Source organism: Podarcis muralis, chromosome 6 (assembly GCF_964188315.1).
Source record: "Podarcis muralis chromosome 6, rPodMur119.hap1.1, whole genome shotgun sequence".
Lineage (NCBI taxonomy): Eukaryota > Metazoa > Chordata > Lepidosauria > Squamata > Lacertidae > Podarcis > Podarcis muralis.
Window position 1 is genome coordinate 43,813,054 of NC_135660.1, and position 230,659 is coordinate 44,043,712.

The window sequence follows — 230,659 nt, forward strand, 5'->3', positions numbered from 1 at the left end:
CTTCTTAATGTATCAGGATTATTATTATTCTGAAGACTTGAAACATCTCAAAACCATGAAGAAACAGATACTTGACTTATTCAAAGGATTAGAACATTTTTTTTCCTCCACAATTTGGGGCAGGGGGGGATGTTTTTGCTTTGCCAAAATGAAAATACACATTATGCTGTTCAGGGAAGTTCCCCCAGGAAAGAAAATAGAAAAGGGTTTTGCTATAGTCAATCTGTTTTAGTTTATTGTGATTTAAGAAGAAGGGAGTACAATAAAGGCAAGCAAATAAAATAGCTCTGAAGTATATCAAATCCAGGCATACAGAATTGCCGAGAGCAAAAAGATCCACAGGCAATCATTTTCCATTATTTGCTACCATTCAGACACAGACTTAGGAACTGATGCTACGACAATCATCTCCTCCCGGGTGTCCAGACAGAATGAACATTTGAGACAGTGGTCAAGTGACGTCAGATATAATCAGTAAGAAACAATTAAATGACACCAGGAGAGCATTTGGTCCAACTCCCAAACTGATTATGTTGGAAATCTGGCATACGCCTGTCAGCTAGCGCAGCAACCAAAACAAGCAGCCCATGAGTCAGCAAGTTTGCTCTTTGAGGGTTTTTTATTATGGGAGCATTTCAGGTTACAAAAAGGGCTTTGTGTGCATAAAATTCAACATACACATGAAATGGGAATTTAAAAAAAGCAAGAGTGAGAAAAACTATTATTTGAGGTTAAAGGCTTGCACAGAAAAATCTAATTTTTGCCTGGGGAACTCAAAGGCACAGGGTGCAAATAAATCAGGATGAATTTAACCAAGAATGGGACATTAGTACAAGTAAATAGTGTTTTATTTATTAGGCAGGTTAGGATTTGGCACCACATACAAGTTTAAAAGTTGTTCGGTCCCTGCTCCTGCCGACCTAGCAGTTTGAAAGCACGTCAAAGTGCAAGTAGATAAATAGGTACCGCTCCAGTGGGAAGGTAAACGGTGTTTCTGTGCGCTGCTCTGGTTCGCCAGAAGTGGCTTAGTCATGCTGGCCACATGACCCGGAAGCTGTACGCCAGCTCCTTGGCCAATAAAGCGATATGAGCACCGCAACCCCAGAGTAGGTCACAACTGGACCTAATGGTCAGGGGTCCCTTTTACAAGTTTAAAATATGTTGGTCACCAAGTTGTGGGGGTTCAGGCGAGACTGAGCCAAAATTTCTTATTTGTTTATAGCCACTGGGAGAAGAACAGAGAAACGGATGTACTAAATGCAAAGGAATGGCTTTCCCCCAGTAACAAAATATTGCTGCTGTGAGGACAATGTTGCATCAAACAACATTATGCTGAGCTACTTGCAGGAGATTACTGAAACAAGTAATGTTGTATTTTTTAAAAAATAGGACATAAGAAGAATACCTTGGATTAGACCAAAGGTCCATCTAGGCCAGGGTCCTGTTCTTATAGTGGCCAATCTATGGGAAGCCTGCAAGACACGATTCCCAGCCACTGGCATTCAGAGGCATGCCGGGTCTGACAATGGAGGCAGTACACAGCTAACAAGGCGACTAGCCTTTGGCAGCCTTATCCTCCATGAATTTGTTCAGAGATCTGAGTTTTAAAACAGATACCCTGCACTTAAACAAAAACCAAACCTGTCTGCAAAAGTGAAGACTGCTTAATTAAAAAAAAAACAACCGAACAACTCACCCTGGAATTCTAAAGGAGCTAAATTCTGTATTTTTTGCAAGACAAATGCACAGAGTGTGCATATTCCAGCAACCATTGGAAGCATATCACGACGCCTACAGACTTTTCTGCTCCTTCCAACCAGCGTTCCCCATCACAAAACAGCCCTTGCATCACAGAAGGACAGACACAGTCCTGCCGTCCCCCACCAGCCAGCTATGAAATTAATAGTGAATCAATTACTTCTGTTTCCCTCAGTACATTCTAATAATCCGGCAGGTTCCTTCCGTTTTCTTACAATAATGTTTTCAGGACATTATGGCTTTCCTTCCTTTGCCTTCCCTGATCTTCAGTACTGAATCATTGCTGCAATTTATTGAAACATGGCAATGGGTCAGTGCATCTGGCTGTTAACCAGAAGGTTGGCGGTTTGAGCCCACCCAGGGACGGCTGTGGGTGGGCAGGATTCCTGCCTTGCAGGGGGCTGGACTAGATGACCCTCAGGATCCTTTCCAGTTCTCTACTTCTATGATTCTATAAATGGCTTAGAAGCAAGTTGCTTAAAAGATCACTTTCTCCCACATATACGTTCCTGAACTTTAAAATGCTCTTCCGGAGCCCAGCTCCATGCCCCCACTAAGTAAAGCAAGGTGGGTGCTTATTAGGCAGGGGACATTGTTGCTGGTGGCACCCAGCCTGTGAAATAGACTCTCTAGAATGCCTCACCTGGCACCGTTTTAAGTATGTTTTTTATACCAGGCAAATACCTTTTTATTCACCCAGACCTTTTCAAATAATTGGCCATCTTGAAATCTGGGCTTTTAATGTCTGGTATGCGACTGGTTTTCTCTCTTTGTGTTGTTGAGAAGGTTTCATGATGCTATTTATTCTGTTCTCAAATTTTCAATATTTTCATTATTTTATTTCTTCTGAGCCACCTAGAGAATATATTTATTGGGTGACCTGCATAATAAGTAAATAAAGAAATCAACTCCAGCAACAATAGTGAGGGGAACTACTGTGACCACCTATGGCCAGGCTTATATAGATTTCTGAAGGGCTTCCAGATGATCAAAACATATATTTTCTCCTTAAGAAGTTCTGCTACGCAAGATTCAGCACTGCTGTTGGGAGAGGGCGTGATCTTCATAGGAAGTTGCCTTAGACTAGGACAGACTATGTGTCTGTCATGCCCAGTACAATGTGCTCCGATTAGCAGTGACTTTCTAGGACAAAGGTGGCTAATCTGTGACCCTCCATATGTTGTTTGCCTTCAATTCCCAGGAGTGCCACACAGCATGGCCAACAGTCAGGGAAGATAGAAGTTGCAGGCCAGCAACATCTGGAGGCCACACATCCCACATCCATGTTTTAAGATTGCAGACAGATGCCTTTCACATCATCTGTTATCTGATCTTTTGGAGTGGCGAATGGGGCCTTCCCATGAAAAACGTGTTCTCCGCCATTGAGCTATATATGGTGAGTGTTTGCTACCTTTAAGAGCTAAAAGACGACATCTGTGTTTGAGTTGTACAGGAGGGGACAGCACAACATCCCAGTAAACATTAATTCTTTTAAAAGAATTAAAATTAACCACGAGGGGCAGGAGGAGCTTACAGCAATCTGAAGCTGGGATTGGAAGCAGGACAAGCACAATCATGAAGCAGAATGAGACAATTGCCTCAGGGGATGAAACTGCTCTCCTGTCCACTTAAGCTTGCTGCTGAATCTGCCACCATCCACATAAGGCTTCTTCAGGGCCCAAGGTTCTCCTCTCCCCCCCCCCCCCCAGCCTTGCTCAGAGAAAGGGCCAAGATGGTCCTTCCACAGAGAGAGGCATTCTAGGAAAGATGGCCAAAGGATAGCACGTGCAGCATGGCAGCTAGGAGACCTTTTTAAACTACATGTCACACGCCAAGGGCTTCCCCCAGGGGCTAGGGTCCCAGTTACCAAATATATAAGCCTTCACCAAAAAGTACTCACCAATGGAGGGCAGAGTTTGTGGATGTAGTCCAAACAGATTAAGAGGAAGCACAAATATTCAGTCTAAATCCAAGCATGATTCAGAGACAAAGCATGGAACAACACTCCAAGGTCAATATCACAAGGAGTTCAGGCAAGGTGCAACCCAGCAATGCAGGGAGACTGAAGCTATGAGTTCAAGAGGGATGCCTCATATACTCTGCCCTTCTAAACCACACCCTAACCTCAGCTGCTGTCAGTGAAGGAGTGCCTAGGATTGCTTACTCATGAGTAGACCCATGAAAGGTAAAGGGACCCCTGACCGTTAGGTCCAGTCGTGGCTGACTCTGGGGTTGCGGCACTCATCTCGCTTTATTGGCCGAGGGAGCTGGAGTACAGCTTCTGGGTCATGTGGCCAGCATGACTAAGCCGCTTCTGGCGAACCCTTACTCACAAATTAACCAATGACTGTGGGTCTGCAGACACATGCTGCTGCTGCTGCTATTCTTTGGTCTGGACCTGAAGCATTTGGCACCAGTGCTCTTGGGTCCCAGGAGAAGGCTCCACTTCTTCTGACAGCTCAACCATCAACTTTTAACATGGAGGGCCCCTCAGGGAGATCCTCAGCATTGGATTCAGATTGCTCTGCTTGCTCCTCGAGGTCCTTGACCTGTGGGGTGCCTGGTTTGTCTTCTAAGGACACCATGTCTGCTACCAGGTTGGGGCTAGGCATAAAAACATAAAGGACTCCATTGGTCCTGTCACAAAGCGAAGGAGGATAGTTGTTGTGACAAGAAGAAGAAGAAGAAGAAGAAGAAGAAGAAGAAGAAGAAGAAGAAGAAGGGATTATTCTTAGAAAAAAGTTTTTTTGCATCTGAATCATTACATAGTCACAAAATAATCCCCAAAGAGCAAAAGAAATAAATCAAGATAAATACACCCAGCCAGACCTATCTAAACTGCTTCTCAATTACTAAAATTCCAGCCCTTTCTTCTCCCTCCTGCACCAAGCTTGAGTTCTTCAAATGTTCCTGTGGATCAATCTGATCCCTTGATCTGATCAATCTGATCAATCTGATCCCTTGATCTCCACAAGCAACACCCTATTTATATCCATGAGCCACCTTTCCCCCCTTTTTTTACAGTATCAATTGTCCTATTTTCACTGGGTAGCTTAGTAACCAAGGGATTTGTCAGCAGCAACACCAAAGGTGAGCGGCAACCAAAGCAACTTCCAGACTTCCAGTGCCAGGTCAGTTGGAGACCAAGCAAGCAAGCAAGCAAGCAAGCAACAAAGGGTTAGGTGAGAAACAAAGTCAGAGTAACCCAAGTAGCCTGATGGGGGGGGGGGCAAAGGGGTGTATGTGTCCTGGGCAGTAGAGTTTTTTGGGGGGGGCAGCAAGAATACTAGCTTGCTTTGGAGAAAATCCCTTTAAGTATGGTAAGCACTTATTTTACCTGTTTTTATTGATAATGTTTCTTGTAAACCACTCAGAGGCTTTATTACAATCAAGTGATATATAATTTTTGTTAAACAAATAAAGAAGTGTTTACCTGCTGGACAAGGTTGGCTAGAGGGAGTAAATTAACCCCACAATTCTCAATCCAAACTTGTTTTTTATTTTTATGAAGAGTCCAATTCCTTCACATGCCCAGTGTTTATATTGTAAGTTCCTTGAGACAGCGTCCTCTCTTTCTCCTTTTGTTACTCTGTAAAGTAACATAACAATTACATAAATCAGACAAGGGGGGGGGGGGGACACATCTAGTTCAATGTCCTGTTCTTAGGCAAAAATTCCTACAACCGCTCTGACAAGTATATGCAGATCCTCTTTCTTTGAAACTCCCAAAGAACAAGATACTACAGTCTCCTTAGGCAATTTGGGCCACCGCTGAACTGTCCTTGCACTGAGGGAATAAGAACAGTTTGGTAATAGAACAAACTGGATAGTTAAACAAGCTGAATTTTGCAAAAGGTCAGCTACGAGTCACTTAGGATTACAAAAAAAAGAGCAGAACAATAGACCTTTAGTGTGTGTTTCTTAACTGAGCTCTGGTCAACAGATGTGGGTCATGGGACAGGGGTAAAGTGAGGTAAAACCAAGTTTCAAATTCCAACTCATCCAAAAAAGTCATTGAGTGTCAAGTCACTTATCTCTCAGCTTACTTAACCTACCTTACAGGGTTGTTGTGTGAAAGTGGAATAATCCATGCATGTTCTCCAGACCTTCTTAGAGAAAAGGGGGGGGGGACCAATGCAACACAAAACCAGCATGAGTGGAACAAATCTAAATATTATCTCCTTAGGATTTGCAAAAGTTGACAAGTATGTTGTGCACTCATCCACCACCCTAACTTTTTTCTTCCTACCTTTATATTAGTTTTAAATAACAACCTATAAGGCAACAGATTAACTCGCTTATGGTTTAACCAAAGTGTAATTACAAGTTTTACGTATACAGAAAATGTGTCACCTTTGGGGTGGAATACCGGTATGCAGCTTGCTGGTCTCTCACTAGAACATGTAATCACTATGTCATCATGACTTCAGGATATGAACAAAAGCATCTGGAGGAGACAGCAGGACAAGGTAAGGAGGCAGCCTATAATAACCTGGAATTTGGCAGTTCTACAAAGGTGAAAATCTAGGCACACTGGCTCTTCAGCGAACCACAAATTAGGCCGCCCTGTTCTACCAGCCAGGCCCTGACAGATCCAACATCAAGCAACACCCTCCAGAGTCAGATGATTAAATCATGACCACCTTTTCTTGTATCTTTTATTGCTGTGGGGAAAGGCCTGAAAATACAGAATAAAAGCCAGAAGGCAAAACCAAGAGACTGGGGCTACTTTTTTAATACCTGGGTTTGACAGTCTAAACACTTAGTCCCTTTTTCGGCAAAACAGGCTTGTCCGATGCAGGTTATTTCTTCAAATCTCCTGAAATTAATTAATGTGAAATTCATGTAAAAATTGGGGCTTGGCTTTTGCTGCCCAACTCCCCATGGGACTCTGAGTCCCCCTAAATCCATGATCGGCCAGAGAAGAATGGATGGAGGCCGGATCCAGTGGAAAGGAAGGCAGATACTTCTTTTTCTGTTACAACAAAGTTCCCTCCCGTCTTTGCAAGGAGGAAGAGACCCAGAACAAAAGTGTGCAGGAACCTTTAAAGACTTTTGATATAGCCCAAGTCTCTTAGCCAAAGACCACCCTAAAATCATCATACATACATCATAGGAGGTGGTCTACAGCATAAATCCTGTCTGTCAGGATACCTGATAACGGTTGTTTGTAGCATTACCTGGGCAGCCTGGCCATTCTTTTGTGATGGTTAATACTTTAGTTCCTGAATCCAGGTCACAGGCTCACCCTATTCGTACACAAATACAGTGGTACCTCGGGTTAAGAACTTAATTCGTTCTGGAGGTCCGTTCTTAACCTGAAGCTGTTCTTAACCTGAGGTACCACTTTAGCTAATGGGGCCTCCCGCTGCTGCCATGCCGCCGCCGCACAATTTCTGTTCTCATCCTGAAGCAAAGTTCTTAACCTGAGGTACTGTTTCTAGGTTAGCAGAGTCTGTAACCTGAAGCGTCTGTAACCTGAACCGTCTGTAACCCTTATGACAGGATTTGTAACCAAAAAGAAAATGGTAAAGCTTTCCTCATTTGTCTGCCTTACTGCAGAGGAATATTTGAGGTCGCTGGGAGAGTAAAAATGGCTTTAGCATTGCTCTCCTGTACTATTTCAGACACATGGTTTATATATTTAGATATGTGTGCATTTATAAATATTTATTCTATATTTGAGATCTGAGAATTCTTATAAGAAGACTCACTATGCATAATCTCTCATTGCCTTGTTTTGGTTGAATATTAGTTCTCACATGGAACACTCCTAGCTGATCACAAATGCTTGACTATGCGAGATCTTTTAAAAAACAAAAACAAGAAACATCTATAGGAAAGAAGCTGTTTTGGAGCAATAAAGAAGAGTATGTAAAATGTGTGTTTCTCCCCCTGGCACCTGGTAACCACAAGAAGTCTCCAGACATCTGGACTTTACCAGCATCTGAGTCAGGCATCTCACGTAAACAATTTTCACCTGAGACCCCAATCTAAGACATTTCAGCACTTTCAACACTGCACTGCAAAATCAGAAAATGTACCCCTGAATCTTTTGCTGTTTCTCAGAGGATGGCAGAGTATGCCTCTTAAACTACTTTTTCTCTTTCTTTCTTTCTCTCTCTCTCTCTCTCTCTCTCTCCCTCTCTCACACACACACACACACACACACACAAATTCCTTCCCGTGTGGTCACTTGAATTGGTGCTTGTCCAAGTGTGCAAGAAGGATAGGCCTTCTGCTTCTTGACTGAGAACATTCAACCTTCCTCCAAGTACTTTAGAACTGCTTTCGTGCCCCTCAGCCAGCCTTCCATAGGGGGGACTAAGCCCCTGTGTGTCAAGTCTGTTTGAGTAGAGCCAGACAGTTCCATCAAGAAGACACCGCCTGGCGCAATGCCCTGTCTCCACTTTCACTGTGTCCAGCCTCCCACTGTGGAAGAAGAGTCAGAATGTTTAATATTTCAACCTAGATGTTGAATATTTAAACAGTGCACTGCTTTTTTGGGAATGCTGAGGCAGCATCAAAGCAGAGAGGGACATGTTCCCTCCAATGTCTCTGTCACTTCCCTCAGTGAATCCAAAACACAAAAGCCACTTTATGCAGGGCCTGAAGCAAGCAAAGAAGTTGGGCCTAAGACACTGTATCCCCCTAATCTGGACAAGACTCCATCCCAAGAACTCTTTTTTCATTTCTCCCTGACTTCTGGCATGAGCACAAAAACATCATATGCACATTCAGTTTTCAGCTGGCTGGCCGCCAGCTTCTGTTTTATTTCCGTCACTTTTGTATCTTGCTCTTCTTCTTAGGAACTCAGGATTGCATACGCAAGGTTACTCCAGCAGTTCCCAAACGTTTTTCTCTCCACGGACCACTTGAAAAATTGCTGAGGGTTTGGCGGATGATATACGGTAATGATTTTGCTGCATGTTGTAGCAACTGCAGTGCACTGTACTAGACGCTGTATGGTTTTTAATTGTAGGTTTATTGTTCATTTCATTTCATATATATTGTATGTTACCATATTACAGTTTGCATTCCATAGAATTAAAATGGCAATGCGTACAATATAAGAAAGAAAAGAAGCAATGCCAATTCAATTAAAAATCACATGTTGAATGTGATGGGAGTGCTGTCTCCTGTCTTAAAACCACAAATCCATAGATATGCTACATACCATCTGTATCAAAATCAGCCTGTGGACCACAGTTTGAGGAACCCCTGGGTTATTACATTTTATTTGCACCACAATCCTGTGGAGAAAGCCAAGCTGAGACCCACAGCTACTAAAGTGGTTTTCATGGCTGAGTGGTCATTCCCACCCCAACCCCCATACTTAAAAAACTGAAGGAATTGTACAATTGTGCTGAGATGGAAAAGGGACTTTAGACAGACCACTGGATTAAGCCAGTGGCCCACCAAGTCCAGCATCCTGTTTTCATAATGGTCAACCAGATGCCCATGGGATGTGCAAGCCCTATTCCTCAACAGGATAAGCTCTTGCTTGAAAACTGAAAGTGAGGCATCAGGCATAAGCCTGCATTTTATTAATGTTTGATCAAGGCTTGTATATTAAAGAGGGCTTAGATTTTTAAAAGTTTCACGCCAGGCAAGAAGGCTAGCTGCTTAAGAAAACACTGACAGTGTTTTCTTCCTAGACAAGGGGCCCCTTGATTGATAGCAGAAAACAATTCTCAAAGTCGTAAAAGCTGAAATTACAGACTGAGTAAGGACACTGACCCTACATGTTATAAAAGATAAAAAAGGCAGAGATAAACATAATTAATAGTTGGTAAATAGTAAAATAATGCCAATGTGCCTCCCAGTAAAATGAGCCAGATCTTCTTTCTAAGGTTAAAAGGCCAAGACCAAATGGAGAAGCATCTAGCTGGCAGAAAGAGAGGCTTTTTGGGAAGTCTTCTTAAAGCAATTTTGGGAAGTCTTTTAAAACTGTTTCTTTCTTAAACTGAGAGAGTTAAAAGAGCAATAAATATTGGGAACAGCTAAAGAGGAGAGCAGATGGCTGAAGGGGGGGGTAAACTGAAGGGGTTCCTTTTAAAAGCTGTTTTTTTACTGAGTTCCCTTTTCTACTTCTACTTTGAGAAGCTTTATTCTTTTAAAAGGTTACCTATGATAATGTATGAAATATATTAGCTTAAATATATTGGCTTAAATGTAACTATGCAAAGGATTTAGAAAGTAACAAATTTAGATGTTAGATTCTTATTTCATAGAGTCCTAGAGTTGGAATAGACCACAGGGGCCATTGAGCCCAGCCCCCTGTCAGACAAGAAGACGCCATCCAAGCAGCCATCCAAGCAGTCCTGATATATGGCTGTCAGACATTTGTTTAGAAACTCTCAAATGAAGGAGATCTTTCAATGTTGATGTGAAACTCAAGATCCTTGACATATGTTTAAGATAAAAATTTAAGATTAACCATTTGTTTTAGAAGGCAATAGGGCGAAGAGGGCAAGAGGTGAGCTGGTAATTAATATTCCTTGTTGAGACACATGTAAGATATATTACTACTTATTTGTCATTTATAGATGTAACAATATATAGCTCTTTGTGCTCCATATAAGGACAGGAGGATGTGGGTGTATCTTTTGTGATTGGATATAGCAGGCAGCCAATAGGAAATCCAACCAGGCTGATTGGACAGATGCAGCCAAGGAGGAGCAAAGGGGGCTGGATTAAGGGAATATAAGTGCTGGCCATAATGGCAGGAGGCCAGGCCAGAGCTTGGTAACCATATACCACTGTGCCTCTCATTTATTTGTCTGACAAATAAATAATTATTTTAATTTCTCTATTGCTGCGTTGAATATTTCATTCCAGCTAAGCGTTAACCACAAGCAGGGTGCTACAAAAGCAGCTGAGCCAGCTCTCTGTGTGTGGTATGCTATCTTCCTTCTTTTATTAAAGGTATTACTTCCCGGTGGTTGACTAGTTGATTTAAGCCCACAGTTTGACGCAGGGCAACACAACAAAAACTAGCACCTTCACAGGAATGTAGGAAGCTTCTCTACCCAGTAGCCAACCATCTTGCTTAGCATTGTCTACTAGACTACAGCATCTCTCCAGGGTTTGATTAAGTCACCAGTGTTTCCAAGCCCTCCCTGGTGTCTGTACACAGGATCCTTTGCCTGCAACACATGAGCTATAGCCCTTCCATTATCAATCCAAAGTGTGCAATAATCCAGAGAAGAAGAATGGGTGGGTGGGTTAAACCAATGTATGGGAATTCTTAAATATCATGATGAAGCATCCTTGTCAGAATATTTAAGAAATTCAGAAATTTATATCAGCCTGTTATATGTAATTAAAATAACAAGCAATAAAACTGCCCACCACAGCGACAATATTCTGGCACAGACACACAGGTCTCCAGAGTTAAGAGCAATGCTACTTTCTCCCTTGATCATGAGAGATCACTGACCTCATGGCTTCCATTAGAACGAGAAAGACACCAGTGGGAGAAAAATGAAAGTTATAATTAATTTTCCAAAGTATTAATAATTTAGCATAATGAGAAGAAGTGATCATAGTTAATTAGGGTAATGAATTAGGATGTCTGGTCTGCACTGAGCTGGAGGTGAAGAGCGTGGGTGTGAGGAGGTGAGGGGGTGCAGGGTGGGAAATGACACATGACTCCTAAACCTATGGGATTCAGAGTTTACAAAGACTCTCATTTCTTCTTTTTGTGTGGACAGACTAGCATCCTTTTTGTTGTGTTTCCGGCTCCGGTTAACACATTCAGGATCATTATTTTGCTTGGTATGCAATATGCTTCTATTTTAAAACACAAAAGGGCAAATCACTCAGGCTTGTGAGTGTTTGCATATTCTAAATATGGCCCCAAATTCCAAACCATAACAGTGAGGCTTAATTAATGCAGCAAAATTGGTATGCTGGGAATGTGGATCGGGCAGCTCTTTGCAGAATTCATCACATGCTGAAACAGACATCTTAACATAACATATTTTAATCCTTCATTTCCTCAGCTCAGTGAACACCCTTCACGATGTCTGCCCACCACAGGGCTAGAGTACCATGCTGCCGTCTTCAATGCGTCCCTGCCACATACAAGCTGCTTATTTAACAAAAGCAAAATGCCAGAGACACTACAGTGCTTAGCCAGGGGCTCAACGATGTGGCACCTGGGGCAGCTCGCCTGATCAATGCTTCCAAAGGAGAGCAGGTGGGAGGCAGGGCAGCATGAACGTGTGACTATGGTGGGAACTTTGGGGTGCTAAACTGAATGGGTTCTGATGGGTGTTAAAGGTCTGGATGTGCTGGGAGAGAGCAAGGTGGGAAAACTGATGCATCAGCTGCTCCTTTGTCACTGACTGGCCTTTCTCACACTTGGCAGTTAGACTTTGCTGGCACCGTTCTGTGCCTAGAACAGTGAACAGACTCTATCCAGTTGCCCGCACCACCCATTCATTCACACAGTGCCTTCCTCAATTGCTAAGCACTCTTCCCCTACTTCCACAGACCAGTACATGGGCTTGGCAGGAGAGACTTCTCAATGGCTTTGATGGAGGGGAGCAGAGAAGGAAGGGTGGCAAGCTGTCCCTTAAATCAACCCCTCCCTAATAAACCTTTCAATGAGTGATTAAAGAAAGGATGGAGGTGAGGGGGGAGGGATGATGTTTGGAGTGTGGGAATTAGGGATGAGAAGAGGAGAAGTGGTGAGGAGAAAGCCAGGCCCAGCTGCTGGGAATATGATCCCTGTTCCTAAGCCTCCCACCCGCCCACTCTCTTCTTCTTCCACCCGCCTGGAGATGGACTGCTTGGAACTCAGCTGCCAGTTTTCTGTGAGAAAGGTCCCCATGTTTGTGGCTTCGACAACTGGGCAAAGATACAGCTGCTGATTTCTCCCTGCCCAGCGTCTCCCTTTCCCTTCTCTTAACCCTCGCTGCAGAATTTTCTCAGGAAGGAGGGGGACGCAGCAAGCCAAGGATTCCTTCTTTGCCAGAGTAATCATCCAATGTCTTGGGAGAAACTCCGGCATCAAATGGTTCTGCCCTGATTACCTCAGAAGTCCATTTCTGAACCAAAACCAGGGTGCCATTTCTTTATCCGGCGCCATTTGCCTTGGGCAGACCACACCTGGAGTACTGTGTCCAGTTCTGGAAACCACAATTTAAGAAAGATATTGACGAGCTGGAACATGTGCAGAGGAGGGTGACCAAGATGATCAAGGGTCCGGAAACCAAGCCTTATGAGGAAGAGTTGAGGGAATTGGGTATGTTTAGCCTGGAAAAGAGGAGACTGAGAGGAAATATGGTAGCCATCTTCCAATATCTGAAGGACTGTCACATGGAAGATGGAGCAAGCTTGTTTTCGCCTGCTCCGAAGGGTAGGACCCGAACCAACGGCTTCAAGTTACAGGAAAGGAGATTCTGAGTAAACATTGGGAAGAACTTTCTGATGGTAACAGCTGTTTGACAGTGGAACAGACTCCCTCAGGAGGTGGTGAACTCTCCTTTCTTGGAGGTTTTTAAGCAGAGGTTGGATGGTCATCTGGCATGGATGCTTTAGTTGAGATTCCTGCATTGCAGGGGGTTGGACCAGATGACCCTTGGGGTCCTTTCCAACTCTGATTCTGTGATTTTATGATTCAATCCTAAATTCCCAGTAGCCTGACTACCAAGCATCTAGGCACATGGAGATTCTAAAACCCTAAGGCTGGCAACCATGCGCACATCAGTGGTCAAATTAAGAAACTTTATAAGGTATAAAGGAAGAGGGGGAACAGGCAGAAAGTCAAAACAAAATACAAAATAGACCTGAGCACAGTCTGAACTAACTGTAGCCTAAAAACAACCCTTGTTAAGGTTTACTCTCAAAGAAACAGCAAGGCTGGTCAGCTTCATAAAATATTGTCTTGGAACCCTAAAGCTGAAAAGGGAATGGGATTCTCTGGTGTTGAGGGGAACAAGTTGCAAAAAGCAGCCCAGCTTTTTGAAGGGTTTTTGCTGTTGTTGTCAGATAGGCCTCTTTTTTGAATATGAGAAAGCATAACAGGAGACACATGACAATTGTTTAGGGAAATGGTGGGCAGCTCAGGCCCTTTCTTCACATATGTGTCCTGACCTTCTCACATACATATTTTATTAAGAGCTAGAATTCTATGTACATGAGATAATCCGTCCCACATAACTCAGTATTGTTTAAGATGGGACTACACATTGAGCCATAGGCTTTATAATACTTCAGTTCAAGTTTACATACTAATCAGAACCAAGTCACATCTGGTATCTTGCAAAATTGGTATTGCTTAATCAACGCCTTTAGTAAGGAATTCTGGCTTGATCTAATGCTCAGCTTTTGCAATATCTTGCCTTAAATGCAAAAACAAACCCATGGCTGGGTCAGAATTATAGAAATGCCTCTACTGAGAAGGTAGCTGTGCTTTAGCGAAACAAACCACCTCATTAACAAGCTGGTTAGTGGGAACACTTAACTGTAATCTCCTTGGGATCAAAGGGACTCAAGTAGCATTAATCCAAGGACTCTAGTTTAACTGGTTTGCAGATCAAGCTGCTAGCAGCTATGGCAGATGTGCTTTGGTGTGCTCTTGCTTGTTGTGCAGAAATCTTTGTAGAGTTTCTGGAGTCCTTCCCATATCTCCCTAAGGACAAGATCCAAGAAGCACAAACATTGCACCATCTCACCAACCCATTTTGCACACCTTTAACAACCATCACAGTCTGTGACCAGGATAACACCTTTCCTTTCCCCACCATTCTGTGTTCCCAGCAGTTTCTATTGAAGTTAGGTGTCGATAGCCACTGGTGCCTGATCTAAACAGCATGCCTTGAGCTCAGAGGTTGGACTGGAATGAGGTACTTGGGGTGTGTTCACACTGCTGTTTACTGCGGCTCCAGTGCTGGCTTTTTAACACACGTTCACACCGCAATACAGTATCCAGAATGCGTTGTGATCCTGGACTTCTTCATGGAATGCTTCCGTTTGATGCATTGCTTCTCAAAGCAGCTTCATGCTGGCTTTTCCCCTCAGCATGTGCCTGATCCGTTTCCTTTAAGGGCATGAACACCTCTACAAAAGACTACACATCAGCCAGGCACCATGCCTAGATGGCACCAAACCTATAAACACACCTGTTTATGGATGAGGTAAGAAATTGCACACACTTCCCAATGTGAGCATTCGCAGAAATGAGTTAGGCACTGACCAGTGCTGGTGTGAACAGACCGGGGGGGGGGGGAATGTGTAGCGGCGGGGGGGGGGGGCCAACAAAAAAGCATTCACTGCTCTTTAAGGTGTGAATGTGGAGATTGGATTCAAATCCCCGCTGAGGCATGTAAGCCAAGCCCTGGGTAACCTTGGGTTCTCTCAGCCAAATAAACCTCATAGGGGTACATGGGGAGGGGCTCCTTGAAGGGTGTGAAAAACATGTTGTAATACAGATGGTCCAGTGTTGCACAAATCACTTATTTCCTGACAGATGCAAATGTCTGGTTTGCCCACAGCTTTGGGTTAGGGAGGGTGGAAGCCTGTGATTGAATCATGCTTCAAGAGCAGCTAGCCATAGCAAAGGAAATCGCTTCCAGGCACAGCTCAGCTTCCGATGAGCCCTGTTTGAATTCCAGGCTCCAGCCTTGGTTTCAACTCAAACCACAAATCAAGAAGCAGAAGAGTTTGAAACACTCTCAGAGTCTGGTGTGCCGCTCTGTCCAGACTGTTGCAATGTGCAATGTTTGGATTCAAAATATCCCTTGCTGCCAAGCTGAAGGCTAACTGGGAACTGGGCTATTGGGTCATCCTCTCAGAGGAATAGGCCCTGCCCATGGCTCAGTGTTCAGACCCGATTCTCAGCCAGCCCTGGGCCCTTGTTCCTCTGCCTCCTTCCAGTTCCCATCATTCAGTGGCCAAGTTCTTTTCATCCTGCCCTGGTGCTGCCAGAAGCTAATTCTTAAAAGCTGCAGTTGCCCAGGTCCCTTTCCAACCCTCTACAGAACAGAGGGGAATGCTCTGACTTGAACTAAGTCGGGGTATGTAGTAAAGAGTCCTTCCAGGATCAGCCACCCTCTGCTGTGGGATAAACATTTGGAACCTGCAATTGTACAGTGTACTTCACATCACCAAGATGGCACCCACCATACATTTTGGCCTACAATTCCCATCAGGCCCGGACAGCCTGATGTTGGCTGGGGCTGATGGGAGTTGTTGTCCAAAACTGCTGCCAGGTACTAGGTTGATAAAGGCCAGTATGGAGGAAGGGAACAAAACCAGCACTTAAAGTTATAGGGAGGAAGCTGGAAGAGTCCCATAATAAAATCCACAAGCCCCCTTCTTCTCCCTGCTGGCCTGTTTTAGACAACCATGTCCTCCCTGTAGCCTTTCTAAGCAGGGGCCATCGCAAGAGATTAGGGGCTGGTTCCCTCCTGCAATTCAAACATTGGCATGGAGCGAAAAGAATTGCTGCTAAGGGGAAGGAACAGTCTAACACAACCTAGCCACAGAGAAAAACATATTACTAGAGAAAGGTTGCACCTTCCCTCTTCACCTCACCCTGACCTGATCATACCCCCAGGCATGTAGCTTTCTGACACAAATGAGGGCAAGTGTGAGAAAACAGAGGTCTGTGTCAGACCATGAAAACAGACCCGGCACAGCTGTTTGGCAGGGTCTTTGTGCTACCAGACCCTCGCAGAGAGCCCTGAAGGAAGTTAACTTTCCTCTCATAGCAGTTAGGCCTTGTGCCAGAGACTTGACGGTGCTGATTTGGAGAGGTGCAGGACTGTCCGGCTCCAGCAACGCTTTCCAGGCTTGGCAAAGCAGAGCAACAAAATGGCACAAGAGGCCTTGGGCGCCAGGGACATTCAACAAAATGCCAACACTTCCTCTCCAGACTCCACGTAGCTCTACACAAGAAGCGACTGAACTCTTTTATATTTCAGCATCCAGATTGACAGGGATGCCGTTTAATTCAGCAACTCTTCAGTTCAGTCGGTTTATAGTTCTCTTTGGGCTTATGCCTCGAGCAGGGGGGTTCACTGCCACTCATGATAGCCCTGGGATGGGGAATGCGTGACTCTCCTGCTGCTCTTGGAAGACAACTTCGACCATCCCTGACCATTGTCCAGGCTTGCTAGGCCTGAAGGGAGTTGGAGTCCAACATCACCACAGGTTAACTGTCCTTTCTGCATCCTCTAGACCAGTGTTTCCCAACCTTGTGCCTCCAGCTGTTTTTGAACTACAACTCCCATCATCCCTGACTAGCAAGACCAGTGGCAAGGGATGATGGGAATTGTAGGCCAAAAACAGCTGGAGGCACAAGGTTGGGAAACACTGCTCTAGACTCTGCTGCCTGCTCCCTTGAGCAAGCAAGTAGTGAGAGGAGCAAGGAGAAAGAACAATGGCTTGCACACTTCTTGTTCTTTCCCTCTGGGAGGCGGTACCAATTGGACCCAAGGGGAAAGGCAAGCAAATAGGCAGTGGCAACCGTGCTCATGAATGAGGCACACTGACAGCACTTCGTCCAGGCCCACTCACCCACCCCAAAAAGCTAGAATTGGCACTGCTTGGACCAATGAGACAGAACTGAGAGGAAGAGGTAGAGATCACACATTGCATGCCTAAGGTCCCAGCTTCAGTCCCCAGGCTCTGCAGGGAGGGCTGGGAAATATTCCTGTCTGGTGAGCTGCTGCAGTCAGTGCAGCAGACCTCTGTTCTTGTGCTGGGCCCGAGGTTGTTGGACTACATCAAAGCCAGTGGTCAGCAATGGTGGGAGTTGTAGTCCAACACAACATCTGGGGAACCATGGTTGAAGAAGATAGTAGACCGTACTGAATTATATAGGCTGGAGGTCTGGTGCAGTGCAAGGCAGACTCCTAATGTTCCTACAAAGTGCAGGATGGAACTCTTAAATTTCCCCATGCATTTTACCAAAATGATGTCCAACTCAGAGTAGGCAAAAGAGATTAAAGATACAACACAGCCACGTTCGTGCAAAAGGAAGTATGCTTTTAAAGGTTGATGGAAGTCCATTTAAGAAGCACTTGGCTGCCATCCCATTAGTGGGTAATTATGCACTCAGCATTATAACAAACCATGTGTGGACCTGCTGCTCTTTTCTATTGGCAATGGCATAAATCATCACCTTCAACTAACCCTTGATTCAACCTGGTGTCCTCCAGACATTTTGGGATACAATTCACATCAGCCGCAGTTAGCACAGCCAATGATCAAGGAGTGCTTATAGCCTACAAATTAAGCCCTGAAACCCTAAGAGCAGATGAAAAGGGTTGCTCTCGCCACACCCCTACATGTTGTCTCACAAAAACGATTACTCCCAAACATCTCCTGCCTCACTTCTGCTGGTCCTTCTATGCTTTCTGAGGTCTGCTCTTATTCAGTGATTGCTTAAATACAAGGTCAGGTTACTAGAATGGAAAACATGCGAGTAAAGGCTGAAGTATTTTCATTTGCAGGCAATGTTGATAATTACAGAAGTTCTTAACTAGCTAAAATGCAGGCCCAAAGAAAAAGGGTAACAGCTGCTCAGCAACATCAGAACAGGACAAGCAGGAAAGAGGCTCAAGGTGGATTAATATACATATTTGGGTTGAGCGAGGGATCCTCTTAATTGCAAAAATAAGAACTTGGAAGGTTATGGAAGTTAGTTACCTGTAGATTATTATTAATTATTATTATTATTATTAGGAAGAGTAGTTGAGCATCTATCAGGGACATTAAACCTAGGGAATCTTAGGCTAGATGATACTGCTAGTAACACCACAAATCGCCTGTTTTAGTGAACTTGCTGCTATACTCTTGTGTCTGCGATTTCAGAGCTCAAAGAAGCATGCCAGTGCTTGGCACGTGATGGAGGTACTGTGGGTTAGCATGGGAATATTATGTAAATCTTCCATTTGAACAGGCTGGCCTCTTGTGGACAGTATAAGGAACAGCACACATTAAGTACAAACTGTACTGTTTTTAATTTAAATAAATGACACAACATCCAACACAATGTCGATTAACCCGTAATTTCTAGAATGCATAGATAATTTCAAATACCATTAAAAGACAGTGTGTGCATGGCCAAACCAAATCAAAAGTCAGAATTAGTTTGGATTCCTGCCCCTCCGCCCCATAAGAGTCATTCAGTTTATTAAAGTCATAAAGGTTGAGGGAACACACTTTTACTTCCATAAGCATTTCAGCTTATGCACTGATCAGAGTCAGTTGTGAGATAGGTTTTCAAAAAGCAGCATTTCTACATGTTTATATCCTAAACAGAGGTATCTCTTGGTGCTAAAACTGAAGTGGACCAAACCCAAACCCACTCAGCCTCAAAACCAGGGAGATCGATCCAAAAGTTTGATAGAACCATGAATGCTTTAGAAAAGGTTTTCAACAAACTTGCTACTTTTCTTAATGACAGCATTTCAACAGCCCCTTTGGAATACATTAATGGTGTGGTTTTTCCTTCAAATAATCTCCTCTCCTGAACTCACTTTAGGCTAGAACAGTAAAGTCCAGAGCCAGTATGGAACAGGCATATAAGAAATAATCCAAAGGAAGGAAGGGCATTTCAGAGCGATTCACCTTTGTGCCAACCGTTTACTCAACCTCCACAGCTAAGTGCTTTGTCAATCCCCTTTGCCGAACCCATGGCTCATTTAAATCTCAGGATTTGCTGACTCCTCCTCGGCTCAATTTAACCATTCTCTCTAATTCAAGCACTGAGATTAGGAGAGAAAGCACAGCTCCTGTTACAACATTCGCAATTTTAACCAGTGATTTTTACAATGCATATGCATACAGCAAGTGCCCTCTGATCCCATGCTAGGGATCTAACACTTTACTAGGCTGCAGCAAACCATTTTTCTGTATACTAGTGCAAGAAATACACAAAACAACTTGGAAGTACTTTCAATGTTCCTTTTGAAATAGTCTTCGCAGCTACTGAGTCCAGGCCAAGGCTAAGCCGAAGATGGCAAAACAAAGCTACTTCCTTGCACCAACAGCACAATCTCCTCTGTGTTGCACAAATGGAGCCACCCAGTAGTTGCCTCTTGGGTGGAACGAGGCCGGTATTAAAGTTTCCTCTCCAGATTATTGCTTGATTAGTAAAATGATACTGGAAATCCCGTGACAACCCCACAGATTTGTCATACAGATTTCCAGCACATTATCCCAACGGAAAACAGGCAACCAAGCAGGAAATATCCCGCCAGTGCCTTTCTTTGCAGTCCAATGATTATTCCTATGATCAGATGTGAGGCAGTGATTTTGCTGGCTTCCAACCCTTTTCCAAGTCCTACACTCCTCCTCCTCCTCCTCCTGGTTTGATGGGCTCATCAGGAGAGGTCCCTGGGGAAGGGGCTGTGCTGTTGGGGGACTGAGACCTCTGCTTCTTCGAAGCTCCACCGGCACCTGCTGGTTTCTTGGCAGGCACACCATTGTCATCCTTTACCTTCTTCAGCTTGGCTTTGCCTTTGACGGGGGTAGAAAAGGTGAGGGATGCTTTGCTGAACTCCAGGGGAAAGACTCCCACATCCCCATCAAAGCGATTCTTGGAGACCTGTAGATAGCGCTTTCCTGGGCCTGTCACCAGCTTCCTGTCCTGCAGGATCAGCACGTTGTCGGCTTCCTGGCTGGCCTGCGCAAGAGACGCAGAAGGAAAGTTATTGTTTGGGGGGAGAAGGGGCGGCCATTTTGTACAGCATGGAATGTAGCTCAGCAGTATGAGGAGGAGGAGCCTGCAGCTAAAGAAAAGCAGATTTAGAGTACATGCAATATGAATACAATTGTACTGAATGTGGTGGGTCTTAAGCCAGTCAGGTGATCTTGCTGCACTTTCCCCAGGTTATCTGCACAGTTTTCCCCTCAAGAAACAATTCGCAACAAGTTGAGACATGCAGTATTTTTCTCAGCTCCTCCAGCCAGCTAAGGATCAAGAACCACAATGTAGGTATCTTCATTGGATCAAAAATAATAGCACTTCACTTTAAAAGTGAGAACGATACAATCTAATAAACGAGTAAGCACTTTAATCCCACTGACTGTAACGGGAGAAAATTAAGCACAAGTACATCAAAGGGTGCCAGCTGAAGCCGTCCTACTTCTGTCACTAGGAGTTGCTAGGCAGAAGATGCTTAAATCATCTGATTATGGGTTGTCTAGTTAGACCACCCCAAATATGCAGAAAAAATGGATTCTTATGGGCCAGACATGGGGAACCTGTGGTTCTCAAGATGCTGTTGGCCGCCAACTCCTATCAGCCCCATCCAGGATAACCAGGGGTAGCCCAACAACATCTGAAGGTCCACAGGTTACCCATCCCCACTATGGCCAGAAGGGATCAAAGGAACAGAGGATTGCATACCAGACTTAGCAATTCCAACAGGCACTATGTTAGGGATACAGAGTGGTGCGATGAACTCTTGATTGTTATGGATATACACACTTTGAGCTAAGCTGGAAATATATGCTCTCCAAAGACCAAATTTGCCAACTTCCACACAAACCCTCACCTTTGCAGACCCAAAAATCGAGGCAGTCTGCAACTCCCTCTCTTCATCTTCTTTCCGGGGGTGAATGACCACAGTGACGTGGCAGCTGTTTTCTGTGGCAAACTTCCGGAAGGCACCCACAATGTAGTCTTGCACAGCAAGCCTAGAATGGCAACATGGTGTAGCAAAAGTAATTACATTAGACACATGAATAGTGAAGTACAGTGGTACCTCAGGTTACATACGCTTCAGGTTACATACGCTTCAGGTTACAGACTCCGCTAACCCAGAAATAGTGCTTCAGGTTAAGAACTTTGCTTCAGGATGAGAACACAAATCGTGCTCCAGCGGCGCAACAGCAGCAGGAAGCCCCATTAGCTAAAGTGGTGCTTCAGGTTAAGAACAGTTTCAGGTTAAGTACGGACCTCCGGAATGAATTAAGTACTTAACCCGAGGTACCACTGTACAAAGAACACAATTTGATGTTTACCTGCTAGAGAGGGGTAAAGAATATTAGTAGAGGATGAAAAGAACTACAAGACTGACCTCCATTCTCACAGTGAGAGACACTCTATTTTTCTCTTGAACATGTTCCTATTTATTTATTATGTTCACTGCTTTTTATAAAAAGTCTCAAGGTGACTTACAAGATATTTAAACCACAGTACAACTTTTAAAATCCAAATACAGTGGATGCTTGGGTTGTGAACGTGATCCATGTGGGATGCAAGTTCGCAACCCGCAGCGTTCGCAACCTGCAGCAGCGCGTCTGTGCACATGCGGGTTGTGATTCAGCACTTCTGCGCATGCGCGACCGCCGAACCCGGAAGTAACCTGTTCCGGTACTTCCGGGTTTCGGTGGGTGCGTAACCCGAAAAAACGCAACCTGAAGCGGCTGTAACCCGAGGTATGACTGTACCATAAAATGACCACAAAAAATAAAACGTAAAAATGACTAGAAGGCCTAACTGTAGTTACTGTCATTACCAAAATAACGCTTATCTATGGTTAAGGAAGGGGCGCGGGTGGCGCTGTGGGTAAAACCACAGCGCCTAGGACTTGCTGATCGTAAGGTCAGCGGTTCAAATCCCCGCGAGGGGGTGAGCTCCCATTGTTCGGTCCCAGCTCCTGCCCACCTAGCAGTTCGAAAGCACCTCAAAAGTGCAAGTAGATAAATAGGGACCGCTCTCCAGCGGGAAGGCAAACGGCGTTTCCGTGCGCTGCACTGGTGCTGGCTCGCCAGAAGCGGCTTCGTCATGCTGGCCACATGACCCGGAAGCTGTCTGCAGACAAGCGCGATGCTGTCTGCAGACAAGCGCCGGCTCCCGGCCTATAGAGCGAGATGAGCGCGCAACCCTAGAGTCGGTCACGACTGGACCTCACGGTCAGGGGTACCTTTACCTTTACCTTTTTACGGTTAAGGAAAAAATTCACACTCAGTCAGGACTACTGTTTGCACCGGCATGATTACAATTATTTTCAGGTCACTGTAAATAAGTGACACACTGAGAGATTTTTTTAAAAAGGTAGAGGAGAAATACAGTGTTGTAAAAAAAAACCAACAGTCTAGGCCAAAGGATGAATGCATGGGGGAGAGCTTACCTGTCCACATTGAGCTGTTCCTGGCCCATCATGAACTGGAGATTGTCAATGATCACATGACTGATATCATACATGTACACAGCATGCAGCATGGTGTCTATCACTGTCCTGCATGGAAGAGACCATCACAATTACACACACATCTTTCATCATCAATCCTGAAAAAGGAGGGATTGAAATAAGGGTCACACATGGAAATATGAAAAGGAATGTCGCCTTAGTATCTCAGCAACTAAAACATAGTTTCATGCCCACCACTGCCTCACATCAAGAACATTAACCCATGACATGCAGGAGCGAAGCTGCCACCCTGAACCTTACTTGATATTCTGATGCCCGTGGAAAGTCATGAAGTAGAGCGGAAGATCCTCAAACTTGTCTGCCCACTCGTCATACTTTTCCAGCTGCTCTTCCAGCCTCCCCATGGCAAACTGGGTAAGCATGATCTTGGCCAAGCGCACATTGTTGATCTCAAAGCTGCCCCACAAAGTGTTCACTCCCTGTGTGCAGAGGTCCAGGGCATATTCACTGATGAAGGTTGTCTTCCCACTGCCCGTTGGGCCTGTTCCACAGACAGGATAAAATTAATATGAGGACAGGCTGTTGCAACCTACAGGATAGATGGTTTTCACCTTGAGTTTTCATGTGTAGATCAACATGCCCTTTCTTCTGAAAGACCACCCACTTCAGATGTAAACAAAAAAAAAAATCAGTTATTTAGTGGGAGTAATGGCAATAAGAATTCATGGCAAGTAGTGACATGAAAATTGACCCAAGGCAGAAAATAGCAAAATATAGGTTAGATTCCTTACATTCCTGAAGGAAAAAATGGACAGCTCAAGAGCCACCAGATTGAGGTAGCCCAACTCTGCAACAAGTCATTGAGCTGGCAAGCAGGCATTACAACAAAAAAAGCCAAGAACCACACAGTACTAAAGCATACTGTGATTACAACCTTTGATTGTAAATGACTTGTGAATGAAAAGTCAGTCAGCTACTGGCAGTATCCTTTGGAGAGACCCCAAGGAAGACATCCAGCTGAGATTTACAAGTGAACACTCTCTCTCTCTCTCTCTCTCTCTCTCTCACACACACACACACACACCACACACACACACACACACAGTGAATGGAGAATGAGAGTTAAAGTGCCACAAACCGCATAGCTACTCACCTGTGAATACAGTGAGCTCCCCTTTTCGATGGCCCTTGAGGAGTTTGTTCAGTTCTGGAAAACGAGCCCACTTGACGCCTGCCACCTGCTCCACATTGGCCAGCTCCCCAAGCACCTCTTCCCGCAGCTGGCGAAATGAAATGATGGACTTGTGGCCAGCTGGTAGAGCGGAGCGCAGAATCTTGGTGAGATTCATGCCCTGGGTGAAAGCTTCCAGGGGCTGTAGTTGTTGGTCACTTGGCCGCACCAAAGAACAACGCTTCGGGTTCAGCTTGCGGGCAAAGAGTTTGGCAGCTTCCCAGGAGCGGAGGTCCTCCCCTAACCATAAGGTGATCCGCTTGAACTGTTCTAAGTAGGGAAGAAGGGCTGGTGGGAGGCAGGAAATCCCCCGGGGCAGGGCCAAAGTGGGTAGCCCAGTCACCTGGTGCAGCACCAATGTGTCCAGCTCACGGCCAGTCAGTACAACTTCTGTATCTCGTCGGCTGATCAGAGGCAATCCAAAGAGGTTGTGATAGGCCGCAGGGCGAGGTAGGGTGTTCTCCACATAGTGCACCATTTCCCCTTGGCGCTCAACTCCCAGAATCTTTAACCCCTTCAGGCTGGTGCCACGGGGGCTGAACCAAGGGAAGACCAAGGCCCGCGCTGTCCGCAAGTAACGTACCCCAAACCGTTTGAGTGTGGCATTTGAGACCTTGGAAATGCCGAACATAGCCTTGGCCTCCTGCGTCTCCTGCTCATCCAGCAGTTCCCAGAGAGGCAGGGCTCGTTCCCATATATGCATAGCATCTTTCCCATCTTGGTCTCTTTGCCCACTGGCCTCTTCCAGGCCACCCACAGCCATCCCTTTATGTCGCAACTCTACACTGGCCTGGAAGTCTTGCCAGTTACCTTCAGCCAATGAGGCTGTGCACAGAAAGCGGCCAGTGGTCTTGTCGATGAAGAGGCTGTAGCTATGGCGGACCTGCTGCTGCTCCTCCACAAAAATACTGGGCACGTGAAGACAACTATAGCCATCATGAAAAGGGATGCCCTGCGCCCTCAGATACTGGCGAATCTCTGTGACTGAAACAGGGGGGATTGGCCCTTCTGGGGACGGAAGCGTCTCTTTCTTGTAAGATCTGCAGGATTTGCTCCCTGCAAGGATCAGCCTGCCCCTAAGGGGCCAGCGGCTTGAAAGATTGCACAAGGAGCGGGTGAGGAACCACATTTTTTCTCTACAAGTGGCAGAAAGATGCCTGCCAAGAGCATCCTCTCAAGAAAGTAACCTTCCAGACTGGCACACTAAAAATCTCTGCTGGGAAACCTTCCCCCAAGAGCAACCTCTCCCATTTCGAGACTGCCTTATTTCACCTTGCTATAACACCTCTCCCTCCTAATCACACGACAGCGCACATTGCCTTCATCAGAGAAGCAACCCCGTCCTCAACCACCCCCTCCTCTGCCTCGCCGCTTCCCTCCCGGCCATCCCAACCACCTCGCAGGGACTCGCCCTCTCGCCGCTTCCTTGCTCGCGGCGCAAGTCCCGCCGCATAACCCCGCTTTGCCTTGCGATGGGCAAAGAGGCGCCAGCCCCAGATTTCAGCCCCGGGCAACCGGCCGCTTTGAAGGAAGCCCCGATCCGCTGCAACAAGCAGCACCTGCCCCCAAACTCGACCTCCCCGCCCTCCTGTCACCGCGCGATCGTAGAGCTCCGCGCCTGTCTCGGATCAAGCATCATCCTTTCCCCCACGTGCGGCTGCGGGGAGCGCGCGATCGCCGCGCCCCGGAACAACAACAACAAAACACGGAAACGTCACTTCCGCGCGGGGATCCTGGCCTCAAACGTCGAGCCAGGCATATAGAGATAGGAAAGTATAGAGGCATCATTCCCACGTTAGCACTTGGCGAGTGTATAATAGGGCGGCCGTGGCGCGTGAGGCGCTTCTAAGTACACAGACTGACCTTTGCTATTTCTACCGGGCAGGCAAAGAAAAGACGGGCGTAAAAAGTAACCGCCAGAACCTTCGGAGGATTTTCCCACAGGAGTCGCTCTAGGGCGCTAGCGGCCTCCCTGCGTCACTTCCTCCACTGCTTCTCCTTCCGGTGAGGAGGAGAGGGAGGCGGCCAACCTGCTCCCATCCCGCTTTCATCTGCCATGACCGGCCGAGGCACCCCGAGCCGCTTCCTGGCCAGCGTCTTGAGGAACGGGGTGGGCCGCTACGTGGGGCAGCTGCAGCGCCTCACCTTGACGGTCAGCCGGGATGCGCCGAGCTCGCGGGGCGCCAGGTAGGCTGCTTCCCCCCGCAAAGAGGTGCCGGGGCTCTGGCTTCACCTGAGCGCCCTTTGCTGGTCTCCCCCATAGAAGGGCTTCGAGCGGGGCTTGACTCTTCGGCTCTGGGCAACGCGGACGCTGCAGCCTCACTTTGCAGTCGTGGGCCGTTGCACCTTGCCCTTCAGCCGAGAGGCGCCCAAAAACGGGTCCCCCCCCCGGGGTGACGCAGGGGCGCGCATACCCCTAAACATTTGTGAATCTTTGTACAGTACTTTTGTCCACTTACTTTATTTATTTTTCCCGATTTGAACTATAAAATGGTGATTTTCTTGAGTCAAAATGAGAGTGCTCCTAAACATTTTTTAAAGAAAAAAAGCACTGTGTAGCAATATTGATTTCTTATTGACTGACTAAGTAAAACTTTATATTGCTCATTTATGATAAAGTATGGTTCAATTTAAAAAGAGACAGTCCCTGCCCCCCCCCCAATTAAAAGGTAAAATACATGGTGCAAAAAAAGAAAGAGGGAGGAGGAGGGAAGAGGAATAGCCACTGGAATACTGTATTGACTTTCATATCTGAGCCAAGGGGGTCACTGAATTCTTACTTTTTAGGGCCTTGAAATTCAGTTTGAAGTTTCCAGATTAGGATGGGAGCGGGGGGGAAGAATACATGTGTGTCAGTTAGTCAGTCAAGTTTATTGCTTATTGCCAAAGGCTGCTGCAATGTATACAATGTCATTCAATAAAATATATACAGTGGTACCTCGAGTTAAGTACTTCAGGATGAGAGCAGAAATTGCACTGCGGCGGCAGCAGGAGGCCCCATTAGCTAAAGTGGTGCTTCAGGTTAAGAACAGTTTCAGGTTAAGAACAGACCTCCAGAACGAATTAAGTTCTTAACCCGAGGTACTACTGTATTCAGGTAGAAATATAACTGACTCATATTAATAAAGTAATGTCCAAGAGCAACAAAGATTTGACTTGGTTGATGGCTTTGAATGTTTTTTCATTATTTTTGGTTGTGATTCACTGGCTTATTGAGAGTACATTGGTACCTCAGGTTAAAATCAGCAAACATTAAAATCGCATATCCCAACTGTGTGTTGGGATAGGCCTGTTGAAATAATACTTTTAGCAGGCATTTAAAACACTATAACTAGGGTGCCTGCCTAGTACCATATGTTTATTCTACTAATATTTTAAATATTTGAGCTAACCGTTTTAGGTGTATAGGTGGCTGCCAAAAGGGAATTGCCTGTCCTTTCTGTTGTTCTGAATAATTTTGTATAGAATCACAGAATAGTTAATGAAGAAATATTTACCTGGCCTGCAGTTTATGTAGCTTGCAATGCTGCCCAATGGGAATTACTGCAGTTGAAGTCCCCCAATTGCAGATGGTGGTGGCAGCTTTTCCTGAGCTCTCCTTCAGTTGTTCATAAGAACAGTTATTTAAATACCTCAGTGACTCCTTTCTTTTTTGTTCTAGAGAATACATTGAAGAAAAGGTGGTGGACTTTGCCAGGCAGAACCCTGGGATTGTGTTCTACGTTGCTCCAAAGCAGTGCAGGGTCCCTACGTTGACTGCTGAATACAGTAAGTATAGAAAATGCAGCTTTGCATTAGAGCCATGTTAACGAGAGATTGGTGTTGGCTGTTACTGGCATTTCCTGCGAAACTTGCTCCTAAAAATCAGCGGAGAGGGTGCACCCTGTCTCAACAAGGCTTCTAAGGCAACCCTCAGCAGCGATAGATGTGTGCTATCTGCTGAAAGAATTACACACCAAGGAGCTGTAAATCAGGCCTTAGTTTGTAACATTCAGGAGTAAGAGGGTGGATGTGTGGATTTATTGAGGTTCATCAACGAAAAATCTTTGGGAATTGGGTATAAGTGCCCAGGGAATCTTATTTCTTCAAACAGAAAAAGAATTGGTCCACATTTTATCCACCTAATTTTCTTTCTAGTGAATGGAACCGTGAAGGTAGAGTGTTTAACCAGCAAGACAGTGGATGAGATTGCAAAGGTCATCCAGAAGCTGGCAGGCCAGTCTGGCCTGGAGATCATCCGTATCCGAAAGCCTTTCCATACAGATAACCCCAGTATCCAAGGCCAGTGGCACCCATTCACAAATAAGCCCAGCAAGCTCAATGTGGAAGCTGTGGGTCAGCAGCTTCTCCAGCCCCCAGAAAACTAAATCTACAATGGTTTAAACCGTCTGGGGCTTTTGTGAGTGGGAATTTCTTGTATCCAGGCCAATATCATAAAGCTACGTTGATATAATTCATCTGGAGGAAGAATATCATCCCTCTCCTGAAGAAAATGGGCTTTGAAAGGATTCCAAACTACTATATGTTGACATGGGACAATCTCCTACCTGATTTGTTGTGTTTTATCAGCTAAGTCACAGGCCAGCCCAGGTCAATGATGAACAAGGCCTAGAACTGGATGGGACTGGCTCCTCCTCCTCAAGAGAGAGTGGCAGAGACTTTAGAGGCGACTGTTCTCTACACCACCAGCTACTTGTGCTGGTAGCTTGTCTTATCCATGTTTTGTGCTGAATGTTATCCTCAGCTAATGCTACTCTTGCTGGAAGTGGAAATAAATGGATGGAACTACCTGTAAGGTTCTCTGAGGGCTTTCTTGCTAATGAACATGCCTTGAGTTGCAAATGCTTAAGTCAGTAGAGGACTAATTGTGAATTCCTCTCTTCACTGGAAGCTGCGTTGCCCGTGATAATTGTTTCCTAAGCCCTGTTTTAGTGTTCAGCTCAAGCATGGAGGGCCAAATGTTTGTAGAGGGCCAAGCCTGCATGTGGCACCTTAACCCATGGTGTGCCCTGCATGTCAGGCACTCACTCTCCTTCCTCCCCCTGACTTTTGCATGTTTAGTACAAAGGTCTGGAGAGGGCTTCTGATCCCAGTTATAGAAGATTTTACACAAGCAGGGACCCTGCTTTGTTAAGATTTTTGATCTTGGGGAGCCTTCTAGCTATGATCAGCTGAACGTGCCTAGAAGTCCTCTTGAGGTTTTTGAGCTCAGTGAGTGAAGCTCTGAAGGGGTCTTTGAAGGTGGTGCTTGCATTTGTTCAACCTTCCCTTCTGCCTCTACATACTCATGAAAATGCCTGTAGAGGATGGTGCTGAGTTGCTCAGCAAGTCTGAGTACCTTGCCCTTGGCTACTCCAGATGGAAGGAGGCAAGATGATAGAGGTGTTGATTCCCTACTCTGCTAGCTTTCCTTGGTGCAACATAGGTTTGGCTCCTCATGCCTTCAGAGGTAGCATCTACACAACTTTAAAAGGAGAGTCATGTACTGTTATGCTGGATAGAGTCAGTGTTTCCTGTGCATAACAGTATAAAGGTAAAGGTACCCCTGCCCGTACAGGCCAGTCGTGTCCGACTCTGGGGTTGTGCGCCCATCTCACTTAGGCCGGGGGCCAGCGCTGTCCGAAGACACTTCCGGGTCACGTGGCCAGCGTGACAAGCTGCATATGGCGAGCCAGCGCAGCACACTGTGCATACAGTATAGAAAGGATTAATTTGTGCTGAAATAGTGTTACCTTTGACATTCAGCCTGTGGGAACACTACCAAACTTCATTGGCCAGCACAGAAAGAAACAATGAGTTATCCACCCTTCCTTTGAATTAGCAAATGTATAAAAATCTCCCTATTCACTGGAATTTCATAAGAGTCTGGGCTAGAGGTCTTTTTTGTTGTTGTTCAGATGTACAGTGGTGCCTCGCAAGACGAAATTAATTCGTTCCGCAAGTCTCTTCGTCTTGCGGTTTTTTCGTCTTGCGATGCACGGTTTCCCATAGGAATGCATTGAAAATCAATTAATGCGTTCCTAGGGAAACCGCCTTCAGACCAGGTCCGGGGACAGACTGTCCCTGGACCTCTTCTGAAGGCTGAGGGGGGGGGGACAAGGGCTTTTCTTCCCACCCCCAGCATTTTAAAAAACCCTGGGACAGCGGAGGACTTCTCCGCTGTCCGGGCGATCTTAAAATGCTGGCGGGCGGCATTTTAAAATCGCCCCGGGACAGCGGAGGACTTCTCCGCTGTCCGGGGCGATTTAAAAGCCCCTGGGAAGGCAGGCAGGGGGGACAAAGACTTTCGCCCCCCGCCCGCCTTCAGAAGGTGTTCCCGCCCCCCCCCGCCCGGCTTCGCAGCAGCGCTACGGAGCCCGGCGGCTGGGGCAGGTGTTCCCGCCCCCCCCACCCCGCTTCGGAGCAGCGTTCCGAAGCGGGGTGGCTGGGGCAGGTGTTCCCGCCCCCCGCCCGGCTTCGCAGCAGCGCTACGAAGCCCGGCGGCTGGGGCAGGTGTTCCCGCCCCCCCACCCCGCTTCGGAGCAGCGTTCCGAAGCGGGGTGGCTGGGGCAGGTGTTCCCGCCCCCCGCCCGGCTTCGCAGCAGCGCTACGAAGCCCGGCGGCTGGGGCAGGTGTTCCCGCCCCCCCACCCCGCTTCGGAGCAGCATTCCGAAGCGGGGTGGCTGGGGCAGGTGTTCCCGCCCCCCGCCCGGCTTCGCAGCAGCGCTACGAAGCCCGGTGGCTGGGGCAAGTGTTCCCGCCCCCCCCACCCCGCTTCGGAGCAGCGTTCCGAAGCGGGGTGGCTGGGGCAGGTGTTCCCGCCCCCCGCCCGGCTTTGCAGCAGCGCTACGAAGCCCGGCGGCTGGGGCAGGTGTTCCCGCCCCCCCCACCCCGCTTCGGAGCAGCGTTCCGAAGCGGGGTGGCTGGGGCAGGTGTTCCCGCCCCCCGCCCGGCTTCGCAGCAGCGCTACGAAGCCCGGCGGCTGGGGCAGGTGTTCCCGCCCCCCCCACCCCGCTTTGGAGCACCGGGAGATGCGATCTCCCCGCAGCCCCTTGCTTCAAAAGAGGTCCGGGGGCAGACCTCTTTTGAAGCAAGGGGCGGTGGGGAGAAGCGATCTCCCCGCCGCCCCTTGCTTCAAAAGAGAAGACCCGCTGTCCCCGGGGCAAGCTTCGTTTTGCGAAGCAAGCCCATAGGGAAATTCGTCTTGCGAGGCAACTCGAAAACGAAAAAACCTTTCGTTTTGCGAGTTTTTCGTCTCGCGAGGCGTTCGTCTTGCGGGGTACCACTGTAGTGCCAGATATCATCTTATTTGGAGATGCTAGAAATCATTTCACAACGAGCAGTAGTTTGGCTAGGATATTGGAGTTGAAATTCTCATACCTGGTTTCCAAACCATTCCGAACACACACACACACACAAACACGGAATTCAGGCAAGTAGAAATCAGCTGGAACTTTTCTCTAAACAAGTCTACACACCATTGTCTACATTGAGTGGCTGCTTTCCATTGCCTTTATACAAGTTGCCCCATCTCTCCTCCCTTCTATTAAATATAAATTAAAGAGAACCCTTCCTCCTTGTAAAACCCCTGCCATCTCTTAATGGAAAGCACTGGGGAATCTGAATCAATTAATTAGCAATGTTGGCAGCAAAAGAAAAAAGGCATCCAGCAGCTTGGCAGAAGCAAGTTCTCATCTGGTTCCTTTCAGAGATTTTGTCATAGATTATCAACATGCGCCAGAGTCTTGGCAGAACATACATGAAATGGGATTTTTACCTTCGTATAAGGGTTAGAATATGAAGCTGCCTTAAACTGAATTGAGTCCTTGCTCTGTCTAGCTGAGTTCTGCCTATTGTGATTGCCAGGGACTTTTGAGAATCCCAGGAAGAGGTATTTTCCAGCCCTTCTACCCCCAATCCAACTGGAGGTGATCAGGATTGAACTCAAGCTTCCCTACACACAAAGCATTTAATTTGTTGTAGAGCTATGACCTGGCTTCCATAAAGGCCATACCACTAAAAAGAAGAGTTTGCCATAACTTCAGCTCAGTATATTAAACTAGCATTGTAATATGGCCCTACGTATGGCCAGGGCATATATTTGGGCATTTGCTGCCTTTGTTTACATTCCCTTTGCAGTTTGTTTGCAAAGTGTGGGCCTTTTGCAACAGTTCAAGGTGTCTTGGCATTTTCAGCTTCACCAGGTTGTGCAGCGATGGGAAGGATATAACGCTTCTTTGATTAGCGAGGGGAGGAAGCAACCAGCATCTAACTTTTGCTTCCCAGGGACATGGTGGACTTCTCTAACATGCCAGCAAATGATACTTCTATTTTCAGGAACACCAGTCCAACAGATCTTGAGTAAAAATTCATTTTATGGCATTCTGATCAGTTTGAATTTTACCTTTCTGTTAAACTGTATATCATTCAGGAGGTTTGAGCTGTGCTCTTAAATGTTTTAAACAAGAACTTAAAATGTTATTTTAGAAGTACTGACGTTTCATTAGCAGGAGTAGAGATTGGAGCAGGAAAGTGCTTTCATAGTTTGGCATGAGCTGCAGTTAATGAGAAAGCTGGGCCAAAAGGAAGAAGACGACACAGCATGTAGGCAGACCAAGAATGTTGTTTTGCTGAAAGAACAAATTCTTTTTGCACTTAATGGGTTGGTTCTAGACATTCCCTTCCATGTCTTCTATTAATGGAAGAAATTTGGATCCAGTGGAGCATTTCCCATGCTGTTCGGGGGGATCCCTCAAACCTCTAGAACAGATTATGAGGGAGGGCGCAGGGAGAAGGCAGTTAGTAAAAACTGCCTCCCCACCTGCTTTCTCCAGTGCAAGCAGAATTCCACTGAGTGCAAGATTGAACCCAACCAATATTCTTCATATGCCATGTTTTCAGTCTTCATAAGATGTATGGCAGTGGCAGGTCTCTGAACTACCAGCATAAAGAAACTGCTTGAAAGGGATGAAAATAGCTCCTGGATTTCCATTTCTGTTGCATTACACTAGTAGATACAGCTTGCAATCTGCAAACATATTTTTATGTTGTGAACCTCCCTGTGATCTTTGGGTGAAGGGCAGCACGTGCGCGCGCACACACACACGCATGTTCCGTATACAGGTTTACTTATCAGGTGGTCCTACACTGTTCAATGGGACTTATTTCCAGGATTACATCAGTATTCAAGATTCTGAACAGCAACCTCCTAATCTGTCTGGTGTATTGTCCCAGTGATCAATAAATTCCTGGCTTGCTTCCTTCTCCTGTTTGAGCCTTGTTTTAATGCCGTTTGCTACTGTTAACAGGCTTGTGCTTGCACAATGGAATTTTTTATTCCCCTGCAGCCCTAGTCCCCTGCCCCATACTCAGAATCTGCCCCAGAGGGTTGGAAGAGCACCTTGGATTTTGAGGGCATGCAGAGATAGGAAGGGGATATCCCACTGCGTGAGCAGAACTCCATACAAGAAGCATTGTATACAACCCTTACTGTATCAAGGGGATTGTCCCTATGCTTGTGTTCTATCTTGTATGTAGTTTGGTTTCTTTTGATGAGAGAAGACCATTATTAGGAGAGATTCTTTGTATTGGATGTTTTGACTATTAGCTATTAAAATCTCATGCTCAGGTTAAGTAATGAAGGTGTAGAAGAAGTGTGTACCAAATTGTAGCTTTGTATTGTGTGAGAAACATTAATGTAATTAGCAGTCACAAAGACTAGAAACTTGCTTTTATTAAAACTAAAGCAGTTTCTGAAGGTGCTGAAACTTTCACTCATAAATTTCTGTACTTGTATAATCTGAGTGCATTGAAAATGCTCTTGAAGCCTTCCTAATAATCACCAGATGGCTTTCATAGTACCCCCCAGTTTGCAAATGACAGCAGGTTATTCGGAGTGGTGAAAACCCAAGTAGATTGCAAAGAGCCCTGCAAGGGATCTCTCTAAAAAGGGTGTGATTTGACATCAAAACAGTAAAAAGAGGGTCCATGTACAAGTTTAAAAACAGCTTTTCCCAGCCTGGTGCCGCCAGATGCTGGGTCTCCCAGTCCCAACTGAAAATAAAAGTATCTTAATGCCCTTAACACAAAACAGTAGTGTGCACGTATTTAGAATATTGTGTATAATTTGCATGTCTCACCAAAAAGGATACTACAGAGCTGGGAAAGGGCAACTCTGAGGATTGAAGGTGGAGTGTTTCCCCCAATCCCATCAGATATGTAAATGAAAACCTTATCATAGATTCCTGCATTGCAGGGGGTTGGACTAGATGACCCTCAAGGTCCCTTCCAACTATAATTCTATGATAGAACCCAAGGCAGAGAAGAGCAGCAATTGTGTTAAGCGTCCATTGGGTTGAAAGCAAGGCTGTGTAAGATGTCTGAAATGCATGATATATTTATACTGAGGTCTCCAGTACCAATGCTATGTGAATGGCACATAAATTAGATTTCCTAAAGGCTCATAGAAGATCATGAGAGACGATGACAGTGACAAGAACTTCCTTAAGTGCACCACAAATATATCCTTACAAGACTAAACTCTGTGGTATGTAGACTAGTGGGTTTTTTACCCTATATTGCAGATGGATTGGGCTAAGAGATTCTACTCCTGCTTCCCTGTCATTTCTCACCCATAGGTCACTCAGACACCAGTGCTTGCCCATGGCAGTGCACAGCCAGACATTGCTGGTTCTTTTGATTAGTCCTTAGGGTACCATTATGAGCTCTATGAAAGAGATTTCTCTAGTCACCCATTAGGAATGGTGCTGCCTTATACAACTGTGAATACAGTGGTACCTCGGTTTCTGAACGTAATCGATTCCAGAAGACCATTCGACCTTTGAAACGTTCAAAAACCAAGGCATGATTTCCAACAGCTAGGCCTCCAGATCTTGCACTCAGCAGAAGCCGCGTGGCATGTTCGACTTCCGAGGAGTGTTCAAAAACCGAAGCATTTACTTCTGGGTTTATGGTGTTCGTAAACTGAAATGTTCGTCAACGGAGACATTTGAAAACTGAGGTACCACTGTATTAGGGGATGTCACTCTTACCCCTTACCCCAGTTTGACAAAGCAATAATAATTTCAGATGGGAGAAACCATGATCTAGATTTAGCAAGAGACTCGTGCTAGTTCAGACCAGGAGCAAAACAACTATTCTTGTACATTGGAGAAGGCAAGACTAAACTTTCTAAAGACTATTAAGGTTGTACTGAAACCTGCCCTCTTACCCACTACTCTTGCAGGAGGCCTGTTGCCAGACTGGTGAAATGACAGTGAGACCAACACTTTGCTCTCAGGGCAACAGGAGAGAGTATGGACAAATTGCAATTCAACTTCAGCAGAGGGCACTGTTTTCCTGCAAGTTCACATAAGCAAACAGCAAAGTTTGGATGAAACAGCTCAGTTATTTTGCACCAGCAAGGTGTCATTCAAAATCTCATGGCCTGTAAGCCATAGTTTAATTTGTTTTTAAAGAAGCTATTGGGCATTAGTTGTGATATACTAAGGTTTCTCCATTCAGCTGCCTAGCCCCTCTAATACCATAGCAGAGAGACCATTTGGTATGGGCCAACACTGACAAGTTGTGGACTGTGATAGTGCCTAAAAAAACCCAAAGGAACTGAAAGCATCTCCTAATGTCATTTAAGGAAAACCCAACCTCTGAAGGATTAACCAATAGCCATCATTTATATCTGATGCTCAGAAAAAAACACCCCTAATTCTATTTATATAGATGTATTTGAAATGTGATTTGAATTTGACGTAATTTGGATGTAACAAAGAAGTTTTGTGACCTACCTCTTGAAATGGCAGCTGCACGTCCTGTCCCCTCATTATGACTGCTGATGCCCTTCTGGCCGTTGCAACTATTGGGAGGAAACCACCCTCTAACCACCCCACTGTCCAGCCTGACAGCATCATTCCCCACGCAAGCCAAGGGCACATTCCGATATACCCCACCCAGACAAACCCAACAGATCGCTGTGGCTCCTGTTTATCGATCATTGTTTTTATATATAAATATAATTCCATTTAAATAAGATCTTTTTTTACAGCAATTGGAAAACAAACCATCAACGCCAACGGAAAAAACAACAACCAAAAAGAGAGAGAGAGAAGGAAATGAGCATGGAGCCTGTGGCTGCTCCGGAGGGCCGGCCAGAGGTAGTTGCTGAGTCGTAACACTGTTTCTCTGCTGGGCTGGGGAGGAGGAATCACAGAGGGCAGTTAGAGGGTTTAGTTCACAGCAAAGTGGGCTCCCTGTGCCCTCCACCCTGCCCTACACGGAGCTCTCGTCCAGCTTTTCTACCAGCTGCGTGTGTTTCCGCTTCTCCAAGATCTTGCTCAGCTCCTCTGTGAAGGAGTTGTAGAGCGGAGAGGTGCACGGCTCCTCATTCTGCCGCAGGAGCATGTAGCTGTTCCCGTTCATCTTGCGCAGCATGCTGGGCAAAGTGGTGATGCCGTTGGTGAACTCGGCAGGGAGCGGAGGAGGGGGCGGCGGTGGGATGGGGAGCGTTTCCTTGGAGGGCGACGGCACGGTGGGGGCTTCCCCGGGGATGATTTGCAGGCAGCCATCCAGGTAGGTGCCCGGGTCCTGCTCCTCGTCCTCGTCCCCTCCTTTGCCCAGGCAATTGGAAGAGACCGTCTGCAGCTCCACGCTGGGCGCCTGGGGGACCCCCAGGCTGTACTTGCCCCTGCGCTTCTGCAGGCAGGAGACATAGAGCAGCACGACGCTAAGCACCAGGCACAGCCCCCCCAGCAGCGTGATGACGGCAATGTAGATGAACCTCACGTCCCCGTAAGTGGCACTGGCGGCGTGCCAGTACGGGTGCGACACGGTGGATGCCTGCTGTGGCACTCGCTGCTCAGGGAGCACGTTCAGGGTGTAAGCAGCCACCAGGGCCTGGAGGCCGTTCTCCTCTGCGTAGCAGCTGTATTCCCCGCTGTGCTCCGGCTGGGTGTCTGTCACCAGCAGCCCGTCCACCCCGAGGCGGAAGCGGCCCTGTCCGTCCTCCGCCAGCACTTTGGTGCCGTTCACCAGCCAGGTCGCCCGGGCCAGGTTGGACATCTGCTCGCAAGGCAGGAGAACGTCATCACCACACAGCACTGTCCGGTTCTTCTGCATGGGTGTGGCTGCAGGAGACACAAACGCACGTAGTAAGCACCGACGTGGTGCCCTACCTGAGCCGCAACAATTCAGGTGTCAGACTGGAGTGCCAGTTAATACTCTGGAAGAGCCACTCTGGGCTCTCCAGCTAAGGGGGATGGGACACCCAAAGGGTTTGGGGAGGGTTGTTTTATTTTTAAAAGCAAAATAATAAAGGGAATCTGAGGCCAGGCTCTAGAAAGCTTAGATCCCTTAGTTGGGATAGGCACAGCCCTATAGTGAGTGGTTAGTATTCAAAACTGTCCCATAAAACATCCCTCATTCATGGCTCTCTCTTCCCCCATTCCCTTACTCCACCCTACTGCAAAAACAATGAGTGAAAGAATAATTTTGATAAATGAAAAACCCACAATGCAAAGAAATGTATGTTGTCCTACTTAATTTGCACTACTTTGTGTCCATAATCTCGTGGTTTTTCTGTTGTTTACATAACCCTGTGCTGGAAATATTCTATTAATTAAGGAAAACAAACTTTGAGTCTGGGTAGGAAGTTTGCTCCTCTTACAAGCAAAGGTTGGAAACAGATGAACAATTCCCCTTAGGAAGGAATCATTATCCATTCTCTCAACCCAGAGCACCAGACCAAGGTAGCAGAGGCAAGGCTCCGTTGGCTTCCAGAAGGGGCAGTATCAGAATCTTACCCTGGGCAGAGTCGTTCGAGCAGCCCACATTGCCATGCACAATGTCCTGGATCAGCAGACTCCTAAGCCAATATAAGCAAAACCTTGATCAGCTGGGAAAAGGCAGCAGCGCAAAGATACTCAATCTCACTGGCATGCAGCACACACCTGATGAAATCTCTGGGTATTAATACCCTTGTGGGCAGAATCTTACATGCTCCAGCAGGCAGCCCTCCCCAGCATAAGCACCCCAATATGCACAGCTGCACAATATCCAATACACAAACTGCAGGCTTTGCTGAAACCTCCCGAGTCACCTGCATATGTCACCTCACACAAGGGCACGTGCACAGCCAGCAGACACTCCCAGCGACAAAATACAGAGGTCTTCAGTGTGATCCCTTTAATTAGAGTATGGAGCTATGGCTGCTCAGCTGTAGTCCAGGTCTTAAAGAGAAGGTATTACTAAGGAAGACCCAATCTGAGTCCAAGCTTGCAGGGGGTTTGGGGGGGGGGCACAATGTAAAGCATGTTTATTTAAATAGGCTTTCAGTGAGTTCCTATGGGATTTAGCAACCTATAGGATTTAACTGCCTGCCCTATCTATACATTTATGCTGTGATTCTTGTAATGGATTTATATTTTAGCGTGCACACACTCAAAACTTGCATTGTTGTAAAGCATGTAAATTTTCTGGAATATATTCTTATTACTGTCCGCTGACTACAGCTTCTTAGATATCCTGCAAAATCAGAATCCACTAAACCTAACCCGTTTTGTATGAGACAGAGAGATGCCCTGATATGTTTAAAGCCAAATAACAGGGGTGTCCTGTCAAATGCCCACTTTCAATAGGGAGGGATAGAGTGATGGAATGCTGTTAAGTCTCAAACAAGCACAAACTAATACTCCATTGATCCAGTAAACCGCAATGTAGGATAGGTCTCAATGCAGAAGCACATTAGTTGTGCCTTAACAGAACCCCGGCTTCACCAAGTGTTGGCGAACATAGGTCTTGGATGCAAGCTGTATGCATGCATTACTCATATGTAGGACATGCCTGAGTACAGACCAGAGTGGGGAGCACATGTTTAACCCACCTCAAGTCTTCTTTTCTTTAATAGCTGCATTGAGCATGGTCAATGTATGAGCTCCTCCTTGCCTACAGGGCATCTGCCTGACTGGGACATCCAGGCAACTTGGTGTCCCAGTCATGTGGAGTGCCAGCAGGATCTCACACATTGGCTGCCTTAGTCAGACAAACACACCCAATGGGCAGCTGTTTAAAAACAACAACCAAATATCCAGCATTTGGGGAAAGAGCAGGGTAGGTTTAAAAGTATCGCTCTGCTCCAGTTTGTGCACAAGTATACTCCGCATGCAAGTACAGTGGTACCTCGGGTTACAGATGCTTCACATTACAGACTCCACTAACCCAGAAATAGTACCTCGGGTTAAGAATTTTGCTTCAGCATGAGAACAGAAATCGCGCTGTGATGCCGCAGCGGCAGCAGGTGGCCCCATTAGCTAAAGTTGTACCTCAGGTTAAGAACAGTTTCAGGTTAAGAACGGACCTCCAGAACGAATTAAGTTCTTAACCCGAGGTACCACTGTAACACGTTCAGTTCTTTGTAGTCAGTTTTCAATTACCTGTCCAGCATCTCGGCTACTTCTCTGCAAGTCTCACCATCCCAGCCACAGTATGGGTCTCGGGCCAGGATACAATCAAAGCAGGAGACATAGCGCTTGCAGGAGGAAAATGGTAGCTGCAGGATTCCACTCTGAGCCCCCACATACAGACTCCTCTGCAAAGAGAGAAAAGACAGGACATGCACTCAGCAGAGATGCAAAGGCAGGGAACTGAAACATCCAATTAACTGTTGAAAGGCAATGTAAGCTGCAATGCTTCAAGGACCAGGTTAATTACTGTATTTTTCCATGCAGAAGGCTAGGTTTTTTAAACCAAAAATGAGGTTTAAAATTGGGGCTCGTCTTATACACGGGTAGTGCTGAGGGGTGTTTTCTTAATTTGGAGTTCCCAAAAATAGGGAGCGTCTTATACATGGGGGCATCTTATACACGGAAAAACACGGTATTATTTTTCTTACATTCATATCTTGCCTTCTGCCATGGAACCTAAGGTGGCAAATACATTGTTCCCAGGTAGCCACTCTTCCAGGCGCTGACTAGACCTGCTTCACTTCAGCAAGGTGGTGGTTTTCAGACCATACCTTGGAATGACTTAAAAGGCAGAACTGGAAGCCAGGATTTTTATAGAAGCCGGGCTCAGCTATAGCTGGTACATTCAATATCATGTGTTGGTAACAGGTAGCTTCAGCACCAGTGTTTGACCAGCAGAGGGAAGCAGGGAACCAGAGTAAATCACTAGGGTCACCCTGCAGCCATTTATCCTTCCCAGCTCACGGCTATCCTACTGCTGTACGTGTTCATCACCCGGTGCATAGATTTGCTGCCTCTCCAAAGCCACCCTAACATCAAAAAAAGTCTGAGGGCAGAGTTGCATTCCCTGCTGACCACTTGGAGGGAGATGCTTAAAATGAAAGAGAAAGAACAAAGGCCAGGAAAAGTCCCTCCTTGAATCCCATCTATATTATTTCCCTTTAACAGCAGCATGACATGCAGGCGTTTGCCTGGCTAAGCTTTCCCCACCCTTTTTATCTCCAAGCCAGGAAAAACACAACCAACTAAATATTTGTGGCAGTCCTAGAAAAAGAGCCCAAAGAGAAAGCAGGAAGGGTGTTAGCCCATGTGGTACCCTCCATATGTAGCTGCACTGCAACTCCTATGACCCCCAGCACATGGTCAGTGGTCAAGGATGATGGGAATTGTAGTCTTAACAAGATCTGGAGGAGCCTGCAGAACCACATATGACAGCACATATTATAGTACTAAAATATCATCCCACCTGCAGTACATCACACAAGTTCCCCTGACAGCTGTACCAGGGAGGCATAAACCTTCACTGTCACACTGAGAAAGGAACTAGGGACTGAGCTGCAAATAGGGCTGTTGCTGTTTTGCCTGACGGGAACTAAAGTATTCAACAGATGCAGCGTTTGCTAGGATGGAGGTTCTTATCTAGTGATTTCCCCCCCCCCCTCCTGCCTGTCATCATAGAGGCACAAAGCATCTTGGCTGCAAGACCTGCTCCCTACCTTACAAGCCTTTTCCCACCTGGCCTGTGAAGGTGGGGTCTGGACTGACTCCAGCTACAAAAGCTGAGGTTGCTGAACAGACTTTTGTTGCCGTGGGTGGGGGGATTGTTGCTGTTGGTTTTTGTGTATCTTTATTTTAGACCTTGTGATTTTGTGTGGAAATTGTTCAGTTTGGTTGTGTATGTTTTGATGTTTTGTTTATTTATTACTCCTTTTGTTATGCTGAATTTATGTCGTAAGCCACCTTGAGCATGGTTTGGACGGTGAAAAGGCGGCATGCAAATTATGCATACAGAATTGAATCTGTTAAGTCACAAAAAATGACAGTCCTTCCTGGGAGCTGGAAAGGGAAGCTTTTAAACTTGAGCAGCTTTGCAAGGAATGTGGAGGAACAAGCTCCAGACTGCTGAGCAAAGGGCTCCACCGAGGCAGGACAGCGCATGACAGGGCCTTTGGACACTGGGTGGGAACCACCTTAGCTACAGGCAAAGCCAAATAAACACCCTCGAGGCACAGTTTTATTGAGGGCTGCCTATTGGCAGAGACAGCACAGAGTCAGAATACATAAGAAAAACACCACCCACGTTCCACAAGCTTATGATTTTTTTTTTCTTCCAAGGTGAAAGGTGCAAAGGGGAACCACACCTTGACAGAGCGTTTGCTAATATGGATAGTTCTTTCCTGTTACAGTGGTGTGAAGAAAAGGTGACCATCTTACAACTTTGGTAGAGAGAAGTGTGCAGGACATAGGTTAGCAATGAAGTCCAGACTATCCTGAATTGGTTCTCCAGCTGACATAGGCCTGTTCCCAACATTTGTTTACTGCACCCTTGTTGGTGCTTTGCTTTTTTACAGTGCATGTGTGCCTTCACCAAAAGCATTTGGGTGGAGTCCGAAGCCACATGTACCTGCTTTTTAGAGATGACAAGGTTCTCCACAGGCTGGGGGGCTTTGAAGACCTGGATCTCCTCGATGATGTGGACCATGGAACCAATGACCACAGCCTTGTGAATCCAGCCATTACCTGTTAAACGGGAGCAAACATTAAAAAGGCAATTTCCCACACAGTCTCATTCTTGACATCAGTCATGCAGGCAAAATTCAAGGTGCTAGCCCTGTGTAGGGTCTGGTTGGCAAGTGAGAGGATCTGTCTACTTCCAGATTTACAAGAAGCAGAAGTGTGCCTGAACACTGTAGTGCCAGTCTATGCTGCAGGACAACAGTTTTGTCACTTCTTTTCCTGCTCTTTTCCTCTCCCCAGAATAATGGGATTTGTAGTTCTGAGACGAGTTCAACTGAATTCTAAACAGGCACAAAGTTGTAACTGCCCAAGTTCCATAGTGGAACTTCAGTGGCAATCATGAAGCCACCTCTCCCTTTCTCAGAGCAATTTTCCAGAACTGATTTGATGCTGAGGTTTTGTCATCAAAAAAGCATCACTTGGAGTAGAACTTAAGAGGAATATAACCTTTTATGTTCGAGAGAGACAAAAACCTGCAAAGCCTGCCTAAGTGATGGAAAAGGGGCGAAGAAGAAGAGATAATCAACCTTTGATTCTCTGTGTCCTTTGAAGAGCAAAAGCCAGAAAAAGCAAGGCTCACCTTGGGGGGCAGGGAGGAAAGCAACCATACCTGTTTACAGGTATGTCTGTTTGCAGCTTAGTAGTGTTAAGCACAGCATAGTAGCTGTCAATTAGAACTGAGCGGCACTGGAACAGCTTAGGGAAAGGGAGGCTCTGCAGCATACAGAAACCCAACTGTTTCTCCTTAAAAAAAAACACAGATTCAGCTACAAAGGTTTGGAAGGCTTAGAAAGCATAATAGGGTTGCACTCTTTGTCTCCTCTACATTCCGATACAAGGTTGAGAGGGGTGAGAACAACGAGTAACCTCCCTAGATGTGTGTTCTGTCCTAACAGATGAGGACACACAGACACTTAGATATGCACGGGGAATGCAAACACACCTACCTGTTCCCAAGAAGAGCATGTCATACACTCGCCCATCCAGGGCTCGGACTCTGTCTACGGCTACTTGGGTATAAACCACATTTTTCTTCACCAACAGGGGGACTCCATCCGCAGGCTTCACCTCTTCATACATCAGTGGATGGAGCTTGATAAAATCCAGCACACCATTGGGCAGGTCCTGGGAGGTGTTGTAGCCATTCTTGCGAGCCCGACTGGTGATGCACTGCAGAGGAGAAATGAGCATTATTTGCACACCTAGCTTCAAGATGCTTCTGGTCTTCAGCTCCCATTATCCTTCACCTTTGGCCATGCTAGCTGAGGCTGATGGAAGCTGGGGTCCAACAACAGCTGGAGGACCACAGGTTCTCCACCCCTCCTCTAACAGCTAAAGCATACAAACAAATGCCCCTTCTGATACACCAGTTGCCAGGCTTGTTGTATTTCACTCTGCAGGTAAGAGACTGAACACAACCCTACATGCAATATAAGCTATTCACTCAAACCTAGAATGCCTGTGAAAAACCTAATTGGAGGATCTTCTACTTTTCTGCTGGTATGGATTATTTTGAGTAGGGGAGCCCTCAACCTTCACCCACAGTATGAAATGGTGCATATTAGGGATTCTACTTGTCTGTTTTAGTTATGAGCACTCTTGTGTTCCTTGGGTGGAAGAGAGTGCCTCCCACCTCCTTTATCTGAGACAAGAGGCAAAATAAGATGTTATTTATTTATGCTATTCTGTGCATGAGTCACCTAATAAAAAACTGTTCTCTAGGTGACATGCACCCAGACAAATAGATAAAATTAAAATGAACAGTAAAACTATAAATCAGAAAAAACCAACACAGCAGTAGATAAAATCCAGCCATAAAGTCTGACACTGATTAAAACCTCCAGCACCAACCCAACAAAACTCAGGTTCAAAAACTAAAAGCCAGCCATTATTCCGAACTGACTTAAATAGAATATTATCAATGATGTTTAAGAGCTATTAAGTTGGTAAGTAACTTACTGATCCTGGCCGGGGCACTGGCACCTCCCCAGTGTACTGGGACCACTTGCGGGAGGAGTCCTGGTATTCCATGTAAGTCCCTTCAAAGGCTGCCCGCACTTCAGAGATGTTGTATCTGCAGATGGCAGACACCTCCATGCTCCTCCTGAAAGACATGGTGACATGGTCATAGCACAAGACCAGAGCCTTCCACTTCTTGCTAATTCTTCTGGGTCCACACAAACCTGGCATGGGAAACCTGTGGTGCTCCAGATACTGCTGTACTCTTTAACTCCCATCAGCCCCAAGCAGCATGGCCAGTGGGCAGAGATGATGGGAGTTATAGTCTGGAGAGCCACATGCTCCCCACCCTCAACATAGAACGATCCTTGTAGCACTATAGGGCCGCAAGGAATCTGAAGATCATCTGGTTTGACCAACCGGGAACAGGTTTCATGAACTAAACCCAGATGGCTCAACAAAGTCTATGACACTGCATGTTGGAGGAGAATGTGATAAATCCTGGGTATTGTCACCAGCCCACTTGCCTTACAGGAAAATTATTCTCCCGTTCCAGATAAACGGATTAGATAGCGCCTAAGATTGGATAGGAGGGACGCGGGTGGCGCTGTGGGTAAAACCTCAGCGCCTAGGACTTGCCAATCGTCAGTTCGGCGGTTCGAATCCCCGCGGCGGGGTGCGCTCCCATTGCTCGGTCCCAGCGCCTGCCAACCTAGCAGTTCGAAAGCACCCCCGGGTGCAAGTAGATAAATAGGGACCGCTTACTAGCGGGAAGGTAAACAGTGTTTTCGTGTGCTGCGCTGGCTCGCCAGATGCAGCTTGTCATGCTGGCCACGTGACCCAGAAGTGTCTTCAGACAGCGCTGGCCCCCGGCCTCTTGAGTGAGATGGGCGCGCAACCCAAGAGTCGGACACGACTGGCCCGTACGGGCAGGGGTACCTTTACCTTTTACCTTAAGATTGGATAAAACCTGGCCCATGAATGAAGCACCCCTGCCCTTCTCTGCAGGGAACATTTCTTGTTTCAGGGACAGGCAGTAGCCTTTTTTTAAAAAAGAAAAGGCCACAAGATCAGCTGCAAAATCTATCTTGGCTATGGAGAGTTAGGTCATGACTACAGGGTTCTTAAGTCTAACAGTTAGCAGCAGTTGTTTCTACCAGTAAGGCAGCATTCTAGCAACCTTTTTCTCAAGCAGTTGGCTGCCCATGCACTGCCCCTTTATAGGGACTATACGTAGAACTTTCTAATGCAGGGGTAGACAACCCAAGGCCCGTGGGCTGGATGCGGCCCAATCGCCTTCTCAATCCGGCCTGCGGACGTTCCGGGAATCAGCGTGTTTTTACATGAGTAGAATGTGTCCTTTTATTTAAAATGCACCTCTGGGTTATTTGTGGGGCATACAAATTCATTCATATATTTTTTTCAAAATATAGTCTGGCCCACCACATGGTCTGAGGGACGATGGACCGGCCCACTGCTGAAAAATGTTGCTGACCCCTGCTCTAATGTTTTGGCAGAATGTGGGTGGAGCCAGACTAGCAGCCTTTGGTAAAGGAGAACAAAATAAACAATTCAGTAGCTGAGAAACATGCATATGTAAAAGTTTTAAAATGTTTTACACATTTATATTAAAAGTAATTGAACAAGTTATTTTAAAAAGCAGGAGCAGCTGCTGGTACAAACAGTTCTTATATACCTCACTATAGATCTGGAGTGTCCAGATGCACAAGAGGATGAGGCTCCTGTAAGTTTAATGGTTGTGTGGAAGAGGGAGTTTCAGCAGCTACACCTCCTGAATTTCCCTCTTCTACTCAACAGTTAAAAGTGCAGTTGCTCTGTCCTCCTGTGCATCTGGCCAGCTGATATGCAAGGCACTGTCATCCACTACCCAAGACTCCACTTGCCTCTGAGAACCTTTGCTTGAGGCAGCCATAACTCATCAAGAAGCTTTGGTGCCATAAACCGTGTAAAGGTCTGAGTGACAGGGCAACACCTTTAATCCCTTTCACTCTCTGCTGCCAGGCAGAGCTTGGAAGAGTAATCAGTCCCTGCACCAAGATGAAATGGCTCACTTGAGTTCCCTATGCAGAAGGCTTGTGCAGCTGCTGGAGCGCCAGCAGAATTTTCCCCAGCTATGCTTATGCCTCCCACCCCCACCCCTTTGTTGGGAGGCTGTATGAGCTGCTATTTGAAATTTTCTGCAATGCCCCCCAATGCAGTACTGCTCTGAATCATTATGGGCCCAGCTGCTCTGCACTGCATTGCAGTGGTGCTGCCTGGTACTTGCTACCCCATTGCCACTGCCGGGTAGGTCTGCTGGGGCCTGCCAGCTGGCACTCTGGCCTTTAAAACCTGGAGCCAGTCCTGGTATTCTGCCTGATTCTGTATCTGAACAAGACTCTCTCTCAGGGTCCCTGCCCTCTCTCTGCAGCTGTATCCCCAGCATTGTTTTATTCTCTCTATAAACCGCTTTGAATATTTTTTTTTTTAACAATCTAGTGATGTATACATTTTATGAACTAAATAAATAACAAATAATCACACCTGTCCTTGCTACCACTTACTGGCTATCATTGCGTCTGTCTTCCTGCTATCCCTCCATGAACTTCCAGCCAGTATTTAGAAAATGTTACCTTGCACCTGTGTCCTTTCTGCACAAAATATACTGGACTTGGGGAGTCTGGATTCACCATTAGACAGGGGAAGTCCGCCTGCCCCGGGCATTTTGGAGGTACCATTAAACAACAGCAAATTGCTGTCACAGTAGCAACATTTATATCTTCATTCTCAAACACCAAAATATTTTGGGCCATCTCCAACTGGACTCCTTTATCCCTGTAGTGTTAATTCATGCTGATGCTTGCAAATGCTTGTTTCTCCTGCTGGACTTTGTGCTGTGTGGTGAGTTCTTAGTTTTGCACTCCTCCCTGGATTTGGCAGTGGTCTCCTTTACGCACCCTGCTCTCTGAAATTCTTCTCAGTGCAAAGCCAGGTCAAGAGAATAGATTGCGAGTAAGTGGTAGCTTTTGCTTCTCTGACAAATGAGTCAAATGACTTTCTGTCACGAGCAGGATATTCCTGTGTAATCCTGGAGGTTTCCTCATTTCCTGTCATTCTGTGGGGAAGACTGTCAGCCCTGCAAAGCCCCCTGGTTTTCCTTCATCGTCACATAATAACAACAACCAGCTGCCCCAGTTCTGTCTCTTTAACCATTCCCCTGACATTCCCGAAAAGGCCACGTGCAAAATACCCTGTACGTTCTCAATAGCCTTTGAGATGTAACGGCCAGTGCTCATTAATAAATGCCTCTGATGTTCAGCTCCCCTCTCATGAGGATGGTGGCTCAGTGGGTGCCATCTTGCTGCCAGTGTGAACCTTCCACTTGATAAATGTTACAAGCACAAAGCTACTAATTAGCTGAGGACAACTTGTTAAAATTCATACCACCATTAAAAACTAACAGGAAGTGCAAAAGGCTGGCTATGACTTCAGACTGGGCTCAGTCCACAAACAGTGAAGTCGCACAGCACCTATTGCTGTGGTTAAAATCCATATGGTGAACAGTTTGGCCCTTGCTCCCAATTAAGCCAAAGTGAGCCCTTCCAGAATTCTAAGCTGACTCCCCTTCCTATCCCACACCACCTCCTGCATATACAGCTATTATTAATCTATTCTATGGATGCTCACCAATAGGACTTTTGTCTCACAAAGTGCTCAGAGTGTCCCATCTGTTCCTTGCCCTCAGCAAGAAACACTCAGGCAAACTGAATCAGTCACAAGTGCCAAAATACTTACAAGGGCAAGGAGGATTTTGCTGGCAACCAAACTGAAAGCCTCCATCTACCATCACACCACTGACTGGAGCTCAGGTGGGATGAAAGCATCAATGGACCCTGTCCAGCTTAAAAGCACAGGCAGGCCAGCCTTGGAAACAGAAGGGCGAGCCTCCTGCCTCACTCAGAAGCAGAGGGCAAAAATATCTGAGAATATAGCAGGTGGTACTGGCAGAGCCAGCGCAGTCTAAGCAGCTGAAAGCCTCTTTACTCTGAGGACCAACTGACAATGGCCTTCTTTCCATTCAATGCAAGTTGACTTTCCTTTGGTGTCTTTTATGAGGCTTTGAACAGTGTGGCATATGTTTGGATTGTGCCACAACAGGCACTGGAAACCTTTCAGAGGTGGGGAGAATCCATACCTGTTGCCTTGGAATACAGAGACTGAACCAATTTGCCCAAGTGAATGCAGATGCTCCCCGGAATGCTGAAATGTTCAAGGCCAGGTTCCCTTGCTTGAACAGCCTATCTGCTTTGTTTGTGTCCTGCACCATACTGCAAGTCAAGTTCTGCAATGCAGCAGGCAGGAGATTGAGACTGAGAACCATATTCGGTAATCAAGGGTACCGTGACACGTCCTGCTCTGTGTTCTGTACCATTACCTAATAATTCCTAGCATTTCGTTCGTCTTTTTTGCTGGTGGCAGCACATGGAACTTGTGTAATTCAACTGACTCCATGTATCTTTTCGGAACGGTTACAGTTACTTGAGTACCCAACACGCAGTTAGCATGCTTGGCTTACCACTGTGCTGATAAAGTGAATGTTGCATAGAAGATGGTGCTCCTCCAGTCGCCACCATCCAGACTGAAAACATCCTTCAGTACTTCATAGTAAGGAACATAGCAGGCCAACCTTGCTTTCATGAAGGATGTCCATTTCCTCTGGAGAATCTTCTTGCCACCAATATCATTCTGGAATGCAGAAAAAGAAAGGCAGAGGCTAAAGCCAAGTCCCAATTCAGTTTATATCTGTTAGGCAAAGCCAAGCACAAGGCCAACTCTGATTCCAATACAGTGGAAAGGTCCCATTTGTACAGTTTCACCATGCATGAAAAGCCCAAAGACAGTGGGGGAGGGAAGCACAAATGAGCAATCAATAGTTTTGTGGCTCCTTGAAGACCAACTATTTTATTATGGCACAAGTTTTCATGGACTATGTTCTGCTTCATATATTTTATGAAGCGGACTATAGGTCCACAAAAGCTTATGTCATAATAAACATGTTTGTCTTTGATGTGCCTCAAGGCTCTTTGTTGGTTTTGCTGCAAGAGGTCTACCCCTGTGGAAACTGTGGGCATAAACAAGGGGAATTCTATATGTGAACAGAACGTTCTGCACTAATGTTGGTTTGCTCCAAGCTGGGACCAAGGTCTTCTAGGATGGCTCCAACTCATTTTCACTTGGAGCTTTACTGAAACAGATCAGCAGCTTCTAAACATTTACATCAAAATCATTTAAATGCACAACACTTGGGAAACTACATGGGTCTGCTTATGGCGTCTGAAAACAACTGCCTATTAACAAACCAGGATTAACAACTTAGTTCACTCTAGGAAAGGCTCAATACTTTTTCAAAATTACTGTAAAACGAGCCCCCTGAACATCTCTCGGTGCTATAATAGGGTAACTAATCTGGGCTGATCTTTCTGAAAGCAAGTGTTTCTGCCTCCCTGTGAGTCAAACACAGCAAGACCAGTGTTTGGAGGAGGATTGTGTGAGGCTTGATCACCCCTCCCCCCTGTAGTGACAAAACCCAGCGATCAGAGCACAATGCCGAGGGGAGCTTGTGTATTCCGGATAAGACCGTTCTCGTTCCAAGATGCAACTGAAGCCTCAGGCCCTGGAGAAAACAAGCAACACCTGATGCCAAAGACACAGGGCTCTGGGTGTAATGGCGCACATCCCTTTCATAAACGGTTGGCGCTAATCTCCCTTGTTGCTTTGTTTCTGTTCGTAAGAACCTGGTTTCCAATTTGATTGTACATAGCTTTAACATCCTGCTGCTGACTCTTGTTTCTGCCTCCCTCCCAGCGCTTTCTCCCTGGGAACATACTTATGTGCAGTAATCAAATAGCCTCTTAACCTTGTGATCAGGCACACATCTCAAGCTCCTTAAATCTCTCGTGGCCAAGCTCACTCTCCCATTCCTCTCTCTCTCCCTGCCTGCCTGCTCCAATTTGCTGCTGCTGCTGCCCTGGTTACAAGGACTGAGGTATAACCAGCCAAGGTGACTGATGCATAAATTCAGAGCCACAAGCAGAGTCCTGGATGCTCCCGGGGCCCAGAACCATCTGTCAGAACAGCTGAAAGATGGATCCCATGCAGCCTTGTTGACTCTGCCCTGCCCTCACTTAGATGCACTTGGAATACTCTGGCTTTCAAGCATACTCTGGCTTTTCAAGGCTTGCATTCGTAAGAGGTTGGGGGTGGGCAGCATAGCCTCCTTGGGAACGTGGGTTTCACTGCAACGCCCTGAGCAGAGCTGGCAGCACCTAGAGGAGACCCAGTGGAAGGACTTCTGCTTTGACAAGCCTCTCTCTCAAAAACCTCGTGAGCACCAACTCCAGTGCTAACTGCCGCAGTCACTAGAGTGATAGGGCTCATTCTGGGGCCAAGGGCACCTTGCCATGAGCACAGACAGAAGACTGTATCACCTCTATCTGAGCTATTTGTGCTCTGGCATCACATGCAGAAGAGATTCAGTGCTCATCCTTGCAGTATACTGCAGTTGGTTTGGTTAGCCCTTTATCACATTTGCATCCCCCCCCAGCCTGCCACCACCCTCAAGGCAAGGGCAAAACTAGGTTTTCTTTCACCCGGGTTTAAGACCCAGTTTGGCACTCCCCATGTGCATTTGCTGTCCCTCTGGAGGCTTCACCCGGGACAAAAAATCTAGCTAGCCTCCCCCCCACTGGAGCTACAGCTCTTCTCAAGGAGTGCCCAAGGGACCATTTGACATTTTCCTTGCAATAGCCCTGTGAGATAGGCCAGGTTCAGAGTTAGGGACTCTAGAGTTTTCTGGCTGAGCAGACCTAGGTTTTCTATCCCAAGCACATGTGTTTCCCCCTAAGTCCCACTGAACTTGGTGAGGCTTATTTCTGGGTAAACATGTTGGGGTTGCTGTATTTTGAAGAGAGAGGGGGGAAAGACACATTTGCCGACTTCTACTTTTAACTATGGATCACTATGACCACTCTACCCATGAAAAAGAGGACGTGTCCTGGAAAAAGAGGACATATGGCAACGCTAGTTAGGATCATACTGCAAATCTCCCTGGTCCAAACTCAGCACTCTATACGACACTGCCTCTTCATTTTATTTTGGATGCTTTATGGCACCTAAGCACCAGTAGCTAGTTTTGCTTCAGCAGTGAACAACACAAAGGGGCTGTAAAGGGGTTTTAGCCATGGACACTACCCATCTCAAGAGACGCAACAGGGTAATCAGGATAGACCAGTAATAGGCTAACAGGGATAATCATGGTTATATTTGCCACAGATAAAACTTGTGAATAAGGCTTTGCAATCTAGAACTTGAGTAGTAAAGGGCTTGGCAGCGTGCAAAGGGAATATACAGGTGGCTGAAGCAAAGCACCAGGTCCATGAAGGGCTAAAGCTGAGGCTCAAGCCTCCACAGCTACATACTGGGCTGACCAAACTGCACTTCAGCCTGCACCTCTCAAGTTGCTCTGTGCACTGCACCCCATCAGGATCTTGCTTAAGAAGTGGCCCTGCTCCCTTCAGTCAAATATTCAACTCTAATTTTAACTGAAGATGCACACCAGGCCTGAGCATCACCTGCCAGCACATGCGGCATTCAGGTGAAAAAGCAAGCTGCATCTGCTGAATTTCTCTCTTGCGCACAACTATTAAATGTGCAGGAGCCATCTGGTCACCCTACCAGGAAAAAGGGCCTTTGGGTCTTCATTCATTCATTCATTCATTCATTCATAACTTGGATGAGTTACTACCTCTCCCTATAGCCTTTCTTGGGGTGACTGATTCATATATATGAGTTACCTGAGCCTCTTTATACATTATGTCAGAGATGGGTGTGTGTGCGTAATTCAGACTCTTAAATATTTAACATTTGAGGCAGTCTGTCCCATGCAAGGTTGGCTCTATGCTCAAGATCCTCAGGTGCCATTATCCAATGTTTGGGCACTTGGGCAGCCAAGCACCTGGGATTTTTCTAGTGTTGCTTGCTGATACTTATCTGCATAGCCTAGCTCTTTTTCTTTGAATGTAGAAAGTCAGCCATGTGTCCCCAAAGGTCCAGTGTATAAACACCACTTCAAGAGTAATGTTTTTGTTTGACCTTTCTGAACTGTTATTTTTTTAAAAGACTGGAAATGACTTGTTTAAAAAATGTTTAGATTTCTATATTGCCAAGCCATGGGGGAGAAGAAGAAGAAAAGACGGGGGGGGGCACCAACATATACTTTTGCAAAGGATAAAGCTGTCAAAATAGAACAGGGAGAAACAGCTGGGGGGAAAACCCTTGCCTAGGACTACATCCTTGATTCAAAGCTTACCCCCACAATTCCTTTTAACCCAAGATATCAGGATGTCCTGCAAGAGATCTTCCATGACACATCTCATTTGATCCCAAGCTCCCTTTTAAATTAATGACTCCGTAACTATAGGGCTTAGAGGGGCATTTTTAAATGGGGAGAAAGAGTCTCCCCACTACCACCAAGCACTCCTAGATAAAATTCTGAATTAATCCTCCTGGTGCCCTTCAGCACACTCAAGCTTTTTCCAACACACCAGTCTCTTTACCTTGCACACTCGAGCCACCCTGGCTACTCTGGGCACTTGTGCCTTGTCAAATACAGAAGTGCTCTCCTCTCCTGCTCTCTCGGTGAAGAAGTAGTAGATCTTGTCATCATCGCCCACAGGGTTGCGCACACTCTCCCTGACCAGCACGGAGGCCACAAACTCAGCATCTGAAAACACCAAGGAGAGAGGGAAAGGGTTGGCACAATATTTAGAGGAGAGCTACCAAAGGAGGCACTAGATGGTGTCACTAGATGGTGAACTACCAAAGGAGGCACACAGCAACTCTAAATGATCTCAAGCCTGGGTGTCATGGCTATGGGATAGGCAACAGAGAGGGGAACCAGGAACAAACTGGGTTCAGATCTATCCAGGAGTCAGTTAGGCTCCTTTCTGCAGTGGAATAGGACACGTTCTGGCTTCAGAGTTGGGAAGAGTACCACCACTACCTAGGGCCTTACAAACACAAGACTCCCTCCACCTCCAGTGTGGGAAGAGACAAGAGATCCCAGAGGTACTGCTCTGGGATTACTGGGGCTTACCATTCAACCAGTGCAAGGGGGATTCTTCGGTCTTCAGAATCCGCTGGTGCCTGTTGCGTCGGATGTCTGGCAGGCTGCGGAATTCGTAGCGCGTCGCCGTATATAAACTGCCATCTGCGAGACAATGCAGCAAAAGTAGTAAGGAAAGGCCAGTTTTCTGAATGGTTTTGCTCACGGATGTGTCTGATCAATATCCCTCTAACAAAGCTTGGCCCAAAAGGCTTCTTTCCTTATTAAGATAACCCTTCTGCACCTGCTCTAAGCAGGAAGAGCACACCCTTGATAACAACCACACACCCGCTCCCGAGATTTATTGACTTTGGTCATTGTGTATGCCGGTGCATAATAACTCCCTTACAGAGCTAGGCACCAAGAGAGCATTCGAGGAATAACCAGAGCATCACCTACCCATGACTTCCCTGTCATTTTGTCATGCAGCAGCACCTAGTTGGTTTATGACTTCGGCCACATTTAGAGTGGAAGAGAAGCAGCCGCACCATGTGTCTAGAGAGGCCGAGGTGCTGCACAGGCAGGGAGATTACAGCTGCTCTGACATCAAAAAGAGCAAGGAAACTTAAGTGCTGGAAGGGATGGGGGAGATGGAGATGCAGTGGGCCCTCAGGATGACGAGCGAGCATGGCCTTCCTCTGGAGCACCACACCCCCACTCAAAGGAGGCACTGCCTGCTCTTCCCACTCCAGCTGGATTCCAAGCCGAACTGTTATATGGAGGAGAAAGCACGTACATACCCACAATGAGACCTGTGTAGCCCCGGGCAGGGTCGTAAGGGCATTTTTCCTTCCCTTCCTCAAAGTGAGAGGGCAGTGTGAACTTGTTGGTATCCTGCAGAACACAAAGAGAAGAAACAGATCAACCTCTGGGCAGGGGATCACAGGGTTTGCTTGCATCCATTAAAGTAATCAATCCCTCTGATGATCCTGAAGACCAAAGGCCTCCGCTTGAAAACTAACAAATAGGACAGTTCTTTCAGAGGGGAGAGACAGGTCTTCAGGGCCCGTCAAATCCTGCTCTCCAAAGGTAACAATGGGATGTTTTTTGTGGCAAAGACTCTCATTCCTTCACAACCCTCATTGCCCAAGGGTCTCCCACTGAGCTAAAGTTCCAGTAGCGCTGATTGCTAGGTCTAGGCCACATTCACACCGTACATTTAAAAGCACAGTTATTTTTTCTCAGCGCTTAGTTGACGATTCCACAGTAATCTTCAGCAGCTTGTCATATAGGTTGGTGGTATTGTGCCCAATGTTCAAACGAGAGGTCAAGGTTCAGAGAACCACGGCTTAGCTCAGATGAGCCAATAAACTCAAGGATGAGCTGAGATGTGAATCAGGGACTGCCAGCTTGTTACTCATACTCTGGGCATTACAACTTGTTGCCATTTTTATATCATTATCTTCACAACAATCTCTTGAGATCACCCACTGGGCTGCCACAGGCATGGAAGTTCAAGGCTTAGCACAGACCTAAAACCGACATCTGCCACTTCCAAAACTTAACGCATCACATTGATTTAGAAACCTGCATGAGTACCATCACAATGTACACAATCTGGATGTTTGGTGAAATATTTATTTATATGCCACCTTTCCACAGTGAGCTGTGTCCAAAGTGGCTTACCACAAATACACACTTATCTTAATTCAAAGCACTGAGGTGGTTATAAACTGTGTCCAGTTACTCAGTTTCTATTTTGGGCAATCAAACCATCCAATTCTCCACTAAGAATATAAACAGTCCTTTGTTTTATGTGTGCTTCTTTCATGTTTGATTCCTCCCCCCACCCCATCCCATTTAAGCTGGTGTCAGTGAAGGAAGTGTGTTTACACTGAAACGCAAACACTGATGGGAATGCATCATAGCTTTATTCCAACTTCATGGAAATGTTTTCACTGATCTCTGCCTTTCCTAACTTTCCTAAAATAACTTCAGTAACTCCCTCTGATTATAAAAGGAATCCAAATACCAAGTGCCAAAAAAGAAGCCTGATCCTATGTATGCTTGTTCAGATTTAAAGTCTTGATATCTATGTGACCAATGGAGCAAGTTAAGTGTGCATGTCAGTCACCAACTGGCTGACAGGTGCAATTCAAGGCGCTGGTTTTCACCATAAAGCCCTATATAGATGGGACCAAGATAACTTAAGCACTGCTGCCTCCCACCTGAACCTGTTCAATTTCACCAGTCTTTGGAGGAGATCCTGTTCTAATTTTCCATTTGTAGGGTAGCCCTCTGTTGTACAAAACAAGCCAGGGATCAGGTCCAAATCTTCTTATTTCATTTTTTAGTGATTCAGGAGCTTCAGTCAGTTGGCTCTGAACTTTTAGCTAAAAGAAGCAGGACCATTTCTTGGATAGGATTCTGATTAAACCATAATTCTTGGCTCTGGGTGTGGTGTACAGTTCAAAGTGCAAACTAACCTGGGAGAGCAGTTTGTGCAAACATGGATCCCAATATATAGATGCTGAACTCTGAGCCTCAGCTTAGCGCTGACCCAAGATAAGGCAGGTGAGTCCATAGAACTTCTTGCCTTTCACCAGTCCATGAAGACCTCCAGGTGTTTGTGTGTGTTTTAGCATCAGTCTGAATCTAATGTTGTTACTGGGTTTTCTTTCTTTTTGGTCTTCCCACTGGCTTTACATTTTGCTGCTGTTTTGGTTTTCTCTTACGTTGTTTTCTTGTTAGAGTTAATCTTTATTTTATTTTTGCTTCTCTGTTGGTCACCATTTGATATTTTTTGAAAAGCAAGGTAGATAGCAAAAGATAAAGAGGACTGTAGTTGGTTGTAGCATTCCAACAGCAGAGAGTAGCAGAACCTGCTGCTGGCTAACAAATGGCACCTTTTCATAGAATCCATAGATCAGTCAAAAATACTGGGCTCTTTTCCAAGCAACTTATTTCCAGCAGGAGACTAATGCATTGGAGGGTGCTCAGATGAGAGCACCAGGCACTTGTGGAGGGTTTGTTTGTAAAGAAAAGAGCAGGAATGCAGAGAATTCTTTAACAGTTTTGAGAACAGGTATTATAAAGAAAACCCGTGCTGGGGGGGGAGGGGCGGCACAGAGGAAATTATTAAACCATCAGTGATGTATGGTACTGATGGCTTTTTTAAAAAATGAACAACTCTACTGGCAAAGCAAAGAACAAGAAAGAAGAGGTGGATGAAGGGGCTGATAAACAGCAAAGTCTGTGAGTCCTTCAGGAGCCTCTTATGGCCCAATCAGTATCAGAACAGGTAGGCTTTGGGTGTGATTCAGAGATAATGGATATAAAAAGGAGGCAGGTTGTGTGGAAAATGTCTTGGCCAGAGCAGATTTTCAACCCTAACTGATGGATTTAAGCCTTTAGTTAGGCAGAGATGAGGCTAATGCTATCAACGTGTTCTCTTTCAAGCTGCCTGGCTTGCTTTGGAAAGGAGACCTCTGGGACAAGCTTCACAAAGCCCAGCTACTTTGAAGAAGGTATTCAAAGGTCACACATGTATCACAGTTTAAGATGAGGCTGGGGTAGCGCCACTGTAACTGGTTCTAACCCAAGTGTATTTTACAGAGAGAGGCAGGAAGAGAGGCAATTGGGCTGTGAAGCTAAAAATGGCATGCAGAAATGTGGCAAGGCACAAAAATGAGCACAAGATAGATGAGACTGTCCAGGGCAAGCTCTGGATTATAGGAAATGTTATTAAAATAGAAGATGATCCATCTAAATGACTGTTTGAACAGGTGGCAGGTATCTAGAGGCTGCAAATTGAGGGGGGAGGGGGAACAGCACCTTTGTTAGCCAGTACAGACGATTAGTTCAATGAAGGATGTTACCTCCTTGTTTCTATGACTGCTGGGACTCTGGGGAGCAACATGTTTCGAAGAATGAGGGCTGGTGGGACTCTGACATCCTGAATAAACATGCTGAGGAACTAGTACAGAGAGGTTCTCTAGCCAATGTGATCAATCTAAAGGTGGAATGCTCTCTGCAGAACGGCCAAATTAGACTACAGAATCAATCACAATGTTCTTTGTCCAGCATGACCAATAGTTGATGCCATTGGTTTTATAATCTCTCTTCCTGAAAATATGGCTACTCTTTAACTCTGGAAGAAATAACACTTTATTTTCCCGAGAGATGTTCAATTATCATTTGACAAATTTATCTAAAATATCATGTGTTGGTGTCAATGACAGAAGACTACATACTTGCTTTCTGATCTTTGACCCTAACACTCAAAACATCACAATAATAGCTACCTGCTGCATTATTGGAATTCTAAGGTTGCATCCTTAAATAAATTTACTTAGGAGTGAGCAGCATTGATCTGTATGAGACTTTGTTCTGAGTAAACTTACAAAGGATTGCATTGTTAAGTGTGGCACGCGAATCAATAATAAAATAAAAAATAAACTTGGGGGGGGGGGGGACAATCATTGGCAAAGCCAAACCTGGACATTCTCCTATTGGTGGTCTAGCCCTGGAAAGTGAAATTGCTCCAACAATTAGTTTTGGAACAAAATAGTAAGCCTTAGCTTTTTGACTCTGCTGATTTAAGCATGATGCAGGAAACACTACTGGGTGGTAGAGGAAAGTTCAAATAAGTCACTTGCGGTATTGGCAACAGAGCAGGGGTATGAGTTTAAAGTCCTCGATCATCAGAATAAATGGTGAGTTGCCTAAACTGAAAAGGTTCTCCCCACATACATCACTAGTAGGGTGATGTGCCTCAAGTAGGAGGCATTGCCATCACCGAAAGGGTACAGTTTGCCCCTCTGTTCTTTTTTATTGCTTTCCTTTTATTAATGTCTGTCTTCATAAAGTGAGAGGCAAATGCTTGTACACAAATTAACAAACTGCAGACACTTTTTACTAAAGTCCCATCTTGCCCCAAATCCAAAAAAAGGGAGGCAGGAGGAGGAGGTCCGTCATACAGCTCCAAAGCTGTGTATGCGTTTGGGTCTGAACATACATCAAGAACCATTAAAAAAAGCTAAAGGACCCCTGACAGTTAAGTCCAGTCACAAACGACTCTGGGGTTGCGGTGCTCCCAAGGCTCAGTGGTTTAGACCACAGCGCCACCCACGTCCCCAAAGAACCATTACCTTGCAACAAAAACAAATGCTTCAGGAAAGATGGGTTCTGCTATCTGAGAAACAGCTTCATAATAACACCTCCATTATCACCCCAAATTGCCTGCAAAGCTCTTTAAATGGCTTGCTTATCAAAGCTCCTTTGTGTATCCAGCCGCTAGCTTACATTGATGATGATTTTCTATTATATCTCTAGTATAAATGTGTATCTAGTGCAAGTGTGTATTCTTACCCTCCCACCAAGGAGCTCAGGATGGTGTATACAAGGAGCCCAGGGTGACCTTTAACCCCTCACAAGAATGCCACAAGGTGGTCCATCTGAGAAAGAGTGACTTCCCAAGATCATTCATGAACCACATGGCTGAGTAGGGATTTTAACCCTGGGGCAGGGGTCACCTAACCAGCACTATAAGTGGAAGCCCTGCACAAGGACTTCTGCTTGCACAACCCCCCACCTCCCTCCATGTGCCCCCCAATTGACTCTGGGTCAGGAGAACCCCCACAGCAGCACGCAGGGAGCGGGGCGGTTGTCATTGGCAAAGCTTGCACAGATGGAACAACTGGAAGAGTGCAATGCAGAATTCCACCCGATTTCCCAGGTTCCAGTCCAATGTTCTATCCACTATGCCAAACAGCAGGAAAGCATCCCAATGTTAACACATTGAATGTGAATTTAAAGGAATGAAAGAAAGGCATGCTTATGCTTCTCAGGGTCTGCCTATGACAAAAGACAAGTTGTCACCGCCACCCCCTTCCCATGTAGAGAAGCAGAGTCAAATGACAGTTGAATCTTATTTCCAGACTGGCACAAGGCACACACAGTTCTGTCCTCCACAGAGGGGAACAGGGGGAAGGGGCTGATGTCATAGAAATTTGTATGATTATATATTAAAAACTAATATAGAAATTTAATTAATAAATAAATTATCAGTGCCCCCACACTAGGCCATGGTTGTCTCATTGCCTAATGGTAGGGTTGGCCTTTTCCTTTAGTTCTTTATGCAGACGGTATGTTAGCAAACCCATGGGCAAGACACCTTAAAGCATCAGTCCAGGTTCCTAGGCTTCCCAGAAATCAACAGCCAGCCTTGGAGAACAAAACACTAGGAAGGGAGAGCCTCCCCACAGACCTCCCTCCTTCTGGCAGGCAGTAAAAATTAGTTTTGGTCTTCATGACCTTTCCGTTCCTTGGCAGGGATTACTGACACAGGAGCCATGATTTGGGATTGGTTTGTTGCCCTGGATACCTGCCTACAGAGTTCATCTACAACCAGATCCATGTGCAGAAAAGTTAATCTGAGTGATTTTCAGTTGGTATCTGACTGGCTAATAATATTGCACAGCTTCTGGAAACAAAGGGCATGACTGACATCTGCCTGTCAGTCAGTTTCAGGGCAAAGAGGGACTCCCAACAAAGCAGTGGAGGAGATTCTTTTGCTTCTTTTACTCACAATGTATGTGCAGAGCGGGTGGAAGGCATATGTGCCACAGGCATACAGGTGGGTTGTGTTCAGCCGTTGCAAAAGCTTGACATGGTTGTAACACTCTGTCTGCAAAAGAGGAAGGGAGGGTGTCATTTGCACAAGAGTCCTGACAATGGCCTGTTCATCAGCTACAGGCACAAACAGGTCAGAAGTGCAGGCAGAGAGACAAAAAGGCAGAGACCTCTGGAGCACATACCTTGTTGTTTTTGCCCTTTTTCAGGCAGTCTCCCCGCTTCTCAGGAGAGGCTTCCCAATCAATCTACAAAGTTAAACACAAAACAGGATCATTATTCACTGGGGCATCCCAGCCCAGGAAATAGTGGTGGAGCGTGACATTAAGAAGCAAGCCCCATGAAACTCACAAGAGCTCTTCAAAGTTCACACTTCGCCTTCCCCCAGAATAAGTGGATTTATTTAAGTGCAAAGCGGGGGAGCGCTGCAGATTTTTGTAGCCCATTTGCTTTTAAAGGTCCTTGGTTGAAATGAGAACCTGGCTGTTACAAATACCATAAGGAAGCAGCAGGGAGAAAGGGAGAGGGAGAGGGAAGGAGACCAAAAAAGCAAGTGGTTTTCAGTAGAGGGTGACTGCTGTTTTCATTTTTACATGGCTCAAGAGCTCCCTTCCCATTTTGCATAAAAAATAAGGGCACAGAAAAGAAACCAAACTAAGATAAAGGGCCTCAAAGGAGAGTGAACAAGTGTTATACCTGGTAAGAGGCACCAGAGACTTCCAGGTACCTTAAAGGACCTTTGTGTACTTCAGCAAGGGGAGCCAATATGGTGCCCTCAAGGTGTTGTTAGACTCTAACTCCCAGCAGCCCCAGCCAGTATGACCAATGGTCAAGGATGGTGGGAGCTGTAGTTCAGGAACCCATTAGCTATCAGTGAGGGTTGGCCCCAGCTCATTCCACTAACATGGGAGGTGGGCAAAAGGCTCCATATCTGTCTATATCTGTTGTGGAAACTAGATTTGATGACAGATGCATCCATTTTTAATGAGGAAGCATTTATCAGTTTTTCAGAACAGATTGTTTTCAGTGTATCTCTTGGTGACTCTAATGTAACAAAGGCTGCATGCAGGCATACGTTATTCCAGCAGTGAGTCTGCTGTGGAAATGCACTCATCACATATTTTACACATATGCAATAAGATTCGGGGTGAAATCTAGTCTTCTACTTCAGAGCAGAAATTTGATATGCACAGCACGGATTGGCCATTTGCTGACTCCGTCATGAAGCCATGATCCCTCCCCAATCAAAGCAGATTCTAAAGTTTAAATAAAGAGAAAGCTGTAGTTGTTCTTCCTTGAAGGTATGTATATAGCCCTAAATGGGTTCGGAAACCAAAATTTGCAAAGGGAATTAACTGTGAACATGCCAGTGGGATAAAGCTGCACTTACTGTCCGATGGGAGCCATCAGAAACGTTGCTGGAATTTAAGGAGAATATGGCCCCCCTGGCCCCAACATAAAGAATTCCCTTCTCATCCTCTAGCAGGAGGGTAGTGTAGTTCTGGGCATGGCTGCTAAAACGTCTTGCAGTGGTCAAATCTGGGGAAAGAAACACAGGCTGTTTAAAAAGCAAGACCACAGAGGTTTCTTGGGCACTCCAGATACCCTGGAAGAGGCAGCTGAACTGAAGGCTCACTGTTGTGTTGTCCGACATCTGAAAGATGGGAACAGAAAAATGCAAAAGTAAACCAAAATGTGAATCAGGACAGAGTGTGGAAGTTGATCACTTTCAAGGGCCTCAAAAAAAATTTTTTTTTCAAATATTATCCAATATATGCAGCAACTTTGGAAGGGGGGAAAGCCTTTAAACCTTCCCATGGATGAACATTTAACCCAGAGATTCAAAAGATACAGAGCCTGATCTTCAGCTCAATTACGGTAAATCAGAGCCCTTAAAATGAAGTGCAGACAGAGCCTACTGCATGCTTAATTGGTGGAAAGTCTCGCTGCATACACTGGGGCTTATCCCCAAGTAAGAATGCGAAGGTTTGTAGCCTTAGTCCCACTACTGACGTCAAGAGGGATATGTAGAGGGATCAGCCCATGTGTTCTAACTTAACTTGTTTGTGCACCAGGTTGATAATGTTCTTCATTGGGCCAGAAAGGAAAAGATATTGTGAAGCCTCTTGTCATGCTGGCAATTCAATTGAAAGCATGGGTGGAGAACACATAGTAATTATTTGAAATAGTGAAGCTGTTTGATATGGCTCTGAGCTGTTGCTTTAGGAGGATGCAGACCTGCAAGGCACCCCAACAGGCAGTACGCTTTAAAAAAATATCTCTAGACAGTATACATATTGAAAAGATAGGTACCCGTAAGAACCAGTCCCCTATTAGCATTGCAAGCTTCCCCCAGGAGTTCCTTGTCAGATAAGGCAGTTCTCACTTTTCCCACAGATCCTGAGGTTGCCATAAGAACATAAGAAAAGCCTGCTGGATCAGGCCAACGACCCATCTAGTACAACATCCCAGTCTCACAGTGGCTGATCAGATGCCTGAAGGCATCAGCATTCCTCCTCCACCCACCGCCTGTGGTTTCTGCAACTGGTATTCAGAAGCATACTGGAAGATAAGGGAGGCATGACCTGCTACTCAGTGTTTCCTCCCCTCTTCATTGAGAGGGTGAATTTTGGTAGCAGAATGTTACATTTCTCAAACCCAATGCATTTCAAAATAAGCCAAACAGAACTTTTATAATGCAATTGTTTGAAATTTTTAATGGATTATTACAAAGAAAATGAATACACACACACACACACACACACACACACACACACAATTATGACAAGGGGATATTGTGGGGGGCCCAAAATCTTAAAGCAACATTTAAAGAAACAAACATAACTAACTACCAAAAAGATGTCAGGTTTGAGGTGTTTTTACAGACTTAACAGCTCATTCCTATGCATGTTGACTCATTGTGTTTAATGGTGCTTACTCCCCTGGGAGTGTGTTTAGGGTTGACGCCTTGAGCTTACTTGGGAGTCAGTCCTAATCAACTCCATGAGCCTTACATTAGGATAAGCTTGACTAGGATCATGCCATTAACCACAAAAACAAATTAAACAGAGGTTCTAGCTAGATGCTTAATATAAATCCCTCAAAAGCTTCAAGTTGTAAACCAAGCTGCCCAAAACTGCACAGCTCTCAATGTTGCCTATGCGGTAGTCATTCCTTTGGCTGGGTCAAAAATTACTGAATGGCTATTCTCTGGATCAACATTATAAATTAATGGTTAAAACCCCAAATTGGGCAGTGCAGTAAATATTTTGAGTACGAGTTCACCATGTATTGGGAGTATTCCTAACTGGCCCAAATCTATTTACTAGATTTGTTTTTTTTAAATAATATTTTATTAAAGCTTTTTCATAATACAGTAAGATAAAAGAAACTAAGGAAAACAAAAACAAAACCAGAAAAAGAAGGAGAAAGAGAAAAGAAAATGCAGAGTCCTCTCTCAAAGGTAGTTCTTAATCCTTGTCTCACCCAGGAAGTGGTGGAGCCTCTCACCTCTCACCTGGGAGCTTTCCTTTCTTCTCCCAGTCTTTCACCTGAGGAAGTCTTCCCTTCCCTGCCTCTCACTAAGTGTCCTTTCATCAACCATCTACCGTGTGTGTGTGTGTGTGTGTGTGTGTGTGTGTGTGTGTGTGTGTAATCTTTGGACACCAATAACAGCCCAGAGCAGAGGACACCGAAGGGGGGGAGGGGGGGAGAAGCTGCACCTTTTAAATATAGGGACCTTTGCTCAAAAACTAAACTCTAATTTTCCTCCATGTTGATTATGGGCATCCTTACTAGACCTCAATGCCTTTAACATGAATCCTTTTTAAAAAAATTAAACAAACAAAAAAAAAAACCACTGCTGGCTTTTTGTCATCATTGATCCAGTACCTGCTGCATCTCAAGTTCCCATTAAAACTGTTTTACTGTGAGTGCGATGACATCTGAAACTGCTTTTCATTTGAAAGACTGATTATGCTTATATATCCAGTTCTTACGAACAGCTTCTACTGGTTTCCCATCCGAGGGACACGAGCAATTCTTCAGCTTCAGGTGTTCCCAGGCCACTCACTGGGCCCCTGAAGCTGCTCCCTTTTGCATAAGCATGTTTTCTCTCGTGAAGGTGGACTACAAATTCTAAGGCCAATCCTGAGAGGTCTCTCTCTAGCCTTCACAGCCAAAGCAACCCACAAAATAGCAGCACAGCTATCCCTAAGTGGCAGCATATCCTATGCCTATCTACACAGAAGTTAAGTCCGATTGAGTTCTGCAGGCACAGCATTGCAGCCTAGATGTCTTAGCCAACACTATCTGGTCCCTTAGTTTAGACCCCATAAAGCACAGGCATCAAGCTGTCATGTTCTGGGATCCTGGGAGCTGGCCGTCCACCCAAATACCCCAAGTGTAGTCTAAAGCAGGCAAGAACCAAGGTTCAGAGCAGCAAACAAGAACCAGAGATAGGGCTGCCATATTTCAAAAAGTGAAAATCCAGACAGAAACGTTGTTGACGTATGGCAACCCTACCAAAGAGGCAACTATATAGTCCAGGTAAGGCAGAGTCTTTACACTAGAGTCAAGTGGCTTAAACTAAGGAGCTAGTTCTGAGGCTAGGGTATTAAAAGGCCTGGTGCTCTGAGACTGACCCACAGAGTCAGCTGACTAGATGTCCAGATTAGTGCTGCAGCCTTGAACTCCAGAGTCTTCCAGGCTCATTAAAGGAATTGAGCAATGGGGAGCAGGAGGTAAGCTGGAAACCCTGGTTTGACACACACACACCCCTGGACTTCAGCCTTAGTGCTTGCACACTGGTTTTTCGTCTCTCTCTCTCTGGTTACCTCATGTCCCAAACTCTTCTGTTGTGGGTATCAATCAAGAGTTTGAACAGGGCATGCAGAAGAAATGCAGTCAGAAGTTATGCTCTGTGGAACAGTGAAAACTGATTATGGAAGATTCCTTCCAACTTACAAAGCCCATATTTTTCAAGGGGAATTTCAAGTATACCATGGAAATGCATGTTTTCAGGAACCGACGTGTGTGGGCGAGTGAATGAAAGGGAAGGTGGATAAACTGAATCAGTATCTGACTGCTTGAGAATGCGAGTCCTCATTCCCTATGGGAGCACTGAAGGAAGCAGAAAACCATATATAAATATACTGAGGCAAACTGTAATACGCCTAGAGGAATTTAACCCTAGCCTTGTCCAAGCTGCAGTGAAAAACCAATTGGAATTTCCTCCAGTTGTTATTAGAGCACCACGTTTTCATAGCAAAAGCACCCCTTTCGGACAAGTGCCTAAACTGAAAACTGATCAATATTGTGTTCCAACCCTTCATATATAGCCTGCTATTAAGTGAAAAGGAGAAAGGGGCACATCCACACCATACATTCACAGCACATGGCTTCCCCAAAGCATCTTGGGAATTGTAGTTTACACCTCACAGAGCTCCAGCCCCCTGCACCCTGCATTACACTTCTCAGGGAGTCTTTGGAGGAAGCCATGAGCTGTAAATGTCTGGTGTGGACACAAGCAGAAACTGTGAGCAAATAGTGTTATATACTTTGCCTCATAACATGTAAGAAAATGTTTCCATACATTCATACAGCCATATCCAGTCATGTCTTCTTCCACACAATCACACTGAGCTAAAGGAGGTAAGACTTGCTTTCCAAACCACAGTCCCTTGAGGGAAGTCAGGGACAAACCAACAATCTTGATTGGGACACAAATGCCTGAGGCAGATAGCTGCCTCGATAGTAAGTGCTATTTATATCCCTTACCTAGAACTGCTCAGGCTGAGTCACCAGAAGGCCAGTTCTGAGCAGGGATGGCAGGCTGGGAGACAGTTTGAGGTCAGGCAGCGAGTCCTGAGCCCTCCCGCTTTCACAACCATCATTTCCCCTCCCCACTCCTGGTCATTTAAATGCCTGTGGCAGAAGAAGGTGAAAGGCACTTCTGGTTTATCAGTGTTTTCTCTCCCTTGCAAAATACCAGTGTTTGCTCCTGATTACTAACTAGGCTGCTGTAAAAAGAAATCACAGCTGTTTGGAGGTTAGAAGGTACTATGTCAAAATAAGAATAATACCACTCAAAATTCAGCTCAGTTGGAGAGGTGCAGCTGGAGAATTGTGTTTATTGTTGTTTATGATGCGAGTGTAGTAAAAATCTGCGAGGGATCACAGGAGCGTGACAATGACAATGCTGTTAGAATGCAAGATCTGCAAGAAGAAAGTGACAGAAATTGAGCATTTTTTTAAAAAAAATGAAACCCAATTATCATGCAATAACAAGGAGTCAAAGAATCTTATTTGCTGGTTCACATCTGCATAGACATAATTTAATTCTTTTCTGTCACTTGATGACTTGCAACCAAATATGTGAACTGATTCCCTTTGAAAACTTCCATATTGAAGTACTATCTAGGATGGCTCATTCACATAGCGTCATCATCAAATGACACATGTACACATGTGAACTGGCCCTTTGATATCGGTTGGTTTATTACACAAACTTTACTTTTTGTGTGATCTGATTCATAACCTGGGAGGGAAGGGAGCTCAGCAGGAGAAAACAATGTCTTCCAAAAAGTCATCTTGATGCAAAGCATGGGCTTGTGAGCTCCACTTCTTAGCATCATTCTTCTATTTGCCAATATGTTAACACCCCGCTCCAATACATTTTGCTGAACTATTTAAGCATTGGTAGAAAGAATTCTTAGCATATGCTGGAAACTGAAAGCAACAGGAGGAGAGGATGAGTATTTGAGCAAAAAATAGCAAATTGTAACAGATACCACTGAAATATTTGCATTTTCATTCTATACACTATATTCTAGTTTCTTTCTGTTAGTCAGCAAACTTTGTCAATCTGTGTCTGCAGCTGTTATCTGGAACCTCTAACTTGAACCCACCCCACCGTTTGGCTTTGGAAGCCTTATCAGAAGCTGCTGCAGGAGAAGGACTGTGAGCAACATTATGAGAGGAGTGCTTCTAGGACTAAGGTGAACCTGTGAAACTCCCTTCTTACTTTTTCTATTGGATGCAGCATGTTGCTTAAGCAATCTTGTTATATTGATAGTATTGAAATGTGGTGTTTTGTATGTTTTTGTTTTGCCATGTTATTCCATCCCATTTCAGGGGTGGAGCTCACTGACCCTCCAGATGCTGTTAGATCTCAACTCCCAACAGCCCTGGTCAGCATGGCCAATAAGCAGGAATGATGGGAGCTGTAGTCCAGCAACACCCCCGTAGTCCAGTTTGCCACCCCCAGTGTGGACTGAAATGCAACAGTGCTCCCAATTATTCAAACTGTGTGATGTTTCAGGCATGTAATCCTAAAGCAGTTCAGGGCCATGTAACTGCAGCTGACCCCTCTTATCTGATGAGTCAGGTGTTTAACACAAAAGGAATTCACAATAGATAAGATTCCACCAGTGTCTTAGTAGTGTTGGTGTGACTCTGGCTTATGTACAGATTTGTACAATTGTACACGCCCATACTTTTCTCTGTGTATAACTGTACCACCTGAAATTTAGCATTTCACAAATAAAAAAGGGGGATATTGGAAAAGGAAAACATGACCATAGTTCACAGCAGCTTTGAACACCTATTGTTATCAGCATGTGAAGTGTTCAGGGGCAAGATTGATTGATTGATTGATTGATTGATTGATTGATTTGAATTCTATATTGCCATTCATCTGATAATAGGGCAGTTTACATAAAAACACAAAAATATATAGCATAATAAAAAATACACCCCTCCCATTCAAAAGACCATACAGACAACCCCCCATTTATGAGTTCAATATGTGCGTGAATGTGCACAACCAAATCCAGAAATGACCCGAAAATTCACAAAAAGGGGCAGGGTGTTTGCAGGCTTTCTCAATGGTGTTTCAAATATGCACGATTCACTGACACACACGATGCCTCAGAAGGTAGCCCGCACCTGTAATTTATTTAAACCATATAGATCAGGATTGCAGAACCTATGGTCCTGTAGATGTTGTTGAGCTATATCTTCCATCATCCATGATCACAGATTATGCTGGCTGCGGCTGATGGGAGTTGGAATCCAATAACATCTGGAGGACCACAGATCCTGAGTGATATGTACCCTTTGTGCTACATCATAGACCATACACTGACACGATTTCCCTTATTACAGGTAATACTCAGTAGATGAAGGAATGAATGTGTGTGCAACGTGGACCTGGCCAGCTTGACATGAATCATATACACAGCAAGCAATGACCTCAACTGTACAGCAAGTGCAGGCATAACCTAAACTGCCATAGAAAGTATATTTATAAATACTTCCATCACTTCTTGGAAAAAGATGATTTTGCAGAAAGAAAAATTGAGCTTGAGATGTATGGACATGTCTCTAGTTTGTCCCATCAACAGAATGGGCAATTTCCCCAAAAGGTACAGTGGTACCTAGGGTTACAGATGCTTCAGGTTACATACACTTCAGGTTACAGACTCTGCTAACCCAGAGGTTTGGAACACTCTGAGCTCATCCTGGAACTTTATGCAAACAATCATTTTATTCAAATGGTATACAACTTATGAAAAACCAGCTCTGTTGATGTGCATGAACAATGGCAGTGACATTGTACATGAATGAGGCACGAGACAGGGAAGGCAGACCAATCACTTCAAATTGTAAGGTGTTTGCAGAGTTATAAGCCTTAATCACTAAACCTGCCTACGTAGAGCAAATAAATTCCCTGAGCAAAGCTTAAATGTTGGAGTCACCTTCTTGGTGTTGCGGCAGCCCTACCTTGAGGGGGATCAGATCGGTGACAGATGGCAGGTACCTGCCTTTGAAGTGTCATTGCTGTGCCAAAATGCAGAACTGCAGGGTGAGCCACAGCTTCCCTACCTCTGAGAGAGAGTTAGCTCCAGCTTTGAGGGAGAATGTGATAGCCTCCCCCCCCACACACACCTGTGCTGCCACGAGGAAAGGTGACACTCAAATTGCTTTGCAAGTGGGAAGCGTTCTGCTGGATGCCCTTTCCAGCCTGTTTCTCAGTCATTTCACACAGTTCTCCTTTTCAAGGTTGCCTGAACTGATCAAATCTGTAGCCGGTCCAGATCATCAGTTCCAGGCCTCTGCAAGACACTCAGGTTGTTAATATTCTTTGAAGGACTTTGTATGTACATAAAGGAGCCCCTCGCAAGAATAGCAGGGTTTTCTAGGAAAATAATCTCCCACTTCTAGGGAGAACAGGAAACCGCACAGACTGCATGGGGTCAGTGCCGATTAGAGTTCACACCTGAATGTCAGGATCTGCCCCACAATGAGCATTTGACAGGCAACATTTGTATGGGCATCAGAAAATCTGTACAGAATATACATGCCTGGAAGCACAATGAATAACACTACACATGTACATAGAGAGAATTGCATTTGCTTTGATAACCTTGATCAATTTGTGGGATTTTGCATACTAGTATCTTTGCTACAGAGAACCAGCAACAGTCATACTGTTGCTGCAACTGTAATATTTGTTTATAAATGGATAAAGATTTAAATTGCTAATATGAAATTATTTATAAACAGCAGAAGAGCTATGTGTCTTACTAAAATGTCACTACAGAAGCACTCTTAAAAGATCCAGCTTTATTTTAAGGAGAGATAAAGAATGAGGAAAGGCAAAGGGTCACATGAAAAGTGGTGGTTTTCCTGTCTCCTGAAGCCACTGAACAAACTGGAATTTTTTTTATGTACCCAGTTTTAGGAAAAACTGATCCAATAGCTTTACCCTGGTTCTGAAAGGGCTTTTTTTTACAAAGGGTCCAGGCTCAGACATAAATGACATTACATAACAAAGGACATTGGTGGAGACTTCATGGTGCATCCCAAGTTCAGTTAATTTGGTGTTGTGCCAAAGGTTGAAACATAGGGGACATAGGGATATCTCTGCCAATACAGATATTTATGGCAAGGTGCTCTCATCCTTGCTGAAATGGGACTTCTTAGGGAATGCAAAAAGGCATTAGATGTATTAGCTATTGGACTGGATTTTGGAATTAATTGGGTCACAGTGGAACCACCTCCTTGTGACTGGATGAACCTCCAGTTTATACCAGCGCAGCCTCACACAATAGGGGCTTCCTGTGATGATCACATGGTATTCTCTCATTACAAAACCATACACACAATTCTGGACATGTGCAGAGCTCTAGTTGAACCAACCTCCTCTGTAAGAAAGGACAGGCAGAAGCAGCAAAGTATGAGAAGTGGCGGGTTGAATCTGTAATTCGGCTGAACAGTCCACTTATCCTAATCAATGTTTATTCCACACTGCACAAGCTAACCTATTCATCAGCATGAGGATAGGGAAGGGTGAAACTAATCCAAATGTCAAGCGGATGAGATCTCCTTAAACAGACAAATGCTGGTAAAATTTATGAGCGGAGAGCTCTGTTCTCAGTACTGGCATCAAAACACAAAGGGGAGTCTTGCCTACCATAGAATCTCTCTTTCCCATGCCCTGAATGCAAGCTTACTTTATTCTGCTGTCCAAGATGGAATGGAAGTGGCATGGAATAAGCCAGACCGGTAGTGGGAGTAGCCCTCTAAACAAATGGCTCTCATCCACCTCCTTGGTTCTGAGTGAGATATTGGGGGCAGGGGAAGATGGCTGCTAGCAGCTGTAGACTGAAAGAATGCAACAGTGTGTGACAAAACAACACCAAAGCATGCGAGCAGTCCAGTTGTCAGTAAAAATAAATGTGTGTAGGCAAGAGACATTGAGAAGGGAAACTGTGAATTTTGTGGATTTACAAACAAAAGTATGGCAGGTAAGCACAACATCTCCACTACTCCAAAAAAGGCTACCCCCCTGCCCCCAACCTCTGCATTGTGCTATTCAAATGATGTCACTCTTGCCAATTTGAGAACTGCTTCAAGTCAAATAGGGCTGAGGCCTCTTCTGCATGCATACAGATACAGAGGCATGCCTAAGGGTTGGATAGGTTGGCCGCCACCAAGGGCACAGACCCAGAGGGATGCAAAAATCACACCTCTCCACTCTGGCTCGGAGCGGTTAGGAGACCTTCACCTGCTTGTGCACTCCCCGGGCTGCTCCTCTGCTGTTCTGGGCAGCCAGGTGAGGTACACAGGCTCTTCCGGGCACCTTGGCAGAGGAATCTGGTCACCGGCATGGGTCCTGCAGGGCCCCCTCCACATTTGACTGGTGGTGCTATTAGAAGTGTGAGTGAGGCACCCAGCAGGGCTCATAGGGAAGAAAGAGGGAGAGAGCGGGCATGAGTTGCAGGAGGAGGAAAAAAGAAAGAAGCCAGAAGGGAAAGCGGTGAGCCAGGGGAGGCAGGCAAGCAGATGGACGGACGGACCAATGGAGAAGGAGGAGGAGGAGGAGGAGGAGGAGGAGGAGGAGGAGGAGGAGGAGTGGTGGAGCAGAGCAGACCTGATCCCGATGGCTGCAGAGGAAGTCATTGGCAGAGCACGAAAGACAACAAGAATAAAGTTTTTTGAGTTTCTGGTACATGGTCTCTCCTGGCTTCAGAGGTGCTGATACATTTTCTTGCCAAGGGGCAAAATGGAGAGGGGGGAGCCTAGGTACGCCTCTGTACAGATAACAAGTAACATGCAACAGATAATGTGTAAATATCAGGAAACCAAGTGCTACCTGTCCTCCTATGTGCATAAGGACCACGAGAAAGTTATTTGCTATTAAAAAGACGTCTTGGTGCATAAAGCATTCAGCCTGCAGCAGAAGTGAAATCCCAGTTTATCTGTCCAGTTGAGCAGGCCCAACTTGGTTTTCTCAAGTGTAAACAGGAAAAACGAACTACTACTACTTCATAAGGCAACTTTGAACATGTGTGGAATAAATATGAAAGGTTATTTGTTTCAGGTTCAGTGCTAAGGTGGAACCTTAACATATTAACTCTGAGAAGCCAAAATTCTGGTGTGAGAGTAAGCTCCAAACATATTTAACTTCCACATAAAGTATTCAGCACCATAGTGTAACTATTTGATCAATGAAGATTTTTTGGTATTATCTGTCTGATCTAAGAAATCAGATGCTCTGGAAACACAGGGATGGATAGAAAGACACACACACACACACACAGAGAGAGAGAGAGAGAGAGAGAGAGAGAGAGAGAGAGAGAGAGCACCTTCTCTCTGAGGCTCAGTTAAAACTTGCAAAAGAGCAAAATGCTCTGCCCTCTGCCTGCAGCAAAGGAGGAAAATGGCTGCAGGGCAAGTTAAAAGCTCCTGCCATACTGGGAAGCAAGAACAAAGTGAATCAGAAATTACTGAGGATGATGCAGTGCTGTTGGAAAAGGAAGCTTTTAAGAGAACAACCCCAGGACTTGAAAGGAGGTTAAAAGAGCTGCTTTCTCCAGTATAGTAGAACAGAGACTTGGTCCTTGATTTAACTGTTTGAACAAAATCTATCACTTATGGAAGTGAGATGCTGAAGCTAAAACCAGGTTTGATGCAATATTAAGCAACCACAAAATGGCTTGGAGAATGAATCCTATAGGTACATTAATTAATGCAAAATATTTGTTAGATTTGTGCACATGCACAAGTTGCTGGTAAATAATCCTATGTATTAGAACTATCCACATATCCAACCTCAGCTCATGAGATAACCTAGATGCATGCTGTGTCACTTGGGCAGAATATTTTTTTTACATGCCTGCACACATGGGATGAGTTTCTGAAGCTTATTGGTAAAGCCAAAATGTGACAGTGGAACTGGCTCAAAGAAAACAGCTTGAAGGCTTTCTTGAAATTTAAATAAGCCCATCAATACCCTTCTGAAATAGAAACTGTATTTTTTAAATGCATAGCCAGAGTTATGAGTGGGATCCTGTTACATGTAAGTCACATTGGGTGTAGAGCCCTGCAGACAGCAGGACTGAACCCCAACTAGCTGAACCCCCCTCTCCCCACTCAACGGATTAACTCTGAGAGATGAGTGGTCCTGCCTACCTGTCAGTCATCAGATCAGCAAGAGTGACCCTGCCCACCTGCAAACATTGGCCCATGAAGTCCGAGGGAAATAAAGTTCTGGTCCTCCAGGCCAAAAGGAGTCCCTACCCCTCATTTACCACAAACATTTTAGCACTGGCACCTATCAAATTTGTTCTGTCTAGATCAGAAATGGGGAACCTTTCTCAGTCCAAAGGCTGCACTAACTCATGAGCAGCAATTCAGGGGCCACCTGCCAGTGATGGGTGGAGCCCAAAACAAAAGGGGCTGGAGCACCAGATCAGACTTTTACCCATGTACAACAAGCATCTTCCATGCTACACTTCCTCTGCCCTCCATCCAGGTAAGTGAGAGAGATTCCATATGGGAACCAATGACTAACAGGTGCAGCTTGAATGGTAAATATGACTGAGCTGTGCCAGCGGAATAGGATTCTATTATCAATACTTATCATTGTCCATTTCTGATCCACTGCAGAGTTGCCATACGTCTGGAATTTCCAGGACATACCAGGAATACTGCAGCCAGAAGCAGTGTCTGGGCGGAAATCGGTGAAATGTCCAGGAAATTCCCGATGTACAGCAACCAATGTTAACAGTGTCCAAAAGTTCAAAAACTCTTTCGGCAAAACTACTTTGCACAGTTGTTGTTTTTTTAAGCACTGTTTCCATTAAATTAGAGATGGGGAACCTGTGCCCCCCCCCATCAGTCCCAGGCAACATGGCCAATGGCCAAGGATAATGGGACTTGTAGTCCAGCAACATCCAGAGGACCACCCTCCACTAAATACTTTCCACTGTGGAGCCATGTCCAACACTGCATGTTTTTGAGCCAAAATCTTTCTAGTACTTCCTCATTTTTGTGTGATTAGAGGGAAGAGTGATTACCCACGGCAATCTCCAGTCAAACTAGTTTCATGGCCTCTCGGCTTCTACAATCACAACAGTAGAGATTGAAAGAAAAATCTGCCTTCTCTGCCAAGAGCTTTCTCTGTTGGCAACCTTCAGCTTCAAAGCACCATCCATGCATCAAATGGGAATCTCACAATGTGTTTTACACATCTTAATGTGAGGAAGTATTCTGACGTGACAGCAATTCTATACACTATGTTCCAGCAGTTCACCTTGGACCAGTTTTTCAATTTATCCTTCTCAACCTTTGCCTCTCTCCTCGGGAAATAAGATCAGCCTTATATTTGGGTAAGGTCTAAAGTGTAGAACATGTGACCAATATAAATTCTCCTGTGCTACACAGTAGAAGAGAACAGTGTTTGGATATTATTCTTGCCCCTTTTAACTGGGAAGTGTCTTTAGCCACACTGGGTTCTAGCCTCCGTAGACCAGAGAATACCCTTCTGCTCTGGGTTGGTGGGTACAGTTGTTTTGTTTTGCACAGCTCCATTGCCTTCAGCTCCACTCTGTCTCCTTTGGGTTGTGCTGCCTTCCTCCAACCCTTGCCAATTCCAGGAAATATGTGCTACTGAGCCCTCAGGGTGTCAGCTTCTACAGCATTTCAGACAACTGTGTGAATCTGTACAAGTTAAAATGCTCAGTGAAGCAAGTGGAAGTCTGCATCTGTAAGAACATGCACTTTGGAGTCCTGTGTGCTTACCTCCATTTGCCTAGTACGTATGTCCCATTGATTTCTACAAACCTTAGAGGCTAGTTTATGCTCTAATAATACAATTACAGTCAGCACCCCTTGTATTACACAAAATAGCAAACTAGTATGTGGATGACAGACTAGATTCCAGAGCCTTATAAGCCTAGTGTCTACTTTGAAGCAGCTCTGAATGTTTTTTGCTTGCACAGCCTCCTGATGCTTCCATTTCAAGGGAAACAGTTTGGTGTCCAACGAAGGCTGCTTTGAAAGACAGCATAAAAGGATAAATGATTGTGCAATGGAGTAAGTCCCAGCCAGGACGACCGTTTTTGTTTGTTTTGCAGAGGAAAAAGACGGGGTGCTTTCAAAAGGGAGAAAGTGGCTCTATTTTCTTGAAAAAACAATGACAGAGGATGCTTAGGTCTCAAAGAGAGACAATTCCCTTCCTTTTATGGAAATGAGATCAACATTTAGGAGCCAGAAACAACTGCTTCACACTGCTGGACAGTTCTCCCCAATTTGGATTTTATGCACTAGGTTCACTTGGCTTTGGTTTTTATTTGAAGTGCTAAAACAAAATTAGAGCAAAAAAATCTACATGTCATTGCAAACCTGCCAGAATGTTTTAGTCCACTTCTTATATGTTGTACACAACACCTGCTCTTCTAGATTAAAACCTGTCTATAAATATGGGCATGTTCACACATGAGCACCTCCAGGGGCAAGTGCCAAATACATCATCCCATAGCGGAGTGCATCCATAGCATCTGGGGATTCAAGGCCTTAGGTCAGCCTAGATACATGGACACCAGAGAGACAATGGAACAACACAACCAGAAGCTCCATCAAGGTATGTCAGAATAAATACACGCACAGAAAGCAGCCTGTCAGCCTCTCTTCCTGCTTCTATTTCCCACAGAGATCAAACAACAAAAGATTATGGCAGAATTCAACCCTCTGTACTTCTGAGCCAGCTACTTAGCTTCCATTCACTGTTTATGTTTATAGGAACATCCCTTTGACAAATGGAAGAGGGATGCATTGAAAAGCATGGCCTGTGGAGAGATTTTCCTGCTGCCACTTCTTTAGAAACAGCATGAAAAAATGTACTCCCTGAAGGAGCACTAATGGTTTAGAACTCACCCACCATAACAAGACTCCATCAGCCTTGCTGGCTGTGTTATTTTTATTTATTTATTTCATGAAATTTACACACCGCTTGATTATTTAAAAACCACAAATCAGTTTACAAAAACAAAACAAAAAACCAGGAGAGGAACTTTTGTGGGCTTGTTTACAATGCTATCATAACTGTTTCCAAAAAGATCACAAAGAAACCAAAAGAAATCAAGGTCTGCCCTGAATCTCACTTCTCACAATGCAGCTGTCTGTCCTGAAGGCTCCAGTCTTGGCCAGGAGTTTTATCAGAGTAGTTTTCCCAAGCACCAAGGCTTTAACAATAAGCAATAGCTAAATGCTCTGTACAATGACAGCTGTTTCTCACTTTATCCTCAGCAAGGATGCCGCATTCATCCATCACTCCTGTCGAAAAATGAAACGTTATTTACTAGGTCTCGAGGATGCCTCCATAGCTATGCCCAGTAATCATGCTGTGGAGGTTTAAAGCAGCATGGTATTTTATAATATAGGGTTACATACTTCATGCACTATTCAAGTCACTGAGAGGGAACAAGATTGTATTAACAGCTGCCTCTCCTTACCAGACCACTCAGTAGTACCAACGTGGATTAGCTCTCTTAGAGGCCCCTTAAGTAATTTATTCTTATGACCACAAATTCCTCCTCAAATTTCAGCCACACTAAGATAATGTGGTGGGCATTTTATTAAGATAAGGCAACCGATTATGGACTGAACTGATATATCATCCCATAAAATATGCATGATTTCACAGTTTTGAGATGAACATACCCCCAGCTGTTGAATCTTTGTTCCAACGCAGGGGTAGACAACATGGTGCCCTCCAAATGTTGTGATTTACAGCTCCTATGATCCCTGCCTGTTGTCTTGAAAGCACTGCAAATAACAAGGCCAGTGGAAGTGATGGTATTCCAGCTGAACTATTTAAAATTTTAAAAGATGATGCTGTTAAGGTGCTACACTCAATATGCCAGCAAATTTGGAAAACTCAGCAGTGGCCAGAAGATTGGAGAAGATCAGTCTACATCCCAGTCCCAAAGAAGGGTAGTGCCAAAGAATGCTCCAACTACCGCACAATTGCACTCATTTCACATGCTAGCAAGGTTATGCTTAAAATTCTACAAGGAAGGCTTAAGCAGTATGTGGATCGAGAACTCCCAGAAGTGCAAGCTGGATTTAGAAGAGGCAGAGGAACCAGAGACCAAATTGCAAACATGCGCTGGATTATGGAGAAAGCTAGAGAGTTCCAGAAAGACATCTACTTCTGCTTCATTGACTATGCAAAAGCCTTTGACTGTGTCGACCACAGCAAACTATGGCAAGTTCTTAAAGAAATGGGAGTGCCTGATCACCTCATCTGTCTCCTGAGAAGTCTCTATGTGGGACAAGAAGCTACAGTTAAAACTGGATATGGAACAACTGATTGGTTCAAAAATTGGGAAAGGAGTACGACAAGGCTGTATTTTGTCTCCCTGCTTATTTAATTTATATGCAGAATACATCATGCGAAAGGCTGGGCTGGATGAATCCCAAGCTGGAATTAAGATTGCCGGAAGAAATATCAACAACCTCAGATATGCAGATGACACAACCTTGATGGCAGAAAGTGAGGAGGAATTAAAGAACCTTTTAATGAGGGTGAAAGAGGAGAGCGCAAAATATGGTCTGAAGCTCAACATCAAAAAAACGAAGATCATGGCCACTGGGCCCATCACCTCCTGGCAAATAGAAGGGGAAGAAATGGAGGCAGTGAGAGATTTTACTTTCTTGGGCTCCATGATCACTGCAGATGGTGACAGCAGCCACGAAATTAAAAGACGCCTCCTTCTTGGGAGAAGGGCAATGACAGGCCTAGACAGCATCTTGAGAAGTAGAGACGTCACCTTGCCAACAAAGGTCCGTATAGTTAAAGCCATGGTTTTCCCAGTAGTGATGTATGGAAGTGAGAGCTGGACCATAAAGAAGGCTGATCGCCGAAGAATTGATGCTTTTGAATTATGGTGCTGGAGAAGACTCTTGAGAGTCCCATGGACTGCAAGAAGATCAAACGCATCCATTCTGAAGGAAATCAGCCCTGAGTGCTCACTGGAAGGACAGATCGTGAAGTTGAGGCTCCAGTACTTTGGCCACCTCATGAGAAGAGAAGACTCCCTGGAGAAGACACTGATGCTGGGAAAGATGGAGGGCACAAGGAGAAGGGGGCGACAGAGGACGAGATGGTTGGATAGTGTTTTCGAGGTTACCAGCATGAGTCTGACCAAACTGCGGGAAGTAGTGGAGGACAGAGGTGCCTGGCGTGCTCTGGTCCATGGGGTCACGAAGAGTCGGACACGACTAAACGACTAAACAACAACAACAACATGATCCCTGCCCATTGGCCATGCTGGCCAGAGGTTAATGGGAGTTGTAGACCACAACATCTGGAGAGCACTATGGAAACTACCTTGTTCTGATGCATATCCCAGCTTTCAGTGCCAATTGGCACTCCCAGGGGAGCTTGTAAAAGCATTAAATGATACTGTACACAAACATCTAAAACATCAATAATAGTACAACACAGAACTTCATTCACACAGCTTCTTATAAGGCTCAGACAATTCCTTCCATCGCTGGTGTTACAATTCATGGCTCCCTTGAGCAGCAAAAACTCCATTGCTCTCAATAATAAAAGAATCATTTTGCCCCAGACTGGGTGGGAGGCAGTTTCTAGAATCCAGAGCAACAGAATTCAATCTCATACCACAATGCAGGATTGTTTACCAATGAAATCCCACCTGCCAGGGAATAAAGACCTTGCTGCCTAGCCAAATTAAGCACATATTCGCAGATCATTTTCACAAGCTGATGTTAAAGCAAGTTGATTTTTCCAATATATTTGCACATCTTTTGAATGGTTCAACATATGGTCGGAGTCATGTGCTGTTTTTCATCTTTTAATTTTTGTCTGATCCTATCATTGTTATCACTTTTTTATATAAATTACAACATGGAGGAATAATAATAATAATAATAATAATAATAATAATAATAATAATCTTTACCAAAAAATCCAGATGCTCAGATTATACATAAAGTAGCATATCTGAATTCAGCCCATTTAAAAAAGACTTTTCCAGACTTAAGACGGTGCACTGCAGTGATTTGGCCCTAGACACTCAGTTATGGAGACTAGGTGGAAGTTTACCTCTGCCAATCTCACAGAAGTGCTGATCTTCTGCTTTTTTTCTTTTCTTTTCTTTTTGAGAAACAAAAACTGTGGGGAAAGGGCAGAATACTGTATAAATGTAATAAAAACTGTCACTATTTGGATTACGTTGAGTCATTAACTAGAGCGATTCAACACGTGTAATCCACTGCAAGTCTCTCCTTACGAATTAGAATTATTATTTTGAGTAATCAGAGCTGTCTTCTCCTTTGCACCACCATGGTCCTAATCCCTCTTCTGCTGCTGCAGTTTGATTCTGTAGAAACTTAATTTGCAGGTTCTGGGAGATTGAAAAGCAAAACTACCACATTTAAGCTCTGTAATGGGAGGATGTCCTTCAAAGAAAAACATCTCTCACTCTCTCTTGCTCTCTCTCGCAAGAGTTTCAAAGTAGCAGGGTGGGGGGGGAAGGGTGATAAACTCTGGGTTAAAAAACCATAAAACAGGTTGTTTTAGAACCTTTTATAAGCTCCATCAGAAACATAAGCTTCAGGCAAGAGCTGCCTGCCACAAGAATTTCTCAAGAGCCCTCCTTCTCTTTACAAGAATGACTGCAAACACTCCAACATGTTCCTACAATTACCTTTTCAAACTGTTCCTATGGCATGGTTGCGTACATCACCCAAGGACACGTAATGTTTACAAGCACCTTCCTTCTTACAGCAAATATCCGGAAGACTTGCCCCTCTGCACACGCCTCCAGTGAATACCTCGTATGCTAAAGACAGTTTGATATTTAGGCCATCATTTTTCTTGATATTGTATTTAATGCTTGTTTTGAATAGAAAATGGATGTGTACAGATCTGGATGAGCCAAGCAGTGAGTCCTCTGGTAAAATACATTTTGTCTTCTAATGCTTTCCTCCCAGTCACATACCAACAGACATGCACTACTCAGAGGTGTTACCCCACACATTGCATGCCCGCCAATACCACTGTGAAACAATAACAAGAGGCTTTCTGCTGTGGTGACACGCTGTAGCAGATCCGATTGTAATTGCTGCCTGCATTATGAGTTTAACTGAGAGGCCTAAGGAGTTCAATTCAAACAATATTAATTTTCAATCACTCCTTTTAGCTCTCAGGGGAGTCTGCATCGTCTCTATTTCATGGATGGATGCAGTTCCAGCTGCTAAAATTCATCATTCAGTGACCAGCTACAGCCATTTATCCTCCTACGAGATCCGAAAGGCAAAGACCCACAAAGGAGCTGTCAAACCACATCAGACTTGGAAAGGGAACAGGCTCAACTCTCCATTGCTTCCAAAAACTCAAATGAAGAGAGCAGTCCTCTTGCCACAGTGAATGTGTAGTCAAAAATAGCAGCAGCAGCAGCAGCAGCAGCAACAACAACAACAACAACAACAACAACAACAACAACAACAAACAACAACAAACAACAACAACAACTGGAAGCAACAAGCTTTGTCAGTATGAGAAGTAAGAAGTCAGAAATCAAAAGTACTATAGCCCTTTCAAGTAATAACTTGAAGAAAAATCAGGAAAATCAGGAAAAGTATTTTGTAATTTGTAGATATAATGTTCAATAAATGACTCCGCTGAAATATAACTTTTAAAAAGACAAATATAGATGTACATCCTACAACAGCATGAGGCCACTCTCCCTTACCATCAAGTCCTTAAAAGTTCATGATCTACTATTACCTCAGGAAAATTTTACCTGAATTCATCAAATGCCTCCCTGCATACTGACTATTTATTTTATTTTATTTTAATCTAAATGCTTCTGAGAACTGAGGTGACTTTAAAATGTCTGAATTCACAGTAGCAAAACATGGGTTTTGGTGGCCAAAGGAATTTCAGCAATAAATCCCAACAAGTACATTGTGAAGTAATTAGCACAGAAAGCTACAGCGTGTGCTCCATAAAGCAAGAATTTGAGACTGGGCCTCCACACATCTAAAGCTAACACATCATCCACTGTACCAAACTTTTACAAATCAAACTGAACCTGAAACATGCAAATATTCAAATGCAAGGCCCCACATGAAACATTTAACCCATAGAAGTGTCCACCCCTGTTGGAAGTCAGTCCTTTAGAAAAGGGCTCTTTTCTCTTTGGACTGGCCATCAGAAACTAGTTAGTTAGTTAACAGATGTAAATATCAGCTAACGTGGAGTAAGAAAATGGTATACAATCCAATATAAAAACACAACAAACTACTGAACAATGGTATTTGCCATGGTCAGTAATCTGTCACACTTCAGGGAATGTCCAAGTGAACAAAAAAAGTTTTGAGCACGTGTTTAAAAGTTGGCATTGTAAATGCTTGCATTTATAAAATAAGTTTTTGCCAGGGGGCAGGGAGTAAATGCTTGTCTGATACTAATCAGGAGAAAGTTCTACCAAGCAGGTGCTACAGAGCTATACACCCTGCTCCTAACAACTATGAAGCAGACAGGAGGAGTAAGAGTCGCCACCAAGAGTATATCTCCCAATGATCAGAGTGTTCAGGAAGAGACATAAGGAGCAAGACAGTCCTTAACTGGTCCAGAGTCTTTTAGGGCTTAAAAATAAAATAAAATAAAATAAAATAAAATAAAATAAAATAAAATAAAATAAAATAAAATAAAATAAAATAAAATAGCATTATCAACTCATACACCCATGTCAACACTTGTGTAAAAACGGCACCATTATGTTACATCAGTTCACTTCTTCCCCATTATATTTATGCCACTTCTAAAGTATGCTAACCCCAAGGCTAACTTCATTACTTGTTCTGCAGTGAGCTGATTTCAGGAACAGCTCTACTCTTTCCTTCTCTAAAGGTCAGCTATGAGGCATTCATATTTTTCGGTACTGAGCACTTCCTAAATCCTCAACTTGTATGTGCAGATACTGAAATATCAGCTGCAATCCTACACACACTTACTTGAGAGTAAGCCTCACTCAGAAGACCTGCTTCTGAATATACGTACAGTACATATAATTGTGTCAAAAGAAATGCAAAGAGCTGACAGAGCAGGCAGTTTACACAGTGAAGTGAGTGGCAGACCAAAGAACCAAAGCCAAATCTCCGTAATGCTTCATCAGTTATTCTTGACACTGCAAGTAACAAAATCCAGCTCTTTATGCAAATTGGTAACATATGCAAATACCCTAATCAGGCTAGCTTACTGAAAATGTTGTCCAGGCCAATCAAAATTTGTTAGAACACTGAAAACTACAGCCTTCAGCTGGGGAAAATGAAGAGGAGAACCTCCTTGTTTTTATGGTTGCAGAGAAAAGCACACTCTCTAACCATGGGAAACCTCAGCAAGATCTCACTCTTCAGACTGGAGTGGAGAATCTGTGGCCTTCCAAATGTTGCTGAACTACAGCTCTCATTATCCGTGACCAATGGCCATGCTGACTGCAGCTGATGGGAATAGGAATTTAACATAAACTATAGGGCCACAGGTCAATCATCCCTGCTTTAGATGATATGGTCTATATACAAGGATTTGATATTAAACCCTCCCTCCATACACGAGTGGTAGAATACCTTAAAGAGGAGGGAGGGGAGAAGGTTGGCAGAAATCTACTAAAGTTATCAAGATGTCTCAGACAGCTATATGCATGATGGGGCATACAATCCCAGCAAACTAGCTTTATAAACTAGCAAAATCACACAGCAGCAGTAGCAGCAACTGCACATTTCTGCCATAACAAGGCATTTTAGATCAAACCAACTTGTTCTCAACAAAAACTAAGCTGGTATTTTGATTGTACAAATAATGCCTGTGTCAGGCAAGGTTTAGCTGTTTCTACATGTAAAAAAATATTTCCATAAGCAGACTCGGTTACTCCTGTTCCATTTGGCATTAGGTAACATTTGCAAAATGTTAAACTCGCTAATCCAAATGCCACCTCTACAAGGTAAGGACTGTGGTCTTCTCAGTTTGGCTGCCAGATAGCCATAATGCAATTAGCGATGCTTTGTGGGAAAAGTCTCAGAGAAAAGCCTACAGGCTGAGTGCCAGTTCCTCCTCATGGCTCCTGCGCTAGCTGCAAGACCCCCCACACTGCACCAGGGAATCTGCAGAGAAGCTGAGGGGCCCTCGTTACACAAAGGAAGGCAGGCTGAAAATCAGGCAGTGGGTATGACTACACACCACTTGAAATGAGGGCTTGAAATTGCTGGACCTCTATACCAAACAGGCGGCTGAAGACCAGCATCCCAAGGGTGTTTTTCATTACACACACACACACACACACACACACACACACGGCTTTGTTATACACATTGTGTGAAATGTGTAGCTACGTTCTGCTGTTCCCAGAAAGCTCTGGTGCAGTTTACAGCAAAATGACCATTTCCCATTTGAATTATTGGGATAAGGTGGACACTTTGGTGGAAGAAGGTACTTCATTCCAATTGCCCATCAAGGTAGGCCAGTCATGCACGAGAACCTTCACATTTTGGCTCCCAAGACTCCCAACAGCCAAATCTTAGGAACTTTATTAAGAATTAAAAAACAGAGAAAGACAAAGGTAAAAACAGAACAGTACTTTAAAAGGAAAGGAAAGTCTGTCCTATTGTAGACACTTCCAAACAGGCCTGTCATCTAACACAGCAGCATAGATGGTAAGGTAGAGGGACTAAGGACTGTTTGGCATTGGTCATCTTTTTAAATGTTTCTGGCCCAGGTGGACATTGATTGACTGATGGCTGTGGCTAACCAATCAAAAGTCAGCCACACTACTTTTGGAAGTTGGGAGATGGGCTATTGCAGCATTAACTAGCTACCTGCCAGACAGAACCCATTTTCTGCTTTGTATATTCAAAGGGAGATGTGACTTCTTTGGGGGGAATGGAGAATAAGATCTTAAATGAGACCTTTGTCATAGGCCATAATTGAGGTGCAATGAATTATTTGTAGCTTAATTTTTTTATCATATTTCAATTGCAGCAACTTTCAGTCAAAGATGTTAATCAACAGTAACCTTGCTATCAATAATCTACAGTCCCATGATTCAGACAATGAGTAGAAGTGAATCAATGGCATATACTGAGCACCTCGCTCAGTAGGCCTTGCTCCTCTGACACAAACAGAGGAAATACAGTGAAGCAAGGCTGCTTGGGAGAGTAGTCTGCTTTAATAGGCTAAGCTAGTTATTTAATTTGTCTAACAGACTGAATTAAATAAAAACAATGAACTTAAAAGCCATTAATCAGCTAACACCCTCCCACATGAAATATGTTAACAGGCTTTCAGAGTTGCATTTATCCAAGTACTGGCACAGAATGCCTTGCTGTTCCATTGATAAGTATTTCCTTTAGACAGCACTTCATTCCACAGAAATCCCAAATGTTCTCTGGACACTACGGATAGTAGAACACAGTTCATATTTTAGTTGTCCCAATCTATCACAGCAGGTAGTAGTGTGGTAAGAAGGCCCATTCTAATACCTTGACCATTATTGAGGGCACCCCAAGCAAAATATTAACATAGTCACACTACTCCACCCCCATGCTGGCCACTGAGCTCCTAAAGCTGGTGGTTCAATCCAGAGCCACAACAGAGTTCCCACCTCCTCTATGAGCTGAGCAAATCAGCCCCACCGCTAACACCCCCAGTTGATACTCCTCAAATCTTCTGTACCATTCTACAAATCTTGTCAGGGCTGGGCGAGAAACTAGCAGCTCAAGCCTAATAATAAAGAGCCAGAGAACAAGCCAAGAGTCAAGATCAAAGGGAACACATAAGCACAACAGAACTTGGGTTGTCTTGTTATTTAAGTAAAGTGCCACTGAGACAGGAAGCCCTTGAAAAACTGCACTCATGCAGCTCACCATCTGGAGCAGTGGTCAGCAACTCCTAACAATACAGAACCCAGTGTTCACTGGATTCTGTTTCCATAGATTATTTGTGGCCTGGTGCTTCCTTCCTTCCATAGAGCTTCAACCCTTATTTGCTTCTCCTCTTGTTCCTAAGCAGCAGAAGCACAAGTTTCCAAGCAGTACACTGGATGGATGGATCCCTGTCATCTCCTGGAGTACAATAACTATCCTAAGCAGCCACATGATGGATGACCAACATTGTGACTACCATTGCCGCATGTAGTTACAATAATAACAAAGGATAGCCAATAGCCAGGAACATGTTAGAGACACCATTACAACTTTAAGAGTCAATTGCTCATCTCTGATGAATAATGATAACTGTAAATTGTTTAATATGTAAGGAACAGAACTTACCACACCAGTGGGCTGAAAGTGGAGGGTGGAAGGAAGGAAACCATGGGAAATGGATGCTTAATGTTACATTTCCTGTATCACCAACTGTATCATTGGGAAGCAGGGTGGGAGTGTCTCTGTTTCAAAGATCTTTTAAAATATCTTTCCCCCCCCCCCATTATTTTATTAGAAAATTTAACAAGGAAAAGGACTCATTGTTTCCTTAAGTGCCACATCCTCTGAGAAGGGTCAAAGGGAACCCTAACAGCTCAGAGGAGGGCTAGGACAACAATTTTTTAAAAATCTTCAGTGTAGCAATCCTAGATTAATAACATGCTCTTTTTGGGGCACGAGGCTGTTAATCATCCAGAGCAGCTCCTTAGAGAGGCATCCAATTCTAACTAAATGCCATTAGAAAATCGGGAACTCACTAGCAGGATTGCCTGATGGTTCACTGCACTAAATCCATGTTTTTCAATATTCAGATCTCTTCTAGTTTGAACTTCCAACTGTTTGGACCCTGTCCTATGTTTAACTATGTCTTCCCAGACTAATAGCTAACTGAATTGTTATAATTTACCCATGGATCTTACGTCAAAACCTTTAAAATATGTTTTATGGGTAGCCAGCCAACAACTGAAAAGCAGCAATTTCTGCAAACCAGCACTCTCTGAGCTGACAAATTTAATAGTTCAAATCAAGCTACATATTGTAGTGCTCTCTCTCACACACACATTCAGAATCTGAAATCTTAAGAATAACATTTTGCATTCACTGTTTCTACAAACCAGCATAGATGCGCAGGGACGCATGTAAGTGCAGAGGAAATAGTCTGCTGAACACTCAGAAAGTAGACACCTCAGTGGTCATGGAATAGGTGGAACTGTTCATTTGCTTTTCCTTACCCTTCTCCAGGTAATCTTCAGGTTAGATATGATCTTCAGTTCCTCCACTATTTTAAACCCTTTCCAAGAATTTCAAAGCCCAAACATTACCATCCCAGCACAACCCGGTTGCCCATCTCTGGCAACAGCATGAAAATATTTCCAATATCTTGGCATCATTTAAGCTCTAGGACACTGCATGCCAGTACCATCTTGGAGGTACTAAAGGAGGGGAAGAACGCTGAAGATAATGAGAACTGCAAGAACCATAGACAAATGGTCCAAAAATATGCAGTCCATAAACTACGGTAAGTCTCTTATTCAGCACCTATAGGCAGAGCCATCAGCCTGCTTCCTGATCAGGCTTCTGTGAGCGTTCACAGAAATTGGAATAAATTACATAACATTTTTATTCAAAGTACATGAATTTGTGCTTCCCTTAAATCTGATTCACACACCCCTTCCCATTAAGCAGGGAGCACAGATTATACAAAGCCTTAGCTTTACTAAGCAACTCTGGTGGTGGGATTGATGAATACCGCTGTAGAACTGATAAGCTACCCAAGACAGGAGATTTGAGCGCAAGGTAACAAAGGCAAACAGAAGGAAATTCTTGACCCCCTTCTCCTGCACCCTCAGAAACACTTGTGATCACGTGTTCGTAGTGCCTCAGGGTCCCCGGGAAACTGGAGCAGAGGAGATTGCTCCAAGATGCTGATGTAACCAGACATGCATGTTGAGGCGAAAGACAGCAGTGCTGACAGCACCAATCTGGCATATAATAATCAGTGGCAGCTCCCACACGGCTTTCAAAACAGGTTTTCCCTCTCTCCCTCTTCCATAATAGGAAGGCAAGGAAAGAAAGGTGGGACGAAAGGGCAGGAGCCCGGCGGAAGCCTCTCAAAAGTGATTATTTCCTTTGTTGTTCCAAGCATACCACAATGTGAAAATTGCCTGTATGCCACTGTCATCATTATAACACCAAGCTGTGCTCTTTCTACACCAGGTAGCCAAGATGGTTCCCTGCAGATGTTGTTGGACTACAACTCCCATCATCCCTAACCACAGTCTGTGCTGGCTGAAATTTGATGGAGTTGTAATCCAACAAAATCAAGAGGGCACCACTTTGGCATCCCTTGTTCTACACAGTATCAGCAGTTTTGTCATGGTTTTATCAGTGCAATAGAGGGATCTTTCACAGCAATATTTGAAGGCCTGTTTACGGAGAAAGTCTCTGCTAACTTGCTTCACGCTAAGATTTGTTTACTAGATCAAGAGGCTCTGGATTAACAAGGGCTCCCCACCTCCACTTTCAGTATAACTGGCCATGAAAACAATTTCAAAGAAAAACATTTTGAATAGGTAAAACTATGTGGGCTTTACCATTCATAGCAAGTATAGGTTACCCAACACAGTCGGTGTAATTGCCTTCTTGTGCAAATATACACCAGAGGAGGTTGTCAATACATACATTAGTAACTGTGGAAAGCTGAAATCATGTAAATAAGCGCTCAAAATCCAAACATGGAGATAACAAAGGGAGAGAGAATGGGATTTGCATACCAAGGTGTATGCAGCTATAAAGCATCACCATTTAGGCACATAGATCTCTCTTCTTCATATACATTGCAAACTTCCCAGCTAAGTGGTTCATGATAAATCAGGCAAACCTGGAGAGCTTCTTTACCGTTATAGACAATTGTCATTCGGGGTGTGGCATCCAAATCTACAGCAGAGCGTCTGGAGGGATATCCCATTGTAGCAACCACAAAAAGAACCATCTGATAAAGGGGTACATTCCTTCTCATTCTTCCTGGTTGACAAAGGCTGCTGCCCACTGGGCAACACAGCCCTTTTCTACAAGAAAACCTTGAGATGGTTGGAGAACCTTCCTGCTGAGTGTCACTGGAGGCCACAGAGGGATTCCTGAAATGCAAAATAGAAGCTTTTAAAAAACAATAATTGTAATAATAAATTACTTCTTAATAGTGCTAAAAGAATTCATAGCTCATAAAATTTATCCCCAAGATTTACCACTAACTCAAGCCTCCTTCGTGTGTTGCTCACCTTGTAAATGGAAAGTGTGGCAAAAAGGTCTGCAAAGCCCTCAAAATCACATTGCTCCTCCTGCTTCCACAGTCTCTGGTGCTATTGGTGCTCTGAGCATTTGGATCTGCCATTTACCAAGCTATATATATTGTGTATGCTTCTTCCTTTAGATGCTATTGTTGTTACATTTAAAAAAAATAAATAACCTCAACTATCCAAAACGATAAAGACAAACCAAGCATGTAGATGTATCAGAATCTGCTTAACCACAACAGTCTAGGTTCTCTGGTTTTGGCTTTTAAGCATTCCCAGAACTTGGAAGACACAAAATAAAGCTGGTTGCTTTTGCTTGGCTACCCACCATCTCTTAAGTTTGGTTTCTACTGCCCACCATTACTGCATGTTGACTTGTGCCTCAAGCCTCCCACTGAACTCTATATCCCCTCTTCATCCTTCCACTCCTTTTTAGCACTGTTGTTGTTGTTTAGTCGTTTAGTCATGTCCGACTCTTCGTGACCCCATGGACCAGAGCACGCCAGGCACCTCTGTCCTCCACTGCCTCCCGCAGTTTGGTCAAACTCATGCTGGTAACCTCGAAAACACTATCCAACCATCTCGTCCTCTGTCGCCCCCTTCTGCTTGTGCCCTCCATCTTTCCCAGCATCAATGTCTTCTCCAGGGAGTCTTCTCTTCTCATGAGGTGGCCAAAGTACTGGAGCCTCAGCTTCACGATCTGTCCTTCCAATGCTCACTCAGGGCTGATTTCCTTAAGAATGGATGCGTTTGATCTTCTTGCAGTCCATGGGACTCTCAAGAGTCTCCTCCAGCACCATAATTCAAAAGCATCAATTCTTCGGCGATCAGCCTTCTTTATGGTCCAGCTCTCACTTCCATACATCACTACTGGGAAAACCATGGCTTTAACCATGGCGTTAAAGCCATGGTTTTAGCACTACCATTCCCAATTCTGCACCTTTAATATTTGCCACAGAACTCTCTCTTTTTTTAGTCTATATTTCAGATTTCCCTTCTGCTTCATTTCAGGCAATCAACCGCCAATTGCCAGCTAATGTGTCGCATATGGGAAATTGTCTTGGGCCTCTGCATAGTCATTCACATCAGAGTCGTGACAAGATCCTTTAAAAGGCAAAGACTGTTTTCCCTTCCCAAGCTTCAAAAGTTGCTCTCATTAAATCCCAGGGCTACTAACAACTGGCTAAACATTCACACAACTGGATTCTCCAGGGATGCGTTCACACTCTGGACGTTGCGCTGCTACAGCAGGCGCAGCATTGCTACTTAGGTTAGCAATTCCTTCTGCATCATTAAATGCCATGTATTAAACATTTGGGCCGAAATGTTTGGTGGAGAGAACAAGATGCTATTTGTGATTTATTCTCCATCTTCCTACATTTTATGCAAGGCACTAAAACTCCTAACACAACAAGGAAAGTGCTTAAATGAGGATATTTTGCATTTTTATGCCTTGCAACATCAGTGGTTTAATTCAAACTCATATAAGTAACAGTTGTTTATTTCATCGAAGATCAATTTCAGGGCAGGGCTTGATCTGCAAACTCCTGTTAAAAATTACCATGTAGCTCAATATTCTATACTAGTTACTAATCCTCTTTTAATAATTGGCATTTTTAGTACAGTATTTAGAACTGATATAGCAAAGCTCTTGGCATACATTATCTCAATAAGCTTTACAATCACTTTGTAAGGTAGGTTGATATTATCCTTTGAGACAGGCTTCAATCCTCTACACGCTTAACCTTGGAGGAGAGGACTGCACTCAGAGAGAGCTTATGGCAAGTTTTGGATTCTCCATCTGAACTATTATGTCATAGCAGCTGTGGAGACTGGCGATCGTTCCATGGCGTAATTCAGATTAGGCTGCAAAAGAATTCTAAAGCTGTGTTGTATAATCGCTAGAGAGTGTTAGGTTTGAATGCAGGGCTCCCAATATCAAATCTCTGCTAGCTGTCAACCTCACTAGTTGGCTTTGGGACATGTAACAAGGTTGCTTTGGGTGCAAATAATAGTCCTGAGTTCAGAGGAAAGGCAAGATATAAATATAACAAACACATTTCCACTTGCACTCCTTGTCCAACACATATATTCAATAACACAGCTTCTTCCTCTCAGAAAGAAGTTCAAAAAGTTCAAAAATATAAATTAAAAATTAGCTCCAATCTCAGCATGTACAGTACAATGTACTGGATCTACAGTAGTCACTTCTGCAATAAGCTATAGCCTGATCACCGCAGGTACTGACTAACTTACCGGGCTTAAGTAGGAAACAGCAAAGATTTGCTAAATTAATGTTCCCAGACCCATGCTGGAAACCCTAGCTGCATAGAGGGTGCCTCCCGCCCCCACATTAAGACTGAGCAGATCATGAATCATCATAAATGGGATGTTGCTAGCTTCATGAGTTCCTGCGGGTTCTGAACACCTGATTAGAACTATGGCAAGTAACCATATGCATCCCAGCCACGCTATGTTTACCTGAGGGAGGATTGCAATTAAGATCCATACCCAGAAGAATGAGGATGTGATACTTTTGTTTCAAGAACGTGACTTCCAATTTAGACAATCCTAGAACAGCTAATCAGATAATTGATATTTATATGCCACTGAAGACCAAAAGGTTGAAGCATGCCTAAGAACTGGAATAGTTATTCCCCATGTTTACTTCTTCATTGTCTTCTAACAATTAAAAAAAAAAAGCATTCAAAAGATTTTGGAATTTTAAATATTTTACTTTTGTTTTTAAACATTTGATTATGCACAAAAAATAGCAAGCAAGATTTTAACATGCTGTTTCAGAATGCTACATTATTTCTCAAATCAAAATCAACAAAGACATTTTAACCCCATAAGACTTGTAGCAGAGGAAAACCATCTCTACTATCCACATTATCAATATGGCCAACACAATTCTGCCTTCTTTCCATGCAAGCACATTGGAGGCACTATCAAACACGATACCTGCAACATTCAAACACCAAATGTGTGCATCCACTAATGAAATCTGACCTCTCCAAGGCTAAATGTTGATTCTGTATATAAGAGACAGAAAATTTCCTTACGGAATGTGGCAATAATCCAGAACCATCCTCATGTGATCTTTGCAGAGCGTGCCAATACCCCAATATCAGCATGATGTCAGCTAACATAATCAGCACATAGGCACGCAAGCACATCATCTCAGGCACACAATCACTAGAATAAATCACACGCAAGAGTGTTTCTCGACAGCAGTTGTTCAGAGACATATGCTGTATTAATTAAAATGTGTTACAGCAATGTGTTGAAGAACAAGGCAAGCTGTGGAGTAGTCAGCAAATGCCTCCTTTTACTGGTTAAAAAGAAAGTCACAAGTTTAGTAGGTGAATACTCTTGCTAAAAGAGAAAGTACAAGACAAGGATGTGTTCTGTTCAGTTCAGTTCCTTTGTTATCAGTACTCTCAATTCATGTTCATATATCTGTGCCAAAATAATTTAAAGTTCTGCATGCAAAAAATACAGAACTTTTCAATAAATGTTGCTTGCAGTGTTTTGATGATCTGGATCAGAGGGACTCGTGATGATTATATGGATTTTTCTACCTTGCAGCTTACGGTTGGATTACAGGGACTCTGAGTCCCTTCCAATGCTATAAATCTGTCTTTTTAGATAGAAAGAAACCTCATATTTCTCACCTACCCTTTCCTCACCAAGCAGCTACAGTGCTAGGACACCAGAAAGATAGACAAAGGCTTCTCTAAAAGTAGTACGTACTGTATTTTTCCGTGTATAACACGCCCCCATGTATAAGACGACCCCTATTTTTTTGGACTGCAACAAAAGTCTGGGGTGGCATTCTAACATGCAGTTCACTTCCAGGAGTCTGAAAAGTACCATTTACTACACCATCTCACAAGTCTGCCACCTCTGCCCTAGACATTTTTAGGAGGAAGCCGAACAGATTTCCACTGGGAAGAAATCTTCAACACCCATAAGTGAAAAGGGCTACATTGAAAAATGAGTTTCCATAAAAGAAAGAGTTTCCATAAGCTTTTGCAAACTTCCCTTTACCACATACAAAGATCTTTCATTTTGAACCTACACACTGTGGAAAGCATCTAGTATGGAGGGCAGACGTTCTAGCTATAATCACACAATGTGCAGTGAACATAATAGCATTGTAGCTATCAGCTGTGTTCAGTACTCCTGTTCAGCAGAGTTACATTATCATATCCACAGGAAATATGGAGCTTCTACAGAAAGAGGAGTATGCTTCATATCTAGGAATACATGCAGCCTCTTAACAGAGGACCTCAATGTGCTTCTTTATGCAGGTGAATTGGAATGGAGTCGGATGGAGATAGAAGCAGAGACACTTTGATATGCATAACTGCACAGTCTGTGCTAGGGTTTAAATTTCATCAGAAATGGTAATGTTAGGCCAGAATATCCCACTGAACCCATATGGAGGTGGGGTGTAATACTAACTGTGCCGGTTGTGCCATGGAATTAAATGACACATGGAACAAAGTGGAGTTTTTCCAACAATAAAGCATTTATAATTCACAAGCTGAAAGGTGAGAAATTATGAATAGCTCAGAACTGGAAGAATGTGCAAGTTTTACGATTACATAATAGGCTTGCAAATACTATGACATAGCTGTTTTGCAGAATCTAATAAATCTTATGCATACAGGCAAGGAACCTCACAAGAAAAGCAGATTGCCTTTTTACTAGTGGGCTTGTTTCAGATGTTTGCATACATCCATAAGCAAGACATGGGAACTGTATCATTGCTCTAAAACAAGAAGCACATGCTCTAAAACAAGAAGCACCCCCAAACTGCCAACCTGATCCTTCAGGGGGAGTGCATCCCCATTCAGGGTAGGCAATTGGCTGGTTTCTCAGACACGGGAGACGCTTACCCAAAGTGCCTCTGCCTTGCCAGGATTCAGGCTCAGCTTGTTCTCCCTTATCCATCTCACCACTGTGCCCAGGCAGTGGCCCAGGGACTGCACAGCCTCTTCTGATTCAGATGTTATGGAGAAGTAGCAATGAGTGTCATCAGCATACAGATCAACCTCACCCCAAATCAACTAATGATCGCACCCAGTGGTTTCATGTTAATAACACTGGTGATAAGAAATGGAACCAGGCTCTGGATTCTGAACCAGAGGCTAATGGAAAAGAGCATGTGGAACCCAAGTCAGGAGCTTAGCAGGCACTTCTCCCTGAGCCCAATTCACCTGAAGAACCAAATACCTCCTGCTCCACACATGCCTGCTCATTGGCACAAGTATGCCAGGCAAGAGAGACCATCTGCGGCAAGCCATTTAAGAATTCACACTCCTCAGACAGAGAAGAATTTTGGAGGAGCAGGCTGATTGGAGGCACCTGTAAGGTCTCAGTTCTCCAGACTTTGCCAAAAGCTATTTGATTGGAGCTGCCTTGCATCATGGATACATGGTACAAATGGATCAGGGAGTGCAAATTTTGCCCATTTAGAGAAACCATAGGTCAATGGTAGAGCACCTGCTTTGCATGCAGAAGGTTCCATGTTCAGTTGCCAGCATCTCCAAGAAGGGCTGGAAGAGAATCTGTTTGGAATACTGGAGAGCAGCTGCCAGTTGGTATAGACAACAAGGAGCTGGGTGAACCAGTAACCTGATTCATTATAAGGCAGCTTTCTATGCTTCTTTGTTCTTATTATGAGTCATTTTGCTCATTGTGTTGTTTGCATTTGTGGCGTAAGAAAATAAAACAATAGGGTGAAAAACATGTCAGAGACAGGACCGTCATCCAGTAAATAATTGACATGAAACACAAAATCTGAATTAATCCCTAATACAATTTTTCCTCCTTTCCAGTGGAGCCCATGGGAATACTGGGTTTATAGCCACCCCGAATCATAGCTCTGGCCATCTTATCTTTTACTGCTTTCCATTTTTGTTCCAAAGTTTACTGAGGAGGGAGCCAAAGTTCACTTCTCTCCCTTTCTACCCACTTCCTAAAACTGCCCATTTGAGAGACTCATTGGCCTTTTGCTAAGCAAAAGTTTCCCCTAAGCTCAGGGGCACAATGTCTACTCATAATTGGCTTTTCACAAGCCATTTCTACCTTTTGAGGACTAATCACCATGCTGGCATCAGCACCACGTGGGGCTGATGCATCTGCACCTGGTGTGACACCACGAACAATACTGCTATCCCTTTTAAAAAGAAATAAAGTTAATGCACCAGTGCTGTGAAGAGAACCACCAGATGAGACAGATACTGCCATCTTCATTATCCTCAGCACCTTATCCCATCACAGGTAGGGCCCAGGGCCATGAGAGATAATGAAGGTGCAGCAACTGGCTTCAACAGCCTCGCCCAGCCCTTTTCTTCACAAGCACTGTCCCTGGTGCTGCCTGTCTGCCAACACCTGTCCCTTCCAGGGGCTGCCAGAAGGCACCTTGCCTAGGATTCTCTCAAACATGGCAGCTGCCCCAACTGGCTGGTCTACATCACCAGTGGCATGGAGACATTCAGACTTGCCCAACAGTCAATGCTTTCCCAATTAAATGGTGGGACTGAAATCCCTTGGGGAGTTCAGTTTTCTCTCTGCCTGCTAATATGAACCCAAGATGGGTATTTGTGGTTGCAGCTGCTTCCAGAAAGGAAGAGGCAGCCCAGAGAGCACATTCTTGACTATCATGAATTCACTGTAAATGGTTGGAAAGCAACTGTTTGCTTTCCAACCATTTCCGGTGAATTCATGATAGTCAAGAATATGTTCTCTGGGCTGCCTCTTTCTTGATGGGCTTGAGGTTGGGGACAAAAAGTCTGTACTTTAGTTCAGTCCTGAACTACCTTCTCTCCTAGGGTATATGAGGCCTATGGGATTCTGCAGTGCACACACCTACTTTTCTCCTTTATTGCATAAATGTGTGTGGATTTAAACCCCCCTCAAGCCTACCCATCCTTAGCCACTTCCCCGGTGCTACACATTACCGATACAACACGGTTGTGCTTTTATATCTGAAGTAGGAGGTACTCCCAAACACCACTGAAAAGGCTATAAAAGGAAGCCTGTTGGGGTGGCAGCAGATGGCACTGTTTATGGGAGGTTTCTAATTTTAAACGGGTACCTGCCAAAGGCGAAAGGCTGAGGACAAAGCTCCCTGCTTGCTCCCTGATTCCACCCCACCCATGCCAATTAGTGCAAGTCACCTTGGCTCAAATTCGGCTCCAGGGGAGAAGGAAAGCTGCAGGTGGCCACCCTCAGAGACAGCAATTTATGAGGTTTAGCTGTTTTCTAAGAGGAGAAACAAAACAAAAAGCAGCAGAGGCTGGGGAAGGAAAGGAATCTATCCAGGAGATTTCCACAACCTCATTACTGTTGGTTGGAGGCTACACACACATTTAGTTATGAGTTATGCAAGTCCGACAGATGCTGGAAGGAACCCACGCAAAGAAGGAAGAGTCATTTCTATTTGACAACTCAGAATGTATTTCAAATCAGATAACAATCATTGCTTTCTGTTTTGCTGTTTTTTTGCCAGCTCTAAAAATGCTCTCCCACATGCCTGTTAGCAAAAAATAGCCTCCCTTCATGCCACCAGCTTTCATTAAGCTAGGGTTTGCAGGGTGATGAACATTACTAGATTATCATTAATCAGCACAAAAACAGAGCCAGGCTTTTGTTAAGATTCCTGCTCCGTGATTGCAGTCATAGGATTGTTGTCTATCACATGACGGTGCATGTTTCGACTCCACAGTGTGGGAAGTGACGGAGACAAGATGTTTGTGTTACTGTGTTCCATGAAGTGGGACTATTGTCCTTTGTTCTCTCTCTTTGCTGCCTGATGCTAGAGAGAGAGGGAGCCATGTTGCAGTGCTCCATGTATGTTTATATGTAAATAAAGTAGATTAGCCAAAATGCTGAGTTGCTGGGTTCTGTTACGCAAACAGCGAACACTCTGCGGATCCCTAAGTGTGCCGATGTCTGTTGGCATCAGTCGCTGTGATGTTCAGGCAGAAGAAAGCTTTTGAAACTCCCGAACGATCGTCCAGGAGGGAGAGAACATGCCAGTTGGCATGTGTCTCTGCCAGGGTCCTACTCGAGAGTAGGATGGGCTCCTAACAGCTTTTGCTTCTCTGCTCTCTGCCATTCACAACAGGAGAACGTCTGCAAGGCTAGATATGTGGGCATGGTAAGCTTAACATGTTTGTATCATGTAAGCTTTTTTTGTTTTGTTTTGTTTCATTTAAAATCAGAGGTGCTTGGACAGACACTGGTTGAGATCACGGTGTTTACCATTCCACAGAGCTAGATCAGAAACTTCATTTCCTATCTCAGTCTTTCAGGTACCCTGCTTGCTCCAAGAGACAAATGCTGTAGGACAGCGGTGGAAAACCATTTTTCTGCTGAGGTTGCCCACTGCAGTCCTACAGCACAGAGGATTCAGGACAGACAAAGGAAGTACTTCCTCACACAGTGCATAGTTAAATTATGGAATTCACTCCCACAGTTAGTAGAGTTGGCCACCAACTTTGATTGCTTTAAAAGAGGATGAGACAAATCAATGTAGGATAAAGCTATCAATGGCCACTAGCCACAATAGCTGTGTTCTGCCTCCACTGTCAGAGACAGTATGCCTCTGAATACCAGCTGATGGGAATTGCAGGTGGGCAGAGTGCTGTTGCACTCATGTCCTGCTTGCAAGTTTCCCATAGTGGTCCCATGGACACTATGAGAACAGGATGATGTACTGGATGGGTCACTGGTCTGATCCAGCAGGTTCTTGCTATGTTCTTATGATCACATAAGATCATGTTCATATGATCACAAACCAGGAAACTGTGCATTTGTAGCTATGGGAGACTTCAAGAGAGGTGCAGAAAACCACAGAGCAAGGAAGAAGGGAAATATACAATATCCATCACTACACTGAAAACAACTACTTGTGCCCTATTAATTATATTATGACACACTCTACACAGAGCTTCTGCCATCATCCAGCCTGCATAGTAGAATTGGAGGATTCAGGAAGCCAGAGACAGCAGAGACTCAAATTAGCCAGTTCATTATTATAATGCAAATAACACCGAAAGGCGTTGAAAATTTGTTGACGCAGGCTTTAATTAGGTTAGCAGTAATTATGAATATTATTGAATATATGGATCACTCTCATGCACCTTTTCATTCTGCTTTATTTTAATGTTAAAATGTTACAATTAAAGACAAACAAACCAAACAAACCCAAACACTCCTGCAAGAAAAACGACCTCTACAAATATGTTAAGAAATCATAAAGCACTCCATTCCTATGTACAAAGGTGAAAGCAACGTATGCGAATGCTTATATGGCTAATATAAATAACAGACTCAAGAGAACATCTGAACATGTGTTTCAGTTGTTGCCAATGCAGACACTAGATTTCCCTGTCTGTTTATTAGAAAATGTGTAGAGGTGCAGGGGACAGAAAGAGAGAGATGGAGAAATGGCCAACATTGTATCGCTTAGGGAGGAAACACCTGAAACCTCTGTACAACAGCTCTCTGAACTACTGGATTTGGGGTCTCTTCTGTTCTTTACAGGTCCTCAGCTAGAAGAGAGAAAGCAATTGTAACCACCATAGCTTTATCCTCTTACTGCAGTCAGGGCCACCCAATGCTTCCTTCTACAAGGGGTGAGACTGGCAGCTTGGAGAACAGCCCAGCAGTAGGAGGGAACAAGCAGGATGGCTGAGCACAGCCCAACCTGAACCCTGACACTATGCGGGGGGGGGGGGGGATTTCAATCTCTGCCAAAAATAAATAAATGCCTCTGTGATATAAAAAAGCCCACTCCAAAGTGAACAGAAAGGCAGTGCAGTGCAGGATTCAAAAGTCCATCAAAAAGACCTCTGAACTCCTTAAAATGTTCTAGCTGGGTGCATTTTAGGAATAGGAGGAGGAAATATAGACCAAGGTCCAAAAATGGTATTCCAAGACTGTTGCTGGGATCCTTTCTGCAAAGGGCTCTTATACTCTCTAACCAGAGGCGAGAGAACCTTTTCAGTCCCAGGGCCTCATTCCCACCTGGGCAACCTTCTGGGGACAACTTTCCACATCCCACCTGTTGGGCAGGGCCAGAAGCAAAAGAGAGTAGAGCAACAAAACTTATCTTTGTACAGTAAAAACCAGAAGTTTCTACATACACTAATACCCTACACACATCTCTCTAACTACCACCAACACAAACAAGAGACATTATCATAGTTCCATGTTACATTCCAGCCAGGCAAAAGCACTCATGGGGGGCACAAAGCAGAGCCAGAGTGCTGTAGCCTAGGGATAGGCGACGTGGACTAAGAAGAGGCTGGGGGACAGACAGAGATACCTGTAATTCAGGCCATAATTCAGACCCTAGTTCTGATGTTCCCCATCCCTGCTCTGAACCCAAAAAGAGAAAGAGGAGCAGCAGAAAATATCAACAAAACCTGGTTTCCTCTCACAGGATCTGTTTTTCATCCGTGTGGATTCTTCTAGTCCCTCTAGGCTGATCCATACGTCTAAGAACAGGATCCATGTAAAAGGGCAGACTGTGTGTTCTCCATAAGCTTCAGAAGGGAGAATTCAATGTAGTGCTACATTTCCATTTGAAGCATTTGAACACAGAAGGATGCTGCTCAAGAGCAATTGTTGGGGCTGCCCTCACAGATCCCTCTCCTGGCATTCCCTTTCATCCACTCAAATTCTGCAAAGCAGCAAGACTAGCACTAGAATACTGACAAGCACAATTGTGTGTCGGATGCTCAGTACTCCATTCATCTATCTCCCAAATCTATTACCCGACCTTCTCTTTCCACCACAGTCAGACACCTGTTTCAAACAAGTCATGTACTGGTTTAAGTTAGCTGACTTCTAAAAGTAGCTGCAGAAAAGATACCTCAGAGCTCATGTACCACCATGACCCCAACTCGAGCTAGGGCTAAAGAAGAACGTTCAGCCTAAAACCACAAATGAATGTTCAAGACTAACCTACCCAAATGATGGCGTCCAAATAACATCATTCAAAGAAATGCTTCCATTTAGGATACTGCCTTTTCCTCACATTCAACACACAATATATTATTGCTGAGGAAGTGTTATTCTTTCCCCAGCTACTTGGTGCTGTAAATTTCAGTGGGCCATCTGGAATGAGGTTGCAGAAGCATCATGAGCATCTACTGAAATGAAGAACGCCCATGGCATTACCAATGACAAACATTGCAATTTTTCTAACTCGTTATGGACCTTAATACCAGCACCCAGTCAGCAAAGATGGCATTTGCAGGAGAGTCAAAACTAAGTATGTCAAGGTAGCCAGTGGAGAAGCTCCATCATTTTCACCTATCAAGGCAAGAGACTTGACTGGATGCCTGAACTTGCTACACTTTGCCTTGAGGACAGGCAATTTTCAGATCCTGAGAGATGCTCTCTCCCATCCCCCAGTCCCTTGTATACTGGAACACACCTTATCCAGACTTAAAATCCAGGAAGATTTTAAATGACAAAATAACGAAAAAGCAACAAACGATAAAACTCACAAACACCAAGAACTAACGTACAACAATCCAAAATTTGGCCGGGGGGGGGGGGTCACGAAAAGCCTGCCAAAAGGCAATGGTTTATAAAATGCCAGAAAAACAAACATACCGTACATGCAGGCATCCCAAGGAAGTATTACAGCCTAGTCACCACCAAAAAAACCTGTTCAGCCAAGCCTGAAAGCTCTCATCTTGTACCAACCATCAACTTAGCTACTGCTGGTTCAAGACATTTTGCTGCCTGAAGCAGTGCTCAAATCCCCCCCTCCAAACCCAAGGCCAACCCTTTAACTTGTTGCACCAGACACCAATCCCTGCCTTTATCTCCACTGCTACATTTAGCAGGTTGCTTCATTCTGTTGCCCAACAGGGTCAGCTCTCAACCTAACACCAAATAGAAGTGGGATGACGAGCAGAACCTCCTCTGAAGATCTTAACAAGTAGACAGGATCATATGAGATCATGGCCATCTTCAAACCTCCTTGACCCCAATCAGTTTAAGGCTGTATAACATTTTCTGAGCAGTGGCGACAGTTTGAAAGCAAACATGGCACCTGTTACGCACCTTTTTCTCTCCCTGTGCAAGCTCTGGAAGAAAATTGGTTCTGCAAGCTTCCAAGATGGTCAGATGGCTGTGGAAGGCACCTATTACTGCCTGTCATCACCTTACCCTCCCTCCTTACCCTTGGAGCAGGTTTGTAAGTGGTTTTTAAAACATTATTCCCATTACCTTAATCCCACATGATGTCCAATGGCTACCTCTATATATAGCCCAACCTCTGCCCAGGAATTTTCTGTCATTTAGACCTTCCAGACACTGACCATGAAAATGTGGAGAAACATCAAATTAAACTGAAGGAATGTTCAAGAGACATGCTAAGCCCCTAAGCTGAAAAGCTCATCTCTGGGGCATCAAGGCCACGATATTGAAATCAAACGCTCTGTAACATAAAGCTTTAGGTGGACTTCTTTGTTTGTCTGCTTTCTTTTGACTTTTTTAAAAAAGTATATTCTTCCTCCTTACTCTTTCCCCAGTGGCTGGGGACTCCACCTCTATTTTTGCTTCCTGGAAAGACACAGCTAAGTAACCTGTGGCCCTCCATATGTTGCGGGGACTACAACTTCTATTGTCCCTGATCACTGGCCACACTGGCTGGGGCTGATGGGAGTTGTAGTCCAACATCACCTGCAGAGCTACAGGTTCCCTAACCTTTGGTGCAAGGGCTCTAAGTCTCCTCCAGGCTGCCTTCCCATCGTTAGACACGTGAACTTCCCACGTGGCCAGCTAGTATTAAGAAGGATGATTTGCATTTGACCATGGGCTTAATCTACCTAAATACTGCATAGGACCACCGCAAGTAGAACAGGATGTTAATGCATGACAGCATCTATGCCATGTACTGGATTTTGAAAGCAGCTGCCTGCATTTCCATTCTGTTCTGTCAGCAGCCAGGTCCCAGTGGTTCCTAAGGTCTTAAAAAGAGGACAGCCAGCCAATATTTTTTTTAAGTGTGAAGGAAGCATGCAAATGAATGAATGTCTTTGCACAGAAACAAAGCTACACCCACATGGTTTGCAGGAAGAGGAAAAGAGCTATCAAATATAAATGCTGCTTTGCGTATTGTGTGTGGTGTGTGCTAGAGAGAATGATCTCATAGGAATTCTGCTTGCTCTAGTTTGCTGGTTTGAGGACCGAGGACATCTACGAGGTTTATTCTACTAGCTAGCGTTTAACGAAGCGAGCATTTGGGGATGTGGTTCACAACATGGTTACCGGCTGGCTCCATCTATCAGCTCCCCAAGTCATCCTGGCTTATCATGTGGCAGCACAGAAAGCCACATGCCTGTCAGCAACCACATTACAGGGACAGCATGCTAAGAAGGGTCTAAATATGAGAAGAGCAGGCTGGAGGCTTCTATGCCCTTCTTGGGAAGCAAAAGCAGAAATTGGGAGTGATGGAGAATCACCTTCCTTAATACTGCTGCCATCTGGTTTTGAAATGAGCCTGGTCATCAGGACTAGAAACTTGAAAGTAGCAGGAATGCAGGAGCTCTGGAAACCAATAGGCAGGAAGAGGGACACTTCTGTCTAGACAAATTGCTCAAAAAATTCTACCTTGTTAATAAGGTGCAAACAAGAAACTAAAAAACAGCACCCAGGAAGAAGAGTGCTGAATAACAACTGATCACAGGATACGGCATGGAATGAGTCATCTCAACAGGCAATTTTATGTAGATGACTGTGCACCCACCCCACCCCCAATATTACATACAATGCAGTACAAAGGACCCTTTTGCCTTGTTTGCAGCAGTATCACATTACTGCTTATAACTCAACTTGAGTAAGCAATTGTGAAAACAAGCTGAAGAAAGAGCTGGCTCACCTGTGAATACACTGGATGCCCTCAGGCAAGCCGCTTGATCTCAATCTCTCTCTTCCTTCTTTCCCATCCCTCTCCCCACCACCAAACACCCATCTAGAAAACAGAAGCTACGTATCAGCCCTAGCACACAGTATTACTACTTTGCCAGACTTCAAAACAACAAACATTATAAGGTTCTCAAGAGGAACTGTAAGTTACTGGATCCAACATCCTGTCTTTCAGCAGCTTAAAATCATGTCTTCCAACATTTTGCAGATGAACAAAAGAGTGGTGCAAGTATACAACAATGGCCCTAAAGATCTCAGTGGAGCTAATTTCCAAAACTCCTCCACTGTTTTATGTTTTAAAAAGGTCTTCCCTGCCTGCTGTACCTATTTATTCTGCAATAGCCTGTCCCAAACTAATTTAAAAGTTGGGGGGGGGGGAGTACTGTTTCTCCATTGGCTAAAAAGCTATTCCAATAATACCACAATTGCCCTATAATCAGCATTTCACATCTTAACAGCTACAGCATGTAAAATGGAATTTAACACTTCTCCTAAGTGTTGGCATGTATGCATGTGTCAGTAGTATCAGACTGCAGCTGCCCTATACTGAGATTTAACATCAAAACCTACAGAATGGTTATTTTATCAATTCACTCTAGCAAAAAAATTAAAGCAACCCCCTGGGCACAATTGTCATTAAATTGGGATTGTCCCTTATACATAGGGCTTGCTAGTGCCTGCACTTTAACCTATCCACAACGACACACCTTTGTAACCAAAGCAGGCTGTAATGGATAATCACCCAACTTCCTTGTATATAAAAAGTTTGACACTGGTAAAAACAATAGATAAGGAAGCAGTGCAATAAGGCTATGCTTGAGTAACAGCATTCCTGGAAACGTTAACCCAAAAGTCCTTTCACTGCTACCAAAACTCTAAGGCATATACAACGTTTCACAAAACTGCCAATTATTTCTTCCTGTATTCATTTCAATTATCAAATATCAAATAAAAAACGAAAGCATATTTAAAGCACTCCCTTAGGCATGTTCTGCCACACCCCTCATTCTCCTGCAACTGAAAGTTCTGAGGTTACATTTTAACCGGCTTCTTGGAATATCAAGTCTTGTTCCCACACGGGAGAAGCCATTATACCCAAGCAGAGTGTATTCGTCATCTGTAACTGAAGCATCAACAGGTTAATGGTGCATCGTGTGTGAAGCACATAGGGCGTCTGGATCAGATGATCAGGCAACAGGGAGCAAGGTGAAAGTCAAATGTAAATGTGGATGCTGTGGTGAGAGTTGGCTCAAGACCAGAGAGGAAGTGATATCCAGCACACAAACTATAACCAGGAACAGCAGACTGGAACCATGAAGCAGCAAGCCTAGTGGGTTACATACAGCAGATAAATCAGCCTGAACATATTGATATTGAGAATTTTAAAGGTCCCTGGGCGGAAGATGAAGCAATATGATCTTGTCCAAAAGGGCCTTTGAGCAGGGTTGCCATCCAAGACCACAGTGCTTTTCAGGGCTCAAATGGCTAATATGTCATTAGTCAACCATTCCCAGTTGCAGGCTCACTGAAACCTTTAGCATGGATCAAAACAGGAAAATATTGATTCAAGGCAGGTCCAACCACACTCACCAGCATCCGATTTTAAACAGAACAGCCCTTATGCTGGTATAGCAGGTATTAAATGCCATTTACTGGAACATAATGCTGTTGCCTCATTTCCATGTGCTTGGTTTGGCTTTGATCCAAAAAAATATTATCTCCTCCACGTTGCTTAACTCCATTGCCATCAGAAGAACTGTTGGTTAATTTCAAGCAACTAATGAGAAAAGGGGATGCGGGTGGCGCTGTGGGTAAAAGCCTCAGCGCCTAGGGCTTGCCGATCGAAAGGTCGGCGGTTCGAATCCCCGAGACGGGGTGCGCTCCCGCTGCTCGGTCCCAGCGCCTGCCAACCTAGCAGTTCGAAAGCACCCTCGGGTGCAAGTAGATAAATAGGGACCGCTTACCAGCGGGAAGGTAAACGGCGTTCCGTGTGCTGCGCTGGCTCGCCAGATGCAGCTTTGTCACGCTGGCCACGTGACCCGGAAGTGTCTGCGGACAGCGCTGGCCCCCGGCCTCTTGAGTGAGATGGGCGCACAACCCCAGAGTCTGTCAAGACTGGCCCGTACGGGCAGGGGTACCTTTACCTTTACCTTTAATGAGAAAAGAGATTCTGAACAAGAGATCACGATTTAGCAAACTAAACGTGGTTCTCACTTACTCTGGGGGGTTGCTACCTTCAACAAACAAAAACAACAATGTGTAAACCAAACACCTACGCCTTGTTCAGACAGGCTTGCTGCAAACAGCCTACCCAGTGGCAAATATTTCTTCTACTATGAAAAGGAACATGGAAACAAGATGCTGAAAGGTTTTAGAAAAGGAACCTAGGAGGGTGGAGGGTGGGGGAGTTCTGAAATAATGAAATGTCCCGTAATGAACGTCATTTCCACTGGATTTTAGTCAGGCATTACTATATTGCTAAAGATGTCATGCCTTTCATAATGGTCAGGTGCTTTGTCTCACAATTTAGTTTTGTACTGGTGGTCACTCACTCTATGGGCAAGAGTGCACTACAGAAGTCTATCATATTCATGTATGTTTCATGAGGCTATCCCAAAGTACTCCTCTGTAGTCTAAGGGCAAACAAGTAACTGTGCAGCAGATCCAACTCGGTAAAAACCATCTGATACACAACAGTTTGGATGTGTGCTATGGTGGCTAAAAATGCCAGCTGAAAAGTCCACAGGCCAAATCTCCTCTTGGCATGTACTCGGTGTCTCAGGTGTACACTTGGTGCCAGCGTCCGCCCACACCAGTCTTCACCAACCTGGTGTCCTCCAGGTGTTTTGGATTACAGCTTCCCAAAGGGAATGGCAGTCCAGTGGAGGACACCAAGTTGGCAAAGGCTGCTCTACACTGCAGAAATAATACTTTCCCACATTGCTGAGATACGTGAAGTGCTTTCAGTGCTTAGAATGTACTATATTGTTGGCATCTGTTTGTCTTGAGAGGTGCACCTCTGAGGGTGAATTCAAACCACTATGTTAGCAGTGACCTCCCCGAGACATAAGCTTGGGTAGTGTGTATGGATGTCCTGGGCTGCCCAGACAATAAGACCCACCTCCTGGCCTCACTGATGTGGTCCAAAGATAAGCAGAGCAATAAGTTTGGCACCAGCTTGGCTGCAGGAGTTGCCAGAAGGAGGCATATAAGACGCCATCCAACCATCTTAGGTACTCCACTCTGATTTACCCCTTGGCCTTTTATTTATTCAAAGATATCCCACAAGGTAGCGAAGGTTTAGGATCAGAGTTTTCCTTCTCTTAGATGGTGTGGCCGCTGTCATTTCTAGGAATCACAGCTTCATTGGGCTTAGGCCAATGTAGACCAGGATGAAGCAAAGTTGCTATGAGTTCCTCTCTGGGAGCCCACACAGCCTCACTAATACAAATTTTGTCTGGTTTCTGCAAATCATGCCAATGTGTGCAGAGTGAAAAATGAAAGACTTTTGTGAGGAAACAAAAGGCAATTCTTAAAGCAAGACAGCAACCACCTTCTGAGTTCTTACATGGACAGCTCAACATGAACCAGCCTTTGTTCAACCATTTACGATGCAAGAAACAAGATGAACATGTTTATTGGCAGAACAATCTCCTACAAGAGACAATAACAGTCCCTTCTCAAGCACACAACTGCAAAAAAGGCAACAAAAGTGAACTCGTAACCCACATGGCTCCTGCCTGCAATTTAAATATTTCATATAGAGATGATCACCTGGATGAGTCAGCCAAGCACTTGTTTTAGCAAGAAATCCTCTTTGCATTTCTGAGCCAACGGCACATTAAGCAGATCCAACAGCGTCACCTGAAGCTTCCTCCTGGGCTCATCATTTTTAGTGCAAATGTCATGAAAGAGCAGAGAGAACCTGAAAAACTATGTAATTATTCTCTCTGACTTGATGTGACATGTGAGGATCCTGACCTGTCAACACCATGATTTATAAAATAGGGATGTCACATCCGTATTAAAAGTTCCCAAACTCCATTTTGGAACAGTCAAGCTAGCTTTTTGTACTTGGTATAGGTATTGTATGAACCCACCTGCTCTCATGGAACAGGGATTCCAAATTCAAATGTTACCTAGGTTGCTATTTGCCAGAACTGTGATTCTGCAGAGCACTTAACCAAAAAGTCTCTGCCAGAGGTGGAAAACATCATTATTATTCAGTCAGGCCATTGCTCCATCTAGCTCAGTATTTTTTCACATCAATACTCCTTCAGCTTATCGGACTGGAGACACCCCCTTTAACTCAAACCTGCATTTGGGGCCCCACAAGTGAATTTTGCATCATATATTAATGTTGCTACCACAACTCTCCATAGGTCAAACTGTAGCCCACTAAGGGACCCAACTCACCACTTGAAGACCAATGGCTGGCAGCAGCTTCTTAGAGTTTCAGCCCTACCTACAGATGCCAAGGATTGAATGTGGGACCCTTTAAATGCAAAGCAGATAATCTACCACTGAACTACCGCCCTTCCCTTGTGACCCTCCAATATACAGTGGTACCTCGGGTTGCGAACTTAATTCGTTCCAGAACTCCGCTCTTAACCCAAAGCACACATTCCCTACATAGGCCTCCCGCGGCCCCGGAAGCGGATTATGTTCGTATCCCGGGGCAAAGTTCGCAACCCATGGCACCTACTTCTGTGTTTGCAGAGTTCATAACCCGAAGCGTTCATAAGTAGGACGGTTCATAATCTGACGTACCACTGTACTGTTGGACTAAAAACCCCATCGGCCCCAGCCAGCATAGCCAATATGAGAGGGATGATGTGAGCTGTAGTCTAGCAAGATCTGGAGGGCCACAGGTTCCCCATTCCTACTCTGCACATCGATCTCATTCATCATCTGACACTGTGAAATCCAGTTACTAGAAAAGCTGCAAGCATCTGGCATCCATATGTGCTGCTCACATGATTCCATTGTCTCATACCTTGCCCAGAACAAGAGAGAGCAGTCAGGTTCAGCATGAAAGTTTCATGGTGATAAAAGATATAAAGGAACAGAACATCCAAAAATTAAGGCTGTGTTCACACCACCACTTGCTGCATTTCGTGTCAGTTTAATCCCACAGTGTTTAAAATACTCCTGAATATGGCCTTGCTTTCTGCTTCCAAAATTGTGGACTTGTGGCAATCTACTGATCAACAGCAATTTCAACCAAAACCAGAGGTGAGACGGTGAAATAACAGGCTAGTGGAGTAGTGAGGGTGAAGGTTCTGTTAAATAACAACAAAACAGCTAGCTGCATATGGTACTAATTTGGTGCATGGAGCTTTTCACTCAGATAAGAAAATGGAAAGAGGAGACGATTCCCAGCAAAGACAATGTAAAACCATTTGCGCAAGTTGTGTATCTCTTTAATAAGGGGCAAGGATTTGTGTGAACGCACCAGGAACTGAGATACAAAGACTGACAGATCATAAGCTATAAAGTGCACCATCACCTCACCTCCTTGTGGTATTTTCTATTATGATCACACAAAGTCTTATCAGTCAGAATGTGCCCTATATAACTTGGGAGGCAGGGGTTAATTATAAAATGCATCTGTGAAGGGGGGAAATACGCCTTAAATCTGGTCTCATTTGTAAATACCCATTCTTTAACTATATGCATAGTTTAACCAATTAAAGAATAGGTATTTACAAACTATGGCATTCACTGCCACTGGGTTGAACATGTGAGCCTTATACCGAATCAGATCACTGGACCCATCTAGCTCAGTACTGTCAACAGAGACAAGTAGCAGTCTGCACCTATCTGTATGCTTAAATGTTTTGTTGTGTTATACCCCTCTGGCAAATAAATATTTGTGTTTTATTAATTTTTTTAATTCATACACAAATATACATATGGGATAACCAACATCATATAACCAGCCTGCACGAAGGGGTTAATGCTAGAGTAAGCTGTCCAGCCAGGGTTAGCCACAGAGCAGCTCCCATGTGAGGAGGTTTGAGCTGGTTGCCACAGCTCAGACCGCATGGCTGTAACAAGCTTCTACTGAGTTCCTATACCAATAATTTAAGAACTCTAGGGTGACTCCCATTTGTTTTCCTCAAAACTCACAAACTAACCCCTTTTCTCTTCCATGTTAAGAAAGCATAATCTGCTGCTATGTTCCATTATGTCTTTCCCTCATTTGTCCGCATTTATACTCCAACTGTGCATATAACCTGAAGTAAGAAGAAATCTGATAACAAATGTTCACGTTAAAGAGCCTTGAGACAGGTTCGGCAAAGCTTAGCTTCATACATGAAAAAGAAACTAGGATGATGAAAGAATGCACTTCAACCCAGACATTCTATAGTTGGAAATCATGCCACCTTATTGGTTACAAATGAAGCAAAAGCAGCATTGGGTTTCTAAAAAGCAAATAAGCAGTGAACTCTGTTACCTTTCCTATTTACTCCTCTAGAAAGTGATTGGCTGTAGACAGAACACCCAGCCTGCTCTTGCCTGTAGAGAAAAAACCTCAGAGCAGGCCCTCCCTTATCGCAAAGCAAACACAAACGTTGACTAAAATTTAACCATCGCAGCAGGGCAGAGTCAACAACCTCCTTTTCCGTGACAGGTATCCAAGAGAAACACAGGCAAGATCAGCAGTGGACACCCTAGCCCTTGCTCTTACCTTTTCCTCATCTAGGGTCTACGAGAAGACAGATGGTGGAATCTGTGTTTTTGTAAAGCTGTAATTACAGCAGTTTTCAAGGTTCTCATTTGTTTGGGATCAGTGCGTAGCTTTTGGTCTGGACAATCAAGCAATTGGCTATAAAGGTCTGGTTAAAGTTTTACCCAGAACTGTTGCAATCTTGGGAAGTTAACTCATCCTAGGATTGGATTGGATTGGCAGACCAGTCCTTACTCCTTAGAAATCTTTCATTTTAATGCCAGCAGAGGGGAGTGGAGGGGAGATTATCTGACTACGTAAAAGATTAGAATAAGTCATCCATCAAAGTTCAGTCAAGGGAAAAGCTCAGCTTATGATTATAAAATATCGCCCAGGGTGCAGTGACGTTTACAGCCACTGTCCACCCCATCCCCCATTAGTATCAGAGTCACAGGAAATTGGATTTGCTCTGCAGGTTACATATGGGTTGCTCTCTGGTAAGATTTAAGGGGCAGAAAAAAGGATAAGGTTCACATACCAATTTAGCCAACTTTAGTCTTTTCATACCCCAGTTTTATTACACATGCAAATCTGTAAACACACATATGCACAAAATTATATTTCTGAGATCTTCCAAAACTGCTCCAAATTTATTTTCCTCACCTACTATCCTGCCTCATCTTTGGGAATCCATGAAAAGCAGAAAATCAAGATCTATGCTGGCCAACTATATTTATTATACTCAGATATTGGTGGAAGAAGATGGATGAAAATAATCTCAATGGCCAACATATTCTAGCCCAAAAGCAGCAGCCACCAACTAATCTGACCTGCACAAAACACCTGCCTGACTTCTGGAATTCAACAACGATCCCAACAGGCACATAAGCAAAACCTAGGTCAGTCAAGACCCAAAGCAGACTCATAGAATCATATAATTGCAGAGTCGCAAGGGACCACAAGGATCATCTAGTCCAACCCCCTGCAATGTAGGAATATTTCACCCAATGTGGGGCTCAAACCCACAACCTGAAGATTAAGAGTCTCATGCTCTGCCAACTGAGCTATCCCAGCTCATATCCCAAATGCTTGGTATTATAGGCATAGTGTACAACTTCACTCCAGATATCCCACCTCAAGCTGTAAACCATGAATTGTAAGCATCCATCTGTCTCAGGAGACAATGGAAGAGTACATCTTTGGGAGTGAAGTCAAACTTCTCTCTACACTGCTCCCGACAGTCATTCCTCCTCTGATCACTGCTGTGGATGCACAACCTAACTGTCTGTCTCCAGGCCCTACAATCGTCTGCAAGGGATTCCCATACGGCAGGGTTAATGTTGCCAGCCTTCATGTCATGTGTGGTCACCAATGCTGATGCATGGAGTGCTGGCAACATCCTGATTCAGGTTGCTGGTCTTTGTCAGGCTGATGGTGAGGCCGAACTGCATGGAGGCTTGGGCAAAACGGTTGATGTGTCTCTGTAGAGCTCCCACAGAGTGCGCTGTCAAGGCTGCACCAAGTGCAATCAACATCTCTCAGATAAGAACACGCCACACTTTTGTCTTGGCACAGAGATGCGCCAGGCTGAACAGACACCATTGCTCCTTCAATGGAAGCTGATGGCATAGGAGAGCAACAGGAAGAATAATATGCCAGAGAGAGTTGGGGTGAGAACACAGTCCTGTTTCATTCCACTCTTTATAGGGAAGGTGTCCAAGGATGAACCATCATACTGGACAGTGACATGCATGTTCTCCTGTAAAGACCTGATCATCTTGTTGAGCTGTGTGAAGAGTCATTTTTTGTTGAACAAGGTCAATGAAAAGGATGTGCAATGGGTGTCTCTGCTCTCAGCATTTCTCCTGCAGCTGGCTCAGTGAGAAAATCCTGTTGACTGACCTCCAAGCTCTAAAGCCAAATTGTGACTTGGGATAGACCCTGTCAGCAAGTGAGCATAAATCTGCTGAGAACTACTTGGGCAAAGGCTTTCCCCACAGTACTCAGCAGAGAGATGCATGTCTTGTGGCGCAGATCCTTCTTCCCAACACTGCAGGTAAATACCATGGAGGTGCATCATGGGGGAGGAAGTGAAGCCGGCTTTCAGCACTTCTGTTGGGATTCTGCCCTGTCCTGAGTCTTTACCACACGTTTGAGAGTTGATGGAGTTTTTCAGCTCGACAAGGGAAGAAGGGACATCCAGCTCTTCCAAGACAGGCAGAGTCTGGATGCTGTCAACTGCTGTGTCAAGAGACCATGTTTTCCTGGTAGAGGCTATTTGCTATTAAACTCTCAATGTTCTTACTCAGTTATATCATTTTATACTATTCATGTTTTATTCTCCTTTCTTTTTGCAAGCCACTTTAAACACTTGTTGGAAAAGCAGCGTATCAATGCTCAAAAACAAACCAAATAATGCAGTGCAGGCTAGAGACAAAGCAATGCCAAATGCTTTTACTGTTTCAAGTATCTGATGGGATTTGCTTTTACACTGTCAGATCTCTTGTGAGTACTGAGACAAGGCTTTATTGCCGAGCATACCAGCTGAGCAAAGGGAGAAAAACACAATAACAAGCAAAGCAAAGCAGTACCAGTGCCCCAAAACAACAGCAGTTCTGGGGGCTGCTTAATGTCTACCAGCTACAACCCTTCAGGCTGCTATAACTTTCTCTGGTCATTCGTGGGAAACAGAATGGTTTCCTTTAGCTCCACCAAGACAAGTGGGATGCAACACAAATTTCAGTAGCTGGGAGCAGTTGTTAGGCAAAGACCATTAAGCAAAATCAGAAATGGGGTGGGGGGAAAGACGCTTGCCATGACCAAAAAGCATACCAACACCAGTATTAACTATTGACATGATAAGGTTTGGGGGGCTTGATTACACACTAACCAATTTTCCATTCTCAAATAGTATAAGCAACAGAAGTATGCCAGAATAAGTTAAGGCCAGCCTCACACAGCTGTGTTTTAGACAGAAATTTAATCTGCAACAGTTTTTTCCCCTCTTATGGACAGCTTGGATTAAGCATATGCACACTGAAAAGTCCAAGCACTGGAGCAGGATAGCAGGTCCTGATTTGTACCATGCCAAGTCCAGGTTTCCAGATAGTGCTGTTGTTAAGTTGGAATCTGGAATTGCTATACAAAACTCCTATTGAAACAAGACCAAAAGTGATTTTGCATACCAACCCCAGTATGCAAAAGTGGAAGGACATCTAGATTAGATATTTATTTTAAAGGAAAGAACTGCCAACCATGGCAAAAAAGGACAATTCTCTATCAAATGTTGCCAGAGGGAAAGTTTAACCATGAAGTATACAGAATGAGAAAAAGCTCATAAGGAAAGCAGAAACAACAGAAATATTAAGGAAACTGGAATCAAATAAAGTCAACGCAAAATCTGCCTTGGGAGATCACTGATGCACACCCACCCACAAAGCAGGAGGCACAGAATCTAACACCAAAGAGTTCCAGCTTTCATTTAAAAACACAAAACAAGTTTCTAGTCCTTATGGCTTGAAATATGGGCTTTAAAGTAAATAGGCACTGTGGGGTGAAATTTCCAAAGCTAGAGTGGGGCTCAGTAGAATTTCTAGCTGTCAGACAGCAAGATATTAATGGCCTGCTTCACTTGTTTGCCCTTTCTTGCAGATACTCTGTATTTTGTGCACATTTCTTAATTTGCATATTTTATCCTGATTAATGAATTCAGCTCTCTTTTTTTACTGCATAATACCCTGCATATGTGGACAGCCAGAAGACAAGACTGAAACTAGCTGAAATGTTAAATGTATGATTTGCCTTTAACTAGTTTTTTTCATTCCAATAAAAGCTGCAGCAGGAGAATGGGGAAAATCAAGATCAGGACTCAGATGCACAAGAAGAGTTTTTTACTCTCCCGTCATGATCCTGATGCTCCCTTTCCCCAGGTGTTATTAACCCCAGGAAGGAAACTTCCATTATAATTGACCTTACTCAGTCCCACCCAAAGAACATCATGATGCAGTAGCCTTGCTTCAAAGCATCCCAAAAATAGTTATTTATTCCCATACATTTCCATCCCGTTCTTCCCCATAGCCCACCATGGGAGCCCAGAGCAGCTAACAACCCTAATTACAATAATCGCAATCAAAACCCCATTTAAAATTACAACAAAATTAAAACCCTGCTTAATGTTAGCTGAAAGAAAAGGGCCACTGAATTTGGGTTCCCAAAGACTAACATTTATGTACTTTCATAACCTCTTGCTCCTGCTCAATAGTGTCACATGGAAGGTTAATCTGTATGCTTGCCAAGAGGCAGCATAGTAGCACTGGGAACCATTAGCACTGCCTTTTGTACCAGGATGAAGTATCACAGAGTCTGATAGCTGACATTTCCATGTATCAATGATCTTTGAGTCAGAGTGGAAATATGAGTATAAAGCGTCCAAAGATTTCTTTGGGCAGACTTCTGTGCATCCAACATATGCAATCATAGCTCCTTACAAAGGACCGCACAACAGCAGTTGCTGTCTCTTGGCCACAGACAGCTTTCCCTGAATACTGTATTCCAGTATCCAGCAGCAAATAAGCTGGCATGACAGCCCTGACTGCTGAATTACATATGTGATTCTAAATCAAAAACACACATTTACTTGGAAGGAAGCCCCAGTGATTTGACTTCTAACAAACATCAAGCTAGAAATGCATTAGACTTCAAGGCTCATTTAACCATAAGGACGTTATAATTTTTTTCATCATATAGGCATCCCTCCCTTCCTCCAAGGAGCTCAGTGCAGTAGACATAGGATTATCCTATTTATTGTCACATTACCCCAGAGAGGCAGGGGAGACTGTGATAATGTAGCATAAGGATGGCGTACAGGTGCTAAGATCCATAGGTGTGTAAGGGAGCTTGGAAGTAGAGGTCACAGAGTCAAGCCTGGATGAATCAGTCCTCGGGTCGATTTCCTAGGCTGCCTTTTGACACTACCCAAACACTTTGGGGGCTTAGTTGCTTTTAACCATGAGAACTCGAAAACCATTTTTATTTAAAATACATAAAAGTCAGTATCAATAAACCCAAGTTCTGTGCCAGATTCTACAGAAAATCCCAAGAGTTCCAGGGGCATAGCTGATGGGTATGCTCCAGCCTAGCACATAATGACAAGGTATGGGAGATAAAAGGATACCAGCAAGGCAGAGGCTTGTTTAATAATATACATTATTGAGACTTAGGAAGTGGAACCTGCAAGGGCACAATGACACAGTCATCAGAAAGTAGGTCAACCTTTGGCACTGCGTTAGTGAGGTGAAGCAAAATAAGTCTTACATCTCAGCATGAGCTTGACTATAATAGCAACATTCAGAAGTCATTAGAGCATCTAAAATTGAAAACAAATAGTTTTTTTTTAAAAAAAATCTTACTTCATTTCAGATTCATAATTAATGTTTATATAAGGTACCAAGAGCCAATTATATAAAGTTGACATCAAGGATACTTGTTCTCCTACTCAATAAAGATACTTTTCCATCAGGTTTTTTTCTCACACCAAATACTTATAAAATACTTTACACCAAGATGCATACTAATGCTCTTTTGGATAATAGGCTGTTTCTGCAAAGGATCTCATCATTATCTTGAGCCACTGAGCATTTCAAGGACTCATTTACCTCCAAATTTCAATGACAATCTCTTTTAACATACCTAACTTTAAAAAAAATCCTAAATTGTGAATCTAACATTACAGGCAGAGCTTTTCCCAACAAAATGGAAATCAAAGCAGCTAACAGATTCAATTGAAGCACTCTGAACAGCAGAACTATTACATGCTTATTTTGGACTGGATCATATCCACTAGTAAAACAGTAAATAAACAAATTCATTGATGCAATATGAAGTACAGAAAATTCTTTAAAACAAGTGCACTGATCTGGATTGAGAATATTATTTTAAAATGACATTACAAATCTGGGAGTTTCTTATCTGCAAAAGTCAATGTTTCATAACATAACCCTAAATGGGTAAAATGAACATTGGAGATTTGGAAATAAAACACTAACAAACAGTTTGGAGATCTGTTTTCTGGTAGAGGCATTAAAACTTACCAACAGACCAGAGCAGACTTCTCAATGGACAGATGCTAATTTTTCAATGCTTCTAAATTGTTCCTGTATAAGGAAACCAGATTATTAGTGCAACTATCAAAGAGAAGAGGTTCTTTTAAGACCTATTAAACCAAAGCACAGAACCTTATTTTTATAATCATCAGACAACATCCTCTAATTTAGGGATGAAAACCCTTTTTCAGCCAGAGGGTCACAGTCACTTCTGGACCACAGACCTGAAGTTCCTCACCCCGTCTTAAATAGAGAATCTCTTTAAAAATGTACTGAAAATATTTACCTTTCACTCCTTTTCCAGTCCTGGCTCAGGCTTGTCTTATACTCCTTGTTGCTCTGATGCTTTTCTTTGTTGTTACCAATTTGTGTTTCAGATTGTTATATGTATTTCCTATTAAAAGAAATAATGATCTGAGACGACTCTGGAGTTCTGTTTGTGTATACTTTACATGGCAACATGATTTCTCTCTTTTTTAAAAATAAAACCATTTAGGAATACGAAACAAGGATAAAAGAAAAAGAGCCCCAACCACTAATAGCCTAGAAATGCCTGTGTAAACTGATGTAGGGTCCCCCCCCCCCCCGAAGGCAAGTCAAAACCTGACAACATTATGTTTAATGGGCCTCTCTTGGAGAGCATTCTGCAACTGGGTTTCTTCCACTGTAAAAAGCCCCACTCCACCCTCCAGCAATTCTTAATTCACAGGAACGCTGAACATGGAGAAAATCAGCAGCCTCCAGCACTTGTGAAGGTTCATATGGGGGAAAAACAGCAAAAAAATCTGGCAAGGAGAGTGAGAGGGAATCCTATCAGCAACACCAAGACCTGTTGCTTCCTGGTGCAGAACTCTGACCAGTGAAACTCAGGTGCTTCTTCAACATTTATTCAGGGTGTTTTCCCAATTCCCCCTTAACTCTAAATGCTGTATCTCCACTCAGTCTAACACACAAGCAGGAAGCTGTCAGAAAGTTGGTAAGCACCGGAAATCGTGACATAATTAAATAAGAAAGTGGGCTCGCCACAATGAACTGTACAAAACAGGGTTGCCACCTCCCCTCCCCCATGACTGAGGCTTTGAACAGCAGCCTACAAAACTGAAATTTAAAAGGTGAAGCTCTTCCCAGTGTATTAGGGTCATAATGAGAAATACATCACATGTTGAATTTCTGAATTAAAAGCTCATGTTGAATTTCTGAATTAAAAGCTCAGATCTGAGGGAGGGAGGAAAAGATTAACAATACACTCTTCAGTTGGTTTAAGGACAGCACACTCCCGGATGGAAAATCCTCTTTTTAAAATCAGCTACATACTAATGGCCGCAATTTATCCCAAGTAAGGCATGGCACCTGTAAGCAGAGAACTAATGTCACTCATCCCTTCCAACTATCCATTGGCACATGAACATGTATCAGCCTGTTGCTGTTCACGGCCCAACCCTGAGATGACTCAGGAGCCATGAGACGAGTCAGTGGTCAGAACCAATGAGTGAGTCAGGGTCAGAGGAGACGCCAGAATAAAAGAGCACTCCAGATCACAGGAAGACCTCAGAAGGAACAGGAAGCACTTTATGCACCTTCCTGCCCCGAAGGATCCAATGGGCAGCCAATCGAGGGGCGGGGTGGGGTACATAGGTGTTTTAAGTCAGTTGGGAAGGTCCTTCACCAAAAAGGTTGCTACCACACGGAACCACTGCTTGCTGATCTGTAATTTGCAACATCAGGTAGGGTGATGGGTCACTGCGCAAATCCTCCACACAGAGGCTTTGCAACCACACACTCAGACTGGCACTGACCCTTACTACATGCTTGGTTACATACTTGTTGGACTACGCCTTCCATAATGCCTGATCACTGGCCATACTGGCTGAGGTTGATGGGTGTTGGGAATACAACAACATCTGGAAGGCATAATGATAGCTTCCCCTGACCTGAAGTACCTTGGCAATCTCTTTTTCTTCCCCAAACGGTTGGCTTTAGTATACATGTCAGGGCTTAATTTGGACCAGCAGATACCAAAGTCTGAGAGAATGTGTGGAATGGATCCATTAATCACGGGATCAAGAAGGATATAGCCACTGTTATGTATGGTGCAGAGGTGATAAAACGGTAAATACACCATTACACGCAAGCAAATAACCATGTGATGACTGCAGTTATCACATGACAAACAGAGTTGCAGTAAGAGCTAGACCGTGGACTTCATTTAAGCTAGACAGTGGACTTCATTCAGGTCCAAAGTTCAGAGACTATCAAACACTATTTCATTTTGTGAAAACTCACCCACAAAGATGTATATATTATGTTTTCTCTTCTATTTATCAAGAGGTTACCCTTTAACCATTGGAAACCCTAACAAGACAACATTGTGGTTGAAAGGACTACCAGTAATCTGTACCACTAGCTGAAGTCACTGCTGTCAGATCAACCACTCAGAGAATTGAACATTGATAGGACGCTGGGAGGTGGGGAGACTTGCACATAAAAGCTTCTCTTTTTCAGAGAGGGCTGCAGAGAGACCAACACTGCTGTTGGCACTGAAGTCTCAGGAACTGAAACGCATGAAAGACAGTGAGCAAACAACATAAGAGAGAGTGTAATAGCGTAATCAGGATCTCATTTACAGTCTGACTTCAAATGGAATCACGCCCAATTACAATAGATATTCAGTTTTCATAATCAGTTGTTTGCAATTCCAAAACACAAATACTGTGATTTGCATCTTGAGTGATTTGTATTTTGTGGAATCAACAATTTTGGGCCTGCAGGCACATTTGGAAATCTAAGGAACTGATGTGGGCACCATGAAATACCCATTACAGAAAAGAAAATTGGGCAATGCTCAGAACCCGTTTCCCCACCCTACCCCATAACAAATGAAAACCAGACCAAAAATTTTAGAAAAACAGGCAACTCCCTCACAGCAACAAAAAAAGGTCCCAAACCCCCTCATTTTAAAAAGTAACAAAAGTTTGGAAAAGCAGAAGTTTGTGGCACCTAAGGGAGCCACACTGTGGACCCCTTAAAACGTGCTACACTTTGATACAGAGATGTCATCTTGTACATTAATTACAGTGGTACATCGGGTTAAGAACTTAATTCGTTCTGGAGGTCCGTTCTTAACCTGAAACTGTTCTTAACCTGAGGTTCCACTTTAGCTAATGGGGCCTCCCGCTGCTGCTGCCGCGCTGCCACTGCGCAATTTTTGTTCTCATCCTGAAGCAAAGTTCTTAACCCCAGGTACTATTTCTGGGTTAGCGGAGTCTGTAACCTGAAGCGTCTGTAACCTGGGGTACCACTGTACTTCACCTATCTAGAGTCCTCCTTTCAACTAGGTAAAGATATAACTAGCGAAATAAAAAACACAAACGAATACTTGGGGCAGAGTTTCTCTAGACCTCTTTCTGACTGTGTGTTTGCAACAGACCTAATGGTGCTTGAAAGCTGCTAAACTGTGGATCTGAATGGGGTCAACTGACTAGCTAGAGCAGCAGTGAGGAATCTGTGGCCTAGACGCTTTTGGACTCCAACTGTCATCAGCCAAAATGGCTGGTCCCCTACTCATGAGCTAGAAGATCAGCTCACCACCCCTCCAATATTCTTTCGACTTTTAACATGTGGGCTTGTGATGGTGGTGAACTGTGAATTGACCCTGCACTCCCCATACTGTAAAAGCGTAACTCTAAAAGTTTGGCTAAGCAGATGGGGTTGGGGTGTTTCTCTACTGAGAGAATCCACAGTTCAAAAAAGTAGTACCTAAGCTGTACAGATGAGTATCACCATCACAGGTGATGTGGTTGGGAAAGATCTCTACCTGAGACTCTGGACAGCTGCTACCACATCTGGTCAACAGTACTGGGCTAAACAGACTGATGGTCTGATTCCTGACATCAGGAGATCTGGAGTGAAGTGCCGTGAACATCCAAGGATGACACCCAGCTCTTTTTTTCTATTCCAACAGAATCAGGAGAGGCAGCTGAGGTGTTAAGACCAATGCTTGGAGGCAATGATGGGCTGGATGTAGGCCAATAAACTGAGGCATAATTCTGAAAAGATAGAGGTATTATGTGTTCCAAATCTGGGAGGTGGGAAGATGGCCTGCGCTGGTCAGGGTTGCACTTCCCTGAAAGGAGCAGGTTCACAGCTTAGGGGTGCTCCCTAAGTTGTTTAAAACTGTTTTTAATATTGTTTTAATTGTTGTAACCAGCCCTGGGACTTTAGGATGAAGGGCAAGTAATTAATAATAAACAAAAATATAACACAGTTCAATAGGTATTGAAGTGTAGGTGGGTTCAGGCATGACCCCAAACCGAGATTCAGCTCAAAAAGGATTTATTGGAACATCAAGAATAAGAAGAACAAGAATGACAAACATGGACACTTGGCCCAGTATATGTACCTTAAGCCAGCCCAGGCAAAACACACACACCACCTGTGATAGGTCACTTTAATCCTGCAATTAGCAAATCACAACACTGGCCCTATCTCAGCAGGGATTGACAGCCTGCCAGCTACAAACAATGTCATTGGACTATTTTAAAATCCTCTCTGTCTTTTGTTATGCAGATGAAGCTCCGGAGCTACAGGAGGCCTGAAGGTCTAGCCCTGCATTGCATACATACAGCCTACAATGCCTTCATACATAACAGGTATATCATTACTATGTTTGTCCAAAGCTCAACAACTTATTCCTATTTGTTTAGATACAATTTAGTAGATCTGTCACCAAATTTAGAAAATTGTAAACCCTGAGCTGCACTAGTTGCAATTAATTAATCGATTAAATCTACAACACAAGCACACTTTCTTTGCTTGCAGCTGCAGGCATTATCTTAGAAAAGGTGTTCTATATGAGAGAAAGTGGGGAATAACCTGAAGGGGACAGGATAGCCTGAAAAGGCTACAAACCCTTTAAGATGGCAATTGTGCCCTGCAGTTTTTATAAATACTTGCATTAAAAGATTTTTAAAAAATAAAATGAGTCTGCTGCCTAATCAACCAAAGGCATGTTTCCAATTGATTAAAATGTTTGATCAGTTAACCTATCCAATTAAATTGAATAAAGGTTAAAGCCCTACAATGGCATGCATTTGTCAATTATTTCCATCACCGTATATACCATGTAATAGGTTTGAACTATAAACTCCAATCACTTTCCAATACAGATTAACACTTGCAGAGTACTGGATAAATTAGAAAATCTTAGTCTTCAATCCAAAAAAAGAGGGAACAGGTTTAACAACAGTGATCCTGAAGAAGCAGAGACTATTTGGACTTTAATCAATCCTTTGTGCAATGTTTTAAGCTTGCAAGGATCCCAGGAGCAGCCCTGTTAGATTCAGTACAATCAGGTACTATACATAGCTACAAGAGGCCAAGAACACAGTGAAGCAAGTTAGCCCCAAGGACTTGGCATTTTGGAAGGTGGCAGCCAAATGCACATACCACTCATTGAGATTTGTGCTACTGTGTACACTTTTGCAGAATACACATGCCTAATGGCACATCTTGCTCAGCCATATGGGCTCCTGCTTGCTGTACATGTAGCCATGATTCTACTGCCTAACTAAAAGATCAGGATAGCTGTGTTCGATGTAGGCAAGCGGATAGCACTCTGTCAGGTGTTCAGGCAGCATGTATGGATGCTAAGCCAAAAGTGCAGGAAATCAAATTATGGCTTGCAAACCAGGTATATTTTCTGCTGGCTGTACTGTATATACATCTCTCTCCCTTCCAAACAATTGTGTGGATCTCCAGGCTTTAACAAGTAGGACTCCAGGCTTTAACATTGGTTTGCTTAGTAGATCAACTGACATTTTAGTTGATTACTTGGTATAGATCCATTTTAAGATACAGGGCAAATTTTAATCAATAGAAGCTAAAATTATGGGAACACTTTATTTCTGGAAGTTAATTTTTGATCTGTTGAGTTACTGTTTACAGTCAGAGAATGAAAAATGATGTATTAGAGATGGCCTCTTTGAACTATAATTGGCAGCTTTTGTTTATTAAAGTGTACATTATCATAGTTTCTTCAATAATGCGCAAATACAATTATATTGATCCTTCTATAGTATGCTAATTTAGTTGGACGATTAATCAATGAAAAAGCATTTAATTAGTTGACAGCTCTAGTTCTAAGGCAATCAGCACCCAGCCCTTCCTGCTAGGAGCATACTTTTCCACAGAGTGGAACAGAGTGTTTTTAAAATGTGTTTTTTTTGTTTGTTTTTTAATTCTTTGGATTTTTTGTATGTGCGGGGTGGGGGTGGGATGGATGTTGGTTGGGCTTGGGGAATTATTTTATTATTATTATTTTGATGTTTTTGTAATTTTTACATTTTTCGCTTGTATTGTTTTATTGGTTTTGGTTGTTTGTTTAAGGTGTTATTTTGTTTTTGTTTTTAGGGGGAGGGTTCAGGGCTGCCGGGGAGTGGGCCCCAGCCCATAAAATGGCTGGGGCATGTTCCACAGGGCGGGATGCACTGGGACAACCGATCTCAGTGATCACGGGTAGGAGGAGGAGTTACGCTAAGACCAGACCCTATCATTACAGAGGAGGCAGGTTTAGTCGTTGTCTGAGGACTATCCCTGCCTCCGGGTCTGGTCCTGACCGGATGGATACTAGAATCAGCAAGGGATACCCACATGACCTGAAGGTGCTGCTGTGCAATGCCAGGTCAATGATTCATAAGACCACTGCCATCCATGACTTGATCATGGATGGAGGATTTGACCTGGCTTGTATAACAGAGACCTGGTTGGATGAAGCAGATGGGCCTGTCCTTGCCGCTGCTTGTCCACCAGGTTTCTCTTACGCACAGCAACCCAGGTCATGTGGGCGGGGAGGGGGGGTTGCAGTGATTTTTAGGAAGTCATTAGTTTGCACCAGGCGTCCTGTTGGGAAGACCCAGTTTTCTGAGTGCATGTTCTGGAAGTTGGGCAATAGGGGCAGTACAGGATTCCTTTTGGTGTACCGACCTCCCCGCTGCACCAAGGATTCCCTGCCCGAGCTGCTTCAGGTCGTGGCGGATGTTCTCCTGGAGACACCTAGCTTGGTCGTCCTAGGGGATTTTAACATCCATGCCGACACGACCTTACAAGGGGCCGCTCGGGACTTCGTGGAAAGCATGGCCTCCATGGGGCTGTCCCTGAATAAGTCTGGCCCAACCCATAGCCGTGGACATGCCTTGGACCTGGTGTTTACCTCTATGGATGTTGGTGATCTGACACTAAGTAAAAGCGAAACGAAAGAAGTGCCATGGTCAGATCACTTCCTGGTGCAACTGGACTTCTCTGCGACCCATCCCCTCTGCAGGGAGGTGGGACCAATTCGGATGGTCCGCCCCCGCCACTTAATGGATCCAAATGGTTTCCAGAGAGTGGTAGGGGATGCTTTATCCCATGTTGATGGCCTTTCAGCTGATTCCCTGGTGGCCCGCTGGAATGTGGAGTTAACCAGGGCTATTGACTGTTTGGCTCCGAAGCGCCCTCTCCGATTGCATGGAGCCTGGACAGCCCCGTGGTTTTCCACGGATCTGAGGGCAATGAAACAATCGTTGAGACGGCTAGAGCGCCGGTGGCGCAGAACTCATTCCGAATCTGACCGGACACAGGTTAGAGCTCAACGTCGAGCCTACCAAGTGGCGATAGCGACGGCGAAGAAGAATTTCTTCACCGCCTCTATTGCATCTGCAGAAAACAGCAGCAGGAGACTTTTTCAGGTGGTTCACAATTTAGCGGAACCACCTGCAACATCGGGGCCCAGTACGGGCCACATGTTCTCCTGCAATGATTTTGCAAAGTTTTTTGCAGATAAAATCGCTCAGATTCGGGAAGAAGTAGACTCCACCGTGGGAGCAGGGCCGGGGCGGGAGAGTGCTAGAGTTCTGTCTAGTCAAGTTGAGTGGGATCAATTCCAATCTGTTACCTCCGAGGATGTGGACAGGCTGCTTGGACGAGTGAAACCAACCACCTGTCTCCTGGATCCTTGCCCATCCTGGCTTATAAAAGCTAGCCGGGAAGGACTGGGCAATGGGCTTCGTGGGGTGGTGAATGCTTCCCTCCGTGAGGGAGCCTTCCCAGACCCGCTGAAAGAGGCGGTTATTAAACCGCTTCTTAAAAAACCATCTTTAGATGCGGCCACGATGGCCAACTATCGCCCAGTCTCAAATCTTCCATTCCTGGGCAAGGTGATTGAGCGAGCGGTTGCCGAACAACTCCAGGCACGCCTGGAAGAAGCGGACCATTTGGATCCCTTCCAGTCGGGATTCAGGCCTCATCATGGGACTGAAACTGCCTTGGTCGCACTGGTTGATGATCTCCGGCGGGCTAGGGACAAAGGTGAGAGCTGTTTCCTAGTTCTGCTGGATCTCTCAGCGGCGTTTGATACCATCGACCATAGCATCCTTCTGGACCGTCTTGAGGGGCTGGGAGCTGGGGGCACTGTTATACAGTGGTTCCGCTCCTTCCTCCTGGGCCGTGTTCAGAAAGTGGTGGTGGGGGATGAGTGTTCAGACCCCTGGGCTCTCACTTGTGGGGTGCCTCAGGGTTCTGTCCTCTCCCCCATGCTTTTCAACATTTACATGCAGCCGCTGGGAGAGATCATCAGGAGGTTTGGGCTGGGTGTTCATCAGTATGCGGATGATACCCAGCTCTACCTCTCTTTTAAATCAGAACCAGTGAAGGCGGTGAAGGTCCTGTGTGAGTGTCTGGAGGCGGTTGGAGGATGGATGGCGGCTAACAGATTGAGGTTGAATCCTGACAAGACAGAAGTACTGTTTTTGGGGGACAGGAGGCGGGCAGGTGTGGAGGATTCCCTGGTCCTGAATGGGGTAACTGTGCCCCTGAAGGACCAGGTGCGCAGCCTGGGAGTCATTTTGGACTCACAGCTGTCCATGGATGCACAGGTCAAATCCGTGTCCAGGGCAGCTGTTTACCAGCTCCATCTGGTACGTAGGCTGAGACCCTATCTGCCTGCGGACTGTCTCGCCAGAGTGGTACATGCTCTGGTTATCTCCCGCTTGGACTACTGCAATGCACTCTACGTGGGGCTACCTTTGAAGGTGACTCGGAAACTACAACTAATCCAGAATGCGGCAGCTAGACTGGTGACTGGGAGCGGCCGCCGAGACCATATAACACCGGTCTTGAAAGACTTGCATTGGCTCCCAGTACGTTTCCGAGCACAATTCAAAGTGTTGGTGCTGACCTTTAAAGCCCTAAACGGCCTCGGTCCAGTATACCTGAAGGAGCGTCTCCACCCCCATCATTCTGCCCGGACGCTGAGGTCCAGCGCCGAGGGCCTTCTGGCGGTTCCCTCATTGCGAGAAGCAAAGCTACAGGGAACCAGGCAGAGGGCCTTCTCGGTAGTGGCGCCCACCCTGTGGAACGCCCTTCCAGCAGATGTCAAAGTGATAAATAACTACCTGACATTCAAGAGACATCTTAAGGCAGCCCTGTTCAGGGAAGTTTTTAACATGTGATATTTTATTGTATTTTTGGTTTTTATGGAAGCCGCCCAGAGTGGCTGGGGAGGCCCAGCCAGATGGGCGGGGTATAAATAATAAATTATTATTATTATTACTCAAGGCCAACCTGAGCACTTTGATGCCAACGCATTCCAGAAGGAGAAAAACGGATGCTTGAAAGCGTCTCTTGCAATCAGCGTTTGCAGGGCTATATTTGACAATGCAGAACTCTTTATGGCAGAAGTGGCTAAGGTTCTCCATGCAGGAGTTGGGTCAATGCCCTGCAGTGTAAAGGCAGCCCTCTCTGCCTTCCAAGTACGGCAACACATGACACTCTGTACAGTGTTTGAGCCATACAGCCTTTGTGACTGCAGCACTCCACACAAAATCTTGAAGCAGTAAGATTACTTTGAAGTTCCCAGCGACATTTCAGAAAAAGAACTATGCTTGAGAAGTCTTATGCAATAACTTGACTGTAGCAGCATGCAGTACAGTGCCGTAGGTTTTAACTGTCACTGTCTCTTTTAAAGTCAGGTCACTTATTCCTATTATCTCCCCCCAAGACTAAAGCAGCGCCTAAAGCTTCAAAAGTAGCATTGTTCCATCAAGGCTAGCTTCATATGCTTATAAAAGCCAGATTCCAATAACCATTTGGTTCAAAGCAGATACAAACACCTACAATTCCTTACCCAGTCGGTAAGAATGCATGTGAAGCATCTAAACTTGATCCAAGGCCATATTCATAGAGAATGTAAGAGCATCCTTCCCTAACCTGGTATCCTCCTAATGTTTTGGAATAAAACTTCCATCAGTCCCAACCAGCAGAGCCATGTTGGAGAAGGCTGGCATGAAGGATTCTGCATCCCCAAATGGGAAGGGGAATAATACATTACCCCTCTATTTTCAGTAATGTTAAAATCTGTGGGCTAAGGTCTCTGTTTATTTCAGCTTAACACCGATGACATTTTCAATGTACATATTGAAGTTCTCAGACGGGGAGTGCAGAAGAGACCCTATCTTTCTCTCCCTGATTAATGCACTTTCTCATTAATTTTACTTATACAAAAAAGCAACCAAGCAAACAGAATCTACACTTGGAAATCAAGTTCTGCTCCATTTGGCTCACACCACCAATAATCCCATTAAGCCAAAGCTGCAAGTTTACACAGTACCCAGTTTTGCAGTTATATGCTTTCAAGAGCTGACTAAGGTATTTTTACAAGGGGTACCATTGGGGAGAGCAACATACACCCAACCCATCTCAGGACCACCTGCATTTCTGTTTACTGCAAGGTAGAAAAGTAATCAAAATCCTTATTCTTAAAAAGTGTATAACTTTTCCCTCACAATTCCCTCCCCACACTTCTACTGAAACCACTTCCCCTACATGTGCACATTTCGGATTTCTGCAGAGCAACCACTTCAAAAATCATTCCCTCCACTGATTCACCATTTTGATTTTGATTTGTTCATGGTTAGCAACCAGCAGCACAGTTCCACACATATGCACTCAGAAATATGTTCCACTAAGTTCAATGGGACTTACACATAGGTAAGAAAGAGTGTGTACATAGGAATACAGTTTAAATGTGAGATACACCTGGTACCATACAGTGGTACCTCTGGATGCGAACGGGATCCTTTCTGGAGCCCCGTTCGCATCCTGAAGCGAACGCAACCCGCACCTGTGCTTCTGCTCGTGCGCGGGTCGCGATTCGCCGCTTCCACGCACGCACGTGACATCATTTTGAGCGTCTGCGCATGCGCGAGTGGCAAAACCCGGAAGTAACGCGCTCTGTTACTTCTGGGTCACCGCGGAGCGCAACCCGAAAACGCTCAACCTGAAGCTACTTCAACCCAAGGCATGACTGTATTACTTGTGTCAGGGGCTTGCAGCTAAAGCTCAAAGAACCTACGGTAATTTGGATAGGGTTAAGAAAACTGTAGCAAAAAAAAAAACCTAGCAAAATTGCTGTTTTAGGGGTTGTTTTTAAAATAGTGCATGTTATTGGAAATGTTATGCTTTAGCAAATATGATTAAGCAAATGGCAAAATAAGTGATAAAAGAGAAAAGAGGACAAAGTGAACCAAACATATTATGTTTATTTTAAAGGTATCAAATCTGAGATACAATATATTGAATACGGATACATAATAATTGAAAGTTGTAACAAGGTTTGAAATAAGGTAACAAATTGCTGACATTGATATTACAAAGAATGCAGATTTGGAAGGTGTGGGGAAGTACAATGGTTTTTTTTTCTTTTTCTTTTGTTAAAAAAAATCAAAAAATTGTTTCTTGTATTTGATTTATTCTGTATTGTTTGGAATGCACAAAATTATGAAAAGAAACGTAATAAAAAATATTTTTAAAAAATAAATAAAAGGGCATCAGATGTCAATCAGCCAAAGGCCTGGTTAAAGAGGAAGCAGGTTGCTCAATATTACCACACACACACACAGAGCATAATCCAGATACAATAGGGGTTTGAAATAGCACCTTGCCTAATGCCACTGGGCAAGTTTATAACATAATTAGCAGGGAATGAATTGCATTTCCCCCATATCTAAATACTGATACAGTATTTGCCATTTTCTCCAATATTCACTCAATCCACAACAAAGACAGTACCTTGAAAGACAAGGAATCCAGCACAACCGATGAATATCAGTTGCACATTTACAATAATTATGCATTTATTGTGCTATATAAGCCAGTTTTGTCTGGAAAGACACGCCAGAGTGCCAGTGGAACTTAATTGCATGTGGACTTAAGAGAGAGGTGGTAGATAGGAAGAGGGGTGAGCAGTCACAAGAACTCAGCATATTTAGGCTGGAGAAAGAGGGGATGACAAAAAGATGAAGGGGTGTGAGAGGAAGGGCAAAGCAATAGAACAGCAGTTTAAGATAAAAATAGGTGCTTTAAACACCTTGAAAACCAGTTGGTCTCCACAGCAACTGCAGGTAACCAGAATTAATGGGCTTAAATTACAGGAAGATAGATGTAGGTTAAATATAATAAAGAAACAAAATAATTGGTGGGCAATTGCACAAATTGGATGCAGACTGATTTATCCATCTCATTAGAGGTTTCTAAACACAGGTTGGGTAAACCTCTATTATGTGTTGAAATCCTTTAGGTGCTACTGACCTTCTTCAAAAAGAAACCTTCTAGTCTGACACAGGGCTTTTCAGACTGCAATACTATGTACACTTATAAGTCTCATTGAACTTAGTGTGACTGAGTAAACAATAAAGTACTGTGCAGTTATAAAAAGAGCCTCAGAGCCAAACTAGACAAGATAAAAGAGATCCATCTTTGGTTCACCTATCTGTATTTTAGCCAAAAGCAGCCATGGGGGAGCCCCATCTCAGCTGGGACCATGTATTTGAGAAAAGCAGCTGTTGCCCCCCCCCACCAGTCCAATTTACCTGTGAAAATTTTTCCCTCACTCCCACCCAGCTAATATTTTACCAATGAAAATTATCCACTCATTGGTTCTCCTACAGCTTCTCTCTTATTCTGTTGTTTGGGTGAAAAAGTCGGTCAGTGATATTAGAGGGAGCCAACTGTGCAGTGCTTTTTCCCAGTATCAGTGTAGCCAAATAATAAGAGGATATTATTGAGGTTGAGGGAGTTGGGTATGTTTACCCTGGAAAAGAGGACACTTGAGAGGAGATATGATAGCCATCTTCAAATATCTAAAGGGCCTTCACATGGAAGATGCTTGTTTTCTCCTGCTCTGGAGGATAGGACCCAGACCATTATCTTCAAGTTACAGGAAAGGAGATTCTGAGTAAACATTGGGAAGAACTTTCTGATGGTAACAGCCGTTTGACAGTGGAACAGACTCCCTCGGGAGCTTGTGGACTCTCCTCCTTCAATGGAGGTTTCTAAGCAGAGGTTGGGTGGCCATCTGTCATGGATGCTTTAACTGAGATTTCCATAATGCAGGGAGTTGGACTAGATTACTCTTGGGGTCCCTTCCAACTCTACAATTCCATGATTAGCATTTCCCCAAATGGGCAAGATGGCTCTTCCAAATCTGTTGATACAGATGTGTTAGGGGCATGGCTGGTAGTCCACTGGTTCAAATAGCCACTCATTCCCCAGGAAGTAAGCCACTGTCTCTCAGTTTCAGCCTCTCCATTTCAGTAATAGAGGGAAAGAACAACACTGGCTTACTTTACAGCTTGGATGTGGCCCCTTTTTCAGTCTTAGGGCCACAGTCCCTTCTGGCTGGCCTTTTGGGGGCCATGTACCAGAAATAGGTGGTGCCTGAGTTAGAGGTTGACAGAGCAGTTTTACCTTTGTATAGTAAGCTAATTTCTTCACACTCACTTCTCTCTCTAACCTCCACCAATACAAGCAAAAAGCATAATCAGTTCATTACACCTTCTAGCCAGGCAAAAACCCACAAGGAGGTTGCAAAGAGTGGGGTAGTTCAGAAGAGTCCTTGGGACTGGGAGGAGTCCCAGAGGCCCAATAGAGAAACCTGGAGGGCTGCATTTGGACCCTGAGCCTGAGGTCCCCCAATCCTGCTTTCCACAGTTGTCGCAAGGATTCCCTTGTCAAAGGATGTGACCTATATGGCATGGCTCCAAGTGCAAAGCAAGTACCGCAGTGCCAGGATTGTCAATCTTTTATTCTTTGCAACTATCAATCTGAAGTCACCTTTTCAAAATGGCACCTTTTATCCCAACAGGACAAAGCCAAACCATGCCTTGCTACTATAAATTCATCAGTCATCACACAGAACTGTCCATTTTCAGGCAGATCTCTTAGAAGCAGGATTTTAAAGACTGCATTAAAGCCATTCCTGCAGCTGCCAGAAGTCTTACTTGCTGAGATGCTAAGACAGACTTGCAGTGCCTGGTTCCCAAAGAAAGCCCTGTGAGTAACATAGCTTTTCACTTCCATAGCCCAGAGTAGATGGGCATCAATTATTTTGAGTGCTTCTGGTGGTTTCTTCTTACTACAGCCAGCCAGCCAAAAGCCACTAAATAAATCACACTACTACTAGAACCCATTACATTTCCAAAAGGGAACATTCAGGTGGATTTGTAAGAAGAAATAATATAAAAATTAAATAGTGCAGCACAAGGGACTCGTTGTGCATTTTGCAAGCTGTTAAGACAAACAGATTCTGCAACGAAAATGGGTGCTTTCACGCCTCCCCAGACTAAAGAAATTAAAAAGAAAAGAGATATACTGTACGGCATTTTAAAAAATCTACACAGGCCAGAACCTGCAGTGAACTTGGCAAAATGTAGGATCTATTTAACAATGCATTTGGGTGAGAGAGAAAAAAAGAAATTGGCATAAAGTTCAAATCCTAATTTAATACATCAGTTCTAGAGACCTTACATTAAGGTCAGGAACAGGTTGAGGAAGAAGGGAATCAGCACACATGTAGCAGCCCTTCATACTGTTGGCCATAATAGAGTAGCTTCATTAAGTATTATTATCTCTCAATCTTTCAGAGAAATCTACACTTTTCCTTCCTCCTCAGCTACTTTGCAAGTATTATGCTGGTGTTGATGAAAGGACTGCAGCACTCTGAATGTCTAGTTCACTACCCCCTCCTCAAAAGCAGCAATGACATACAGAACCTTCTGAGCTAAGACAAAAAAATGACTTTGAAGACACAATTGATAGAACTAAAGGACTGGCTAAGTCTAGCTCACCAAGCCATTTGAACTGACAAAAACCTCCTGGAACCCAGGAGGTCAAAGGCTATAAATACAGAGAAAGACACAGACTTCTAGCTGCCATTCAAAATAAAACTTGATCCACCTTAAACACATTTAACCTGGGAGTAAGTCCCATTGAATTTAATAGAACTCACTACTGAGCAGACATGCCTAAGATGGTGCTGAAGAAGATTTCATAGAAATCATAGAATTGTAGAGTTGGAAGTGACCATGAGGGTAATCTAGTCCAACTCCCTGCAATGCAGGAATCTTTTGCCAATGTGCGGCTCAAACCCACAACCTTGAGATTGAGTCTCATGCTCGACCAACTGAGATAGTGAGAAGGACAATTTGAGTCTGTGAACTTCATTGGAAACGTTTAGGGCCATGTCACTAACTGAGAAGCTGGTGACTTCAGTATCAGAGTCTTCATAAGATATCTTGCACATACAAAACATCTTGCTCCACTCTTAAGGTACCTGAGAGCCAGTTCAGTGTTTTCCTTATTACATTATACCAGTGTGGCGGAAAGAGAAATGTGACAATTACACACTAGTTTGCTTTCACTGGGAATCCACTGCAGCTTCCCACTTAAATTACACACATGATTTTTTACACATGTTCAGCTTTATAGGGGAAATTACATTTATCAAGTGGCCCTCATAGCCATATGTACACATCCTATTTATTGACACACAGTCCCTTTGGCTGACATACCTTCTATCACCTGAACAAGTTGGTCAGGCTTCCAGATCCCTTGTATTTCAGTGGGACACAAGACTGTGACTTATTCCACAGGGTGACAGCTGCACACCATTAGGGACAATCATTGATTTTGCAAGACCACTTCACATCAGACACCCCATGCTGCTCCTTATATTTGACATTTGAGTCAGCTGATCCCTCTGCCCATTGCTATGCACACTCCACTTCCCACCATATATTCCCCAGCCCTTAATCGAGGCTTAATCGGCCTCTTCCACAGCCCACTCCTCCCATATATCCAGTAGTCAGGAACCTCCATCGAAATGGCAACTCAGCAACCTGCTCCACTCCAGAATAGCCTTCTCAGTCTAGTATTCCTACCCACTATTCCATAGTTGTGCCTTTAAATCCCACCCCTACTACACAAAATCATGGCCCCAGAGATTGCATAATGTTGTTCTTGCCCTGCCCCCCCCATCTCCACACACACAAAGAGTTGCGCTCTCAGGGCAGGACTTTGAGGCAGTTGTTTGGTGCCCCACTCAGCAGATGAGGGCCAGAAATGCAGCAGGGTTGGCTTGCCACAATCACATCTTAAGGTGAGGAGGAGTGTAAGTCCATTAAGTCCCAGAGTCTAGAAGAGAATGGCTGCAGACCCCCCCCCCACTTCTTCAGCCTACCCTGCACCATTTCCAATGCCTGACCTGACCCAGATGAGCCCCTGGGTGGGCGCTAAAGCATCCCACATCCTGCCCCACGGATTGCTCCACCACGGTGGGCCACTTACCTTACCCCTCTAGCCCAGCCTTCGTATTCTACAACGCCCCCCCCCCCCGATTTCCTTACCAGATGCTTCCACAACTAAACAATCCCGCCTCGCTAAAGCCCCAGCCGATGTTGCAAGCCCGCAGCACGCAGATTGCCCTCGAGGCACACCTCGCAGCTTCCATCTCCAGCAGCAGCTCCCACCGCCCCAGGCTGGCCCGGATCCTCTCGTCCGCTCCCCACACCTCAGCCTGCTCCCCTCCACGTCCCTATCCTCTCCCCCCATGCCCTGACCTCCAGAATGCCCCAGCCCCTTTTTTCTCACGATGCCCCAATTGCCTGCCATATCCTAACTCCTCATAACGCCCCCCCCCACGTACCCCAAAGCCTGGTCCAGATACGTGACCAGCGCAGAGCCCCCCCCCCCCCTACACATTATATTCCGCCTCGCCGTAAGCCCAAGATCGCTCTCTTACACACACACCCCTCCTGCGCTTGCAGGCAGCAATGCTCCCTCAGCCTTCAGACGACCGTAGCCCTCCAAGCCTCCCGCAGCCGCATATTCCGAGGAGCCCTCTTTGTCCACCGCCTCCTACTCCAGAGTGCCCCCCAATTAGACGCCCATTCTCACGCGCACTCTGTCACACACGTATAGATATCACACGGCCTCGTCTCCCCCTCCACGCGCAGCCGCCCCCCTCTGTCTCTCACCTGCGCTCCGGCCGCTGCCCGCGGGTCCCACACGGCTCGCTCGCTCTCGCGCCCGCCAGCCAGACACCCCCGGCCCGGATTCGCCTTCCCGCTCGCGGTCCGAGCCGGTGCCGAATGAGCGGCCGCCGCCACCGAGGCGAGAAGCCGCAGCTGGGAAGCGAGCGAGGAAACCCGCGCGAGGCTCTCTGCGCCGCCATCTAGCGGGCTCCCTCAGCACGGCTTCCCAAGCCCAGCACGGGCACCCTGAAACCCTCAGCCAGCCAGCCAGGCCAGGGGGAAGGAGGGGGCTTGCGGGGTTGGGGGGCAGGGGCTGGGTTCAAAAATAATTGGAATTTTTAAAAAGGAACACCGGAACCGGTCTTGAGGGCCAAGATTCGGCCCGGAAAGGTGTGAAGTAATTGAGAACAAAAATAAGAAGGCAGCCCTCTGGGCACGTGCAGAGTGCACATAATCCATATCCCGCAAAAACAAACAAACAAACAAAAACAAACGCCTCCTGTCCAGGTTGGGGAGCGGGCAGTAATGCCAACCCTGGGTATCCAGGATCCCAAGAGAAAAGGATTTGTGACCCCATAACAGGTACTAGAGAGGCTTCAGGAGAAGCTTCCAAGAGGCATGTCTTGTGTGAACAATTACCAGTATATTATCTAATTCAGCCAATGATTCAGAGTTGCAGATCTAAAACCACTTAAAGCAGATTAGTTCCTCCACTTAGCATATTTTAACACATTTTGTGTTAAGATGATGAAGCGATGATAGAAGGGCAATTTCCATCCACCCACGTCTTTGCAGAGCATCTTTGCACGGGAGAGGAATTTGTCGACTTTGCCCCTGGAGGCTAGAGGATATGCCTAGATATAGACTCCATATGACCCCACTGAGGAGTCTCTCCTCCAGGTTGTAAATCTGAACAGAAACATGTCCTTCCATTCTCTCCCTCAACTACTTAACCCTCAAACAGGATGATCCTATGGGTCCACTTAGGACCTGTTCACACCTCAGTTAATTGTGGATTGTCTACCCCTTGTGTGCCAATTAATTCCCCTGTGTCCCACTGTATACAACTTCTACCTCACACTTTCCCCCTCTGTAAACCCAAAATTACCTAGTGCTCAGAAAATCCAAAAATAAATGTGCACCTCTTATAAAACCACATTTTGAACCATTCCAGGAGAGCATTCTCTGATTTTTTTTTTAATGTGGGCAGTTCTGATCCATCTCTTCCCACTTCAAAAAATGTTAATAAAAGCAGCTTTATTATTATAAAAGTTTATTTTTATTATTATTAAAAACTACTGTATGTTACACCCACCCAAAAATCAATGTGGTATGATCCAGAATGAGTGATAGAAGCAGGTGAGCACCAACATCAAAACTTAATCACACTGCTCTTGGGGGATTTGGAAAAGGTGCCAAACAATTTGTATTGATTTTAATAGAATGAGCTCGAAAAAGCAATGGAACAATCAGCTAGGGGGCTTAAATGATCTAACTCAGAGACTGTGCTGAACAATTTGAGAGCTAGGAAGTAAAGATATAAGATGGTAGCGAAAATTAAGAAATGCCATTTTCAGAAACAATTTTGTGAAGAAGTCAAGCACCCAGCTAGATGAAATGACGCTTAAGCATCTTGGAAGCTAGTTGATCACAATTGTGATAACAAGAATTGACTCGTGGCAAACACTTCTAATTTGGCCTGAGAAAATGGTTTCTAAACTTTAAACTCTTCAGCTAGTGCCACTGATAACCAGGACATTATAAAGGATTCAAGTTGTAATCCAAATCCCAATTACCTGAGGGTAAGACCTATTGAATTCAATACAACTTCCTTCTGAGCTGACATGATTAGGACTGCACTACTTATAATTGATAAAGAGGTGTTTAAACCCTTAATTTTTATTTACCATATTTTTCTCTGTCTAAGACGCCCCCATGTATAAGACACCCCCTATTTTTGGGGACTCCAAATTAAGAAAACACCCCTCAGCACTACCAGTGTATAAGACGAGCCCCAATTTTAAACCTAATTTTCTGGTCAAAAAACATACACAGAAAAGTACGGTATTTGTTTTATTAAATTTATATACCGACCTATACCCGGAGGTCTCAGAGCGGTTCACAGAATAAAATAATTTCCCTTGCCTGGGGAAGATGGCATTCCCACCCATAAAACTCTGAACTACACAAAAATATTTTTTTAAAATTCTATATTCGTGATGTACTGTTCTATTTTTTTTTTCCTTGCAAGAGATGTACTGTGGTTTTTTTGTTCTGTTTCCTTCCTTTTTTCTTTTTCTAAGTTTTCCTTGTGTGTCTAAGTTGATTTTAAACCAATAAAGATTGAATTACAAGAATGATAATAATAACAACATCTGAACTTCACAGAAACATAGGGAGCTGCCATACTTGCTCAAGTATGATCTCTTTCAGCTTCTGCCTTCTGGAAGAAAGCATAGGTTTATAAAGACCAGGACTAGCCGCCTGAGAAACAGTTTCTACGTCTACGTAAATGCAATTCTGGTTCTAAACGCAACATAAGGAGTCTCTATATATTGTATTTTAAAAAGGGGGTTCAGAGTTTTCAGGGGGTTTTGAATGTCTTATGTAGATTTTCAGTTTCATTGTTCTGTATGGGACAATGACAATAAAGATATCGTATCGTATCAAGCCATTGGTGCATCCAGCACAGCACTGTTGACACTGGCACCATCTCAAAGGTTTCAGGCAGAAGTCTTTCCCAGCCCTGCCTGGAGTAGCTTGGGATTGAGCCTTGGATCCTCTGCATGAAGAACATATTGTGCATGGGGGGGGGGGGGGTTTTGCAAGGGGTGGGATCCAATGCTCTATCAATTTAGTAACAGCTAAAAATACTGAAACTTCAAAGCTTGACTAATATTGTAATTGCAGTTTGCAGCCATTTGTTGGTACTAATGAACCTACGATGCAGAAAATGTCTTGTGAATAATGTACTGTACCATTTTGGACAAATTTTCTGCCCCCCATCACCCCACCCCAAAGCATGTTCTCTACCACTGAGCTGCAACAATGTTCTCTCTGAATAGTAACTGTTTGTTTCTATATACTTACAAGATATATTCCTTAGGGATGACATGAATTCAACTTTCATTTTCCCAGGCAATTTTGACGAGACACTATCTGACAGCTTTGGGAAATTATTGCAGGAAAGATCAGTTATCTATACATTATAGTAAGACCAAGGTTATTTGTTGTCTTTGGTACATCAAGGAATTACTTGTGGAAGACTGATTACTGGACCATTGAACAAGTTAGATGTTTTTTACTTGGAGATTCATTTTTCAGGATTTAACTAGATCATATCTGTACTATTAAACTCAATGCCATTAATAATAATACTTAACACTGGTATATTGCATTCAAGCTTTCAAAACACTGTGCATGCATTATCTAGTTGCAATTCTTTCAACCTTTATATTAAATCAGTATTATTATCCCCCATATTGAAGAGGATACTGGTTGTGGAGAGAAAAACAAGTTGATAAAGAGAGAGTGATGTGCCTAAGGCACAGGTGGAAAGTCTGTGGTCTTCCAGATGTTGCTGGACTACAGCTCAATCATCTCTTAATATTGGACATGCTAGCTGGAGCTGATGAGAGTTGGAGTCCATCAACATCTGGAGGGAACCATGTTGATTACCCTGACTAAGGGCACCTAGTGAGTTAACAGTAAAGACAAGACTCAAACAAAGACTCATTGATTCATAGCTCACTGTCCTAGTTATATATGATAACTTGATGGGATTCTCAGACTTTGGAAACACAATGTGGGCAACCCAATCCTAGTCATCCTTTAAAAACCAAATATTAGAGTTCACCACAGTTCTTCTAACCTGGAAATTCCTCAGAATAGCATACTGGAATCAATTTTGGGATTTCCCAGAAGTACCTCTTCTGGTGGCATGTTGAGACAGGGCTGTATCTATGCAACATTAACGATTGGCTCAGAATCAACCTCCAGGAACAACTTATGAGAGAGTCACAGAAGACGGAATCTTCATTTCAGAAGACAGAATTTCTCTAATAGAAACATGTGGATTTCCCATTGCATATTTTCTTGGCATTACACCAGCAGAATGCCTTGCATGAGGATGGTCTGATCAAGTGCAGGGTTAATCAAAATCCTTGTAGCTGTGGAAGTGAAGAAAGGTGCTGTTAAGCCTGGGACTACTCCCATTAATTTCAATGGAACGTGAAAACTTTCATCATCTTGATTGTAAACAAAAGGTTATCCCATTGCAAGAGACAGGAGTGGGCGTTGGATTTTTCACATTTCCCTTCCATTCTTCAAATTTTGCACTGCTGGTGTTCTGCCAGTGATAGCCTCACCCCAAATACAAGGTTACCACTACTGCACCAATAGTTTTTTCCACTATTTCCTCCCCCACAACCAATGTCATGTTGTGCTCCAAGTGTGTGTGAGAGAGTGTTTAACATTGGTCCTATCCTGTCCAGGTGGCATAACTCAAGATAGATTCCCTCTCAAAATTAACTTTCCAACTAACCTTTATAGGAACCAAATTTAAAAGAAAACTTTTTACATGGGGCACCACTCAGTTGTGAAAGGAAAGACTGATGTCATAACTAATCTGAGCAACTCTCAGTCCAGTCAAGAACCAGTGTGGTGTAGTGGTTAAGAGCGGTAGTCCTGTAATCTGGCGAACTGGGTTCGTGTCTCCGCTCCTCCACATGTAGCTGCTGGGTGACCTTGGGCTAGTCACACTTCTCTGAAGTCTCTCAGCCTCACTCACCTCACAGAGTGTTTGTTGTGGGGAAGGAAGGGGAAGGAAATTGTTAGCCGCTTTGAGATTCCTTACGGTAGTGATAAAGTGGGATATCAAATCCAAACTCTTCTTCTTCTTCCATTTCAACCTCACGTTTTTGAAGTCTAAACTGATTTGAGTCCTTAACAGTTAAGGGCTGGCTTAACTCATAAGAACATTAAGGAAAGCCCTGCTGGATCAGTCAGGCATGCTGTTCTCACAGTGGCCAACCAGATATCTGTAGGAAGTCCACAAACAGGACCTGAGCACTTGTGATTCCCAGCAACTAATATTCAGAGGCTTACTGAACAGTGGCAGTGGAACAAAGTCATTGTGCCTAGTAGCCATTGATAGCCTTATCTTATTATCTGTTATTAGCCTTACAGCAGCTAGCACCCGTGCACCATACAAAGGAAGGAAAAGAGAACCCATCGCCCAGAGGGGGGATACTGGTGTGACTACTTCAACCTGATATGCTGGATTTGCTTCAGGATGTAAGTATTAGATTCTAAGACAATAGCGTCAGTGAACACAGCACATGTAAGACAAGGCTGCCTATTCAGAGTTGCTATACCAAACCAAGCCTCTAAAAAAAATCATTGTCACCCAAGACTTGTAAACAAGACCTTAATGACAAAGAAAGGCCAGTATAACTAGATTCAAAGGCAATTAGATAAATGCAAGGCGGGTAAACACAACAGCTCAGCTCGTCAAAGGCTGTTTGTCAAGATTGTCAAAGGAATATGCACCACACGCTCTTCTTAACCTTTGACTGACAGTAACAAAATCAAGTCCACTGGACTTGTCAGACCAAAATCACAGCACAGTCAGCCCCCATGTCACAGTCTCATATCACTTCCCAATCTGCTGCACAGTGCTTCCTTGGGTTACTAGTTTCCGAGTCTCCAATTCCTTGTTTGCACAGAAGATCCAAACACAGCTTAATCAGAAAACTTTTAAAAGCGCTAACGTTTACAGGTATGTGTCCATGAACCCCAGAAAAAGCTTGAGTATATCCCATGTCATATATCTCCATGACTGGAGGATTACCTCCTTCAAAATCCACAGTCATTTTATCCAAAATGTGTGATAATCTCAGATGGCAATAGCAAATGCAGAATTGGGGGTTCACACCCCACAATGCCCTTTGGGCCTCCACAAATCAAACATTCACAGAACAATATCCACTATATGAGATGGCATTGAATTGTGTCTGGGCTAATTGTAGCTGCACCACTGTGACTGCAAGGCACTTCAGCATCCTCTCTGCTGCAAGCTGGTATTATGCCCTGGTCCTTCTGATGATTCACAACGTGATATGTGAAAGAGAGTGGGCCAAAGAACAATCAGTGGCCCAGTTTACCCATCACATTAACCATAGCTAAAAATCCATAGTTTATTATTTAATGTGAACATACAGTTTCCGGGGGGGGGGATCTTCCTTTGCTCCTCCCTGACTCTTGCTCCTGCTGCTCCTGCTGCTGCTGCCAGACAAGCTATATATTAAGCATTCATGCAGATTTGCTTATGCAGAGGTTAGATTATATCTGGCCTTTGTTGTACATTCATTCTGATTTGTTTTGTATGACAATAAGCATTAATCCTGATTTGCTTGTTTGGTAGTTATATGCTTTCCTAAGCCACAAAATGTTTGTTGTTGCTGTCTTTAAGCGGATTTGTTGGGCTTGGGTGACAAAGCACTTTAATCCACTTTAATTACGCAAACCTAAAGTTGTGATATGTACTTGAATCCTTCCCACAGCATGCTGACATTCTGGAGGTGACCCCATCCTGGCTTGTTGTGACATCTGAACCCAAGCTCATGGTTAGGTTTTCTCCAAAACAAACCATGTGCAGTAGCCAAGGTTTGGTCTTGTAAAAATATGAAAGAGCCACTAGTTATAGCTTGAGTAGATTGTGGGTTGAGGGAAACAAACCAGGTCTCTGAGTTTGGATATAGTGACAAGTCAGACTCTGGCTTTACTTCCCTGCAGGAGTAGAAATTGCACCCGCATGCTGCACATTCACATTAAAGCAGTGCTTGTTTTCAACTATGGTTCAATGAGTCACGCAAACTGAGCCACTATTTCACATGAAGGAATCCAGACAGATTGTGCCACATGACAAATAAAATTTAATAGAAAACAAAGAAACTTGTTCAGACACTCCTAAACATTCCCATACACGTCAGAAGTAAGATCAGTGAGTTCATTGTGACTTGCTCTCAAGTAAGGGCACATAAGATTGCAGCTTCAATTTTATTAAACCATTTAAAACAGTTAGCCAGCTCCTCTTTGTACACTCCAGGGCAACATTTTGAATGTAAACTCTTCTTTGGGAGAAGGAGATTATGTTGCTGTTTAAAAGTGTTCTGTGTACAAATAGAGTGTCTCTGTGTACGTCTTCCTATGCACATATAAATGTAAGGCTGCCATCAGTAAGTGACCATGCCAACTCCACTGTGACAACAGGATGGCAGCCCAGGCAAGTTAATTAACCGAGGAGGGGAGGCGTTTCAGAGAGTGGTTTGGCAAACCGCTCTCTGAAGTGCCTCTCTGCTCCAATAAGTGCAGCTGCAGTGAGGTTTAATGGAGGGGGTGAACCACTTCAGAACTCTGAATAACCTCTCCTCCTTGAAAAGGGGTGAGGCTTGGGGCAATCTGTGAAGGGAAAGGTGAGCAGGTGGATGAGGTGTAAAGGTGGAGTTGCCTAAGAAGAAGATTGGTGGATAGGTGCAGTTGGCTAGTGGAGTGAGCCTTTTGTGTGTGTATATAACTGGTAAGCATGCCATACAAACATGCACACTGGTTTTATAGAATACATTTAGATGAATGTGTGTGAGCACAGGTAAGAGTAACATATCATATTGTTACTTCCCCACCACCACCAAGTTATGATGCTTCTTCTTTGGGGACAGAAAGCACTGGAAACTTGTGACATTTCATATACGCTCAGTGAGCATGAGAAACACGTGCATTTCTACAAGGCAGAGGATCTGGTAACCAATATCAGATCACCAGAGAGATTCTGCACCCACAAGGCAGCTTTCATCCCACAGCTCTCTGCTCCCTGCTCCTGTCATTGCTTTGCCCCCAATCTGCTTCTTGGATTCCTTTACAAACATACATCAAACACACATCTTCTCCAAACTCTGACAACTCTTGTATTTCAAACATTCCAGAGATCTCTCTGTCTCAGTAAAGTAAACTATCTTCTAACAATTAGCTCCTGTAAAAAGACTTTCAGCCACCCTGGACCATTAACATTCTTTTGTCAGATTTCAGCTGTGATCAGGCTCCACCGAAAGAGGAAAAACTCAAACTGATGGTTCCATCCACAGTAATCAGGCAGCCCTATCACAGGAACGACACGGCATATTATGATTCTTGCTAGAAAAGGAAAGCAGAATTTGATCGGCTCGTGTTAATCTCTTAACTATGGGCAGCTTAAGACTGGTGCATGCACAGCTCTGAACACAGCTATTTCCAAGACTGAAAGGAAATGGGAGATGGCAAAAGGAATGGCACAAAAGGGGGGAGGTGCGCCTTTGAGCCTGTGAGCCCTCATGGTCAAAGAGGGGAAGCAAATACAGCTGTACCTTGGAACTTGAATATAATCCGTTCCGGAAGACTGCTCGACTTCTGAAACATTCGAGTTCCAGGGCGCGGCTTACAATTGGCCAACAGCTAGGTTTTTGCACAGTGGAAGTCGCGTCGGACGTTCGTGTTCTGAGGAACGTTCAAAAGCCAGAGCGCTTACTTCCAGGTTTTCGGCGTTCGGGAGCCGAAACCTTTGAGAATGGAGCCATTCGAGTTCCAAGGTACCACTGTATTAAGATCCTAGCAGGAAGGCCACACACTTTGTTTGGAGCAACAGATGGCAAGGCCTCAGTTGGGCCTAAAAGACGGTATGCAGAGCTGTAAAAAAGACAGTAACAGTTTATCCTAGGTCCATGTGTGCACATTTGATGATCTTAAAGTGACCACCCTAAAAGACCCATGTTGTTCAACATCTTTATAAGTGACGTGGATGAAGGAATTGAAGAAGTGTGCCGGACCTGTTGTAAACTGCTGATTGACGTTCGTAAAGTAATCAGAGGTCACGGCTCATTGATCAAGCTCATCCAAGAATACAGAAAGCTTTCCACAAATCCAGCTACACCACTGTCTGGTCCCTATCTTCCTCAGGTCCAGCAGATTACATCAGGAGGTATCCAGCTTGTCCAAAGCGCTCCAAATAAGCCCTCTAAACTCATATCTTAGTTTTTTCCACCTCTCTTTCTCCTCCCATTGCTCAGTAATTGCTTTCCAGGTGTGATGCAAAGGTAGATGCATGGGAAAGGATCAGAACTTTATTTGTTCAGACCCGCTGCACTGCTTGAAGACAATACCCAGAAAGCCTTTCATCCTGGCTGCCTCCTGAGTTTGGAACAATGCGACAACAGCTTGGCCCAAATCCCTCGGCTTGTCAACAGTACCTGCCCCAGAGGGATGACCCACGTTTGCCCTGTGATATCAGACTTACAACATGCTCTTATTTAGAATCAGAGGAGGAGCTCTCTCCCTCCTCTCTCTGCATTGGCAGCAATTAAGTTCAGCAGACTCCTTTTGTAGGAAACACTTAGCTAGGCTCATTCATTATTTCTCTAAGTCACCTCTCGCCTCACACAACTGTAGTACAGTCACCCACCCACCCGTTTTTCAGCTGTACTGTAGAACAAGTGGAGGAGAGAACTTTGTTCTGGAATGGCTCCAAGGGTCTGGCCTATCCCTATTCTGCATGCTCTTTTGTATGCTGCCAAGGAATGGAATTTGGTGTTTCAAAACGAAATATTGTGAACTTAACTGTTTGGAATGTATCACCATGCAAAAGGTAAAGAAACCCCTACATCCCTAATTCAATTCAGTTCCTGGTCAGCCAATTCCTAGTAACCATGTGGAGGACTTAACACACAATGAACCACACATGGAGCCACTGAAAAGTATTTTCTCACAACTGTATTCTACATGGCAGGTGTAATATTTTGAAAGCCTTTTACTGCGTCTGAATAAGCCCAGCCAAGTACAGCATCTTTAAGGCAGCGTGACACACATCCCTGATGACAGATGGCACTGATGTGGATACATGGCACATATTGCACAGGTTCTTCCTAGTGGTGGCTCTCCATTTAGGAGCAATTTATTTTACTTCTTATCTATCTATCACAGGGAGCCACTACAGAAAAGGCCCATTCTCATGTTGCCACCCTCCAAACCTCTTATGAAAGAGACACATGAAGAAAGGCCTCAGATGATGATCGCAGAGTCCAGGTCGGTTTATAGGGGGAGAGGCGGTCCTTAAAGTAAAACCATTTCTGTTTTACCCAGGCATCTGATGGCTGAAATATCCTATTTCCGGCAACCTTTAAAAGATTAACTGTGAGAGTATGTGATTGCTCTTAGATCATTTTAATACGTTTGTAGATGTTTTATATCAATATTATTTTTAACATGTTTTTATTTGTATTGTTTTATTGTTGTGTTTGCTGCCCTGGGCTCCTTTGGGAGGAAGGGTGAAATAGACATTTGACAAATGAATACAAATAAACATCATACTAAAACAGATGCAAAATGTAAGAAGTTTTAAAAAGCACTGCAGTGTGGACAGTGCTGCTACAGGGAAGATTTTTCGGCAGCCTCTGTATGAAAGCTATAATGTTCCAATATAGTCTCCAGAAATCCCTGAAATCCTGTGTGAACTTAATCTTCTTTTGAGAGATTGCCTTGGGCACTTGAAAAGGCCCAGCTCACATGGCACATCATTTCCTTCCATTTCCTTCACCATCCTAAATTGTATCACGTTTTTGTTAATGCTGGCTCCCCCAGCATGCTAGAAAGCCTGCCAGGGTTCTACCTTCTGCTGTGGTTTGTTTCTGGAATGTAAATTGTTGAAACGTGTATTCGCCTACTTCTTAATCTGCCTTTCCTGCCTGATATTTGTCTAATATGGTTAATGAGAGTCTGATCCACACAGGAGCCAGAGGAGGTGTGACAGAACTGTGCAGCAAACTATGATCAAACAACTGTTTTGTCAGGTATGTTAGCCTCTGTTCTGTCGTGCTAAAAGGGATGCATGAGAATCAGCCCTTGTCCCATTTTGAGACAAGCGAGGAGCTGGCAGACCCTCCAAGTGTTCCTATTTTCCAGGGACAGTTCCAGATTTACAGAAACTGTCCTAATTTCTGATTTGATCCCAGAATGCCCCGCTTTCCAGTCACATGGGCAGGCTAATAATAATAATAATAATAATAATAATAATAATAATGGAATAAAGTAAAGGTAAAGGTACCCCTGCCCGTACGGGCCAGTCTTGCCAGACTCTAGGGTTGTGCACCCATCTCACTTAAGAGGCCAGGGGCCAGCGCTGTCCGGAGACACTTCCGGGTCACGTGGCCAGCGTGACAAAGCTGCATCTGGTGAGCCAGCGCAACACACGGAACGCCTTTTACCTTCCCGCCAGTAAGCGGTCCCTATTTATCTACTTGCACCCGGGGGTGCTTTCGAACTGCTAGGTTGGCAGGCGCTGGGACCGAGCAACGGGAGCGCACCCCGCCGCAGGGATTCGAACCGCCGACCTTTCGATCGGCAAGCCCTAGGCGCTGAGGCTTTTACCCACAGCGCCACCCGCGTCCCAATAATGGAATAGGACATCCCTATTTCCATCAGACAATGTTGGAGGGTATGCTCTGGAACTCAGAGACCAAGGAGCTAAAGTCAGAGACCAAGGAGCTATTATATCAGTAATTAGTAGCTAGGAACTGTTTTTTAAATGTCTGTAAAAGACCTAACAGTTCCTCCTTTGCCTAGATCTCAAAGCTGAGATCCAGAGCATGCATAGGGCTTGCCTCTTCTGCCATGTTGGTCTGAGAGATGGGAGACCTCAAGCTCTGTATCGACAGGCCTGAGCACTGCTGGTATTCCTGTAGTCCCAGGTGGTGGGTGGGAGTGTTCAGAGATGGGATGGATGTCGCAACAAGGAACAGTGGGATCCCAGTATTGGAGCCTCTTTCTGGGAATGCAGCCTCTGCTTGTGAGTCAGGAGGTACTGAGTATGCAGGTTTCCCATAGCGTGCTGCTCTCCCTTCCTCAATAGAGAAGGCTTCATTTGGGGCTGAGGTCTGAATCCTGATGGGCCCTGACAGTCTTGCCTAGTCTGCCAATTGCCAAATCAGCATCTTGTCATTCTGTGGTTCTTGCTTTTCATTATCTTTTCAAATCATTATTCATTATCTCAGTAATAGAAGGGCCATAGCTCAGTGACAGAGCACATGCTTTGCATACAGAAATCTCCAACTTTGCTTCCTGGCATCTCTAGAGAAATTAAATAGGATACCAGGTATGGAGATGGTTAGCGGGTAGCCTAGGGGGCCTGAGCTGAGCCCCTGATCTTTTGCACCAGGGCCTGATCTCCTGCTCCTTTTCCCAAACTGCAGTGCTGGTGAGAACCCATCCACCCACCACCTTAATTTGCCCAGAGGCATCTATACATATAAATAAGTACATGCTAATTTTATGCAAATTTCTGCCCATGCCTTGTGTTGGACACATTTAGTAGAGCAGATCCAGACAGAACAAGCAAATTGTGTCACTTGTCACAGAGGAGTGTGTGTGTGGAGAGAGAGAGAGAGAACACAACACACACACACACACACACGCACACAGCATCAGCCTCAAAAGATACAGCACTCTAACAGGGACAGAAGGGAGATTCCTTTCTCAAGCCAAACATAGTGACCAATAGATAGAGCCAGGAACCTCATTTCATTTTCTTAGCCTCCTCCTGTTTTCTTAGCGTGCGTCAGCAAAAGCCTACCTTACACAATATACTGTCTCCAATAAATTAACTTTTCAGAGGTGGGAGAATTCTTTTCCACAGCTGAACCTCCGGTTTGATTAACTGTATCTCCCTCCCTTTATTTCTCAAGAGGTAAAGTTAAGCATTTCTGAGCCAAAATATCCTGTTCCTTCCACCCACTTCACTTAAGGAAACAAAAAAACAAAAACAGAAAAACCATCAAACACAGAGCCACACAGCATTTAGCCAAGATCAGAGTGAACAGATTAAAAAAAGATGGTAGCCATAAAAGCACCAGCTGTGCCATGCAGTGCCAGAGATTAGAAAAAGCCACCATTTTCCTTAACAAAGCCAACGCTCAAACAAAAAGAAGTGCAACTTATTCATGGTAAGTCTCATTCTCTCTAGTCCCTCCCCCCTTTCCTTCTAAGCAACCAAGGCTGTGAACCCACTCCCACTTATTCCACATCCAGTGTGCTCCCACAGCTGGTTTGGGAAGCAGTGTGCACATGGCATTAGCCACAAGCCATATCTTCAGTATATATATATTCTGTCATTTCTTAGGAAACCCTGTTTCAATGTGTTTTTTGAAAGGCGAGCTCCAGTCCACATTGAGAAGAAGAATGACCTTGCTGGTAATGTGTACACAGCCCAAGTCACATAACTCTCACCACTTCTGTGTGTACAATCTGAGCAATCCTTTGATATAATCTATCAGGCGCAGATCAGTCATTCTCCTTGTTATTTAACACCTCGGCCACCCATTGTTCTGGCTCCCAAATGGCGTGAAGAGTGCTTTATTTGTTATAAGCAACTCAGCCCATTGGCTGGGCCAAGCAGCCTGTCAGCCAGGGCCACCTGGGTGCAGACCCATAAAGATGAAATATTGTGCCCATATTCCTTTGTTTATCGAAGGATGCTGTTTGCTAAATCTCCAGCAGAGGATCCAATCTGTGCAGTTGGGACTACAACCAATAGTCTTTATAGGTTAGCCAGTTCTTTAATGTCTCGTTTATTTTAAAGTATTGTCCCGCTCTTCTCTCCTAGTCTTATTCTTAATAAAATCTATCTTTAATTTGGCTTTGAGGCTGAGACTGCATTGGTAACAAGAAAATGTGTGCCTCAGCTCACTGGCTCCATATGGACTTGTGCCTAAGGAGAAGCACGAGGAACGCAATTTTCTCTGGTCCTGTGGAGGCAGGAGTGTGTTAATAGCAGGCCATCTCACCCAGGTAGAGAACTGGCTCATAGCTCTGGCCTCCTTTCCTGGCCAAAATCAGTGGAAGAAGGAAGGTGGTGTGGCAGACTAATGAACAATGTTGGCATGACTAGTCTCCCTCACAGGGCATTTGTGGTGAGATGGGCACTACAACTGGCATATCCAGAACAAAACAGAACCCCTTATATTCCCACAGACTCTGGTGTCACTGCCTCCGAGACCTAAAGTTGTGCAAAGTAAACATATGGCTCCATTTCTTACCTTCTCATACTTGATCTCAGCCAAAAGGCCTTCTGCTTGTTAGGCTGCTCCCAGACCTGAGGCAAGGATGAGCTGGTTGGCATCCGCCTGTCTCAGCAGACAATGGAGGACTGTGAGTAAGAGCCACCTCCAGCTAAAGAGGGCCCATGGCACAACACAAGGATAAGTACCTCCAACTCAAATAATCAGTCTTTTTTCCATTTGGCTGGAATGCAAGTTTACCCCACGCAAGAGGGCAAACCAATCTCAAGCTGCTTTGAGTACAGTCAAAATACAAGTGATGCTACTGAGCGCCACCAACATTTGGGTTGTGCTTACCCACTAAGAGGCATTAGTATATGGTTACAAATTTGAGGGGTGTTTGCTTGATGTTCCCACACTGTGTACCATCTCCCCAAATTGCCTATGTGTTCACCAAGACAGATTTGAGAGGCATAAAATTGAAAGGGCTCACAGGCAAAGCTACTCAAACACACACATGGAAACAGCAATCCACATATCCATTAGTGCCCTGGGTGGACGCAGCCATAGTAAATGTCATAATGAAATAGGAAATCTATGTGGTGCCGTCTTTTCAGGCTGAATGAATTCCCTTAATGGATAAGGTGCATTTCTGCTGCTCTCTCCTAGGCCTGCCTGTCCGTGACATGTGATTGGAGCTTGACACAAAAGGAGATTGTACTAAGTCAGCAAAGAACCGAAATGCAATACTAATGCCGTTTCCGTAAGCTGCTCAAAGCAAAGGGAGCTCTTTCGCCATCTCAGAGGTGGCTGCATTTCAGTGATTAGTAGATAAATGTGGGCTTATAAATCACAGTGAAAACAAGGCCAAGAAGAGTCTTGAATACGGGAGAGCACTTCTGAATCGACAAACCTTTGGACAATAGGATCTCTGAGTCAATTGCCTTGGAATCTTCTCTTGCTGTTCCCCCTGGATTCAGCATTCTGGCTCCGTCTCTGGGTCAAACTCCACTGTGCAAAACTGCCTGACACAGCTTTGCTCACGCCAGCCACGTGGGTATTTTGGTCCATTTCCTCCTGCACTGCAGCAGGCTTGTGTTTGGCTCAGATGCTCCTGGCCTCATTAGAGGTCTGGATGGTAATTGGGAACAGCCTGTTTTGCTGTCCAAGACCTTCCACACTGCAAAAGCCCTGGGGGAGGCAGGGAATGTGTTTCCCTCTGATGTCGCCCACACCTCTGCACTTCCACTCCTCAGTAAGGTGTGCATTTTGCTTCAGTCGCCAAAGCGTTCCACATCCTGCAGCGTTGGGGGAGCTTTCGCCTGCTTCCCTACCAAGCTTATTAATTTAATGAGGAGGAAGGCTCCCTCTTAGCAATTACTGCGGCAGCAAACTCCCCCTGCAACCTTAGCCTAGCTAGAGAGATTTTGAAGTGACCCGGTGACCACATGATATGCTTGAGGCAAAAGAAAATACGTACGTTTGAAACATCAGCTGCCTTGGCAGGGCAGGCGCCGTGTTTGAAACAAAAACGGCCCTATGCTGGGTAAGCAAGTGTTCAAGGAATGAGTTTTGCAAGCAAATCAGCAGTATAATTTCAGTGGTGGAATGGATTCTGAGCAGGCAGGTATCGCAGTTTTGCACACAGCAGTTTTTACCCTTGCTCCATGATGGCAAGGCAATTGCTACAGAAGAAGTGCTCTAATGAGAGACCGAGCAGCACAGCCTATCCAACAGCAAATAAAACAGGAGCCTACACCACCTAGCACCTCACTGGAATCTGCTAGTGATCATTACTTACATGCCAAATACAGTATTTGCTGAAATGTCAAAGGATTCAGAGACTAGAGCATTTGAATGTATAGCTGAACCTTTCAGGACCATCCAGACAGGTGTATTCTGCAACATGCTCTTGACATGATAATAGTGCATTAGTTGTGAGTTTATTCTGCTTTATTAGTTGCTCTGCGATGCTTCCTCCATCTGCCACATTACTGCTATCTAGAGTGGCTATAGCATAACAAAGACAGGGCATAAAGAAAAGAAACCAGAACGTATGTGGCATGAAAAGTTACAGGATTTCAACAGGAAGCTAAAGGATATACACTGATTGGAAATGAAGCAGCATGGTTGCCTCAAAACCTTTGCAGGCACAAATTATTGAAAAATGATTGCATTTGACCACAACAGGAGTACAAATCATCATAAGGAAGGGCCATATCTCAATGGTAGGACATCTGCTTTGTATGCAGAAGGTCCAAGTTTCAATCACCAGCATCTCAAAGCAAGACTGGGTGTGTACCTGTTTACAACAGCTTCCTGTGTTCCTACAAATGCCCTTAGGTGAGACTTGATGGTTTGGTGTGTGTGCAAAAGTCAGAATTTTCCATATTTGGAAAGTGCCATATTTGTTGCCAGCATTAGGGCATTTCTCCATGCTAGAACGGCAGTGATCCTGGCTGCAGATTACATACTCTGTGTTGTTCTGCTGCATAGGTGCCTGGACTCCTGGCTCAAAGATTAGCCCTGACAGCACCATTGCTTCCCAATTCAGTAATAAAGTAGGCCCTAATTACAGATCTTGGTGCACAGAGCAAGGAACAGTTCCAAATGCAGCCATCAAAAGATGCTGCTTTATTTACTGTACATCTATTTCCTGTTTCTACTATTCCTAATATTGTTTTTATATAAAAGAACACAGACCACAGTATGCTTCCCTTTTAGTAGCATACCTTATTCTCAATTTAAATCATTGGAAAATAAGACATGCCGCATGATTCCATTCATTTTTACTCAAAACTAAATCCTGCTGAGTTAAATTGGACATTTCCAAGTAGGCCTGTTGTCACCATGCCAGCTCTTAGTTGCAAGCTCTTCTAATGACCAGCTGGGATGGAAACAGTTGAACGAATGAAGGTGCCAAATGCTGCTGGTCTCTCCACTGTGCAAGTGGGAGGACCTTGCATCCCTTCTCTTCCCAGCTGCTATATCCTGAAGGAATGACTGCTGCCTAGTGACAATTGATGGAGGAAGGAGCCTGGCTTCTCAGCTGAGCAGGTAATGGTCCAGCATCTCTTCTCTTCCTCCCTCTGCTGCAGCCAATGTGGTGTTATTCTGAAGCATTCTGGGAAATTCAAATGACACCCAGTTCCCAGACCAAGTGCCTGAGTGCCCTAAGAGTACATTCAAACCTGGAGCAAGCCCTGCGTCTTAGGCAGTACCGTAGTAGAAAAGGTTGGTTCAAGGAAAAAACAGGTATATAAAAAGGAGAATTCCAGGGTGCCAAGATCCAAATTTGGGGCAAGTACTCTTTGGTGAGAGAACCCCAGCAGAGATCTAAAGTCACAAAATATGCAGCTGTAATACCTTAAAGGTGCCCTTTAAGTAAGCTCCAAAGTTTCCCTCTTCCTCTTAGCATAGAAAAAAACCCCACATATTTGTTAAGTTTAAAAAAGTTTACTTACAAACTTTCCAAAGGTCAGATTCATGCGATTTTCTATATAGCATTCAGAAAAAGCCATGGAGCATCAGCATTGTGGCTTCCTTGTAGATTGCAGCCAGAGGACCTTAGTGGGTGAAGACATGCTCAGATACATAAGGCAGACCATTCACACCATACATTTAAAGCATATCAAATCCATGTTTAGAAGCATAGAAATTGTAGAGTTCCAGATAGCTCAACTAAAGCATCCATGACAGATGGTCACCCAACCTCTGCTTGAAAACCTCCAAGGAAAGAAAGGCTACCACCTGTCATGGGAGTCTGTTACATTGTCAAACAGCTCTTACCACCAGAAAGGTCTTCCTGATGTTTAGTCAAAACAAGCTTGCTCCATCTTCCATGTGACAGCATTTGAGATATTGAAGATGGCCATCTCCTCTTAGTCTCCTCTTTAACACCTCTGAGGATTCCAGGGTAGAGCGGGGGAGTCGTCTTCTTTAAAAGTATGGTGTGGATCTGCCTTTGGATAGAACATGAAAAAGTGATGCAGCACCTTAGTTTTGAAGCAATGAGAGCAGGAAAAAGATGCCAAGGAAGGTCTAGGGCACAAGAAGGAATATTGCCACCCAACCCTCTGGATCTGGGTTTTGGTTACCCAAGAATAAGCAGTAAAATGAAAGTATCAGACAGTGCAGGAGTGATTTCTTTGGAAGAAAAAGTATGAAGTGTCTCTGACACCCCAATTCCTCTCAAATTTTGCTGTGTGATGTGACAGTGGCTTCTTGGTGAGTCAACACAGCTGGCCAGCTGCTTTATAGCTCCTATGCCTTTGACAGCTGTGTAACAAGCAGAAATCCAGCAGGTAAAGCTTTTCTTCCCTCCACCATACACCTGGAAAAGTTTTACCTAGTAATTGTCTTTGCAGGCAGCTGTTCAAGGTATAATTACCTTGACAGAAATAGGAGGGAGCAGAAGCAAAGGAAGACAGAACTCCTATCCCTTTCACAGTTGTGTAGAACAAATGTAGCTTTTCTCATCCCTGAATGAGAAGTTGCACCAGACAAAATTTCCTAGATAAATAAAAGTGTGATTAAACCATGCGAAAAGCTCATTATGTTTGGAAAAGCTGGTCTTTATATATATCTGCATCCATGCTGCGGCTCTGGCTGGTTTACTCTCACATTCTTAGCAGCACCCAACCTGCTCCCAAATCAGCAAAAGTAAATCATTCTGTTCCTTCATCTCGTAAACAAGGGAAAGAGGCAAGAAAAAATTGCTCTTCTATATACACTTCAGGGAACCGTAGAGTGTTGCTGGGGTGATTGGCACAATCCAAGCACCAACTCTGGGCAAGGAGAAGTGAGCATGATGCTGAGGGAGATTTTTTTCTGAATTGAACCATCTCATCAGCAACCTCACACTCCACAAGGTTCACCTTGCCCAGAAGTGATTTATTTTCTAAGAGTGAACTCACAGGAAGACAATGCAAAAATATCTAGCCTGGAAGGATGCTATTTTGATAACCAGTGTCCACAGGGCTCCCAGCCTAACAAGGCCAACAGCAACTTCGTTTTCTCTTTGAGACACATTTAGGGATGTATTCCCCCAGGCTGTTCCATAGCCTACTGAATCAGTTGTTTTCTATCCAAGGAAATAGGCAGTCTCTCGTTTATTGAAAACAAGCATATAGTCCTCAGGGTTGCATGGGAAAGTTTGAGACGGCCTTTGGATAGTAACTGATGGAGGCTGAGAATGTAGAAGGGGTTACAGCCTTCCTTTGGTTAAAAATCTTTGTTCTTGAGAATGCTGAAACTAGTCCTATAGGGGTGAAAATATCCTCTCAGCTGACCTGCCCGGAATTGGCAGAGGGCTGGGGGAACAAAGCAAGGGTTTTGTGTGTAGGGTTGTTGTTAAGGGAGTCAAACCGTGTGAATGTGGTGTGTAATGCGTGAAGGTTCATCTGCCCTCTACAGAACTTGGTCCTGCCTACCACATGTAGAAAAGCCTTGACCATTCCCTGACCCACCCGCAAAGGCGGCTTTCAGGGGGCAAAGCCTCCCCATCTTACAGGTTGAAAAGTAGCTATTCTCTGCATTTCAAGATCACAAATGAGAAAACATACTCAGAACTATATACAGGTGTTAATTATTTTAGCAGAAAGAAAGACACCTCAAGCATAACCTGTTGCGATTAACACCTGCTCTTCTTTCTCTTGTTGACTCAGATTGCCCTTTCTTTTGGATTGCTCTTTTTGGGTTGCAAATGTTGTTGCAGAAGAAGAGCTAGACATATCCAGACTGAGATTTTACTTGTTTTATTATGTAAAATATATACACTGTTAGGATCACTCCTCCAAATGTTCTCACCTGCTTGTGGGAGAGCTGGAGACTGAAAGCATTGGATTTTCCCCCAGCTGGTAACAATCCAATGCAGCAAGGGTGAGTCTCACCCCACCCCCAAACTAGGGCAGAGATTTATGCAATAATATATACCGAAAAATCCTCCCCACTCTCCTGCTTTATCAGTCCACCTTTAAACTCTACAAATGCTTCGTGTTCTCTGGGTCCAAGCTAGATGTGTCATGGGGGCAATTTTGATCGGTGAAAACAGAGCAGGGGGAAGGATTAAGCCCCTAACCCATTGCATTTGTTTCAATCCAGTCACCAGCCTTCCGCAGCTCCTTAAAAGTGAAAAAGAGATATTGGGAAAGTTATATTAGACACATGGAAAGGACTGGGGGGGGGGGGGGACTTAAATTGTAACTTCAGTTGAAACCAAATCTCATTTGCCCGTAACAGGTTGCATGAAGGAACCATCTACATAGAGAAACAACCATAAAAGGGATTAAGCAGATCTCTACTTTCAAGGCTGTGTTAAGGGACTTAACAACCACACAGTGGAAACACTGGCTCTGGTCTAGGGATGGAGGCACCTGCCAATTTTAGTTTAATTTTCTATATTAAATTGTTTGCCACGTTTCTGTATCAGTTTGCAACTGATGTCCAGCTTCTTCAGAATGAAAGTCAGCAGAGACTGAGGTGCCTTTCAGATATATGGTTTTATTTATGCATAGATACAACCTGAGCATAGGATGTGGGGCTCACAGCATTTACACTCCCAGAGACCTTATCTCCACTTCAGGTTTTCAGTTGCATAGAGCGACACATGTATCTGTCTGCAGCTTCCAGCATCCAGCTTTCAGTTCATACACCCAACCACTGTCACTATAGTTCTCCTCAAAGACTGGGGTGGGGAAACAGTCTACCCATTTGTTCTATGGCACAGAGCAACTTCTCTGGGGATACTAAATCATGGTACTTAACTAGCTCGCCAAAACCATTCTCTTCAAAAAAGGAATATGTTTCACCAGCTTCCTCTTATGCATTTTACCCTAAGATACAGGATCCCAAGAATGGGAAGGGACCCCCCCTCCCCACAAACTCATAACAGTGCATTTTTTTGCAATCAGTTTCCCCTCACATAATGCGTTTGTGATTATTTCTGCAAATAAATGCATGTTTATGCTTGCTTCCTTTAGCACACACATTTCTGTATACATTTTCTGGTTGAAGAACAGCACTGCAGAACTCAGAACAGTGTGCATTTTGAAGGCTGGCTGCAACACATCTTGTTTGGGGAAGCGCAGATTTGGTGATTTCATATTGAAATTTTAACTGAACCAAACTTACCCTGCGTCTGCACTCTGGTCCACTCCGCACTGGTAGTCAAAGGGCCATGAACATTTATCACTAGGCAACAGCTGCTGGGTACAGTTTGGAGACAATAGGAGGCTTCTCAGCATAACTTCTGCTCAGCAGACAAAGCTGGATTCCCCCCCCCCCAAAGGATTGTTTCCAGGTGTGCAAGAATTCTCATAGATATAGCAGAGCCAAAGGTTTCTTTACAAGGTACAAAAATCACAGAATTGTAGAGCTGGAGAATTCAGACTTACTCAGCCAGCACTAATTTTGATGGCAACTGTTTTAGGGAGGCATCATTGACATAGAAATCTGGATGGGGCGGATTTTGGCTTCGGATTGTTAAAGGCAGGTGGCTTCCATGAAAGTGAATGTAAACTGGCCTTCTCCCTGTTGAGGTTGTTTTCTGCTTGGTGTTTATGTGCGTCTCTGTTTAATACCTGGCTGAGGATCAACTGTTCTACAGATGTCTCCACCCCACCAAGATAAGGATTGTTAAAACAGTTCTCTGGGCAGTATCTGGGAAAAGGAGAAGGGGAATTTGATTCAAAAGTTTTCCAGTCAATAACATCTCCATGTTAGAAAAGGTAACCTGCCCTCTGTTAACTTAATCCTTTTTAAGAATAATTCAAAAAGTATTATCGTGGGAATCGGCACCATTGTTTAGTGCGGCTTGCTTATTAAATATATGCTTTTGCAAAAATACTGAAACATCCCCCCCCCACCCCCGGTGAGCAAGAGCTGCATGTGTTCATTTCACTGCAGGCACTTGTACTGCCATATCTAACACAGGTGTGAAGGGAAGGAAGCCACGGAGAGCTCTGCTGGAGACATCATGTCCCACTCATGAACTTTTATCTAGGACAGGGGTAGGCAACCTAAGGCTTGTGGGCTGGATGTGTCCCAATAGCCTTCTAAATCCGGCCCGTGGACAGTCCGGGAATCAGCGTGTTTTTACATGAGTAGAATGTGTCCTTTTATTTAAAATGCATCTCTGGGTTATTTGTGGGGCATAGGAATTTGTTCATTTCCCCAAAAAAATATAGTCTGGCCCATCACATGGTCTGAGGGATGGTGGACCAGCCTGAATTCAAGCCCACGGCTGAAAAAGGTTGCTGACCCCTGATCTAGGAGCCTGATCCAGAAAGCAAATCCCAGGGTAGGAAACTGCAAGAATATGAAGGAAAGGAAAGGCATACACACACACACACACACACACACACACACACACACACACACTACACACACACACACTACACACACACACACACACACACACACACACACACACACACACACATATATATATATATATATATATATATATATATATATATATATGCAGGTTTTGGTGTCCTCGGGTGTCTTCCCGTGTAAAAGATGGGGTGTCTAGGCGACGTTTCGACGAGGTCTCACTCGTCATCTTCAGGCTGGTGTTTTCGGCTTCTTGTTACTGGAACAGAAGAAACCGAAGAAGCCGAAAACACCAGCCTGAAGATGACGAGTGAGACCTCGTCGAAACGTCGCCTAGACACCCCATCTTTTACACGGGAAGACACCCGAGGACACCAAAACCTGCATTCCTGTACCCGTGAAAATCTACGAAAGCATATATATATATATATATCCCACTACCATTCTCCCAAGCAAAGACAGCACTCAACCACCTGGACTGCCTTTCCTTTTTGTCCCTCCTATATAGTGCCTAGGACTGCCAACCTATACCCACTTACTTGGGAACAGGCTCCACGCTGACCCCATTGTGATTTATTTCCTGGTGGCCATGATACAGGAAAGTATTGAAAGAGTCTGACTGAAAGCAAAGCGAAGTTGGTTTTGCAGCAGTGGGGGATGGGGGGTTTAGAGGAGTTTTGTAGTTTTATGCTAAGCTATATTTTCTTGCAGAACATTATGATCCAAAGCTATTTTTTCTTGGAGCAATTTTGTTGATTATTGTTAATAATTTGCCAGATGGTTACATAAAAAATACTGAATAAAGAAAATCAATATAAAATAGCATACAAAGGAGTCCTTTTAACAAAAACATCCTCTGCACCTGAATGTAAAGTGAGATGACAGAGCCACATCCCTTGTTTTCAAATGAAGCAGTAAACAAAAGAGAGAGAGATGCATCTCAAATACGCTGGAAAATATAATTGTTTGTTATTAAATGAGCCCAACACATTTCAGCTCAACTGGCTTATCAAAGTTTCCTTACAATCTGCTCAGAAACAATCCATTTCAGAGAACGTGCAGGGAAAAGCTCTTAATCAGGCACACTCGCTCATGTTTTCTCTGGGATAAATCAGCTCTTTTCCAATCCAAGCCAATGGAAAAGCTAGCCGGGTTCTTTTTCGCAGGACAGCACTTGCTGATTTAGCTGGGATGGGATTCATTCGCCAAGGAGTGGATCAAAACACATTAATAGGTTCAAGAAAATAGGATTCTGTTAATGTTACTGACTACCACAATGGAAGGGAAGCTCAAATGCTGGCAACTTATTAAATAGAGCAAGATTATGAGATTCCCAGTTCCTTCTACCAACACTTGAGCTTTAAATAGTAAACTCTTCATCCACAACCTTTTGAAGGTACTGATGCTTTATGAGTGCCGTTTAATCTCCTGACTGTTCCTTTGCAGCAGCATCTTTACCTGCCTAGGCCCATCATCACATATGGTGTCAGCTGAGAGGCCTGTAGGTTGCTGCCCATAACTGGTGTTCAAGTTAATTGTGCTCTGTGTTTATTTACATTTTTATCACATTGTAAATTGCCCTGTGGCCTTTTGGTGAAGGGTGGTCAATACATAGAGAAGGCAGGAGAGAATTCTGAATGAAAAAGGAATGGCCCAGCTCATGTGTTATACATTCACAACAGGAATCAGAAGTCCGGCCAGCTTTAGCCTCCTGCATAAAAGCAGCCTTGGTCTACTGCAGCGAGCCTGAGAGCTGCTTGAGAGGCCAAATTCCTCTTGGCTCCAACTGCATTATCTACTCACCCTCTAATGAGATAATTAGCAGCTATGCAGAGTGGAGTCAGAACCTCACTCAGCTATTGGGTACTTCTTTTTTTTATACACTTGATTTCGAAGAGCACCGGCTGGCTGACATGGGGAGACAATAGCTTCCTTCTTCACCGAAAGCCATTTAAATATGCTGTTCAGTGCTGTTAAAAAGCAAATTATTTATAAAAGCAGAGGTGTGGGCTCTGAGCAGGTTTTGCAAACCTCCAATAAAGGTTGGGAGAAGGCACTTCGGAAAGCAAAACACACCGTTTCAGTGTGATGCTTTCAAGAAGTATCAGCTACCAAGAGATTGCCAAGGGATATGCTTCCTCTGGTGATGAAGGTTTAGATTAATGGATGTTCAGAGGGTTTGGATTAATGAAACAGATCTAAAATGTGTTCAGCATTGCACGAGTATATGATGTGGTGGTACAATTTAGATTTATTACATTTAATATCTCACTACCTGTTGCCTATCGCAGGTGTGCATGTATGTGTCTATAAATATCCCATGTAAACAAAAAGCTCACATATATAGACAACACAGGGAATGGAAGTGATTGGGAAGTCAGGATGGTGGTACACAGGCAGTATTTTTGGTCTTTGTTTTCCTACTCACCCAGTAATAAGACGACCATGAGCTATTCTTGTGGGTATAGGGCGGTAAGAGGATGTGGGGGGGGGGGGAGGAACGCCATCACCTCCCCCCAGTGAGCGAAGGGTGGTCCGTTAAAGGACTCCGGGGGGCGTGGCCCTGTCCGAAGCCTATGGAGGTGAGGGCCAAAGGCACGCCCCAGAGCGGTGACCCGGGGGAGCTCCTAGTCAACATGCCTCGGCAGGAGACTCCCCCAATATAGTGTTAACCCTTCCCCGTGTCTCCAGCAAATGGGCTGGAGCCGGATAGTCGTTAGGACCAATGCCTAAGCCAATGCCTCTCATTCCTGAATTCAATAAAGTTGTGGCCTAATTCGCCCATTTAACCTTAAACTATGGTGTCTCATGTCTTTATTTATCCTGGTGGGGGGCGGGAACTCGCCACGCAAGTCAGGATGGTGGTACACAGGCAGTATTTTGGTCTTTGTTTTCCTACTCACCCAGTAATAAGACGACCATGAGCTATTCTTGTGGGTATAGGGCGGTATACAAATCATCATCATCATCATCAAAGAGGGAATGATAGCAGGTGCACATTTCCCTAGTTCTGCTGAAAATCAGCTTGTTTCACAACTGTTAAAATATAGGGCCCCTTCATCATAGGAAGCTGATCTGTACCAGGTTAGACTATTTGCCCATTTAGGGTAGAATTGTCTGTTGCAACTTGCAGCAGTCACACGCAAAGGCCTTTCCCTGTTACTGGCTAACTGATCCTTTCAATTGGCAATGCCAAGGACTGAACCTCCAGGAACCTTTTCCATGCAGAGCACATGCTCTATCACTGACCTGGTGCCTGCTCGACAATTTGCACTGGCAGTGCCACCCATTTCCTCATTATGTGCCTTCCGACTGCATTCTGTCAGACAGGCGTATTCGCTATACTCTTTTCAGCACTTGCTAACAACATTTTTAAGCAAGCCTACTCAGATATGTAGAATTCTGATATGCATTTTAATGAGGTCTTCAACTTATTGTCGATACTCTAATTTTTTTAAAAAAATTAAACTGTTTTTATTGGTAATGTCATTGTTTCATTTTTTGTAAACCACTTTGTTTTTGTGTTTACAATCAAGCAGTATATAAACTTGATGAAGCAAATAATGCATTGTCTGCCCTGCCTTTCATCTATACCATATTATCAGTAACTTCTATGTTGCTAAGTATTACTAGCAGAAACATACTCTGGACAGCATCCTCCAGTTTGTTCCCATTTACAACCACAATGGGCTCTCGTTTCAAGACGCCTTGTTTCAAATATTTAGCACACCAGGGAAAGAGATAAGACAAACATCCTTACCTGCCTGATTGCTCTTTCTTCCGCATAAAATGAAAGAAAACTAAGTAGTTTTCAATTAAACCTTGATTCTTCCTTATAGGAGGGAAGCAAATTTGAGATCATGAGCAACAGCACCACCTGGTGCTGCTAAATACAGCAAGATTACTGCTTCACGAAAGACAAGTTACAAGGCACATAGGAAATACTTTTCAAAGGTGGCTTGTCTTGTGAGTCAGCACCCACAAAGCATGGTGCCCGAAACTGCTTGAACTCTAGAACTGAATTGTTGCTTCTCCAAAGGGGTCTGATAGCCATTTTGCCTTCAGCATTAGATGAAGCCATTTGTCTTCACATTCCCCACAGATGTATCACTCCCAGAGCAATGCGCTCTCTGGACTTTCACACCAAAGCCAGAAAGAGGTCTGTGCAAAGCTTAGCGAATCAGTACTTGACCATCGTATTCCTTTCCTAGGATTGCCATCAGCCAGAGGTAGATCTGCTCAGTGAGGTTTCGCCCTTGCAAGCTTGTCACCTTTACAAATACAATCTCTTGGCATCATTTCTTTGCTAGAGTAATCTCTCACAATTAGAGAAAGCTCTGCCACCAAGTTTAAACAATGGAGCGACTCATCAGCATACAGGATAATGGAAAGGAGAGTTATTTATAGAAAATCTGATACTACTTTTAATCCCATTAATCATTCTCTGTCTGGCATCACTAATTGCCTTGATGAGGCTTAACTGCCTCTGCAATTCTGAATAGCAGCAGTCTTTGCTGAGCTGCTGGAACCCTAATAATTACCACATTTCATCTTCAAATCCAGCAGGGAAGTGGGGGGCAGGAAAATACAATGTTGATTAACATGTTTTTCAAGCAAAGACTAATTTGGGGGAGGGGGGAGTGTGGCTGAGAAGCCAACTAATGACATTTCTATGCTTTGTAGAACAAGGTCAACTGGAGTTTCTTGTGCATGGACCTCTCTCACTGTATAAAATCTTGGTAGATACCCAAGAACCATGCAAATGAAGAGCCAGATCAAGCAAGCCAATGATGACAGGGGTGGGAGACAGTCTGCCAGCAGAACCATCATATCTCACTAGTCTTGCACTGACCTCCTGCCTCAGGGCCATACTGGGGCAGGGAGTTTTGGATCCAGCAGATCCACAGCCTCCCTACTTTTGCCCTCTCCATTAGAGCACCAGTGGTAGAGGGGCAATACCAGCAGCACCTTCTACAAACAGCCAGGAGACTTCTGAGTGTGAACCTCCCTGCTCCAGTGATTTGGCAATATTTTATAGGTAATAGGCAATAATGTCTGGTCTCTCGGAAATACAGTATTGGAACTCTGACAAAAGACTACAGAGAAGTCAAAAGCACTCACTTTTCATGGAATTTATTTAAACATCTGAGTTGTGCAACATTTACAACATGAGTCCACCACTATTCCACTGCAGCTAAAGTGTGCACAACTACCCTTCGTTCTGTGCCAGACACCAACAACCACAGATTATTTCTTGAAACATTTGTCCATGTTTTCCTTGAAGCTTTGTGAAGGTTGAACGGACCCGCTGCGAGAATGAGCCCACTTGGCCACTCGTCTACTCAAAGATCTGCGGCACCTGTCTTAGACCCATTTCCTCACTTAACGAACTCTTTCCTTCATAAGAACACCTGTTCTAGCATCTTGTTCACAGCAGCCAACCAGATGCCTATGGGAAGCCTGCAAGAGTGCAACAGCACACTCCCCCACTTCTGCCGCCAGCAAATATTCAGAGGCGTACCACCTCTGATACTGGAGGCAAGAGACAATTTCTCTGCAAAGTCCCTTTTCCGTGAAGTCTTCAGCCTTGCCCAAACAAAGCTTAACTGTATCTGTTCACTTTTGCCTTGACAAAGAGCCTGCTGGCTCAGGCCAAAGACCCGTCTAGTCCAGCATCCTGTTCTCACAGTGGCCAATCAGATGGGAAGCACGCAAGCAGGACACAAGTCCAACAGCACTCTGCCCACTTGAGATTCCCAGCAACTGGTATTCAGAGGAATACTGCCTCTAACAGCAGGTGTGGGAAATGGCCTTCGTAGCTAGTAGCTGTTGACTCCTGCCTCCACCAAGGTCTCACCTGTCTAAATCTAGATGTTAACATACTTGGGGCAAAGAGTTTGATTAATGTTGCCCTAACACCCATCCATTGACATAAAGGTTGGGGAATCTGCAGTCCTCCAGGGTTTGTTGGCTTAGAACTCCCACCCTCTCATGCTGGCTGGGGCTGATGGGAGTTGGAGTCCGACAACATCCCAAACTGTTCAGCCCTTTTCTGTTGAAAGTGTGGTATAAGTAATCTTTCACACAAATGAACATGAACAAAACTAGACTATGTCCTCTCTCTCCATACCACCACATATACAAGTGTAAACACATACACAGAGAGGCAACGATCTCCTCCATCAGGATGGACTATAGGGTGTTAAGGCTGGAAAGGTTACTATTTAAAGTCTAGCATAGTTCCCACCCCTTCAGCTCATCATGTTGCCACTGCCAGCCTTGAAAGTGTTTTTTATATCACACCAAACCAGTGTGACCAGCAGAGTAGTCCAACAAAGCTTCAGGGTCTTTCCCCTTTCCCAAGTTGACGGTGAAGAATACACTGAAATGTGTGGGCCAGGAGTTAAGTGTTTTATTGCCTCAAGACACAAGACAATTCAAACACACTATATACATAAAGTCAAGAGATGCCGGTGCATGATAAACTACACTGCCAAGTACAGTAACATGGTCTTAGAGGTTAAACCAAAGAGATCCAAATATAGAGGTCCAAGTTTGGAGAGAGTTCCAACACCATTCCCTACAGTACACCTTGAGTCATGCCAGAGGCCTGCGGCCTAAAGCTGTTTCAAAAGGCCCACCGAAGCTGGCATCCTAACCCTGAACATGGGGGAAGGGCAACTCGAGACACAAACCGGTGCAGTTTTACACATATTCCAGAATTCCACCAACAGTCCTTTCCACCAACTGCTGATGCTCTTGTTGAAAGAGAAGATTTTAGACTGTGTGCACATAAACACAAGCAATCAGGAGTAGAGACCAAATGTCCAGCAGCATTAAATTGAAAATTAACTGGTTTTGTAATTAGAAGCTGCTATGTTTATATACACTCAAAACCCAAATAAGGAAACAGTGAAGGCTGCACACCAAGAAGCAGAAGGGTGTCACTATGGAAGAGAGGTAAAATCACAGATACAGCTAGAAATGCGACAGGAAGCCCTGTGAAAAAATTGAGTGGGAAAACTAACTAGTATGTCTTTTTCAAGCTTATCTGAGCATTTTCCAAACTCTTCCGACCAGCTTCATATTTGTTGTTGCTTTGTGGCAGAGGGTACCTTGTTAACTGGCTTTTTTCTCCCCAACTTCTTTTGTTTTCTGTGAGAACAGAAATTCCCAAGATAGGCTATGTTAACAGAGAACTTAATATATCAAACACCACCTTTTATACAAAAGACAATGTAATAATTGGTCTATGTCTGGGATAGCCAATGTAGTACCCTCCAACTCCCATCATCTTAACCTGGTAACATATGGGTTGCTAGTACAAGTTAAAGGTCCTTCCATAGCTCCCTGGCAATCAGCACTGGAGGTGGGAAGGTGTAGACCAGTCCACTGGGTCATATACTTGTGCAGGTATTCATCCTTATCACCATGGAGTGGAACTTGGAAAAGAACTTGGGAACCTGTGCATTTAAAGAAGCAAACAGACTGGCCACCGAGGGCCTGAACACCCGCATCACTTGATGGAACACCTCTGAATTCAGCTCCTGTTCTGCCTGAGTCAGATGCTCCAGCTAAGCCAATCTGCCCTTCGGTTTGCTGTCCTGCTCAGATGATACGGGTGCAAGATTCTCCTCTGCCCAGCTGAACAGTAGATGAACTTCCTTCAACAGGGTTTGGCAGCTTCTTCCCCTTGGCGGTTTACACATGCCTTCAGTGTCATGTTGTTGACCCAAGCTAAGCTGTGGTCTTGGAGTAAGTCACTCTCAGCTCCAGCCAGCAGATGGAACAACTGGCCTCCTGCACAGACCACTTGCATTAGCCTAGATCAAACAGGCTCCCCAACCCCAGTGGCTCCCATGTGTGGTCACTTGCACCATCCTAGTAAGGTCAGTCACCTCTGCTGTCCTACCCCCCAAAAGGACTGTCAATCTATCACATACATGAACAAGAGACAGAAAGAGAGAACTGAAGTGGAGATGTGCCTGAAGCTACCTTCATGGAGCAGGCTGGACAATAAACTGGGGAAGGTTGCTGTCCCCCACAGAGGACATACAGTGGTACCCCGCAAGACGAACGCCTCAGAAGACGAAAAACTCGCTAGACGAAGGAGTTTTTCGTTTTCTTAGCCACTTCGCAAGACGCATTTCCCTATGGGCTTGCTTCGCAAAACGAAGCTTGCCCCGCAAGCTCCGGGGATAGCGGGGAAGCGCAGCGCGTCTTCCCCGCTGTCCCCGGACCTCTTTTGAAGCAAGGGGCGGCGGGGAGAAGATCGCTTCTCCCCGTTGCCAGCCCCGCAATCTCCGGGGACAGAGGGGAAGGCGTGCACGCCTTCCCCTCTCTCCCCGGACCCCTTTTGAACCAAGGGGCGGCAACGGGGAGAAGCGATTCTCCCCGCTGCCCCTTCCCTTGCTTTAAAACAGGTCCGGGGACAGAGGGGAAGGCGCGTGCGCCTTCCCCTCTGTCCCCGGAGATTGCGGGGCAGGCAACGGGGAGAAGCAATCTTCTCCCCGCTGCCCCTTGCTTTAAACAGCGCGGCACTTCCCCTCTGTCCCCGGACGGTCTCCACAGGAACGCATTGATTGATTTTCAATGCATTCCTATGGGAAACCGTGCTTCGCAAGACGAAAAACTCGCAAGAAGAAAAAACTTGCGGAACGAATTAATTTCGTCTTGCGAGGCACCACTGTAAATAAGCCTATTTTGCATTTCCCTACCTTCTGGAGCAAGTGCGAAAAGCAACCCAACTGAGGATATCAACCTCCACTGTAGGAAAAAAAACCACAACACCAACTCCAAATATCTGCTTGGTACATAAACAGTCTTCAGGATCAGCAAGTCATAACAAATTCAAGAGAGCATTTGTAGCCTACCAGTAGCATGCCTGTGTTGCAAGCTGTATTGTCCGGGGGGGGGGGGGGGATGAAATTATTAAGCTAGGTACATGTACAAGGGGAAACTACTGCAAGATGACAAGGTAGCATTTCTGGATTTAATCATTTAAGATGAGATGCGTGCTGCTGTACAGGAGATGTATGGTGCTCAGGATCTCTTTTGCCTGAGTGCAAGGAATACTGCTGAAATTCATATTCACATAGAAATTTTAGAGACACACATGATTATTTTATACTTTATTCTTACTCTTTTGTCTCATTAAAAAAAGTGGTTAAACTGTGACCTGGATAATTCCAAGTGTGTTTGAAAAGTAATACAAATAGTATCTCTTCATATAATACACAGATACAGTAAAGTGGCAAAGAGAGAGCAGGCATATTTGTACTTTACAAAGTCAATGTGAAATGTTTATAAAAAGTATATATGAGTATATTCAAAAGTACAAATAAACCACAAAGGAGGCTTTTAACTATAGGCCAGGATCCAGAGAGGTATGCACAGTGTACAGGCACATTAGGGCTTTCCCCATTTCTCTTCTCACTGTAGCCCCTGGCTGGAAAAGCTGCTCCTTTAGGTCAGAGGACCTACCTTCCACAGTAGCTTTTGATGCAGCGCAAGGTGCTGCAGGTCAAAGAAAAAACGTCAGTGACGCCCCCACCTGAGCAGAACTGCAATCTCCTTGCACACAGGGCTCTCTGGACACTGGCTGTGGAATGCAGGGTCTGTAAAATACTCCCCATTACAAAAAACAAATAAAAGAAACTAGTCCCCTTTGAGGTAGCATTTCCCACCCAACCTGTGGGATGTTGGGGTCCAACAAATTCTGAACAGCACTGAAAGTGTGAAATGTTTTGATATAAATTGAGTACAAACTTTCTCCCATTAAAATCAATGACAAAACTCCCATGGATTTAACAGCGCTGAACTGCTCCTTGACTAGCAGTCCATCTTGCTTTATCAATCTATTTTGCATACTTCTGCTTAAAATGCATAAATAGGATTAAACACAATGCCAAAAGTGTCTCCTTGTAAAAATCAATTATCTTAGACTTATATTATCTCTACTTCTTTATATTTACATTTTAATTTCTGTTATGATCTCTAACAATTTGTTTATTCACATTTATGGCAGTGCAAGCATTCAGAAAATCTCCCTCTCTCCTTATAATTTATTGGCATTAAGTTTGAGATGCCCGTGAAATATTCAGATCTACACACAACTCAACTATAGTATCTATAGTGGCATGACCAGGAGAATAAACTCTTCTCTGAATTTATTTACATTTCCAAACAAATTAATTCCCCTAGACTACTGACTAACAGATCTTTTGTATTAGCATGTAATTTTGATGCATAGTCTAAAACCAAGTATGAACTGTCATTAATCTTTTTAACTTCCTTGAAAACTTAAAACTGGGCTCACTAGGTGGCATTTAAAGACACCCAATTGCTTAGGCAGCTGAATGTGTCTACAGGTGAAAGGTTGCAACACTTGGTACACTTACTTTGAAATAAACTCCAAAGGAAGCAATGAGATTTGCTTCCAAGTGCATAGAGGACTGTAGCTCAAGTGTTTCCCCCATCACTTTCTAAACACAAGGGTCACGTTTGCACTTCCTGTCCATTCCAAAACAAATACAGAGGTTTCTAAACTTTGCTTCACAGTAGGAAATATACAGTCCAGTCCTTTGGCAAAACGCAACAGATATATTAGAATAGTTCTATTTTATAGTAACAAGCATGACAAAAAATAAAAACTACCCTTACTTTTAAAAATATTGACTCTTTATCAAATCAATCTAAACAGGATAAGACATTCTTCTTACAAGTAGTAAAAAGCTGCCTTCCCAATGTTAAAAGATTCTTAATTACAAACATTGTTCAGTTATTAGGGAAGGACAAAGTAAGAATCATATAAAATATGTGGAAGTGATATCCAGACAACTGCCATTTTTCTTCTTAGGCCACGCTATAGTCTTCATCCTTTTATTTTCTTGGCCATACTGTCCATTTTGAAATTCTCTTCAATCTATCCATTTGAAGCGTCTGGGACCCAAAAATCATGAATCTGCCCCTAGGATAAAAATAAATTGAACATCAAAATCGGTTTAGACCAAAAAACAAAACTTTAGTTAATTCAATAGCAGCCCTATATAAGACCAAAGACATGTATGTACAGATAACTTGCAATTTATGTACATTCAGCTTTATGTGCTTGGCAAAAATACTAAAAATAAATAAAACGGAGGTGGAAAGGGAAAAAACTTTGGCACTCCCACTTGCCACTGAACTCAATGTTTTGACTATACGTGATTTTGACTTTACATACTATCCGCAGAATGTATCTCCAGTGTAAGTTGAGAGTCAGCTGTACGTGTAAGATGTCTGTGTATATGTATCTATATATTACAGCACCTGTTTCCACACAGTGGCCAATCAGATGCCTCTAGAAAGCCCATGATGAGGACATGAAAACAATACAGTACTCCTCTTCTGTTTATACTCTCTCTGAGTGTGGCATGCTACCTCTGAATCTAGAGGTTTCACATAGCCATCATTCTTCTCCTTGAATCAGTCCAATCCTCTTTTAATGACCACTATCAATGACCACTACCACACCATACCATAGAAATACTTCATTTTGCTTGTGCTAAACCTAATGCAAATAAATTTCATTAGATGGCTCTGAGGGGAGATGCATGAACCCATTGCTCATTTTTTTTGCCCTTTTCTGCACTTTCCCCAACTTTACAACTTTACACCTTTCTGAGGTGAAGCAACCAGAACTTTACAAAATATTCCAGATTTGAATAATGGTACTGTGACACTGGAACTTTTCAGTTCCTTTCCTAATTATCTCTAGTGGCACCTTTCTTGGTCTGTGGTATTCATTGTAGTTGAGCTTCTATTAAATGTGGTTTTTACCAAACTTCTCATTTGAGGGAAGTTTCTGCTTTTGAAGTGAAATGTTGGACTTCCTTGGCAATTGTCCACTTACATATATGTTGAATTTGGTAGCACTATGGCCACAGTTACCAATTGGTTCAGCAACACATATCTCACAGCAGATCCTGGGTGCCACTTTAGGATTAAGTCACCTTTCTGGCTGGTTCCATGTCCTAGGACACAGTCATTTAGGATACCTCCTTGTCACAACTGGAATACACACGCACTCAGTCTATGTGAAGATAACTGAAGCCACACATTACTGCAGCACTTTTTCCTTTGCATGCCTCATTGATTTCCTTCTACATCACAAGATCAGCCTGAGCATTTTGGCCAGGGGAATGATAGTATGTCCCCAGTTCTAAACTAGTCTTGGAGTTCTAGCTTGTTGGAATTTATATCCTCTTTGACATACAGAGCAACACAGCTTCCAATTTAAAGGCTTAACGAAGCATTGTAATCTAACTAAGCATTATATTTCTTTTCAGTAAGACAATTTCTGTCCCTTTGCACTTTTATATTTTCAGCTTGCACAGTGTTAAGATTTCTATGCTTCTAGTTTGATATTTTAGGGCATGGGTGAGTGATGCATTCATCTTTCCAGGCACATTTGCACTAATTTGCTTCTGTAGCCAATGAGTTACACTTCATTCTTGAATAATTCCAGGCTGTTACAGAATGGTTTTTAAAATATATATAATGCATGCTACATACCCCTCAAGCATTATTTTGACATCCAAACTTCTATTAGCTAATCTATAGAGCTGCTCACCTCTTAGAAGAGCAAACTTATTCATTATAACATGCCACAAAGACACCCTTGCAGAAGTCTGTCATTAACATTATATTGAAGACTTACAATATTTCTGTAAATCACACAGCAATGTGAAAAGCTGTTTTAACTGCATAGTACCTGAGTAAGCCGAGAACTGTGAATCATTTGTTGCCATTTGCTGTATGTTCTGGCAACTAAGTCTTTTACCTAGAAAGAGAAAACAAACTGATTGAAACCAACTGGGGGAAAGGATGCTTAAGGGTGCAATTCTACATACTCTTACCTGGGAGTAGGCATCATTGAACACAGTGGGGCTTACTTCTGAGTACACAGATGAATCAGATATCTAGGGCTTACATCGTCATATGCTTCAACCTTATTCTCATCAGACCTAAAAATGCAGGACTGAAGTACACTCTTGCAATTTAATAAAAGTGTGAGAAGCAGCCCTGAAATCAGCATTCAGGAGTCCACACAAAAAAAACCCATGCCCTGGCCAAGATAGGATGTTGGAGTAATGGAAGCAAACTCCTCAAAGGTGCAAGGTTACTCATATTTGACTGCATATAAGGAAGGGGGAGCAGAGAGTCCTCACAATGACTCTTACCTTTTGGGGATTAAAAAAGTACAAGACTACTCACCTTAGTTTTATAGAACAGTCTAACATCTTCTCTAATATCACATTTTACATGTTTTTCCAAAGTAGTGCAGAGTTTCACCAGCCATTCCTAAATGTGAGATTAAAAGAGTTAATTTTCTCCTGACCAAATGTGTAAATACTGGGGAAAGCATTTCAAAGTGACATCTTCCCTAAAACTTATTATCTACATTTTCAGTAATAGTATGATTTTAAAAGTATTAGGTGTTACTTAGAGAGTTATAGTTACATCCTGTCTTTCCAATTATAAAAATCTGTAAGGTGACCAGGAAACTAACAAGTTGAACAATAAACACCCCCAAAATAGGCTGTGTATTGGGGAAGGGTATCCTACACTATATAGGGCATTATTGCACCTAGAAAGAAACTAGGAACCCATGTAGCTAAAATGGTTAAAATGTTTACAGAAGATATTTGAGCCTTCATGAGCACAGTTAAATCTAAAAGCAAACCTTTTACCTTGATGAGGAATGTAACCCCAGCCAAAACCAGGAGACCACCATTTCCATGAATTTGTAGTATAAGCACATACACACTAACTTTAATTTATTTCACAACATTTAAATATCACTTGATTGTATTACAATCTCTAAGTGGTTTACAAAAAATTACTTACCCTGTGGTTAGAATTTGTAACCTCAGAATTGCTAGCTTCCCTGACCAAGTGAAGAAGAACATAGGCCAGATAGTATGCCTAGAAAATGAACAGAAAATATTCAGCCTAGCTCTTAGTAGTAAGGATGCTGCCAACTTCTTTGAGGGGAAAACCAGTTTTCACAAAGAAGGCAGTTCAACTTTTGCAGGTGCTCAGTATACCATCAATGCAAGATTACAGCAGATTTACACATTCTGCTCTTAGTAGTCAAATACTTGTGTCTTACCCCTTTCAACTACCCACACAGCAATATAAATTGATTAAGAACTGGTTCTTAAGCAGCAGGTGAAGGAACAAAAATCAACAAAACCTTTAAGATAAACCAGGAGTTAGGTGCAAATATGCCCAGACAAGTAAATCAGTTTATTCACCATTTTTTGAGCAAACAAACTGCACAAATATGGGGCATTTACATAGGTATTTGCATCTATAATGCCAGCTTGCAATAAAGAGTCTATGTGTAGTGTGAAAGGCATGTATTCCTGGAATGAGAGCAATTAGTGTTTGCTGAAGCCCTAAGTTGTATAGAACGCATTTACAACAAAACTTAAGCAGAAGAGTCTATTATAACAAAAAGCTGTATCACACATACTGCCAATTCCTCCCCCCAACAACACACAAACTGGCATCCAGTGTACCACCTACATGGTGGTCACATGTGAACCAGCCCTTGGTAGTATTAAGGACAATTTCCAGCATACAGTGGTGTTTAATGTGACTTTGGTGAATAAACAAAATGAGTAGGCAATAATAAGCCTTTTCTTTATTGTGGCTTTAGGGCTTGGTGTAATACAAGAAAGGTTATTAACACAGCCCAGTCTATACCTCTTGATAGGTCACAGCCCAAAAGCAGGCTTACAAGGCAATATTGTATAGTGCAACATAGGGGAGCTCTCGCCCTGGAGTGTTCCACAAGCTGCAGAGGAATCAGCACCTATGTCAATCTAGATATCTGGGCACTCATTTTAGCAGGGGAAGACACTGTTGGGAAGAGTGACTGATACATCTGTTGTTATCTGGAGTTCACTTTTGGCTCTAAGTGTGAATCAGTTTGATCTTGATAGAGACACGTTCTTAGGTAGTCTAAAACATGGACAAACTCTGTCCTAATAATTTCTAAAATGAGATTGGCTAAGATAAGCAGTATGTTCTCTGCTGATCTGCTCAGGAGCTTTGTTGATCTGCTGTGGTCAGAGCAAAGAACTTCGAGCATATTATATTATTCTACCCGAAAGGGTAATCAATAAAAAAGTAGTAACTCCCCTGCACACATACACAAAACTTAGCCCTTTCTCTTTTCTCATCCATTCACTTCATCCCACCTTGCCAATGCTTGCCTTCTGAGATATGAGCATCTCTTATACACAAATAACCAACAACTCAATGCCCATCTGGTTCCCAGCCTGCCTTAAGTTTGACCCTGGGACCCTGCTTTTCCAGGAATGGTGTCTGAGATTACCTCCGGTTCATATTGACGAAGAAAAGACTCTTCTTTAAGGCCATCATGGTGTCCCACTGTCTCAGATATTCTCTTTAACAGATTTGAAGGTTTCATATTCACTAGTTCTTTACACAGAAGTGACATCTATGTAATCCCAGGAAGAAGGGGGGGGGACAGATTAGAGAGGAGCACAGCTTACTAATACTTCCTGGCTTTTGGCACCATTAAGAAGAGAAAGCCTATATCATTTTTAAAGACAAAAGTCTGGAGGATAATTAATGTATGTGATCTCTCCCAAATTTTTATTCATGCTCATGGATCCTGAGAATTATTGGGTTCTAGTTTACTTTGAAGTTACATGAATCAAGACAAACATCTTATTGGGAGTCATTGAGAATGAGAAAGAGAGCAGGAGGGACGGTAACAGCAAGCAGAGTAAAGTTGTACTGATGAGCAGCAGCTCTGGGTGGTCATCCAAACAAGATGAGTGCACATAATTTGAGTTTATTTTATCAAGAAAAGTGACAGCATACATTTTAAAAATAGAATAAATATACCAAGACAGCACTGAAGCAACTCAAAAGCTTGCAGAGGAACAGAAGCAGCATGTTCAAAATAGATTAGAGGGGATTTCCCTTAGAACTGATGGATGCTGAAGTCAGCCTCTAAAAAGCAGGAGGAGCTGGACACAATTTGGAACAAACACCTCTTTTAGTTTGCAACTTAAGGCAGCCCTGGGATTGGTAAGAGCAAAAATACTCTGTCCCTGAATGAGGGAAGCCTAGTTATCTCTATGTAAATAGCAAAAACTAGGTTTCCCTTGTTCACAAAAAGGAATACAAAAGGAAAAAGGGGTTGAAAGAAAGAAGAGTTCTTCTGGGATTTTATGCCCTCCCAAAGAAAGTCATGCAAGGTGCTTATGATCGTCAATGTCGATCATGGATTAGTGGAATAAAGGTAACTCTTAAGAACTCAATATATTAATAAAGCAAGTTTGTACAGTACCTGCTGGTCATGGCTGCTGGGTATTTTCACATGGGTTTTAAGAAGCTTCAAGATTACTACCAAGCTCAGATGCCTTCTTATTTGTCTGAAACGATAACATTTAAGTAAAGATTATTTTCTACAATGTAGTGGTTTCTCTGTGTGTTTTGAAGTGACATGCAAAGTGAACTGTATTGCAGTGAGGCTTACCTTCCTCGTGTCATCCAGTTTGGGACAAACTGAACCAGCCCTAAGAGATCATGATGGTGGCTGGACAGGTAACTTATTGCACGGCATAATTCAGGCATCTTACAAGCAAGACAACAGAAACAGTAATTAGTAGCAATTATGAGCAACTGCAAAAAATCTAAAAGTTTCAATTGCAATGCACACAAGAGTCAATGGCTATCCTTTAATAATGGTATTGGTGAAGGGGCTTGAATAACTCAGAGAAGCTATGAGCTATGCCGTGCAGGGCCACCCAACGTGGACAGGTCATAGGGGAGAGCTTTGACCAAACGTGATCCACCTGGAGCAGGAACTGGCAAGCCACTCCAGTATCCCTGCCAAGAAAACTCCATGGACAAAGACAACAGGCATATAAAAGTTATGACGCTGGAAGATGAGCCCCTCAGGTCAGAAGGCATCCAACATGCTACTGAGGAAGAGTGGAGAACAAGTACAAGTAGATTCAGAGCTGATGAAGCGCCTGGGGCAAAGCTGAAAGGTCGCTCAGCTGCAGATATGCCTGGAAGCGAAAGAAAAGTCCAATGCTATAAAGAAAAATATTGCATAGGAACTTGGAATGTAAGAACCATGAACCTTGGTAACTTGGATGTGGTCAAAAATGAGATGGCAAAAATAAATATTTACATCCTGGGTCCATTTAGTGAACTAAAATGGATGGGAATGGGCGAATTCAGTTCGGATGACCATCATATCTACTACTGTGGGCAAGAATCCCGTAAAAGAAATGGAGTGGCCCTCATAGTCAACAAAAGAGTGGCGAAAGCTGTACTGGGATGCAATCTCAAAAATGATAGAATGATCTTGATACGAATCCAAGGCAGACCTTTTAACATCACAGTAATCCAAGTTTATGCACCAACTACTGGTGCTGAAGAAACTGAAATTGACCAGTTCTATGAAGACTTATAACACCTTCTAGAAATGACACTAAAGAAGGATGTTCTTCTCATTATAGGGGATTGGAATGTTAAAGTAGGGAATCAAGAGAGAAAAGGAACAACTGGCAAGTTTGGCCTTGGAGTTCAAAACGAAGCAGGGCAAAGGCTAATAAGAGTTCTGCCAAGAGAATAAGCTGGTCATCACAAACACTCTTTTCCTTTTTTTTTTTTTTTATAAAATATATTTATTAAGGTTTTTCATATAAAGCATACTTTAAAAAAAGCACAAATCATCCTTATCCTTTTAACATCTTTCCACTGTTACATTGGACTCCCCCACACCTCCCGCATACACTTACATCGTTATAAAATTAATTTCAAACAAATTATCATTTTGCTCATAGTCTTAATTTTGATTAGCATATAATTCACCCTTAAATCTAATTTAGTGATAGACAGTTATTTTCTATCCTGGCATCCCACTCAACACTCAACCAGATTACAATGTTTTTGTAAATAAATCTTGAATTTTTTCCAGTCTTCTTCCATCCTTTCTTCTCCCTGGTCTCGGATTCTGCCGGTCATCTCAGCTAGCTGCATATAGTCCATCAGCTGCATCTGCCATTCTTCCAAAGTGGGTAGCTTCTGAGTTTTCCAGTTCTTCGCGATCAATATTCTTGCTGCTGTTGTTGCATACATAAAAAATGTTCTGTCCTTTTTTGACACACTCTGGCCGACGATACCCAAGAGGAAGGCCTCTGGTTTCTTAGTAAAGGTGTATTTAAACACCTTTTTTAACTCATTATATATCGTCTCCCAAAAGGCCCTCACTCTAGGGCAGGTCCACCAGAGGTGAAAGAATGTTCCTTCATTTTCCTTACATTTCCAACATTTGTTATCAGACGAATGGTATATTTTAGCTAATTTAACTGGGGTCATGTACCATCTATACATCATTTTCATTACATTTTCCTTCAAAGCATTGCATGCAGTGAAGTTCAGCCCAGAGGTCCACAACCTTTCCCAATCTTCAAACATAATATTATGCCCAATGTCCTGTGCCCATTTTATCATTGCTGATTTTACCATTTCGTCTTGGGTGTTCCATTTCAGCAGCAAATTATACATTTTTGAAAGTACTTTGGTCTTAGGTTCTAACAGTTCAGTTTCTAACTTTGACTTTTCCACTTGGAATCCTAACTTTTTATCATTTTTAAACACTTCTTTAATCTGAGCATAGTGTAGCCAGTCTCACACTTTGTCTCTCATCTTTTCTAAACTCTGCAATTTCCAATTGTCACCATCCTTTTCTATTATCTCCCAATATTTTGGCCAATTGGCCTCCATATTGGCTCTTTTTCGGGCCTTAGCCTCCAGGGGTGACAGCCACCTCGGAGTTTTATTCTCCAGTAAGTCTTTATATCTTGTCCAGACATTAAAAACTGATTTTCTGACAATATGATTCTTAAAGGCCTTGTTTATCTTAGCTTTGTCATACCATAAATATGCATGCCATCCAAATGCATTATTAAAACCTTCCAAATCCAAGACATCCGTATCTTCAAGAAGTAACCAATCTTTTAGCCAGCAGAAAGCTGCAGCTTCATAATACAACTTTAAGTCTGGCAGGGCAAAGCCCCCTCTTTCTTTCGCATCTGTTAATATCTTAAATTTAATTCTGGGCTTTTTGCCCTGCCAGACAAATTTAGAAATATCTTTCTGCCACCTCCGAAAACACTCTGTCTTATCTACAATCTGTAGTGTCTGGAACAAAAATAACATTTTTGGCAGTACATTCATCTTGATGGCAGCTATTCGGCCTAACAAAGAAAGTTTTAATCTTGACCAACTATCCAAGTCTCTCTTAATTTCTGACCAACATTTTTCATAATTATCTTTAAATAAACTCAGATTTTTTGCTGTTATGTTTACCCCTAGGTATTTAACTTTTTTGACCACATTTAGTTCTGTCTCTTTCTGAAACCATTCCAGTTCAGTGTCTGTCAAATTTTTCCCCAAAACCTTGGTTTTTTGCTTATTTAACTTAAAACCCGCCACTCGACCAAAGTTTTGAATCAATTGTAATACTCTTTTCGTACTAGATTCCGGCTCCTGTAATGTCAAAACTAGGTCATCTGCAAAAGCTTTAAGTTTATATTGTTTCGCTCCGACCTGGATCCCTTCCACCAACCGGTCCCCCCTAATCATGTTCAGGAGCACTTCCAGGACCGAAATAAACAGTAGTGGGGAAATCGGGCAGCCTTGTCGTGTACCTTTTTCAATTTTAAACTCTTCTGTAACCACATTGTTGACTATCAGTTTGGCCTTTTGTTCTGAATATATTGCTTCAATCCCATTCTCAAACCCCCGTCCCACTCCCATTTCTTTTAGGTTCCCCTTCATAAATTTCCAGGATATGTTGTCAAAGGCTTTCTCCGCGTCTATAAAGATTAAAACTGCTTTAGTGTTTATGTTTGTTTGCAAAAGTTCCAATATGTCTATAATATTCCTTGTGTTAGCAAACATGTGTCTACCCGGGAGAATGCCTGCCTGGTCTTTGTGTATTATCTCACTTAGAACTTTCTTAAATCTTCGTGCCAAAACATCTGCAAATATTTTGTAATCCACATTTAAAAGGGAGATGGGACGGTAGTTCTTAAGTTGTGTCTTTTCAGTTTCCGACTTTGGTATCAATGTGATAAATGCTTCTTTCCACGATTCTGGCGCCTTCTTCCCCTCCATTATTTCGTTGCTGACCTCCAACAATGGCTGTATCAAATAGTCTTTCAATGTCTTATAATAGTTAGAGGTCAGTCCATCTGGCCCTGGCGATTTGCCCTGTTTCAAACTCTGGATGGCCTGCTCAATCTCTTGTCGTGTTATTTTGCCATTCAAAATTGTTCTGTTTTCTTCTGACAGCTTTGCTAATCCATTTTTCTCCAAGAATTGTTTAATCTCTATTTCATCTTGTGGCCCTTGAGTGTATAACTTTTTGAAATATCTCTGGAAGCACTTTCTAATCTCTCCCGGGTTCTGAATGTTCTTTCCTTCAATCTCTAAGTTTGTTACCGTATTTAGTCTTTGTCTCCTTTTCAACTGCCAAGCTAGCAGTTTTCCGCATTTGTTAGCCGATTCAAAAGTTTTTTGTTTCATTGTTTTAATCTTCCATTCTATTTCCTGATTTATCAATTTAGAATATTGTGCTTGATGAAGTTTAATTTCTCGCAGAATCGGTTGGGACTTCGGATTAGATCTTAACTTCTTCTCCAACTCTTTAATTCTTTCCAAAATTTTATCCTTCTTTTCATTTTGTGATCTTTTCTTTAAAGAGTTCTGTTGTATCAAGAACCCTCTCATCACAGCCTTACTTGCGTCCCAGATAGTTCTTTTTTCCACCGTGGTACTCAGGTTGATCTCAAAATAGTCCTTTAAAGTTTTTTGGGCCTTCTTTACAATCTTTTGATCTCTAAACAGGCCATCATTCATCTTCCATCTAAAGGAGCCGGTTGGGATCAGTGTCATGTCCATTCTCAATGCGTTATGGTCGGAGCATGTCTTGGGGCAGATTTCCACCTTTCTAACCTTAGGTGCCAGACTTCTAGTTATCCATATTTGGTCGATTCGTGTCCAGGTCAGTTGGGCTTCAGAAAAGAATGTTCCTTCTCTTCCCAAGGGGTTTCTCACTCTCCAAATATCAATCCAGTCCATATTGTCGGTCATTTCAAAAAAAGTCTTAGGTAGTCTTCCCTCTTTAGTGATGTTTTGATTCTGTGACTTATCCATATTCGTTGATACGACCCCATTCATGTCCCCCATCATGATGATGTTGTTGTAGTCCAGATAATCCAGCATGGTCTCATGCAACTTCTTGTAGAAATCCGATTTTCCTTCATTTGGAGCATAAATTCCTAATATCAAAATTTTTTCTCCTTGATATTGTATTTCTATTGCCAAAATTCTTCCATTTTCGTCTTTGAAAAGAAATTTTGGTGAAAGGCTCTCTTTTGCATAAATCACTACACCTCTCTTTTTAACTGTGTCCGAAGATATAAATTCTTGACCAAGCCTTTTGTTTATTAACACCTTTCTGTGGAGCCTAGTCACGTGTGTTTCTTGTAAACATATAATGTCCAATTGTTCCTTTTTTAATATGTGAAAAATTTTCGTCCTTTTTTCCGGGCTGTTACAGCCATTTATATTCCAACTCAAAAGCTGCAGAGACATCCTGGATAAATCTGGTTATTCTTTCTGGGGTGGTACCTTGTTCTCTGGTCCTTGAGGATCCGAGGGGGCAGGCTTCCCTGGAGGTTCGGGCGCTGGCAATCCAAGTCCTTTGTGGAGGTCTTCTCCGTGGGCTCCCAGGAACTTGTCTCTATCCTCCACTGTTTTAATTTTGATCTTTCTCCCTCTGTAAGTAAAAGATAATCCTTGAGGAAACTCCCACCTGAAGATAATTGCGTTGCTTCTTAGCAGTCTTGCCAATTCCGTGTAGTCAGATCTGAGGTCCAACAACTGTTTAGGGATGTCCTTGTAAATTTCAATTCTCTTGCCCAAAATGTCCAGTGACTTTTCGTAGTGCAGGCCCAAAATCTTATCCCTTTCCTCCTTTGATCTCAATGTTATCAGGCAATCTCTGGGCTTCTCTATCCTTCTAACTCTTCCAAGCCTAAAAGCAGATATTATTTTAAAGTCTTTTTCCTCTAGCTTCCAAAACTTGGCAAATTCCTTAGTCAAAAATTCAATAAAATTATCTTCTTCCACTTCTGGTACTGACCGTATCCTCAAGTTGGTCTCCCTGTTTCGCAGTTCTGTCATCGAAAAATAAATCTGATGTTCTCCAACTTGTTTACTGAGTGGTCTTACTTCTTTCTCAAATTCTCCCAATCTCTGACTGGTGTCTTCAGCCAATTTCCGATTTTCACCTACAGCCTCTTTTAATTCTCCAATAGACTGGGCATTCTGTGCAACCTGCCCAGTCAATTTATTCAAACTTTCTGTGTTCTGTTCAATTTTAGCCGTTTGCAAATCAGCCTTTTTGTCCAAAGCCTCCAGTTTCTCAAAAATTCTTTCCAAGACAGAGTTACTTATCCCTGAAGCCATATCTTCCAGGTGCAATTCCTCCGTCTCTCCCTCCCCTGTCTGTGTCAGGGAGGCCGCCTCTATGTCAGGAGGCAAAGTAGAAGGCAAAGCAGGCACAGATGATCTGCGCTGTGAGGCTGCAGATAAAGTTAAAGTTGTTTGCTTAGTTCTTCCTCTTTTCCTTGCGCCACTCATTCCAAAGTTATCTGTAGTCCAAGGTCAGACCAAGTGTTCCCATGAGAAAAAAGAGGCCCAGATACAATAGTCAAACAGAAGGCCGGGAAAAAGAAAGTAAAACAAAGTCACTGCTGTGAGTCCAAAATCCTCTAGGGGGAGCTTAATACGTCTTCAGGAAAAAGATCAAATCCAATTCAAATTTATAAGTTTAATTCCACATCCATCAGCCTCCACAGAATATTATTTTTTAGCAGAGTATACTTAAAGCAAAACAATGATTCTAACAGTGCCTAGACTGCAACAGTTTCAAAGTATCAAGTTCCTGCTCAGAATGTTTCCAAGTCTGAATTCAATGTATCCAAAATTGCAAACTGGTGCTCAGTCAGGCAGCTCCAGCACCTGGGGTTCTTATTTAATTTGTAATCCACTGGTGCAACAGAAGAATATCAGTGCACCCCAATACCGTATTTTTCGCACCATAGGACGCACTTTTTCCCTCCTAAAAAGCAAGGGAAAATGTGTGTGTGTCCTATGGAGCGAATGCAGGGGGGAGGCAGGCGGGAAAAGCCCTCAAGAGCCGCACACAAGCTTCGTGCGCTCTTGCAGGCTTTTCTCCAGGAGGGAGAAGGGACTGACTGGCTGTAGCAGTCCCTTCTCCCTCCTGGGGGAAAAGCCCCCAAGAGCGGCGCCCTCTTTAAAGGCTGTGCGGCTCCTGCAGGCTTTTCTACGAGGTGGGGGAATCCGCCCACCTCCCAGAAAACCCAGGAGAAGCCGCACCGCCCCTTTAAAGAGCGTTCGGCTTCTGCGGGAGGTGGGGGAAGCTGCAGCAGATTCCCTCCTCCCGGGTTCCCTTTGAGGCGGCAATGTGGGAGGGGAGCAGCTTACACTCGTGTAAGCAGCTCCTCTCCCACTTTCCTCCTTCAAAGCAACTACGGAGGAGGGAAGGAAGAGGACCATGGATCCTCCGCTGCTGGAGGCTTCAGTAGATTCCCCCCTCCGTGATTGCTTTGAAGCAGGAAAGTGGGAGGGGGGCAGCTTGCACTCGTGTAAGCAGCTCCTCTCCCACTTTCCTCCTTCAAAGCAACTACGGAGGAGGGAAGGAAGAGGACCATAGATCCTCCGCTGCTGGAAGCTTCAGCAGATTCCCCCCCTCCGTGATTGCTTTGAAGCAGGAAAGTGGGAGGGGGGCAGCTTACACTCGTGTAAGCAGCTCCTCTCCCACTTTCCTCCTTCAAAGCAACTATGGAGGAGGGAAGGAAGAGGACCATGGATCCTCCGCTGCTGGAAGCTTCAGCAGATTCCCCCCTCCGTGATTGCTTTGAAGCAGGAAAGTGGGAGGGGGGCAGCTTACACTCGTGTAAGCAGCTCCTCTCCCACTTTCCTCCTTCAAAGCAACTATGGAGGAGGGAAGGAAGAGGACCATGGATCCTCCGCTGCTGGAAGCTTCAGCAGATTCCCCCCTCCGTGATTGCTTTGAAGCAGGAAAGTGGGAGGGGGGCAGCTTACACTCGTGTAAGCAGCCCCTCTCCCACTTTCCTGCTTCAAAGCAACTACGGAGGAGGGAAGGAAGGGGACCATGGATCCTCCGCTGCTGGAGGCTTCAGCGGATTTTTCCCCCCCCCAGCTTAAGTGGGGTGGGGGAAGTGTGGCAGGTAGGGGGGTACCTACCTAGACAGTGAAGCCACATGTCTCTCCAATGAAAATTGGGAGTGGGCATTGTGTGAAGTGGCTGTGGATCTCCTGCCGCAGAACTGTAGGACTGTATAGAGTTGGGAGGGCCACCCGAGGGTCATCTAGCCCAGCCCCCTCACAATGTAGGAATCACAGCTAAAGAACGCCAGGCAGATGGTCCCCCAACAGCTGCTTAAAAGCCTCCAGTGGTGGAGACCCCAAACACCTTCCGAGGTCATAGAATTGCAGGGTTGGAAGGGAACCCCAGGAGTCATCTAGTCCAGCCCCGGTGGACAGCATGCGCAATCCATCCCGTTGCGCAAGACTAAAGATGCTGCGCAAGGCTAAAGAAGAAGCCAAGGCAGCGAGCGGGATGGATCACGCTTGCTGCCTTGTCTTCTTCTTTAGCTGCACTAGAGAGGTTTAGCTCCTGGCTGGAGAGGTTGTGCGGCTATGGACCCCGCGCGCTGTCTTGGCTTCTTTGCTCTTTGAGGCTGGGGGGGGGGGGACCCGGGCTTCCCCCGCAGCCCCGAGAAGGTCTGGGAGAAGTGGACAGGCTGCGTGCAGCCTGTCCGTTGCTCTTTGGGGCTGGGGGGGAATAATATTTTTTTCCTTGATTTCCCCCTCTAAAAACTAGGTGCGTCCTGTGGTCCGGTGCGTCCAATAGAGCGAAAAATACGGTATGTCCAGGAAAAACAGTAACTTAGAGTCTTTCACCCAAAAGTCTACTTTAATTGGGTGCCAGCAGTTAGTTAAAACATCACTTTTTGTCTCCACTCCTCCTGCTCTTTGCTTGAAGTTCAGTAAAGCGGGAGGCGGACTTCCTGCTTATCCTCACTCCGTTTTCAGCCAAATTTAAACTTTTTTTCAAAGTTTTAAAAGTTTCAGAAAGTTCTCACAAAGTTTCAGAAAGCTCTCAAAAGTTTCAGAAAAGTTCTCAAAGTCCAAATTACTCACGGGTTGTAGTTTCCAAAGTTCAAAAAGTTGCAGGAAGAAAGGACAGCGCTGACCGGCAACAGCAATGCGGCTTCACTTCGCTGTTTGCGCAACGACCCACAGCGCCGCTACCCCCTCCGCGATCCGGAGCCCCTTACGGGGTCCCTTCAACGTTTTGGGGGCTGCTTCTGGCGCCCGCCGGGTCCCGGGACCACAGGCTTCTGCCACCTGTGGTTTTTCTGAATGGGTCTCCGCTTCGCCGTAGCGGACGACCCCTTTACAGCGGAGCTCCCTTCTCCTTATTCGGAAAAGGCAGCCATTACCGGTCGCGCCACCTCCGGAAGTCCCACAAACACTCTTTTCCAACAACACAAGAGATGACTCTACACATGGACATCACCAGATGGGCAGCATCAAAATCAGATTGATTATATTCTCTGCAGCCAAAGATGGAGAAGCTCTATACAGTCAGCAAAAACAAGACCTGGAGCTGACTGTGGCTCAGATCATCAGCTTCTTATGGCAAAATTCAAGCTTTCAAACTGAAGAAAGTAGGAAAAACCACTGGGCCGATAAGATATAATCTAAATCAAATCCCTTATGAATACACAGTGGAAGTGAGGAACAGGTTTAAGGATTTAGATTTGGTGGACAGAGTGCCTGAAGAACTATGGATGGAGGTTCGTAACATTATACAGGAGGCAGCAACAAAAACCATCCCAATGAAAAGGAAATGCAAGAAAGCAAAGTGGCTGTCCAACGAGGCCTTACAAATAGCGGGGGAGAGAAGGCAAGCAAAATGCGAGGGAGATAGTGAAAGATACAGGAAATTGAATGCAGATTTCCAAAAAATAGCAAAGAGAGACAAAAAGGCCTTCTTAAACAAGCAATGCAAAGAAATAGAGGAAAACACTAGAATGGGAAAAACCAGAGATCTGTTCAAGAAAATTGGAGATATGAAAGGAACATTTCATACAAAGATTACCATAATAAATGACAAAAGTGGTAAGGACCTAACAGAAGCAGAAGACATCAAGAAGAGGTGGCAAGAATACACAGAGGAATTATACCAGAAAGATATGGATGTGTCGTACACCCCAGGTAGTGTGGTTGCTGACCTTGAGCCAGACATCCTGGAGAGTGAAGTCAAATGGGCCTTAGAAAGCACTGCTAATAACAAGGCCAGTGGAAATGATGATATTCCAGCTGAATTATTTAAAATTTTAAAAGATGATGCTGCTATACTCAATATGCCAGTGAGTTTGGAAAACTCAGCAGTGGCCAGAGGATTGGAGAAGATCAGTTTACATCCCAATCCCAAAGAAGGGCAGTGTCAAAGAATGCTCCAACTACTGCACAACTGCACTCATTTCACATGCTAGCAAGGTTATGCTTAAAATTCTACAAGGCAGGCTTAAGCAGTATGTGGACCGAGAACTCCCAGAAGTGCAAGCTGGATTTCGAAGGGGCAGAGGAACCAGAGACCAAATTGCAAACATGCACTGGATTATGGAGAAAGCTAGAGAGTTCCAGAAAGACGTCTACTTTTGCTTCATTGACTATGCAAAAGCCTTTGACTGTGTCGACCACAGAAAACTATGGCAAGTTCTTAAAGAAATGGGAGTGCCTGATCACCTCATCTGTCTCCTGAGAAATCTCTATGTGGGACAAGAAGCTACAGTTAGAACTGGATATGGAACAACTGATTGGTTCAAAATTGGGAAAGGAGTACGACAAGGCTGTATATTGTCTCCCTGCTTATTTAAATTATATGCAGAATTCATCATGCGAAAGGCTGGGCTGGATGAATCCCAAACCGGAATTAAGATTGCCGGAAGAAATATCAACAACCTCAAATATGCAGATGACACAACCTTGATGGCAGAAAGTGAGGAGGAATTAAAGAACCTTTTAATGAGGGTGAAAGAGGAGAGCGCAAAATATGGTCTGAAGCTCAACATCAAAAAAACGAAGATCATGGCCACTGGGCCCATCACCTCCTGGCAAATAGAAGGAGAAGAAATGGAGGCAGTGAGAGATTTTACTTTCTTGGGCTCCATGATCACTGCAGATGGTGACAGCAGTCACGAAATTAAAAGACGCCTGCTTCTTGGGAGAAAAGCAATGACAAACCTAGAGAGCATCTTAAAAAGCAGATATATCACCTTGCCAACAAAGGTCCGTATAGTTAAAGCTATTGTTTTCCCAGTAGTGATGTATGGAAGTGAGAGCTGGACCATAAAGAAGGCTGATTGCTGAAGAATTGATGCTTTTGAATTATGGTGCTGGAGGAGACTCTTGAGAGTCCCATGGACTACAAGAAGATCAAACCTCTCCATTCTTAAGGAAATCAGGCCTGAGTGCTCACTGGAAAGACAGATCGTGAAGCTGAGGCTCCAATACTTTGGCCACCTCATAAGAGAAGAGAAGACTCCCTGGAAAAGACCCTGATGTTGGGAAAGATGGAGGGCACAAGGAGAAGGGGATGACAGAGGACGAGATGGTTGGACAGTGCTCTCGGAGTGCCTGGCATGCTCTGGTCCATGGGGTCACGAAGAGTCGGACACGACTAAACCAGTGTTTCCCAAATGTTTTTGGGCAACGGCACACCTGTTTACTGAAAAAAAATCTCGCGGCACACCACCATTAAAGCCCCGCCCCGTGACGTCAGCGCGCAGCGTCACGCCAGGAGGGACGCACAAAAGTGAAAGTTTTTTCCCTCCCCCTTGCTGGGGAACCTCCAAGCTTTGGGGGTGGGAGGAGGCAGCAGAGCGAGGGACTGAGGGACGGCGGCAACTGAGGCGGCGGCGGCTGAGGCAGAGCTGGGAAGGGGGTTTCCAGGGGACACGGCAGCTCCTCGAAAGGCTTCTCTCAGCTGCGCTCAATCCGCCTCGGAGAGGATTTCCCCTCCGGTCCCATGCGTTCGTTTGGGGCATCGCTCCGGCTGCTCCCTCTCCCGCCGCGCAGGAGCGATGCCTCTCTCTGGCTTTCCCTCCGCGCAGGCTGAGGGAGGGAGGGAGGGGCGCGTGTGACCCGTCTCTGCTGGGAGACCAAACCCAGCGAGGCAGAGTCGCGCGGAGGCGCCCAGGCAGCGCTTCCGGCTGCGAGGAGGAGCGCCAGGCAACAGCAGGAGGCGCGGCCTCTCCTCGCCGCCGCCGCCCCGCCTCTCGCCGCCCGACTCGCCCGCCTCCCTCCAGGCATCTCGCGGCACACGAGGCAACGTCTCACGGCACACTCGTGTGCCGCGGAACACCGGTTGGGAAACACTGGACTAAACGACAACAACATGTTATGGGATACAATAATGCGCTCTTGTAATATCTATGCTTACTTTTGAGATAAAAATTGGTTACCATGTTATCTTCACTGCCGCTGTAGCTGCAGTTTAACACATCTACTACTTCTTAGACAAAAAAGAATATTTCCAATCAGTGTCTCCAATACAAGTAGTATTTATCAGCAAATGATTGGAATTTTAAAGTATTATATTTCTTTTGGAGCTCAACCAAAGCAGCAGTTCCCTCAAGGCATGGCTAAACACACAAATTCTGGAGGTTTTGGCAAAATTAAGCTCAATTTTACACAGATTACACTAAACACTTATTGATGCAGTTACCTTGGTATCCCACTCTCTGATATTTTCCAGTAGTTTTATAACAAGGCACTCCAAGTCCACTAGGGGAAATTGTTTCAGCTCTTTTGCCAAACTCAGTTTAAGCAGCAGCAACAGCAACATAAATATTTCTTTGTCCGTGTAACCTTCTGGGTACATGCTTATACAGAGCCGCAGAAACTTAAGGGGAGAAATGAGATGATAATAAAACTTCTTCTTTAAGCAATATTGAATCTAATCTCAGTTGCGTATTACAAGTGCAGACAGTGTTTATTCCTTTGATGTGAAACTTACTAGGTTTGTCTGTCCTTGATCCTATCAGGGGTCAATTTCTGCTAACTACCAATAAGAAACATACTGCTCATTGAAAGAACGTTCTTTTTTAAAAGCTTTAACAGTCAAGATCAACCAGCTACTAAGTTTAGCTGTCCAAGTGAATCATGACTATCACCAGCAATCACCACATATGCTTCTCTTATACAAGAGAACTTTCAAAAACAGGAAAAGGAGTGGGGAGTCTCTCTCACCTTGGACATATTGCAAAGGTTGGTGTCTATTAGATGAAAGATAGGAACCGAGTTTCCAAAGATGTCTCCGCTTGGTTTTTTCTGTATAGTCTCATGCATTTCAGATCTAGCAAAAAAGGATTTCCCCCATTAAATTTATTACACTTTGGCAAAACAAACTACTATAAAAAGCTCTGCCTTGGCACATTTGTAGGACGTTATAGAACATAAAACTTAGAATGTTGTTTAATTTGAGTCTACATCTTGAGGTCTCAGGACTGAGGAAAATATGTATCAGGAGACAAAAAAAGATAATAAAAGCACAGCATGAAATACCTACTTAAATGCAAACCACAGAAACATACTAATCGGAACCCTACAGAAGTGGCAAATATTTCTATGGTACCCTAATGAATCCATTGAAAAAACTGATATGATGCTAAACACTTACATTATATCCTCCTCAGAAAAGTTAGGTTGAAAATCTTGCAGAGGAAACAGTGCACTGAAAGGAACACCCATATTCAGTAGTACAGTTGCTATATCAAATATTGACGGAATCCACGGCCTTGGCTGGTCATTGCTAGCTGAAGCTGCAGAGAGATAACACTTGGCTATTTATTCCCAAACCAGAGGAACTGAAAGCACAGTGAGCATACCAGTGCTAATGTATGGGGTTCCCTCAGACATGAGCTCTGCTTTAAGTAGTTTATGAAGATAGCGGAGGAGACTCAATAGCATTAAGTAAACAGCAGAATGCAACTTGAGCATGGTATGTTCTTTGGGACACTGTAGTTGTGTTTTCTAAGGCAAAGGGTACTATTTTAATATTTTCCCACCACTCTTGTACATCTGTGCTACAAAAGCACAATTCTCTTCAAAGCAGCAAATAAGCTGTCAGTGTGATTAACCTGGGAAAGATGGCAGAAAATATATAAGCATACCAACACAGAAAAGATACAGAAATATTTATATAGTCTGTACCGGTCATGGTCTCATAATATACCATATTTTTCCGTGTATAAGACTAGATTTTTAAACCAAAAAATTAGGTTTAAAATTGGGGCTCGTCTTATACACAGGTAGTGCTAAGGGGTGTTTTCCTAATTTGGAGTCCCCCAAAATAGGGGGCATCTTATACATAGGGGCGTCTTATACACGGAAAAATAGGGTAGTTTGTTTTTTTTATCTCAACTTATCAAGACAAACAACGCGATTTCCTTGTAAATGCACATCCTCATCCCCACATGAATATAGCTCTACTGCTACTTCAGTGGTAAATATTTTGTACCAGAAGAAGGGTGTGTGAACAAGGCTTAGGGTGAGATCCTACAACTGACATTTGGTGGCTGAAGAGGCCTTATGTGGCAGTTTAGATGCTGCTTAATTGGTGAAGAGGAAGGCTCCCCAGAATGCCCATAGAAAATACAGCCTGAAACAGGGTATTCCAAGGACAGCTGAGGATTTGCAGAATCCTAAGACCCCTCATTCCCAATACTCTCCCAAAAGCTATCCAAGCCCTAGAGCTGGCAAGTTAATTCTTTCCCATCTACCACAACTGGAAGAAAAATGGCAGAAGAAAAATTAAGAAAAGCAGGCCTTCCCACCATTCCCTGATTACAGTGAGCCAGAAGGGCTTAGGAAGTGGCTGAATCTTCATCACCAGATTGCTGTGCCTAACAAGGAACCTTGTGAGCCACATTAAACTAAAAATAATTCTATTAGATGGTAAAACAACCAAATTACGTTTGAATGAATTATGTGAAAAGTGAGAAGACTGTTGCAGGACTTTGTGTCAATGTGTAAAAACTACAAGTTCTTCCCAATGAGTAAAAATTACAAGTTCTTCCCAATGTGTAAAAACTACAAATTCTTCCTGAACTTTAGTTTCAAATACTCACCAGTTTTAATTGTTAATGACATTAAGATATCCAAAATCTTTCTTGACAATGAACTGTCTGGATGAATTGACATCATCTGTTTAATTGAAACAAAACTGAAGGTCATCTAAGACAATTAGAACTTTTGCATATTCAGTATTCTTGCACTGTGATGAAGAATTACTGAAATACAGTACAAATACGATCTGATGTGCCAGAAATGTGAATCAGTCTTACTAGCTAAGAATAGTGTTGATCAATGCAAGTAAGAATAACCATTGCTGCTCTAGTTTTGGTCTTTTAAATATTCTTCCAATTTGCTATACAAGGGGGAAAGCGCTCTTAAATCCTTGACTTCCAAACTGAAAGATATCCTGGGTATTTCCTGGGGACAAGTATTCAGGCCCATAAAGTTTATACATAATGAACTTAAGAAGTTAAGTGTAAGCTTGAGAAAAGGAAAAGAGAGTGGGAGAGAATAATAGGCTAACTTCTTTAAAAGGAATGGATGGCAGAAAATATCTGCTCACAGAGTAAAGCTAAATGGAATCATTTGACAATTTTCAGATATACATTAGCTAAAGGTGCATTTGATAGCATATTACAAATTCAAACACTTCTAAGAGGAACTTATATACAATACAAGAACTGAAAGGTAATGGTGCTCTAGTGTCTGTCACTGGCTAGGAGATCATTGGGAGGTTGCATCTCCTCTTGCACAGGAAGGGTATGATAGCAATGGGAAGACCAGCCTGGCCACAGAATGAGCAGCTGACGGGAGCTTGCTTTACTTTCCCAGCCAAATAGAACTCTGTTCCAGCCACCCGTTTCTCTGGGATTACAAAAGGAAAGGAAAGGATGCTCTGGATTCTGCTACAAATTGGCTTATAATCAAAATGTGGGGCGTAAATCTTTAAACAAAACTGAAATTCTGACAGATCTGCAAGTGTTAAGAGAGCCATCCTAAAAAGACTCCAGCCAAACAGAATATTCTCCATCTTTACCTTCCTATTTAGCTCAAGTACCTCCAATCTATCTACTGTGAAGGCTCAGGAAGTTCAAATCGCAAAACTTTCTTTTGCAAAAAGAGTTAAGGTTTGGCTTTTTTAGGGATGTCTGAAGTCAGTCATATACTGTAATAGTGTATTTCATCCCATGTCTTCCCTTGTATAAACTATTTTGGTATGTCAGTAAAGATACAATAGGCTTTCAAATCTGATCCCCTTTCCTGAGGAGAATACAGCTTTGGTGTACAGAGTCAAACCTCAGCTCCCGAACGCCTCCATTTCGGCTCCCGAACGCCAAAAACCCGGAAATGTTCCAGTTTTTGAACGTTTCTCGGAAGCTGAACATCTGACGCAGCTTCTGCTTGAGTGCAGGAAGCTCCTCCAACCAATCGGAAGCCGCGCCTCGGTTGTCAAACATTTCTGAAGCCGAACGGGCTTCCGGAACAGATTAGGTTCAACAACTGAGGTTTAACTGTACTTATGGCATCCTTCCTATGACTCGTGAAACAGTGCCAGTATGGAGAGAAATAATAGCCTGGAGGTTGCTGGCAGTGCAGAGAGATGAGGTAAGCAAGTGATCAATATGAAATGCAAGGCATTTCACATTTCTGACATTAAGTGGCTAGTTTAAAAGTGTGCTCACACTTCCTAAATTAGATAGGAGTTAATGCAGAATGAATTGTAACTGAAGAACTATTTTATATGCCAGATCTTTAATTCTCAGAATTTACCAACAGCTCATGCTCCAGGAACCAGGGAGTGTGTGCATGCAGAACATGAGCAATCTAGAAAGCTAAACTGTAAGGTATAAACTAACTGAAGTTCAGTCTAATAAGGCTTCCGGATTCATGATATCCAATGCAACATTAAATAAGATGCATCTTACCCGAAACATCCATTTTAAAATGGGAACAGGACATGGAGAACTGTAGTAAGCTGACAGAAGCAAGCCTTCAGAGATTACAAAAAGCTGCTGTGTTATTCCAGATCTGCAGAAAAAACCACCAAGAATCACTTTCATGTTTTTAAAGTTAACCTGTGTATTAAATCTCAGATTTAAAGAACCATACCTGAAACAATAAAAACTATCAGATGTAAGGAAACTAAGGGTGGGATTCACCTAATCAGCCCCTCCAGTGGCAGCCCTGCACAAGGATTTCTACTTGTTCAGTGGTGCTTCTCCCTTCTTCCCCACAAATTGGTTCAGAGGGGTCAGGAGAAACCCACCCCCAACAGCATTTGGTGGAGGAAAGGATTGCTCCATCTGGCAAACTGCAATGCTGAACCACAGAAGGACAGCGTTGAATTCTACCCAATAACAGAGGCTTTAACAGGAGAATTGCAGTCTCATTTGAGAGACTCATAGGAAATTCTTGCACAAGCGTATGATGGCCAACTACTGCTGCCTTTGCTAACAGATTGACATATGATGCAAGTGAAGCTTACACCAAATCAGATGCAAGAATAACTAGGCTTGTTGAAAAGTGGTACACAGTATTTTTCATGACTAAAAGGTAAACTGATCTCTCTCTCTATATATATATATTTGAGAGAATATATATATACATATAAAACATAATGATTTCAAACATTAAAGTACAGGGTTCTTACGAACGCTTAGACCTCCTTCCCTACCTCCATAGGTTCCATTTTAAAAATTAGATTTACTGCATCTTTACTCTTATCTAACTATTATATAACCATATTTACCATTAAAACAATTCCACATTACAGTACAAGTGTCTTTACATCCCTGCCAAAGATTTTAACTGTTTACAGTGGTCTTTTAAGTAAATTACAAACTGATCACTTAAAACAGGCACCACAAGGTTGACTGATACATTTCACTAAACACAACCTCTAATTCCAAAACTTGTCTAATTTGCAGAGATTAATAAGGGTAGCAAGCATACATTAGGGACAGAAGACTCTTTGATTTTGGCAAACTACCAACTAGCATGCATAGCTATCCATACAAATGATATTTTGCTAGTATGATACTTTAAGAAAATGGACATTACTAAAAACCATCCTTACCCGAGAATATATTTTTCAATGGGATTTTGAGGATGAAACCCAGAATTCCTCAAATCAAGGTTAAGATGACTGAAGATTTTCCCAGTATGTACTACATGAAATATATTTTCTCCTGGGTGCTGGTCAGGAATAGCATCACTGATTAATGCAAATCTTTCTAAAAATTCTCTGTAACACAAAATTACATCTGTAATGTATAATCCTTAAAGTCTGTTTATTGAACGATTATCCCACACATTTATCCACTTAGAGCAAGAGCAGCCAACATCATGTCCAAAAGATGCTGTTAGATTCCAACTTCCATCAGAGCCAGCCAGCATAGCCAATGGTCAGACATGATGGGATTTGCAATACATGACCTAAGTCATGGTTAAGTGATTTGCGTGGCGGCGGTGGGGGGGGGGGGACATGGAAAGTCCTGGGCATGATCCCACTCACCTCTCCTCCACTACGCAGGAGAGTGCAAAGTCCATTTTTACTTTAGAATAATCCACAGTTCTAGGTTACTTCTGAACTCATTGAACTGGGATTTATTCTAACCAAAGTTAGATAAAACAAAAAAAAAATTCCTTCCAGTAGCACCTTAAGGGGCTCATTACCAAACTTAAAACCATGGAGAGACCTGGTCTGAACAAAGACATTGGATTCTTATCTCATTATACATGACAAAGCCATTTTTCACCTTCTCACCCCTTGCTTTTTCCTGTAAGACCTATTGCAGTCGTTAAGAGTCGTCAACAGGCTCATCACAGCTATCTGCCAATCACCCATTCCCACCACCCTTCTGAGTAATACCCCTCCCCACCTTCTCACTATATAGAAGGATCTGGCAACTTCTGTTTCAGTGTATCTGAAGAAGTGTGCATGCACACGAAAGCTCATACCAAGAACTAACTTAGTTGGTCTTTAAGGTGCTACTGGAAGGATTTTTTTTTGTTTTGACTATGGCAGACCAACACGGCTACCTATCTGTAACTCAAAGTTAGATAAACCAGGATATGATATGAGATTTGATTTGTTTTAAACAAACCACTATCTCTTCAAGTCTTTATCAAATGCAGAACTATGGTTTGAACTAAAGTGAAAGTTTTCACTCATCATCTCAAACACAAAGGAGGAGGAAGGGAGCACAAGACCCAGAGATTTGCTCTGATGGTTCCTGATAACCACCCTGAAACATGATTTATGACAGTAAATCATCTGAACCAGGCCATGGCCTAACACTACAACTGCCAATCATGTATACAGGATATAAATGATGAATAAAAGTGGACCCTAGAGAGAAATTAACGAAATTTTTTGGAAAGCCAGTAGAAGGGTAGATTACAGTGGTCAATGAGACAAACAGTATTTCATTGAGTATAATCACAAGAAAAGGATTAATTAGAAGACCTGTGTTCTGCAGACAGTTCACCATCATCAGAGTCTTCTTCAGGTTGACAATTTATTGGAACTTCCCATTTGACTTGCTGTAACTGCTTCTCTAGTTCATCTATCCTGTAATGCAGAGAAGGGTGTTTAAAAAGAACCTTGGCCTCTGATTATAACAGCACATCTTAGAGCAAGTTTAAATATTGGCATGTTTCCTCTCTTATAAACAGGCACCTGGTATTTCTGTTTGTTACTGGAGTTAGAAAAAGCAACATAGAGCAAATTGCTAAAATTCATTGACATGTCCTTTTTGCTATGAAAATGTTATTTCATAAGGAATCAATAGATTCATATGTATTCTTTGTACAAACTCTTCAGTAAGCCGGTGTAGACAGTGTGGTAGCCTCCTGATGTTCTGGACTACAACTCCCATCAACCACAGCAGAGCATGATCAGTGGTCAGAATTCAACCAACCAAGCAATTACAATGAATGCCAATTGCCCCAGGACCAGTTAAATGGCATGCTAGCTCCCTCTCTCTCCACTGCCAATGATTTGTTGATGTAGCCGTACTATCTTAGATACTTTTCCTGATCCTATAAACTTCAGACCAGTTCTCATATAACTCCATGCTACCATAAAAAAGCAACATAGCACTATGGCAGCTGCAGCACAGTTCTCTTCTGGTCATAAAATTGTAGGCTTTTAGAACCAGAAAAGATCCACATGCACTGATACTTGAGCACTGATTTTTCCCTATAGGAAACAGCAAATTTAGGCTGTCTAGGTTTTAAAGGTCAGGACAGTCAATAGGATCTCTACTACAATGACATGGAGGAGAGAATGGTGGATGGAAATAGTAGATGGCATGTGATGAACTAACTTCAAATATTCCTGCTTTTTAAGGCTGATAAGATTTGAAGAAGCCTAGTAACCACTAGAAACCCTGTAACATTAAGCAGGCTTCTAGAACAAGTGTTTTCATGGCTTTCATCAAATTATGTATTGATGCATTGAAAACCATCTCATGTTTTAAATTCAACAAGTTCAAAATGAAGACAACTACAAAAAAAGACTATAACTTAAGTAGAAATGGGGACCCTTGCAGATAGGAAGATACTTATCCGTTAGTTTCTGATGGATTAGAAGATGATTTTCATAGTGCAAAACTAAACAAACAATGCTAATTTTATGTAACTTCAACTCTTTTCTCATGCCATATATGGAGGGAAATAGCCTGCTACTAAGTGAAAGGTGAGTATATTCATTGCAGGCAATACCAACAAGGGTGTCGTATCATTCTTCAACATAATATTTATGGAGGGTGATCCTAAATTGCATTACTAGGGATAGGAAACACACAGGCATACATACCTTCTGAATGCTTCCTTCTCCTTCAAGATATCCTCCAGGTGATTCATGTAATGGGCATTTTTAACAGAAGGTGTGAAAAGCTGAAACAAAGAGTGAAAATTAAAAATACAAGTATTTTTGTTCCATTAGCTACCACTACTTTGCATGTTCTCAATCACCATTTAGATTAAGGAAAATCTTGAAACTAGGAAAAATACAAAAAGTATGTAAATGGTACATCCTCTATTGCAAAGACCACACTGCTTCTTTTTAGCTAGGAAACCACCACAGGTTCCCAAAATGTATAGGTGCAATAAAACAGATAGGTGCCATCTTCACATGGGCAATACAAACTCTCTCTAGTAATATAGATTTTCTGGAAGATTTTGGATTGGCAATTTTCCTGGGATATTTTCTATTTCCTGAAAATTGATGCAGATCTGAGCTAATTTGACTTATTTACTTTTTTCAGAAATGTCCACTTAACTCAGCCATCTGTCTGTGGCTCTGATTAGGAGCTAAGGTAACCAAAACACATGAACCAAGCCTGGATGCAGACTTGAGAAAATATAACATAGCCTTTCTGTTTGTAAAGAGGAAGGGCATACACTCAGGTAGCAGAAACAGCAGCTGTGACTTCTCAACATGTCATAATACCTATTTAACAAGGTTTCTGCATGACTGCTATATTCCTGCGAGTATCCATCCTAACTGTACACACCAACACCACTGTAGATATCAAAGTAATAGTAGCCCCTTGGAACAGTACTCCTTCTGAAACTGAAACATTAAACCAGAATGAGCTTGTGTTTACTTGTGTCACTTCTGACAATAACTCTGGAAAACTGCCCAGGACTTTTCCCACCCATGCTATAAAATACCAGTCTTCAAGAGAAATTCACATTTGACACAGATAGAACAGCGCAGTTCAGTTACCCCAGACCATGGTTCTCCAACCTGAGAACAAGACTTGTGCCTGCAAGCTCACTTCTTGGCTCTCTCCTCTTGGGTTTCATAGCCTGGTTTATAAGAGTTTAGATCAGTTTCCCCAGCAACAGAAATTTGAGGTTTCTTTGTTTTTGTTTTTTTTAAAAAACAAGAATAAAAGTGCTGAAGCCCAGTGCACAAGGAAAAATATGGAGTAAGCACAGAAGCACATGATACAGCATGGCTTATTAGCCTCAGATAATTACATCTGAACCATTCAAATGATTTCCTAAACTAAGATGAGCTTTTTAACCACTTACAGGAATCTTCTGTGATGGACTCATGGTGTCTGTTTTACCACTTTCATCATTTCTCTGTTCTGGGTTTTCTGCAGATGGTCTGGCACTCTGGGCCAGTATTTGGTCAAGTGGCAAGAGAATCTCTTCATCACTGCTGTCCATATTGCTGTCAGAGGTCTCAACATCACTATCACAAAAGTGACTTGGTTTTCTGTTCAAAATACATGCCCTTGGGTTGGAACCTTCATTTAAATCGGATGAAGAGCTAGAGATGGTACCAAAATCCAAATCTTCTGACGACAGAACATTATCTCCCAATAATACAGGGTGCTCAGAATTATTTTCTGAAGGTAAAGTAGAAGTGAGAGGCGGATGAACTGTCCTTTTCAGTGCTTCACTTGAACTATTATGCCGAATGTGTGATTCAGATTCTGTTGACTGTTTGGAAAATATTTTTTCTTGACATTTAATGGATTTATAGTCTATTTTTTTAAATAAAGGAAGCACCTTTTCTAAATAAAATTTTGGGAATGTCTGTAACTGACTCTCTTTGGCATCTGTAATTTGGATTTGGCAATCTTTATTTGTTGTATCCATACTGTTATATCCATTTTCTTCAGTATCAATATATTCTATTGAAAGAGGCAAATTACTGTCAGGTGGAGTCATAACCTCTACCTGCAAGTCAACATGAGGAGACATTCTGTTTTTTGAGCAATCAGAATTATGTTTTTCCAGTGAACTACTAAAATTGTGTTTTTCAAACCTCTGTACATTGGACTTCTTTGATTTTTTCAAATCCGTTTCTAAAGATTTCCTTTTTCGTTTTCTGGAATATTCTTTATGTTTTGATACTCCCAACAAAGGTATTGAGTCAGGGTGTACTGATGGGCAGGTCTGGCTTTTTCTCATGTTAATCATTTCATCAGAGTCCCATCCTGAAGGAAATTCTGCTTCTGAAGCTTGCATTGAAGAGGATTCAGCTGTGAAATGAAAATGAACTAAAATTATTATATAATGCAAGGCCTCTAAAATAGTGGTACATCATTGAAAAAGTTCTGTTTGATTAGAATGTCAATGTAACAGAATGTTCCAAGGGATGACAGTGGTACCTCGGAAGTCGAACGGAATCCATTCCGGAAGTCCATTCAACTTCCAAAGCATTCAGAAACGCCAAAAAGGACGTTCAGGTTCCAAAGAACATTCACAAACTGAACACTCACTTCCAGGTTTGTGGAGTTCAGGAACCAAAACTTTAGACTCACAAGGCGTTCGGGATCAAAGGTATGAGTATTAATCTAGACTGCCAGCTGGGCCCATGATATCGGTGGGTACTGTTGACCAGAATTGTTTGTTGGCCTTGTCCAACAACATCTGGAGGGCATCACCACATTGTCTACCCCTGATTTAGAACATCTTAAGAAAATAAAGAGTTCTTCAGGCTGTAGTCCTACGCACACTTACCTAACAGCAAGCTCCACTGAACATAATGGAATTTACGGTACTTTCATGTAAATATGCACTGGATTACTGTATGTAAATTAGTTACAACTGGAGCCATCAATAGGGGAGATACTACAGTGCAGTAAGCTACTTGTTCCAATTCTTTTACATCATTAGCTGTTATGTCCGTACCTGAGGAGGATTCCCGCGAAGTAGAGTCTGATCTTTTTGTTGAGACACCTCTGGTATCCTACAAATAAGCAGAGACAAAAAATATTTGACATTGCCTTAAACGGTATTACTGCTTTATGGGCACAGCAAACAACTCAACTCTTAAGAACCACCACAACTATTTATTTTGGACAGTGAAAATTTTCATTTGCAGTCATGGGACCCTAAAATATATTTCACATGTTTTTCTTTTAGAATGTGTAAATGAAGCTAAAAATGACAGGCATAGGTCACCTGAAAACTTACATGGCCTTTTATGTTGCTGAACTACAACTCCCATCAGATCTAGCAAGCATGGCCAAGGATGATGGGAGCTGTAGTTCAGCAACAGCTGGAGGGCCAATGGTTCCTCACATCTGATGAAGGCAGGAGCTATAGATGGATCTCTAGTACTTACTTTTCATCTATAACTACTATTGCTTGCCTTTGCATGCTCTTACTTTTAGGCAGCCCAAGCAAGCACACTGATAACTGAGGATCTGTTTCAGAGCTCACTCCATTATTTCATACCCCTCAAACTACTGCTTGTATTGTGGAATAAAGAAAGCCTGATATCTGCTTCTAGTGATAGTTGTGAGGAGGTATTGAGCATGATTCCACACATGGACCTGAAAGAAATGTGCAAGACTGCTGAACAGCAGAAGACCCAAATACGTAAAAATGGCCACATTTTTGAAAATGAAACGCCTAAACTTAAAATAGATTTCTTTTGCCTTTGTGCTAAAAATGAACGCTGATATGTGGCCCTGCAAATAACTACCTGGCAGTAATCATACACCATGCTCTTTGTTTCCCTCTCATGTGGCCAGGGCTCTCTCATATGCCTATGTGAATCCAGTAAATAGGATGTAGGCATACATATGATCCTCATAGCACTGGCTTATTTAATGCAAGACAATACTATGGGGTTCATATATCTCTTCATCCCCAGAGCAGGAAGGATGTGGCTAACCACTTAAATGGCAGAGAAGGCAAATGCTTCATAATTATGGCTGTATATAAACACAACCATTTTCTTTATAACTTTTATATATTTGGGCTGTCAGAAACACAATGGCAGAGTGATATCACCACACTCATGAAAAACTGCCCACCCCAAAAAAAGTGCTAAGGTGCTTTCACACCAGCACTGACTTCAAATGCAGGCCATTCATTTTACGTAACTCATGGAATTTCTGAAAGGGAAAATCCAACTTTTTTAATGACATCATGTGGACACCACAAAAAGCTTCCTAGCACGAACAACACTGTGTTTACAATAAACTATCATGTGGAAGCATCCACAGGTCATTTTAGCATAACCGGCCAAGTTTGCTGTGATAATTGACCTTTAAGTTTCTGACAGCTCATGTTGCGTTTAAGGAAAAATGTAAACTTATGCACATTTTCACATGCAAATGATATGAACCAAGACAGTTACAACCTTCCAAACAGTAAGGTAGCCAAGGTAACTAGATTCTTTGTACACTATTGTTTCCTAATCTCCATAATTTCTATGGCAAATGAATAGTAGTAGGCAGAAATGCAATTTTATTTGGGGAGGCGGGTTTAATAATATCTGAAGTTAGTTTTGCTGAGTAGATCATTAATGTTTTGTTTGCCCTGTCTAGTTTTCTGACCAATCCACAGAGCCTTCCTAAATTCTGGACATTATGCTTGATGTAATGTAAAAGGCAAGTACCGGGTTGGAAAGCCACCAGTATGTAGTAAAGTATGCTTGTGTCAGTAGATTCTTGATTATTTATGGATACCGAGAACTGACGCTCACTTGGATGCAAATGATGAATGAGTTGGTAGCAGCTAGAGTCTCTCCACCCCTCACCCCAGACTGGCACTTGTGTAAGTGCTAAGTCATCCCAGAATAGTTCCAAAAGCAACTACCAAGTACAGCCTCAGGCATACCTAAGCAAACATGTGAGATTGTTTTTAAAGGGGATTCCTGGTCTGTCCACAGTTAATAGCCATAACAGACTTTAACTGTCTATGTGTCAAATCAGTTTGTGTGGCAATACATACTTCCTGACAACTTTCTGGAGAGTACAGCAGCCTTGAAAATAGAGAGGCTGGTCATACTTAAACTAGCATGAAACTGAAATAAAAGAGGCAGCACCCTTGTTAAAATAAAGGCAATGCCACATCAAGGCCTATTACTTTCCAAATCTTAAGACTGCAAATAGCTTAAAGGAGCCCCAAAGTTCATATTTAAAAATCCCCAAACAGTAACTTAAATGTTAAGTGACCAGAGCAGCAAGGTATACTTACTATTTCATAACTGGATAATACTGTGAATGCTACATCATTTAAAAACTTCATTGCTTTGGTATTTATTACCCCCTTTAACATACCTGGTTAGAAAAGCTAACTTCCAAGGATTTCTTTACAGAGTCAAAAGGTTGTTGCTTAGATAGCATCTTTTTCTCCTTCACTTGTCTCTCCCTGCAAACAACTTCCGACAACAACTGGGATGAAGAACTAATTGGGCTAAACTGTGGTATCTTCAAACAACCCATTTTTTGATAGTATGTGTGGTTATCCTTTTTCAAACTGTCATTTTCTGCTGTTGAAGCCCATTTAGTCAAGCCTGAACCAGCTGTGTCTAATTCCATGTAATCCATATTACATTCTCTACTGTTTTCTACTAATGGTGTCCTTGTTCGAATAGGAGATATTTCATTCTTTTCAAGGTTTTTTGTGCATATATTATCTTTTAATATGAAAGAACAGTCTGAGGATCCATCTGTTGTGAAGAGTTGCCGAGCAACAGCTTTGGGATGCAAAACCTTTGATGTCATAAAAATTCCATTATCTGGACAGTCCTTTTTCTCAGATTTAGCACCTCTGAGAAAGGCCTCAATTATAGGACTCTGATTGGGTGGTGGAATTGGCAACTTCTTCCTTCTCTTCCGTTTTGGAGATAATATGCTTTTTCTAAGATGCTCCGTATGTGAGACTGAAAGCCCAGCTTTCCCATTTCTTTTTTCTGAAAAACATTAACAGAGTTCTGTCTTCATCAACAAATGCTGAACAAAGCAGAAAGTTAGTACAGTAATCTGTTTCAGAAGCCCATTCAGTTTCCGAAATGTTCGACAACTGAGGCGCGGCTTCCAATTGGCTGCAAGAGCTTCCTACACTCAAGCGGAAGGCATGTCGGACGTTTGGCTTCTGGAAAACATTTGAAAACCGGAGCATTTACTTCCAGGTTTTCGGCGTTCAGGAGCCGAAACGTTCTAAAACGGAGCTGTTCAGGAATCAAGGTTTGACTCTAATAAAAAAATACCAGAATCTCAAAACTGCTTCACACAACACATTAAACCAGGCTTCCTCAAACTCGGCCCTCCAGATGTTTTTTGAGACTACAATTCCCATCATCACTGACCACTGGTCCTGCTAGCTAGGGATCATGGGAGTTGTAGGCCAAAAACAGCTGGAGGGCCGCGTTTGAAGAACCCTGCATTAAACCATGGTTTATTTTAAACTATGAGCACAGTGCTATTGCATGCTGCTCAAAAGTTCCAAAGTCGCTCCTGCTGTTGCCACGCTGGGAAGAAAACAAACTAGAGCTGGCTTCACATTATGTCCAAACCAAGGCTTGTGGCTAGCTTGACCCCCCCCCCCCACATCATGTCATTAAGAAGCAAAGAATAAACCTGAAGAGATCCTACCAGACAGCATAGATCAACTTCTCCGCCCTAGAACCTTCCAAATGTTTTAGACTCCAGTTCCCATCAGCCCCAGCCAGCATAGCAAATGGTCAAGGATGGAGGGAACTGTGGTCCAAAAACATCTGGAAGAAACCACAATGGGGATGACTGGTTTAGGTCAAACTTTTAAAAATAAAACTCAAGTTTCCAACCATTAAAAACAAATTGTTAAATAAACATTAATACCGGTAAATAGCAATCAAGATTGGTAACACCATAATCATCCTGATCCAAATACTGCAGTGGCTCTCATAGTAATCTTGACCTAAACAATCAAATCACTCCAAAAATCTGTTGGATTTTTGAAAAGTAAAGACACTTTAAATGCAATTCAAATGTCTGGTAGTTCATTTTCATGTTTAGCAAGCTTCACATTGGTTACACTTCCTGATGTGAACAAGATTACAGACATGCCCAGTGCTTAGAAGTCTGCTGCCCATCAACACAAGGCTGTGAAACTACTGCCAGGGATTAACCAAGGTATCCAAATCAAGAGAATACATGGCATGATCTCATTCCCAGTACTGTGGGAGACTTGTCACCAGCTATGAAATTTGCCCCTTCCTCTGCCTGGTAAAAAGGGAGCCTGGCAGAATGTGATGCATGAGCAGTTGCTTCCAGACATGCAATAAATCAGAACTGTGCAATTTTCACCTATACAGGAATTCATGCTTTTCACAGTAAAGAGTAATGTGTGATGAGCTCCACAGCTCAATACTGTACTAGACATTTTATAAACAGAAAGATTTGCTTACCTTGATTTAGAGATGGTTTGAAGTAGTCAAGAATAGAGCAGTTCCTATAAGAGAAAAAACAAGTTCATGAAAATATTACCTATACAAACATACTGCTTAAACTTGTATATCAAATGAGAGGTCAAGTCAAAAGGATAGATTCTAAATATGTTTGGGCAGATAGCATTTTGTATTGACAATCTGGTGTCATGCAGTGGCAAGCCTTTTTGGCAAATGTGTCATAACTTGTGGAATATATGAGATAGTGGAACCACAATCAGACTATTGAAACCACAGCTTCTGTTCACATTCACAGAACCACTCCTACTCATGTCACAAACTGAACATCCACAATGGGATCAGATACCCCCCCCCACACAAAAAAAGTTCATTGCATCCCACTTTCAATGCATAGTGATGTGGATACAGAACAGGGCCTCTGCATCCACACCTGCAGAGTCTAGCCTACTATTTCTCAGACTTCCAGTAATGGAGGTACACTTTACTATTACACCTGAAAAACAATGCACAAGTAATAACTTGTAAGAGGTTTGTAAGAGTAAGAAAAGTACATTGCATGCTGTGTGTGTGTGTGTGTGTGTGTGTGTAGGAGGCAAGCCTAGAGTGTGCATCAAAGCAGAATTAGCTTACATTTATAGGAGGCTGCTCTGTGTTTTTGCATAGTTCACTCTCCTGGCCTTGGTTCCTTCCTGTCAGCCTCCTCCATGCTCTGACCTTGGTTACTTTCTAGCAGCCTCTTCCAGAGCCATGTAATCTGTGGTTTGTCTGAATGTCAGGAATTGACTGATTGAGCCAAACACACACAATACAGAGATGTGGCATAATTACCCCGCCCGGCAAGAAGGCCTGAACAGTGAATCATGCAAATGGAAGCCTCATCCATAGGCAGATACTTTGAACCCAAGGTCCGATTAATTGTCTTTACTTTTTCTTGTGGTACAGTTGCAATTCTGTTTGGCATACTCTTCGGGAATTGTCTCAACGCTTTCAAGATACAGTGGTACCTCAGATTACATACGCTACAGGTTACAGACTCCACTAACCCAGAAATAGTGCTTCAGGTTAAGAACTTTGCTTCAGGATGAGAACAGAAATCGTGCTCCGCGGCGGCAGCAGGAGGCCCCATTAGCTAAAGTGGTGCTTCAGGTTAAGAACAGTTTCAGGTTAAGTACAAACCTCTGGAACGAATTAAGTACTTAACTTGAGGTACCACTGTAAAGTCAAAACAGTTATTGCACACACTGTACTTTTACTTAGCTCCAGAAGTTACATTTGTTTTCTAACACCACATCTTCACTTAAGACCCACAGATTGTCATTGCAGCTCAGAACCCGAGCTCCTTTTTTCTTTCTAGTGCCCTAAGCATTCAGAACTAAGCATGACTTGCTAGTAATTATTAGAATTTTGAATCTGCTTTTGCCTTGTGGCACTTTTTTGGGGCTCAGCACTCAGATTAAAGCAAGTTATGTGGGTTGAATCCTAGCAAAATTAGCAATTTTTAAGTTTGCACTAGAAAATTTCCTGATGTCTGGGTGAGTGATCTAATTTAGCATATATTTAGTGCAAACAGTGAAAACTATGAACTAAATCTGTATTTGCTTCCATATCCTGCAAGTGTATAAAGTGTTATTGATTGATAGTTAAATTTATATACTGTCCTTTATCAAAAGATCCCAGGGCAGTGTACAGCATTATAAACACATTTTACAGAGCATTAAAAAAAACATAATAAAAAGCATAACAACAGGCAGCATAATAATAATAATAATAATAATAATAATAATAATATTGCTAATTTAATCCAGCTTTATCAATAGTAAGAATGGAACCTTTAAATCATACTTCTCAAAAAAAATTCTAACCAACATTAATTCTGGCAGAATTCCCATGTCTTATGAGTGTCAAGAAACTCAAAAGAAACTCACCAACTTCATTCTGACTGCCTTTGATAATCTGATAGTTTAGAATTCATAGTTTTAGATTCAGCTTTCTTTGGGACTCTTTGCAGCAGTCCACCTCTATGTGCAAGATTAGTTTCACTTTCCAGGAAGGGAGTGTTATGCCTATGTAAAGAAGATCACTCCTCCTCAGTAGCCTTTACCTCATTTGATAAGGACCTCCCTCCTTCCTGATGCAGCCAGCCAGCTGCTCTGGGAAACTCAAAATCTACACTCTTAACTAGAGTTTCCCAGTAATAAAAATCACATTGTCTACATTGTTTTTCCTCTTTCAAGCAGCGTTCAAAATTAGTCAGGTACCAGTCACATTTCACAACAGGAAACGGCTGTTTGTGAGGCAGTAGAGATGTCTAGAAACCAGATTTGACACTTAACATCCATCTGTCTGCCTGGTGTGGCTGCAATGCGGGCAGCACAGCACCAAGAGACAAACATGTGCCTGTCACACAGCTGGAAAGGCACATAAGGTATAAATTATTTATGTCATTTTTAACTAATCTTAGGCTAGCAATGCTACAGTACATTCAGTACAAAACCAGGTGTGGTATTTCAGATGGAAGGTCAAAACCGATTTTAGATTTACAATGGTACCTCGGGTTAAGAACTTACGGTAATTCGTTCCGGAGGTCCGTTCCTAACCTGAAACTGTTCTTAACCTGAGGTACCACTTTAGCTAATGGGACCTCCCGCTGCTGCTGCCACGCCGCCGCCATGCAATTTCTGTTCTCATCCTGAAGCAAAGTTCTTAACCCAAGGTACTATTTCTGTGTTAGTAGAGTCTGTAACCTGAAGCATCTGTAACCCGAGGTACCACTGTATAGCAAACAAAGTTCAGGTGTCCATGCTTGAATAAATTCAATATTAAAAACTGTTAAAAGGGGGGGGGGGCAAGCAGTGTATTCCAATAATATTTGTTGTGGTTATCTCATAATAACCACAGCAACGTTAGCAGCCCAGGTTAAAACATCTGAGCCCTCAGAAGGCTATGGGCCTCCTCATATACCAGTAACCTCTTCTCGGCCGGCCTGTACTGTATGAAAATTACTTTCTTTTGTCTGTCCTTAATCTTCCAATATTCAGCTGCATTGGTATCATGCGAGAGTCCAGTATTATCTCTATCCCTCTATCCCTCTTTCTTCACACCATACTTAATTCTATAAACATTCTTCAGCTTTTTGAAAAAAGCCCATGCAAATTAATGTGCATGATTTCCATAATTATCAAACAATTTCATAGGTTTTGAAGAGAAATTATCTTGTGGACTGTTAGAAGATTACAGGATGGCTTTGTAAAAGATGCATGGAATTCTATTAGGTATTGCAATCAACAGCTACTAAGCGACAAAAGTTAGTAACACACTTCTAATAAAGAGTACAAGGGCTTATGAACACACAGTAAAGCAGTCACCCTTATAGTGCCATGCTTGCAAGTGCACAAAAGTATCTGACTGGCCCCTTGTTAACATACAATTTGCCTTAGAATATTTCACTGAGTTCCACCTGGTTTGTTTCTATCTGTCACCATACTCATCCTAAAAATGCTGTGACTTGAGTGACAGGAGCTGTAGAACTTAAGAATGACTGATCCCAAAGGACAGTTGTGGATCTGTGTGCACATTCAGTATGAGCTGGGAAGAGGGATCCTGAGGCGGTAGATGAGTTGCACCTCTTCAGATTACAGGTAGGAAATGCTGTTTTTAATGCTTTCCCACGGGGAGTGGAGTAGTACTGTACAGCACATGCCAAAGCCTCAGCATCTTGGGATGGTCTATCAGTGCCATTCTCCAATCAGCTTCCAGAAAGAAAGGTCCCCTGGAGCTTTGCCTGTGGTGACAGCAGCACCTGCTCCTCCTCCCCAGCCCAGGTAAACAAACAACAGTTCAAAAGAGCAGCTCTCTCCATTCCTTAGTCTGCCCTCTCCCTCTGGACAGAGAGGGGTGGGAATCAGACCCAGAACTACTACCTAGAGTGAATAGGCAGCAAAGCAGAAGTGGCTGCCCCCACCCCGAAAATCATGTGGCTAATTGACAATGGCAAGGTGCTTGCCTACCTGCCTTCTCTCTTTTGGCAACCTAGCAATAAGAAACAGTGTCCGAAATTAGCCAGGCACGTTTTATGACTGGCGCGGGTCCAACTGCAACCCTGTGGAGATCTCTGGATTGCCAGGTTGGTGACTGACATCTCCATCTGTCTGGCCTCTCCAGCTTTCTTAAGCAGGTAAGCAAACGACCTTATTTACTGCATTCTTATCCCAAGCTTTTCTCCAAGGAGTACATGGTTCACCTCCCCATCTCAGTTAATCCCTACAACGACCGTGTGAGGTAGGGTTAAGAAGTTGTGACTGGCCCAAGATCATCCAGTGAGCTTCATGAATGAGTGGGGATTTGAACCCTGATCTCCCAGGTCCTGGTCTGACACCACTACAGTACACTGACTTCCTAGAGTACTTCTACTATGGGGCAGCTATATAAATTAAGTAGATAAATAATTCTGAGGAAAGCAAAATGTCACTTTGAGAGGGATCTGAAATGTTTTCTTTGAAGCTTAAATTTGTTTTATTCTGGGCTGTTTCAATTGATGTTTTAATGTGTTGTAAACCGCTTCGATTTTGTCCTTTAATATATAAAGTGGTATAGAAATGAAATGAAAAATAATGAAAACAATAAGGCCATAGCTGTCAACGTTTCCCTTTTTTAAAGGGAAATTCCCTTATTCCGAATAGGATTCCTCGCAAGAAAAGGGAAAAGTTGACAGCTATGAATAAGGCTCATTGTTTAAAAAAGATTGGCACCTAGACATTCTGTTGTGGCAGTCATAACCTAGGTTTAAGGTGCCATTTGGCGATTAGCTTGTATATCTGAGTTTATGACACCAAGAGTTAATGACACCAATCTTAATCACTCTATTGCTCACACAGAATAAGCAGACTGTGGTTGGACTATGATGCTTTCTGGTCCTGGCACCTGAGGAGGTGACTGCAAAGAGCAGCCTCAACTCACTTTCTTGCCCCCGCCAAAGCAGAATGGTGGGGGAGTGCTAGGGAGGATTAATTAATCAAGTTACGGCAGCTCCCCACAGCAAGAACCCAAGCAAGTAGGAGACGACACAAAACAATTGGGAATCCTCACTGTCGCTTCCCCAAGAGGAGGAGGGCAAGTGAGGAGCTCTAGCAAGGCGCTGTCCTGCTTCTGTTTTCTCCGGGCCCGGAAAGTGCAACAACCCACCACCACCACCGAATGACATACTGTGAAGGGCCCCCTCGCCAAACTAACATGGCTCCACTCTGCTGCCCCTCAAAAAGAAAAGTCCTTGCAAGTAAAAATCTAGCGCCTCAGGGTGTGAAGGTTCTAGCCCAGCCAGTCTTCCACTTAATGGCAATTTTTATTTGCAGGCTATTTCCTTTACAAAGAGCAGAGTTCGCAAGCGAGACCCCCCACCTACCCCCGCCGGGGAGCCTTGAAGCCCCTTTTCCCGCCTCATAACTACCCACCCCCAACCCACGTCGGGCACGTGCGTGGGACAGGCCGCTCCGCGGCACCCAGGGAGCTTCGCCCCCGCGTCCGACACGCTGCCTGGTGGGAGTTGTTGTTGTTGTGGCCGCCGCCGTCGCCCTGCCGTACCTGCCACCCCCGGCGCCGTCTCCCCGGCCCGCCGCTTTACTGTGGCTCTTGGGGGTGCCGGCGGGGGAGCCGCTACTGAGGTTCTGGGTCATGTCCCCGCCGGGCGCCGCAGCCCGCCTCGATTTGTGGGTTCTGTCAGGCACCGACGTTGCTCTCCGAGCGCTCCGTACTCCATAGCACGGCACTACCGGTCAGGAGGCAAGGCCGGGCGGGGAATTCTCGAGGCGGCGCTGGGATTGGCGGAGCTCAGGGAAGGGCCCTCCCCTCCATAGGCTGCCAGGCTGCCGTGGCAGAACGGGGCGGGATGGAAAGACAGGAGCTACCTCGGGTTGGCTGCCGGGACGGACGGCGTTCAAAAACGAGCCACTGGTTTCCCCATCCCATTATGCAATTTGCTTCTGGCTCCTTCCCGCGGGACTGAGGGGGGGGGGCTGGGGGAAGCGTTGCCGTTGGCGCCTTAGGCGCGCGGCGCCTGTGATAGGCCAGCAGGAAGGCGCGCGCGGAAGGCGCGCGCGGACCGCTTGCTCAGTTGAGGAGAGGATGCTGTCGCGCGCGGGTGGAAGCAACGCGGGGCGGGCAGCCGGTTTCTGGTGTAATAAGACTAAGACGAGTAAGACGATACTGTCTGAACGCCGGGCTCTGCGCTTGTGTAGTCCATCAACTCAAATCAGACACGCAGGATTGCCATGTTTTCTTTTGTGTGGAGTTCTGGCCAGGTTCCGCTCCATGCTCAACTGCCCAAGAGCCGTAAGGCGACAGTGAACGGGGAAAGTGGAAATAAAGAATAACAGCTGCTGCCCCCTCACTCTGAGCCCAATCCTCTTAGCTGTTTCTCTCAAGAAGAGCAAATGAATCTCCGTCCTCCACTTGCCCAAGCAGGCAAGACTGACCTGAGGAAGGAGCTGCAGGAGTAGGTCACACAGCATCCATCTCACCGCACTCTCACTTTCTGCTTAAAGTAATTACTTAAAATGAATGTCGATTCAGAGGTTTTTATACCTTCGCCGCTCTGTGCTCTTTTGAAAGGAAGGGTGGGATATAAGCTGAATAACTATTACTACTAAAGTGGTGCATAACAATTCAATATAATAAAAGCTACTTAAGATATAAACATACCAAATCATCAGCTGATGAGCAGGATTCATTACAAACCTGCTCCTTATCAGGAAGGGGGTTGCATTGAAACCCCTGCTCAAACAGTCTTTTTCTGTCCATTTTAACAGTACTGTACCCTGCTGCCTGTGAGGTGCTTTGAAGTCCCAACTAGACTACCAAATCACCTGGCATCTTTGTCATGTCAGTCAACTGAAAGTTGAGTGGTCCTGCCTACCTGTTAAACTGGCCAACCCAGATGAGGATCTGGCCTGTGCAGCCAAAAAAGTAACAACATATTACGCCAGTTCCAAAGGCGTTGCACTGACTGTCAACATGCTATGAAGCCAAATTCAGGGTGCTTATATTAACACATAAAGCCTTACACCAGTGCTGTTGAACTGGTTCTGGCCTGTGGGCTGAATTCTTACCTTCCCCATCCCCTGCAGGCTAAGTTTGACAGGTAGACAAGGCTACCCATGTGCAAATCATCTGATGTCAGTGCAGTGTTAGAAACATATGAAAACTAGGAGCTAAATGGCACCTTAAACCTAGGTTATGGGCACAACAACAGAATGCCTAGGCACACTTTTTCATAACAAGAATACAAAGCTGAAAATGAATGAACTGCAGCTAAAATATTATGTTCATTTTTCACATGATCTAGTCCTTCCCCTGCCCACCCCCTAATATTCTTAAGAGGGTCTCTTCTTCAGTCTTCAGAAAATACCTGAAAGTGGGGAGGCAGAAAAAGGTCCTCCTTTCCTTCCATTTTGCAGTTTTTATGTGAAATCTTAGGCACAGTACTGCGCCGAGCTCAGAAACAGCTCATGCTAATGAAATTCCCTGTCACAAAATGCACCTAGAACAATGGGAGTTTTGAACACTGTGGTGTGGGGTAATCTGTTTTCACCTGCACAGTGAAATTAACTCATTTGGGCACAATCACACTGCATGGCATTTTGAAGCCCCACTTCAAAGTGCCACAAGGGCTCTATGCAAGCACCAGCAATTGCTGTTGGCATCAGTGTATCTTGGGAGAAAAAGGAAGTATGCCCCTTCAGAGAGTTACAGCACCTGCTGTGACTATAGAGACCAATACAGAAGAGACATGTTTTATTGCAGGCAGGGCAGATGAAGGCATCCAGTGCTACAGGTGCACTGTGGTATTTCTTCTCTGCGTTTCTCCCAGCAGTCATTCCTAGTCTTGTAACTGCTGTGGCTATACCACCTGACTGTCTGTCTCTAGGCACTGAAGTCATCTTTGAAAGATGACAGCAGGGTTAATGTTGCCAGCCTTCATGTCACATTTGCAGACACCTTGGTAATGCAGAGTTGGTCCGCCAATAAGCCTAATGCCTGAAGCCAGCTCCTGTAAAGCAAATGCTTGGGGATCCTCCTGCCATTTTACATTCTGTGGACATGACCAAGCCAGAGTAGACGTCACCGAGACAGAAGGGTGAACGTGCTGGGAATGTGGGTGTTATGTATTGAAGTTCTCACCCTGGCCACCAGGAGTATTGTGTATGTAGTTTTCACTCAGGTCCACGTCAGTTATTTTAGGCGGGAAACCCTGGGTTATTGTTGCTACAATGTTGACAGCCGGCTGCCTATAAAAGTAGGCCGGCTGAGCTGTTTGCTGTTCAGTTCTGTTCCAGCTTATAAATAAAGAGCTACTTTGGAAGAATCGCTGTGTCGTCTGCTATGTCTACCCACAACTTAACACTGGCGACGAGGATGGGATTGATGGACAACAGAGCACAGCCAGATGCGGCCACCCTCTGAGATGAGCTGAATCACGGAGCTGAAACACTGAGCGAAATCATGGAGCAGAACCAATTCAGAGCTGACCGTTCTGGCTAGAGCACGGTGTTCCATCCATCGCCTCCACGTCGGCATCGGAACCATGGTTTCACTCGTGCCTCTACCGCCGTTTGCCCCAGCCTCTGAATCATGGAACTCCTACCTCGCTCGGTTTGACTGTTGACCTCAGAGTTCTAATACCACATTGTGCCTCAGGATAAACACTGTCAGCAAGTGACTAGGACTTCAGAGCAGTTTTGTGCAAGCCCTGGGCTTTGCCATTTTCTGGTGGTGCATACAATCCCCTTTTTGGCCCAACTACACATTTGCTTGCCCTGCAACTGACACCATATGTGCTGTTAGGTATAGGGCAGTGGACCTGGCTTGGCCAAAACAGCCTTGCCACCAAATGAGGCATGGTGGGTCTAATTAGGTCTGCAGACTAGAGGTTCCCCAGTCTAGGCCCATCAAGCTACTCAGCTTAACTAATGGTACTTTACACCCAAAAAGCTGTATTATTTGACAGAACTTCCTAAAATAATTTCCTTAAACAATTTAAGCTGTACACCACATTTTTTCCTGACATAAATTCAGAGCAGCTGTTCACATTATAAAGCATCAACATTGCATATAAAAATTTAAACCAAATATTATCAACCAAATAACATATAAGGACTACTTGGACTACTGCAATGTGCTCTACGTGGGACTACCTTTAAGGTAACCCGGAAACTACAAATAATCCAGAATGCGGCAGCTAGACTGGTGACTGGGAGTGGCCGCCATGACCATATAACACCGGTCCTGAAAGCCTACATTAGCTCCCAGTACATTTCCAAGCACAATTCAAAGTGTTGGTGCTGACCTTTAAAGCCCTAAACAGCCTCATCCCATTATACCTGAAGGAGCATCTCCACCCCCTACGTTCAGCCCAGACACTGAGGTCCAGCTCTGAGGGCCCTCTGGTGGTTCCCTCACTGCAAGATGTGAGGTTACAGGGAACCAGGCAGAGGGCTTTGTCGGTGGTGGCACCTGCCCTGCGGAATGCCCTCCCATCAGATGTCAAGGAAATAAACAACTATCTGACTTTTAGAAGACATCTGAAGGCAGCCCTGTTTAAGGAAGTTTTTAATGTTTGATGTTTTATTCTGTTTTTAATCTGTTGGGAGCTGCCCAGAGTGGCTGGGGAAACCCAGCCAGATGGATGGGGTATAAAAAATTATTAATAATAAATAATAATATATCACAGAGGTAACAGCATAGAAATAATGAAGCCAAAATAACAATAAAAAACAGTGGTGTTTTAGCCAAAATGACTAAAAGAATTGTGCCAGAAATTTTAAGTTAATGGAACTTTGTAGTTGAGAGGTTTTTATGGGTCAAAATATTTTGGAAGCAGTCACGTGAGGGTAGTGAGCCTTGAGAGACTGTTAAGAATTATTTAAATACCGTACATACTTTTCATAAGGTTGCTCTTTGCTTACACCTCTGTAAACCTCCTAGCTTGGCCACTAGAGAGTAGTATAAGGCTACTTAGCAACCACATTCTGTAATTATACTCTCCCTTAAAGAAGAGCACTGAATGACAACAGTTCTTGATAACTGTACAAACTTTACTTCGTTTTATTTATAAATAATGTTAGTTGTTTCTTTATAAAATGCCCAGAAAGCAACATATAAGGTGATTTATCTATTTAAATAAAGCTCATAAACAAGAACCAGTATTAAAAGGCACATTTAAAAATAAGGCTGAACTTGGGCCTCCTAGAAGCACTTTAAGTAAAAAGTCTTTAGCTGGTTGTTAAAGAGTACCAGTAAATTAATGGAGCCTGGCAAAACACTTTGAGACATAGGGAAGTGCCTGCACCCAACTTTGAATTCCCCATTGAGCTCTTTTAGGCTTTTCTATCACAATATTACTGCATACGATAAATTAAATTATAATTAAAACACACACCATACCCCCCCCCCAAAAAAACAGGGACTAACATAAAGGGGCAACTAAGAAGAGCTACGACTCACCAGTGCTGCTACTCTACTCAACAGGAAACCGTTAGCAGCAGAAGAGACACAGAAGGCTTCTATTTAAAGGCACAGAAGCCATGAGAACCTTTATACTGATTTGCCTATCCACACTTGACAATCTGACACTATGAATATGTTAGAAATTTAAAGAAAAATCACCACAACTCAGGTCTATTCTGTAAGAGGGTGGGAAACAAGATAGAACTTCTCCCTTGTTGGAACTTTTAAACAAAGGTGCAGAAAATTTGAAATTCCCAGAGCAGTAGCAAAAGAAGGCTGTCCATTGCACAGCAGCTAAATGGTGCTTAATTGCTAGCACTGAATAGGGCTGGTGCTAGTATAGCATTAGTAGGAAAATTAAAAAATCACTTATTTGTTGGCTGGAAGTATCCAAACTCTGGTAAGATAAAGAGGAAGAATAATTTATGTTTATTTAATAAATTATATCCTGCTTTTTCATTATGTGAGTTCAGGGCAGCTCACATAATAAAACATCATACGTTCAATATATAAAATGGCAACAAAATTAAAAACCAGCAAAACAACATACAGTATATCATAGAAATAATAGCACTAAAAGATCAAAGTCAAAAGAACAATAACTAAATATTTTTTTAAAAAAAAAACCTCTGGACCAACCAGGTTTTGATCCAAATACCTAAGAGAATAGTGCCAGGGCCTGACAAACCTCTCTTGGGTGCTGCAGCTGAAAAGGCCTTGTTCCTCATGGCTGCCTCCCATCTCATTTAAGAATAGTACCAGGAGCAAGCCCTCAAGATGTTAAATGAAGCATACAGAAAGGTACATACGGAAAACAGACCCTAAGGTAACCAGTTACCACTGTTTACATCCTTAAAGGTTTGAATTAGTGCCTTATTTTGAGCCTAGAAACTAACAGGTAACCAGCGCAAGTTGGATGTATTATGTCCTAAACAACTGACCTCAGCCAGCAATTTGGCGGCAGCATCCTTGCACCATTTGTATTAAGTAGTGGGTGATACATAGCAGACGACGCATACAGTGGTACCTCTGATTACATACTTAATTCGTTCCGGAGGTCCATTCTTAACCTGAAACTGTTCTTAACCTGAAGCACCACTTTAGCTAATGGAGCCTCCCGGCTGCTGCCGCGCCACCGCCATGTGATTTCTGTTCTCATCCCGAAGCAAAGTTCTTAACCCAAGGTAATATTTCTGGGTTAGCAGAGTCTGTAACCTTGAAGGAAGGGACGGTTTAGCTCTGTCGCAATATAGATTGCAATATAGATTGCCTGAGCAGCTTTGGCTTTAGATTCCAATAAAGATTGCTTGAGCAGGTTTGGCTTGTGACACTGGTCAAGTAAAGAATAAGAGAAGCCACGTAGGCCCAAAAGACAGGGAAATGGGTGAGGAACGTGCTTAACGTGATTATCCTCCTAAGGTGTACCTATAGGTTGGCAATTGGTGATTGGTGGAAGGAAGGTGTACCTATAGGTTGGCAATTGGTGATTGGTGGAGAAATGTGTACCTACAGTATAAGAATGCCTGCCAAATGCCATGTATTTACAGCCAGTTTTCAGGAGCTATCCTGCTGGTTGTCTCTGTGTACAGATTATCTCTGTGCACAGATTTCAATAAACTCTTTTTCTCCAAAGAAGATTTTGCTTTCCTGGTACTTTTGTTCCCTCCAAGGTCCGGGGATGGCGAGGCTGATGGATCCCTAGGTAAATAAGGCTTCATTTCTTTGGGGGCTCGTCCAGGATAAGCCTCCCCCCCCCAATACGGACCGGAGGGCCAGGCTCAACCAAGGTGAACAGCTCAGCAGCGTTTTGCAGGCTCCCGTGCGCACCCCACCTGTTTCGTGGGGGGGAGCCAGCCACACTGTTCTGGAGTGGAGACATCTAGTTGAGGGAGAACAAGAGGATGGCGCCGAGGGGACAGGTCCGCAGCGGAAGCAAGGTAAGCCCAAGGGAAAGGGCGAGGCCTGATCAGCCTCACCTGGCCGTGGCAATAAAGGTGCCGCCAGGAAAAGGGAACTGACCGTGGTAGAAGTGTGCCAGTAAGGTTAAATAAAAGGGAAACAGAGGAGAAATTATATTGCTGTGATTTGTATGTTGTATGTTGCATGTCAGATACTCCGGTGATTGAATTGTCAAGTGTGGGCCGGGGTATTAATGCCCCTTGGCTGGGCGATTGCAGGGTTGTGCATTAGAGTGCCACCAGCAAAAGTTTGGAACAGAAGAGGGAGGGATATATATATATATTGTGATTTTTGGTGTATTCTGTGTGGTGTGTGTACCGGATACTCCAGTGTTTGTCTTGATGTGTGAAGGTCGGGGCTTAGCGTTCCCCTTGGGCGATTGCAGGGTTGTGCATTTTCTGGCAGGTCTGTTGTGTGTGAAGTGTGAGAGAATTTTTACTGTGAATAGGAGCGGGGTATCTGGAAGAAATGGGTTCTGGCCAAAGTAAAAGCACCCCTTTGGAAGGCTTTTGGGGATTCAAGCTGATGAGGGGAGGATGAGGACATTGTATGAATTAGATTGGCCCACCCAAAAGAATAAATTGGCCGTCCACCAGGACCCTTGATTTGCAACTCATTAATCTATTAGATCAGAACATTTTGAATGTCCATTCTGATCAAATCCCCTACATTTCCACATGGAAGACCAATGTGGAACAGAACCCCCCCCCCCCCTGGCTGAAGTCATGCTGCCAAAAAGTCTCAGGCAGCCGTATCTGCTCAGTCAGGAAGACAGGAGGACAACCCCCCAGTCCTCCAGGATTTAGAGAGGGAAGAAGATAAAGTTTTAATGCCCCCACTGCCTTATGCCCCGGCAACAGCCCTGGCACCACCCCCGCCACAGGGAGCAGATGGCCCAGCCCCAATCCTGTGGACAATGCATTGTTAAACCTGGGCGAAGATGGAGAAAGGGAGGAAAGAGAAGAGGATGATGAGGATGAGGCATTTGTAGGAAGATTGATTAAGTTGACAAGTGATGGAAAGATATGAACAGAGGAACAGGCAGAACGTTTGAGAAAGTATGTGGAACCTTATGCAGAAGAAGTGGACGTCAGTCCCCATTTGTTAAAAGCAGCAGGATGCATAGGGGAACAGAGAAGAATGTGGCAGAAAGAGTGGGGAAGGCAGTGAAAAGAGTGACCCTCCATAGGGCACATGAAGCACAGGAAAAGGGCGCGGCCAGAGTGATGCCTCTCCATAGAGTATATGACCCTCCGGCCCCCGCGGGACCTGATGGGGTGGTGCCCAATAGAACTTATACAGTTCAACATGTCCCCTTCTCTAGTGCAGATGTTTGTAATTGGAAGAACCAAAACCCTTCATTTGAAGAAAACCCTGCCAAAATCATTAAGCTGTTTGAGGGAATTTTTTAAACATACAACCCCACTTTTTATGATGTGCAATATTTGATGGATGCCCTGCTAGCTACAGAGGAGGATAGGCGAATTCATGCTGAAGCCCGAGCACACATGAGAGTGCAAGGGACAGAGGAGGCCCCTGGAGCCTACTTAAAGAGGCTGAAGGAAGCCTACCGCCAGTATACCCCTGTGGACCCAGATGAGGCTGCCAACGCCCCAATTCTCAAAGTGGCCTTTGTAGCCCAGGCAGCGCCCGATAAAATTTAAAAAAAAATTTGAAGGTTTTTATGGGCCACACCCTTGAATGGATGCTGGAACTAGCCCAGACCACTTATAATCAGAGGGAGGAAGAGGCCCAGAAAAAAAAAGGAGAAGTACCAGGCAGAGAAGTTGATGGCCCTGAAGACGGGAGGTCCACCGTTGGGAGAAACCGCCCGGCGAGGAGGGCGAGGCCGCTTAGGAAAGAGTCAGCGTGCCATCTGCCGAACGGCACGTATTTCCTCTCCTAGGCTAAAATGAGGAAATGTCAGATGCTACTACTACATCCGCGTTAGAAATTCCAAGTCACCACAGCCCTCAACCCAGCTGCCCTATTACCGGTAGGAGAAGGTGAGGAGCCCACGCATGACTGCATTGAAGTAATGGATGAGGTGTACTCTAGCAGACCTGACCTTAAAGATGAAGCAGACCCCCAGTGGCCGTCACGGTTTGTGGATGGAAGCAGCTTTGTTGAGGCTGGACACCGGAAGGCAGGTTATGCAGTGGTAGCCCTGGAAGACCAGGTGATCGAGGCAAAGCCACTCCCACCTGGAACATCAGCACAATTGGCAGAAATAACAGCGCTCACCAGAGCCCTGAACCTGGCAAAGGGGCAGAAGCTGACAATGGACCAGCCTTTGTTCACTCAGTGTTGCAGGAGTTGGCTAAGGCACTATAACTGAAAGTTGCATACAGCATACAGACCCTAGAATCAGCCATCCAAGCTGACACAGGAAACTGGGTCTAATTGGGTGACAATGTTACCCCTGGCATTACTCAGGGTCCATAGTCTCCCATTAAGGTGTTTGGGAGACCAGTCCCATATGTTAGAATGTTAACTCCATATGCTAGCCAAGATATGCAATTGAATAATTAAGTCCAGATATTCTTCCGAGTTTTCTGTCTCAACAGGTGGACCCAGGCTCGCAACCCCTGTGTGTTGGCTGCATCAGTTCGAGCCAGGTGATGAAGTGTGGGTAAAAGATTGGGCACGGACGCCGCTACAACCGTGCTGGAAGGGACCTTATACCGTCCTGCTCTCCACACCCACGGCCGTGAAAGTTGCCGGCATTACCCCTTGGGTCCACCATACTCAGTGAAGAAAGCCATTTCAGACTGGACAGTTACACCAGATCCAGAGAACTCCCTTCGGCTGACTATCTCCAGATGCCTGGCAGACGACCGCTCTGCTGATATCACACCGGAAGCTGATATCTCAACGCACAGCTGAAGAATTGGATGGGAGGGGCGCCCGCGGGCAGCGTCCCCTACGTGAAAACCCGTGCCGGGACTAATCCAGGAAGTCCACCAGGTTCTACTTTCATAAGGACTTTCTCTTTTCTTTTTTTCTGTTATATTCTGTATTGATTTGCTCTATGTCCCACAGCCCTGACCCCACCGAGCCATACCGCCCTTACTGGCCTGCTGACCTCTGCTATGACTGGTTCGTCTTGCCGGTGGTAAGAGATGGCGTGCTCATTGGCTATTGGAAACAGGGGTTTGATGAGGTTACCATATTGAAACATCCCGCTTCCCCGTTGTGGCTCCTCTTCCACACCACTATCCAGCACGCGTGGGTAGTGCTCCTACGGGAAGTTGCAGAGCTGGACTGCTCTTGCTGTTGGGGGGAAGTAACCAACTGTCATTCGGGGGGTAGAGCACTGTACCAACCTCATTTGATAGACCAGGTCCTACTCTTAATCCAGGCAATAGATGGGACAGAACCTATCTTAATGCAAGTATTACAGGAGTGGGAGCCTTAACCAGGTGTGCATTGAAATTGATGAACAAGTGCCAGTAAATTCTGCAGCACCACCTCTGACAATCGTGGTGGCTCGAGCCTCCCAAAATAAGAATTGCCACCCCAGGATTTCAGCCTCCATATGCCCTGGTCAGTAGGGAGGCAGCACGAGAGTTCAATCCACCCAACAGGGTTAGTAGAAAAGTTGACCCACATAGTGGGAGCATCAGCTCACCGGTGGGCTCTCATCCTTGAGGCTCAACAGGTAATCGGGCACAAATATCAGTGGGCTCTTCAACAATGAGCACACCCCCTGAATATTGCTGGGAGGAACCATGGAGTGATTGGGGTTGGTGGATGGGAGTTATTTCAACTGCCCTTGCCACATGGATGTGTCTCTTTTTCTGCTGGCATGAGCGTCATAGGCTCTGCGGGAGACGACGGCCCGATCCTTCTATCCCCTTGATGATCCTCCTAGTGTTCCTCGTTCTCCTAGTTGCAGGAGACAAGGAAGGTGCTGCACCTGGTGAACATGGTCAGATGGAGACTAGGTTATTGAGTAAAATATTAGCATTTCGGCCACAATTGACCACATGGAAACAATGATAGCTGAAAACCCGCTAAAAATTACAGAAGGTGATCCATGATCCATGGAATTGGTTATATTATTGGCTCCCCGATGGTGGTTGAATCAGGCATATTATGGTATTGACAGTACACTTATAATCCTTTTGCTTTTCTGCTTCTGTATTCCCTGCTTGGTGCAATGCTTGCAAAATATGGTGCACAAAACAATGTCGCGCATGATGGGTCCCCGAGTGATAGCTTTGAGGCGTGAATACCAGCCTATTGCCTTGGACGAGCCAGAAGGCTGTCCAAAAGAAGAGGAGGGAATGAAGGAAGGGACGGTTTAGCTCTGTCGCAATATAGATTGCAATATAGATTGCCTGAGCAGCTTTGGCTTTAGATTCCAATAAAGATTGCTTGAGCAGGTTTGGCTTGTGACACTGGTCAAGTAAAGAATAAGAGAAGCCACGTAGGCCCAAAAGACAGGGAAATGGGTGAGGAACGTGCTTAACGTGCTTATCCTCCTAAGGTGTACCTATAGGTTGGCAATTGGTGATTGGTGGAAGGAAGGTGTACCTATAGGTTGGCAATTGGTGATTGGTGGAGAAATGTGTACCTACAGTATAAGAATGCCTGCCAAATGCCATGTATTTACAGCCAGTTTTCAGGAGCTATCCTGCTGGTTGTCTCTGTGTACAGATTATCTCTGTGCACAGATTTCAATAAACTCTTTTTCTCCAAAGAAGATTTTGCTTTCCTGGTACTTTTGTTCCCTCCAAGGTCCGGGGATGGCGAGGCTGATGGATCCCTAGGTAAATAAGGCTTCAACCTGAAGCGTATGTAACCTGAAGCGTATGTAACCCGAGGTACCACTGTAGTTCTTTATAAGTAAACTGGAACTGAACTGAACAGCAAACAGCTCAGCTGGCCTGCTTTTATAGGCAGCCGGCTGTCAACATTGTAACAACAACAGCTCAGGGTTTCCCGCCTAAATTACCGTAACTTACTGGACCTGAGTGAAAACTATATAAACAATTCCCCCCTGGTGGCCAGGGTGAGAACTTCAATACATAACAATTTGAATTGTTCAGATGCTTTTCAAGGGCTGTAAGCCTCCATAGAGAGCACACTGCAGTAGTCTAACCTGTAGGTAACTTGTCAGGAAGGGGAATAGCACTAGCTGAGGTAGCAGCTGAAGATGATATCTGCCCTTTCCTGCCTTTGTCCAGTCACTATGGGGTGGGTGGCAGAACCAGTAAATAGGGATCCAGGACCTTGTCACAGAGATGCAGCAGTTCAGGGATTAGGGAATCCGTCCAAATTCCAAAATACATTTTAGGGTAACACCTTGATTAGGCCAACTAAAATGTCACAAAATAATGTGCAAAGCTTTTGTGTTCTGAATTTTTTACCAAGCTGGATGTTTTAAAAAATGCAGTGTGGTGGGGGAGAGAAAGGAAGGCTGCTGTTCAAGCCATCTGAATCTTAGCGTAGACTGTGGAAGGAGGTAGAAATCCATAATGTGGAATTTAATATACTATGTTAATTCCACGGTTGGAAAAATGTGCCTTGATGTGTAACTCTCAGAGCAAAAGTGTACTTCTTTCTGTGATCTGTAATATAATAGTCCAAGAAGTAATAATGGAGGTTTTTTGTGGGAGTGCTAAAGAAAAGCAAACATGGCAACTGCTGCATTCACGTGTTGAAACTTTGGCTGCAATTCTAACCATGTCTACTCAGAATTCACAGGTGCTTACTTCCAGGTAAATAGAGCTAAGGTTACAGTCTTTGCCATTAGCTCAAGCAAGTTCTGTTCAGAAAACCAACAAAAAAAGTACATAGTATCATGTAAAAATGAAATGCTGGATGATTTTTGACAAAAGGGCATTGACACTGCTGCCAACTCTCATGTCACATCTTGCTCTACTTGTAAATATTCCAGCTTCCTAATGCCGTTGCTAAACGGGATCAATCACTGCCCACTTCCTCTATTGTCAAGGCCTTTCATGTTGCAATAATCCCTGTTTCGCTTCTGCTGCAAAGGTGGCTTGCATTTGAAAAGAATGCGCCTTAAAAAATAATAATCCAGAAGGCTTTTATAAATTGCTGTGCCTCTAGTGACAAACTGAGTTAGTTTTTAATGAAAAGCAGCTGCTGGTGCTTGCAATCTGGACAGGAAGAAGAGGGTATTTAACCTTTCTTCATGGTCAATATTTCTGTGTCATCCTTCAAGCTTATTTTTCACCCTGTGGAGAAAAAATATAGGAAGACTATTATCTGTTATCCCTTGGTGTGTGCGTGTGCACACGCAGCCGGGAAACATGGGAAGAAGGGGAACTATTTTAAAGGTAAACAATTTGGTAATGATTAAGCACCTCCCCACTCCTAATATTGCAGAGATCAATCATGTGCCACCAAAAGCAGACTGGTAAATAATTCTTCTAGTTCAACTTTTTCCATCAGAGAACCAACCAGATGGGCATGTCCTTTGTATTATGGTTAGCAGCTCCAGTCATGCTTTTTAAAACAGACCAGCAGTGCCTCCACTAAACTCCTTAGCACTTAAGCACCAGAGTCTTATTCCTCTGCCCATAAAAGTGTCTGTTAAATTACTGATGGGATTAACATGGGGGATGGCAGGGTTGGTGCCCTTACAGCTCCCTTTGTCACTGGCAATTCTCTAACTGACTAGGGCTGATGGGAGTTGGGAGTCCAACAGCCTCTGGACAATACCACACGGGCTAAAACAAGCAATACTGTATGCGGAATAGAGGTCCATAAAATTTTGTGCACAGAAGACCAATCTACTGTGGAGGTAATAATTATGGAGTTGCAAAAGTGTTGGGGCAGGGTTGTACCTGCAGCTTCTTATACTCAAGCAGGAGCTACTACTGTGGTTCTCGTAGACTTCTTTACTATCAGATGGCAGATTCTCAGGAACTATGATCCTCATGTGTGGGGGCTCCCTTTGGATCCTAGCCAATGTCTGCTTTTAAACTAGTTCTGTGCTTTTGTGTCACTTCAGACTTTACAACTCAGAAGTATTAAAACTCTTTAGATGTGAAAAATGTGATTTGCCCAATCCTGATAGTTTCTCAATTGGCAACATCTAAGTGTACATCCCATGGACTGCAAGAAGATCAAACGCATCCATTCTTAAGGAAATCAGACCTGAGTGCTCACTGGAAGGACAGATCGTGAAGCTAAGGCTCCAATACTTTGGCCACCTCATGAGAAGAGAAGACTCCCTGGAAAAGACCCTGATGTTGGGAAAGATGGAGGGCACAAGGAGAAGGGGACGACAGAGGATGAGATGGTTGGACAGTGTTCTCAAAGCTACAAACATGAGCCTGACCAAACTGCGGGAGGCGGTGGAAGACAGGAGTGCCTGGCGTGCTCTGGTCCATGGGGTCACGAAGAGTCGGACACGACTAAACGACTAAACAACAACAACAAAGTGTACATCATCATGAAAAAAACCAACATTACCCTGGCATGGAAAATTCGTTATGCCAGTGTTACAGGAGAACACAGTACAGTGGTACCTCGGGTTACATACACTTCAGGTTACATACGCTTCAGGTTACAGACTCTGCTAACCCAGAAATAGTACCTCGGGTTAAGAACTTTGCTTCAGGATGGGAACAGAAATCGTGTTCTGGCGGTGCGGCGGCAGCAGGAGGCCCCATTAGCTAAAGTGGTGCTTCAGGTTAAGAACAGTTTCAGGTTAAGAACAGGCCTCCAGAACGAATTAAATACTTAACCCGAGGTACCACTGTAGTATAAAAGTTTATGGTTAGTATGTAGAGCTTTCTGAATAAGATAGCAATTAGTCAAAAGTAGTAAACATTTGCATTTAAAATAAAGGCTGGCAGGTACTTCTTGTTACCTGAGACGGAAAACCATTAAATAAAACCCCCTCCCCAAAAGCTTGCGCAAGTGCCTCTGAAACTGAGCTAATTTGTACACAGTCAAGTAGCAACAATGCCAAATGATAAACTTGTGCACTGAGAAAGCTGCAAGTTCTACACCCAGTATTAATGTGCACGTAGGTAGTACCTTGCTTAGTTGTTAAGTTTAAGAACTGGACATTAAACTTTAGGCTGTGTACACACTATACCATTAAAGCACATTCAAAGCACATTCTTTCCCGCAAAGAATTATAGTACATGTATTGTAGTTATCAAATAATTATAAGCACTGTTAAGGGTTGCTGGAAACTGTGATAATCTTTTAGGGAAATAATGTGTTTTTCAGTGTGCTGTAAAGGTACAGGGTGGACACAGCCTTAATTTGTGTCTTTTTCTTTGAAATTATCAAGCACTATTTCACAAACTGAAATAAAAGGCCACCCTACTGTGAAAAGATAGGTACTTCTGCTTTTTCTTTTTTCTTTTTTCAAAATATTTTTATTAAACAATTTCAACATAACAAATTATCAGTCCAACATAACAAATTATCAGTCCAAATAATCAGTTACATAATTTGTAAAAAGTTCCCATTCTTCCTTGAAGTCACAGTTGTCCTTAACACACAATTTGTATGTCAATTTAGCCAATTCCCCATAGTTCATCAATTTTTCTTGCCATTGTTCTTTCGTTGGGATTTCCTCATTCTTCCATCCTTCTGCTAGCAAGACTCTTGCCGTTGTTGTAGCATACATAAATAAGTTCTTTCTTTTTCTTGGCAGGTCTTGTCCTAGGTACTTCTGCTTTTTCAAATTAATATTAAAATCTTTGCAGGGAACTGTAACTTTAAAAAGTGAACCAGAAAACCCCTATTCTTCCCCTTTGCTCCAGTACACAATGAAATAGTTTCAATGAAACATCCTGTCAGTTTCTGCCAGTTGCACTCTGTGAGTAGCTTCCTCTCACTGCTCAAGAGTACCTAATCCACAAAGCCAGGACAATCTCAGTAGCCATGTTAATCCCTCAGAACAAGTAAAGTGATATTAATTCTAACATTAACTAGTCCAGTAAAAAGCATAGTATAAAAGTACTGTATGAAGTGGGGACAATTGCAGTGATCACCAACTATGACTATCTTGTCAATAGTATGGTATTTAGACGTTTTCCGTGCGCTCTGCCACTCGTCCCGGTCCTCCGTGCGCCAGAAGCGGTTTAGTGTCATGCTGGCCACATGACCCGGAAAACTGTCTGCGGGCAAAGGCCAACTCCCTCAGCCTGAAAGTGAGATGAGAGCTGCAACCCCATAGTCACCTTTGACTGGACTTCACCATACAGGGGGCCTTTACCTTTTACCTTATCTTATTTAGGTCTATAAAAACATAGTTCAAAGAATGCTATCTATCTACCTAACAAAGAAATGGTCTCCTTGCAGTATTTCTTACCCACTCTACCCAAAGATGCTAGGGCGGGTTACAGCATTAAAACCCAATGGGGAAAATATTTTAAAACAAACTACAATCATAAAAATAAGGTGGGTCCTAAAAACATATGCCTCACATGTCAAAAGCCAGGGTAAAAAGGTGTAAGCTATTTAGTTTATTGTGTCTTTTACCTCCATGGGGCAGAGTGTCGTGTGGGTTGTTTTGTTTAGCATAAAAAAGGTTTGAGTCTTCTCTGATTATTCACTGCAAAAATCCAGAGTGATCTATCCCAACAAGTTGTCACCTGAAAGTGTTTCATAACCTCATACAACAAATGACACAACACTGGCTCTCTGTTGGGCTACCGTGAGACTGGTTCCAGTGAGTGGGAAGGATAAGAGCGAGCCAAAGCAAAAAGTGAAGCTCCAGTGCAGACTGTCCTAAATTGTCTATACAAATCATGATGTGGGGAATAAGAGCCTGATCACGATGCTATTTCATCAGAACGTTTTCATCATTTATTTGTTGAAATATGCATCTGCTATTATACTCTGTCTCAGCTGTGGCTGGCTGTTAACCAGAACGTTGGTGGTTTGAGCCCACACAGAGAAGGCTGTGGGTAGGATTCCTGCAATTGGAGGGGATTGAACTTGATGACCCTCAGGGTCCCTTCCAACTCTACAATTATATTATTCCATGTAGCAGCATCTCTCTATGTACACGATGCTTTCTAAAGAAGAGGCATGGCAGTTCTTTACCCCAAGAGGCTTATAAACCAAACAAGGCACAAGGAGATGGAGGAAGGAGGAATGCAGTCATAAGTATGCAACACAGACCCCCATGCTCAGAACAGTGATACAGACAGCTGTGGGACACTGAAAATTACACACACACACACACACACACACACACACACACACACTAAAAGAACAACATCCTTTACAATCATTAGAGGCAACTGTAGGTAAGCAATATATAAATTTCTTAAGCTAATAAATAATAATATATTCCACATAGAATTTCTCATGCAAGTATCAGCTCATAGATGTGTTTCCAGAGGAACATCACTTTTCCTGTTGATCTGTCCCTCCAGTTCTAATTTCCTTGCCTCCATTCATGCTGTTTCTGTGCTTCCTGTAAACCAGAATCCAGGAAATTTCTGGTTTTCCTTATTTGATAAACAATAGACTATTGTGCTTCCTAATGATGGCTAGCCAAAAAGGTCATTCTTTCAGAGTAACTGACTTTCTCAGCCTTTGCTGCCTAGGTAGCAAGGATTACAGAATGACAAGCCTACACTTCAGCAGTCCTAAGTTGGCTCTTGCTTCTAATGTGTAATGTTTGACAGTAATGAGACATGCAGACTACTGGCAGCTCTAACTCTCTCCTCTGCTAGAGTCCAGCACAGCCTTCCATAACCTGGATGTTTTGACAAAAACATGCTGGCTGGGACTGATGGAAATTGTAGTCCCAAACATCTGGAGGGCACCAGGGTGGGGACGGCTGTTCTTGCAGATGGCAGTGTTGAGCATGAGACTGAGTAGCTTTAAACAAGTCGTTCAGTGAGTTATTGGGAAGCTGAAGGTGCTATAACCAGTGCAATTTTTCTAGAAAAAGAGGTTGCTTATTCTCTTATAATGGCAGTGGAACCCACCTAACAGGTGCTGGAACTGAGTTCCTGTGAGTTCTGGCTGAAAAAAAACCCCTAGGCATAACAACAAATAACCTTCATGTGCACATGTGCCAATATTTTACAAATACGTAAATATGTAAATATGAAATGACCCTAAACTTGAGGACCAGGTCACACAACTACTTAATGGGCATTGTTCAAAAATGGCTCCAGGTTTGACATGGTTATGGGATTATCTGGCAGCAGCACAGGTGATCATTTACATTTCCCACAATACCACTGCTGGCATAGTATTAGGGGGTCTGTGGCAATGTGGGAAACTAAGATGGCTACTCCCAGACTTGGAGGTTTGTGTCAGGATAGGAATCAGCACTGGTGAGCCCTGTCAAGACTCTGGGGGTCCAACAGTTGCCATGGGATGCTGACAGCAGGGCTGGTTTGGTTGTCAGTCCATGCAGACTTTTTTTTAATCTACCTGGACTGAATAGCATGTGTAAATTTGCCCACCGGTATTTATGACAAGAAGAAGCAACTACTGCACCTGGGATGATCCATTCTGGTTTTCCCCCAAGTTGGGTATCAATAGATAACTAAGGACCAGAAGGGTTTGTAATGAGAGGTCACTATAGCATGCACCTGGAAATAACAAGAATACTGATAGCCATTCAATTGTGCTTCAGCTGCTAAATTCTGAAGTGGGGTGGGGGCGAGAAGAGATGGCAGGACCCTCCTTTTCTGTTCAAACAAGGCAGGAGAAAATGCAGCCTCCTGCAGAAATGGCTCCCTGTCCTCCTGCTCACCTTTCTATTTTCACGCGTTCTTTCCTTTTCTGGGAATAGACAGCTGCAATGACAGGTCCAGGGAGTTTCTTGAGAACTGGATCCTGGCAGGCTTGCTTCTGTGGGATGCTTGACTTGCCCTCCCACGCTTTCCTCATTTCTCAGAAAAGCCTGGAAACCAAAAGGTTGAAAAGGAGGGGGCAGTGGAAGTTGCCTCAGCAGTCCAGGAAGAGAAGTGAGTAAGTGGCTTGTCATATTTAAGTGCCTCTGACTGCCTTTCTCCTGCAGCCTAGGAAGAAACAGCTGGAGCTACAGCAGAGAAGAGTTAGCAGGTAAGTGCTGTTTTCATATCCCTATTTGAAATTATGTGCTGAAAACGAGAGGTGTGCCTCTCAAGGCAGAGAAACATCTCTGTATGGTGAGGATTTTTTCTTGTTTGAACTACATTTTGTATGTTCTAGAACCTGAAGTTTTAAAAATTAAATCTCAGCAAGTTATCACTGTAGGCTAGTATTCCAAATCAAAGCAGCATACATAGTGAATGATCTTGTTCTTGAAGAAGGATCTATCATTTCAAACTACTAGAGTTTTGTACATTTTCTTGTTTGTTTTTGTCATCAGTTAAGGGTGTGTTTGAGGGGAGGTTCTATTTTTGGTGGTTAGGAAAGGAAGGGCAAGAGGTGAGATGTGTTTAAGATTCAGGAAAATAAAGTTCAGGTTAAATAGATGGGAAAGCAAAAAAATCTTAACAGCAGGAATAGTTGGATGGTGGTATCTCTGACAAAATGCAGTTTAAGTAGTTTGCATAAACTTCAGTTAAGGATAACCGGGATTCAATTCTCTCTCTCTCTCTCTCTCTCTCTCTCTGTGTGTGTGTGTGTGTGAGAGAGAGAGAGAGAGAGAGAGAGAGAGAGAGAGAGAGAGTGTAAAACTCACTGAGGACAAGTAGCCGAACTTGGATTAGAGTTAAAATTTACAAAGGTGTTGGCAAGTCACAATTTCAGCCTCAGTTGCCTCTGTCAGGTGGGGATAATAAATAACAATTTATCATATTATTGAAATATTTAATAAGTAAAGATAGAGAACTTTTAAATAATTGCCTCAGCACTTATACTTTAGACTTATACTATAGGCTTTTTTTTATAGGGTTAGGCATTCATGCAAATGCAGCTGCTGCACTGTTGTCTGTAACCGTGGCTTCCTTCACATGTCATGATAAGCCACAGTTTGTCTTAAACTTTGATTTAATCATAAACATGTGTCTGCCCAGGCCATACGGGTCCCCATTCAAATTCTGCTGCCTGGGCCACTCAAACAAGGCACACACTGGTCTGACAAACTGAGCCATGGTTTGCTTCAAACAAACCAAAAGCAGTAAGCCAGAAATAAAGCATGAACATGTCTTATTCTAATATTTATGGGCAGTCACTAGAAAGAACATACTTGGATTAGGCAATTATTATTTTTGGCAATATTCCTTTTGAAAGAATGGTCTCTCTCTTATATCCCTGTGCTCCAATCCAAAAGGCATAAACACTTGTGTGCTAATCCAGCAAACAGGATTCATGTGTGGGAGCTGCAAAAGAAAGGACTAGCTACTCTGTTGCAGAACTGGGTAATGGGTATTGTGGCAGGGTATGGGTATGAGACATGGAACTTGCACAACAGAAGACACATCTTCCACTTCCTACATTCCATATCACTTATCTGAACCGCACAGTCTCTGCCTACTCAGAACATATTTTGCCATAGTGAACTGGCTTGAATGCAATGAGTACTAGCCCTGCTGAAGTCAGCTGAGATCCCAGTACAAGGGAAGAAAATAGGTGTCGGCCCACGGAGTGCCAGCAGTTCTGAGACACTATACTCCCCCATCCAGCTGCACACTGAAATGATTGTGTAAAACTAAAATAAAGCACAGCTTCTATTTCCCATTGTTGCACGCACAACAACTGGCTTGAGGGGAAAACTAGGAGGATAACCTAGCAGCTACAAGGGTAAAAAACGCAGCAGATTAGAATTGACAGAAATGGAATTAGTTACTACACATTAAAAAGATTATGTCGATAAGTGCCTTCAAGTTATGGTGGAAGACACCTCAAGACAGAGCCTGACACCTGACAAATTAGGGAAGGGCCATAGCTCAGTGGCAGAGCACCTGCTTTGCATGCAGAAGGTCCCAGGTTCAATCCCTGGTACAGTGGTACCTCAGGTTACATACGCTTCAGGTTACATACGCTTCAGGTTAAAGACTCCGCTAACCCAGAAATAGTGCTTCAGGTTAAGAACTTTGCTTCAGGATGAGAACAGAAATCGGGCTCCGGCGGCGCGGAGGAGGAGCAGGAGGCCCCATTAGCTAAAGTGGTGCTTCAGGTTAAGAACAGTTTCAGGTTAAGTACGGACCTCCGGAACGAATTAAGTACTTAACCTGAGGTACCACTGTATCTCCAAGTAGGGCTGGGAGAGAGTCCCTGTCTGAAGTAATGGAGAGCCACTTCCAGCCAGTGCAGACAGTACTGAACTGAAGAGACCAATGCTCTGACTCAATCTAATGCAGCTGCCTGTGTTCCTAAATTTCAAGTGGGAGAACATTCCAGAGCTGTGGCACCACCACATGAAAGGCTTGGTGGTGTTAGTTTGGAAGGGGAGGATCCCAATCGCCCTCATACAACACAAGAATGAAAGACGGACTGGTGGTGGCTTTGGCCAGGCCTATGTCTGAAGGAGAGCTCTTGGGCTGTTTCCACAAGCCATTGCCCTGTACACATAATAAACCCTTCTAAACTTGCAAAGGCCAAACCACTTTTCTTGTTTTTACCTTTTTTTACTTGCCCCTCATTTTTGTTATCCTGGCAAAGGTTTGTTCTTGCTACACACATTGGGCTGACCATACCATTAGACAGAATGAGGAGACCGCCTCAGAAGACAGATGCTGAGGGGCAGTAGACCCTCCTCCTCCCTGTTCCTCCTAAGTCCCCAGACCAATCCCTTCTGGCGGTGGGCAAAGCTGTGGAGGCTACCTAGCCTGCTGCTTCCAGGTGTGGTGAAGGAAACTCTGCCATCAACCAGTTTTGAAGTAAGATTCAACCCACATTTTGCTTCTGTGCATAGAATGGGGAGCGGGGCATCTTGCCCTTTACCTTCAGCTGCAAAATGGCCTCGCTTGGGCCAGGCCACTACACACAGATTATCATAGAGTTTATGATGGTGAAGAAGAGTTGCATGCATCTCACTTGATCCAAAATATCCTTGATGTTAGATGAGAATCTTCTTACTGCGTTGCCCTAGCAAGCCTAAGAAGCATCATCCGAAGAGAGGTTCTTCAGGCATACATACAGTAAAATGGCTAAATCCCCAGGTTTCTGGGGTTATTCTGGGATTCCTCAAGCCATCTCATCAAGCAACCTATCCTTCTGGCCCCCACCAATCTGGAAATATTTCTGCTGCTGGGGAAAACTTTTTCAGCCGGCAACTACATTTTCAAAACTTATAGACCAGGCCCTTCCCTGCTCTGTATTTTTGAAGCTCCTTGGGGATGCTTAATGCTGGAATATTTACAGCACTAGAGGTTCTGCTTGCTGAAGACATTCTGAGGAGTCCCTGTTTTATATGACAATAAGATGATCACCATTGTACCAAAAGCAAGGTACAAGAACAGTATTTGTATACTGCCCCTCATTCACGGTAGAGGAGCATGAGGTGAGACAGGTATTGAGGATGGCGAATCCGAGGAAGGCGGCTGGACCTGATGGCATCACTGGAAAGGTGTTGAAGGGCTGTGCGGATCAGCTGGCGAGGGTCTTTACTAAGATCTTCAATAAGTCCTTACACCAGTCTATTGTCCCACCCTGCCTGAAGTCGTCAACTATTGTCCCTCTGCCTAAAAAATCCACAATCAGTAGTTTGAATGACTACAGACCAGTTGCACTGACTCCAATCATCATGAAGTGTTTTGAGAAACTGGTGCGCCGTCACATTATTTCCTGTCTTCCATCAACTTTTGACAACTACCAGTTTGCATACAAGGCAAATAGATCCACAGAAGACGCTATCACCACCACTCTCCATGCTGCTCTGTCCCATCTGGAGCAGCCGGGGAGTTATGTGAGGCTGCTGTTTGTGGATTTTAGCTCTGCTTTTAACACTATCCTCCCCCATAGACTGGTGTCCAAGCTAGAGGCGATTGGACTCTCCAACTCCACCTGTCTCTGGGTTTTGGATTTTTTGTCAGGACGTTCTCAGAGGGTTAGAGTAGGGTCACATATGTCCATAGCCCTTAGCCTTAACACCGGCTCACCACAGGGTTGTGTGTTGAGTCCCCTGCTCTATGCTCTCTATACGTATGACTGTACAGCCATCTATTCCAGCAACAAAATCATCAAGTTTGCTGATGACACTACGGTGGTAGGGCTCATTTCAGGAGGGGATGAGTCCGCCTATCGGGACGAGGTGGAGCGGCTCTGTGTTTGGTGTGGAGAGAACAATCTGGCTCTTAATACGGCTAAGACCAAGGAATTGGTGGTGGATTACAGGGAAAAAAAGGCGGACATTCAGCCCTTGTATATCAACGGGGAACGGGTGGAGAGGGTGGCGGAATTCAGGTTTTTGGGAGTAACTATCGATCAGGGCATGACTTGGAGCGCAAATACTACTGCTCTGGTGAAGAAGGCCCAGCAGAGAATTTATTTCCTCAGACTTTTGAAGAAGAACAATCTGAGTGAGAGACTGCTGGTGTCCTTCTACCGAGGCTCCATAGAGAGCATTCTTACATACTGTATTTGTGCTTGGTTCTCCAGTTGTACAGCTAGGGAGAGGAAGGTGCTCCAGAAGGTCATAACCACAGCCCAAAGGATTATTGGTCATCCTCTCCCATCTTTGGAAGAACTGTACGGTTCCCGTTGTCTTAGGAAAGCAAACAACATCCTGCAGGATTCATCCCACCCAGGACACAGTCTGTTTGCACTACTGCCTTCTGGCAGGAGATATAGAAACATCAAGTCAAGGACAAATAGACTGAAAAACAGTTTCTATCCAAGAGCTGTGGCCTTTTTGAATGCTGTAACTCGATAGTGTGACCTGGGAGTTTGATGGGTGTTGGTGTGGGTGTGGCTGGAATGTGGTTTGTTTGGTTGTTGTTGTTGTTTTGCTTTTGTTGTTTTTTAAGGGATGGCATCCAATTTCGTTGCACTTGTGCAATGTTGCACTTGTGTAATGACAATAAAGAATCTATCTATCTATCTATCTATCTATCTATCTATCTAAAAGCAAGGTACAAGAACAGTATTTGTATACCAACATGTAATCCTGTAGCTACCCAAAAATAAGAAGGTAGGGACTTCTACTTAGTTGAGAGACCACAAAGCACAGTGGTACCTCGGGTTAAGAACTTAATTCGTTCTGGAGGTCTGTTCTTAACCTGAAACTGTTCTTAACCTGAAGCACCACTTTAGCTAATGGGGCCTCCTGCTGCTGCTGTGCCGCCGCTGCACAATTTCTGTTCTCATCCTGAGGTAAAGTTCTTAACCCGAGGTAATATTTCTGGGTTAGTGGAGTCTGTAACCTGAAGCGTATGTAACCTGAGGTACCACTGTATTTAGAAGTATGTATACTCATAAACTGAAATAGTAACAAACAAGAACTAGCCCTATGATCTTCCAGAAGGTCAGTGAGTACACCAATGAGTACACAGGGTTGTTGAGTTTTTTGTTTTTTAAGAGTAACTCATCTGGAGAGACGACAACATTTTTGTGTTCAAAAATTTTGAACACAAAATACAGCAACTTTTTTGTTGCCATTGTTTTAGTGGGAGTGGAAGAGATACAACATGACTGCCCAATCACAGCTGTACAAAAATCCTGTATTTCACAATTTATTTTTAATCAGCAGGTTTCATTTCTGTCCTAGTGGAGAAAAAAACCCAGGGCCTAAGAGGAGGCAGAAGTCAGGCAGACATGCCATTAAGTCTGTAGCTGAGTGGTTTAAACACAGACTGATGAAGATGTCAGTGGGATGGGTAAAAAAGGAGGGCAAAAGCAGACCAGGAATTTGACATGCTTAAAATACATGGGAGGACAAAGAAAAATTCTAAGATTTAAGGTTCTCACCCTCTGCAGTAGCAGGGGATGGGGAACCTGTACACTTCCTATTTTTAAAAGTACTAAAAACCATAAAAAGAGCCTGCTGGGTTGGGCCAATGGCCCATTTAAGTCCAGCATCCTGTTCTCAGTGGCCAGCCGGATGTCTATGGGAAATACACAAGCAGAACCTGAGCCCAAGAGCGCTGTCCCCTCCTGTGGTTTCCAGAAACTGGTATTCAGAAACATCACTGCCTCTGACTGTGGAGACAGAGCATAGAATCCACCATGGCTAGCAGTTGATACTGGGTGGTCTCTCTTTTTAATGCTACCGATAAACTAGTTTTTCACCTATGTTGTCATATTAAGAGTTTTGACATCTCTAGTAATATAATTGCATCTGGCTTTCTCCTACAGATGGCCGCTTCAACCAGCAGGAGTCCCACATGGCTGCCTAGCTCTGAGAACTGAATTCCATAGGCTTTGGGAACAATTGAAACGCCCCGTGGATTCAGTTCTACAGCTAGACAGCAACTAAACTCCAGGAGCTGCCGAGTTCACTCTTGTGTGTCATCAAGGGGATCCGTCAAGACACATAACCATAAGCCAATATAGCTGAACGTTTGCCATCTACGTGGATTATCCTTTTTAGGTGGCTCTCCTATTCAAGCAGCTGCATGCATGCACACCCCAAGTTAACCTGGGTGGAGCTAAGGTGATGTTGCCACACCTGCACTTTGACATTATCTTATAATCCACTCACCTCCTCTTTCTACAGAGAAATATCATCAGCCTAAAAGTGACAGTGGGCTCCTGCCCACCTAGCAGTTCGAAAGCACCCCTAAGTGCAAGTAGATAAATAGGTACCGCTTTATGGCGGGAAGGTAAACGGCGTTTCCATGTGCTGCGCTGGTGCTGGCTCGCCAGAGCAGCTTCGTCACGCTGGCCACGTGACCCGGAAGTGTCTCCAGACAGCGCTGGCCCCCGGCCTCTTAAGTGAGATGGGCGCACAACCCTAGAGTCGGACACGACTGGCCCGTACGGGCAGGGGTACCTTTACCTTTTAAAGGTGACAGTATGATGCAGTATAAGCCCTCTTCTGGGTCCAAAACACCCCACGTGTCACAGTCGTGCATTCTTTGAACACACACAAAATGTGTGTTGCCTGTACTAGCTTAGGGCCCTCGTATCTACAGGACCACCTCTCCTGGTATGACCTGCAGAGGACCTTAAGGTCCATGAATAACCATAGTTTAGAGGTCTCGGGCCCTAAGGAAGTCAGACTATCCTCCACCAGGGCCAGGGCCTTTTCAGTGATGGCTCCGACCTGGTGGAATGCTTTGTCCCATGAGACTAGGGCCCTTCAGGATTTGACCTCCTTCCGTCAGGCCTGTAAGACAGAGCTATTCCGCCTGGCCTTTAATTGGAATTCAGCCTGATCTTTTATTTCCCTTCTCTTCTCTTCCCTCCCCCTCCCCTTTTATGAAATCACCCGCTCTGAGACCCCACAGCTAATTCTCCCCTGGCCTCCTCACTGGCCCAAGTAGGACCAATTCAGCCAGCTAGCCCCGGGGATTATCTAATTGATTTTTGAATTAT

General features: G+C 43.9%; 4 protein-coding genes across 11 annotated transcripts; 1 reads left to right on the forward strand and 3 right to left on the reverse strand.

Moving 5' to 3' along the window:
- Nucleotides 1-18,718: 18,718 nt before the first annotated feature.
- Nucleotides 18,719-25,817, reverse strand: TWNK (twinkle mtDNA helicase). Of its 2 annotated transcripts, none has more exons than XM_028730450.2 (5): nucleotides 24,034-25,816; nucleotides 23,181-23,421; nucleotides 22,860-22,967; nucleotides 21,279-21,420; nucleotides 18,719-20,404 (listed from the first exon to the last, which is right to left on the reverse strand). In XM_028730450.2, exons 1-5 carry the CDS (start codon nucleotides 25,238-25,240, stop codon nucleotides 20,063-20,065), a joined length of 2,040 nt encoding a protein of 679 aa, XP_028586283.2. In that variant the 5' UTR covers nucleotides 25,241-25,816; the 3' UTR covers nucleotides 18,719-20,062. The 2 variants fall into 2 exon arrangements, with proteins under 2 accessions (XP_028586283.2, XP_028586284.2); XM_028730451.2 differs by lacking the exon at nucleotides 18,719-20,404 and adding an exon at nucleotides 20,411-20,510 and having other exon boundaries at nucleotides 24,034-25,817.
- Nucleotides 25,818-26,097: 280 nt separating this feature from the next.
- On the forward strand, nucleotides 26,098-28,901 carry MRPL43 (mitochondrial ribosomal protein L43). Its single transcript, XM_028730452.2, has 3 exons — nucleotides 26,098-26,298; nucleotides 27,773-27,879; nucleotides 28,249-28,901. The coding sequence occupies exons 1-3, from the start codon at nucleotides 26,168-26,170 to the stop codon at nucleotides 28,476-28,478; spliced, it is 468 nt and encodes a 155-aa protein (XP_028586285.1). The 5' UTR covers nucleotides 26,098-26,167; the 3' UTR covers nucleotides 28,479-28,901.
- A 7,180-nt stretch (nucleotides 28,902-36,081) lies between these two features.
- SEMA4G (semaphorin 4G) lies at nucleotides 36,082-132,151 on the reverse strand. 5 transcript variants are annotated; one of them, XM_028730449.2, is made up of 17 exons: nucleotides 131,954-132,091; nucleotides 114,895-115,002; nucleotides 114,597-114,659; nucleotides 87,472-87,710; nucleotides 61,163-61,311; nucleotides 59,958-60,020; nucleotides 59,729-59,827; nucleotides 53,940-54,033; nucleotides 53,191-53,304; nucleotides 52,652-52,818; nucleotides 48,613-48,782; nucleotides 44,037-44,181; nucleotides 43,025-43,247; nucleotides 41,965-42,080; nucleotides 39,531-39,685; nucleotides 37,902-37,963; nucleotides 36,082-37,226 (listed from the first exon to the last, which is right to left on the reverse strand). In XM_028730449.2, the coding sequence occupies exons 4-17, from the start codon at nucleotides 87,590-87,592 to the stop codon at nucleotides 36,373-36,375; spliced, it is 2,532 nt and encodes an 843-aa protein (XP_028586282.2). In that variant the 5' UTR covers nucleotides 87,593-87,710; nucleotides 114,597-114,659; nucleotides 114,895-115,002; nucleotides 131,954-132,091; the 3' UTR covers nucleotides 36,082-36,372. The 5 variants fall into 5 exon arrangements, with proteins under 5 accessions (XP_028586282.2, XP_077786301.1, XP_077786302.1 ...); XM_077930175.1 differs by lacking the exon at nucleotides 131,954-132,091 and adding an exon at nucleotides 130,490-130,702; XM_077930176.1 differs by lacking the exon at nucleotides 114,597-114,659.
- A 31,324-nt stretch (nucleotides 132,152-163,475) lies between these two features.
- Nucleotides 163,476-204,624, reverse strand: SLF2 (SMC5/6 complex localization factor 2). 3 transcript variants are annotated; one of them, XM_028730446.2, is made up of 20 exons: nucleotides 204,404-204,623; nucleotides 198,827-198,870; nucleotides 196,716-197,350; nucleotides 194,332-194,389; nucleotides 192,718-193,679; nucleotides 191,492-191,571; nucleotides 190,139-190,243; nucleotides 188,747-188,914; nucleotides 187,596-187,698; nucleotides 185,724-185,799; nucleotides 184,274-184,415; nucleotides 183,844-183,949; nucleotides 183,320-183,496; nucleotides 170,924-171,021; nucleotides 170,735-170,819; nucleotides 169,748-169,873; nucleotides 168,250-168,327; nucleotides 167,617-167,703; nucleotides 167,114-167,182; nucleotides 163,476-165,328 (listed from the first exon to the last, which is right to left on the reverse strand). In XM_028730446.2, exons 1-20 carry the CDS (start codon nucleotides 204,493-204,495, stop codon nucleotides 165,284-165,286), a joined length of 3,336 nt encoding a protein of 1,111 aa, XP_028586279.2. In that variant the 5' UTR covers nucleotides 204,496-204,623; the 3' UTR covers nucleotides 163,476-165,283. The 3 variants fall into 3 exon arrangements, with proteins under 3 accessions (XP_028586279.2, XP_028586281.2, XP_028586280.2); XM_028730448.2 differs by lacking the exon at nucleotides 169,748-169,873 and having other exon boundaries at nucleotides 204,404-204,624; XM_028730447.2 differs by lacking the exons at nucleotides 198,827-198,870; nucleotides 204,404-204,623 and adding an exon at nucleotides 198,033-198,159.
- Nucleotides 204,625-230,659: the final 26,035 nt, after the last annotated feature.

What these genes read in the sequence shown, in the direction of transcription:
- TWNK (XM_028730450.2), bottom strand. Translation starts at nt 25,240, where the DNA reads ATGTGGTTCCTCACCCGCTCCTTGTGCAATCTTTCAAGCCGCTGGCCC. An exon ending in GGAGCTCACTGTATTCACAG is followed by an intron (nt 23,422 to 24,033) that starts GTGAGTAGCTAT and finishes TCTGTGGAACAG; the next exon opens with GCCCAACGGGCAGTGGGAAG. An exon ending in GAACAGCTCAATGTGGACAG is followed by an intron (nt 21,421 to 22,859) that starts GTAAGCTCTCCC and finishes TTGCCATTCTAG; the next exon opens with GCTTGCTGTGCAAGACTACA.
- MRPL43 (XM_028730452.2), top strand. Translation starts at nt 26,168, where the DNA reads ATGACCGGCCGAGGCACCCCGAGCCGCTTCCTGGCCAGCGTCTTGAGG. An exon ending in CCGAGCTCGCGGGGCGCCAG is followed by an intron (nt 26,299 to 27,772) that starts GTAGGCTGCTTC and finishes TTTTTGTTCTAG; the next exon opens with AGAATACATTGAAGAAAAGG. An exon ending in TACGTTGACTGCTGAATACA is followed by an intron (nt 27,880 to 28,248) that starts GTAAGTATAGAA and finishes TTTTCTTTCTAG; the next exon opens with TGAATGGAACCGTGAAGGTA.
- SEMA4G (XM_077930173.1), bottom strand. Translation starts at nt 132,150, where the DNA reads ATGGCGGCGCAGAGAGCCTCGCGCGGGTTTCCTCGCTCGCTTCCCAGC. An exon ending in AATGACAATTGTCTATAACG is followed by an intron (nt 61,312 to 87,471) that starts GTAAAGAAGCTC and finishes TTCTTTCCCCAG; the next exon opens with ATTTGACCACTGCAAGACGT. An exon ending in ACCCGCTCTGCACATACATT is followed by an intron (nt 54,034 to 59,728) that starts GTGAGTAAAAGA and finishes TGTGTTCTGCAG; the next exon opens with GATACCAACAAGTTCACACT.
- SLF2 (XM_028730446.2), bottom strand. Translation starts at nt 204,495, where the DNA reads ATGACCCAGAACCTCAGTAGCGGCTCCCCCGCCGGCACCCCCAAGAGC. An exon ending in TTCGCGGGAATCCTCCTCAG is followed by an intron (nt 193,680 to 194,331) that starts GTACGGACATAA and finishes TTCATTTCACAG; the next exon opens with CTGAATCCTCTTCAATGCAA. An exon ending in ACCTTTGCAATATGTCCAAG is followed by an intron (nt 183,497 to 183,843) that starts GTGAGAGAGACT and finishes TCTCCCCTTAAG; the next exon opens with TTTCTGCGGCTCTGTATAAG.